The following is a 288,358-nucleotide window of genomic DNA, read 5'->3' as shown; positions in this document are numbered from 1 at the left end:
TCTTTCGTTTATCCTTTCAAATGATTTTATGCATAGTAAAAACTGAGGTGTAATAATTCTCCGAGTTTGATGTTAAGCATTTCCAAAACTTAAGCGAATCAACGCTTTATTTCAAGTCAACACCCATATCTAGCTAACTCATACACTAGAAGTGGTGTAATTGAAACAAAACACCGATATTGGTGACTTCTAACACTAACGTCACATGCGCAAGTACCATTTGAGGAATAGTTTCAACTGCATTAACACCAACTTTGGCGTACGTTTGGAAATCAGCGGTGGCAACGAAACATTAATCATGATCAAGCTCGGTTGCAAACGTCGTCAGCAAATAATCGTCGTGTGTACGGGTTTCAAGTTTTTGAGAGTGATGTTAATTTCTTGAATAAATTTGATTGAAATCTGAAACTGTTCCATTATTATGTTTTTTTTTTCCAAAAGTGTTAATTTCATTGTTCTAATTTACAGATAATTTTAGTTTCTTTAAGTATTTTAAAAGTTATTGTTTTGAACAATTTATAGGCATAAATGTCCATTCCTCGTATTAAAAAAAAAGTTTAATCTTCATATACAAAATACTTATGAATGTGTTTATTGTTAAAAATAAATTGGGAAATTAAAACTTATATATTATGTTCACTAAAAAAAAGAGTATCTTAACACCAAAAATGGTGACAACTACTTTATACTAAGTGTCGTGAAGTGAACACCAAGTCATCAAACACCAAGACAAATTTTTGGTGTTATCAGACACTAAGAATTCTTCTTGATGTTTGATAACACCCAAAGTTATCTGTGGTGTTTCAGTACACTACACTTGGTGTAAAGTAGTTGCAACCATTTTTGGTGTTGAGATACACAATTTTTTTTTACAGTGTAGCTACACTGAAAATAAAAGTACTCTATAAAATTATTATCTGCTTAGCCGTTTCCACTGCAGCAGTGGAAAGAGCAGCGTTTCTTAATTTCTTTGATTAGTGGAACCGTTTTAAATGGTCACTTCTTTCGTGGAACTCCTGGTGTTTCAATAGTTTGCAGTGGCGTAGCCAGTATTCTGTTTCGGAGAATGCCCAGGTTCTTACCTCAATGAGATTATCACATTAACTATTTGTTATTAAATTGCTAATTAAATACACATAATTATTATTCATTTTAATCATTGATGATTGCTAATAATTATTTCTTGCTGTAAAATACCGGTACGCTCCTATTTGTGATTCTGAGAAATACTTAGAATGTTTAAAAGGAATAAATAACCTCAGAATTTATGCATGAGTTACATGATTAAAATATCTTCGAAATTAGGAAAAGAAATACTGATGCGCTTTACCTACAAAAGTGTTAATACTTCACTTAAATTTACGTAAAAAAGTTTTTCAACCTTAAAATTAAAAATATAAAAATTTTTTAAACATTTTTTTATTTATTTACAAATTAGAACATTTGATGTCACTGTGTGTACCCTCAGACAGAACTAGAGTCGCTGTATATATATAGGGGCCTTAAACCATTTTGACCCTCGTGACCAGTACCCCTCCTTAAATTGGTCATCTCTCGTTAAATACTTAAATTGTCCTTTCAACCGCTGCCATAAATACTTTTCACTTCAGAGTCCCCGCACCTGCCACTGTTTGTGGTTTAATGAATTGGACGGAACTCTGAAGACAGCTCTGATTTTTGAAATCAGACCAGTAACCGAGCAATCCCTGGTCCAGAACCCCTAAAGGTATCGTTTCACTTGGAGGACTTTGTGACCACGAACATATTTAACGTCCCCCAGTCACTATTAATGAAGACGATGCATCTTCGACCAGCAAGGATCGAACCCAGGAGCCCTCCGGTCACAAGTCCGATGCCTCACCGATCAGGCCACCACGGACTTGCCATAGATACTAAGAGAATGGCTAGTATCAGGGGCAAAATGTTTGAAATTGATGTCAAAAATCGTAATTTATGGCAATAGTATTTGGTAATGTTCTAGGAGAGGGATTTGGGGTGCTTTCCCGACATTTGTTCAACATTGAAGCCCCTTTCAACTATTTTTGGCAATATTAGGGATTCAATAGCTTCTTCTGAAACTTTTTCAAAATTGAAAATTTTAAAACACAATTTTATGTTACCTTTGGCTGAAAAATAGGCATTTTGGGATTGATCACGAAAAAATTTCGAAGTTAAAAATCTTAAAGGCACCATTTGAAGCTATTTTTTACAGTCAAAAATTTGTATTATTTTAGGCGAGAAATAAAATTGTTCCCATAGTGGCTATTCCAGATGGGTAATAATGCTTAGATTAAATGCAAAAGTAAGAGTAAATGTATTTTTGAAAAGGCGCTATTTTTGTCGATTTTTTTAAGTGACAAATTTGATAGGGGTGACAAAAAAATAAACATCTCATGGAACCGCTTAGAGAGCTCCGTGAAATCCTGGGGTTCCGCGGAACACAATTTAAGAAACGCTGCTCTACAGCAACTAAACTGGTATAACTATTGTAAAGTACTCGCTTATTGTAATTGTACTCGCTTGTGGAAGGCTACACCATGGTAATGTAACCATAGCGTAACGTCTTACTCATTTCTACGTAAGGTTACACCAGAATTTTCTGTACTCTTAAAATGAAATTTCTTGAAAGGTTTCACATTTGCAAAAAAATTAGCAATCATCCTACTTTCTTCAACGGGTACTCATGTTTAAATATAAGTACCCTTGACTTCGAATTAACTGTTCAAAAATTTAAATTATCTAGATATATTTAATGATCGAGTAAAAATGTCTTTTGATACGTTTTAAATTGGAAGTACAAAAATAAATAAATAGTTTACATCACTTAAAATTTCGTTATAACAGTACTAAAAAGTCATCCTAGAAACCCGATCTTTACAGTTCCTACCTTTACTTACTCGTTTATTCAATAGGTGTCAGGTTAATGCTTTTTCACAACCAATATACATCAATTATTTATTTATTTTTATATACAAAAAATACATTTTTATTGCACTGAGGGAGGATGTAACCTGAGTGGCGTCCGAACCCTCAACTCGAATCACACAGACAGGACGCAAAGCAAAAGATTTTGCCGCTCGGCCACAAAGGCCAGTTCTTGCTAATAGGAGTTCACCTGCTCTGCGCCCGATTCTAATCTTTATGCATGCGCTTTGAAGTCTACTGAAACGATAATGCAAGGTTCTCCCTACAATTTCAATTTCTAAAATAATGATAGCACACAGTTCAGACTGTGTGTAACGTTACATCCATTAATACTGGTAGCCTCACACATTTTTTACAGTGTAGAGTAATGATACTTCGATTGTAGGGTAAATGAATGGTAATAAGCACTAAATCAGTAATGAGCAGGTTTGCCTCCAATTGTCAATAACAAGTTTGTAATCGACCTTTCAGAGATACCATTTGTAAATTCCCAAAATACCATCTTTCAAAAACTCATTCAACGCATGATTTCCTACATTAGTTTTATCTATGTTAGAACAAAATGTTAAAAAAAAAAGCAATTTTCTTTGCATTTAAGTGTTTGAAGGATTCCTTTCTTAAGGGCAGTTCGCAGTTTTATTAGCACGTTCTTTTTCCTAAACTATCTAGAAAGAATAAATCTATATATTTTCTATATATAGATCTATATATAGTTGCGAATTTGCAACTCCAGAGTTCGAATACGCTACCTTGCGGTGATTAACAATACTAAAGAAAAAGGTAAAACATTCCATTCCACGCGTTTTCTTTGGTAAATTACAGGCTTCAGACAGTTTATGATATAATGTAATTTCAGAAGAATAGAAAAGAAAGCTTCCCACAAACACGAGGAAAACTTACTGTCATTCTCTAAGCGTCCAAGCAATTTATAAGTTACGGCGTGCGTTTGTTTAACCTTTTTCATCCGCCATTAGACAGTGGCTGCAGCGCCCCCTATAGTTTATTGGAGTTGCGAATTGATGTTAAGAGACTTAAGCAAAAATTTGACAGACGATAAACAACAACTGCAATTGTAGAATGATTTTTTCCTTATTAATTTTTGCTGTTCAGACATTTTTTTCAAAAACGATTTGTCAGGTATTCGCAACTCCAACGAACTATAGGGGGCACTGCAGTCACTGTCTAATGGCGGAATTAAAAACTAAAACAAACGCATGTGGTAACGAAGAAAATGCTAAAAGTGTTGAGATTTTTGTTCGTATGTATGATTTTTTCGCTTTATTCATTTGAAAAGATTTTTCAAAGTCTTTTGGTTATTCTGACCCATATAGAAAGAGATTAGAAACCGAAAAATATTACGAAAGTAAGCAATTAATGCAGAACACACAGTAAGTTGTTCTGAAGCAGCCATTTTCACGATGTTGAATTCGGAATTCATAAATTTTTGGTTCGCTTCGAACGGCATTTTCATTTTGTACCGTTTTTTCTATACATTAGTACATATTAAGTTCAGTTTCGTGACATTTCCGGCATTTGTTGACATTTTTGTCACATAGTGCACATACGTGGCAGACTGTCAAGAGTAACGTTTAACACTAGATAATTTATTTCTATGACTATATGATTGGATATCTAAAGAAATCATGCATTTAATTCATTCGTCATGGAAATGATTTACCTGATATGCGAAATCTTGTCAAGATACATTATTCTTTCACACAATTTTAAAACCATAACCTTATAAACAGATTTTTGGCGAACTTTTATTTTTTATTGTTCAAATTCTTAACGTTCTTTCTGGATTTTTCAATCTGTTCTGCGATAAATATTTTCAAGAAAATTTATTTGCATACTTTCTATTTCAGTAGGATACTGTAGTAACAAAGGTTATTTAAATCATTTATGTGGAATTAGGTTAAGGAAAAGTGTCCAGGCAATGTTGTCAAGTTCGTTTTTTTTTCTTCATCGAATTGAAAAACTGATATTTATTCAAATTCACTCAAAACAAAATAAATAAAATGTGTACTCACAGTTTATATATGGTGGTAGTTTTCTTTTCAGTTGATTGACCATTATTTCTTTTTACTTATCGAATTCTGTAATCTTACTATCATTTTATTCCACTCATGATAAAAATTAAAAATGGTTTAACTAAAAACGCGAAATCCCGCCAAGGCTACTTTGCTCGCACAATTCCAAAACTATAACCCTAAACAAATTTGGCGAAACCTTTCAGCTGAGAATAAAAGGAATAAAGTAAATTCTTTCTCGGTTAAACATTTTTCATTTTGTTCTACGATAATAAATTCAAGAAAATATTTTGCATACTGTCCATTCCAACTAAATGCTGCTGTAAAATATGATTAGTTAAATTAATTTAAGATTTAAAAAAACTCCTATTCTTACAAATTCATACAAAACAATAAAAAATTTTACCTGGTATAACGTTATCCAATTTTGTTAATCCAGAGTTTTCTTGTTTACGCTTCCACCATTTAACCGTTTACCCGCCAATGTTCCAAAAATGGAACATCATATTTAAGTGAAAATTTTCCCAAGAAATAACGTTAAAATAAACAAGTTTTTTTTAACACAGTTTAGTCTTATTTCAAAGTATTTTTTGATTTTCTGCTTAATTGTTTATATGTTTTCAATTATTTATTGCGATTTTTCAAAGATGAGTGTTTTTTTTGCTTTTTGCAACTTTTTCTTATAAAATTTACCAAAAATTGGTTTTTTCAGAAAATGTGATGATATTTATTATAGTTGTGAAAAATACTTCAATGTATGATTTTAAAATGCTTGTAGAAATGTACAATGATATTTCCGAAAGGTGTACCCCTTCAAAATAGCATGTTCCAATTTTGGAACATTGGCGCTTTTAGGGAGTCAAATTTCCAAGAAGTAAATCGTTCGACTTCAAAGGGGAAATTTCATTTTTCGTAATATATGTTTCTTTTTTTTTCTCATTTTGAATGTACTCTGATGTAGATGTTGGCAAAACCAAGTAAGTTTATATTTTGAAAGGATATGACGTTTTGTTAGCAAAGAAAATAATAACAGTCTTCTGTTTGACGGACTATATGGCTCCGAATCCACACCTGCTCGGACAGCTGCATTGTCACGTAATAATAAAAAATAATATTAGTGAGAGTTTTATTCTTCATATTTTAAATGCAGTTCAATAATTCGCTAGCTTTCTTTTCGGGCGAAACGAAATTCTGTTTGACATATACCAACTGTTCATAAATGTTAAAAAATGTCTACAAGATTTCTTACTGTAGAACAAGCTGTGGCTTATTTAGAGACATTGTCAGATTCGGATTTGTCAGATGTAGATATATGCCAATTACCACCTGATGAACTAGGCAATATCACTGAGGAAGAATAGATGTTGACAGAGATGAAATCCTACAATTTTTTGGTTTGTTGCTATTGAGTGGGTACCATTCTGTTCCTTCTGAAGATATGTATTGGAGCAGTGCAGAAGATACATCTGTGCCAATTGTACTAACAGTTATGCCTCAAAATCGTTTTCGAAAAATAAAAAACAACTTTCATTTGATGGACAACCATGAATTAAAACAAAATGACAAACTAAGAAAAGTTTTCCTTATTTACGAAGAATTGTGTAAAAAGCCTCAACAATTTGGTGTATTTCATGAAAAATTAAGCATAGATGAATCTATGGTTTCCTACTACGGTCGGCATTCATGTAAAATGTTTATTAGATGAAAACCAATAAGATTTGGCTTCAAAATTTGGATGCTGTGCTCTTCAAGTGGATACCCACATTCCATGGAGATTTATTCAGGCAAAAAAGAAGGATCCCCTGATGTGCAATTAGGATCCAGAGTTGTAAATGATCTATTATCAGTTTTGACTGACACGTCTAAGCATGAAGTATACTTTGATAACTTTTTTACATCATATGACTTAATTTCTCAGCTATCAAAAAAAAAAAGTGTACGAGCAACAGGAACAATTCGTGAAAACCGAACTGGCCATTGTCCACGGAAATCCAAAAAAGCCCTTTCTAAAGAAGATCGCGGAAATTTTAACTATCGATCTGATGGATCAGTGTACATGTGCAGCTGGAGAGATAATGCAGTGGTTACAGTAGCATCTAATTGTTATACACATGAGCCACTTGCATCTGTAAAATGTTACTCAAATGCGCAGAAATGCAAGATAGATGTGCCACAACCTCATCTTATCAAGAGAAACAATGAAGGAATGGGGGGTGTGGACGTCTTTGATAAACTTTTAGGGAGCTACAGACCTCATTTGAGGAGTAAAAAATGGTGGGGGTATCTTTTTAGTAATGCGCTGAATATTTCAGTTGTAGCTAGTTGGTTACTTCATTGTGATTTACACGAAGTCAAGATGAAGAATTTAGAGTTCCGAAGAGAAATAACAACTCACCTCCTAAGAAGAAAAGTACGAGTGGAAAGTCCTCCAGGGCCTCGTTGTCATTTACATAAACAGTCAAGAATGTCTGACGGACATTATATTGTATCTGCATCCCAAGGACGTTGCGTGGTTCGCAAAAAAATACGACTAAGAAATGTTTCCATTGCGACAAACGACTTCACCAGCAATGCTTCCTTTCATATGATAGGCATTAGATATTTCAGTATTGGATTTTCTGAATTCTGATATGTACACAAGTGCAATTTAAAATATTATTTTTTCCGCAATAAAGTATGCTAAGATAAAAAACCGCATTCAAAACCTCTTAGTTTAAAAAAATTCTCTGAAAAAAAAAAAAAAAAAACTTCATGCAAAACGCCAATGTTCCAAAAATGGAACACACTGAAAATCATAGTAAAAAATTTTTTTCTGGAAATTTTATTTTATTTCTGTATTTACGAGACACAAATAGACATAATTTCAAAAAATTACTCAAATTTGATCATCCGTCAATAGTTCGGCGGTTAAACGGTTAATACTTTTTTGAAAGAAATAAGGAAAACTAACATTATTTTGAGAAGCTCGAGAATACTACTAAGGGACGAATTAATTTCTGTTGTTGAAGACGTTCTTAGACATGTTGAATGCGTTACTCAGAACAAACTGACCGCGTTTACGTCAACAGATACACGTGGAGCGCAACGTGGCAATGTTTTAGTTGCATTCGCAGTTTTATAAATCACCGCAAGGTAGCGTATTCGAGCGCTGGAGTTCCGAATCTATTATTATTATTATTTTGGTTGAGATTTGCTCGAATTGGTAAGTATTTGCTTATTGTTAATGATATTTGATTATATTGTAAGAAAATAAGTGCTTTGATGTGGCTGAATAATTTTATAGCATTTATAAAAATTATTAAATTTAGCAAGCATAACCCCTATTACTAGTTTTTAGCAAAACCATAAGTAAGTAAATGTAACCATAACAAGCCTAACCAGTGTATTCTAATTTGTGTCAAAAATTTGAATGATGGATACTGGGCATGATAAAAACTCTAGATCAGTTATTATAATGAAAAAAGTTAATACAGTCGGGCCCGCTTATTGGAATATCGGATAAAAGAACATCCCGCTTAATATAATAAAATTTCAGTGCACTGCACCGTTGATGCGAGTTATTTTTATCCCGGATAATGAAATACCCCGCTAGTTAGAATAATGTTTCGTGGCATATTGACTATTCCATTATGCGAGCTCGACTGTATGTAATTACAAAGCATAGGACACAAATCAAACAAATTTTAAGAAATGAAAAAAGGTTAGAAACGGAGCTGTGTTTCAAAACAGTTGCTGCGCTGAACCAAAAACCACAAACTTAATAATAATTTTTGCTATTTTTTCTGCTTTAGTACATAAATCTTTTTTTGGCATGGCCTTCCCAAGTTTTAGAAAAACATTTTTGAGATTATTTGCCTTTCGGCTGAAACACCTTGTTTATGTTTTTTGCATAATTTAAGCCAGGACGGCAGAGTGATCATTTAAGTCTGTGTGTATGTGAATTAATGCACAAGAAATGTGAAGTATTAAGCAAGAAATGTGTAGGAAACCTAATATTTCCTATTACGTGATTAGGCATTTTTTTACGTTAGTTGTTTCTTTTTTTAAACTTGATTTTTCAGCTAATTCGTAAACATTTACAAACTATTTCAGAGGCAGTGGGAGCGATAAAATTATTGCTAGCTTGCCCAATAGCATATTCAAATCAAATCAGCCACTAACATACTGGGCGCAATTTCTCACATTCTACTTCGGCACATAACTGCAGCTGTCGCATTCCCCCCCCCCCGTTCCTCCCCTATTCATGTTACGGTACTACAAAGCCAGGAATGGTATTAACTTTAAGCTGAAGTAATACGAGAAAACACTAAAAAAATAATTTTGCATTACATTTACTACTGAATTTAAACTTTACCGAAACCAACTTTAGTTCGAACCTTTTTTACATCTCCTAATACGAAAAGATAAAACACATATTTTTTTCACAACTAAAAAAAATTAATACTTATGTATCACAAAATTATCAGTAAAATTTTGTGTTTTATGACAGCGTTGGCTTAAATGCAAAACAAAACCCAATTACTTTGTTTCATTATATCGCACAATGCCCCAACATAGATGCATCTAATTTCGAAAGAGGAATTGTGATTTCACTAATTTTCGTGCTTTCGTTATCATTAATGTAATATGGCTGTGTTTGTCTTAATTATGTTTAGAAATAGTAGACTGTTCATTCAATTGCTTGCTTAGAATTTGTATTGTTTATTAAACGCATTTACTGCGTTCTTGTTAAGCGCAATTAGTTTCATGTTCTAGAACACAGAATTCGAGTCATGAAATATGGAGGTTTTCATTAATTAGCTATTTTTTTTTTTTTTTCATTATTTGAGCAGTAACTGAAAGCTTAAGAGTGCGGTTGAAAATAACTAAATATTGTATTTCTCCATCACTAATGAGCTACATATAAATATTGTTCAGTTAAACTATTTATAGCTCATAATGAAGTTTGTGTAACTAACAGAAAATGTTTTCGAGAGGAAATTTGAGACATTTCTTTTAAGTTACGAGTAAATACACATCGTTATTTTATGCGTTTAATGCATCATTTTGGGTGATGTATTATATTCGGGAAACTATATTTTTAAAAAGAAGCTATTAAACGAAAAGCGTAAGCATTCGTGGAGAATATGTTAAAGACAAAACGTAAATTAAAACCTATCGGAACTAGTTTCTGTTTCATTTTTAAGTTGAGAAATTCTGAATCGTAAGCCAATTCGAAGCACAATGTGTACTTACCGTTTAGAGAAAGATAAATAATATTAATGGTCCATGTTGCCAGCAGTAATGTACATTATGTGTATTTATCTCTATTTTTTCCATGGTACCCATTATTTTGAAGTTATAATTGACATTTGAGGCAATGAAAGGTTGTAAGTGGACATTTTAAAGTTTTGATAAAAAAGTTTTTAACCTTAGAGAAGTCGTGCTTCGGTCGATTCCCCCCCCCCTCCGTTGTCAGGTATTTCGCTCTGTCCCACCACCCCTTATTCTAATAATGGGGCCCATCTGTGCAGCTGAAGGTCAGACTCTCCCCAGCCCACACTTAGTTCTGAGAATTTTCTTCGGTATTTCAAGGTTGCATAGCTTTTGGCAATGTGGATTGGTCATTTAGACCAATAGCGCGCCATCCTAGTCAGGTGTCATTTTCTCCCCGGCACTTCCTTTCTTCTGCTTTTGTGTCACGGATCGCTACGGCAGGAAAAAGACCGAAGCACGAGCACTGGCGTAACAAAAGGAAACGCGACTTCTCTAGGGTTAAAGTTCCGGTCCTAGGTAGACTTTCATTGATTTTGTTTTAAAATCATGCTGTACAGTAGCACCTACCAGGGCTACTAGTAACATCTCTTGCTCCAAGATAGAGCAGAGGTTGACCTATCGTTTGTACTAGTTATCTCCAAATTTTTAATTTTGAAACTTAAATCCTTTGCTTCTCACTGCCTCATTTAATAATACTTTTCGGAACAGTTTCTACTTAACTTAAATCATCCCTCTCTGATCAATATAAAACACATCAGAAGTTTCCCAACGAGTACATAACTCAATTGTTATTTATTTATCCATCAAAATTCATTAGTTACCACTTAATTTTATGAAAAACTACTATTAAGCTTTGTTTCTAGCTATTACCAATCAGGATCTTGAATTGTACTTCAATAAACATCTCTGTGAACAATTGTAGATTAAGACGTATGCAGTACATTCGTGTCTTTGGTATTGATAAAGTAAAAACCATTGTTAATAGTTCTAAAAAAATCTGGTTTAATGTTGTTTAAAAAATTGGCTGCTGCAAGTGAACCACAACTAACGTCTCACTTGTATTTATTCAGACAAAAACATAGATGAAAAGTAAAAGTCCAGCAGTCATTTGAACTTTGACGTCTTGAAATCAAATTATGTTTTTTGCAATCACGAATTGCGATAGGACCCAACTCGTTGAGTTTCTTGTTTTTACAAATAGGATGGAATGAGAATTGCCAAGAAAATTGCACTTTATTTATTATAATCGGTGATGGTGTAGAATACGTAATACGAAGCATATCCTTAAAAAATGGTGATTAGGATGCAGTAGTAAAGATAAAGATTTTATGCTCGATATCTACCTGTACAGTTGATCTCCGATCATGCACTTTTAAACTAATAACTTACTTATAGTTATCCTCATATATATAATAGCCAAAGATCGAGTAAAGTTCCTGACGTCATCAACAATGAAACTCGCGATACGGCATGATAATTCGATAATATGCTTTGGTAATGTTTAACATGCAGGGAAAGGCTTTAGTGTCACAAGGCTGAACTGGATCAGGAAACGTACGGGGCTGGTAAAAAAATGCATAACCTTCGCATTTTCACAACAATGGGTTATTGAGAAGTTTTGTCCGACCGATTAACGATGAATGTATGTGAAATTCTGCAAAACTTACGAAATAAACATTTAACAGCAGGAATACGATAATTATTTATTTTATTTATGGAAATACATAACCAAAATTATAGCAAGTACGATGTGAAGTGCATCCACGTTGCCAAGTAGACGACGAGAAAGTAAGTAGAGGTTTTATTGTAACACTCTTTCTGTTCAAAAATAAACAAAAGTAACATGACAATGTTTGAACATCACAAAATATAACCTAATATTTTGTTGGTCCGCCTCTAACTTTAATGACAGCTTGACATTTACGGGGCATTGAACGGATTAGTGACTGAATGTATTCTTTAGTTAATTTTCTAAGTTCATGGTGCCAGACACGAATTATTAATTCCCGGAGTTTTGCAAGTGATGTTGGTTTATGTTTCTACACTTCTACACCCATTCTATTCCAACAATTTTCGATCGGATTTAGATCGGGGCTGTTTCCGGGCCAAGGCAAACTGCTAACCCCATGCTCATTTTTCCATTTCTGAACCTGCGTGTGAGTTTAGAGAAAAAAAAACAATATTTAAACCCAGGTCAATATAAGTCTAATGGATGGATGAAGGTTTTTAAATTGTTATTTACCAGTTTTGCCCTAAATGACGTTTGTAATTGAAGTTAAGTGATTCTGGATAGTGAGAAGCAATTTCTCCTCCAATATGCCAATATACACCTGAGCGTTTACTGTTTCTTGCAAAAAGTGAAGTCCACCAACTCCTTGATCAGAAATACATGAGCTTGATCAGAAATACATGGATGCTTGACTGTGTGTTGAATGCATTCGGGATGCTATTCCTCTCCTTTGCGGCGTCTGTGTGCTGTCCGTCGGATCCATGTAGATTGAATTTAAGACTCGTCCGAAAACACAACACTGGTTCTCATTGGTCGACAGTCCACCCTTGGTGAGCTTTTGCCCAGTCTAGACGCTGTTTTCTCATTTTTTCGATCAACAATGACTTCTTTCCTGGTCTACCACAAAACTCGCACAACACAGTCGTTTTCGTACAGTAGACTTGGATGCGTGAACACTCGACTCGTTTTCCCATGCTGTTCCAAGGTCTGTGGAAGATGATTGTCTGTTCGAAGACTGAGTCGTATCAAATGCCTGTCCTGCGCTGCATTGTATATTCGTGGACGACCACTGCCACTCTTTCTTAATGTGCTTCCGGTGCTCCTTAGCTTATTTAGTAGTCGACGACAATCCTTCTTGGTCCAATGCAACAGCAATAATACTCTTCCTTTGTGGTGTTAGTTGAACGTATTTCGACATACTGCAACTCATAAGTCCAGATTGTAAATGAATGGGTTGAACGTTCAAATGTTTTTTTTTTTATAGTTAGAAGGATGATGCAATCTTACGCAATAGCTTGCGCCATGTACCAATGCCAGTGCGTGTTATATGATGCAAGGACCGCTAAATATTTCATAATTATTTATAAATGCTAAAATAATTTGGATTTTGAGGGTGATGCAATTTTTTTTACCACCACTGTAACTGTTTTACTGGTAAGACTGTGTCATTTCAGGGGAATGAAGAAACGAAAGAGGGTCAACAATGAACGCCGTCTACTGGAGTTTAATGTTCAGCAACCGGAGTTAGGGTTAAACTTTTAACAATCAAAATATCACTAAGCAGGCAATTGCTTTGTTCAAATGTAGTAGCAAATTTACCCGTGATTTTTTGACAGGCGATTTTCTAGGATGAAATATTTAGTAAAACTTTGAGTCATATAATCTGCATCGAAACACAATCCAAATGGTACTTACGAAAAATAACATAGTCAATATATTTTAAAGTGCAATTAAAAATAACATTATTTGCATTGTTTGCTATTGGCTAAACAGAACAATTACCATAAAAAATTATACATTTTAATGATTAGATATTAGATGAAAACACCTTGCTTTTTAAGGATAAAAAACCTATAAAGTGTGAAGAAACTGCTAATGGTTCACTTTAAAAAGTTAAAAGAGAGAAAACATTTCTGTCATAGAAAACAGATAGATGTCGATCACCACACTTGGAAGAGAACCTGCAGAATGATATTTTTCGACCCTTTCTAGAGCATTAATGCCTAAATCGAACATAAAAAAGTAAGCACAAGCAATTTCAAGGAGCAAGAAGGAGACTCTCGCGGTGTTAACAAAACTTTTTCCGAACTACTTTATTTGAATAACCAATATCGATTGAGCACCAGAACTGCTACTTAGGATAATAGTAGTTTTTTTTTCTTTGCTTTTTGTAAAATCTTTTTGCTAAAATATGGTGTCACGGTTTCTTTCGTGTGGATTTAAAATATTCTGCAAGTTTTATTCGTGAGAGCTTTTTTTTAGATACATTATTTGTTTAAAATCTCTTTTTTTTTAATTTTAGTCTTTTTTTAGAGCAATGAAGCTACTCATTGCTTTTACGTTACCACTGCTGCTATTAAGTACTTTTATTTGACTTGTAATTGGTAGATATCAGCATGATCGATGATTTTATCAACCATAACGAATAAAATTTTTAAAAGTTAAATTGTGTTAAATTTATCTAACTAGCATTGTCTGTTTGTTTTGTATGCAAACAAGATTCGTTTTTGCTTAATTTTTACTTTTTTGAGTAATCAAGAAGTAGGTTATAAATCTTACTTCACTCGAACGTGACGTATCGATTTCTGATTTGGCAGTATTTGGGCAGTTCTCAAAAGGTGGGAACAAAAATGTTAACTTTGAGCAATTTCAAAAATTTTCAAATTTGACATCAATTTTGCTTTTATTCTATAGTATGCATACCTAGAATACAATATATGAACATGAAAAGACAGCAGGTATTTGTAAAAATTGTTAATTAGCAAATTAAATCAGCAGTCTGTAGGTAACAGATTTTGGACATTGTTGTCCTGTAGGTAACGGATTTTGGACATCATCATAATGTAAGTTTCACCATTTTTGACAATTGTTGATTGATTTTTAACATTTCCAATGAACATTTTATTTACTACTTTTTGAATTTTGCAATTTAATAATAAAAAGGATATTAATGAAGTACTTGAATGGCTATACATACTGCTCTTTACATATAATAAAGTTTGAAGAAATTGATGAAAGGTAAAAAAAATGCTTCAAATTAAAAATAATACAAATAAAAAAAAGAAAATTAATTTGAATTCTGAAATTTTGAATTCAAATTATGTTTTTCGCAATCACGAACTGAGACAGGACCCTACTCATTGGAGTTATTGTTTCTAGAAACGGCTCCTGTCCCCCCCAAGCCTTCCTCTCCTCCTGGGCGGTTACGTGTGCGTAGACCTGTGTGTATGCACGTAGGCGTGTGTGAGTGTATGTGTGTGAAGTCGTGTGTATGTGTGTTAACGTGCGTGTGTGTAGGATATGGACGCCTCTTACCAGGAGATCGGATATCTCAAAACCGGAGCAGCCGCGCCGCGCCGCCAGCAGAGGACGGTGGGCGGTGGTGCTGCAAAGGCTTCTGGTCCAAGTTGAAAAAGGCACGGACACAAAAACGGTCAAATAAGAAATATAAGCAATCGTGATTGCTGAATAAAAAGTGACATCATCAGTTTTAATAATAAATATTTTTTCTAATGTCATAAGAATTAAAACGATGTCTAAAAAATTATTGAAAAAAGAAATTCGTATTTCTATTTGGAGATCGTTAAATTATGTTTCCAAAAGAAAGAGAAAAAAAAATTAATTTGAATTTTGACATCTTGAATTCAAATTATGTTTTTCGCAATCACGAGTGTGTGTATGTAGGCATATGTGTTTGTGTCTGTGTGCAGGCATAAATGTGTGGGTAGTTGTGTGTATGTTTTTGTGTGTGTGTATGTGTAGGTGTCTGTATGTATGCGTGTGTATAGTTGTATATGTACGCGCGTGTGTGTAGGATATGGATGCCACCTGGAGACGGCTTTCGCTATAGGAGCAGCATCGTGAGGAGCCGGTCGACGGTGACAGGGTGCGGAGGGTGGCGGTGGGAAAATAAAAAGATAGGACATCAAAACAGTCAAATGAGAACAATAAGCAATCGTGATTGCTCAAAAAAATTCTAAAATAATAAAAGCGGGGGAAAAAAATGCTAGCGCAGATGATAACGTCGCCAAAACTGGTGCAGCTGACGATAAACTACATTTGTCAAACTGGAATTCCCCTCTGATAACCTTTAGCTTATCGTATACTGTGTTGTCGCTAACGGAGGTTTGCTTGGCGATTTTAGCGCAAAATGGCTTTTGTTGCGATCATAACCAGCCATGTTTCCACTGTAATTTATGTATTGTTCAATGTGTAACGTATTAATTATGCAAAATACCAATGGATTAAAGAAGATAACATTATAATAACCTTTTTTATTGAGGTTAGAAGACAGTGGATCATCTAAAAATTATGAATAAACAGACAGAAGTATCGGAGTCAAGATCGAAACACCATTTGGGCATCTGGCATGTATGTTTAAGAAAAATTACTTTTCTTCTAAGATACTGCATAAAAGCTTATGAAAACACTTTTAAACAATTAAAAATTGATTCTGAGGATCTATAAATATTTTTAAAACGAAAACATCATGTACTTAGTTCTCAAAAAATAGCATTGTAAAGATCGTAACTTTTGGACATGCATCAAATTTCAAACTTACTTTTTTCTAAAATCGTTTACAAAGTAACTGTCTTTACTTTTGTTATTTGTGTAAAATATTAACAAAAAGTTATTCAGTGTAAGATTCATGCCTTTAATTTTTTTTCGAAACGTATGGAAAGAATTAAAAAAAAATTTTTTAATGAAACATTTGCTCAGTTAACGTTTTGGTATGTCCAAAATTGCGCCTTTTAGCAAAGAAAATATTTTTTAAGGGCATTTGAAGAGCATTTTTTCAAAAATTTATGGCAATTCTTGTCTTTATACAGTTTTATAATTTAACTCAGAAATTTTTGAGTTAATTAAAATGAAAGTTATTTGGTGTTGAAGCTTCAAAGTTGAGGTCTGTGTTTGTTCCCACCTTTTGAGAACTGCCCATTTATTGTCTTTTGTGTGTTACCCGTCGTACGACCGAATTTCGTTGAATATTTTATACAGAGATAATCACACACTCTTATTTTTTATGCCTATGTTTTTTGAAAATTTCTTTTCCAGTATACAAAATTCGTAAAATTTTGTCAAGAACTTCAAGATTTTAGAAAAATTAACCACATTCCAAACTTTGACGCAAGACAATATGCTATCTGGGACGCCATATAACGTAGGTGAACTTTCGTTAATAATATCATGTCACCAAAAACCACTCCAAAAACCTATATAGGTTAATTTTAAAAAATATACAAATTTTCGATCTATAACCTGATCGAAGTTTTAAGAAAATGTCTCAATGTGTTCAGCATTTATTTAAATAAATGAAATTCTTTAAATGTTTGTCAGTTTGAATGCTTGGCGTAGAAAAATGAATGAGGCTAGGTTACTGTAACGCTATCTCTTGTTGTCATTGGTGAAAAATAATAAATATAGCGGATTATTTTACACTTTAATTAAACTTTGAATTTGATGTAATTTGTTACTTATACAGGGTGTTCCGTTTTAACCTGCAAGACCTTTCTTTTTGCAACCGTTAGCCCTAGATGTATACTAACCATTGCGAAAATGTTCAAAATCAGATGCAGAGTTAAGATATTGAAAGTTTGAAGTTAAAATGGAAGTGAGTTAAAAATTATACTTTTATACGGGTCCCAGGTCCCCTAACTTATATTTAGGAAAATTCCCTTCATTGAAAAATAATTCCAACACAAAAGATTTGAAATTCTTACGACCAATATTCACCGAGATATGAAACGCAGCGTTTTGTGGCTTAACCAGTTTTCACTCGCAGGCAAAAACACCTTTTGGGGGAAAATATAGCAGTTAACAAGTGTTTAAAATTATATGTGTGCATAGAGTGTGGTTTTTCAAATTGTTCGAGGTTTTATAGTGTGTTTTTGCGTATCACGACATAATATATTTATTTATTTTTGAATAAAAATGCAAAATATAAACAATTTGTTTTTATTACTTTGACGACCAGACATTCTTCTAATAGGGCGATAAGTTCCAATCTCATCATCTGCATGGTTCCTTGAAGTTTTGAACTCGAATATCTCCTTGAGTTTTGATCGCACAAATGTCAAGTTCTTTGTGTCAGTAATAGTTTTTAATGGATATTTTTTCCCTAAATATAAGTTAGGTGACCTGGGCCCGCATAAAATGTTAGTTTTTGTAATTTAATTTTCATTTTTATTTTCACTTCGAACTTTCAATATCCTAACTCTGCATCTGATTTTGAATATTTTTGCAAATTGAAGTATTTATCTAGGAGTAACGGTTGCGAAAATAAAGGTCTTGCAGGTTAAAATAGAACACCCTGTGTATTTATTTGACTAAATACCTTATAATGCAGGACTAAAAAATTTTGAAACTTTGAAGTTACACAATTTTAATGCTGGCAACAATCCTGAGTGGTAGTGATTAGCGTGCATTTAAAAGCTTCAAATGTCCCTTTTTGCACATGCTTTGGAGACTTGCTGTATTAATTGTTGTCATTGATGCCTTTTTTTTTTTGCTTGTGTATTAAAACTATGAAGGTAAGCAGTACTTACATTGATCTTATAATGCGATAACATAATTTAAAAACATGCAACTCGTGTCAAAAAACGTGGTTTCCTTTGTCGTATGTTGGAAAAATATACTTCGGGATCCTTGATCCTTTCGCATCAAAGATATTTGATCAAGCATCCTTTGATAACACTAGTCTGCGACGAATTTGCTGCCTTCGAAGTTTGAATATTTTTGGTCATTTTTTGAATGCTAAAATTTAACTTAAAGTCACCATTTTTTTTAGTTTTAATTTTCTTATAGTATCTACAGTTGTTTTGTCCAAAATATAACTATTTAACCGCAATACTTCACAATGTGTAGGTTTATGATGCCGGGGTTTGAAAATTAAATGTATTTGTATTGCGCTTAATATGTTTATATTACAAACCGAGGGGCTCCAGATATTTCTGATCTGATACTTTGTAGGAGTGATTAAAACAAGAGTAAACAAGAGTGCCCATTAGAGTACACTGTTAAAAATGCAGGAAAGTTTTATGGTAAATATTACTGTAAAATCGAGTGTTTACAGTATAGAAAAAAATTACAGAATATTATACCGAGAAAAATATACAATTGCAGTGCCAATTGATGCACCCACGTGACTTACAGTGCGACAAATAAGACCTTACTTCTTCTCACTCGATGTATCCCAACTGGTGTGGTGGTCATCATAACCGATTGCCAATAAGAAGGTCCCGAGTTTGAACCTGCTACTCACGTGTTGTTTTTTTAGCTGTCGTTTATTCTATCGTAAAATTTTGGCATTCAAATAGGATTTTACAGTAAACGTTACTGACAACATGGATGCCAGTAACTTTTACATTAAAGTTTCAGGATTTTTTTTCAACAGTGTAATTGTTGCGATTAATAAAAGAAATGCTTGAATCCTGGTTCAAAAATGAAGCAGCTGGATATGAATGGTTGCGGGGATAGATGATCGGGAATTCACCAATTAACACTCCCCTGAACCAACTCGTTTTAGTTGTGCTACCAGTTTTAATAAAATTAATGTCTCCGCTTTTTTAAACCTGACAATTTTTTTAAAAAAAACCTGAAATTGGCCATGAATCAACGCGGAATTTTTACGAAACCGGCTCGACTAATATTCATAAAGTGCGACGGGTAAATGTTAACCGTTCGTCCTTCTCTTTCTAAACAGATAAATTTCCGTGAGAATGAGGGGGATTTCAGTATCTTATTTAAAGTAAAAGTTCTTTAGAATTGTACACTCAATACTCCGGACGACTGCAATTTTTTCTCCATTCATGCCCTTTATTTGCAAACTATTTATTTACTTAAAACAATGGTTACTTTTTTATGTTAAATTCAACTTCTCAAATTTACGATTATCAATGTATAATCATACACATTTCCATTTTCATTGACTAGGCTACTCACTAGTTGACTTGGTGAAGTTTTGTGAAAATCACTACACTTACTTCTCTTAGAGTCTCCCGTACTTTACAACCTACATGGTTTACCCCGTTGGATGGGACCTTGAAGAGAGCGCTGTGTTTTGATCCAGACCAGGAGCAGTCTAGTCACCCCTGACCCAGCACTGACGGAGCTACTGGTTTGGAATGTGAACTTGGAAGAATTTGTAACCATGAAAATATTTAACGTGCCCCAGTTAGTGAACACGGAGGATTTTCGATGCGAGTGGGGGTGAAGTAAGGTATTTTCTTTAGCCGTATAAACAAATTCATCTAACTGTGTTTCCTAATCATTACGCCAAACTAACAACCAACTTCTAACGAGGTTTATCTTTATTAGTTTTAATACTCTGTACGGACTAGCACTACATGTTCGCGAAAAACCCGTGGATTCAAATAGTTTCAGTCATCCAGACCATTGAGAAGAGATAAAATGGGGGAGTGTAGACTTTTATTCCTTAAGCAAAGACCCCAAGTCACGTGAGATATTTTAAAGAAAAGCATTTGGAGAAATCAACATCACCAACTTCCCCTAGTTTTAGGCAAAGCGTGTCAACAATTCCCAACTACGAGTCACGTGACTTCAGGTCTTTGCCTCAGCTTTTGCTCAGCCAATGGTTGGACTTGCTCTATCAATTTACTATTTCCTGCTGAAAGATTAAGATCTGTTATCCTTATCTCACAAGCTTCCTTTTTAAACACGTTAAAGTATACAAACACACACTAACTCACATTAATATTTTCTTCATTTAGTTTCAAATATGTATTTTACTTCATTTTATACAGCACATAGTTTGCAATGAATTGGATGGAAAAAGAATAGCAAAAGTAAACACAAGTAAATATTTACTAGGTTATAAAGCTTTGTGAACATTGGCAGAGTTTTGTGCAGTTATAACTGAGAGGGAAAAAAAACTAAATTTTCAACCAAAAATTTAATGCCTAAACATTGCCTCTTTTCACCGAAAATATTGAACAAATAAGGCTTTTTTCTCTTCCTCAGAAGCATCTAAAATTTAATCCTTCGTGGTAAAACTCATAACAAAAGCTCAAAGATTATTCGAAGAATAAAAAAGCGTTTCTTCCCGCAAAGTTTTCATTTGAAAATAGTGTTGAACTTCCAAGATAAACAGAACAAGCAAAAAAGGCTTCAAACAATTGCGTCTAGAAACAGGATCATAGCACGGATGGAGATGAACTACTCGTGTCTCCTATTTCATCTTTTGTCGAAGTGAAAGCAGACGTGTTAGAAGATTCAGGACAAGGAAATTTCTGCTTGTCTTGCTTAAATTATATGGAGAGGTTTCGTGCATGAAAGATCGAATTCTGTTCTGGTGGAAAGACCGTGCTGATAAATTTTAAAGATTTATACCCTGTTGAACACATGGTTAAAAATTTAAAAGATGTTTAAGAAATATCGAAAAAGAGTTGAGTATTTAGAAAACACCTATGTAAATAAAAACATTTATTCACAGGCATATATATTTTTTGAACGTCTCTACAAGAGTATTTCATGCATTAAGTATTTAATGCATTGGGCATTTTATGCATTGAAAATATTATGCATTGAATGTATTATGCATTGAAAGTTAAAAAGTCAAACAAATTTCTATAGAGACTTTAAATAACTGATAGTTTAAAGTTTATTTTTAGGCCGCTTAGCGGAAAGAACCCAAACAGATTTTCATTATAAAGCAATGTTTCTTGATTAAGAAGGATAAATATTAAAAAACTGCTTCTAAAATATTTGTGTCTAAAATCGCTACTTTCTAGTAATGAAATGCTTCAACAATTTATAATTTGTTGCTATACGTTTGTTTCATTGTGTTTTACTGCCGTTAAACTAACCACATTATGCTAGATTTTCAAGTTCCTTTTCTGGCAGAAACTCAAGCCAACTCCATCTGTCATAACGACAGATAAATATCATTTTCTTGAACGCAATACACTTCAGTCAGAAAAAATATCAATGTTCCACAGAAGGAGTTTTCGAGTTGCAAAAGATCAAATCATTGACACGGAATGCCAATCTGCACCTGAACTGTACTAATGTAGAGAATTTTGGTTAATTAAAAACCTGATAGGGAAAACAGTATAATTTATTTTTTCCCTTTTAATGAGTTCAGATTACATTTGGAGACTTTTGCGGGTCGCATGCGACTTTTGGATCAGACTAAATATTGTTAGTGAAAAACTATTTAAGCTTTTAAAGCGATTATGTGTCCTTACAGTATAATTATTTACCTACATTAACCTGATAGAGATAGCCTTTAACTGTTTTGTAGTACCCTATAACCTCTGGAGATATAGGAAACACACTGGGGTTAAATTAATCGCTATTTCTTTCCCCAACAAACAGTCATTGAGTATAATTTTTCCTTTCCAGTTACTGTCATCGAGTGTAGTTTCAAACGCAGTGTACAAATCATTATACCTTAATTCGAAGAAAAGAAACGTTAATCGAAAGTTAAAAAATAAAATAAAATTTAAATTTAAACGTTTAAACATTAAAATTTCGTGTTCTTTTATTTCAACTGACCCTTTGTAAATAAATGTAAGAAATTTAACATCAATAATTATTTATCAAAAAAGATATTCCGCACAATTACTTGAAATGATGTAAAAAAAAAAAAGTTTCATGGAAGTTCATTGTTTTCAGATTAAAATGAAACTGGTATACGTAATCTTACCCAGTTTTTAAACAAAAAATCAAAGGAAGAATATTGTTTTAAGCATATTTACTGAACTAATATTCAATTAGTTACATTTTTTTAAGACTGAAAACGTAATATTCGACAGTATTAAAAAATTCAATATGTGATTTTACATTTCAGAATCTTTCCTCAGTATTAGAAATTGTAAACGTGCAACGGAGAAATCCACTTTTTTGGACTTTAATATCAAAATCATTGCTTGCATTTCATATTTACTCTTTTTATTTATTTCAAAATCAAAGTCGTCCTTTTTCCAAAACAGCCCTATCCTAGCTGTAATTTCGCCAAACATTTTGCCCAAAGCAATAAATGGGGAAAAAAGGAAACTATGAGCTTCTATCCTCATTTCATATATTTGTGTTTGTTGCTTCGTAGATGCAGAACGTCAATGGCGTTATTAATCTTCATCTTTGATATGTTTTGCAACGTTTTCATTCGACACAAGTAGAAATCGATATATCTTTTTTTCCCCATCTTCCATGTATGATTACAGTTGCGAAAGATTTGTAATGCCGTAAGTATTGTAACGGAATAGTTTTATAACATTTTTACTGGAATAAAATACAATCATCGTGACGAAAAATGATGGTCGCATGTTGATAATACAATGTTCAATATGAATTTGTTTGAGATTAAGAGAATAATTTGTGCGTAGGAAATATTTTACCAATTATATCCTACACAATCGTACAACGTACATTTAATTAATCCTTAGTGAAAACATAGCTTCTGTTGATTAGTTCCGCAACTATTGTTTTTTTTTCAATATTCAAAAAACATACCCCCCCCCCCCCCTTAGATTTTTACTTTTCAAATACAATATCAAAAATAGAAGATTAGACATTCGTAAAGTCGAATACTATTGTTTTAATAAAATATAATTCGAATCTGATGAGACGATCGTAAAATCGTGACTTTGTAAATTTACTGTTCGTAAAACCGAATGCTAACCGTATATACAAAACGTTTTACGTCTTCATAATGTAAGCATATTTAAAGAAGGAAAATTTTTGCATTTATATTTATGTTTATTAAAGCAACTCAAAATTTTTTATAGTCTAATATTTTTCAATTAAGAAAACTCGACCATCATTTTAGTTGTAAACTTCTTATTTATGTGCCATAAAACATAAATCTGCTACTACGTAGGCAATGTAAAGTGGCCCAGTTATATTTTGTCCTACTTTTTATCAGTTTTTTTTTTTTCTAAATTACAAAAGTTTATTGGCCATTGAGAAACATATACTCTGAAAAGATACGAGTGACGTTTTAAAATGCTTCAGAAGGATGAAAAAAAAAAGAAGCATCCTTATAAATAATGATTTCTAAAAAAAGAATTCAGAAAGTACGTTACTTTTAAAAGGAGAGAATTACGCAAAAAAAATCATATACCTTTTTAAATTCATATATATTTTGTACGCATGAACAATTATTATGTATTTAAAACAGAAAGTTTTGAAACCAGACAAATCAATTTTCTCTTGCATCATTATTTTTTGGCGCCATATCACAAAGATACAACTTACATTCCAAAATACATTTTCACCTACCACAAGTATTTAAAAAATATATTTCAAACACAATAAATATTAATATTGTTTTCAAACACGATATACGCTCATACAAAGATTATTCGTGGTTATGTTTCAATATTTCAAAACATTTCTTTTTTATAGTAAAAGGGTAGTTTTGAATATTTTGATGTATATCCGAAAGTAAGTAGTATGCGTTTCGAAGAGCGTTGAAACCGCTTTGTTGATTTTTATTTAATTAGATTTAGTTGCAGAGGCAGCTAATTGTAGTGAAAAAACTTGGATGCATTAAGAAATATGTTGGCTGTTAAATCATTAATTTTACTTTTTTTGCTATACAAAGTGTCCGGAAAGTCTTTGACACATTTTAAAAATTCATAGAAGAGCAACACGTTGTTGTATAACTATGTAGTTTGCGCGATAATACTTTATAAGTGCACGAACTTTTTATGATATTCTAAAAATAAATTAAAGAAAAATAAAATTAAAAACAATGTTTAAATATAACTGTCACAGTAAGAAAACAAACGTATTTTGAGGTGCTTAATCATTTTTTAAAAACTTTCTTTAAATTTTTCATTACCAGAGTAGGGGACACTAACTTGCAAAAATTATTGAGGAACCGGACGTCTTACATAGGGAGGTGGTGTCAAGGGGGTATGGAATCTCGGAATTTTTTCATATTTTTGTCCTTTGAAAATGCTGTTTTATTTATATTCTGATGTTTGTAATTTGCATGAACCAGCAATATGTGACAAGTCGTTTTCATGGTATAAAAATCTAAAAGTTTCTATACACATTTTCTAGTACAATTACGCTTGTCGCTTGTCTTAAGGGATATTTTTACAGTTCCATTTTGTGGTGTGAAGTGCAGTGGATATATATTGCTTGTTCCTATAAATCTAAAACCAACTTTTGAAATTCAGCAAACATCCCCCTCATATTTGACGCAAAGCATCATCATAGCAGTCCTCATAAAACCGGAAAAGGCAAATCTAGGCATACGAAAACATCTTTTAGTAAATTAAATAGGGTTTTTGCATCTTAATATCTCGAATTTCATTAATGCCTACAGATTCCTCAAAAACTTCACAATTGTCACTGAAATTCCTCAAGTAAAAGTAAACCCCTCTCCAAGTAAAACACTTGCCACTTCTTCTAAAAAAAAAAACACACACAAACAGAAATCATTGGGAGGGGGGGGGGACGAGCCCTCTTAAAACCCATGGAGTCGGCGCTAGTGACCGGAGTTCAATGTGTGCACCGTATAGCGCTTGAATACTTCCGTTTTAAGATTTGTTTTTGTTCATTTCCGCCGATTGTGTAGCTTTAGTAGCGTTGAATATCAGATGGAAAGAAGAATAGAAGTAGCACAAGCCATTCCAAGTCTAAACTAGAATGAACTTGAGAACTAATTACATGTGGTTCGAGCAACTCACTGTGCACACGTTGAACTCTGGTAATGAAAGGTATTACTTTATGATTCATAAAGCGACTAAACAACACTTCACATTACGTTTGTTTTTCTTCTTGTTTACGTTTACGCTGTCTACGATCGCAACCTTTAAACACATTTTTACTTCCTTTTTCAAAAAAAGGAAATATTGTATTAGAGAAAAAAATTTCACTTAAAAACCGACCTTAATTTCCATTTTTCTCACCCCCGAATGAATGTTGAGTTTTTTTTTTTTCGACTCGAACACACGTGGATAAGTGTCTAAGAACGTATAGACACGCGAAATATTCATTTTGACGATTCCCGAGTTAGATACTACGAGTTTTCTCGTGACGTCTGTGTGTACGTATGTATGTGCGGATGTGCGTATGTATGTCGCATAATTCAAGAACGGTATATCCTAGAAAGTTGAAATTTGGTACGTAGACACCTAGTAGGGTCTAGTTGTGCAACTCCACCTTTGGTTGCATTCGGGTGTTTCTAAGGGGGTCTTTTGCAGATTTATGGGGGAAAATCATTGTTATTTTCGATGTAAACTCAAGTGGTGTTACAATTTGGCGGACACTTGGCGATATATCGCCAGTCTTTTGGTCGCCAAATTTGTTGCCAACTTGGCGAAAAATTTGGCGATTTTTTTTTTAAACTCTTATTTCTATTTGGTCACTGTTGGTGATATTTAGAGAGTAAACTATTGAATCACATTAAAATTAGCAATAATGGAAAAACGACCTTAAATTGGAGTAAAAGGAGGTCTTGTGAGGCACACATCAGCTCGTTTTTTTTTACAATGTTATAACAAAATCTAGAGATTGTGACGCATTATAGCAAAAACCGCATATTCATACGACATTTTGTTGATTTTCTAAGAATTTTTAAAATGTGTCAACAGTTTTTCGGAGATCCTGTACAGTTGAATTTTTATACAGTCCGACTAAACATTTCTGCAAATTCCTAAATCCAATATAAAACAAGTTTATAAGGGCAATATTAAATATAATTAATAGTAAAATAGTCTGCCCATTTAGCCACACACCAAAAATTGAATAATTTACAAAAATGTATTTTCTTGAAGAATTCAGAATGAAAAAATGATTTACGTTTTCATTCAGAATTGGATTTGTAACCATTAATTAGATTTGAAGCCGCCAAATGATTTTTCTATTGAACTTTCCATTTTTGTGATGAGAAAAATGTCACTTCTGCGTGACTTCAGACCATTTATTTTACGAAGGTGGGATTTTTCCCTGAAAAATGTTTCACCAAAACTCTTAGAACCGTGGTATTCGCGGGAAAAAAAAGTATTTTAATGAAATATATTTTACTTAACGATATTTGTGTTCTAACTTTAGAAGGGGTTTTAGGCACTGCCGACCTTTGCGTTTAGTTAAAAGTATGCTTTTGTGTATGGATATTTTTGTTATGCTGTGTGACGCATGATAAAACATATAACATTAAGGGAAAATGTTTTCTGTTGGCAGAAAATGTGTAAGGAAACTGAAGAAATATGCTTTTGTTGCAACAAAAACAGCTTTTGTTTTACTTCGAGCAGTGCCGCTTGATTTTGGTACGGTACAATTTTTTTAAAACTCCAAGTTATTTATTTTCTAACTTTTCGTTTGCAACGTCGTGAGGTTTATTCCGCCTTTTCTAGTTATGGAGCTTAATGTCTATTTTTGGCTGATATATTGATTTAGCTGTTTATTGTATATGCTAATAGAGCAATTAAAATTAATTCGATTCATTATTTTAATCGGATCTTTTGCGTTTTTGTTAGGGTTTTTTGGGGGGATTATTTTACTCTTACTCGCTGAATTTAATTTTTAGCGCATTCCTTCTAATTCTAGTTTACAGGCTTGTTTTCTTCGAAATTAATTCGAAAATAATGCCTGGTGTTGCTAAATATGTAGTTTCTATGTGTAGATTTGGTGAAACTTTGCAACAATGAATGGAATACAAAATAATTGTCAGTATTAAAAATATGCCGTGACTTTCAGGAAATGGAAAAGTACCGTTTTCTTCTAAGAAACAAACTTACTTAATCAGAGAGAACCAATTGCAAAACGTCCGTAGTTTAATTTCAGAGCGACGTGTACTGCTCTTATGCTTGCAATATTGTCTTCTACCTGAAGGCAGCAAAATGTTTCAGCGATGGAATATTTTTGTTACAGATTTCAGCATGGCACTGACCATGGCCCCACCAGAGGGCGCTGACGCTTAACGGGCCTTGACAAGGTATGACTTTTCTGTGTTAAACCGATGCAACTATGCTTTGCTCATGCATCCACCAATCAATATCAACGTTCTAAAGTTTGTTTATTTTTGATTGGACGTCGCCCATTTCGACCGAAAGAGGCGCTAAACGGAACCCCTGCATCCACCAAACAGTGACAACGTAATGGAAAGAGGAGTTCCCTGTAGCGCCCTCTTTGTTGAAATGAGTTTCAGCAGTTGTCACGAGCTATAAGTGTAAGCGAAATTTAGTGGGGCCATGCACTGATTTAACTTGATAATGAAAAATACCTTTTTATAAAGGTTTTTTTTTTTTTTTTTTTTACAATGTGCTGTACCGTGTTCATTTTAAACTTGCAGTGAGTGCATATTACTAAAACTACAGCTGCCTAGTATTCAAAAATAAATAAATAAAGATAGAAACAATAAATAATGGCTGTAGCTATTTAAAATAGTTAGAGCAAAGTGTTATTTAGATAAAAATGCTCAACAATGAAGGTGACTTAACAGGTAAGAAGAGAAATTAATTTCAGAAAATAATTTCTTTGTTCAATTATAATTATTTTGCTTAGCTTATTTAATCAAATTAATTGTGCCCAAAAATTATCATAAGCTAGAATATAAATTCTTTTTTAGAATAAAAAAACAGGAGAATGACTGTTATACCATCAAGCAGAAAATTGAAACTTTAATATAGTTTCTGACAGTTAATTACATTGCGACTGGATGTATTTTCTGTTGGTTTTAGCTTTACTGTACAACTACTAAAGTATTTTAAATAAATTTCATTAAAAAAGTATCCAATTTGTGCTGGTCGTTGAAGATTTTATTCATGTTACTTATATTTACTGTACAAACACACAGTATATGAAAACACGAACATCCACTGGCGGAATGGAGCGCAGGTAAGTTGTAGTGTTTCCTTTTAAAGTTTTCTTAACAATACGAGCAATTTATGTGTTAATATGTTTTCCCATTTAAAAACTAAGTTCCGACAGCAACGAAAAAAAAATTCTACACATTTCGTGTGATTGAGGATGAGAAAAAATAAATATTAATTATTAATTTATTTTTGAACTTTATATTTTTGGTATGATTTATTTCAGATTCATTTTATATTTTGATTAGTAATCTTATTTAAACTTTTAGTTTATTTTTAACAATAATAGATTACTTATCTCCCCGGAAGCTTACAACTTTTAAACTGTAATCCTGAAAAGTTCGTTTTTTTTTTTTTTTTTTTTTTTGAACATAAGTGAATAAATAAATTTGAAGTTGATGCAACGAAATTACTTTTCGCTGTATCAAAATTTTATGAAGCGAAGAATGAAATTGAAAATTACTTGAATATTTTACTGTAATCAGTTTATGAAATTGCAAGTTCGGCCATATTAACACATGTAATTTAAAAGTAATTATTAGAAATTCGTACTTTTAAATCTTACTGAAATGTGAGTCTATGGCCCCAAGAGAAGAGAAGCTAGTCATTTTTAACTGAAGAAAAAAATCTTTCTTCGATGTTGTTCCGTTTTCAAGAAAAGCATATTTGTATTTGTTTCATTGGAATACATTTTCTGATTAGTATTTACCGCCTTTTTACTGAGGAATTATTTAATAAGCGTCTATGCATCCATCATTAGTAAATTGCGAAGGTAGTATTAAACGTAACAAAAAACGGACATGTGCATTTAACTATAAAATTACTAGGTGAAAGTTTCTGCTATTTACTGCGCATATAATTAAAAAAAAGGTCAATGCGAGGTACATTTTCTTGTGTTTTTCACGTCTATATTAGATTTTTTTTTAACTCTTAATTTCTTCAAGTTAAAATTATTTGCTATTTCTTGCAATGGAATATCTTTTACTAACATCACATAAAAGAAAGAAAAAAAAGTCAATACCTACGTTAAAAAATATGATATGCTTTCGAGAATACATGATGATTACAAAATCGCTCCTAGAATGGAAGTTATACCAATTTGAAAATGAAAGAATCAGAAGTGTTATTATTGTTAGATGAATTTTGGAAGGTAGATTTAAATCATTACTGGATTTTTAACCACAATCATTCTAAGATTTTTTTACAAAAGATTGTCTTTAGGCTTTTGAACACACTGTCAAAAATGAAACGCTCAATTTTGACGATTTGGCAATCCTCGAGCACTATTTCGTTATTTTCGACGACACTTTCGTCATCAAATCACGTGATATTTGACAAAACCAGAAATCTCAACTTTTTGACGAAATTATTTCGTCCCGATTTCGTCATATTGCAGTGCATTCTGGGAGTTTTCGTTTCAGTCTTGCACTTGCTCGTTAAATTATCCTAAAGGATTCTTAAAAAAAGGTTAAGTATTTATTAAAATTTGTATGTGCAATGTGCTTATTCTTTTATTTATTGTTACATTTTTGTTTAATGTTGTGTTTATAGTTGTGTTTAAAACACATTAAAATTGAAAACGAACCGTTCGATTAGGTTTAGAACTCTGTGTGTTTTTTGAACTAACTTTGAGTCACCTCCACGTCAGGCTTAACTAGCGTTGTTTTTTTATATGCAAAAGGAAATGTTGGTTTATTGACATTAGTTTCCAAAAACGTACTTCCTTTATTTCATTAAAAAAATGTTAAACATGACCACAGAATTTGTACAAATTTAAACTTACAAAAAAAAAAAAAAAAAATTCCACCGTAGCTAAACTAACGCAGATGATAAATACAGCGCTTTTATAAAAGGCATAGAACTTTGAAGCTTTTAATTTCAACGTTGAATATATTGCATGATTATGTGTTTTCATTCTTCTCCATGAATTTTACAAAAATAATTCTGTGTAACAAAGTGTATTTTTTAGTTTAATAGTTCAAATTTTTTTCACTGTGCATTTTTATTTTCTTAAACAAATATGTACCCGTCCCCCAATAAGTATTGATATTTTTTCTTCTTCCACTCTCATGTAATGTTTTATTCAATGTTATAATTTATGCAGTTGCTCCCAAAAATGTTCATACACTTATCATTTTCAATGAAATATTGCTCTACCCATTAGTAAAAATTAATATTTTGGAATGGGTAAACAATATTACAAAACTGCATGAAATGTTTTAATAGCAAAATAAAATATGATTTTGAAGAAATTAATAATCAAAAAGTATCAAGAACTTTATAGTAACACAAAAGTGTTCGTAGAAAATATTTTAAAATTATTGTTTAGCAATCTTTGAATAAAACCGATGAAACTCGAGGAAAAAAAGCTCTTGATGCAATAAAAAATAAATGCAAACCGCTTATATCAGCTTTTGGATCGGAAATGATACCCTCTTTTTTTTACGCTCGTAGACAGGACTTATAAATGCTTACCCCATGTTGTTTATATAATCTCTTTCCCTACGGCAGATGTTTCTAGCAATAAGTGCTTATGTTCATTATTTGTGGAGCCTTTTTTTTTTACTTGCATAAAACATGAAGTAAAGTAAATATCAATTTAATACAAATCATTTTAAGTTAGAGAAGATATTAATTTCCGTAAAGAACTCTATCTTTGTAATTGATATTTCAGCAGAATATTTTCAATATTTTTTTAAATTTTTCCACAAATTTTTCCAAATTAATGAAAATAGAGTTTTAATGTTTAACCTCGATTAAAAAAAAATACATATATAGTAGCATGTTTTGAAAATAATAATGATAAGCATTTTTTGTTGTTTGTTTCCACATTTAATACACTAAATTTATAAGTTTTCTATGTTAATTTGTGTTACATGATTTATGATAATTATGAGTTTTTCTATTATACATAGTTTCTACGGCTAAAAGTAAAGCAGCATTAATTTTATTGCCATATTTACCGTTTCAAGGTAATGTCAACAAAAAATGAGAAATCCGAGTCAACATGAAAGCAGACCAAGAAGCGTTTTATAGATGAACTACCAATCAATCCAAATGTAAATTACAGTTGTGATTTATGCTGGATGCAAAGTAAAATATCTGAAATTTTAACCGAACAGCTATACTTTAATTGAAAAATTGAAAGGATAATCAAAAAAAAAAAAAAAAAAAAATCCATCGATATCTGTCAATTAATTCTCAAGACATAAACAAGGAAAAGCACTATGTTATTGGGTATCCCCGTCTTTGGCAACTCTTCTTTCTTGGCAAGTTTTTTATTTACTGCGCGAAAATTGCATATTTTAGAAATCAAATATGCTTGGGGAAAAGATAATACTTCCTTATTAATACTCCCTCCGTCTCAAACTAGTGGAGCGACGTTTGAATATTTTTGTACCAGTAATTAATTCTGACGATTTTATGATTTTGTTTGAATATTTTTTAAAGATTTCAAGGTATCAGATTTCAAGGTAATATTTTTTAAAGATATCAAGGATATCAATTAATCGAGTGTTGGAGCCCTGGGTTTTTGACTCTAATTTGGTAGTGGTTTAAGGAGGTAAGGCATGGTAAGTAAATGTTACTTATTGATAACATAACACAATAAAATTTCTGAAAAAAGTAAAAATAAATCATAATCAAGAGTTTCAGTACTACTTAATTTGTTAGTATCTTAATAGAACTAATTTGTGGTGGATGGAGTACTTCAGAAAACATTCGTCAAGAAAACTGCAAATTCGAAAACGAAAGTCGGGAGAAAAAAGTGTATTTTGGCTGTCGGCTGAAATAAAAAATAAATTAAAAAAAAAAATCACAGATCAACAATTGTCGCACCCTTGATTATTTTTATAGCTCGAAAAAAAATGAAAATTCACTACTTGATATGCAAAGGAGTTAACTAGTTTAATGGCTAAGTAATGCTGATTGTCGATAAATTGTAGAAACTCTAATGCCAGAACGCTATTCAGAAATTAATTTCAGATACCAACTGAGAGAAATCATTGTCTGTCTACCTAAATAAAAATTTTGCCCATCCGCTGTAAAAATAACTCACTCTTGCAATCTGCTTGGAAAAAAATATCTGTCACCGTCGAAATAATCATATTTTGAAAAATATGAAAATGAAATCAGATGCTCCTTAAAGTCACAAGAGAATCGTAGCTTTTTACCTAAAGGGGAACAATTTTGAGAGAAATTGTGGAAAAATGCTTTATTTCAGAAATAAGCTGCTGCATTTAAAACTTGCCTCGAAATAGAAAGAAGATCAATGTGCATGAGGGCATACACCCATGGACATACACATTTACTTATTATACATAAATTTTCTTTTTTAAACTCTTTTAGGATGGATCCAACATCACGGAGATAATCAGAACCAAGACAGACGAAGATTTTTTCCATAATTATAACAATATTCAGAGTGTTCGTATATTATACATTGATTTCATGTTACACATGTTTGGAAATAATAATAAAAACTTAGGGTTAAAAAGCAAAGGTATATTTTATAATTATTTAACAAACATTACACTAAATTAATTTTACCAAAAAATTTATTTTACATCTGCATTTTTTTAAGATTTATAGTTTCAAATACCTTTTGCAATTTTGGCAGAGAATTGTTTTCAAAGTATGAAGTATGAAATGCATGCAATAATAAAGTTCCTGTATTAAACATAAATTTGGCCAAATAAACATTCTACATACAAGCAAAATTAATAAAACAAATAATTGATTGGAAAAAGAAAAAGGTAAGCTTTTTCTTAAGATTATCAAATTTTATTTTCTGTATCTAATTTTAGAACAAAGATATACTAACTTAAAGTTGTCCATTTTATTGTACTTTTCTTTGAAATTTGTGGTATAAGTTGGATAAAAATCTTTTTTTTTTATCTGGAATTTTTTCATGCAATGCAATGAAGAAGAAAATCCCCAGCAAATTTCTCCCGAGCATATATCGATGTAACTGTGCATAAAAGTGGCACATGATTTATTTTTCCAGAACCCAATGCTTGCTGAGGAAGTAGCACTTTTATATTCACAGTAGGGCAGGGCGATGTAGGAATTTCTACATCGTGATGCATCGCCATCCTTACATCGCGATGTAGCGATGCATCGCGATATAGTCCAAACAGTTTGAAATATTCTTCCCGCTTTAGGGGCACCCCCCCTCCCTCATTAGGGGAGTTTTCCTTACAAAAATCCAGGCTTTTGTCAGATATTTTTCTAATTTGGCACATAGGTCTTTTAATCACATGGGGTAGTACCCCATATGAATACCACCCCACGGGAAACTATCCTATGTGCATTTCCAGCATCAAAGGACATCTGGGCCGAATCTGGAAAAGATCCGACGAAAACTGGATTTTTGTAAAGAAAACTCCTGTGGGGTTTGGCACACATAGCGGGACGAAAACTACAATATGGGAATTCCCTAGCATCAATAGACAAATGTACCAAATTTGGAACAGATCAGACGAAAACTGGGTTCTTATAAGACCCCCCCCCCCCGACACACACATGGTTTCCCACTCCATAGCGGGACGAAAACAGGAATTCCCGAGCGTCAAAGGACATCTGTGACAATTTTGGAAAAGTCCTGATAAAACTGGTTTTTTTACGAGAAAACCCCCCATTTGGTGGTTGTCTCCCATAGCGGCGCGAAAATTATTTTATGAGAATTCCTGAGCATCAATAAACAAACCTCTATGCCGAATTTTGGAAATATCCGACAAAAAATTTATTTTTTTCAAGGTAAACACCCATCGGGGTTGCCCCCCCCCCCCCCCCATAGAGTGACGAAAGCTAACCTCCGTGAATTCCTGAGCATCAAAGAACCTCTATGGCAAATTTAGAAAAGATCGGACAAAAACTTTTTTTTTTTTAGGAGAACCCCCAATGCGGGGTTGCTCCCACCCCCCATCATGGAGGGTTGAAAACTACCATGTGTGAATTTCCGAGCATCAGAGGACCTCTCTTCCAAATCTGGAAAAGATATGATAAAAACTGTTTTTTCATAAGAACCCCCCCCCCCCCGTATAGGGGTTGCCTCCCATAGTGGAACGAAAACCACCTTATGAGAATTCCTGAGCATCAAATAACGAAACTCTGTGCCAAATTTGGAAAGATCCGACAAAAACTAGATTTTTTCAAGGACCCCCCCCCCCCTCCTTATAAAGTGATGAAAACTACTTTGCGTGATTCTTGAGCATCTCAAGACCTCTGTGGCAAATTTAAAAAAGATCGGACAAAAAACTTTTTTTTTTAATACGGAGAGCCCCCAATGCGGGATTGTGTGTCCCCCCCCCCCTACATAGAGAGACATAAACTACCTTGTGTGAATTCCCGAGCCTCCAATAACGAAACTCTGTGCCAAATTTGGAAAATATCCGACAAAAATTAGATTTTTTGAAAGAAATTACTTGTCTCTTTTTTGATGGGGGGGGGGGGGCTGCAGGTCCGTTATTTCAATTTTTTCCCAAATATGGCAAAGAGTCTGTACTCAATAAAATTTTTACAGAAAACCAACTAAAACGACGGCCAGTCATGTGTAAAAACATGAATGTTCAAAAATCAAGACGGGAGGGGGGGGGGCGTCAATTGACCCCCTGACCCCATAAATGACGGGCCTGTGAAAGTGACTACACGCATTTAAATGGGAAACTACAGTGGTAAGATTCTGAAGTAACGATTTGATCACACGCACACAAATCTTATAAAATACAGTCGAACCTCGTTATAACGAACTTAAAGGGACCATTAAAATCGATGAAAAACGTGGTTCGCTTTATCCGAAAAACAATAAGACAAGGATTGCAAAAAAGTTCATTTCAGCAGTTATTTGTTTTAAGCGTGTTCGAATTAACGAGGTTCGACTGTATTCTGAAAAAAAAAAAAAAAACTAATGGGCTCCAAGATAAAAAAAAAAGGAAATAAATTTTCTTAAAAATTTACGAAATTAACGTCCTCATATATGACGAAATTAATTTGACAAAACTAATGCTCTCAAAACCACGAAAATGATTGTTAATTTGACGAAACTAGAATGAAGAAATATTTTGTTACATTTGACGAAATTCGCATCCTCAAACCACTAACAAAAGCAGTTTCTTCAATTTGACGAAATGTTCGCTCGGAGCATATCCCTGGAAGTGGTTTCGTCGAAAACGAAGAAAATTTCGTCAAATTTGAAAGTCCATTTTTGAGAGTGCATCAGATGACTGTTGAGCAAAAAATTTATAAACTGAGGCTCTAAGAAACCTATAAGTTTTGATTTCAAAAATTGGCTAGCCTTTATGCATATTACATATTGTTGAAAATGTATCTAATTTAATGCTACTGTATTATCGCAATCGCAAACGGGACGAAGATTACCTTAATGATCAAAATTTGACGTTTGACTCCAAATCATGAAATTTTCGAGTCGAACACTTGCTTACTGCTAATAAAGACAGTAAAGTAACCAGGTTATAATCAAATATTGACACGATAATTCGTAATAGAGTATATTGAAATTTACCCTGTAGTTGTTTACAATTATATTTTTAATTTGAAAAAGACTGATTTGTACAGAAGTTTTTTTTTGTATTGGCAGAATAAACTGAACTCGTGTTTGGTGGTGAGATAGGTGGGTGCGATGCCTCCTGTTGATCTTTTAAATGAAACATCAAATTGAAAACATCAGAGGAAAATCACCAATAATGTTTAAATCATTCATGACCTTATAAAAAACATTTATAAAAAGCAATCATTTACATTTTTTCCAAAATGTTGTTAAAATAAAAATACATAGATGCTTAATTTCATTCACCATACATTCCATTACTCGACAGGTAAAAGATCTCTCAGGTATTCGTTTGGCTTGACAAAATTAAAGCCCTAGTGCAGTTTCGCACCGAAGAGAGCTCAAGTGTCTCCATCTGGTGGAAACTCGGCATCGAAATTTCCTGTGCAGTCACATCCGCGCCTTAATGGTAGCATTTGAAAGACTAGATGCCATATCGGTGGTTCGCACTAGATCCGAAAAGGCTAAAGCCTCTAACGAAGCCCCATTAGAAAGAAAAAAAAATACCATAACGGATCCTAAGATAGCTTATTTTACCAATTCGTTTTGCAAATTTCGTATAATCAAAAGAATGTTATAAAGTAGATAAATAAAGAACTAGTTCAAGCTTTTTAAATGAAACCTTGCTAATATTTTCGTCGAGAGGGTGGTTGAATTTTGCCAGAAATCTTGTACAAATCGGACAGGGTGGCGGAATTACGTTATATTGCATTCATAGTTACACATTCGACTCGATAGATATAGATTTCTTTATTCTTTTCAAATAAAATGACTTGTACATATTTTGTTTAAATATATTACAAAGCTTTAATATTTTATTAAACTATTACCTGCGTTTTCCAAGTAATCCATAGAATAGTTTTCGTTTTCCGATTTTCTTTTATTGTGAACTTTTTATTAATAGGAATTATATCACTCATTTTCAAAGCATCAGAACAGAGGAAGCTTATGTGATGGAATTTTTCTATCCATGTATGAAAACTTAGTATGGGAAAACTTTTAGTTTAATGTTAATTTTATAAACTGACAATAATTTTTTTACCACTTAATGTAAAATTTTTGTTAAATAATTTTTTAATAAATGCTCTATCAATTTCAATTATTTAATTAATTTTAGTTAATTATCATATTTTAATAATTAGTTTTAATTGAATTTATTTTTTAACGTAAATATGAGCTACTAATTTTGCTTTAGCATGCCTCCTCTTTTGAAGTTCGTGACCCCCCCCTTAACAAAGTTCTAGCTACGTGCCTGGACTGGATGTATTTTCTGTTGGTTTTAGCTTTACTGTACAACTACTAAAGTATTTTAAATAAATTTCATTAAAAAAATATCCAATTTGTGCTGGTCGTTGAAGATTTTATTCATGTTACTTATATTTACTGTACAAACACACAGTATATGAAAACACGAACATCCACTGGCGGAATGGAGCGCATCTATCAGTTCGCCGGGATGCAAATTTGCCGAATTCAAAGCATAGATACTTTGTAATGAACAACACACGCACAAAATTTGGTTTTATTTTCCCTCTCATTCAGCTAGAATCATTTTGATTGGTAACTTGCACTGTCAATCGCAGAAGTTCAATGCACTTGTTCCTGCAAAAATTTAAAAATTGGTGAAACAGGCAAAGTTCCTCCAAATCAATGATTTTCCCCCTTGGAAATTGTTCTGTCTTTAGGAGCTGAAGAGTCATGTTTTTGGTAGTCACACTCATACTAGGAGTTGTGTCCTTAAATACAATCATAAAAAAGTAAAAACAAATTTTGCAATTAAGTGTACTCTAGCAAAAATAACAAAAGTGAGCATTATCAGATACCGTTTAGTCTTTTAATGAGCAAAAAACAAAAAAAAAAAAAAAAATATTTAAAAGCATACTTTTACTTTCTACTGTACTTAACTTTTCGATAATTTTTTGTATTGCGTGGCCTTTCTCGTGTCTCATTCTTTGTTAATTTGCACTAAATATATATCTTCATTTAAAACAGTGTTAATAATTAATGTTATATATTTTTAAAACATGTATTAAATAATTACTAAATTAGTTTTGTTTCCAAATAGCTATTTTAGTCACTAATACAATTAGAAATTCTAAAACATTATTATCCATGTGCATTACAAACAAATTTGGCATTGTAGTACAAAAAACGAAATTTGATTTCTATTGACTAAACTACATTTCCAACACATTGTAACTTTCAAAGCGATACAACAAATGAGTACTACACAAAGGGCAAACTTCTCGAATATACACTGCGAAAGCTTTAAAGCATACAAAATAATAAGTCTTCAGAAACTACACTTTACAAAGTCTAATTTGGACCGCAACCAAAATTCTTAATTAGCCACTTTAAGTGAATCACACACCTTTCCCAACACTAATCTTTAAAGGACCGTAATGCAATTAAGGTCTCAGGAGTGTCTCAACTTTGCTCATCATCCTAAATTTTCCTCGTCCTCTCGAATGGAACAGGCGATTAGATGAATATTGCTAACGGTGGATTAGCACTAAACATTCCATTCGGAAGGAGAAAATAAATGCGTTACTTGTCTTCTCAATAGGAATAAATCATTTAGTAACGGTAATTGGAGGAATGGGCGACATTCCCTTGTAAGCGATGTTCAATTGTCTTACTCGTAGATAATAGAAGTTCGTGACAAATTTGTGCTTCAATCAAACTGTTAAAATCTACTAAATCTTTAGAGATACCATTCGTGATTAAACTGCAAAGATTCCTGTTTTTGTACTGGTCACCTGAATCTTGGAAAAGTGATCACAGCCGTTACTTGTATTGCCGTTGGCAGGCAAAGAGCAGTATCTGCATATGCCTTTTGGATTCAATGCTAATGGTAGTGAAATGTTATGATTCGATATTTTTTTATTCACACTTTTTTGCTCGGTGGAAACCAAATAATTAAAGCTAACGTACAATGGATGACAAAAATGCGAAAAATGAAAAACTTGCGGTTACTGACTTTTTTCCAACAACGGCAGTATAAACTTACGGACTATAGCCACCACGTTTTTGCATGCAATAACTCTTTTAAAGAGAATATCCCAGAGCCCACTGTCACTGTTTTCATTTCTAAGAGTTAGTATTTTTATTACTTAATTTTTTAAAGTATGTTCTAAAATAGTAAGAAAACTACTAAATAAAAGAGCAACCGATCCTAATTTATCCGGATAAAAGCTTTTACATTTTTTAAAAATTTTGTACTCATTCGAATAATAATTTCAAATTAAAATAACAGGAGCGCAGCTCTAAGTATGCCTAACAATTATTGTGTTTTAATTTATCAATGATAAAGCATTTGCTTAATTGTGTTTTATTCAAACACAACTTGTGTTTAAAACAGAATACAGTGGAACATTTCTTTGTTAAGATAGTATACGAAACGTTTCCTTTTTATATTTTAAAATGTAAACATTATTTTCAGAACATGCTTTTTTTATAAAAAAAAAAAATACTTTTTTACTCGTAATAAAAGGTAAATCTGTCTTTTTAATGATTTATTTTGCTTGTTATTCATATTACATGTATTACACGGGATTTCAATTCTCCGGGATCGCTTTTGGTCTCAGTTAGTCCGGACAAATGATGTTGTATTCATTATATATGTAGCATTGACTAGATACACAACGAGAAACTGGTTACATGGGCAACCAAGCATTTCTAGTAAACGCGCAAGCGTCTGAAAAGCTTTACGCATGCGCGCAAACAACTTTTGCAGTAGCCTAATTGGATGCAAAGAATGTTCTATCCTCGTTTTCATCGCTTTTGCACGTTTCCTTTGAGTTTCGAGCGTTCAGTAGTGACTCACCACGGAATTGTGCATCTAATTCTACTACAGATTTTTTTTTTTTTTTTTTTTTTGCGCAGCATTTTACCACACAGACGATACATGGCATTGAAATTAAAAGAAAGAAATAATAATAGAGACAAAAAATAGTCGCAAGTTTTCTTCTACTTTTCACTATCCAAGAATGAATCTGTAGCAATGTTTCTTAAATCTGACAGTGTTAGACAATATTTTTTATGCTTAATCTCAGAGCACTACTAATAAAAAAAGTTTAAATAATAATAATCCCAGGACTACGGAAGGAGTCATCATGACCACAGACACACTTTTTTTTTACCAACTGCTCCTCTAAATTTGTGCTGTGTAATAATCATCGCGCTGCGTAATAACAAAGTTTTCAAGAAAGTTATGTTTTGGTTAAACTTGAACTAAAGAGCTGTACCTAGAAGCATGGGCAGGCGTCAATTTGATTAAATAGAGAGAGAGAGAGAGAAAGTGCAGACACATTTACTGTAACTGAAACAAAGCAGAAACTCGAAACTACCTCTTGGAATATATCATTTCAAGAATTCAAAGCATTCATAAAGTTTTTTTTACATGAAAGGGAGCATTGACTATTAGTTTCTGAAATGTTATTAAAACAGCGCTGATTATTTTAGGGGAATTTTAAACTTAAAAAAAATATATATCACAATATGTAGGGAACTATGCAGATTTTTTCTCAGAGGGTCAAAATGACCCCTTCCGTATTTTTAGGTATACGCGAAACGCCGTAACTCCAGTGTTAATTCTTCATAATGCAATTCAAATGCAAATTTACAGAACATCTTTGCCCATATACCCATCTGGAGTGTACTACATGTACCATTTCTCAAACAAAATTTTACCGTTTCGAACAAAAATTGTATTTAAAGATCTAAACTATAACAATAAACAGTGATTGCTTTTTGTGCATTAGTTTCTGACTAACAGTTGATTTCTTTTATTTAACTAAAGTTTATGAGTTATATAAAAGGTTCCTTTTAAATAATAAAATATTAATGCACTGGCTTGTGCTGCAACAATGTGTGTAAATTTCAATTGTTGAATCACGCTTATGTTCTCATATTTAATTTTTTTTACGCTAACCTCACAGAGCGGTCATTTAAATAAATGTTTTACATGACATATCCTTTACTGTAGAAAAGTTCTTAATGATGATTTTGTTCCTGAAATATATTAAGTTATCTTTTGCTTGTGGAGGGTTTGATGTAATATGATAGGCCTTTCAACAGAAAGTACATGAGACTTCATTTTATCAGACGTCAGATGTGTAGCGTGGTGGTAAGGCGTTGATCTGCTACGCCTGCAAAAAATTTGCTGCAAAAAATAATCGGTGTCCATGTTGTATGATAATGCAGGATGTAAAATAAACCTTTAGGTATTCATTTGACTTTGAATGTCCTCTGCCAATTTGAATCATGTAGTGTAGTTCCGTATCAAAAGGAGCTTAGGTGGATCCTTCTTTTGGAAACTGGGCTTCAAATCTATGCGTGCCATTGAAACCCTCGCCTTAATAGTGGCACATGGATGCCATATCGGGGAATCGCGCTAGGTCTGCGAATAATGTGTAGGTAAAAACGTAGCCCCGTTAGAAAGGGAAAAAATATGTAAATGAAATTTAGGTAAGCAATTTCACATGCGGCGCAGATATAATTGAATCAAGTATGATCTCCTTGTTGCCAAATGACACACCATGAAACAATTTAAAATTCAATTTACATAATTTTAAGTATACAACTAACTAGATAAACATATTTTCATATTTATAGCACCATTTGTTTAGCATTATTAGTATACTTTCTGGTCATTTCTACTTTTTTTGTGCCCATAATTCGGATATTTTAAACAGTTAACCCAATATTATATTTCAGGTGCAGTCCAAAAATATTAGCAAATTAAATTAAGAGAAATTTCAAATGGTTTTTGTATTTATTGTTTATATAAAAACAAATGAATGTTCAATTCATTTGTTCGGGTGTGCAATTTTTACATATATATTTGCACTGCATTCCTGAAACGGTTTGGCTTTCAATATTTCAAATGTCTTAATATTTCAACCGCTGTGTATCATTATATGAAACATCTATTTTAAAAAGAAAAAAATTCAATTAATAATAATAATAATAAAAGAAGATGATTTGTACATGATGCGGGAGTGACAGTAAAGTCGAGACCCACGTGATAACAGGCCAGACAACTCCTTTCCCCCCCGCTTGAGTTACGCCACCAGTCGTCGATCTATGAACTTGGCGCGAAACTTTGAAAGCAGTGCGTTTTACCAATTAACAGTAGTGCTGATTGCTCTGAAATAGATGGCTGAATAGATGAAATAGGAAATATGTAACTTCGGATGCATATTTTTGAATACAATACTGTTGGAGTTATTTCATCCTTTCCACGTACCGGAATGTAGAGGCAATTAAAAAATATATATATAATACAAGCCTTGTCTGTTGAGTGAAAGTGAGTCAGCGATTTCCGCTTCCGAACAACCTGCATGCGAAGAAAAAAGTTGGGCTCCTCATGGAATAAATTTTAAAGTTTGGAGTTAAGTACTTTTCTCAGATAAACAAATTTACATTTCATGCTTTTGAGTTCGTGCAGTTAAGATAACTTAACTTTTCCTCCATTACACAAACAATTGTCAGTTTACTTTCTGATATCTTTGTCTGTAATTTGTAATTTCAGCGTACTGCCTTAATATTTGAAATGGTTAACTTGCAACTTTTTATTTCTATATTTTTTCAACCTTGTACATGCATTTATTCGAAATGGATTTTCCAAGCTGACAATATACATTTGTCAAAATTTTCCACAAACATACTTGTTGCTATCAGAAGCAACGTAAGTTGGTGTTGATATTCAGTTAATATGTATGTTAACAAGTTTATTGAAACAGGCTCTTAACTGAACTAATCTTATATTTTCGGTTTCGATTAAATTGTTTCATACACTAGTATGTGTTATTTTGATCAAAAAACATTCCTTGATGGGCTTCCGTAGTTCTGAGGTAAAAGATTAGCTTTGAACGCCGGAGGTCGCGGGTTCGATACTCAAACGTTTCCCCCCCCCAACTACGTCCCTTCAATGTTATTCAAACAAGCTGGTTCTGTGCGTAAATTAAAAAATATATATATGTTTTTTTTCCACTGTTGTCTTTAAGTTTTATGATATTTATGCACAAATTGTGGTTGAGTTAAAGGTATTCACAATTTTTGGGCTTAAGAAAGATTACTTTTGAGCAGTGGATACGCAACGTGTTTTTGCCAAATGCTCTATGCTTGTTTGTTTATGCTTAAAAAGGGCAAAATGTCTTGAACGACATATTTTTTGAACTCCTTGGGTTTTCTGTTAATAAGCTTTCAGGAACTCTGCAACTGTAACATAAATTGAATTAAGGGGCTGTCCATAAAGTATGTTGCAAAATTTTGAACAAATCCCCCCCCCTCCTTGTTACATGTAACGCTGTTCAACATGAGCATATTGTTATACACAACGCGTGATGTCACACTTCTTGTTATCCCCTCCCTTTCCCCTGTCACAAAACTGTCGCACTGAATTCCTAAAAGAGCATACTCAGCAAAAATGTTGATCTAAATTTAACATATATGAGGTTTTAAGTATTGAAGAAAATTGCTAAAATGGTCATTCTATGAAAAGTTTTTTGAAAAAGGTTACTTTGTCATCAATTAATGCTTTTTAAAACAATTTTTCAAAAGCCTAAAATGATGAGCTATTGAAGCCCCCCCCCACACACACACAAGAATCATTAGCAGCAGAAAAAGCTGAAAATGGAAAAGTAGCCAAAATCCAAAAAAAAAAAAAAAAAAAGCTGCTTAGATATTGAATACATTTTTTTTGATGTACAACATACAGTATTCATGATGTTGTATAATTCTTTCTTTAATTAATGTTTTTCAAGTTGAATTCCTGAGTAATTTTTCGAGAGTGCCCACCAAAGGGGCGGGGGGTAGGAATCATAGTCTCATTGTAATGATAGCTTTTCAACGGCTATAGTTAAATAACTGTGCCCTTGAAATTTTAAGGGAGATGGGGGAGATGTTTTTGGGGTATTTTTCTTGAAGTTTTCATAATTGAAGGGGGTAGGGCAGCGTTTACGTTTACTTTGGGGGATGGCACCCAAGCATTCATGTCTTTTTAAAAGCATAAATTTGCTCAGCTAAGTTAACATTAATAATCTGGTATTAAGTACTTTAATTTGATGTTATGTCTTTGAAACATATAGCAGTCATATTTCCCATTTACTTAAGTAAAAATGTTTATTTATTTTTGAAAATTTCATTTAATTCTTATTCAAATACAATAGTAAAATTATTTTTTGTTTTGATGTAATTGCAAAATGAAAGTTCGTTTTATTATTTGAATACTTCTTAAGAGTTAATGTTTCAATACAATATACAAGTAGTTAAAATGCGATTAGTTGAAAAAAAAATCGAACGAAAAATAAAACTGTGTTTATTTATCACTTCGTTTTAACATGATTGTAAAATAAAATCGTGTTTAGTTATTTGAATACTTTGTAAGACTTATAAATGTTTTTATGTAAAATACTATGAATTAAGCTCAGTGTTTTTTTAATGTATGATTATCGGTTCCTTTTTATGTTTTCAAATGAAAAAGTAGAACTTTTAATGCTACTAAAATAATAGAAGACAATAATAAATAAACCAAATAGTTTAACTTAAACCAAAATACTAATCGAAATGCTCACTTCCCAATATCATTGTGGATCGACGAACGATGACGTCATTTGCTAGTTGGATGGCTTTCCTATCTCGAAGGCCTCGGAAAAGTCACACCCGTAACGCGTACAAATTATAATTACGCGTTGCGGGTGTGTCTTTATCGTCACACCTGCAACACACGGTCATACTTACGGCAGGCAAAAATAATTATTTTTCAAGTATGAAAAAAAAAGGAAGTTGATACTACATTCTATTACATAATGGTTTCTTGCATTCAAAAATACAGAGATTAAAAGCTAAATTTAAAAAAGGAGGAAACATAGAAAAGGTTTTTTTAAAATCATCTTTCATTGTAAATAGCTGGGAATAAGCTATAAATTTCAGAAATAGGTTTAAAACCTATCTAGAATTTATTTTTATATTTTTGCGAAATTATCTCCTATACCCGCGGAGATATATGCATTTCTTTCAAAAATGCATTTTTTTTTTTTTTTTTTAAGGTTTTCGGCTCTTATTACACAGAGTTTTCCGTCAAACGTTACTAAACTTTCAGAATATTTGACAGCATATTAGTGAAACATAATAATAAAATTTTTAGTTACAAAATTAAAAATTTAATGAAATATGAAGCTTTAAAGCAATTAATTTTTACAGCGCATTCGCGAAAGATAACAATTTATAACAACCATCATAATAGGAAGCCAAGACATGTCCTACATCTGATTCAAAAAATCCATCTTGATACCTTTAAAATCTAAAAAGTTATCAGCGATCTAATGAGCCGAATTTTTTTAATAGTTATTGGCTACACGACGAATCGTGAGGGATCGTTCTCAAATAACTCGTTCTTATTATGAAACACACTGCAACGATTGAAGGAAAGTGTTGCCAGTTTGCGAACGACCCTTTACCATTCATCGCCTATGGGTCATTCCATGCGAAATCAGCAAAATTCGCAAAAAAGTGGTGACCGCATGGTAACAGAATTTTATGAAATTTGGTATACAGGTTCCTTTTATGCCTATATAAAAATATCTAAAATATTTTTGCTTAAAATTTTTTATTTAAATATTTACATGCGATTGAAAATTGGTCACATTAAACAGCATTCTCATAAATGCTAAATGTTGCACTTTTGAAGACTTGTATCTTATTAACTATTTAATGAAAACATAAAAGTTATATGTTTTTGCCATCTATGGAATAGGGTAATCAATCTGATATCAGTAAAATTTTCAAAGTTATTCTAGTTAACTTTTAATCGAGTCTCAAAAACTGAAAATATTTCAATTTTCTCATAATTAAGCATTTTATTTTTTAATCTCAATCTTTAAGGAATGCATTCGCTTTGATGAAATTAATACCCAATAATGTGCTAAGTATCATAAAAGAAATACCTTACTTTTGAAGTTGTACTTTAACTCATTTGTCTTCAAAATTAGTTTTAAACTTAGTGGCATTTTGTAAAATGATGATTTTCCCCTTCACATACACACAAAAATTCAAAATGAGGGAAAATTCAGACAACTTTAAAATTTTACAAGAATATAGAGCTGTGTTTCTACTATTTGCTTGAAGAAATTTGAAATTGGTTTTTGATTTCCAAACGTAAAATAAAATTCAGAAAAATAGCTTTTTTTTTTGTTTTATGGATCATTCCATCCAGGTTCGACGGATGGGTGCGCTCGACCATTCTTAATTATTTTTTGGAATTCCTATTCCTAAAAGCTGCACATGAAAGATGTTTAAAACCACTTTTATTTTTTCTCTCAACTGAACCTCTGATTTTTTAGAGGTCATCAAAAGTGATTTTCGTAGTCAAAAATGAGACCTTTGCATTTTGGCCGAAATCTATTTGAATTACATTTATGACTGTTAATTTAACGCTTTGATGTTAAAGTGCATAAGTTGATAGTCTTATATGCTGATTTACGTAGCTGTAAGTTAATAATTAAAATAATGGCAACAGGTCAAAGTTCAAGACCAAATGTAAAAATTTTACTTATTTCAAAGGGGGATAACTCACGTAGGGGACGGAAACACAAAATGAAATAAGACAATAACTAATGACTGGAACCATGCTAAAAAGAATATGTAACTGTTTCTGTGTGTTTGTGCACCCTTTATAGATTACAGCCCCTCAAAAATCCGAAAAATGACGAAAATGACATTTTTAGACCCCTATAAACCAAAAGGGGATGGAATTAAAAATAAAATTTCCTGGCCAATTAAATATTCCGTTCAAGTACTATACATGTTATACATATTGTTTTTTGTATTTGGTTTGTAAAAAAGATACAGGTCTTTGAAATTAAGCAATTTTGCTAGTCAATTCACACACTAAAACTGAAATAAAAAATTCCATACGAGGACTGCAGTTTCGTGCTTTTTAGCACTCATCAGCCCGGAATAGGAATCACATGAGCTGGTTTTCGCCTACAGCTCCTGTGATTCCTATTCTGGGCTGATGGGTGCTAAAAAGCACGAAACTGCAGTCTTCGGATGGAATAACTGAGCTGGTGGTGTATTTTAAGTATATCTGTCTTAGCCCTGGCTTAGGGCGGTAACTTACTACAAAATAAATGAGTAGTTTATACTGCATGGAACCTGAATGGATTGACCCTTATGTGAAATTAAGAGAAGTCAAAGAATTAGATAAACGACTAAATGGTACAAAAGCAAGTAAAACTAACATGTATTTCAATTTAAAAAAATTATATTCCAGACTGTACTTTATAAACATGCTTTTGAGAAAATGAAACATGAAAGAAATGGTTAGTTTTGCTAAACTTACAAAATCAAAAGAAGTAGCTAATGAAATTTTAACCTTAGTTCAAGTTACTCTAGTAACAAAAATACGCAGATACCAATGATAAAAATTTAGTAGCACCTAAAAGACACTTCAATATATTATGTAAAAAAAATTGAGTAAATTTAGAGCATTCCCTCATTTTCAAAAAAAAAAAAAAACATCTGAAATAGAGGAAAAAATGAAATTTCCGATTTTTTTAAGTACAATTTCGTCATCAATAAATTCATAAACAGTTATTAAACTAGAGCAGATAGTTACTTATAGATAGTTTTTCAATCTGAATCATTTTTACTGTTATTTTTTCATTAAAAGAACTAGAAGAGTGATTTAAAATCTGAAGTAAATTGGCAAAATTTCAATCTTTGTTAATATCTCAGATTCAAAAAAAGAACCGAGTAAATTTTACTTTTCTCTTTCTCAATAGAGATTTGTTCATAGAATGCGGAAATATTTATTTTTTTAAGTGTACGTTTATAACTTATGGAGTTATTGAGTCACAAACTGGCAGCAATGAACTCTGAAAATTTAGGCTTAGCGTAAGCATCAACTTCTAATTTCAATAACAAAGCAATAAACAGTTTTTAAACTTTCATACTTTGCATTTCCTTATAGATATGCATGGTTTACCTAAATAAAAATTTTCATTGAAATCTGTGACATGTCACAGCTGATTTGCTCATTTCGCATGGAATGACGCCTATCCAAGAATTATAGAAATTCGGCTCATTAGATCGCTGATAACTTTTTAAATTTTAAAGATATTGAGGTGGGATTTTTTTATGAGTTGTAGATATATCTGAGTTTTGGATTATTAACTTTATAAATTGCTATCTTTCGCAAGTGCACAATGAAAAACTGATTGCTTTAAACGTTCATATTTCATTCAATTTTTAATATTTTAACTTCAAATTTTATTATTATATTTCTCTATTATCCTGTCAAATATTTTGAAAGTTTAGTTACGTTAGACGAAAGACTCTGCGTGATACAAGCCTTAAACCTTCAAAAAAAATTGCATTTTTGAAAGAAATAATTATATCTCCGAGGGTATAAGAAATACTTTCGCGAACATATAAAAATAACTTTTTGATAGATTTTTAACTTAGTTCTGAAATTTATAGCTTATTCCCAGCTATTTACAATGAAAAACGATCAAAAATCTTTTTTGTTTTTTAAATTTGTTAGTCCCCTAAATGAATAGCAGCCTCAATTACTATTGGAAAATGACAGCTAAAGTATACTTTTTATGTGGAAAAAATTACACAGCAATTGCTCTTTCATTTCTCTAGAAATCCGTAAAAATGTGAATTTTTGAAAGTGTCCAAATACATTTGGTTATATAAAGTACATATACCTAAATAACTATGTCAGCAAACATTACAAAACGTTTGAAAGCAAAAGTTAAACTTTTCTAAGTTATAAGACAACCTTTCCAAATACTTTTGATCATATGGAGTATATATACCTAAATACCTATGTATGCAAACATTACAAAACGTTTTAATGCAAAAGTCCAACTTTTCTAGGTTATAAGGCACTTAACCTCACCTGCTTAGGGCTGAAATATATTTATTTTTCTTTCCCACCATGCTGGCACAATATATAATTCAGAAAACTTGCTGAAAACTGTTTTAAAGCGCTGAACCTCTATCCCTGTGTGATAAAAATTATGTGAACACCAGATGCATCTGACTCTAATTTCATAAATCCTTGATCCTTGCAAACTCTGTGAAATAAATCGATTCGTTACCTCAGCAGTACTTAAAAAAGTGAAGCTGTGCTAAAAGGCAAAATTGTTTATTTGATAAGATAAGTGTTTCTCTGAGGAAAATAAATCATAAGCAAAACTTTTCTCATAAACTTTTCATCTGGAGAGTTAGAACATATTACTTTCGTGTTTACGACGAGTATAAATATTGTTTACGGTTTTATATCCGCAGGAAGATCATTCCTTTTGTTTAGAAGAACATTTAGTTTAATGGCTTCAAAAATGCATATTTCTTTGAAATAAATGCTGTGTTAACCTATGGAGTGCCGATATTAAAAGGCTGTAAACAACAACTGGTAGTTTTTGCTTGTTTTTTAATGGGGTGTGGGATATAAAAAGAAGTGGAGTATAACATATTTCGAGTATTTTTTGGCTCTTAAGCAAAAACAATTTCGATAGTTTATAAATGCGCTTTAGTTAGATTGAAAAGAATAAATGAGTGCATAGCTTACTTAATTGAATCTAAGGCCTGATACAGTTTCAGATAGTAAAATAAGTTTTTTTTTAAATGTACGTTTTGAACAAGAATAGTACAAAAATAGCTAACGATAATATTTAGTTCAAATACAGTTAAGTCACAACTACGTTAACTGAAAAAATGCTTTATTTTTGCTTTTTTACTGAGTTAATTACTATTTTATGGCTAATTTACTTTCTGTCCGGTTAGTTGTTTTCCCAGGCTTACTTTTCAAAACATTCATTGTGAAGCAAAGTGACATTAATAAAACGTCATGTATGGGAAACACATTAAATTCACAAAAATTTGTTGAGATGCTAAGAATGATAGCTTCTTCTTTAGTGCTTTTTACATGAATCCTTTGTGATGCGTGTGTGTGTTAAATTTTTGGCACCTGTGCCTGTGCGGTGGGAAACGTTTTATCTTTGAATGCGTCAAACACATAATGGGGAAATATCTATAATCATAGGGTTTCTGTAAAGCAGCGGGGTTACCGAAATGAAATTACTCAAGCAAAAATTCGGCAACCGTGCTTATTTCCGAATTTTAGAAATATCCCAGCAAAAGCATAATCAAAGAGCGAAAATTGAAAATCATTTTGAAATCCTCGCTTAAATTAATACGAACATTATATTTGTTAAAAAGAAATAAATGTGTCAGCAGCTAAAAATAAGATTTTTCGATCCTTTAACAACTATATTAAGTCGCATTACCATGCTAAAATAAACTTTTTTCTTTTCTTTCTATTTTAATGCAAGAAAACAACTGTGGTTTAGAACCCTGCAGCTATTGAGTTAAACTGATATATTAATGAAAATTTGGATCAGAGTTCAGCTAACAAAATGATTGCTAAAAAACTACATCATCTGGCCTATAGGAGAATCGACCCCATGTCCTTCGTGTTATTAGCTGTTCGCTGTTACAAACTGAGCTAATAGGTCTCTATCTCAGAATTCTATTCACTACAGGAGCGTGTAATAATGCAACAAAACAAATTTTAATCGACGCCTCATTAAAAGAAAAAAAGATAAATCTGTAAAAAAAAATCTTGTGAACCACGTGTGTAAAAAATGTTAAAAGTAAGGCCTTGTTTCCTGATTTTAACATCCACAGAACTTTATCTGAGAATCCTGCAATGAGTTCAGATTTGTCATGAAAATTTGAATTAAAATTCTATTGAAGATAATTAATCATTAAATATATTCGGCACCTGCATATTCGACCTCACAACCTTCATATTATTAACCTGACACTTTACCAACTGAAACAACAGACCTCCATTTTTAATGTTATGCATTGGAGCAATGCGTAATGAAAGGCAAAATACATTTTTTTAAAACAAAAGGACCAAAACGTGAATTGTATTCTTTTTTCCCGCCGAAATCGGGGGAAAATATCTTCAGAATTAAGTGCTACTTATGGCATTTGATTGAGTACTGAAGAAACCGCGCATGGCGTTGTCACACACACACACACACACACACACAAAAGAAAAAAAACACCATTGAGAACTAATAACCATTACACTAATTTTTTTACACAAAGAAACTGCTTTAACTTCAACGAAATGTGAGTTAACGTATGTGTTATTAATGGTATATTTCTGTGAAAGAAGCACATAAAACAATCGTTATCAATGTTTTAATGTTGAGAATTATTAAATTTCGTCTTGATTTTGAAAATATGCTACAGAGTTATTTTTATAAATTCCGTTTCGAAACAACGCTTAGAACATATATTATATATGATACTTGTTTTGACTACAAAAAAAAAAAAGATTCTTATACTCGTTTTATCTGTTTGAATTTGGCCGAGCTGATAATTTGGTACGGTGATTAGAGATGCACTAATTAAAAACCCCAAATGGCAATAACTTTATTTTTCTTGTATTTCATGAACCTTGGTGAAATATCTTTTTTTTTTTTTTCAGTAACAAAGCCTTTTCTAATCTTTTGCGCACATGTATTTGATTTGTAAGTATAACAATATCTAACACATCAAACATTTTTTTAATTAAAAAAAGCTAATCATTCTTCTCTTCAATATTTGCTAGAAAATATTTTAATGAATATCTCACTCCTACTTTATTATTAATACGTCAGTGTGTAAATATTTCCATAGCAATCTATTCTATATAAAACATGTTCACATCTAGACAATGAAATTCGAGCCGGCGTATTTGCACAAAATGTTCCCTGGAACTAAAGTGCGAACTTCACAAACGAAGCTCCTTTCCAATCTTGAAGAACAAATATTTATCTTCCTTTTCCTATGTCTATCCAAATAAGTGATAATCAGATAACGCTTGGATTAGATGCCAGAGGTGAGACATGAAATTGCACGCATGAACCGGAAATATCAGGAAGCTTTTATCCCAGAAAATGCATTTTCTGGCTCACTACTTAGAAAAGATAATGACCTGGGAAATGGTATTCCGCATTATTGGAGTGAATATATCCAATCCGCTAATGCGGCTAACACGTATTTGAAGTAAGGCATGGTCTTTTTTGATGGGACTTTATGCGATAATGATTTCTGAAACGGAATAAAGCGTAGGAAATTATCGAAATTGAAATAATGTTGTTTGTTACAAATTATTACTTTTGCAGTTTAATGTTGATTCACCACAGCCAACTTGAAAAAAGGATTTGAATTTAAAATTCTGTACAGAGACATACCAGCGTAAGTCACATAAAAGCTACTTTACGCAATAAAACATTTGTCTGGCGCATGCTAAGGATAGAACGTGTGCTCATTTAACCCTGGTAAATAATTACAAAGGATTTGTTTGTTTTTTTAGAATTACGTTCATATGGCTTGATGCGGAATAGGATTCTACACACAGTAAACTAATAAAAGGAAAATCGCAGCTTTAGTACTTGCGTCAGTTTGGTTCTAAAGAAACAAAATTGTTGTTACGTTCTGTGAAGTTAAAAGGAATACTAATGCATGATGGTTATCCCATTATGTAGAATGTTAGTTCGTTTTCCCGAATTAAGTAAGAGGTCTTTCATTTGAATATAAAAGCAGTTTTATGCATTACTTTGCTGTTGTTCATAAATTTAAAGTAAATGCCTTTTAAAGTTTAACAATATTTTTATTGCGGCAAAGATTGGCAACATATCTATGTTCGAATCAAATGGACACATGGTTCTATGTATACTATGTATAAAGGAAGAGAAAAAGGTGATGAAGATTTTATATGTGGTCGCATTTTTTTTTATCAAGCAGTATTTTAGTAATTCTATACAAGTACTTTGGAGCAACTTGTACTTTTAACCAGTTTATAGTCTTAGTTATTTCCTAGACAAAACGTGTTAATATCATAATTAAATAACAGCTCTCTCTTTTAATTTATCAAAAGTTTTCCAACTTCATAAATTAGTTTCAAAAGAAGAAATATTGGAAGCATTATGTAAATGAAGAAAAATAAAACTGTAAAGATGTTGTAATCTGGTGTACACTCTTCGTTGAACTATCTTTCTAAACATCATCAAAAATGAACAAATTTTGTTGCATAAAGGATTAACGCGGACATGAGATTCATTGTACTTTGAATCTTTATTGCGCAAGTCTAAGTATGCTATAATCTAACTTGCAATAGTTCGCAGTAAGACTGATTATGCTAGCGCTAATTATTTTTTTCATTATTTTTAATACAACTGTAGCATTTTTGTGTCTCTGTAATTGTATAAATATTGATTTGTGGAACTGCTTCACCCCAAAACTCACGTCCAACACGTGACTTGGGAACTCGTCATGTGAGGATACTTTAAACATTCCCCATTGCCCCCTCCCCCAAAAAAATGTTTAGAAATGTTTTTTAGTTCAAAACATTTCGATTACTCTATGTTCGGAAGACCAGGTACGATTCTACAATAACAGTATTTGATTAAAAGAATAAAATATTTGATGTACCAAAATATAAAAAATTGTATTTGCTGTTGTGAGTATTTTGTTCACGGTGCGAGTTCTGCGTTGTTAAAAAATGAAATTTTTTCAGAAAGGCAGTTCTGACAATCTTTAGTTTAGACTCATGTGGTGCTAGTTCATTTAGATCGTAGAAGATTTTTTGCTCAGGTTTCAACGTAACACAAAAGTAGTTTGTTCTAATTTCAACGTACGCTTACTCGGCCAGTTTTCTGTCGAGTTAAATGGAAGGTGTGTAGTCAGGTATTTTTTGATACTGAGTGTTTAATTTTGGTTCTTCTGATACTATTCAATTTCCTAGAATATTTTTTTGCAGGTTTTGAGTCTGGATCCCGACATAACATAAAGGCAGTTTCTTCTCACCTCAACATACGCTTGGTCATCTGGGTTGTTGTTGAGAAAAATGTGCGGCATCTAGGGTAGGTGGGGATAAAGCCCCGCGTGGGGTAAAAATCGCACCGACCTTTTAACTTGATTGCCTCGGAGTGAGATATTTACTTCAAAGTGGTCGGTTTGTCCTATGGAAACCTACTTTTTCATAATATAACGTGCAGACCAGACACTGTAGCCACTAGCAAGGGGAATAAGTCTGTTTTTAACTACTTACATCAAAATGTTCTAATATATTATTTGAACATTGTAAAATGTAGGTTTTGAAAAAAAAAATCCACGAATTACACAATGATACTATTACATTAAAGCTTCATCTTCGGTTGTAAACAGATATTTTAATGGCTGCTTAAAAACAGCATCGCATGTTTTTCAGAAAGTGAAAAAATGTGGCAAATCCCCCCCACCCCCAGTTGTTTTGGGGTACATCCCCGCAGCTCCAAAAGTGCGGGAATTTGCCTCGCTCGGCTTAAAATTGTCATTTTCTCAAATTATTATTATTATTTTGTTTCAGTATCTTCAAAGTAAAAACAATTTAAAACCATGATAAATTCCGAGCTTAATGTAACACGCAGTTTAATTGTATGAGGCATATCTTTGCTTTGTAGAGTCGACATTAAAGTTAGGTTCAAAATAATCGATTGAAGACGTATTCCGACAAATGGAGCAAAAGCTCGGGAATTTAAAGATGAATCATATTTCCCTATTATTTCTAGTGAAACTGTAGAGAAAAACACGAAGCTAATCCGTGTTCAATGTGGCCAAGGTAATTTCAATTTGCCAAAAAGGAGAAGTCTATGTTGAGAGATTTTTGTTTTTAAAAAAGAATAGAAGCCTGCAAGTTTACTCAGATACAAGGAAATCCATTCATTGGAATTTTAAGGTGCAATTAATAAATTGTCTTAACCTCAACAGGACAGCGCGGTTACACCCACGACGCAATAGCATTTTTAGAAGACTCAACCGAGTGTAATATTTACCTAGAGCACAAGTTACAAGATAGGATAGCCTCAGTCAATTAACTTATTTTTCATAATGCGGTGTCATTTTTTTCCCACGCAACTGATCCTCCTTATGTGGAGAAAATTATATTAGTTTTGCAACAGTAAAGAGAAAAAAAAAGTGGGTGCATAAATTTATCAGATGCTGAATAACAATACACCAATGATTCAAAGCGGTTTGTCAAAGGATTTTAATCAAGCAATCACCCTTTTTATTCACATTCATCTTAAGTGGGGTAAAGGCCCGCATTGCAGGGATTTAACTCATTTTCTATGGCAAAATCCCGCGATTGTGTTTTTCTGCTAAATTGTAATTTTCTCAGTTATTACTAATCTGATAGAGCTAGAATTTGGAGCGCTTATAGGTAACAACCCATTCCACGACTTTAGTTGACATTAGTTTGAAAAAAACGGGAAAATCTGCATTTTATTTACCTTGATGTTATAAAACCTGACATCGCGGGACTTTTACTCACAGCTACCCTAATTAGATCCTTATTTGGTACTGAGTGTTTTATCTGGGTTCACTTAAGGATCTATTTTTTTTCGTCGAAGGCTTTTTGCTGAATCTGAGTTGCAAATCTAACGTACCAAAAAAGCATTTTCTTCTAAAAACAAAGTTAGCGGGCTCATATAATTTGCTATTTGCAAATGGGTAGTGTTTGATTAGTTCTTAATCTGATAATGTTTCATTTTGCTTCTTCGGGTAGGGGAAACCAGGGATATTTGACCCACAGGGGACTTGACCAATAAGGATTTTTCCCACGAAAAGGATATTTAGGAAAAATTTTAGTCATATTATTGGTTGATCAGTCACACAGCAGTCTTTGGCAGGGACAAGCCATTTCAGAATTATTATTGGTTTTCTAGCGATTCAGTGTTAAATGATACTGTCCCAAAGTGATCACATTAAGCGGCGCCTACTGTATTGTGAAAATGACCTGATTTTTTAAAAAAAATGAATAGCTAATTATATAGCATTTTTGTCTAAAAATCGTTTTATTTGACAAATAACTAAAGTACTTATAATTTTTGAGCTCAATGAGTTGTTACTTGGTAAAGTAACTGAAATATTGCTTAGGTCTGATCTGATAAAGTTTTGAATTCGACTTCTGCATTCCTGCTGATATGGAACAAAATGAATTTAAAAAAAAAATCGTGACACTTCACCTAAGGAATGATTATGTTTTATATTTACTTCAAGTTTCACTTTTTAAAACAAAAAAAAAACACCATCAAACCTGCGTTTTTTATTTCAACGTCTACGAGTCTTCCTGCTGATGGGCAACTCTCGAAAAAATGTCCCGTGAGTAACTCAATGTTTTTTTATTTTATTCACGAAACTATAAATTAAATATCGGATTTCCTGCTATGCTTTATAGTATATTAAAGCATGTATTACTCCCTAATTACATTATTTTTTTAAGGCTTTGGTTAGCTGGAAAAAATAAAAAAAACTTCGCGTTACGCACGCTAAATTTTTTTGAGAATCGCCCGGATATGGAGTAAGATTAATTTTAAACGTGTAACACTTCACCTAAAGAGTGAACAATTTGTATATTTACTTCAAGTATCATTTATTAAAAAAAAAAAAAACACCATCAAACCTGCACTTTTGCTTTCAATATGTATGAGTTTTCAAACCTTCATGAGGGGGGGGGAGTCATGTCTCTCCAAGTGTTTGGTCCAAGTCTTCCTTGTTCTAGGGACACTTGACTCATATGCATGCAGACTTGTTCTTGTCGCGTGCCAGCTAGGCTAGCAATTTGGGGTGCGCTGCTTCACTTTTCCAACTGTACCATAATTTGGTGTGAAGTCCGACTTCTACAGTACACACATGCCATAAGGACCCGTTTATAGGGTAGGCAATATTTCACAGAATAACAACACATTCACACAAAGAAAGAAGATGGAGAGAAGAGAGAAAAAACGTCCATGCCCGAGCTGGGATTCGAACCCGGACCTTCCTGTCGCAGTCAGACTTCTCTGACAATTACACAAGACAAACGGCATATGCAGAACTTGAGGAATTTATTTTTTGTACCATTTCTACTAGAATTATGCTATTATTTTTAGTCATGATAATGTGCACAATAGCAACCTATTTGTTTATATTTTTTTTCGTTATAACTATTCTACAAAAAAAAAAAAAGAAAAAGAAAAAAACACACCAACAATTGGGTCAAGTCTCTACATTCCCCAACTGTTTTATTTAGTAGAAAATATTGTGCTGTATTTAAGCTCACTAACAAACGGCACGACCTTGAGGGTTACAGATCTGGATGAAATTCTGGATTTGGGTCAGTTCGCACCAGATATAAACCCAGGTAAAGCGGTTTGACTGCATAGACCCTAGTTCGGCTGCAACGGTTTTCCAAAGTTGCTGTTTGAGTCCAGAAAAACAATGGTTTTTCCTTTGATATTAAACTTTCTTTACCCTTTTCTTGATTTGAAATGCTGTTTGTGGCAATTAAATGCATTCACAATATCCCCCCCCCCCTTCGTTGTACTGACAAGAGACATCGAATATCTTCGGAGGGTAGATATTGTCCCTAAATTTCAAATTCCAATAAAGACGTCATTGCAAATCAATGTAGTTTAGACGGCGAAATCTTAAGGGTCATGAATTTGGATAAACTTCTGGATTTAGGTCAGTTTGTGCTAAATATGAGCTCAGGTAAATAGTTTGAGTACATGGGCTTTAGTCTGGCTGCTAGGAGGGTCTAACTTTGCTGGTTTGGCCCCGGACAATATTTGCTTTTCTAACATCTGTCGTGTATCTTGTTAGAAAAACGTAAGGGCGGTGGATTTTATTGTATGCTGCGAATGTATTCAGTTTAGTAAAACTGCCATGCAATATAAAAAAAATAGCAAAAGAAAGGTAATTTCAAAGGAAAAACCATTGCATTCTGTAGCTAAAGTAGAAACTTTGGACCCCCATTACTGCCGAACTAGGACCTATTCAGTCAAACCGCTTTACCTGGAATCATATCTAGTGGGAGTTAACCTAAATCCAGAGTTTCGTCCAGATCCGTGACCCTCAAGGTCGTGCCGTTTGGTAGTCAGATTTCGACGTAACATAAAAGCAGTTGATATAATAGCAGTAACCTCTGTTTCTGTTTATTGTTTTAAAATATCTAGTGTCTAGTTCAATCAGTCATTTAATACCGAGTGTCGCACTGCAATAATATCTGAAATTAATGAGATTCGTTAACGACACATAATATTTATTTCAGAAAAAATCTTTGATACTCACTCTCGAGTTCGTTCATATTTTTCGTCACAACATGGTAACCAAAACGATGACAACGCGGGCAGACTTGAATATATAAACTCTAAAAATAGTTTCATGTAAAATAGTATCGTATGTTTAATAGTGGTGCTTGAAAATTTAGATGGCCTTGAAGTTGTGTAATTCAGAGAATTATTTTAGCAATTCTGTTTTTAAGTGTATGGTTAAATTAATTTTAATGTATGTATAAGGAATTTGCTTTAAAGAGGTATGAACTTAAATCAAATATAAGACTTTCGATTTCATGCTAGGACGAAGCCAGATTTTAGAAAACATCAGTTCAAAATAAGATTTAAAAGAAATTAATGAAATCGCTAAGCTGTACTTCACTACGTTTAGCAAATATTGAGCAAATGTGAGCAGCAAAGATGCAATTAGAAATACAACCATAAACGTTGTTTTGATTACATTGTCAATAAATATTCTTCAATGTATTATGTGAGGCATGTTTTTTAATCTATTTCTTAACGTCCAACATTTATGTTCAGATGTTTCAAATTCCTGTTTTGAAATTGAATCCGTAACTATCTGTTTTTATGACATTACTTTATTTCGTTGAATAAACGAAAGAAAATTTTACTGAATTCGGTGAAGTGAAAATTTTAATAAGTATTTAAAAATACTGTTTTGTGTCAGTTCGATTCGTTTACTGACAATGATGTGAAATAGTCGCAAAAGTGATAGTAAATTCCTCATTCATCCAACGAAAAAGCAAAAAGAAAATTTTGTGTTTAACAAATTAATTCTTTGAATACAACACTTTGTGTATCAATGACAAGTTAGACTAAATCTTGGAATAAATTTTAAATAAAGGAATTTCGAAAATACTTTTCATTTTTCGATTCAAAGTGTAAAGTAAACCATAAGAGTTAATATACTCATCGAAAATATTTATTTTAGCACACATTTTCACGCATTAAAATAATGTGTACATTTGTGCAGCTCAGTATTCTTTATCTTTAGTCAAATTAAAGTTTAGGCAGTTACACTATCTTCGATGAGTAGTTTATATTTTTGTTGAATATATTATGATTGTACCTGCAATATAATCTGCCCAGAACATGTTTTGATAATAAAAATTTTATTCCTGTATGACTATGACTTTGGAGAAAATATTATATTTTCGTAAAAGGTTCCACAACGAAAGCCACACAACGAAAATAGTAAAAAACAGATGTAGAGGTATATACGTAACAGTTTCTTAATAAGCCCATTGATATTAAAATTTGTACTGAATGATTAGTTTCAAGCTGCGACGCATATGTTTTTTGGTTTTCTCTAGCGGTAGTTTTTTACGAAACTACAGAGATTATTTTCCATTAGGCATGTTTTGCAGAATTCCATCGTCAAATCTTGTTGATATCATATTTGTCTATGATGTTATCGTTTGAAGAATTCATAATAAGGCTTAAATAATAGTTCATTCGCTCAAATCTTTAGTTTTTGTTAAGCATGGAATTATATAATTCAATATTCCAATAACAGTCCAATATTTATATTTGATATTATAACTCCTTTAATTTGAAAAAAAAGAAAAGTTTTGGTTTTAAATGAAAAAAAATATTTGAATCGATTTATTAAAAAATAATAAAAATAATTCTGCACTGCGCCAGATTATCAAATTTAATGATGATTAATGTATTGCAACTTTCTTTTACTCGTTTCAGTCTCGAGTACAGCAGAGAATTGAATGAACAAGCTGAATATGGTTCTTTTAAAAATCGTGTAACTTTGAAGTTTCCGTATCACACAAACACTTGCAGAATTTAATTATTAAACATAATTTTAAATGTGCAACAGACAAAAGAACATTTTCGAGTTTTTTCTATCATTGCGTCAATAAACCTATCCACATTAAACTATCAAAAATTCAAGTTTTTACAGAATTCATGAAGCAAAAACAATTGTACAAAAGAAAACCGTGTAATGGTTAAAGGTTTTAAATATCCAAAGAACTCTCGACAGCTAAAGTTGCTTAACCGTTTACCTGCCAATGTTCCAAAAATGGAACATCATATTTAAGTGAAAATTTTCCCAAGAAATAACGTTAAAATAAACAAGTTTTTTTAAACACAGTTTAGTCTTATTTCAAAGTATTTTTTGATTTCCTGCTTGATTGTTTATATGTTTTCAATTATTTATTGCGATTTTTCAAAGATGAGTGTTTTTTTAGCTTTTTGCAACTTTTTCTTATAAAATTTACCAAAAATTGGTTTTTTCAGAAAATATGATGATATTTATTATAGTTGTGAAAAATACTTCAATATATGATTTTAAAATGCTTGTAGAAATGTACAATGATATTTCCGAAAGGTGTACCCCTTCAAAATAGCATGTTCCAATTTTGGAACATTGGCGCTTTTAGGGAGTCAAATTTCCAAGAAGTAAATCGTTCGACTTCCAAGGGGAAATTTCATTTTTCGTAATATATGTTTCTTTTTTTTTTTCTCATTTTGAATGTACTCTGATGTAGATGTTGGCAAAACCAAGTAAGTTTATATTTTGAAAGGATATGAGGTTTCGTTAGCAAAGAAAATAATAACAGTCTTCTGTTTGACGGACTATATGGCTCCGAATCCACACCTGCTCGGACAGCTGCATTGTCACGTAATAATAAAAAATAATATTAGTGAGAGTTTTATTATTCATATTTTAAATGCAGTTCAATAATTCGCTAGCTTTGTTTTCGGGCGAAAGGAAATTCTGTTTGACGTATACCAACTGTTCATAAATGTTAAAAAATGTCTACAAGATTTCTTACTGTAGAACAAGCTGTGGCTTATTTAGAGACATTGTCAGATTCGGATTTGTCAGATGTAGATATATGCCAATTACCCCCTGATGAACTAGGCAATATCACTGAGGAAGAATAGATGTTGACAGAGATGAAATCCTACAATTTTTTGGTTTGTTGCTATTGAGTGGGTACCATTCTGTTCCTTCTGAAGATATGTATTGGAGCAGTGCAGAAGATACATCTGTGCCAATTGTACTAACAGTTATGCCTCAAAATCGTTTTCGAAAAATTAAAAACAACTTTCATTTGATGGACAACCATGAATTAAAACAAAATGACGAACTAAGAAAAGTTTTCCTTATTTACGAAGAATTGAGTAAAAACCCTCAACAATTTGGTGTATTTCATGAAAAATTAAGCATAGATGAATCTATGGTTCCCTACTACGGTCGGCATTCATGTAAAATGTTTATTAGATGAAAACCAATAAGATTCGGCTTCAAAATTTGGATGCTGTGCTCTTCAAGTGGATACCCATAATCCATGGAGATTTATTCAGGCAAAAAAGAAGGATCCCCTGATGTGCAATTAGGATCCAGAGTTGTAAATGATCTATTATCAGTTTTGACTGACACGTCTAAGCATAAAGTATACTTTGATAACTTTTTTACATCATATGACTTAATTTCTCAACTATCAAAAAAAAAGTGTACGAGCAACAGGAACAATTCGTGAAAACCGAACTGGCCATTGTCCACGGCAATCCAAAAATGCCCTTTCTAAAGAAGATCGCGGAAATTTTGACTATCGTTCTGATGGATCAGTGTACATGTGCAGCTGGAAAGATAATGCAGTGGTTACAGTAGCATCTAATTGTTATACACATGAGCCACTTGCATCTGTAAAATGTTACTCAAATGCGCAGAAATGCAAGATAGATGTGCCACAACCTCAACTTATCAAGAGATACAATGAAGAAATGGGGGGTGTGGACGTCTTGGATAAACTTTTAGGGAGCTACAGACCTCATTTGAGGAGTAAAAAATGGTGGTGGAATCTTTTTAGTAATGCGCTGAATATTTCAGTTGTAGCTAGTTGGTTACTTCATTGTGATTTACACGAAGTCAAGATGAAGCATTTAGAGTTCCGAAGAGAAATAACAACTCACCTCCTAAGAAGAAAAGTACGAGTGGAAAGTCCTCCAGGGCCTCGTTGTCATTTACATAAACGGTCAAGAATGTCTGACGGACATTATATTGTATCTGCATCCCAAGGACATTGCTCGGTGTGCAAAAAAATACGACTAAGAAATGTTTCCATTGCGACAAACGACTTCACCAGCAACGCTTCGTTTCATATGATGGGCATTAGATATTTCTGTATTGGATTTTCTGAATTCTGATATGTACACAAATGCAATTTAAAATATTATTTTTTCCGCAATAAAGTATGCTAAGATAAAAACCGCATTCAAAACCTCTTAGTTTAAAAAAATTCTCTGAAAAAAAAACTTCATGCAAAACGCCAATGTTCCAAAAATGGAACACACTGAAAATCATAGTAAAAAAATTTTTTCTGGAAATTTTATTTTATTTCTGTATTTACTAGACATAAATAGACATAATTTCAAAAAATTACTCAAATTTGATCATCCGTCAATAGTTCGGCGGTTAAACGGTTAAGTTTAAACACAGAAAAGGATTCAGTAATCTTTATGCCTCAAACAGTTTTAGAACTCGTCATGCGTAATGAAACTCTCTTTAAAGCTTAAGAAGAAAAGATAAATTCCTCACTGACTGAGAGAAATTAAAGCAGAATAAGAATTGTGAAAATGCCAAACAGACGCTTTAAGTTTATCTGTACGACTCTGAGGAAAGCATTTATTATAACAGTAATTGATTTCTTAGTATTTCTTATTTTCTCTTTTAAAAGTTTTTATTTATGATATTATAAACTCTACGCAAATGCTCTCGTTCAAAATTTTTAGTTTAATTTTTTAAAAAGATATCTTTTTTGCATAATTGAATTTCCGAAAATTGCTTCAATTCCCTTTTACCTATCCAAACAGGGAGTTTTTGGCAGAAATTTCAACAAGTTACTTTTTTAAAAACTGCTGAATCAAGTTTTGGCTTCAATTTAGTGGTTTAAAAATGATTTTAATAAATAATGTTGAGTAATACCATTTAATAAAAATCCTATAAGAATGTCTATAAAAGAATAATTTCCCGAGAAATAAGTAATGGATCTTTCGGGTATTTACCTTGAGCTTCAGCTAAAGGATTGTCTTGTTGTTGTTCATAGTCAACATGGCCACTGAGTTGGATGAAAAATAAAACTGCCTTGAGCTTCTGGCACATGGTTTGGTTTATTGACAACATACATTTCGACTTCGTGTACTTGGTCACACAGGACCCGTTTATGAGCTCACGTCCAATATGACAAATGGCACAATACAGGGACATAGTGTAGAACAGAATAACAACAGCACAGAGAAGGAAGTTACAATCAGGGCAACGGGCGGGAATCGAAACCACCACCTCGGGATGACGCGCCAACTAACTGCGCTACCGAGGCCCGCCCGGCACATGATATGCTTTTTTTTGCGTGGTAGTCAACTTAGTCATTGAGTTTGAAGAAAATTGAAGTTGATTTTTGCAGCGTGATAGTCATCATGGCCACTGAGTTTGACGAAAAATAAAGTTGCATTGAGCTTCAGTTACATGATTTGCTTTTTGCTGCGTTTTAGTCAAATTAGACAGTGAGTTTTACGAAAATTGAACTGACATTGAGCGCCAGCCGCAGAATCCCCTTTTTGCTGCTTGATGGTTAACATAGCCACAAAGTTTGAGACAATTAAAGATGCCTCGAGCTGTTTTGCTGCCTCGCAGTTAACGTGGCCACTAAGTTGGACGAAAAATAAAGTTATCCTGAGCTTCAGTTGCTTTTTGCTGCGTGATAGTCAACAGATCTACTATAGTACAGTAAAATTAGACCAAAAAATGGCCAAACCCAAACATCCAAAAAAAAAAAAAAGGTGAAACCTGTTGCAAATTACTTCTTACCCTTCTAGCAAGAAGGGGTAAAAAGTCCCAGCACTTTGCGCGTCGGGTTTTGGGGGGAAGGGGGGACGAAATAATCCTCTATTTAAATAAAAATAATTTCTATTCCTTAAAAAAAATTCTCAAACCTCGCAGAAACCTCTCTATAATAGTAAAATAATAAACTCTCACAGAATAAAATTCTAATTAACAGGGGTGCACAGGTGGGGGGAATGGGGGGAGGGGTTCATGGAGCAGCTTTGCGTCATCGAAATTTTTAAGGAAGTTTTTTTTAGGGGCATTTCTTTCTTCTTTGAAGGCTTTTATTCAAGATGTATACTCCGTCACACTTAAGGGATGCGCCATCGCTTTGGGGGGGGGGGGGGACCCTGAATTTACATTCTAAAATCAACTATTGCAGTGAAGTTCACGAAAACATTTCCCTGATTTAAACTTTTCCGAAGTACAAAATGCTACACAATGATATGGTAATGTCAGAATGATAATTCTAAAAGATCTAAGCGAGCTCAGTAACCAAATTATTTGGGATTAGAGTTATTAAACTGTTTAAAGCGCTGGAAAACAAAACTCCTGTGCAGCATAAAAAAAGTCCAAACTGACCAAGTTTCCCTACTTCTTCTGGATTAACTTACTTCAACATTTCTACAATCTTTTGCCATCACCGTAAGGAGGAATGGGGGACAAACCGAAATTGCCAATTGTGAGACGGTCAATGCTGCAATTCTGCACCCTCCAAGTCGGTGGGGTTCTCATTGGCAAACACCGAGCTACCTCTCTTTTACGCAGCTGGTTATGTAAATTATGCTAAATATGCAGACATATACTTGCAACACTATCTCAGACTTTTGAGTACATTATGCGATTAAAAAAAATTGATCACATCAAACATCAGCTAAAACATCAGCTATCCAACGTACTAACACAGTGACAAATTCAGGTAATCTAGAACCTGTAGTGATTCAACGATAGAACAAGTCTTGATGAGAGCAATGAGCAATACAACAATAGAATGCTAAATTTTTACACCTCTTTGCCTCCCACTTTGGAAATCACAATACGTTTCTAAAGTCCCCATGAGTTTCTTCCCTCTCAAATTGGTAGTGGTATTGCTCGCTGATGATAAGATGAGTTGCGATGAGACCTTTAACGTTCGGGTAGTAACATCAAAGGATATTGAAGGCAAACAATTTTGTGGCATTTCTTTGCAAAGGATGTAAACAGTTATGTCTTTAGCTTCTATTACGAGAGTAGTTACTATCTGTAAAGATGTGTTAGCCTAAACCATCTTTTATACCGAATGGTATGAACAGTAAAGATGGAATAACAAATTGTTAAAAACTTCTGGTACGAGTTATGCGCTGATCCTTCATCAGTATTCGATTAATCTGGTTTCATAAGGAAAGAAATCTTGTATCGTTAAAGTGCTATTATTTGAAGCAAAAGGTTCATCCACCATCACAAAACGAACAGCTGGTGTCATATATGAGGCAGTGAGAAGCAAAGGGATGTAAGTGGACATTTTCAAATTTTGAATAAAACGTGTTTAAAGATAAGATCCTAGGTAGGTTTTCACTGATTTTCATTTCTAAATAATGCTGTATAGAAGCAACTACCAGGTCTACTAGTACCATCTCTTGGCTCAAGATAGAGGAGAGGTTCACCAACCATTTGTGCTGGTTATCTCCAAATTTTAAATTTTGCCACTTACATCCCTTTGCTTCTCACTGCCTCATATATAATAGATGGAAGATACCTGCTTGATCATATTTTTGGTAATGATCTGTAAGCTTCAAGGAAATATGCCAGCAATGCAGTGTATAATTACCTTTTAAGTATGGGAAAGCTAGTGTCATTTTTGATGGGTGCAAAGAAAGCACCACAGAAATATAATCTGCGTCCTATTACAACAGCCAAACCTTCTGTTCTAGAAGACTTTCTGCGTCTCAAATCTTGTGCTTGCTCTGAGGGGTTCATTGGATATAGTGAGTGTTTGAAAAGTCTGAAAGTGGACTGAAGTGCTCAATTATATGCTCAAACTGTGTTAAACATAGCTGCAACAATAACGATTTTGCTGAGGATCTAGATTCCAAAAAACATTTTGATAACGAAGACTTTTTGTTACAAGCTTAGGAGAAATCAATTGAAAGCAAAAAACAGTTCAGCGTAATTTTTCTGGCCATTTAATCAAATGTGCACCATCAGAGGTGGTGGAGGAGAAGGATAATATTTTAGTACATAATTTCGTTTTGAGAGGTGAGCTACTGTTCTTATGGGGTGGACAGTCCTGATTTAATGCATTTTAGATTTGCATGAAATGATACTTCTGCTTGAACTAAAGGGGGGGGGATGATAATTTATTTTATTTGGCGGTGGGGGGGGGGGCTGTAGCTTTGAGAGGAGGTGCACCATCGATCTTGGAGGATGGACACACTCGATTTCTAACTTTAACTTAGCATAAAATAATATTTTCATATGAAATGTATGGAGGGGGCTTCGGGGGTACTGCTTCGTTTTACGGGAATAGGGGGCTCTGTCCATTGGTGGGTTATGACATCCCTCTTGGGGGTCAAACACCTTTAATTTCATGCTTTTAAATTTAGTATGACATACTATTCTCACTTTAAATTTACTCTAAAAATTCTGGAAAAATACCCAAAACAACATTTTTTAGATGCCCCCCATTCTAAAACCCGACGCACAATGGGGTGGGACTTTTTACCTGTTCTTATTGGGAAGGTAATAAACAATTTGCACCAGGTTTAGCTTTTTTTTTTTTGGATGTTTGGGTCCGACCCCTATTTTTACTGTACTACTAGTTTAACGATAGTTAAAATTATCATGAGATTCAGCTGTAGGATTTGCTTATAGCTGAGTGATATCTTTTGAGTTAGATGAAACTGAAAGTCAATGTGGTAAGTAATCTAATATTTATTAAAAATGCACTTTATTGTCCAGATTTCATTAATTACGCAATTTAGAATCTATGTACCACTTTATTATATATTTCAACTTACGTACCAGCTGCAGCATGTCTGACTACGTTATGATTTGTGGTACGTTTTCTGTAGTTTACAATTACCTTACGAGTGTTTATTTTATACCTTTTTACAACTGAAATTTAGTGTTTAAAAGCGAGGAACGATGATTACGATAAAGCTTAAGTTTTTAGTTAGACTTTCAAATTTAATGCCGGTTGACAGGTGTAAAGCTGGCATGTTTTGACGATTGCTTTGATAATATATGTCATTCTTTTTTTTAGCATCTGATGCATATAATCCAATTTTCTTCTTTTAACAATGTTAATTGTAACTATGGGACTTATTTTCTATATCTAAGATACCGTTTTGGCACAAGCTGTACTTATTGTCGTCATTCCCCAAAAATACTAGTTTTCTGCTTTTAAATTTACATTATAATATTTTCCTGCTGAACTTATTTTGGAGTTGATAAATTTGTCTTTGTATACTGCAAGCGAGTTTTTTCAAATGTTCAGGTCAATCTCTTGAATACGTTCATGTTGCAATAAAAATCAATCGGATTTAGTTTAATTGGATTATAATGTATTTTTATTGAAATACCATCAAAATGTGTTAATATGTATTTATTCGGCAGAAGTACTTGAACATGAAGGACGTGGTATTTTTGAGTACATATTAAAATACATTTAGTTAAAAATATGTTTTGGATAATGGATGGGGTTGTATATGAGAATACTTTAATAATAGTTGGTACCATGAATAATAATTTTTTAAAAAAAAGTTCTTTTTTTCAACAAGAGCAAAAAGATTTTGGACATGTAAGCACATTTTATTTCTAAGTCTGAAACAACATTATTTCGAACAAATGCAATATGCAATAAATAGAACCTTTTACAACTGTGCGTTTAAGTTGTAGGATTTTTTTTCTCTTCTGTAGACTAGAAAAACTTTAATATTCAAAAAAATGTAGACAACTTTATAGCAATAGTTTTTAATCGGACTGCACGTGGGGGTGAACATTGAACACTGCGAAAGCCTCAATATCCGTTCTGGCTTTACATAAATTATTGACTATACCGTATGTCGCTTTAAAATCAGATCATCCTTATCTAATTCCAGTTGCAGGTACGACATAGTTTAACTACTCTACTCCTCTGTACCGTGATAGTACCACTTTTGAAATTTCAACACTTGCATTTTTTTGTACATTTTACACATAAAAGAGGCTTTAAGTTATGATCCAGAACATATTTTGCGTTACAACTTAACATGCTGGTAAATCAAGTACAATAACTTTGTCCTTCGGAAACGCAATCACCTTCAATGGATCGATGATGTAGCTGCATGTTAAGATTGATGTTACACTGAGTTTTCTTTTTGCAAAAATTTACATTATATTAAAGGATATTTTTTAAAAGTAGTATCACAAAACATTTTCTAAGTGTAACTTTGTCATTGAAATTGGTTAAAAACATAGCTGCTTGTTCATCCCGGAAACTCTTTTGTGCGGTAACCAATGATATAAAAAAAAAAGTAAGGAAACGATAGAAAATGCTATTACACAAATGAGCTTCAGATCGTATTGTGTTTTCTACTTTAATTTCCTGTCAATATTTTTATTTTTAGACCTAATTTTTTTCGCAAAAATTGCTATTTCTTTTCGTTTCGCACAAAACAAGCAAAAACTACTCAACAAAAATTTTAAAATTGAGTGGAATCACCTATTATGTATGAATGTTAACAGTTAAAAATGCAACAAAACTAATAAATTTAGATTTTTTTAATGTTAATGAACCCTTATGATTATGAACGTGGGTGTTTAACGACCGTGATTTTGTTTTAAGAATCAGTTTTATAATCCTGATTTTCTGTAAATGTGTTTTTCTTTTTTAACTAATGAACTCTGAAATGGTAATTTAATATATGTTTTCTTTTTGAACCATTTTATGGATGACATACCTCCTTGATCTAAATATAAAACTAATAGATTTTTAATGTACTGTAAAAATTAGATCTAATACCTATCAATTTTTTTCACAGTTGATTTCTAGGCTTGAAAAAAAAAACATTAGCCAGTCGCGCCTTAACATTATTTTAAAGTGATTGGTTACATTTTTATCATATTGCTGTTTAGGAATTGGTTTGTATTTGTGACTTCCGGTTTTGTGATGCGGTTTTGGTTTTCTGAAATGCAAATATTTTGTAAAGGATATTTTTTATTACGTGATATAGAAGTATCCCCAGGAAATTTTAAAGTACTTAAAAAAGAGTAAAATTTTTAATTTTAACTTTTTGACGACCGTTCGAGTTGCGTTTGCGTTTTAAGCTGGCCTTGTGTGTGTATTTAGCAATTTGTCGAAGGATCGTTTGTGGACAATCAGATTAAGAAATAGGGATAGGTATTCAAGCGGTCTGCAAAGTGTTAAGATAATGCCTGATTAGTTTATTTACAAAGTCAGTTTTGGTAAAAATGGTCTGAAAGACACATCGGAATTTCATGATTTGCTTTTATTATCTGACCTATATTTGTATTACTTAACTGATCACAAAAGGTCAGGTTTCCTAATGTTTGTTTCCCTCCAAATCAGTTTATGAATTTATTCAATAATACATGAAATACGCCGCCAGCTCAGTCAATTCCAGCCGAGGACTGCAGTTTCGTGCTTATTTGCTTTAAAATCTTCACTTAGAAACTGAAAACCGTTTATTTTAGCAAATGAAAAAATATGTTAGTTACTACTTCATTAAAAAAATTACATCTTTATCATTATACGTGCTCTTGTCATTCTCAAATTCAGCGAAAATACTCGCATATCTGCTACTGACCACAGGGCTTTAAAATAATACAGGCTACGCGCTCCATTGCTTGCAAAGCAAAAGCATAAAAAGGAAACATGTGGTCGAGGAATTAATGATATTCTCTTCATGATGTTCTGCTCACGGTTTCACTATCATTGCAAAATTAAATTTCAATAATTATCAAGATTTGTGCGAAAAAAATCATCGTTGATAACAACGCTTCTGAAAAGTTGACTTTAAAGTTCGCAGAATGCTCACGTTACTGTGATCAGAGACTCTTTTATTCTGCCACATAAAAAGTAATCCTAACGCTATGAGTTCTGTTATTAAATGTTGTGATGATGAAAAGTTTATAAAAATAAAAGGTTTAACAATTTTTAGGATTTAAGGCGATGCGGGGATTTCAATTTTTTTTTTTTTTAATTTCAATGAACCTCTTTGAAATTTTCAACAATATCACTGAAATTTTCAACAATTAACAACATAGTTATATGATGCTAATACCAACTCAAATATAAAATTTCATTGAATTATTTTAAAACTTATTTTTTTTAATTTAAATTTTGATTTTATAACGCTTTTGTCATATTACTCCTTCCAAATGAAATTTCATCATAATTATAAAATACTAGCTAAATATGATACGTAATACAAAGAAAAATAGAATGTTGGAATTTCTTTTTCAAATTTTTTTCGTCAAGATAAAAAAAAAGCCAAAAACTAGGCGTTTTCAGTAAAATATATTCATATTTCAATAAAATATAGCAAATATACACTACAAAACTAACTAAAATGAAAAATCTTTCACAACAAAATGTTAAAAAACCACTTAAATACTTGGCATAAAATTTTCAGAAAATTTGGATAATAATTCGTTTCCAAGGAACAATTTGAGTTTTGTAATTATGTCGAAAATTAGGTTTTGAGAAAATCAGCATTTTTAGTTTTACTATTGCAAATTACATTATTGAATAAAAAATTTAATTTTTAATACGAGTTTACCACAAAAAAGGTCTTATGATTAATTTGAATTGGTATTAGTATTAAAATCAAAACATTATATGCATTTTTAGTTTAAAAAGGGGGGCGTGGCTCCCACAAAAAGCGTCATAACTTCGTCAGTTTTCCACGGATTCATTTTCTTTTTTCAACGGTTCTGCTAAAGGTCTGGTTTTTAGAAATATAATGAATGAATAACCGTTTGTTTGACCAATTTTTACTCATCTGAAAGCCTTTTAACTTAGAGAGTGGCGAGTGAAAATACACGGGAAAATACAAGAGGATCAAGAATATCCAAATTTAATTGGCAGTTCTCAATGCAATAAATCAAACTGTTAAGATATAGCTTTTTTCATGAAACATCTAACAGGAAGCTCTAATTTTACAATTTATTGGTATATTTTTATTTTATTATAGAAGTGTAAATAGAAAATACATTTGAATTATATAAGAGAACATTTTGCATGTCATGTCTTACGAATTTACGTATTTTTAAAAGATTAATGCGAACCTCTGATAGTACTATCTTTCGGCACATTTTGGAGCAATTTTTCAGCACTCAAGCAAAATTACATGGTATTACTGCTGTTTTAATAAAGGAACAAGTAATTTTGACCAGCAGTTTAAGAAATTATAACATTTTCAAGATATGTCTTTTCAATAGAGAACTCCTACTACTCATTTTTAAAATTTGTGTATATAGGTTGTGTGTGTGTAAGCAAGCAATAGCGCGCGCACACACACGCACACATGCACACACTTAATGCCTTTTTTTTTCAACGATTCAACAAAATAGCGTTAATTTTCCTCCGAAACATTTTGGTAATGAATTGTACTAAGTGTGGAATCGCGTGCACAATGATATCAATTTAATGGTGCGCAGGTTTTTCAATAACATAACCGTGCGACAAGGTAATATCATTATAAAGGGAAGGAAACATTAAACTAATTTAGTGAGAAATCTTTGATCTTGTCTGAGACTAAAAAAAATAGGTTTTTTATTATTCATAATAATGAGTTTCATTTACAGAAACAATTATTCAGATGTACGCTAAAGACGATAGAAAAGAAACGTATGTTAACGTATAATCTGCAGATTATTTTGATTTACTGGCTAAAATTGTCAGTATAGTAGTGCATAAACAAGGAATAAGAATACTACATTGGATATTGCAATCGCTCGTGCCGTTTAACAAAAAACGCAACCAGTTTGGGCAAAAATCAGACGGATCTGAGAAAACTATTTGTGAATTGAACATTAAAATAATGTGCTGTCAAGATCATAGCTCTAAAACTTTTTCGAAGTTAATGAGATATACATTTTATATTTACAATAAACATTTTTAAAAAAATATATTATTATTTCAAGCTTTAGCTACTGACAATCGTTATAAAAGTATTTTTGCCCCTAGAACCAAATTTAGAAAAAAAAAAGCTGTTTTTTCTTTTGCTTTTTAGAGGAAACAAAATTTTTAAATCAATTCTAGGGCAAAATTCAAAGTAATATTTTTAAATTATTCTAAAAACTCAAATTCTTGTGCATGGAAATATATTGGTGACTTTGTTTGCATACTCTCGGTGTTTAATAATTTTGTATGCATCCTTTATTAAAACTGAAATGCGAATATTTTTCTCTACCAAAACCATTTCGGTGCTTATAACATGCGTTCTATAGTAGATTATACGCTTCGGAATTTTGTACTTATCTATGCTATTAAACTCCAGACCTTAAACAAATGCTTTTTAAAGAAGATTTCATGCCCTTCTCGTGAAATTTACGAAACAGGTTGAATAAAAGGTAATATGCGAATCCTTAGCATGCATTTATGTAAAATAGATGGCGTAACATATACGTAAAATAAACTGTCTAACCACGGATTGTATGGAATTTTCCAACGTCCACATAGGACGAATGTATCTGAATGAGGAGGAAAAGTTAAAATTTGATGCCGGTATTCCAATCATTTGAATGAGACTCTGCTTTTACAAAAGCTGGCATTGCTAAAAAATAATAGATTTGTCCATTTCCAACTGTAAAAAGAATGTTTGTCTTTCCATACAATCCGTGGTCAAACAGTATATGTATATTTGTCGAATTAAGAAAATGTACAGCACATTGATCATACCCACGCAGCATTTCAACGTTATTTAGTGGTGAAAGGTTGCTGTGATGTCTTGTGTAAAGAGGATAAATGCTTATTAGTGTGATTCCGACTTTGATATAGTTTTATTTGTTTGGTTTACAGTGATTTTGTTTTATAGCATCGCGTTATTGTTGATCATATCTATTAAGTTTTTATAACTGTCCGCAGATTGCAATCAAAATTAATGAGTTCAGGGAGGTCATATACAACTATCTTTCAACGGAGTGGTGCAATACTCCATGGGAGGGCCAAGGTCTACTGCACCATCTTAGATAACGAGACCAAGTGCTTTGGGGTGTTAGAGAAATGTTCCGGTTAGGTGGTTTACCGAGCGAGGAACTCTCAGAGTCAAGTTCAGAAGCACATTTAGTATACATTTTATCGACCCACTAGAGGGATGTCATTAAAAATATCATGCTCAATTTCAGAGGAACCGAGGTCTCTGGGGTGCAAGGCAGATGTTTCGGTTAGGTGGTTAACTGCACGCGGAACCCCTGGGTTTTGTTACAATGCGCGTTTGGTACTCATTTTACTGACCCACAGAAGGAATATCATGCAGAACGTCGTGCTGAGTGGTCTGCTTTACGATTGGTTAGATGTACAGACAAATTCAAGTGATATATCAATCGTACAGGTAACGTCACGAGTTATGAATTAAGAAGAGTGGTTGTCTTTAAGTCAACAAGTTTGCACACTAATATTTGAAAAACATTTACGCAACATGGGCTGTCAGTTCGGCTTCTTTTGAAGCCACATTGCAGGCGGAATGTTGCCTTTGATGGTATGATCATTGACGATTTTGTTCGCAGGAATGGCGTGACGCCTTGTTTTCAGAGAATATTCCTTCTATTTACAACATAATTGTTTCATCCGTGTCCAGCGATATTTTAGAGTACGAGAAATGACACCGTGCATTCGACATCGCCATACTGAAATATCACTTGAAGTGCTTTCTTTATGAAACATTATCGCTTAAATTTGCACTGAAGTACAGAAACTAAAATGTATCACTCAAAACTCCGTTAGTGAGGTGTTTCTTTTTAGTTTAATTGGAAATTCTTGCCAAATAAAAATAAATGCTGAGTTTTAATTCCACTGGGACGAGAAAAAAAATGTGTATATCAGTAATTCAAAAAATGTAATTTGATAAAATGTATCCCTGACTTAATTATTGCACTACTTTCTAATCTAATTAAAAGGATACATATTTAAGGATTTTTTTTCCCCAAAAGTTTTTTTTTACCCTATTTATATGATGTTATGCAAATTTTGACAACACAGAATTTTTCACTTGAACAAATATTTCCTTCGGACATTTTTAATGCAAAAAACGGTACCATTAGATGCAAAATTAATGCATTGCCAATAAGGCTTTGAATCACAAGTTCCTTTTTTTCACACATTTATTCTCGCATTCAAGCAATTACATTGATTTGTATTTGTTACATTTCTTTTAACTTATTTCAGTTTTCACGAATTAAATTACTATTTGAAAAAGCAGCATTTGTTATTTATTTAAAACTTAGGGTACATTATCCAATGTACTAAAAGGAAAACAATTGTGCAAACATTTAGTTATAACAGTTAATAAGGTTTAGGCGCAAGGGATAATCATAATAAGTTACACAATCTGGAAAATTAGGATTAATTTCGTTGCCTATTAGTTATTATATCACCATACTTGAGGAATTGGTATAAATGACAGTTTCGTTAAATGTAGAAACATTTACTTTACGAGTGAATAATCAAGAATATCCACTCGTATTTAGAATATTATAAATCTATTTAACAGTTTGTTTTTTAAATTAATTGCTTTCTGAAAACAAACTTTAACGGTTCTGAATTCTAAGTGATGCATATTTATTATTTGCATGCCCCACTCCCTCTACATTTAAAAAAGTTTGTATATGGTGCAGTAACACGCATTCAATCTTCGAAATTTTCCTTCATTTAAATTTCCTTCATTATTTTTGTTTACAGCTTAAGTTTTTAGTAATTTTTTTATGTATATATTTCATAATGATACGTGTAAATGTTGCGTGCACAGCAGTGCGTAAGAAACTTGATGCGTGGAAATATGTTTAAGATGTTTTTTTTTTTTTTTTTTAACACATTTTAATAGCAGATTACTCTGGTGGTGCAATACATAAAACATAGACATCACAGACACATTTCAGAATAGATTTTATTACATTCTTAAAAAAATATTTTATGTATATACATGCATTTTCACAGCTGCAGAGTTGAATGCTAATTGATTTTTTTTTTAGATCACAAGCAATAAATAGAGTACAAAAACTAAAATTTCTTAAATACATTTAGAGAAATGTTCCTGGTTGACAGATTTTTAAAATTAAATTTTGAACAATTGTCTCACAAATACGTGTCAAAACAAATACGAGATGAATACAAAATAACAGAAAGTAATGCAGGCATTTTTGTTCGCAATATTACTGCCATTGTGGTTGTAACTCTAGGTTATAAAATCTTTTATACAAACTTGTAACATAATAAACTTATTTCGGATAAAATCAATAGCCGCACATTCATGCATTTCAATGTGGATACAAATATTTTATCACACGAATAATACATATTGTATTGATATGATTGAAGTAATTGGAGGGTGTTTTTCAAATTTTTAAATATTTTTATCATTCGCGAGAGCGAAACCTTGATTGATAATTTCATTTCAATTTGCATTTCAACTCTGTAGCACAGTTATCAAGTTTGGAACCTCATTTTATAAAAATACCATAAATTTGAGCATTCAGTATTCTTCACAATTTCAACACAGTTTCTTATTTATAAACAAACAACTCAGTATTTAAATGTTCTCACTTATTTCGTACACTTGGTAAACATAAACTTGCATTTCATGTTTAAAAAAAAATCTTAATGCATGATCACTGATAGTACGAGAATTAATAGATCACCAAAGATGAATTTTAAAGCTTAAAATAAAAACACTTGTCTTGAATTAGAGTAAAAATTTCAGAGAAAGTTAAAAAGCTAAAACTGGTCATCAAAAAGTCATTAAAGTGTCGTAAATCTGTAAGTGTATTCAAGAAAGTTGGTTTTTTAAAACATCCTGCAAAAGTAAGCCTGTTTATATGAAATGTAACCTTTTATATATATATATATATATATATATATATATATATATATATATATATATATATATATATATATATATATATATATATATATATATATATATATATACATATATATATATATATATATATATATATATATATATATATATATATATATATATATATATATATATATATATATATATATATATATATATATATATATATATATATATATATATATATATATATATATATATATGGCAAATTACAACTGTCTTTGTTCCTCTGTACTCCCTGTACTCCGAGTTGTATTTTAAGTTTGTAAGTAACAACTCCCACTCTTTTCAGCGTAATGTTTTAAATTAACTTTAATGAAAAAATACAGAAATTTAAAGAAAGGAGAAACAAATTGAATTAACTGTCAGATTTCTCTATATAAGTGTTGAATTTTGCAATTTACAATTAAATTGTATGTTTTAGTTTTTAGGGTTTAATCCAGGTCATTTCTAGCAAGTTTTAATTTAAAAAAAATAAATAAAGGAGGACATGTTCTTTGCCCAGATGTTTTGGGTAAATCTTAGATTGTACGATCTTAGGCAATCATACAATCCTTCGGGCATCGCTTTAGGATTTACGAAAAGAAACACCGATTGGTTTGGACATCTATTCAGGGTAGCTGTTGGTTCACATTTTTTGTCATAAATTATGAATCATTGAAATGGATGATGATTGAAATGGGATACAGCGGCGTGAAAATATCCTTTCGAAACGTTGTCAGCTTTAAAGAAATTACTAATACCTTTTATAGATGACGAGTGTATTTGACATTGATCCTGGATATAATGCATTTTGGGGAATGTTTATCGCAGATTGGGGGGGGGGTCTAGTTGTACTCATAGGTACCGTGGAAGCATCGAGAGTTAAGCTAGAAAAACGGTCCAGAGATACTCCCCAACGGAACTACTGAGAGAAGAACTGATGTTTAATCATTCTAGACATAAGAGCGCAAATGGTTAATTCGTTCTTTACGGATGTTGGGAAAAACCAAAACCAGCTATACATTGAGAAGAACGGATTTTTTTTTTTGATTGATTTGTACTGCCTAAACTTGTAAGGAAATGAATGCTTACGTACTTAAATAACATGGCTTAAATATCAGTTCTAGCTGTCTGACATTGAAAGATACGTATATATTTTATTACTAAAAATTCATTAACTAAAAACCGATAGCTTTTCAGATAATACTGTTTCATATCTCATCTCTTTCAATCTCCCGTTACGAACCCCTGTTCTTAGGTTATATTTTAGAAGACAGCACACTAATATAAAGGATATAAAAGCGCGCACTACGCTGATATTGGTTAAACTCGATTTAATCTGGGTACAAAACCTGCTTCTGTAATTATTCTTTCGGAAAAAAATGGAATTTTACTCTGTTTTCAATATTAAACCTACTATACCTATATTTTAGTTATTATAAATACATTTCTTTAAATAAATACACGTGCTTCTTAATTTTGAATCAAATGCTCAATTGAAAAAAAAAACAAAAAACTTTGACATAATTTACAAACAGGCTTTTTGTATGTAAAATGTTGTTCAGCAGTGTAACATTTGGTGTCCGCATGATATATTATTTTAAAGACCTTGCTAGGTTAAGAATAGTTTGAGGGCTTTTTTCTTACATCATTGATATGTTTCTTACATGTTCGTGCTCTTGAAATTGATTATAAACGTTAAAAAAAAACAAAAAAACTTTGTCGAGGATAGCAAAGTAAATAAATGAATAAATAAATTTTGAAAACCGCAAGTATTTTAAGTATGTCTTCAGAAAACAGTCAAGCACATGAAAACCTGACGAATTATTAGTCATTGACTATGAATAAAAGATGAAAAGGCGTTGTAGGTTAAACTGCATGTGATGACAGGTAGCGTAGTCTTTACGCAAACCGCTATTTTTGCTTTAGAAGAAATGTACTCTATCTTTCTTTACGACACTTCTCTATTCTCAAGACTTTCTGATTAACAGTTTTTGTTTTAATCCTCGGAAAAAGGCGTGCTTCAGTGAAGACAGCTTAAGAAATGCGATATATTCAAAAGATAATTAAAGAAAAAAAATAGTGGAATTCAAAGTTGGACAAAAGTGATTCGGTTTGAGTTAGAAAGAAATATATATATTTCAATGATCATTTTGCTTACAAAGTTTGATAGGTTCAGAATCTTTACATTTCATTAGGAAGCGACTCATAGTTTCTTTTGTAACTTAAACACTCCACGTTTACGCTTCAATTTTACACAAAAGATATAATTAATTACTTGGCACTAAAATTGTTTTTATTCACATTCTAATATGTGTATGTACGTTATATTCTAGTGAAAAGATATTTATGTAGTTTAGCTGACTTTTACTTGCAATAATACTTTGCAAAAGCAGCTATATTTCAGAAATTAATGCAGGCTGCTAAACTTTTTGCATTATACTCGTAGTTCACATGTTCTCTTTATAGTAATTGGTTATGTTTTCATGTGTAAACATGAATGACGTGATGACGTGTGCGGCGAAATTAATATTTTTTTTTTCATTACAAAAAAAAAAAACGTTAAGTTAATGTATTTATTTCTGGTCCCTCTTGAATTTTTTACTCTTCATTTCGAATAATTTAAAAATCATTGAACCGCAATTTCTTTTTCTGGTGGTCTCTTGTGATTTCTAAAAAAATGTTAAGTAATGGGATCTTTTATACATTATTTTCGCGATTTAATTTTAGATAGACATTTTCAATCACAAATGTCAGCAGATCGAGAATATTTACAATTTTAGCCGAAATCTGCATTTCGAAATAAAAAGTGTATTAGAATAGCATGATAGCATCTTTTAAGCTAGAAATTTGTTTGTATTTCGTTATTCTGAGAATTAAAGTAAGATATGCACATTTTTATTGGCCTCGACTGTGATAGGAGTTATACTATAAATCTATTTAAACCATTGGACTTTCGAGTTTCTACAAACAATAGCTTTTGGAGCTATTTATATTCCCTTCTTATATTTACAAAAATAATTGTTTGTTTATTTATTTTTCAACTTAACAACGAAGAAATTTTGACACATCATAAAACGTACAATTGACAACAAAGTTCCCATTATCTTCTCTGTAAAAAAAATAAGTAAAGTTGTAAACTTTTAAAATGTGATTAAATAACATCGTGAGCTCTATAAGTAAGAATAAATATTTTACTAAACCCTTTTAGTAGCTTTGATAGATCAGTTTTTTCCAACCATTTTGCTTGTCTTACCCATACTTTTAGCAGTCAAAATCTTATTAAAGACGTTTTATGACATTTAATAATCAATATTATCATGGTATATTTAAAAAAAATCGAGCGCAAAACTAAAGAAACGTAAAAGTTTGAAAAAGGTCGAAATAGCAAGTTAGAATATTATTGTTGTTTCATAGTCGTTTATGAAAATTTGATATCAATTATGGGCATTTAAGGACGGTGGGTTGGAGCGAGCAGCTATAGTTCCTTCGTTTCTCCTTCCAATGTTTTTCACCAATCATTTCCTTCTTTCTTAATTTCTCCACTCTTCAGCTTTCTGGAACTTTTTAAAGTGAACCTAAAAAATTTAGATTCCATGTTATGCAAAATGAAAAAGGATCAAAAAGCTTTGTGCTGTAATATGAGTAAAGTAAAAAACAACGTAAATAAAGCACAAAATGGCTACAATAGAGCATCTTTTTCTGTGCAAAAAATTATAAATTAATATCTTTCAATCTTACTGTATTTGGACAAATTATCATTCCCAATTCAATAATCTTTCTCAGAGTTCACTTTTTCCTGATACTTAGAAGCAATTTTTATAACTGCTGTTTTTGGGTTCGTTTTCTATCACTTTTTATATTTTCGGTTGTCGGCTGTTATCTTGAATCCCTTGGTTGACCCGTTTGAAATGATACCGATGACCTCGTGGTGAAGTTCAGTTCTCTCACGATATTCTTGTTCTGTACTGAGTTTTTTGCACTGATGAAGATGCTCCATTGTAGCCTTGAAATGGCTATACGCTGTATTTTCTTCTTATTCTGTGCTACATGTACGTTGGTTTTTCACTTCATCCATATTATGTATTTCATTTTTTGTTTAATTATAGCAGAAATTACATACATTTCATGATATTAGTATGTTCGAAGCAGATAGACGTTTTATTATATCAAATTTATATTATGAATAATGCAAGTAGTTTTACAAGTAATTATGCGTTAACAGTAGTAAGTGCAAGTAGCTGTGCTATTACTCCTATCTAAAGTTTGAGTTACCTAACAAACAATAACACAAGAAATACCCTGAATGCGATTTAAAATTATAAATTGACTACCATAAAATGGAATTAAACGAAACATTGTTTAAAAAAAATAATTTTGAATTTTAAGATCTTGAATTCAAATAATTTTTTCCGAATCATGCGATGGGACCCTACTCGACAGGTTTCTTGTTTTTTCTAATGGCTTATGACGTCAAATTCAAAGTAATGTGCTGGATACTTTTTTCCCCGTAAAAAGCACGTTGTGCAAAGTCGAGAAGGGCGTTTAAAAATAATTCAACTCCGAGGACCATTTTTTTATGCTTGTAGTGCAGGCGTTTATTATAAGCATAGAAAAAAAAAGTCAAAAGACGAGCGTCATTCAAGTCGCTGTTTGTCAAGGTAAAAACATAACAAATTCGTGATTGCTCATTAAAAAAAAAAAAAACTTCAATATGTTAAAAAGAAATGAGTAATGTGATAGGTAGAGCTGCAACCAATGTGTTTGTCAACACTTAGAAAAAAAAATTCCTAGCTGGGACCAAACATATTACTTGAGAGGAAATATTCTGAGTTTGCAAGTGTTGATAGATACTTTGATGTTTTTGCAGAACGTAGAATTTCATTTCTGAACTAAAATACAATGCAAAATGCAATGAATTCATCCCCTCCCCCCTTTTTTTACTCGAACTTAAATATATTCGTTTTACTACTAGAAAATAGAATTTTTATTACCTTAAAAGGTAATGAACATTAAAAAAAAAATCCCGTCGAAATAGTGGACACACACTAGATGCAGCTCCAAGTGCTGTTGCACATTAATATTGTAACTTTTTTCTTCGATTATATTTTTTTTAAAAGTAGGATTTCGGTTTTAAAAGCAAATTTATTTTTATTCAATTTGTATGTTAATTTTAAATAAAAAAATCATACTCGTGATATTTTTTTAACTGACTGCTGTGAGTTAGATCGTGCCAGTTCAAGTGTTAAATAAAATAATGCATAGACCTATGGAAAACATGTCTTTTGTATTTATATAAAATCTTCTTAAAATCGTTAACCCTACACCTCAATAAATGCATGAAAAACTTATTTGATTAGAATATTTTAAAAAATAACCTTTGGCACCAGAGCTGTAATTCAAATTCAATGTCCTTATTTCTCGATATTTTGCTTTCTTTTACTTCTTCTTGTAGCACGATTCAAGTCTCTTCTCATTTTCAACATGCAAGTCTTTCCATCGCTCCTATGCGTAAGTCTCCTGCATAATATGAGTAATACTGCTTTTAGAAATGTAATAAAAAATACAAATCGGCAAACTTTATTTAAAGTTTCTTCTGAAACATTTAATTGGCATTTCCAATAAAATTTTTTTTTCACTTACGTAATTTAAACACAATTCTTCAATTCTTCAAATTTTATCAAACCTTTTTTTTTAAGTAAGGGGAGGACTGACCTAGTGAAATGGTGAGATATTTGCTTTTATTACCGCCTGTGTGTGGTAATGCATAGTTCATTTCGATTACATATTTGATCATTTTTTAGATCACTTAGGTATTCATTCCTTTATTTCCACCGTTTGATTTTACCTTTTACGTACTTATATATTCATTTACATATTTATTTAATCATTCACTTACTTTCTCATTCAATCAGTTTTTATTCACTCATTAATTTGTTCTCCAATCTTAACAAATTAATCAATTTATTTTTTATTTTATTGGTTCTTTTCAGTTCACTTTTTATTCATTATTTAATTTTATCCTTCATTTGATCAAAACTAATTTTGTGAAATATATAAAAAAATCCTTTTTTGGAAAAATATTTTGTTTTCCACTTTTCAAATTACAACAAAGTAAAATTTTTGTACTTTTTGTCAAAATATACAAATCCTAAAAACAAGAAATAATCTTTTAATGTAAAATTTATCGCAAAATTTAATGTTGTTTCTTTCTGTGTTACATGTTAAAAACCAATTTCTCATTTTCTCATTTTGAAAAATTTAAGTCCACTTCACTTTTTCACTTTGCCCGAAATTCCCTTACACTTCACATAAAATAGAAAACTAGATTCTTCGCCCAAGACGAGCGAGAAAATAACATCCACACATAACATCAAAAGCATTCCAAATCTTCTATATAATTTCTTTTAGCCTTTTCTATTCAAAAAAAAAAAAAAAACATTAAATCGCACCGACGACAATTAATTCAACAATTTATAGAAGTAATATGACATTGTAGATGATAGTAAATAAATTAAAAGTAAACATAAGGCAATAAATTTACAAACAACAGCAACAAATTACCTATAATTTTACTTTAAAGGTACCGGTAACAGGTAACTTTTAAAGATCAAATATAAAAGGAAAAAAATAAGAAATAACTTTTTAATATTATTGGAAGCAAAAATAATGTTCCTTCGTGAAAAATTGGACTCCTTTTTTACTTTCTCAGACTTGCAAAAGAAATTCGATCCGAATTTCGTTCCGATTTTCAAAATAAAACGGGAGAAATGTTTGTTGTGCGGGGAAAGAACATGAGAAAATATACTTGAAAAGAAAAATAGAAGACTATAAAATAACCCTGCCATTGTTCGATATCGGAAGAAACGAATAAGAAGGTAAACATTGCAGTGTTAAAAACCAAAATTATGACGAAGTTTGATACTGCAATAGAAAAGTTAAAGCTTAAGAAGATTATTCAGCTACTTTGATAGCATTTATTGAAACATGCGGGATTTTAAAATAATGTAACGTATTTATTTCTAAAAAAATATTAAAATGCTTTTCCAAAACCCATGTTCAAGTTCTACATTATCCTATTTAAAAATTCATGGTTGCAAAAAAATGATTTTTTATAACTATTTTAAAAATAACGGTGAAAAAAATGTTTTTTTGATAGTTCGACTATTTATGGTTATTTTGTAATAGTCATCGATCTATTACGTTTGCTTCTTTGAAATAGAATTTAATTTTAAAATGCTAATTTATTTTTGAATTGCTATTATATTGTTCGTATAAACCAACGGAAAAATGAATTCGATTTAAATTATTTTATTGTCCAAGTACTAGAACATTTTATATTGCAATTTTGTTTCTTTGCTTATTTTTCTTTAATGTAATTTTGGTTCTTATTTTCTCCCCCCGTTCAATATATTTGTTTTCGTGAAGTTGTCATGATGGTATTATTACGTAATTGCACTTGTATCTCGAGGATATACGTGCATGTCTGATATATATGGAAGCGCGAGTATAAACGCATGTATACGAGTAAACAAGATTATATACCTGTATAGACGTATATACGTACAATTAAGTGTACACACCAATACATGTATGTATACACGAGTATATACGCTTATATACATGTATGCCTACAGAGTTACAGAGTAAATCCAAGCTCTTAGTCAAAAAAGTAAGAAGTGTGAGAGGGGAGGCTAAGAAACAAAGAATCATAAGGAACTTATGGTCACTGACGCGCTACATGCACACAAAGCCAGAAATTGGTGGAAGCAAAACAGGTCACAAATTTGTTGCACAAAGAGGATTTTACCCAACATTTTAGTTTTTAAGAAATATTTAGAGCAGTTCTTAAAAGTTGGGGCCTGTAGTAGCTCTAATTCGAGCATTGCAACACAGGCGCAGCGAGTGATGACAGTTTTTCTAAAGTCAGGTGCAGCGACTGATGAAAGTTTTTCAAATGTTAGGCGCAGCAGCTGATAAATGTTTTTCAAAAGTCTCGTTATTTCTACAGAGAGTGTATTACAGCTGCAGGTCGCAAATTTCATCAATTGCTTTTAAACTTTTTTTTAGACCTAAAATGTTGTGTAAAATTGTCTTTGTGTAAAAAATGTGTGACCTGTTTTGCATCCATCAGTTTCTAACTTTGCATGCATGTAGCGCGTCAGCATTGTGTTTGTGACCTTATGCTCCTTATGATTCTTGGTTCTTTTTCCTCCCCTTCAACACCTATTACATTGTTACCCAAGAGTTTAAACTCACCCTACATACTTGTATATCATATGCTTGTATGCAAGTGTTTACTCGAGTACGTACGCGTATGTACGTGTCTACCTGAGTGTATACGTGTTCGTGTATTTACAAGTATAAGCTAGTATATACGTGCATAGTCGAATGTACATCTGTATAGATAAAAAATATTTGCAGATATCCATATACATATTTATTGGTGCATTTATGTGAATACGTCTATATACATGCCTACGCGAGTATATGCGTATGCTTACGCATATACTCGTATATTTAACCCTATTTACTGTAAAAGCAATACATATTAGATGAAATTAATATTTAATTAAAATATGCCTTCTACTTAAAGATTAAGTAACATTAAAAGAACAATATTCGTTAAGCCTAATACTATGACCACTTTACCCCATCTTACTTAAATTGTTCTAAAAAATTATCTAAAATAGATTCAGCTAACTGCTAATGAGTAAGAGTTCTTGAGACATGTAGGAAGCTTCCTGTGCAGTCAATCTGTTCATAATCTTAACAAACAAAATTTCCCAAGGAAGTTAAAGGAGGTGTTTTGATTTTTAAAAATTTCATATTCATACAAAATAATTTTTTTTACCAAATTAAATGTTTCCATTTGTAAAATTTTGTATTCAAAATGTAGTTTCTAACTGCCCGACTCTAAAATAAAATTTTCACATTCATTCGAACATTTATTTCCAAGCTATAGCCATTTATTTGAAGTATGACCACTTTACCCCACTGACCACTTTCCCCCACCAGACCCTATATACACAATAAAGTTTTCTAGGAAAATTTTTTTTAGATACCCTTACAAAAATTCAAAAATTACTTTTCATATCCCATTTTGATTGAATAAAACTGAGATAAAAAAGGTAAAAATGTATGAGAGAAAAAGTTTTATAATTTAAAAGCATTTTCATATGCCTGCAAAACACATAACTAAAAAAACACATATCTGCAGGCTGCTGTATACAGTCAATACAGTTAAAAATAAAGTTGTTTTTTTTTTCGTTAAATTATAAATAGAAGTTTATTTTCTTAATTCTTTATTTAACTGAAGATATATTCTTTAGTTTCTTCTAAAACCAAATCGAGTCACAAAAGTAAGTTATAATAATATTTTTCAATATTTGGAATACCAATTTTTACGTTTATACTTTGCAGTAGATGTTTTTTTTTTCTTTTCGCTAGACAAATCATCGTGGATTTTTGACTTTATTTTTTCTTGCACTAGGATATTGTAATTACTTCTGCTGAATGAGTTATATATGTATTGAAATAATGTATAATGGTTGATTTTCGCTACTTGAAATCTTTACTAATAATAAAGCTGAAAGTCTCTCTGTCCGGAGGATGTCTGGATGTCTGTAGGATGTCTGTGACGCGTATAGCGCCTAAACCGTTCGGCCGATTTTCATGAAGTTTGGCACAAAGTTAGTATGTAGCATGGGGGTGTGCGCCTCGAAGCGATTTTTCGAAAATTCGATGTGGTTCTTTTTCTATTCCAATTTTAAGAAAAAAAATATCATAAGATGGACGAGTAAATTACGAAATTATCATAACGTGGAACCGTAACATGGGCACAAGCCAATTAGCAAGATACGAAATTATCATAACGTGGAACCGTAAGATAGGTACAAGCCAACTGGCGAGAAAATTCACCATACATTATTTGTAAATATACAGGCGAACCAAAATACCTTTTGATTTTTCTATTACGGGCAAAGTCGTGCGGGTATCACTAGTTATTTTATATAATTTAAAAAAAAACCTTTATGGCATTCAGTTTGTTGCACGTTGCCCATAATGATATGATCCGAACTACCGGTAACATTTTTATGTAAACCGAGGGGGGGGGATTAATTCTGCATCATCATAAGATTGGCTCGAGCAGAAGGCAGAGCGCCAAACGGTCTTACACGCATGTGCAATAATAATCTAAATGGGTTCCATCTCTGTTTCCACGATTTTCAGCGATTGGTATGGACAGTATAGATCTGGTGCATCCATAGTAGGATATGTCCTGTCCAATAAGGTCCGTGCAAAATTTTAATGTTTTGCCTTCTTGGCTTACTTATTGAACGCAAGGTTACGTATACATATTCAAAATCTAGGACTGCGATTTTTGTACCATAATTTTATCTTCACTTTAACTCAAAAAATCAGAATTATTCAGTATGCTGAATTTACGCTGGAGTAGAAAAATTAGATGAACGTTCAAATAAAACGCAATAATTTACGCAAATGGCATAAAAAAGTTTTCAAAAAGCTAAACTTTTCCCGGAAAATAATTATTTCCGCATCATTTGCCAAAATATTTTTATTTTTTTTCTTAATTTGTTTTAAGAAACCAACGCACCACTTAGAGAAATTAAGCAGTCATAAAAATCATGATTTTCTGATTCATTAAACACAATTCAAGTAAAAACTGATTGAAGTTTTTTAAATTTGATATTCTTTCTCTTATGTTGTTTCCATTTCTATTTTTGGAAGTGGACTATTACTCTTAAAAATCTTCATTTTACTGTTGTTATTCATGATTTTCAAAGGCTTTTATAAAGTTACTTAATGAATCTCCATACCTTCCGTTTAATAGGCAGCAGTTTCACATAAAAGTTGAAGAAAATAGTTAAACCAGCTCTTCTTTTCTGAGTTAGTTTAAAAAAACTAATGACAAGATTCACTTTAGTCTTCTTTTTAGTCAAGGTAAAGGTTTAGTCAAGGTAAATTAACAGAACTATCTAGAAATTTTACAAGAAGCAAGATATATCAAAAAAATGAAGTTAAACGATTTGTTTTATAGCGAAATAAATTAATTCTCAGATATTTTTTAAAAGCAAACACACACACAGATAAAAAAAAAATGCATGATAAAAAACAGAGATTAAAGAATTTTTAAACAAGCTAAAACAAAAAGTAATTGCTTATGAACTTTTCTGTGTCAAAGTACAGTAATTTTAAATTACTTTGTGTTACTTGCTTACCCATTATCACCTTATTTTGTTAATATATTTAACTTTTAAACAAATCCCAATGCAGCATTTTGCTGGTAAAGTTATATCAGTTTTCTCCTCTCATTAAAAACAAGTTGAAAATATTGTGTAGAGTTCATTACAGAATTTGACAGCTATATATTTCATTGTTTGGAATCTAATCTTGAATGCTATTTGGACGTGGTTGAAATCCCTTCTCCTACGATTTAATAAATTACTTAACATACTAAGTTGTTGAAATCACGTAATGCAATTAAATAACGATAGGGAATATATAGGACTAAAATATCTGTAAATTTAATTTTCCAGGGCAAATTTGTACATTTTATCTTAGCATGATCTGTTTAACGTATTTTTTTCAAATGTTTGGTACCATGTTAAACTGTTGGTATGCACATTGAGAGGCGGATATGCAATGGAAGAAAAAAAATTTAATTTATGTTTCAACTCATGTTAAACTTATGTTATTAAAGAATATATAAATAATCTTCTTCTCGCTCAGTAATAAATTACCTTTACTAGCAAGATTTTGCTTCTGTATGTAAAATTAGGACCAGGACTATTACTTCTTAAGAAACTGGATACCCTGTGCCTTTTATCTTCCTAATGGAACTGCGTTAAAAGCTTTACTTTTTGTAGACCTAGTGCCATCCTCTGATATAGAATTCACTCTTTCATGTGGGACCGCTATCGGCATCCGCTATTATCAGTAGAATTTTGACGCTCAGATTCCCCACCAGATGGCGGCACATAGGCTCACATCTAAGCGAAACTACAGTAGGATTTTAATGTAACATACCGCGCACTGTAATTGTCTACGAATGATTTCCGAAAGCAAAATGAATACTTACAGGATAAAATTCGAAACAATGCAATATGCTTTGTCATGAGCGTTTCCTGTTTTATGTAGTAGATTCATCATGACAAATTTTATGACTTTGAGTCATAATTCGTCCATCAATTTCCGTCTCTGGCCAGTGAATGACGTTTTCCTAAAATACATAAATTAAACTAAAGATTATCGTAGTAACAATGATGCTTAACTACTTCACAGTGAAAATATCACTTTTATTTCATGACTTATTGATTGAAAAGTATCAACTCATTCAAAGATGCTGCTATTTTTAATTTTTTTAAGGGGGAGTAATGAATTTTTGTACAGGGTCAGCAAGAAATCAGTTTTCCACTTCATAAGGCTCAATAATGGCATCTACTGATGTGAATGAGATGAAATTCTGAACGTGAATAAATTCAGCAATATATTGTACATTTATCGAATAACAAACTATGGTTTATAAAACCATCACGAGGTGGATCTGTACACAGTAAAACAATATTTCAATATAAAGATTAAGTTTTTTTTATAAAGATCAAGATAAAAACTTCTGAAACTAAATCCTGACTTTTCCACAATGTTCTATAATGGGGTTGTTTCCTTCAGTCAAAAGTACTATTTTTAGTCACTGAAATCGATAGAATACGCAAAAAAATAACATGGACCCAAAAAATATTTTCATTTTTCCAACAGTTATTTCTTAATTTTTTAAAATGTCCGATTTTTCAAAGAAGGCGTGGTCTTTATGATGTCACAAGTGATGCATTTTGGTGTATCTGTCTGCCGCGATTCGACGTTATGATAATCAAGAAGCAAATTAAATATTGCGCTCTTCGCTTGTTATCAACCATATCGTTGCCAGTACACGTGAGTAAAAATTCCTAATAAATATTGTGGTCTGTGAATAGCAAGACTGTATGATATTTCATCATTTGTGATGTCATCGGCAGAAGCGTAAGCAATAAAAGCGCACCGATTAAAGTATTTTTTTAAAAATATTAAACTAAGTCAAATTATTTAAAAAAATATCAGATCCTATGTTTTTAAGCATGTTCTTTCAGAAAAAAAAAAAAAAAAACTTCTAAAATTTTGGATACAACCCTATTGAAAAACCATCATGTCTGACCGCTGTTTGGAATGTGTTAGTTGAATTTTAAAAATAATGGCACCGAATGTTTTCTAATATATAGGGTTGAGTTGCTGGTACGAGAACCATATTTTGGATTTTTATGAGGATTTGTTTCTAAAGATTATTTTATACTTATAGCACTTTAATTGTTTCTGCGTATGGTGCCCCCTATTGGTGGTTTTTCGAACTAAAGTGTTTATTTAAAATATCAATCGCATTGTTTGAGTTATTGTTAGCTTAAATGTCATTCCATTCGAAACCATAGAACGGATTCAAGAGCCTTCTATAGTGGGAAATTTGTATCTTGCTGTGCATGATACGCCGTTACTAGATTAATAGTAATAATTAATTAAAAAGCCACGGACATAATAAAACTTGTTATGTGGCACTCAGAAGTGGAGGAATCATTCTCAGAAGATGAGGACATTGCAGTGACGAATTTACCCTTGTAATAGACGTCAAAAAAAAAAAAAAAAAAAATCCATATAACGATGCACTTAAAAGTGAAGAACTGGTAGTTGATCGTTACATTTTTTTAAACAAATTTTTTGATGTCGAATCTTTGCTTTTAAATCCTTGCGTCAATAAAAAACGTACCTCGTATTTATTTAAAATATCAACAGTAGTTTGAAAAACTTAAAACATAAAAATAGATATTTATTTCCTTTTAAGAGTATTTTACCTTTAAAACCTGATTTTAAGGTATGGATTTGCTAATTCCAAAAGCAAAAGTCCACTTTATAAAATTAAATTTTTTCAGAGCGAATGGAATTTTCATAAGCAACAGATACTGCACGCATATTCTTTGGTAAACTAGAAAACCTCACCAGGCAGATTTAACTGAAAGGTTCAGCTTGTTACGATTTGCACTGGGAAAGTTTACAACACGGTTCGACACATGTTTTTATATTATTATTATTTGTAACTACAATTTAAGAAAAAAAAACTTTTTTTTAAAAAATCCTTAAAGTATCAGTAAAGCAAAAAACAAAAACAAAAAAAACCCTTGCATATATTTACATTAGATATCAACGGGAAACTATGATGCTACTACACACAACAAGATGCGTTAAAATATTTGAAAGTTAAATAGAGAATATGACTGTATTTTGCTCTATATTGTACGGATTTCCGCAATTGCAGTCATTATTTAGCATTCTTAGCCCAAAATTTCTTTCTATATTGAAAATTTGGTAAGATCAACCATTCTCTATTTATTAAAAAGAGAATCATCACAGTTGGATCAGACAGTAAGAATAAATAGAGACAAAAAAAACAAAGTCTGAATTGATAATTATTTCCTTAAAAGCATTTTAAATATTAATAGTGTGGTATTGGTTTTTGTGCCACCATTCAGTGAGTGCCCTCACTCACTCCTATAAAAGTGTTTCTTTTTTTTTAATGGGAATTATATAGATGATTTTGCCTGGAAGTCGCTTTGTTAGGGACAATATTTTCTCCCTCTTATGTATATTAAGAACTTGATGTTGTTATTTTAATTTTGTTATTTTGTGAACCTATGTATGACTACTTAATGACATTTTTAGCTTTTATAATTGATGACGCACTATGAAAATAATTAAACGTCGCATGCAAATTGCAAATTATTTTAACTCCTTAGTTTTAAACCTTTTTATGAACACAAAAATCAAGGAAATTGTATAAAGGAAATTGATAGTAATCAATTTCGACTTCCCTATGCGTATAATTTGTTGCTAATGCGTAACTTTACTGACACCTTCGTTGCACAAAATATAAACAACTGTATGTGTTATAATAATATGGAACACTTGAGTTAATTTAGTTTTCGACTTCTTTTGACTAAACTTGAGGTACGAAGGTTTTCTTTTATTGAGCAATCACGAATTGTTTATTTCTCTCACTTGCCTGTAGTCGACTCTAGTCTGAATTTTTAGATTAAAATGACGACGAGAATAAGTCTAGCTCGTTTCAGATATTTTTTGGAGTCTGAATTTTTGTCTCTATGGTTACAAATCTTTCACTTCTTTGTCCATTTTTTTTTCGAAGTTTAATTTACGCAGATTTTACATTGAAAAACAAAAGGGGTTTCTTATGCAAAATTACTTTTTTTCAGGAAAAAAAATAAAAAGATAATGCGCCTATACACACACACACACACGCATCTGTCCACACACACACGCATCTGTCCACACACACACACGCATCTGTCCACACACACACACGCATCTGTCTACACACACATTCATCTGTCTACACACACATTCATCTGTCTACACACACATTCATCTGTCTACACACACAAATACACACACTCATCAGTCCACACACACACACGCATCCGTCCCCGCACACACGCATCTGTCCACCCACCCACTCACACACGCGCATCTGTCCACCCATCCACACACACGCATGTGACCACCCACCCACACACACGCATCTGTCCACCCACACACACGCATCTGTACACACACACACACACACACACGCATCTGTCCACACACACGCATCTGTCCACCCACCCACTCACACACGCGCATCTGTCCACCCATCCACACACACGCATGTGACCACCCACCCACACACACGCATCTGTCCACCCACACACACGCATCTTTACACACACACACGCACACGCATCTGTACACACACACACACACACACGCATCTGTCCACACACACACACACGCATCTGTCCACACACACGCATCTGTCCACACACACGCATCCGTCCACACACACGCATCTGTCCACACACAAACGCATCAGTCCACACACACACACGCCTGCTACACGCAGACACACACAGACTCGCCTGCACACACACACACGCCTGCTACACGCAGACACACACACACAGACTCGAATGCAGACACACACACTCCTGCTACGCTCAGACACACACACACACACGCACACACACAAGATTACCCACATGCACGTATTTGCATGCCTATACGCATACGCACTCACACGCCTACGCACATACACAAACGCGTCTACACACAAAAGACCAAATGAGTAGGGTTTTATCGCAACTTGTGATTGGGAAAAACATAATTTGAATTCAAGACGTCAAAAAATTCCAATTTATTTATTTATTTTTCATTGAAAGCGCAGTTTACTATAATTACGAACGCAATTCGCATTAAATACCAACAACGTAACTTAAACCTAATTAGAACATACTTTGACATGTTTTTCTAATACGCTTATGTTAAGTTCAAATGAAGTATCAACATCACAACACAGTCTTGGTTATAAATTAAAAATACCATTGTAGACGTTTCAACACTGCCAATTAGTGATAGCTCAGGTCCCACTAATGCATGCTTGTCTAAGGCATCACTGACAGGCATAGGCAAAACTTGGGTCCTGGTACCACGCCTGTACACGTCTGCATACGCAGCTGGGGGCTCCATATGCAGAGGAACAGACCGTCTGTGATAGGTAACACCTAGATCGGTGAATGAATTTTCTTCTGTAATCTGAAAAAAAATGAAGAAAAACATGAACTTTGTGCATTTATTTTGTCAATTAACTGTTACGTAGTTCGTATAGAGTTACTTGAAAAATCAAAACACCGGTAAGACAAAGATTATTGGCACGTCCTAACTGGATATCAAAACATATTTAAATGTAAGCGTTTAGTATCAGAACCAACTCAGTTTATTTTTAAAAAAAGTTACAGAGGATACAAAAGAAAAAAAAAAGTTTCCCATTGTACATAATGCTCTCTTCATATTCGTTTTAAAAACGTTTGATGTCCAACTTATTTTATTTATTTATTTATTTTTTTTTTGTCGTAAACTAGCATTCTTTAATTATTTTCAGATAAAAATAATGTGGGTTAAATTGATTTTGAAGAATATCAAGACTTTCCCCCTCCACCCCCCCCCATTTTTTTAACTCAAACTTCCTGCGACACCTCGCTCTTTCCAAATGTATAAGCTTGTAACATCATAATGTCAGTTACATGATAATGATTCATTGAAACTTACATTCACAATAAGTTTTTACAATAATTTTTCTGTGCTACCTCTATGTTTTTACCGTAGTAGTCCAGAAGAGGCAATAAGCAAGCAAGTTTTGAAGTATATGCGGTTTAAGATAGCGGTTATTAAGTATCAACCACGTGGTTGACTGGAATTTGTCGTTGTGAAGCGTAATAGTACACACCAAGAAGTAGGGAAAGCGGATACTAAAACTCTGATAGTAAAAAAAAAGCCTCACATCTCTATACCTATGCTGTTGATTTATTTTTACAGTAATACTCGATTTTTTATGAGGGTAACTTTTGCTGCACTTCTACCGCTGCATTAACAAAACATATAAGGAATCTGAAACGTTAGTACGTGACGCATTACCTAATCGTGCATCTAACATAAAAGAAAACGCTACAATTTATTAAATAAAAAAATGCTTACTTCTGTATGTCCTGTATCGGAAAGTGGAATCAAATTGTCATACTGTCCCTGTTTCTTTTTTAGCATTTTATACATTTCATCATTCATTCTCCTCGTACATTCTAGATGTATGCTGTTAGCATCTGCAATGTAAACTGAAAAAAAAAGATAGATTGAAAACTAAATTTACTGACTGATAAAATTGTATTTCGTATTTGAAACAAACCAAACAAGTACTGTTGCAAAAACCAATAATTTTTTTTCTGCAGTGCTAACAAATCAATCAAATACATTCAAAACTACGTAATAACCGAAGTTTCTGTGTTTCATCCAAGTATATGCTAGTAAACCTTAGCGTAAACCTAAAGGTAGCTTAAGATATTATTAATCTAACCTAAGAAATCTTAGGTTAGGTTTATTCGCTATAAAACTCAAGCATACATTTTTGTATAATGCCCGTTCATTTAAATGTAGAGATAATTAATGCATATACTGTATTGCTTCATAATCAGTCGCGACTCTTATGAATATATTTTTTAACTGTATTCTTACTAAATTAACTTCATCTGTTTGATTTGGGAACTAAGTCAATTTCATTTTTTAAATATAATGTGTAAATGAATGACTAATTAGATTTCTGAAACATTTACTCGACGTTTGGAGCAGAAAACTAATTTAATTTTAAAATTAATTTCGTATTCATTGAATAAACTTTGAAAATTTTCATCAAGAATCAAGAAAAAAAAAATGCTTGAGGCAGGATATTTCTCTTGACACTACTGGAAATCTTTGACAAATGTTTTGAAGGAAAATAAGGTAGCTTTTTTTATTCCTTTTAAAAATAACTTTTCAAAAATAACATACTTTATAAGGCATTATGAGTACTATCCGAAGTTACTGCCAGAAGCATAAGCTACATCTCAGTGCCATCTGTACTGCAATGAATTGATATTTATCTTATTAAAGAAGATGTAATGGTAGTAAGTTCTGTGCTTTTTTGACTCCATTAATACAGGTTTTGTCCGCTTGCCACTCCTTCAAGTTGAGCTGTTAGATGTTAAGCAGCTAAAAATGGATTGGCGTATTTTCCAATTGAAAAATTCATATTTTCATTTACGTTTAATGTTCATGTATTTAAAGAACATATTGGATGTTAATATTACTTTGAGATTATATACTATGTTTCTTTTTAGTGTAATAAAACAAGAGCTTTATGCGGAGAATGAATTTTTTTATTGCTTCGTTTCATGGCACATATAAAATACTGTTTTAGTAGACAACGTCTTAATTGTGTGACTGTTCAATTTAAAAAAAAAAAAAATCCTAAATGATCTTTAGTTCAAAAAATACAATATTGCTTTGGAGCAATATGAAAAAAAAAAAAACAACTGTATTTGAGACTTGTAAAATAAAATTTAAACAATTCTATCACATAACAACAAGGTAAACAAGGCTATTGATCGATGATCGAGGAAAAAGAAATCTGCTGTTTTTTTCCTACTTTAAAACTGAAAATTTTATTTTAACTACTTTTTTTTTGTGTGACAATGATCATTCAAGGTATTTAAATAGTTATCAAATAAAAAAAAATATTTTCCCAATACTCTCTCAATGTCTGCTTTAGCAGAAGTTCACCTGAAACCTTCGAGTGAAAATTTTAAAGAAAATTGTTTTTCCACGAAATTTCAGACTTTGGTTAGTTTGAAATTTATATTCCATACTTGAAGCAATTAATAATGTAAATCAAAATGAATAAAATTTACGTAATTTAAAATATACTGCCGTGTGCAGGTAAACGGCAGTATCTACAAAAATGAGTTTTTGAGATATTTGAAGAAACGCGTTTTTGATTTCCCACAAACGTTAATAAAATATTAAAGTTTGATTTTAAGTGATTCTATATGTTTATATCGAAATATTTTTGGGTAATCTGTTTCATTTTGAGTTTTTAATCAAAATTTTGATCAATGCAGATACTGCCGTTTACCTGCTCTTCACACTAGTAATTTTCATCCACTTTTGACTGGTAGTTAGCAGTAACTGCACAATATGCTATTGAATGACCAATAATTACAGATTCGACATAATACGGAGTAGATACGTTATTACGAAGTATATTCATTGTAAAGTGAATAATATATATTTTTTAAACATAAAAAAATACCGTGTATACACTTGACATAAATTTAAAATAAATGAATTAAATGTAACTTGAAAATAAAAAGAAAATTTTATTTTCTTACATACAAAAATGAAAACAAATGCTTTTATGTATCTATGTTGGCTTATTATTAAAAAAGATATAAATTAAATATGTATCAAACAAAATGACCTATATACATTTGATAGAAATTTAATGCATTAACATATACGTACCTACCCAAATATCGGATATACTTGCTTATTTAAACAGTCCTTGCTAAACAAACTCGGGTTTCTAGTTTATATTTTTTGAACGTTGAATATTAAAAAACTTCAGTAGATTTTTTTATGCATCTCGATGCGTTGAGTCTGAGTTCTAGGTCGTATTTTTGTAGGCTTTCTTGGGAAAGGGGCAGCATAATTTGCTGTCTCCGCTGGAAGAGCTTCAGCATTCTGCATGGAATTTCGAGTTGAGGATGAATTGAATGATTGCTCTTGCTCCGATTCCTCTGACAACGAATAGTCGACAAGGCATATGTTTCGATTGCTTAACGGCATTATCGAAAACTCTTTTATAGGGATGCAAATAAATGAAAAATCAAAAAATTTGCAGTTACTCTCGTTTGCCTGCCCACGGGAGAAAGTTTTCGTTCTTCCGTGGGCAGGTAAAGAGCAGTAAGTACATACTGCCGACTTCCCGCAAAATGTTGCAAAAAAAGCAGTTAGTGCTAATTACCACTGGTAAAAAAAATGCTTTTTTTTCTGCGGCAACCAAATAAACATGTTTGTACTATGAAACTATACCAATATAGATATCAAAAATGCAACAAAATGAAAATAGAAAAATCTGCAGTTACTGCCGTTTACCTGCACACAGCAGTATAAGTATTGTTTATGTACAGCATTTGAGAACTTCAATACATAAAGCAGCACGTTTTTAAGTCATTGTGTTACTGCTTTTTAGTTTTTTTTTTATTTATTTTTTATTTAACTGACACGAACCAGGGTTGCAGAGGGGTCTGAAACCAAGGATGCAGAACCAGAGAGGAAATGGTCAAATACGACTCATTTACTCCAAAATCAATCGGGCTCCGACCCTACGTCTCTGTCTCTTACTCCACCTACCCGTCCGACTCTTGGAGATTTAAAGCTTTCAACTCAACAACAACTTTACACTAAAATCAGCATCTATAGTTAGGGTTTTTTGCCGCTTCTGATTGACATATTAATGGAATGCACACTACTTAACTTTCGGGCAGAAAAATCTATTTTGGGATCGATAAAACTGATTAACTCATGTGAAACTACGGTTTGAAATACCGAAAACGTACTTATATCTGAGTAGGAATGCTAAACAGTATATAAGTGATAGAAAAGAAAAAGAATCTCAATTTTTGAGTTATTTTGCTTGTGTTATGTTTGCAAACATTTGAGCAAAATATTTATCTGAAATACTTTTAGTTTTTAAAAAAATACTTTCTTTTTTCCCTGACAATTTCTTTTATAACGCAATGCTACTCTTAAAAAGTGCTTACCTTGGCTATCAGAAGGAATAACATCAGGGCTTTCAATCGTCGAATCTAACGAATCATCTTTGTAGTTTTGAAGTGGCATTTCAGACCTAAAAGTAGCGCACATTTTGTTACTGATGTTGCTTGTTAAAATACATTGTATTGATATTTTTAATACACTTTTACTGAAATGCAATTCTTTTTTCAGAGAAGAGAAAGTATTTTTAATCAGTAATACGTTTCTCGATTTTTTCTACTTTCTAGTTTTTTACTATCCAAAACAGGTTTTTTAGTACAACAAATTTGCAAAAAAAAAAAAAAAAAAATCTGACATCAATGCTAGTATATTTTGCTTTCTTTTCTTGAACTAGCTTACTGTTAATATTATATATAATTTTCATTAACTTGATTTTGCTGATTATCTTTATTTTTAGCCCATTATTTATTAATAACATCGCGATATTGATTGTTTTAACTGTTTAAAGGCCTTTATATTTGATCTAAAATTAGTTTTATATTGTGTATATTCAATTTTAAATCTAATTGTTCCGTTTGAAATATAAAATTTTTATTTACTTACTTTACTTGTTTGGTTTCTTCTGCATCTAAGAAGAAATAAGCATTATCAAAAATATAAATGATTGTCAAGACGACATATATACAAATAGCAATAATAATGTGAAGAATGCAAAGTTTTCAATTATAATACATTTTGCTGATATCATGATATTAATTATGCGGAAATCTGCTTTTCTTGTAGATTAGTACAACTAAACATCAAACAATCATTATTTCTTAATGGTAAATATACTTATTATTATTATTATTATTATTTTTTTTTGTTATTCTTAATTTCTCAAATATTGTTTTAACAGTTTAAAGCACATGTATACTTGGTTCTAAATTGCCCAAACCTTTCCTTTGCTTTGCTAAAATCGTTCGCGAAATAATGCTCCAATTTTCAATCTTAGTCCATAGATTTCCTTTCAGTAAAATATTACATTTATCGTTTCTAGTCTAGCGATTAACGGTCCATAATCGGTATCGGGTTTGAATTATATTCATATCGACACCTGTACGTACCGACAAAGCGATCGATATCAAAACTGCTTTACAATTTCGTTCCAGCAGTTGAACACGCGAAATTTCTCTCACATTGTGATAAATATGGAATGCGATGACTTGGGAATGATAAATAGTCCATCATTCAACGTTCGAAATTATTTCCTCTGATGCGTTTCGAATATTTCTGCATGAAAAATGATATTGCAGAGTCCAATATGAAATTCGATTCGATGCTTTTCGATATTTCTCCAAACTGAGATATATTTTAATATTAAAATAGCTTTGAATAGCCTACTGAAAATAGTTTATAACATATAGATAATATTTAGTGCTAGTAAAATCAAACAAAACAATACACATAAATGGCAATCAACAGCGTTTGGACTCACAAAATTAATCGGATTGCTGCAGACACGTGTTTCGGGGTTACAGAGAATCCCTTTTTCAATGCCTAATAGTGAGCTTTTGGATGTAAATTATCTGGTTAAAGTATTTTGCACTCACTATTTTGCATTGAAAAGGGGAATCCATGTAACCCCGAATCAATCATTTCACTCTTTGGGGCAGTTTCAACTGTCAAATTTGATAAATTAAAAATGTTTTTATGACGCAAAAAAAAAAAAAAAAAAAAAAAAAAAAAAAAAAAAAAAAAAAACAGGCCTTACAATCTAACCCCAATTCAAATAATGTATTACGCTTGATTTTGCAGCCCCAGAGAATGGTGGCGAAACACATGGCAGCCGCTCCCAGTCTCTGGGGGACAAAAGCAGCAAAAAGGTAAAAAGGTTAGATCAATGTCAATAGCATTTTTTGCGAACATACGGAATGGTTATCTTCATATACTTGTGCAAAATTTACAGCGCTTGTAAGAATGTCTAACAAAAATCATGTTCAATTATTTGATAATAGTGGCGAGGTCAAGGTTTTACCTTTAAAGTTTCCTCAAATCAAACCGTGTCGGTTTATATTCATGTAGCACATTTTACAAAACAGGTACCGGCAATTATAGTACTTACATTTTGCAAAAATACAACCTTTATTCAAAAATATCACTTGAGTAATCTTTTTGCTTTTCTTGAACTTGATGCTGGATAAAATGGAGGGAATATACAAGGAACATTAGTAGTATTAAATTATGAGCCAATATTTTTTTTACTAAAATCAATGCCTTATGAAAAGTCAGACTAAAAAAGAGATATTCGGACTTTCCGATTAACAAATAACAACTAAAATGATTGCTCTTGAGAAATTGTTTTTTATGTGAAATGTTCAATAGATTCTGGTAACTATTCACTGAAAATCCACGTGTGATTTCTTCATTTAATATATTAATCAAACAAAATTTGCTTGATTCACTAAGATATCAATGCTCGTCAAATTCGCTACGATGAAATACTTAGGCTCACAATAAAATAGCTAGAGGTTTCAACTTTCAGGCTATGGATTTTATTCCTAGTTACGCATCACAAAAGTCCAACATGCGCCTTAGTATGGAAACTATTATGCCACCAGCGGACCGGCACCGCTGTGTAGAAATGTTTGACTGGTCCCCTGAGCTTTTGGCTCGACAATGTTTAAAAAATATCTTTGCTCAAAATTATTAAGTAAAATTAATCAGAATATAAATAGCAATTATATTCTACACGACATTGTTTGCTTGCATTTCGAGAATAGTTTTCGTAATTTTTTCAAATGTTCATTTTCTGATGAATAACTATTATAATTACGCGGCTTTCCTCTTTTTTTTCTGACAGTTCTTTAATACTCAATATTTTTTGTTATTACTTTGTCAAAAGGAAAAAAAAAGCACCGGTCGGCAAAACTTTTTCTTAAGTATTACGAACCTCGAGTCAAAAGTTCGTTATTTGCTTTAAAAAAAATCCCACCAGTTCGATTTTTTTCTCACTAGTTTGTATAGGTTTGGGAGCCAAAAAGTTTTTTTTTCTTTTTTTTTTGGCGGGGGGGGGATGCGCAAAAAAATAAATCAATAAAAAAACCTTACTGGTCCCAAATTTTTTCTCAAAAACTTTTGCCAGTCCGCAGGTCAAAAAAGGTTGAGAAACGCTTTATTTTAAAAATTGATATGCAATCACATTGATGGCAGCGCATACCTTTAACGTGTTCATGTTTGTTCCACATCAATAATTAACTACGCACACGGTTTGATTATCAACTCGCCCAGTCAATGGTATTTTATTCAATCCTTAAAAAAAATTTCTTACTGAATCGGCAGTTTGTAATCGCTATGATGTCTTTTTTAACAACTAAATTAATACCCATAGCAGCAGTCTATTACGATAACCACATTTTACGGTAGTCGGTTGAGGTTAATGTAGTATAAGAGAAATGTTTTTCTGAATGAAATGGAAGGCGAAAAAATTTAATAATAATAGTTAAAAAAAAAACAAATGATGATAAAATGCTTGCTAAAATGTTTAAAATGAGGTGCAGAGTTAAGATATTAAAACGTTGAGGTGAAAACAAATATTGAAACTGTACGAAAGCTAACTGTTTATACGGTTCTTACCTAGTGACCTAGGTACACAAAACATTGACGTTAGTACGACCAATATCTATCGAGACATGAAGAGCAGTTCTTTGTGTTTGTCAGTTTACATTTGTAGCCATTTACATCTTCTCAGTAATCATAAAGTGGTTTTTATAAAGTGGGTTTTTATTTCCTACACATTTTGCGTACGATTCTATAACATTAAAACTTCTTTTTAATGGCGCAGAAAATGATAAATATATACTGTATGTTTGATTCAGCATTTGTAACGCCATTAAAATGTTTTTCTTTTTGAAGTCATGGTATAATTTTTGAGATGTAGATGCAGTCGAATCTTATTTACTCGAGCACGCTTAAAACGAATTACCAATAAAATGTACAACAATTTGTAATCCCCGTCTTAGTATATTTACACATAGCGCTATTTATTGGTTTTCAGATAAGACAAACTACAGTTAAGGCGAAATAATTTTAAAGATTCCTTTGAGTTTTTCAATAGGTCCGACTAAACTAACATTTCCATGCAATTTTTGAAATGTTCGTTCACATTGTGTTGATTATGAACTAACAACGCATTTGTTTATCCTGATATAAAAAAAATCTTCAGTAGCTCATTGTTATTTTCTGACAAAATGAATTTTTTCCCATTTGGGTGATAATACTATGAAAATGGTTATACTATATTTTCTGTTTGCATTGTAAATTTATGCTGTGTAAATTTACGCTAGCGCAAACATTAAAATGGGTATATGCATAAAAAATCTACCAAAAGTTTTAGTAATTTTTAGTTCTATAATTGTATTGCATGCAGATGTTTTGTTACTAAATAATTCGCATTTTCTTTTGATGTTAACTCATAAGTACCCGTTTGCGTAAACCACACGTAAAAGACAGGTTTTGGCAAAAAGAAATAAGATACAATGAAGAGTTTGTAAGAAACGTCGACTCATACATAAATAATAATAAAGAAAAAGTTCCTTAAAAATACGGAAAAATGAAAATAAATGACGCTACACTTTATTCAGAAGTTTTACCGCACAAGAAAGGCATATTAACACATCTTCTACGTAAGGGCACACTTTATTTTGAGAAGAGTTATAGTACATTCTACGGCATGGTGTCTTGATGCGTTAAATGTAGTGGAACTACAACGATAAGTAAGAAAAATGCTGCTTTAGATATGAGAAGAAGTTACAAATCTTCAGTTTTATAGGTGCCTTAAATGCTGCTTTTATACTTTCGTGTTTTTACGTCTTGTTTAGTCTTGCCGTTTAGCTATGGATCAAGTTTGGTGTTTGCATCGTTTATTACTTCTTACTGATGGTTTACATGTTTGTTGCTAAGAACTAGCATTAAGTTTTAATTGAAGCTAAAATAAAAACAACCAGGCTAAAGATTCTAATGTGAACAATCCCTCGTAAGAGGAATATTTGCAAGACAGTTGATTTAAAACATGTATAATATAGTAAATGTTATAGGCTTTATCAAAAAAAAAAAGAAAAAAAAAGAAACAAATAAATAAATGGTATATTTTTTAACATCTAATGACGCTTAGATCAACTTCAGTTTTAAAACTGGGAGAGGTTTTAGTTTTACTTGAAGCGTTTTATTTCAGCAGAACGGTATTAGTTATACGGCCGTGCAAAGCACAAAAGTCGTATATTATGCGATTTTATCAAAACTGAATTATGGTCACAGGGTGGTAATTTATGCACATATTTCACCTAAAAACAATGTTTAAGGGTTATTTGTCTGGGAAATATTTTTAAAAAAATCTGAAAAAGTTGTATCTTAATCAAATACATGGAGGCGCAAAACTTTAAATGACAAATTCCTCATTTTGAAATCTCCAAATACGACTTTTGTACGTAGCACGGCAGTTTAGTTGAATATAGTTTTGAGACTAAATCAGTAGTTCTTTTTTTTGAAAAAAGTTAATACTTTTAATTTGAACTTTCGATAGAAAAACATGTTTTACTATAGGGTAACGACACCAGTCACAGACATGCTTAAGACATCGCTCTCAGGGAAACTCAATTTTCTGAGCCTTTTAATTTATTTAGAATGTTTAAACTATTTTTCTCTCAAGCAATTATTTCTTACCTAACGTTTGGCTGCTTCTGAATCCTCTGAAATAGTTAATTCTATTTTTATTTGCTCAATTTCGAAAAAAGGTCCTACCCCCCAGTAACAGACATCAAAAAGCCTGATGATACCCATTATCAGATAGGATAAGGAGAGGGTGAGTAATGAAAAAAAAAATCCTCTTCTCTTCAAAATGTGCAGAAGTTCTTTATTTTTAGGACTAAAGTCTCATTTAATTCAAATGAACATGAAACACCAGCTGACCTCGTGGTGTCTGTTCATAACCTTCCACCACTCCTTGTAATTTCCAACTGGATTCATAAAATTCACTCTGATAACACTAGATGGTTACACCGTATTCATAACTCACAGCAAACGTCAGTTTTATCCACCTCATTTCTTATTATTTGAATCCAAACTTATTTGAATCCAAATGACTGTCTGTTACTGGACCCTTGTCTGTTACTGGTGCCGTTACCCTAACGAACAACTTTATGAAAATATTACACTGATTTAAAAGAAATTTTAGTGACTGAAACACTTTTTCAGTTTCTAATTAATTATGTTGTGTTTACCTCAAATCATCATTATCGGATCTAGTTTTAGAATTATAGGTAAAAAAGGAAAGATCATAAATTCATTATAAGCAAAATTGTATAATTAATTTACTTTTCATTTCCAACAAGAAATCATTTCGACACATTTTTATTTCAAAAAACTGCCATTTTTAACAAATATTTTCCCAAAAAAATGACTTACGGTAATGGGCAATTTTAGGGAATCATTTTTTCTTTGAATTTATTTCATATTTCTTTAAAATCGTGAAAAATATTTTATGTATTGACGTACCTTTATCCTTCCGCTGGGATTTCATTCGTACTGCCACTATTATAATAATGCATAATAGTATTAATGTGATCGCTACTCCAACTAAAATTCCAATCATTGGAGCAATGTCTGCATCTCCTTCTTCAGCTGCAATAATATTTGTAAGAAAAAATCATTTACTTAAATCTACTATTCAAAGCACAAGGCATAAAGAAATCACCAACATATAGTTATGACAAAGAATTAAACACACTATTTTGTATTTACTATTGCATACATAGGGGAAATATTTTAAAACATATTTTTCCCCTTAGGAGAACATTAAACATAACTAGGGTACATGCAAAAAATAAAGTCATGCAAAAAGATAAAATATTCAGCCGTTATCGTAAAGGCAAACGTAAGGGTAAATTGTTAACAAAGGATATTGAACAAAAGTACACGCATAATGTATTTCTAACTACACACTTATATTTATGTTTCTGTCCCTAGTGAATTTCGCAGAAAACATACTCAACAGTTCGCTCAAAGACTATTTTTTCGAATGCTCGAAATGTTTTCCATATTGTAGAATATATTATCAATTTTAAAATATTGAAATTACATTCCTAGAGTGTTTTTATTGATTATGTTTTATTTCCATTGGTTTTCGTTTATAAGTTTTTTTCGTTTCGCATTATATTTGTTTTCACACTAGAATTCGACTAACTATTCATCAATAATTCTACTACAAAGAATTTTAATTACATGCTTCAAATTTGTGTTACAAAAAATTTAGAAAAAAAAAAGCTGTTTCAAAAGTATCAAACTTTTAAAAAGTCTCTAGAAATTGAAAGTACTATCGTTTAAAGCATTTTAGTTGTTTAGCATTTTTTTTTTCGTGGGACAAGTAGATTTTTTTACAGTCAAAAACTGTATTGTGGGCATATTTATTGTCATGATTATATATGAGCTGTTAAGGCGTCTCTTTACATACGAAAGTATACCTTTGCATTGAAAAAGAGGTTCTTTAAGGCCCGAAACACATATACGTAATTTTCCTGCAATATGTTTGCCTTTTCACGTTTTTTCCAACGTTTATTTTCAATACTTTTATCAGTTACTTTATTTTTGAATTAAAAGAGAGCTATAGAGAGAAAAAGAAGGAGAGACACGTTAAATATTTAAATTTTGGGAAAGGTTGGAAATTTACTGCATCATGTTTTGTCGTGAAATATGCTTTGCATAAATTTAATTTCAAATAGTTAAATTTGAAAAATACTACATTAATTTTTAAGCACTTCACATAAGTTTCACAATATTAACTAATTCACTAGCATTACTCTAAATATTTCAATTAGTTCCAGTAAAAAAAAAAGAAATTTCTAAAAATATTTATCCTTTTTAAGAACATACCATTTAAACTTATTTTTGTTCAACAATCGAAAAAAAAATAGTGTCTCAAAATGCTCCCGAACGTAATTAAAATGAACTTAAAAGTGAGTTTAAAAAAAAGAAAGAAAAAGAAAAATGCTGATAAGAACTTTTCGAAAAATATACTCCAATCTCCTGGAATCCACACTTGTTCGGAGCACATTTAGGTGAAAACGGCAATTTAGTTCACAACTTGACAACACGGAATTCTTTATTAGAAAAGAATTCCGTCAAACGCAATCACAAGGGTATGATGTCTACAATTCAGACATGTATAGGTTCATTCAACACATGTTAGATTTAAACTTTTGATTATATTTTACGATTTGAAAATTATAAAAAATTAAATCAAACGAGAAACTATCTTTGGCATTTTAAACTGTAGTTCGAAACTTATATTTTTTCAGTTTTGATCTCCCACTAAATTTGATACAAAATTGTTTTAAATATTAAAGAATAGATGTTTCATAGAGAGTAATAATTTATGCAACTCATACAATACTAAATTCATCGTATACTAATTAAATGTTCACTGAATTGCATTCTAATCTTTACTATTTTTTAAAGAAAAACTCATTATAATTTCACAATAACAAATATTTGAAAAGTATGGAATAAGATTTCCTAAATTGATTTTGAATTTTCTAGCCATTAAATTTTCATTCAAATGTACCCATACTGAGTTAACATAAACACGTATTTCTGGTTCTAAATAGGTGCAACAAGAACAACAAGACCACCGGTTCATATATTGTTTCGACCCACTGTGTACAAAGATTACTTATTCCAACCGGTTAATCCAAGCAAATTGGAAGGCACCATAGTCTCTGAGGTGCTAATGCATAATAACGTGTACAAATATTAAAGCTTGTTGCAAAATTTCTGTAATGTTCTTCTTGGCTAGAAGCCTGCTGTTTGTAAGAATTTTATCGCACACAATTCTGAAGTTCAATCCTTTACACAATTACTTCACACTAACAAGTAACACTGTTAAAGTACCCCCCTCATTGCAAGGATATTTTTAAATGGTTAAAAACACATTTTTTGGGTAGGGCGTTTAATTATTTTTTTTAAATTTAAATGCATTTAATAATGATGTAAAAGTACATATCTCTGATCAACTGATGATATCGTCGCCTCAGAGCAACAGTACGGTAAGTTACTGTTTCTGGGATTAGATATTTTAGTGTTGTTCTGATGTGACGATATTATCTTAACTTGATTCTGACTTAAACTGCGTGAACTATTAAATAAATCAAACAACTGAATGGACAGAAAATAAACCTGATTTTTCTATATTTTTCCTTTGCATATTACCGATTTCCATTATAAGAGAAGATACACTCAATTCTATCATAGCCTGTCTGTTAATGTTTACAATGCATTTCTGAATCATTTAAAAAAAAAAAAGCGAAAACTAAAAGTTACTGCACAGTTTTAACGCGCTCTTTGGTACAAGCATGTCATTTTTTAAATTAAATAAATGCAGTTAACAAAATTTTATTTTTCTTCCGTCGAAATGATTGTTCGAGGAATAAGCATGATATTTTGTAGAAATTGATATATTGTTATTTTTTAAATATTTTTTTCCAATTTTATTACACTATTAATACTTGACTTTGCTAAAACATTCAAATTTGTAACACAAACGACTCCCACACTGATCCCAGCACATATATAGCTTCTATAATACTACATGACGTTTACACTTAATTTACCAAGCTAGATGAAAGAGGGAACGTCTAATTTGAGCTTCAAGAAAAGTGGAAGAGGGTTTTCTTTTCACTACAGAGAAAAAACACGTTTTAGTAATTAAACGTAAATTGAGACACCTTATTTTTAAAAGGCTAAAAAGTTAAAAAAAAGAAATAAGTGAATAAAACCTGTGCTTGATAATATAAAAGGATCTGAAAAAATTAAGTTTCCCTTTTACTGCATCACATTACAGATTAATGTTAGTGAATTTATGTACATTTTGAGAAAAAAATGAAACAATAAATTAAAAAGTAATATATGAATATGTTTTTTTTACAAATCATTGATGTAGTTTCGTTACAATAACGGTCATAGAAAAATGCATCTAGCTATATAAATTTAATCCTTTTTAACTTCTTTCTACACTTTAGAGTACTCAAGGTACAACCTGTTTTTTATAGTTTCTAAGTAAAATATTCACCAAATAACTCAGGAAAGTCACTTGATGACTAAAAAGGACCAGTTCTTAAAAATCCAAGCGTTTTACGCAGTTTTTTTTTAAATTTCTTATTTCATAATTGGCTTCGTTTCTGACAACCAGCACGCACATAATTAACTACTGAAAAGTGCTAAAACAAAAGGGAATGCAGATAAAATAATAGCTAAAGGACAATTAGCATATAATAAAAAACATGCAAAAAGCGATTAATTTTAGCTCAGTGATATTTGTATGCAAATTCAAGCACCAAACTAACATTCAATGTTTGTGAAAAGGATCCAGAGGAAAAAACAAAAACAAACCAAAACACTATTTTAGCACATAAAACACACAATAGGGTCACATCAAAAATTAAAAACGAATAACTAATCATTGCATTTCAGATCTTTAAAAATATGCAAATGGAGAGTACAAACACTATGTTGCGAGAAAGAATATAAATAAAACACAACGATACTCTAAACATGAAGCTTTTCATTCAGTCAAAACAGGTAATGAAACTGATTAAAAATATTTTGTCAACAAAAACCACACTCAGAGCTGGCGTTTGACTTGATTGTCTACAGCTTGTGCAATGTTTCCAGAAAAAGATTCACACACACATAATTGCGCAATTATACTTATGCACAATCTATGTATTAATTTAAATAAAAAGCACGGATGGACGAAAAAAAAAAAACTAAATAGTCTTATGTGAAAAAGAAAATATTTATAAAGCCTTTACTTCCAACTTACTTCCTGCAGAAATATAATTTATGTGCCCAGAATAACGTATTTAACAAAGATAAGGTGGATTTTTGTTTTTAAATTTATTGTATTTTCAAAATAGGTTTTTGACTCTTCGACTGAAATACTGCCTTGTGTCATTACAAACAACTTTTATGTTGCTCAGTCATTTGCACTACTTAAGCCACACTGGTGAACAAAAGAATCGCACTTCTATGAAAAAATATATTAAGATTTGATGTGATTCGGTTGAACCGCATAGGGTTAAACAATATTTGAAATCTTTAGCATTTCAAATTGTTTTTGACATCAAATGATTGAAACTGAGATTGGATTTTACTTTTTCTGATAGTCAAAAGCAAACTCTGATATTTCAAAGTTACATTTTTTCCAAACTTTCAACAGATACTATCTTCACTACCGACTAGGATTTTTAGACATACTATTCAGCAACCTGCTCTTACTGCATATAAACGTTTAATAAAACTAATTATTAAGATCGAAGAATGGATATGAGTACGTGAAACTGAATAATGATCTATTTGTAACACTACACTTTCGAATGTTTTGGAAAACGCGTCGTTAAAGAGCTTTACAGTTGTGTTAGTGATGTATACAAGTCTCGGAAAAACTCTAATTAAAACAACTGAACCTGATTTATATCTATGTAAATATTTCTGGGCAAAACTACTTGGTTAAACTGAGTCTGTATAAAATGTATATAATTTTTTTTTTTTCTGCGCTCGAACTTGGTTCGAGAAAAAGCTCAAAAATCACAAGATCAGTTAGAAATGTAATGGTTTTATGACCGACGCTAATGCTTCGAAACGAAAATTAATTACAAAAAATAAAACAAAAAAATCAAAGGTGTTATTATTACAACTAATAAAAGAACACTAAAAAAATAATTTCTCATAAAGAGCAATTAATTATAAACGAAAAAAGAAATTAAAATAATGTTTGATGTGTATCATTAATACACGTCAAAACTATCAGGAGAAAATGGTGAGAAATGCTAAGAAGTAAAGTATTGGCTATAAATAAAGCATTTGCAAGTTCAAAATGTTTGGTTATAGTCACCTGTCAGCAAAATTCAATTTCTAACAAGTACAATAAAATTTTTCCCCATTTCTTTCTGAAGAGAAATATTTACGTATTTTTTTTCCCAGTCGGTAGATCGGATAGTGCAATTAAACTTAATAAGGCAACTAATTACACTTCAGAAGTGCAAATTGAAATACAAATGGCGATGTATCCTTGCCTGTTCTCCTCTCGGCCGGGAAAAGTGTTGAAGCAACAATTGCAACTGAATTGCTCTTGCCCTTTGCATTTGCCGCATATAGCACGAGGATGTAGGAGGTGGCCATTCGTAAATTGGGAACGAGGAATATGGGGCTCTCTAAGGAAGTAATATTGGCACTTAGGTTTTCATCCGTTGATGCGTATATTTCCAAGTGAAAGGTTTGTGCTAGGCCACCGTCGTGGCCTTGTTCGCACTGAACCAATAGAGAATCAATCGTTTGGTTCGTAACCATGCAATTTCTCATGGCCGCGGGAGGACCTGAAAGGGAACGCTTCCTTTTAGGATTTAATTGGAAATTAATTTAACGGAGCAAGCAGTTCAAAGTTTTATTAGACAATGCTACAGTTTAATTAAATATTTAGGTAATGTCTAAAATATTCAAACAATTTATACAGGACTTCAGTAGTAAACTCGAAGCATCTTGGTTAAATAATTTTACATGGATTTTATTGGATATTATGGATTGTTATTTTCCCAAATGTAATTTCAGATATTTTTAGTACCGTGCAAGTTTGTGTTCCGAAATATTACGTTAACAGCGAAAAAATATCTTGTGAAAATAATGGTGGAAAAATTTCTTTACAGTTCAGAATTGAATTTAGACCTTTATGTATGTTTACTAAATTAACTATTGTTTTATGGCTTAAACAACGCTGAATACATTGTTTTCTAAAATATTTTTTGGAAAAGTTGACAAATTATATTTAAAGTATTTTAAATACCACATTGTTACTCAAAAAAAAGTCCATTAACAAAACAAATCAGAGAAACTCAACATCATACTTTTGAATCAAAATTTAAGAAAAAAATTCTGTGTTGTATCTGTCACATACCAGTTCCAGATGGCACACCAATATCTTAAACGAACATAATATTGTTTTATGCGAGAGGAAGCAACTCATACTATTTATTTAAATTAAGGCAAATTTCACTCCAGAATTATTCATTTAACTTAATGCAGTTTCAGCATTTGGTTAAGTAAATTCATTGACATATGTGACGTAAGATTTTTGATGTAATAAATCAGATAGGGCATCGGTTTATATTTTTTCCCCGGTGAAAGCTCCACTTGAAAATCTAAGTTGAAACTTTTTAGACATACTATGCAAAATGCGATTTGAGAAATCCCAGAATATTTCAAATTTTGACTGGTACTAGTGTGGGTACTACTTTTTTGAGCTAAAACTGTTCAATTAAAAAGTGAATCGCGAAATGGTTTATAGTACAGAGTACAAATTTGCTTTTTTTTCTTGAAAATACACTGTCAAAGTTCATAAATAAGTGGATTTTATTATTTTTTAAATATTTGTTTCGACGATGAGCAGCAACGTATTTATGAAAGCAATTTTTTCATCTTTTGTCTTATTCATAACATTGAAGAAAAAAAATCGAAGCCACAAAACAGACAGGATTACGGGACACGGAAACATTTTTAAATATTGCTTTCAGTGGACAAAATAACCTGAACAAGACAGCAGTTGTTCAGCAGCATAAATGAGAAAAAAAAATCTCTTAAATTGGATTTGTTTCTTTAAGAACAGTAGTTTAATTTGTATAGCTCATATGTAATGTTTAAGTGCCAAAATTCATAAATTTATAAAAATACTTTAAAAAAAATAACGAAAAGGGTTACATTTGACCATAGTGGCATTCATTAGTTGAGCAGTTTAACAAATATGAAACACTTGTGCACATTCTGTACTATTCTACAGTAGAGGAAGTGGTCTAAATACGGGCCACCCGCTGAAAATAAGGGAAGAGGGTTGTGTCTATTTATAAAAATGGTACCAAATGAATCAACAGAAAGAAGCAAATGCGTAGTGAGCAAATGACCTTGATAGCTTAAGTACGTGCTTTGTCAGGAACTGTTTTACAAGAAACACTCGCTTTTGAAGAACTCAAAACTTTTTGAAGCTTGTACAAGTTTATTTATATCTTTCTAATTTATACAGTGAGGAAAGTGATTTTTACCTTAACACAAAGTAGATTATATGGACTTTCTTTGATGTATTTGATTTGAAATATTTGTTTGTTTAGTATTGTTTTAGTACACCATAAACTTCAAGTACTGAGTGGTCTAAAAACGGGCTACCGATAGTGGTCCAAAAACGAGCTACCCCGTTCTTGGACCACCATTGGTAGCCCGTCTTTAAAACACGCTGTTTTCGATGCTTGAAATTTTTAACTTAATATATTGACTTAAATTAGTCCCATATGAAATATCTCCAACCCCCATTATTTCAAAGTAAAAGAACAATTGTGGTCACAAGAGTGCCAAGACTTGCATCATCACTGAATCACCATACAAAGATAAACTGGCGAAAAGTGTGGAGCGTGCATTGGACAGTACTCGAAAAATTGTGAACGGGGGATCAGTTGCACGTGAAAAAAGAAAACATCCAAAATCTTCAAGTCAATCAACACGCCAAAAAAGAAGTCTCAATGATAGCAATTGGACTCAAAAGGAGATCACTGATCTTCCTACTGATGGCAACGACAAGGATGACGAGTTGGTGGTTCTTGTTTTTGATAAACCTGATGATAGCAACGTAGTATGCATATTTTACAACAGATTCTTTTCAGATGAGAGTACAAGAGAATTGTGGATTCCTTGCTACAAGTCTAGACATCCGAATGTGTGGGATGGAAAAAAAAAGGTTTACTACATTTATAACTTCTGCAACTATAAAATGAAATAAATGATTTTTATTTAGTCATAAATTTTTGAATAAACATTTTCTGCTTTTTATTTAGTTTTTAAGCAATAAAATAATTTTCCCTCAAATGGCCCGTTTTTGGCCACCTCTTGAAAAACGTGATTTTTCGCTTTATTCTGAATTATGAAGCTTTGAAGCACTTAAAACTGGTGTAGTGGTTGTTGAACCCTAAGATCATTTTCATGAATGTTTTTATTTATTGGTACTAAAATTATTTCTTTAGCGTGAACAGGAATATCAGTAAATAGAAAATAAAAGTGGTGGCCCGTTTTTAAACCACTTCCTCTATATTTTTAAAAAACCGTACAATCTTTGGCGCAGTTCAGTTTTATGCGAAATATCGTTACATACTGAATTTCAAAACAACACTCAAGATAATCAAGAAATACATTTTTATCACAAACAATTGAATCATAAATCAGTTTTTATCCCCTCACATTTCAAATGATGAACATATTTATTACACAGTAAAAACAGAAGACAAATTGCCGGGGGTTATTACAATACGTGATATTCCGTTTGTAAGAAAGGAAAGTAAAACCTAAGCAAAAAATTTGATTTATGAAATTGCAAAATTCATTAAACTGTCAAAAGAAAATACATTTTAAATATTCCAAACGCATTTTGACACTTAAACATGCTAAGTGTTTTAAAGAAAGCATATATTTTATTTATTTATTTTTATTTTTTTGAATGTGCACAAAAACACCACTGAGCTAAACAAAGAGGAAAAAAACTATTAAAGTGTTTTAAACTGTACTTACCCACTGGAACAATTCTAAATACGCAAGGCTCCTTTTGTCTTCCTACATCATTCGACCCGAAACAAAGCAAAACCCCGTATCCGAGCATGGCCCTTGGTGTATAAAATACAGTGCTGCTAGTGGCTTCTGAAATAAAATCTTGTAGATCCGCGTTTTCAAGTGTATTATTCAATGTCCATTTAAATCTCACATCTTTTGGGTCGGCATCAACATCACAAGTGACGTTCACAGTTTCGTACCTAGCCACTCCCAAAACTATTCCAGGTTTTGTTTTACAAACTGGTGAATCTGGGGATTAAACAACTACTTTAGAAAATAGTAAAAATTACCTCCGTTTTTTACCGAAAGTAATATATATTTTTCAACAAGCAGATTTTAATATAAACATGTAAAAATAAAAATCATAATAGGTTGGCATAGCCTAGCTATGCGTTTTTATGTAATGTTAATACCTAGATATATTTGCAATATATATTAAGAAAAATAAGGTTGGAAAGCGTTTTCTAACAATATTTCTAGACATGCGAAGAAAATGCATGAATCCGGTTACTGATAACTACGTTTTTCTTCAGACTGTGGACTGTTTGGAAATTAGATGCGCAATGCATCAAACAACTTCAGATTTTTTTTTTCAGTAGGCTTCTTGCAAAATAGTTATAAATGTACTAGCTTCGTTGCATGGGTTACTTCAAAGTCAAGTGACGCGTGTTCAACACGCAGAATAAATTTAAGTGGAAAAAAATCGTATGAAATTTAGCAAATAATATGAGGATATTTTTAAAATCTTTAAATTTGGAAAGTTTTTCCGTTTTAGCAATTTTTAAAACCAGTGATTGACAATCTGGATTATATTAAAGGTACATATTTTTCTCTACAAGCACATCAAATAGAAATATGTTTCAAATTGCATGTTTGTATATTTTTACGAGCAAATGTTCCAAACGCTTAGTTGGTTTTTTGAAGTGGGAAAGAATTTTAAAGTTTTCTTGCTAAAATTTTTTTAAAACTTATTTCACTCTATAATTGTAACAAATGCAGTATCACGAAGTGAAAAAACAGTTTGTTTATTTCCCAAATGTAACTTAGGTAATTACTTAAAAAGTAAGTATATTAGTAATTTTCCATCGCGAGCCATTATTCATTTGTAAAGTAACTGCCTTTAGGAAAAAGCAAAGTCACCCTTTTGGATTAAGAGCTTATACAGGAACATCAAGATATTTGAGAAATGGAAAAAAAAAATATGCTGCTTTAAACTACAAATATGGAAAAAATTAAGGAAGTATCAGCAAGCGGCATTGTTTAAATGAGATTTTACCGGAATCTCTAATGGTATGGTGGAAGGGGGCTGAGAGTACAAGTGTTCAAAAGGTCCCTCCAAAAATACACACTAATAGTAAGCTGCAATGTTATATTATGGACGTTTATTTAGTCATAATAAGAATCAACAGGCATATTTTTATAGCGTGCAGTAATATAAATTGCTTATGGTTATAATATATTTCTGAATATACGGTAATAATCAGAAATTCTACAATTTTACCTAAATAAACCAAAATAATTATTTTTTAATGCTACTACAAATCGGAACATTTAAAAAAAAATTATATCACACGCCTAGTTTAAAAACTAAATTTCATTTTCCTTGCAGACTATTTTCCCTTGCTTCTTTCATTAAGGTTAAATATATTTTCATAAATGTCGGGAACGTGAAATCGACGTAATTATGGACGCTTATTCATGTTTATATGGCTGCTGTAGAGAAGAACAAGTGAACGTTACTAGCTTTATTTTACTTTATATAGTTGTAGCTTTGAAACTAAGACTATATTAAGAATCTGATTTTCGATGATACCAGATATATAAAAGTACTTACATTGAACGTCCAAAAGCACTTCTTCACTTCGACCCTCGCCTTCAGAGTTAACAGCCACACATTGATACATCCCCCTGTGCTCCTTCTTTACCCTCTGCAGAACCAAAGACTGATTGCTAACTATCACACCCGCTGATGTGTTGCTGAAGAGGATCTTGTTTTGGAATCTCCAACTAACATCGTGAACCCAAGGATTAGCTCGGATATTGCAATCGAAGTAGACGTCACTGCCTTCTTTGATAGCAGTGTACTGAATACTGGCTCCCAATGCTAGCCGCAACTCAGGGAGATCTGCGAATCATTTCAATCTAGATTTAGTATGTAAACTCCAGTTATTTAATGTTAAATAACAATTTTCAAAATTGATCGAATGTTAGAATATGAACAGTCACATTGCTTCAGGGGCAACAAGGATCATTTGAGTTTGCAATAATATTCCGTTACAACGAATACCAATACAACGAAATATGCGTTTCAAAGGAACACATTTTCAGTTCTGGTTTTACTTTTATTGTATTGCTTGAATTCCACTGCAGCACGATTTCAGCTTGAACGAAAAAAAAGCGATTCTTTTAATTTCGTTGTAACGGGATGTCTTTGCTATGCCGACGTTTCAACAGAATTAGTGCTTTTATGTGTGGTAATTTATATCTGTAAATCGGTCAATTGATCTGTCTATATGTCAGTTCATCTGTCAGTATGTCAATCTATCTATTCATTATCGAATGGTATGCATCCTGAACTGGTGCAACAAGTTACCATATAATTTAAATAAATACTTTTGTGCATAACAACTAAAATAAGAAATCACAACGTCAAAAAGCGTAAATTGAAGATTATTACAGACACGCGTTTCGGCGTTACCGGGAACACCTATTTTAATGCCAAAAAAAAAAAAGAGTTTATGAAGTCTTTTCATCTATAAGCTCATTTCTTTTGCATTGCAAAATGCGTTCTAGGTAACACCGAAACACGTATCTGCAGTAATCTGCACTTTGTGTTTTCTGACATTGTAAATTCACGTTAACAAATGATGTGCAAGGCACCTTTTCCCTTCGTCTTGCACAAATGTAGCACAATAATTGTACCTACTTTGCTTAAATAAAAAATAAATTTAGAGTTGCTAGTTAAGAGTTAAGTTTAATAGACGTATACATCTTACTTCTTGAATGTATGCCGTAGCAAAGCTGTCAACTACCTTTTTATCAAACTAATTGCTTCTTTCCTTGTTCAAAATGAAATTTATTTAATTTAACTCTACACTTAGGCCATATAAATCCATATGAGAATTTCAAAGTTATTTTAAATATAATTAGTAGTGTAATGCTTAAATGACACGCGATATTTACAGTAGCTAAAAAAACGTAATCTTGTAGCCCTAGTCTATTCTTCAAAACAATGAATGAAACTTTACTTGATATCCAATCTAAAACGTGCCAGCGACCTTCAGCAAAAATATTTGTGCCGAAGAACATCTCCTTACCTAAACAGGAATGTATGCATTCGAAATGAGATTTTCTTTCCAATCTTCAGGAACAAATATTTACCTACTGCCTTTCTTTTTCTATCCAAATAACTGATAATGAAATAACTTTCGGATTAAAGAGTGTTAGGTTGAAATTGCAAAAGCATCAAAGTTTTGTTTAAAGAAGTAAGTTTAGATCTATTATGAGAGTAATTCGTTACGCACTTCGTTTTAAAAACAAAATGAGGACAACTTATTTTAAAGACTTTCGTGTTTCAAAAAATCTGTTTCTTTCCCTTTCACTTTTTTAATGATGTAATTTCCAAAATTAAGGTTTCTAAAGCATTCTTTAAGATTTGTATGCATATGTTCTTAATTGAAATGGGTATATCAAATTACCTGCCAAATAATTTGGATTAAATGTCACATTCATTAGGTTGTTACATAAAAAATAACAGCACTTTTGTTTGATATTTTTTAATGATACTACTACTTTTACAGATCAGCATATGTAGGTAAAAAAATCAAATTATAATTTTTTTTTTGTTCATGAGTAAGATTTTAAAATGCTAGATGTAGAAGTAAATTTATATTTAGGAAACTGCAATGTGTATGTGTGTTAGGACGATTTGTCATCCTCTTTCTGGAAGCAAATACATTTTTATTTCTAAGCATGCATAAATAATAGTGATTAAAATAACTGTTCCGTGATAGATATTTCGTTGTTTAGACAGACTAAATTTAACAATGAATACTTAATTACGAAAGCGTAATACAATAATCGGAAAATGATCATGTTTCAATTAGTACGTAGGACTTACTGTTGGAAATAGTGGCTAACATAGGATTTAATATGACGGAAAATATGATAATTTCTGTTAAGGTAACCGCAACGATACGACTTAGTGGTAATGTATTAAATGCACCAATGCCATTTGATATAAGTAAGGAACAAAAAAAAAAAAAAAAAATACGCAAACGACGTTCAAAAAAAAAAAAAAAAACGATGCAATCGTACAGGTTCAGGTATTAGTCCCGAAATTAAAAAAAATGAATTATACCTGCAGTTAATTTGCTATCGTGAACTTTCTTGTCTTTGTACAAATGCAATTTGTGGGACAGTAATAAGATATAGTAATGACAAACACGTGATATTTATTTAGATCGCGGACGTGAAAAAAATATATACACGTGGAGTAACTTATGTATTAATGCATCATTAAAGGAGAATAAAGTAGTAACATCAAAGCAAAAGAATAATCAATTAAAAGTACTGTTATGAGCAGTAAAGAAATGCAAAAGATTAATAATAGAGATACTACGCAATAACATTTACAACAGGCGTCTTAGGGGTGCCTGTAAAAAGGAGCTTAAAGAAATATTTACACACTTCGTTTCTTAATTCAAACAGGCTTTGCGATTAGGAAACAGATGTAAAACAGTGACAAAATTATTATCCACTCATGCAAATTTGTATAGTAATTTTTTAGCAACAAAATTAACGAAACTTAAAACTTATATGATAAATGATGACGACGATGACTATGTTTTACACTATTAATATTATTAAAACCATTATAGAAAAAAAATATTTTTTTAAATGCTGACTATAAAATACAGAAATGAAAAGTCGAGATGAGTAGTAATAATAATAAATGAATTATTAATAAAAATATAAAAATGTATAATTATTAAAAATAATCATAACTCTATTTTGTTTCACTGTGGAATGAAGAGTTTAAAAATAACGTGGTATCTAAACATAAATACAAGTACTTACAGTGAACGGTTATTGTTTTTGTTTCATCGATAGTGCTATGCGGTAAAGAAGGATTTTCAGCTGTGCAGGTGAACTTTTTACCATGATCATCAGCAGTGGGAACAAAAGTATAGGTGCTAAGGGTAAGATTTCCGTTATCTGATATAATTTCGTTTCCTGTCTGAATTTTTTGACTGCCTTTCCACCACGTTATAAGTGCTCCAGGTCTTGATCCAGTCGATTCACACTCCAGCATGACAGTTGTTCCAGCCGATAGATGGTGAGGCGGGCTTATGATTCGAACATCTAAAGGTTTTACTAGAATAAATACAAAAAATAAAGCTATATATTATGCTGTTTGAAACACGTTAGAAAAAAGTTTTTGCAGAGTTACTACTTAATGTCACTTACTACATAAATGTTAAGATGTGTACAAGCTCTTTTTACTGCGTTACTATGCTAAAACTAACGGATATACAGAAACTAAAAGAAAACTGAACTAAAAACCAGTTTTTAAGAAAAAAATACGGAAAATATATAAAACTTCCGCAAATAATACAATTTTTTAATTGTTAAAAATGTACAATATCTTTCAGCCTTCGGATTTTGCGATAAAATCGAACTGCAATATCCTGATTTATAAATATCCTCTTTAGATCTATTTGACTTAGTGGTGGTATCAAAAATGTCCCAAGCAGTCTTATGATCTGCAAAGTAAAATCATCCCCTTAACTTACCGCAACAACGTATCTTGGACTGCCTGTGATTGGACAAGAAAGACGTTCTGGCTGGTGTAATTTTTCAAAATGCGTAAAACATGAACATCGTTTAGCATTGCTGTAACAGGGGGTTGCGAGAAAGTAATTAATATTTGATTTGATGCCAAGTCAGAGTTTTTTCTGCATGATAATAATTAGAGTTTACGCAATAGGCATTAGTTTTTTCTTCTTTTTTTTAACATTTTTAGTTTTTTTTGTGTAAAATGCCTTTTCGTTTTGATTTGTTCTTATTGCAGTACTACTTTACAAAAGAGTTCAGTGCTCCGAATAGAAATGTGCTTCACGTACCGATTAATGTAAGTAACGTTTAGAGGTATGTTTCTATATTTATATTGAGTTCATATCTCTATCAAATGGTTTAACGTTAAAAACTTTTCAAAATTAAATATATTGCACAACATTTTTCTTTTTTTTTAAATGAACGAAAGAAAAAAAAAGAAAAACTCTTTAACGCCACATCATTTTATCAAAATTTAAACCCGAGGAGGCGTATAATTTAATTCTAGAATGGAAAAAAAATCTGAAACTCGCACGAAATACCAAAATGAAACGTCGACGTACGACACATTTCCTCTTCACTTCAAATAATTCCGGAATTTTAACATTTTTCAACTTTCTTTTTTTTTATAGTTTCATATTTAGAAACGCTGCCATTTGAAATAAATTCTAGATGATGCGATTTTGATCGATCCTTCGAGTTCCAATCAGGGTTAGGATGAGTAAAAGTACTTCGAAAAATATTACATGAAATATCCGCCAGAAAAGTGTCGTAAAAGTAAGTGCAACTTGAAAACTTTTGTAATTATTCTAATAGCTTCGCGTTTTTACCCATTATTGGTGAAATTTATTATCCATAGTGTCTTTACTTTCTTTTGTAAAACGTGTTTGGTCGACTTTAAAGCAATTTTATTAGTACGTGTTACCCTATATTGTTGAATAGAGGAATTGTAAAAATTGTGCTAATTTTTCCTTTTGAAAATCTGTCTGCAACCAAAAAAGTGATTGCACAACAAAACTAATTCTGATAGATTTTTGAACGATGATTTCAGGAAAAATCGTCAAAAGGTTCCTTCACGCACCAATTTTTCAGAAATTGATAATTTTTATTTTCTGTCGTCCTAACAATAAATTTCTAATGTAATGAATGGGTTATGAAATTGCCATACTGCTGTTTAGTTTCGTCAAAAACTTCAGGTAAGCAAGCAATATTTGTTAAATTTCTCGACTCGACAAACATAAGTTAGGAAAATTCAAATTGCTTTTTAGGAGGTAATGTAGGGTTTTGTGAACTTTTTTGATGGCTTCACGTCTTTTTACCTCAACATTGGGGCAAGATTGTTATTACTCAGTTCTTCACAATATATTTTATATTTGATTCTTTTCTGACAAAATTAACTATATATTTTAACTATATATTAACATATTTGTTAAGCGTAATTCCATTGCGTTGCGTGCTTAATTCAACTTTGTTTATAATACAAATATAGTTATCTTGACTAAAAAAAAGAAAACTGCTAAATATCATATATGTAGCGTTTCAACTTACGAGATAAAGCACATCAGGAGTCAATGACTTAATGTTTTTAATTCAATAGTTATAAGCAATTGATTCAATTAAATCCAGCTGCCGAGCATTGATAATTTTTGAAAAAAAAAATCGCGACATTTGCTTTAGAAAATAATTTTTTAATCATATTTACGGATAAAAAACATAATATTTCAAACAAAGAATTGATTTTTTTTCAGTGACCCCCCTATGCATTTATTTTCCAATATGAAATATTTGTAATGGAAATGGGTTGTAGAAAAAAAAACATTGAATGATATTGACAATAATTGCTTTAAACTTTTCAATTTATGTTTTAGTTCACTATAAACAAGACACGATAATATATCATGTGCTAATCGATTGCCAGTCGGTATACTAATGATACTGAAACTGAAATATTTCGAAGAAGCATATTTTTGTAGATTTATAACTATGATGTATTAATTTAAAATTGTGTTTCAAAAACATAATGGTATACATTATATTACTATATGTTATTTTATTTCACTTTGAAAAAAATAGTTTGCATTGAAAGGTTTTATTTTTATTGCAGATGATAATATTACTAATGGAATAGACTAACATCAATTTTTCAACTTATAAAAGGTTTTCAAACATATTAGTAGGTTTTCAGGTTTTCAGCTGAAAGATACGAGTTCTAAAATACCTAATTTTATTATATATTTTTTTCGGGGGGGGGGGGAGGAAGCGGGTAGTTAAACTTGGAAAATATTGGTTTCAACATACGACTCGCATGAAAAGTAAGAAATTTTCAAAGCGATAATGTTTCTTTCTCTTTTTATACACCATTTTATTTTTTAGATTTTAGAAAATGCTTCGGCATATTCATACATGTATAGCTAAGGTTTTTTTTTTTCAAGGCGGGGAAATACTTATTCAAAGTTAAAGGCAGGAGAAAATGAAAGCAGAATGAATATCGTAATAGTGATCAAATCCAATAAAAAACTTTCTAAAGCTTGCAACGTGTCTGTCGAGGGAAAAATGTGTGTGTGTGTTTTCAATTTAGAATGTCCGACATTTAGTATCTACGCCATCTCCAAACGCAATATTTTAAAATATTCATTTGCTTTTTTTTTAAAGTTTCCATTATAAAAACTGATTTAAAATGCAAGTGTGGAAATGTGCTTAACCTAAGTTTTAAGTTATGTTGAAATGGGTCAAAAACTCTTGTAGTATCCTATATCGGTACACCAACACACACACATGATGAGAGAGAATGCCGCTCACGTTTGAAAAATAAAATGGTTTTTAACAGGACACGAACAGCTGTTTTTTTTTCTTTTAATTTTTTAGCGACCCAATTTCATATTCTTTTTTTTTTTTTTTGGTTTTTCAAACTTAGTTCGAATTTTAATTTAAATAGCTAACTGTTCTCAAGTCTCTTGAGGTTTCCTTTTTTTTCAATGTTAACTTAGCGGTACATTTATTTCAAAATAATGCAGAAAAGTGATGTTTTTTGTTTCTGAAACTTGAAAACGTAAAATATCATAAAGCACTTTGTACAGTATCCGTAAATGACATTTTCGTCTGAACGAGCTTTGTATGCTCAAAACATATTTTTGCAATAGATGCAATGAACTGCGCTATAAACACAAAACTAATGGAATAAATTTTATATTTAATTGTATACTTGGAATGCTTAAAAACGCATGTTTTTTTCTTTTCAAATAAAGCGTAAATGGCATTGCAGTGTACGTAATCGTAAATTTAGCAAACATGCAAGTACACTGCAAATAAACCTGCACAATTTGGAACACTTTGTTTCAGAAAAAGTGATCCTAATATGGGAATGTGCGCTATGAAGTGTTCTGAATAAGCTCCGTCAGAAAGAAATTGTTCCGAATTTGTTCTGGATACTGAACCTCGAGTGCCAACACACGAGTCTAGGTAGCAGATGGTTCGTCAACACATTTGAAAACATGATTGGTCACATTTGGGCACACTTGTAAAATCATTGCTTTCTTTGCTGCAATGAGAATGGCTAGATGAAGATTGGTTGTTTGTACTATATACTGTATGTATACACTATTAAATTAATGACGTTATTTTTACTATAAATTTTGTTACATTTTTTCAATACCCTCACTCATAAACTTAATTGAAAGAACTTTTTGCTACGAAATTGTGACGTATTTCATCACGTGTGCCAAATTCTGCGAAGCTACGCAGAAAGTATTAGTAAACATTGATGTCGATTTCAGAATTTTCATCTGTAACTGTTTTGGTCTGGTTTGGAATAATTTAATGCAAGTTATTTATTTCCATTATTATTCTTTACATGATGCTTAAACATTTGAAAATTGACTTAGCAGATCGTTGAGCTTTATATTTTGTGTACATTATGCGTTAGCATTTGTACATTAAGCGCTTGTACATCACTGAGCATTCACATTTTGTTTTAAATAAACTTTTATTCATCATACTGTTTAAGTTGTAGAAGAATTTAAATAACTAAATTTTAAAATTATTGTAATCCAGATGTTTGTCCGTCGATTATGCTTGGAACAAGGATCACTAACCTTAATTGTTATTTGTTACACTTTATAAATGTATGAAATTTGAGTCTCACCATTTAAATTTAACACAAATGCATAGTAAAGCAAAAAAATGATGTTTAAAATTTCTACTCTGAGCTCGAAATACATGCAAAAAGTTATATCAGCTATCTTGATCTGATTTCTGAAACTACTAAAGCTTATATAGCTTGTATAAATGTATGTGTGTCTCAGTACATATATCGGGCCTGGAATTGTTCAAAATTAGGACTGGGAAACAAAAGGTTTAAAACCACTGGTTTAGAAAATAATTCTGAGAAATTACCTGTTTTTTTTTTTTTTGCCTTATTTAAATCAATTTTTTAGTTTGCTGTTCTGCTGTTCGACACGTTAATAAAAAAATTTTTATATTTTGAAAAATGACCATGTCCTATTTAAGAAAAATGTATAACTTGATGAAATAAAATTAAATAACATGATGAAAATTTTGAAGAAAAACGTTTAAGTATTGTATAAATAAGAAGTTCATTCTGTTGCAGATATGAAAGAAATATTTCAATATTATACATATATTTCATGCAAACTATTTAACACTGTAAAAGAGAGAGTCAGGGGGCCACATACTGGAATACTCGGAATTTTCAGGGCTTTTAATAAAAAAAATCTAATTTTAGCTTTAATAACGCAATTTTAGGCCATATTTTTAATGTTCGGAAAAAAGGTGTAGGGATACCTTCCCGAGATATTTGTTGAAGCTGATGTTTTTCAAATAACGTTTAAGGTGTCTTTGAGTGACGTAAAGGTGAGAAAACGAGGGAGGGGGGTCTAGAAAAATGAATTAAACTGGAGTTTTAAAATTGCAATTTTAGATTGGTCTTTAGTAAACTATAAGGGTAAGAGTTTCCATGAGTGATCCCCTCCGAAAACTATTCAGAGGTGAACAATTAAGAACATTTTTAGGGGACTTAAGGGGATATCCAACCTCAATGTTTCAAAATTTTAATTTTCAAAGTATAGTTTCAAGCTGATCTTAAAGACGTTAGAGGAAGGACATTCGGAGAATCTCTCCGTAAATTAAAAAAAAATATCTTAAAAACATTTCAGCTATATTTGATGATAAAAGGGAAAGGAGGAGGGGGGGGGGTATAATTCTAGAAAAATATTATCCAAGCGAATTTAGTGTTAAAGGTGACATGTATTATTTGTGTTTAACTGATGAAGTTTATAAATTTTAAAAAATAGCTTTTATAAATTAAATTTTTATGGAATTTTACAGTAGAATCGACTTGCTTGTAAAAACGAGGAGTCTGCAATACAACTGTCCAGCAATGTGATGAAAATTTTAAAATCTGTACATGTGTCAAATAAAGTAATTAAAAAAATATTGAGTTAAATGACCGTTGAGTAGTAAAACTGCAAACGATTTCTGCAGATGCGTTTCAAGATTTCCTTTTATTGAAAAGAAATGAACATACTTCTGTTCAAGCTTCAGTTATGTAAGACTTTTTCCTGACGTCGTTTGTATTTAAATTTCCAGACATTTGAAACTGAAATTCATGTTTTTCCTATTTTAAAAAGCTTTGAAACAATGAACCTACCACACTAAATTTAATTAAACGTTCGACTGAAACAAAATAAGTCAAAGTTGAACAACACTCAATTAATTAAACTTTTGCCCAAAGACGATAAGGATTCCGCAATACTACTTTCAGCAATGTGATGTAAATTTTAAAATGTGTATTTATGTCAATTAGGTTAACTTTAAAAATATTTTGTTTTACGGCAAGATGTGTTTAGTAAACTGCAAAATAGGAGTTCAGAGATTCTAAGTGCATGAGTTTAAAATGTAAATTAAATGCGTGTTTTAAGTTTTAGCTGTGTTAGGGAACTTATTTCTTCCTTGAGACAATTTAACTTTTTAAACAGCACTCTGTATTTCAAAGTATAATTTAGCGAGCTTGACCAGGAATTTCTGTGAACTAGTGTTTTTATTTAAAGAAAATCGCACTATTGCAAAAAATCAAGTACAACTGAAAGTTTTTTAGTTGAAGTGGTCCATTCAACTCAAACATAATTCGATCCAATCGAATAAGATTGTATCTACCAATAACGCAGCCAAAAATTTGCATTGCCTCATCCAGTTGAAATTTCTCACTACGCTACTGGTAGGTAGCATTCCATCGGATTGAACACAATCGAGTTGAATGTGCCATTAATAGAAAGCAAGTTACGTTTAATAACTTTTGATCAACCTAATGATTGGATTTTCAAACAATTGTATTCCAGAAGTAATTTTTCCAAAAAATCATAATGAAATAACAATTTAAAAAGAGTAACTAGTGAAATATTTGTTGCTCAGTTTTTCACCAAGTGCGCGTCCATGCATAACATCATTTCAGAGGCACATTCAACCTAACATAATTGATGATTCGATTTGAACGAATTTCATCAACCAAAAGTGAAGCCAGAAATTTCCTTTACTCTACCCAGAAGAAAATGTCTCGCTACGTGACTGGTACATAGAATTCGATCAAATCGAACGTAATCGAGAAAAATATGCTTCTTAGTCGTCATTGAAAACTACACCGATTTGGTTCAAAAAAGAAAAAGTGTAAACGCTTCTTTTGGAACCTCTGTGCACAGCAAAAACGGAGATGCACAACCAGACTCCACTCAGTCTACATACAAAATTTTAACTTACTACGGCATACAGTATTTTAGTTGCGCGAGATAAGTTAAAACCAGGGGTGAATTCGTGCTTGGTCTTACTGCAACGCCGTTACTTTTCAAGAAAAATAATTCCGCTTCCACACAAAACTGGTCAAAAATCGTTATTCAATCATTTATCATTAGGGTTTCTGGTACTGGAACATTTACAAATTCACCTCTGATACATACGTACTTACTGACGTCACGAGAAAACTCGTGATAATGAATTCAGTAATTATCTAAAACGGGCATTTTGATTGCACGTACATTCATATGCACTTGCAGACGGGTCGAAAACACTAAACATACATCTGGGAAAGAGTTAAATGGAAATTTTTGGCCTAATGCAAATGATTTTTTTTTTAATTTAATGCATTTACTCCTGTACTTTGCATAAGGAAGAAAAACTAAATACTAACTAATTAGTAATTCGATCTTTGCAGTGTTGTTTCACAGAAATGTTTAGTTATTAGAGAATTTCATTGCATTACTGAGTAGCTAAGTAGTAGGAACGTAAACAAATTAGATTTATAGACAGTAAAAAAAAAGTTTTTGTGCTTGAGGATTTATTTTTTCTTTAAATTAATTTATATAACCATTTGTTTTTTGACACATTTTTGTTTACTTTTTACATTATTGATTGGCTTTGAAAACTTACTTATGGAAATTTATAATTCAAATTTAGTTGTCATTTCTGTAGTAAATATGATTCATACTACAATTTGGTGCTGCATTTTTTGCTCGTTTGTCATTTCGCTGTAAACTATTCAGTTGGTTTTGAGATGCCATTACATTTTAAATTTTCATTCTAATAATGCAGATTAATAATCATATTCACTCAAAGCCTAAACCTATCTTCAAGCCTGCAGTCTCAACAAAAATGAATTTAGTGAGTATTTTTTCTTTTTATAAGCTTCTTTTATACTTGGGTAGCACACATTCCGGGTGGATATTAGTGATCGGTAATTGTTCCGAAAAATATCCTAAAAACTGTACTAAAACGTGTGACACAAAATGTTTAGCGCAAGTGTTCAAAAACTATTATTTTACACTATCCATGAAATGTCCAAAAAGTTAGCTAAAAAGGATATACATGTTCCGAACAGTGTTTCAAGAAGTGTTTTGAAAACTGACCGGAAAAAGTGTTCTTAAAAAGGGGACAAGTGTACGTGTGCAAATATTGTTCAAAAAGTGTTTGATTATTTGCAGTGTACATTAACATATGTCAGATTGTAAGAACTTCCGAAACTTTTAATTTTATTAAACATGACCAAAGACATTAAAATTTTGCTTTGCAAACTTTTTTGCGGTATAGTCAGCTTTAAACGCTCCAATATACTAGATTTTCTTATTTGAATATTTTTGTCTCAGTGAAATGGATTAGCAACTTCTAACAAGACACAATAGTTTTCCTACTTTACGAGGAGCACTAGAGAAAATTGAAAACCATTCCAATACGGTCTTACTATCGTAAACCAATAACGAACCGATTTTAGATAGTTCTCTGAGATTATAGCGCAATTGGGACTAGCAAGGGAAGCGCCATCTGAGATATTTAATTCAGAACGGATCCACGTTTTATAGTAATCCTCCGGTGTGTGATGTTTTTGCTTCTCTCAATTAATAGGAAAAACTCCTGGTTTTTTTTCCTGCAGTTCGGAATGGGGTACATTTTGCAACATACTATTAGTGTCTGCTAATTAGAAATTGGCAATTACTGTGGAACAAGGAAGATAATTTAAAGGGAAAAACATTACCATCGTATTGATGTGGAAGGAATTTAAAAGATGCAGCAGATAAGATGGAAATTGGACACTTTGTAGTTATGTTTTATACTGATGTTTTCTTGGGTCCATGTATTGTGTCTCTGTACAATTTCTCGCTCGCGAGAGCTGCAGTGTTTGGTAAAGAAATAATTACTTAAGTCTAGCTACTTTAGATTGTCAGTGGTTGCCATTTTTATGTGTGGAAAGGTTTGGTAATGAATTGCAATAAAAATTCTTCTTGTGCCTTAAAAGCGAACAAGAAATATGTGGGCTATTTTTAAACCTTTCCACTGATCAAAAAAAATTCACTTAAAGAAACAACTTTAACGTTAAATGCAATATTTTTTCTTGAACCTTTGTCTCAAAAATTTTTTTCAAGACGTTAGTGCACTCCTACCATTTGCATTTTTCGTAGTTATGAGGAGATTTATGCGATTTTCAACTTCGCGCGAGCAAAACCGGAATTTTCCCTCCTGGCAGAAGTGATTTGGATCATAAGCGTCGTACGGATATGATATTTCATATTAGGATCAGCAATATGCGTTAAAACCAGAAGCTTTCTGGGGTTCCTTTCGGTGCCGCCCCACTTCATCCTGCTTGTGGCAACGCTGAAAGTGTTTTCTTATACAGACATCATTTTCAGTTTCAGATGCTAGTGCCCCCCACATGTCGTTTACTAGTATTGTACCAGCCGGCGGAAAACGTAACGGAGTTAAAAGATCTATATAAAAAAGCATTATTTATAAATCATAACTAGTATTTTAGTAAAGTTTCTTTAACAGTGCAAAGTCTTAAAAAACTCCATACTTCTTCTCTACCTTAAAGCAGAAGACAAACCAGTCAGATTGATGGGCAAACATACAGAGCCAAAACATAATTGGACAGACTACAAGTGATTCTGGTAATGATACAATCAAAGGCAGTAACTAGAAATATCTTGAACGCAATTCGATGATAAATGCGTCTATTTTTCCCGCGATGAGTAAGTAAAAGTGTAAGTAAATTAGAAATTTGGGCTGAATCATTGAAAACAAAATAATAAATTTAAAAAAAAACATTAGGTTTATACGTTTATTATGCTATGACTTCTCTGAAATAGAAAAACTTACTTTAATGCAACTCAAACTATATAACTGAACGTAATGAAAACTCATGCACAGATCTCACAGAAACATAAAACAAGAAAAGCTATCTCACATATGTTAGCGTTGAGATTTAGTATTTACGTCTCGCCAAAGTCAAAGTTTATTTCGTGAGGTCATTTTATAAGTTTCAAAGAATCCCACTAAGGAGATAAAATTTCTTTATGTCGAGGAAAACGAAAACCATTGAAAACTGACGTAAAGTCTCGGCGAGAATTGCTTATATTTTTATTTCTTGGAGGTATTCTCTTCAAAAATGAAATTCGTGACAAGACTCCTTTTGAATTTCCCTTACACGTTTCTTTGTTGAGCTCAGTGCTTCTCCAGAGTTTTATGTAATCCCCTGTATTGTTATGGAGAATTTATGTGCCTCCTTTTAGATGCTCATAGCACTTAGATACATTCTAGCATGTATTGTAGGCATTCATTTATGCTTAATATTGTTTTTATTTTCGGACTCGTAAAGCAATGCATTTTGTTTTGGGGGAAGTACTAGTAAATAGATGTTTTATCATCATCATATATATTAGCGAATACACTGATCGAGTAAAGCTGATGTCACCAACAATGAAACTCGCTCCATAGCATGATAATTAGACAACAATTTCTGGCAAAGTTTGACATGCAGGGAAATTAATTTTGACAACATAGTTCGGTAGCTTTATGTTTTACTGATAAGACTGTCATTTAATGAGAGTGAGGAAAACGAAGAAGTGGTCTTCAAATAACGCTATCTACTGCAGTTTAGGGCCAATCCAGTAGAGTTAGGGTTAAAATTTTTAACTATCAAAATTTTAACAGCACCCGTTTTAAAAATTTAACCCCCCAAAATTTAAACAGGCACTAAACAGCCAAATGCTTCGTTCTAGTGTGGAGGCATTTTTCACCCGTCATACCTTGATAGGCGATTTTCTAGTTAATAATAATAATGTTAATCCTAGAGAAGTCGCGCTTTAGTCGATTCCCCGCCCGTTATCAGATATTTCGCTCTATCCCACCACTCTTTATACTAGTAATGGGGACAATCTGTTAAGCTGAAGGTCAGACTTTCCCCAGTCCACACACTTAGTTCTGAGAATTTTCTTCGGTATTTCAAGGTTGCATAGCTTTTGTAAATGTATGTTGGTCATTTAGACCAATAGCGCACCATCCTAGTCAGTCGTCATTGTCTCCCCGGCACTTCCTTTCTTCTGCTTTCATCTCCCGGATCGCTACGGCGGAGAAAAGACCGAAGCGCGAGCACTAGCGTAACAAAAGGAAACGCGACTTCTCTAGGGTTAAGAAATATCTCAAACGCACATTAGTAAATATATAGACCATTTAAAACTTAATGCCGCTTTTCATCGAGAAACACGAGAAAAAAGTTTTTTGTAGACGAACTTTGCTAAACATAATTACTTTTGAATTCTACACTGGGGTGGAAGCATGTTTCACGAACATAAATATTTTTCTCGTATAATTTTCAAAAATTATTCAGGCAAAATGCTCCAGTTGCTTTATATTATTCTTCCTTTCAAAAATTAATTTCTAAAAAATACAAAAGTGTGATTAGTTTCTAACAATTGCTTTGATAGACTAATATAATTATTAATGCAATCAATTTTTCTCTGCGTGAAAAGTTTGATATTGTGATTTTTACTAGAGGTGAGGGTAAAGTCCATAATCTTTACTAGTAATAAAGCTGAAAATTTCTCTGTCTGGATGTCTGTGACGCGCATAGCGCCTAGACCGTTCGACAGATTTTCATGAAATTTGGCACAAAGTTCGTTTGTAGCATGAGGGTGTGCATTTTGAAGCGATTTTTCGAAAAATCTATTTTTTTCTTTTTCTATTCCAATTTGAGGATCACTTTATCCAGCAAATTATCATAACGTGAAAGAATAGATTACGAAATTATCATAACGTGGAACCGTAACATGGGCGAATAAATGAACATGGCCAATTGGCGAGAAATTCATTATCTATTATTTGTAAATGTACAGGCGAACCAAATACCTTTTAATTTTCTACTACGGGCAAAGCCGTGCGGGTATTACTAGTAAGAATATAAAAGCATATAGATCTTAAATTGGAACTTAGGGCAATGACGTTAGATTTCTAGCTCTTTCAGATTACGAGAGGGAGAAATATTACTCGAATTAAATGTGTGATGCATAAAAAAAAGTGTGGATCGTCATTTTTTGTTCCTACTGATTCTCACCGAAAAACCACCAGGGATAAATTTGCTTTACAGTAGGACCTCGTTTATCCCGTTCTTATTTATCCGGATTACATTTTTAGTTCAAAAAATTACATATTCTTAAATACTAACTCTTAATTATGACAGCAAGAACGAAACTGGAAATGTATCGAATATTCGCTCTTTATTTCGATCAAATATGCAACTAACACATAGTGTACAACAATTTATCGTATTCCATTATACAATATGGCGTATTAGGAGTGTTATCGACACTACTGCAGCTGAATTAGTCATAAAAAAACAAATTGTTTTCGAGTAACAATCCGATGTAATTTTGTCACAAATCTGCGTTTATTGTTTTCATAAAATATAAGTGTGCTTTGTTAACGAATTTATTTTACTTATTACCCGGATTATCCGGGTTTTCGTTTATTCGATTTTTTTTTTGATCCAAGTTAATCAGGGTAAAAGAGTTTGTAATATATTACTTTTCATTACTCATTAAGTTGTTGAAGCAGCGACTTATTCAAAACTTATCATAAGGGCCTAGAAACCTAAGTACGCTCTAGGAATTGTCTACTTGGTACATATTAAGGTTCTATTCTCAGTCATGCATTGGATACAACGTAGCTCAGTGTAAATTAAATGTTTCCTCTTTCTATGTCTTGTACTGTCTGCATAATTGTTCCTCAGAAGTAACAAAACATCATGTGTAACAGATGAATTACATTAAGTAATCTTATCCAAGTTATGAGTGCAAGACTCACATATAACTCGAAGTTGGTAAGAAAAAACGTAGCAAGAACAAAGACGGTCACTAAGTTACACTTTTACGTCCTAGTACACATTGGAAACCACTTTGAACATTTTCAATTTCAAAAAGTGCAACAGTTGCGTCAATGTGCACTATTTCAAAATGTGCTCCATTGAAAAGAATGCCAAATCTATTTTGAAAGAGTCTACTGAGAATATTTGGTAATTTAAAACATAGGGATGCATTGGAGATTAGATTGGGGGAACATTTGAGAACAGATGGGGATACAGTTAAGAGTCAACTAGAGATACATCTGAGAAGTAATTAGGGATACATTTCAGAGTAAATTAGAGATACATTTGAGAGTAGATTGGGGATACATTTTAAGGGAAGTTTGGGCTTACATTTGGAGAGTGAGTTGAAAAGTATATTTTTGCATCTTTGAAAAATCCTTGGTGTATTTCAACCCCAACCTAATTGTTCTCTTTAACTACGAGTCGATCTATAATACCATACTATGTAGCAGAAATTTTGTTAGAATGAATTACTGTTAATTGAGGTCACGAGTGTTTGTATAAAGAATGGCTGTTCCTTGATCGAAGATTGGCGGTCGAGAAATCGACATTTGTCTAGCGATATTACTGTAAAAATAACAGCAAAAACGTGCAGAAAACGTGTGCTAAAACGTTTTCTAAAAGGGGGACAGGGGGACATGTGTCGGTGCACAAAAGATGTTCTCAAATGCGTTCTCAAAAACGTTGAGAAAGTGCTGAACCGAATGAGTATTCTCATAAGTGTTTCGACAACAACAAAAAAGAGTTCTTCAAAGTATTCTCAGAAAAAAAAATAGAAATAAATGAATAAATAAATAAAAAAATAAACAATTATTCGTGTCGGAAAAACTACTTAAAACGTGTTAAAAAAGTTTCTGAAGATTTAAAGTGTAATGTTACAACCAGAAAGATACAGTTATGAGTTGTTCAGAGGTTGCCGTGTCTTTTTTTTCCTTTCAATTTTTGTCTCAAAAATTTTACAATAAATAAATACGAAGAATGAAAATCAGAAAGAAGCCTTCAGCAGAGACTTGTAGCTTTGGGACTAAAGCTGTTGAAAGAGGCTTAAATGTGATTGTGTTTAACGCCTGTTTTTAGACAAATTTCTGAACTAAGTGTCTTATCAAAACGTACAATTCCTAGTTTTTTATTGTTTTTAGACAAATTTCTGTAACTAAATCCCTTATTAAAACCTACAATTCTTGGTTTTATACTTTATTTTTTTTAAGACAAATTGCTGTAACTACCTTATCAAAACGTAAAATTCCTAGTTTTGTATGGATGGTCTTTTCCAGGTTTAAAAGACTTGCTGAAAAATTTAGCAAAAAGTAAACAACGCAATGAATACGTAGTAGCTGATGTCTTAAAATGAATTCTATATTTGAAAAAAAAAAGTATGTTTTAGTAACGAATAAACGCTATGAGCCAAACAAAAAGTCGTGCCCAAATGTATAAACTAGGTCATTAAAGAAATAACTTATTTTCTTGTTCTGATTTTTGTGTTTGAATACATACATCTGAATTAAATGGAAAAAAAAAAACGCTAACTGGCTTTACATTACTTGAAAAAGAAGTAAGATAAGTTAAAAGCTATGCAGTAAACCCTAGTTAGAACTAGTGACAAAACATATAAAACTCTACGTCACACAAGGAAAGAGTTTGAGGAATAGGAATTGATAGTAGGCCATAAACTTAGAAGGGAAATGTTGGAATATATTTTTCATTTCCATTCAAACACTGAAAACAAAATTCGTGACGAGAATTCTTCATCATTTTCTTTATTTTTACGACTTGCTCTTTTCTATATTTTTTATGGCTAGAAAGCAATTTTGCATGCATCATGCATTGTTGGAGAGATTTTATCGCATCTTCTTACTTTAATATGCTGCACGATAGAAGGTTCTTCGTTATGGAGAGGAATGTTTCTCTAATATAACAATATGCGCTTTGGTTTGTTTGGGTTTTTTGTGTAAGGAGAACGTGAAACTGGCATTAATTACTTAATTAGTTTTAAATACTAGTTTTTATCGAAAAAAATTTAGTTTAATGAGGGAACTTAATAGTGGGGATTAATAGAAAATTCTTATTTTAAAGAAGGGTAGACCGATTAGTGAATGAACGTTCAAGCATAATGCAGTATTCAAATTTTTAAACCGTGGGTAAGAACAGCTGCATTTGGCACATTTTGCATTGTTTTTCAAAAGCAATCGGAGATCTTTTACAGTCCCTGTGTTAATTTTTTATTTATTGATTCGTTTAGTTACTTTGTTGGAGGGGAGGGGGGGATAACGAGCAAAAGTGCACCAACCCAGTGAGTAAAGACCCTCCAGTCAATAGACAGAAACATCTATTTGAAAATGCACAGAAGGAAACTACTGCTGCCAATCATCTAGGAAAACTTATTTTATAGTTGTGAGCTGATCAAAGTGGAGTGTTCATTCTGCGGTTAATCTACCCTACACGATATTTTCTCTTTTATGTAACCAAAAAGAAAACCTTAATCTGGTCCAGAAGAAGTGTTATGATTACTCCGATATTTTGAGACGCATCTACAACTACTTTCATTATTCAATATGTGTAATTATCCTTATTTTTCATTTTTGTTAAATTACCATCATCAACATTGCTTTTTATAATATTAATTAGCATTGGTCTTACAATTTCAAAGATTTATGAAATTGATATATAATAGCTAAAGGTTTTTTACTTTTTTTCAGTTGAGTTGATTTTTACAAGAGTTCAGTTAGGCAAGTAGTACACCGCAGGTTACAGTGCAAGTGACGATGATGCGGTTCACGTAAAATCTGGTTTTTGAGACATACTATTTGGAAGCATACTATTCGTCGTAACAGTTAGTTAATGTGCTGATCATTCTTTTTTTTCTTATCTTCTATCTAGAAATTAAATAATTATAATAAAATGAAATAATATCAAATATTTTTTTTTAGTAAGCTTATTTTTTTTTCAGTCTGTCTGTTCGCCTTCTTATTTCAAGTAACTTTTTAAAGATTCTCACATGTTTTAAGTTTGAAACTTGCAGTTTCAGTGCTTGGATACGCCCCTTTGCAATGGTATAAAACTATGGCAAAGAGGTCGACGTGGTAAGATGTCTCATTGTAAAGATGTAAGTGTCTAGGTCTTTTTTTCACCTTTTGTAACAGCCATTGGACATAGAATCATCGGCTCTTTAAAATATTTAAATGGCGAATTGTGTAGACTTTCTGTTAACTTTTTTCTAAACTTGTTCTCAAGAAATATTTTTTTTTACTTTGATATGCAGTATAAGATGGCATTGAGTTTTGTTCTTGCAAACTCGCAGTAACAAAACGTATTTATCTGCAATATATATATATATATATATATATATATATATATATATATATATATATATATATATATATATATATATATATATATATATATATTTACTTTCGTCGTTTTAATACTGTCATAGTAAGATATATTTTACTATAATTAGATTAAACTTATTCAGAAAAGAAGTTTAAAAAAAACTAGAATATTAATAATTTATTTATTTTGTGAAAGAGTTCCTCATTTAAGCACAACTAATAACGGAATTTTTAAATAGAAAAATCCCAACCAATTTTCTCTCGACTCTCCAGACAACCATTTGTTCAAATAAATCAAGAGTCACTACCTTACCCCACCAGTCTTGCTAAAGAGAGGGAACATTGAAATGCATTGAATAAGAACACATAATAGCAAAATCGATGAAGCAAAAGATTCTGCTAGTTTCAAAGTGATAGCACGCCTGGGACAAGTAATCTAGGAATTTGATGAGTTTTTAGGAATGAAAAGTATTTTGTAGTTTGAAAAAGGAACACGGAAGTTTCTTTTAACTTTTAGCTTTAAATAAAAGCAGAAGGTTGTTTTTGAGCTGGCAGCTTTTCAGAACACGTCGTTTTCTGGGATGAAAGGAATTTGAATCTTTAATTTAATTTGAAGGTTTTCTCTGTTATAAAGAAGTATACGACAACGTACATATATTTTTAAAAAGAAAAATGAAACCTTTATTTATACTTGATCGGTCAGCTTTTAATGGCGTATAATATGAACGAAAGTATACCAGAACTTACCTTAATTACACTATTCTGCTGTGGGTAGAGGTAGAAAAACGGTAGAATCTGCAGAAATGAGTTTTCGAAATATTTAAGCAAACTAGTTTTGGAATCGATGCTAACAATAAGGAAATATTGAAAGCGGAGATATTTATGTGCTCTTTCTTCAGTGAAAACCAAATAAGCAAACTTGTTCAATAAAGCTAACGTACAATTGATGAAAAAAATGCAAAAAAAAAAAAAAAAAAAAAAAAGGAAAAAAAGAAAATCCCGCCCTTTACCTGCTCTCCGCAGTATATATAGCTGCGATACATATTCAAATCTGAGCTGAAAACTTTTGTGTGTCAGGTCAATGAGCTTAATATTTGATAACAAGCTTAAAACACATATGTTTCAACAAATAAACGTAGATTTTGCAGACCACTTTAACCAGCTATAAATGTGCGTAACTTTACTCTTCTGTAAATATCTTCAGCCGTGTCAACGGAACTTAATTAGACGCACTACGTCCCATGTGTGTATCTGTTTTTTGGTTCAAGCAAAATGGCAAAAATTATACGCAAATCTTTAAACAACTCTTATTAATTTGTTACAATTTGAAATTTTTTGTTGCTCCCTCATTTATATAAAAAAAAGCATGATACAAACAAAAAGAACCCTTACTAGCTCCCATCACCCGGTGATGTTAGCTAGCCCTGTTAATCTGATGATCAGATTGACGAGATGTTTTTATTGTGACTAACTAAAGATTCAACTAATGAGATGATTTTGTAAATTTAATTAAGATAAATCTTAAACATTATTTTGCTTTCTGAGCTTTCATCAAGGTGCTCCTTCAAGAGAAACGGTAAGATGAAAATTTTCTTTAATGTGTAAATCGCTGATAACCTCGCCTTTAATGTGATTTTACAAAAAAAAAAAAAAAAAAGTATTTTTGACGCAGTCAGCAGTCAAAGCAAGTTTCGAGACTTTTAAACATGTTAATATATTTTAAAAATACAGTAGAAAAACAAGATTTTAGGAAAAATAAATTTGTACATTAGAATGTTTGCTTAGTGTATCAAATATTGTTGAACATTTTATTAGATTTTTTAATTGTTACATCAATAGAAAGCGCGTTTTGCAAACAACAAAAAGTGGGATTGCATACGCAATATGCAATTACGTACACATTTTTTCTGTGCCTAAGAAACCCTTTTTAATACATAAATATCCTTATTAATTGGTTACGCAGTATCGTAGTAGTAGTAATCAAAAATCTCGCAGAAATATTAAAACAAGCTGTGTTGCTCATTTTTACTGGTTGCAACTCTTTATACATTTTACCTCCAGACCCTTTCCTAAAATAACCTAACTTTGCAGAGTGTTTCATGAGATAAATTGCTCTTACATAAACTCCAGGCAGCTTAGTCTTATTTTTGAATGACCATCACTTTGCCAGATGGCCTACTCTATCCTTTGGGAATAGTTAAAGGTTTTGTAGGCAATCGAACTGCATACGAGATCGATACCTGAAGAGTTCTATATGTCCCGAAATTGTTCGGAGTTTCTTTTCGATTTTGTTCTATCTACTTTTCTTAAGGAGAAGCATGGCTTTTCTCGTAAAAGGACCAAAGAAGTGCTCAAAACCTTTACTTAAGCTAAAAATAAAAATGTCGGACAAATTACGTTTTTTTGTGGTCTTTTTATGGCAAATTTAATTTGGATCAGGAATACATGCAACGTACTTATCGTTGAAACCTAAAATAAAAAAAAAGAAAATGTAGTTACTTGGAAAAATTTTTTTTTGTTTTTTAAAGTGATTTTATACTTTGAACAGTGTTTGTCTTGATATTTACTTCTGCTGTCCAATAATAATTGCTATTTACAAAGCTAAAGAAATACAATTTGCAAAAAATTGAAAACGGCTAGCATGCGACTAACTTTAAAATTAAGAATGGGGCATAGATCGGGTTGACAATTAACAGAACGACACGAATATTACAGCATTGTTACACGCGTTTTAATTGGATATCTTAAAGATTTCTTTGTCACTGGAATGTTTGAATTTCCTTTTCCGCATTATATTTGGTAAAATCTAATGATCTCAACGTTAAAATATTATTATAAACAGCACAATTAGAACGTGTTGTGCACAGTATGCTATTATTTTAATTGCATGTCAATGTTACTGTGTTTTGATCAAAAGATGAATCTGAAGGTTAATAAACGTATTTAAACTAATGGGTTATTTTCAGTAAAAATACAGGTTTCTGCCATCTGATATTCATTTAAAAATTTATGTTTCTAAAATTATTATGAATGGATTATAACTCTTTACAAAATTTAAAAAAAATATGAACATTACAAATTGAGTTTTAAAAAAATCTGAAAAAAATGTTTACAAATAGTGATTAGCCCTTTACGTGGACTGTCATCCTTCCTAAGTTTTCAGGTTTATAATTATTTAAAAAAATAATTTGAAATCAATCAAACTTCGGAAACAAAACAAAAACTTTGTGATAAATTAAAATTTACTCGTAGTTTCAAAGTAAGTTTTTTGTATCCGGTGCAGTAGAGCACGTCTGTGAACATAAATAAAACAGTAATAATGAAATCATCTTGAAACAACACATACATTCTTACATTTCATGTATTTCGTTTTAAGGGAGCCGTTTCGCTTGCAGCTATAACTAAGTGTGGGTATTTTGTGTTTTACAATTTCTTGACATGTGCATAGATCAACACTAAACGTCTGTGGTGAAATAAAAGTCATGAAATAAGGTCTGATTTTTAAACAAACCACTGTATCTGTAGTTTTAATTGGTTTCCAAATTTCAGAACAAAACTTAAAATGTATCATGTTTTCCTTATAAAAAATTTTGTTTTCATAACGTTAGTGGACACAGTAACCAGACACTTAGACTCTGATAACACATATAATTGTGATAACAAAGAACGAATAACTAAAAAAACCAGTGTGACTAAGAATGAAGTCACTTAATCTTACTTTGAGCAAAAGATCCAAACCTTTTCGTAACCTAACTTTGAACTAAAAGTACAATTACATAATTAAAAAATAATACTATTGCATATTTAATGTTAAATTTTCTTAACTTCTTACATTTGTGCCGTAAAAAGTCAGTTTTCATGCTGTTAAAAATTTTGACTGCTGGATTTAATTAATGCTCATTCCCCTACTAAGCGACTTCAATTTCCAACATAGAATAAACAACGTGGATGGAAGGTTTCCAGACAAAGCTTTTTGACCTTCGCAAATAATGTGATTGAGCTTACACAAGTTACAAATAGAGACATTGTAAGTTATACGTGATGGCTCACACACACAGCATAAAAGTAGAGTATGGAACTTAATATAGGTTTTAATTGCTGCAAGTATAGATCAAACAAGAAGTTACTTGCTCTTGAGTTTATTTCGAAATTTATCAATCAATTTACATTGTAAATGTAACATATAGCCTTTATTGAACATCAATCATATGTCACAACCAGTGCCACGTATGGAGAAAATTTTAATCTCGTGTTTAAATAGTTTAAATAGTTTATATTTACGATATGAATCACGATCTAAACCACTAACAGTAATATTACTTAATCTAGGGTATATAATTTAATTAAAGTTAACTAAATGTGTAGTTTTTTTTTTACCATTAATAAAAATCCTGAGAATGACTCTAGTCAGTTTGTAGCACTTAAATGCATGTGCGATAATTTTGAACATATACTTTCGTGTTCATTTCATCCTTTTTTTTAAAAATGTTTACATAGCAACATCTCCAAGAACACTTATAGACACAAATATAAAAAATGGGGAAAGTATTTTGTTGACTCGAGCTGTGTAAATGCAAAACATATACTTCTTATGAACCTAAAATGGTATAGACGAGATGCAATTAAACAGTTATCTGTAACTGTAATGATTACATATAAGTTGTTAAAAAATACTATCAACTTTTATAATATATATTAAATAGGCACTAAATAAGAATTAAGAAAGCAAATTTAACGCTTTAAGAGGGGTTTTCAATATTCACCATATGACATGCTCAAGAAATTGGCAAGCCATTTATTAGAAGATTACTTAAAATCGTCATTAAAGCAATATTTTCTTTGGAAATATTATTCAAATCAAAACTTACACTTCAAGAACGAAGTTCTCTTAAAGCTTAGACAAATGGAGTTTTAATTATGCGATCTTTAAAAGTAATTAAGTAGTTTTCGAATAAAAAGAATGCCGCGGTAGCTTCTGAGCATGAAATTGTACAATTATTGAAACGAAGTACATTTCTCGAGTGTGCTACTTTCAAAGATTAGGATAATTGCATGTTCAAAATGAAAATTAATGAATCCACTCAACCAGCTTCAAAACACAACTCCTAAAGTGATCTAGAATTTTGAATGATTCATTTTCCGATGCGAAATTTCGAAACAAGGAGATTAATGTTGCGTTAATAAATTAAGCTTAAGCAGAAATTTTGTAATTTAGAACTGTCTATTTTGTTTTATTGAAAAATATTGAGTAATTCAAACTCGGAAACAATATAATTACAGACAGTAATTTTTCGCTTAAACCAACATTTAAAATGAATTTTCTTCTTTAGGTATTTTGAAAAGACATTTTGTATTTTTGCAAAAATAAAAACAATTGTGACATTTTAAATAAATACTGCATTAGTAGTTTCAAACACTTAATTTGTTTATTAAATGAAAAGTTTGAATAATAATGCTCAAAAACTGTTTTGTAAATAAGCGGTAGATAAAATCTCGTTTTAAAATATATAATACAGAGAAACAGTTTTTTCTCCAAAAGATTACATCTACATTTTTGATGTTTATAAGATTGATGAAATGAGCTTTAAAATATTGAACTTATGGTTCTGTGTAATTTTTTCTTCTTTCTAATGTCCATTGTCGTTATTTAAATAAGTTACACCGCCTGCTATGCGTTTACATTATTATTAATTTCATTATTAATGTTTTTACGATTCTTATTATTAATTTAAGAAAAAACAAGCGTTGAGGTTTCGTTCTATTGTCATAGGTATTATTTCTAAAGCTGCGTAAAAAGTAATTAATTAGACAAAATAACAATAAAATAATTTAAAATGTACCCGTGTAAAACATTTAACTTGCTTTTCAAAGAAATACAAAGAATTTAACAACTTTAGATACATGTTTTAGAAATATATAACTTTGTGATTTGTATAAAAAGCATTTTTAGTAGCTTTCTTTTATCAATAAATTCTATGCTCTAAATATTGAAAATAAATTCTCAAAATGTAATGGCTTACGCTATTTACGTTATTGAATATCTTACACGAACTAAGTAGTTTTATAATGATATAATTTCAAGGGCTGTTTTTCTGAAATGTTAAACGATCAAATAGTCGCATCTACAAACAGTTCTCCGTAATGTAAATTGGAAGCCTTTTGAGAGCAAATAAAATTAATGAAACTTCGCGGTAAATCTTCCTCAGATCGACATTGGAGAAAATCTTTTTAAAATAATTGACTTTACGTCGTCCAGGCACAAAAACAAAACTAGCAACTAAAATCGTATCCAAACTAAACACCATTCAAACTTATCAGTGAGTGAAAGATTAGGAATCGGCGGGAAAAAGTCTTTCAGAATGGAAACATCCTCATTCAATCCAAATTTAATCAAAAACGATCTTTAGCAAACACTCTGGGCTTCAAAACTATTTGCAGTTTCTTCCCAAGACTACCATCTGCTCAATCAAATAAATCAGGCTCTTCCCATTCACAAAAAACCCTTTCAGTCCTTTAGAAAGGGACCACAAATTGAAATGCATTGGAATGCGAACATTTTATCGCAAAATCGATGGCACACCAAATTTAGTTTTTGCCAAATTTATAGCGCATGTGGGGAAAATAAACGATGTATTAGATGAGGTTTCCTAACTGAAATGCGTTTCTACTTTGCAAAGTGGCTCCCCAAAGAGGGTTTTTATCGCGCGCAATTAATGAGGGAACTTTCATCCAATTTTCTCGCTTCATTTTCAATAAAAGTTAACAAGTATGGATTGTTTTATTTGCAATTTTTATGACCAGTGTGTACATGACTGCCATATGGTTGGATTTTTGCTTTTAAATGATAATTATTACAAATATTATTTTTTTAGTTAAAAAAAAGAGAAAAAAATAGATATAAATAATTTACGATGACTGCTGTATCTTCACAATTTGAAATCTTTTTGTGACGACACAGCAATATTATAGCTTTTTTTCCACTCTTTTTTACGACACAAAAAAAAAAAAAAAAAAACCTTTGACATATTATTGCGCAACCAACATATTGAAACGACAATTTGTTGTGCCCTATAAATTCTCAAAATATGTCAAAATAATTTGGACACATTGTAATTTTTGTAAACATCTTCTTAAAGTTTCACATATCATTTTTCAAAATGTACTACTAGTGCAAATTCCTTTAAAACTTCGACAATAATCTATACAAGGTCTGTAGGGAAGAACTGAAAGATGTATTTGAGAAATAAAATATCGTATTTTTTAGAAACCAAACACCTTTTTTTTTTCATTTATTTATTAAAATTTTGTCGCATCTTTCAGATTTATGTTAGTTATAAGAGACTAATATTTGATGAATAGGATACAATATAACATTTTTTTTTCTTAATTTTTATCAAGTATCCAACTAAACAAATTCCGTCTGATAAAACAGATTACTAGGTTCCAAAAAATGAAAAAAACAACGTAGTTTTTCTAACTTTTATCGGTAAGTTATTTTAATGAGGAAAAATCAATTTATTTGGCTGGTATTGACAAGCATGTTTTTCATACTTGACAATACCAGATCAATGTCCATAAGCCCGCTTTTTCCATTTATTACACTGTATCCACTGTTTTTTTCTGATATTAAATGTTAAAAAAAAATATTTTAATGAACATAAAGTGCAGTTGATAAAATGTACTTTATTTTCCTCTTCTGATGATAACTTTCTGTTTTATGTACTGATCTGCGTCTTCTTTTCTGCATTTTTTGAAGATTTAATATCTTGGTTAGGCCTAAATATTCTACGCCAAATTTCATTTACCTATTATCTTTGTCTCACATCCTGCAAAACTGAAATCCTATAGTATTGTTATTTTTATTTGCTAGATTGCGCTAGAAGACCACATAAGTGTTTTATCAAAATAAATAGAAAGCCAACAGAAATAACTGAGTTTAAATGAGTAAGTTGAAGTTGAATGCCCTGATAATTCTTTAATTTTTGCTGTATAACAGTATTAAATTGCAGTTCACCAGCATTTTCATCGCAATAGTTTTTAGTTTTTTTTTTCTTCTTTTAGTTATTGTAATTTAATTGTTTCTTTTATATACCACGTAGTTGAGTTGCAAGCTTATACTAAACAGTTTTTTTAATAGCAATTTCAAAACCTTGCAAAAAAATTTTGCATGCAAAATTTTGAAAGTATTTGCATGCAAAAAAAAAAGAGTTGTGCCATTTTTATTGCAGGGGTGCAATACATCATTTGAAACATATGTCATCATAATTTTTTACCTGATTTTTTTAAAGATTTTTTTCAATGTGAATACAATTTTTGAAAATTGTTGATAAAGTTGGCATGGTCTATCATGTCAACGAAAGCAATTTAAACATAAAAGTGTTAGGCATTTTTAAAAAAAAAAAAATCTATTTCGTAATGTTTTGTATAGAGAACGCAATTTTAATAGAAAAGTTTTTGACAAAAGCTAATTTATCGAAACTTTGCAAAACTGGTGCATTATATTAGTTAAAGCTTTATTTTTTTGGGAAGTTTGCTGTGGTTTTATTTTAAAACCTATTAATGTTAATTTAATGCTATGGGTCAAAATTAAGTATATTTACGGTGTGGAAAAGAATTTGTACTAAAAACATCCGGAAATTGTTTACATTTAAACAAGATTGCTTTATCTAAAGACAAGTTCAATTCTTTTTTTTAAATTTTTTATCGCAAACGGCAATTTAAGTAAGGTTTTAATGCCATACATTTTACATTATATATTTTTGAAAATGTTAGAACTGGTATAGGGTTACAGTAATAGCTCTATCATACTACATGCTTGAAAAAAAAGCTAATCTGAAGAAAAACAAGAAATTATTTTTTGCATAAAGTTGTACCTCAAGGGTTGACTAACATAAGTCAAATTACCACTATTTTGCAGGAAAGCAAAAAATGGATTGTCTTATGCATATAAAGCTTGGGATTTGCATTTTTAGTGCTCTAAACTTAAATAAAAACAAAATATTTTTTCTACATTTACGCGGTTGACTCAATATGGAATAGGATTCTACATACAAAGCAGCGATAACCTAAAATCGCTAATTTTGAACTTACATTAGACTAACCCTGAAGTACAGAAATTACGCTCCTATGAGATTTTAGAATAAAAAGCACACTTTTACTAAAATAAAAAAAATCGAAATACTGAACTAGTTGAAAGAAAAGACGTGGGATACTTTAAGATATTAAGAGATCCAAACAGTATCGTTAAAAAAAAAAGTTTTCCTTTATCGGCAGCTAAACTGAACTGAACTCCTTAAACGACAAAAAATAAATATTTCTTGTAAAACTTACAGTTGAGATCCAAAGACACTGAATTGGATGTCGGAACGGTTAGATTATTGTTGCTAGCTTGGCAGGAGAGGAAAGCCATCAAATCGCTTCTTCGAAGACGCGTCAGTGTCATCTCGTTCCTGACATATCCTTGAGTGGTGATAAAGAAAGTGTCATCCAGAAGAATGGAGTCTCGCCACCATGTCACAGCAGGGGAAGGAGATCCTAAAACGCAAAGAAATCCTTTAAAAGCCGATCAACAATGATTGATCCCTTTTAAATTGGCCCTTACTGCAATATTTTTCTGTTTCATAAGTTTTTCTACTTTGTAAGGTATAATTTGATCAATTGCTAAATGCATTTGCACGAAAGGATCGTTTTTAGCCTACTTTCCCAGTAAAAGTCAGAAAAAGAAGAAAAAAGCATGAAAGAAAGCTTAATGCATCTTAAAAATATCGCAAAAAACAAAAACAAAAAAAGTCAAACATAAATAAAATAATTGAATAAATATCGAAAAATTAAAAATTGGAAAGTAGGGTATTGAGATGGGGAAAAATGTCTGTCGGTCTGTCTGTCTGCCCCCCCCCCCCCCCCAATAACTTTTGAATGAATAGTCCGATTCGAACAAAAAAATTTTTTTGTTCGAAAGATCTCGGCGAGGACATACCATTCCCATATTTTACTTTTTGATTTGAACTATTTTTTGTTCAATTTTGAACAGTTCAAAAAAACTTAACATTAGCGCCTACAGGGAAATTGAAGGCAATTCTGAACCATGAGGCGAATTTGCTTCAAACAAACTTTGTAGGAAAAAGCGTTTGATGAAAAACTTGTCTATAAAATATCTTTTTGATTTGAACAATTTTCCGTTCAATTTTGAACAGTTCAAATCCCTTAACATTAGCGCCTACGGGAAAACTAAAAGTCAATGTGGACTCCGTACTTGAAGGCAGATTTACTTAAAACAATTTTTGTTGAAAATAGCTCTTGACGCCAAACTCCAGACTTCGACTCTTTCGAATTTAGGGGCACTTGCCCCCGACTCCTGTGCCCAACAACTAATCGGACTCCGACTCCCCGACTTCGCCTCTGACTTCGTAGCTTTGGCAAAAATTTATACACGGAGGACAAATGACTGACTCCGATTTTTAGATATTCAACTCCGACTCCTTTACCCCAAAATGAGATTAACTCCGAAGCTATGGTTTTGACTGTGAAATAATTATTGTTGATATGACTTGTTTTTATTTTCACGCTAAAGTTTTAATTTAAGTATTCAGTTTTCGGCGAATAAACTCGAAGTCATTTATGTTTCTACATAAAGATATGCGCAGACGATTTTTTTTTTTTTTTTTGACAATGAAATTTATTTTTTTAAGTTGACATTTTATTGTTTTTATTTATTTTGGTAAGTGCATTACTTCATTTAAAAAATTGTTTTTGGCAACGTTATTCTTTTTTTAACCCTAATTAAAGGGTTATGCCTAGAAATGTTTTCGGGTGTTTATTTTCAAACCTTCGAGGAAAAATGAATGCAAATACAGTTACTGAAGCTGAAACAAAGCAGAAGCCCAAAAAGACCTCTTAGAACGCATGGCTGAACACTTACGAATTTTAAACATTCGTAATGTTTTTTAACATTAAAGCGAACATTAGCCACTAGTTTCTAAAATGCAACTGAAACAGCACTGGGTTTGTTAAAGGTATTTTAAAAAATAACTATTCATTACATATCCATTAAATCTCTGCATACTTTCAATAATCTGTATTTATTTCAAACGAATTTTTACAAATATCCAACACTAGCGGCCCGTACCGACCTAATTCGGTTTAAAAAATATAACCTATCTTAAATAAATATTATGCAGGTACTTTTGAGTTTAAAATTTAAATATAAGCAACATTTTGAATCTTGGTTTTATGAGATTTTTAACATTCTTACCTCATTTCCTGATCAAGAGAGACTAATATATAATTCCCACTGAACAGTACAATCTTCTCGTTTTTAACGCTGTACCACATATCGTATAGTTGTACGTTTGAACTTCAGATTTGATAAAGGTGATGGCATAAGAAATTTTCATTGGAAATTTTAATCACTTAAATTGGAAAATTAATTATGCAGGGAACATGGGGATGCAGCGAAAATGAACCAACTGATATGCTGCTGCTGATGTAAAAACAATAATCTCAACTATATTATTCCGTAAAGATTTTAATTGGGGTCCAATTTCATTGCATTGATTACGCAAATTAAAGTTGCGGAATAAAATTTATTTGGCTATCACCTTTAATTTAATAGTATAAAGAGAAATCCTGAGGAATTAAAGGAGTTAAGGAATTCATGTGCATGATGCATAGCGCGTTGTTAGAAAAACCTATTGTCCTCTCGCTCATCCACGTGTAATTTTTTTGACAAAGAGTCTTGTTTTCAGAATAAGCATTCAGGATCAAATCATTTAGAGAAAATTTCTCAATTTTGATTAGATATCCTGCATCATGTGTTTTCTTTTAAATTTCTTGCAGTAAAAGACTCCAGTAATGCTTCCAAACATTTCTTCAACGGGCTCTTAAGATACAGAGATTGTAAAGGGCTCTTAAGAGGATAAGACTTTAATAAGGCTTGAAGAATATCTGCACGCTTTTCTCTACTGGAAGAGTTTGATGAAAGGCACCGTCAAACACAAATGTGACACCTCTCGTAATTTAGTCTGAACCTTTTTGGCTTTTTAGGGTTCTATCTACACCTTCTATAGCCAAACGGTGGCTCATCGAACATTTGCCCTACATTTTAAGGCATTCTCTTGAAGGAGTTCTCGCAGCTATCCGTTTTTTCTTGTGTTGGAGGCATTCTGAAGGAGATATTCAAAGTAGTTTAAATGTAGAACTGTCAGTTTTTTCACCACTAAGTAAAGTTCCGGCAGTTCCATAAGAAAAGTATCGCAAAAGCCTGCTGATCGATATTTGATTACTGTTGCAGTTTATGAGTTTTCCAGTTCCATCGGGAATGCCGACAAAAAGTTATTTACGTAAAGAAAGTTACATGTATCAAACACGAGGTTAGTTTCCGAGGTCTGCCGTCCTCAATAAATCCCCCGAGTTCTATACTTGCCGCTTGATAGGTTGGCAGGACCTTTAACTGACAAAAGGCATTGGAAATATGTTGAACCGAGAAAATGTTCTAAACTAACTATTACGTGACGAATTTTCGATTCGCTAATAGGATAAATATTGTAATTCGACTAAAAGTTGAGTCTTTCTCAATCCCAATATGCCTTTCAACCTTTTGTACTCGTTTTCTTCTGAAAACTTGCTTTTTTCTCATGCTTCTTCTTTCTTTCTTTTTTTTTTTTTTGGCAATTTCTTCCTGATATATCTGTGAGCTATATTCTTTACTTATATAATTTTAAATGCCTAATTGCAATCATAAAGAATATTTCTCCAAATAAGTTTATTTATTTTTCCTCTTTGTCAATTTCTCTCCTATCGAATGCTGCTGGTTCGTGACTGTTTAACTCTTGACTTTGAGTGTAGGATAATTATTTGCAATTACCCTTTAAGTTTTGAATTTGCTAAACTACATGAACAAAAGTGGATTCATTAGCCATTGTTTTACATTTCAATTTTAGTATTAATATAAAACCTTTAAAAATGCATGTGAAATTATAACCTTTAGAGGCACGGATTAATATTGTCTATCTGCATAACTTGAATTTAAAAACTAACTTGCTCGATGCGAATCTTAGTTATAATTCGTTTGGATACATTTTAAAGTATTAACATTCTGTGACTCGAATTGGTTTGCAATGCTTAATGCTAAGAGTATGCTATATACCTTATCATCCTCTGCAGCATCAAATACTTGAAAATCTATTGGCGATTCTCAAGCTGGCATCGTGATATTTACTGCTTTCACCGTGTTCCCAACCCTCAGCATTCAGTTCGAAGAGAACCGGTAACTATTCTTCCATTACGTATGCGGGGCGATCGGGATTTGTTTTTACGTAAATAAGAACAAAACAGTACCAAACAAAAACTGGTTGCGAAGACAGACTGTTGATTTAAAAAATAGTATGAATACATATATCCATAAATTATAGAGTTTGTCACTTAGTAAGAATGAACCTTTAATGTAGTGAAAGAATTTTTCAAATAGTTGCAGTGGTTCCGGATATTACCTCGAACATATAAACACAGAAAAATCCGATTTCTCTCTTTAAAATATGAGTATAGATTATAAGGGAACTGTGCTGATTTCTTTTCAGAGGGTAAAATTGACCCCCACCGTAATTCTAGTGTTAAACTTTGGTTTTAGTTTCCACACATTTTTATACAAGGAATCATCATATTATCATGTATCCGCTTTCTAAAATAAATTTGCACTTAAAAAATATGATTTGAACATGTTTCGGGAATGAATTTACAGAAACACCCACAATACATACAAATCACTATTTTAAATTTAAAAAAGTCATAACTTTTGTACTTTGCAATATGATAAATTATGGTTCCTTATGTTCAAATTTTAAAATTACTGACAATAAAATACAAACATGCGTTTAAAAACTCACATGCGTTCGAATATATTAAGCACTAGACTGTATACTTAAAATAAACTTTAATATTAAAAAAATAACGAGTTAATAAAAACATTATTAAAAAATGTATTTCGTTCATACACGTAGATATTATTATGTAATATAGGATAAACTGCCACTGTCACTTTAAACTATTTTTAGAGTGAGTTAAATGAATTCATTTGTGCATAAAAAGTAAAATAAATAACAACGTCGTGTTTATCTTTCTTGGTTCTAGGAGAATTGAAACGGTTTTCACCTACACACTACTCTAGAGCACATCCAGAAATTTACTTCTGAGGAGTGACGCTCAAAATAGCTCTCTTGTAGTTTCATTCTTTCATAGACGTTACTTTTTTCGATGTTAGCGCCATCTACATGCCTCTTTTTGTGCCGATGGGGGACGAACTTAATGGGGATAAGGATCAAAATAAAAACAAATTATTTAATTTAAAAAAAATAAAAATAATCTTCTTTTTTAGAGCAGGACATTACGAACACCCGGTAGAATGCGACGAAAGGTCAGTACTTACAAAAATAATATTGAATTGTCAAAATACTTGTTCTTTTTTCTTTTTTTCTTTTTTTAAAACCATTCTCTAAAGTTTTCTGGGTAGAAAAAATGTATTTTGCAATAAGTAAAATTTGTGTAAAGTTTATAATTTACTCATTGCTAATGATACAAAAAAAAGTAATATACTGCTAAAAACTGTTCAGCGAAATAATTTTCCCTTTGCTTATGCTAAGAATGTAAATATTATAGCATTTTTTTTAGGAATTATTTTTTAATTTAGTCTAGAAATGTTTACCAGATGTTGTAATACATTATTTTTCGACCGTATTATAGCTCACTCGCACAACGATGCTAATTTTTAATCATTTAATATAACGTGTTTTTTTATTATTTTTATAATAAAGTGTTTTATAATGTAATTCTCGAATTTCGTTTTCTACCTTCAGTAACTGAAATTGTTCTTTCCTTTCATGAATTGTTGACAGTTGTATGCTTAGAAGAGTGACATACAACGAAATTTTTAAGCTGACAATTATTTTTGATTCCTACAAGTATGTTTTAAGACTTTACTGAAACAGGAAAAAAATTGATAAACACACACACACACTATTTTTATATTATACTAGCATTCCCGTACCCGGCATTGCTCGGGTAATGGAATTAGCAGGGGTTAACAGTGCTTGGTGCACCTAGTTGCGAAAATCCCCTATAATAATTACTTATTACCTATAACTTTTTCTAATTTGGGGAGGATCCCGGGGACACTGGACTCCTTATATATATATGCCCTTGTCCTTAACCGATCTTTAACTGTTATTAACGATCCTTTTAAAGTATTGATTATCTTTGCAAACAGAGGTCATCCACATTTTATTGTTATACCTATGTTTAAGCTAGAACTTCTTTGTGTACAACATTTTTAGTTTTTTTTTTTTTCTGGTGCTAAAATTATTAAACTGCCTGATGAACTGGCTTTGGAGCAAGCTACATAACATTGGTCGTGTGAAAAAAAGTCTTCTCTTAAATCGATCCCTGCTACTTTTAATGTCTGTCCTTTTGACTTATTAATGGTTATTGCAAAGCAAACTTGAACAGGAAACTGCACTCTTCTAAATTCAAAAGGATAGTCCGCCTGTGATGATGTTCTTAAAATCTTTGTTTCTAGTTTTGAAAAAATAAAAGCAAAAGACAGAAACATTATGATTTGACTTGAAAAAAGCCTCGAAGAATCACGTGAGAAACAAAAACAATATCAAATTTATAGTTTGCTATCGACCAAAAGTTGAGATGAAGTACTAAATAATGATTTGAATGGAGGAAAGCCTTCGAAAATAAGGGATTTGAATTTCAATGACAGGTTTTTAATTTCGCAGAAATTAAGGGGTTTTAATTAATTTCTCCCGAACTAATTGAGATTTCGAAAAATCCTTTCTTAGTGGTTACTTTTGTAATTATGCGGACATGCCTGCCAAATTTCAAGTCTGAAGCTTCAGCGGTTTCGGCTGTGCGTTGATATATATATGTATATATATATATATATATATATACATATATATATATATATATATATATATATATATATATATATATATATATATATATATATATATATATATATATGTTATCTCAGGACATTGATTTTTATATATTAAGATTAAAGGTAAAATGTTTCCTTTGGCGGGAAACATACATAGTAAATAATCTAACTGAACGAAACAAACTTCATTATCAAATTACAAACAAAATGTGTTAGGAAATTACTTAAATTATCAAGCTAGTGACTTCATTGTTGATTTTTATTCTCTTACACTATTCTCAACCCATCAGAGACAGTAATAACCTAAACTGGCAGTTATGTTTCTAAAGTTGTTACTTTTCAGGAAATAAATCAAAATCAACTGAAAATTAATGAGTAAAAGCCTGCATTCATTAAAGTAGTTTGTATGCCCGGACACCTTGATATATACGATCCTACTCTCAAAGCTTAAGTCTTTTTCTCATGGGCCAAACCCGACCACAAAATTACTAGAATGCAAAACTAAAAAGCACAAAACTTCGCAATTAAGTTTTCTGTTCGCTGACGCAAACCCTGAAATCTCTGAAAGAGTTAATTTCGCGAGGGAGGATACAGATTCCTGATCGTAACTCGGGTGAAAAATCGGAAAAGGGTTTTCTCAAGAGATGTTTTCAATTACGCGGATATCTCAATTATGGTGGAGCTACCATAAAACGGAGAACGAGGAAAAGTTTAAAAGTCTTTCTGGGAAGCATAAGCTGTTTGTTTTTGTTTTGTTCCTAAAACACGTGAGCTGTATTTTGTGAAACGAATCGTTAAGAAATGATTTTTAGCATGTGCTCTTTAAATCTGGAAATGTTTAAGTCACTTTCGTGAAATTGCTTTTCTTGTAAAAGGAAATTAATTAATTTATGCATTTCAATGGAAAATAAATGCGTAATGGGTTTCAAGCAAAATGTAAATTGAGTGTTTGAACTGCAAAAAGAAGAAAGTTTTTCTGCATGATTCTTTCATTTGAAACGTAGAGTTTTTTACTTTCAATTTAAAAGATAGTTGACTTTTTATATGCATCTGTGATTAAAAAATACCGGAAAAATTCGATGGAAGGTGTATTACGAACAAACATACGATATAACGGTTCCTTAGAGTGAGCGATAAAACGCTTTGAATAATTTCACTCCTATATTGCAAACATTTTTTTAAAAAGTGTTTTACAGATATTCATTTTCTAAATATCGTTAATTTTAACATGCTTAAATGGATATCTAGCTCAATATCGCCAAACGAAACAAACTATAATCAGATTCAAATAAACTTCTTTGCTAAATTTGCCACCATTTTTCCTATGTATCGCCGAGTTAGCCACTTAAACTCTGCTATCAATAATTTGGCGATATATTTCCAAATTATAGTGTCACTGAAATCTGCATTGAAATTACCACGGCTTTGCCCCAAAAGGTATAAAAGTCTCCTATAGGAACATCCGAATACAACCAAATGGAGAAGGGCACAAATAGATCTACTTAGAGTCTACATACGAAATTTTAACATTGTACCGCTTATCGCCATTGGGTTATGCGAGATACATACATCCGTATTTACATACTTATAGATTTCATGTGAAAACTCCTGGTAATTAACGCAGGAATCTCAGCATTCATTCGGGAGTGAGTAAAATTGAAATTTTGGCCGACATTTGAGGCAAAAGTTTTTCGCCATTAGAATATTTCTTTTCCGATGTAAAAGAAAGTAAAAATGAAAATGCTAAGCAGTTTTGACTAAAGCCCTGGATCCCCGGATTCAGGGCTTTAGTTTTGACGCGCCTTTTTTCTTTTATTTATATTACAGCTTATTAGCTTGTTGCTTATTTTTTTCTTACAACTTATTATTTCAGTTTTACTACAACAATGTTTATACACCGTTGTCCGCTGTAAGAAAATACTTCTTTCACCACGAACCCCAGTCTCCTCTAGAAACAGACAAAACTTTTTAATGCCTTGCTTTTTTTTAAATTTATTTTCTAGAATAAAAAAATAAACTATAGGTTCAAATAAAGTGCGAAAAACTTGCTATCTTGAAACATTTGTCTGCAATTATTATTGATACCTTTGCCCCTTTGCGTTGTGTTTGAGCTTCAGTCATGAGAGAGACAATAGCAATTAAGTCAAGGACTCTCTATTATGCACGCATTTAAGAAATAATAATTTTTATTAAAAAAATAATACTTTTGATTAAACAATTTTAATGGCAGTAAACTATAAAACACCAGGAATGAATGAAAGATTGAGTAGTAACATATCAAGTATTGGGGTAACTTCCGTTTCTTCTTTGTTACATCGGTTAAAACCTCAATGTCACAATATGGTTAAATGAATAATCCAGTTATGACAATACAAGCGTTCTTAAACTTTGGCTTTCGCGAAATTCATTATTTCGTGAAATTCATCACTTAAGCTGTCCAAATGATAAATAATTGTCAAATATTGATTTTGTAAAAGTAACTCATTTTCGTAGCAGATTTCGCTGCTTTAGGTCAGCAGTATTGTACCTATTTTCACTATTGACCATTAATCGGCATGTCCGGTCCAAAATTTTCGCTTAGAACATCACCAAAAAAAAAAAAAAGAGGAAAAGCGAAGAAATCAGAATGGCAAAAAATTGGTAACCGCTGTATCATGCTTGTTTTACACATTGTACCAATATCGCTACTTGCTTTTAGTGGACTAATTATGTTCAGCTAATAAACGCATACCCATTTACATCCGTGGAGTGAACGTGGCAAAAAATCAACTTTCAACTCCTATTCCTGGGGATTTGTGTGACTACTTAATGGAATGACTGCAGCAAGAAGGCAAAGTGGCAAAATTGAAATGACCTACTTACCCAAATACAAGACAAATCAGCTGAACTTTTCCATACTTTCATAAAAGATTTAGCTTTGAGATTAATAGGTGGGGGGGCGATAAAGCTTCTTTAATCCGAACTAATTGCAATCAATGGGATTTCAGTCTATCAAACTGTTCGGATTACAGGATATATTATATATATTTTACATGTCTAGTACGTAAGAACAGCAAGAAAGTGACTAAAATGGATCATAAGTTTTACAAAAACAAAAAAGAGAAATGATGTGCAGTGCAAAATTCCTATCATTTAATTGTTAATAAACATAACATTTTAACAATGATCGAGTAAACAATTAGTTAAAGAAATATTTTTATGTACAGTACATTTATTTAGTCTCCAATTCGCTCGGATTTCGTAGGGTTTGAACAAAAAGGTTCTATCATACTACACTATATTAACTTTACAAAATGACTTTAAAACAATAAGTGTAATTATTAATAGTTTTTCATGTCAAACATATTGTAGCGAAAAGTGGAAATTAAGCAGTTGGTTCTTTCAATTTCACTACAGATCTAAACAATTAAACTGCATACATATATCTTTTTAAGTACTTACCCCCTTCTGCTTCACAAATTAATGTCACATTAGAGCCTTCATCTACTGGACCGACAGTCTCTTCTATTCTTTGTCCCCATTCATCCATTATTATCACTTCTCGGGGTGGCACTGTTAGAAAATATATTTATGTCAAATAGTTTGCAATAAATTACATTCAAGCATTAAAATCATTTATTGTATTTCATATAAGTAATCATAATGTCAAGTATTGCCAAAAAAAACTACCCAAAACCACTGATATTCAAAAGCTAGGAACTGACTTTTTCTGCCTAAGAGCTTAGACCAAAGTAGATAATGACAGAATATCTATTCACTGTCCAAAGTGGAAACCTGTTAACAGAAAAATAAATTGATGGTACCTTTAAGCTAAAATTTAATGGTATAAAAACAACGCTAAAAAAAATAATGGAAAAAAGGCAAGTGTTTTTAGATATAAGTAATCCCTTTACACTGTAAAACGATGTAAGCTTATGAACGTAAAGAAATTTGGTAAAAGCAACGAGGTTGATTATATAATAGTTTGAACAAAAACTTAGTTAATTAACCAAACAATTAGAAAAAGAAACATATAAAAAAATCAATATTTCACTCCTTTTAATGAGCTTTTTTACGTGTCCGTGATAAAGTAAAAATAATCCCAATTAGAAGGAAAATAGAGACAATTGAAAAAAATTGGTGGGAAAACGCAAAAAAAAAAGCAAACGTTTAAAAAAAAAGGAACCTTTAAAAAAATAACAAATTTTATTTTGAATGTGATCAATAAAATAAGGAGACATCAGATTGGAAAGCAGCTAAAAAAAATCATTACAAGAAATAGAAGGAACCCTGTTTTATCTGGCAGTTACACCACAAAAACCCTACGAGTTCAATATAAAACTAGGAACAATAAATGATTTGTCAAAAATAAAATAAGAAAGCATAAAATAGGGTAAATGTCAATTTAATTAATTTAAATAAGTCACTGTCGGGATTTAATCAACGATTTGCCTTTTAACTCGTGAAGTGGAATGTCTCAACCGTAGAAGAATTAGACTTCTTCATTCAAACGTTTCGATTTATTTAACACACGACTTGATTATGTATATGTAGGTCATTTTCGGTAGGGTAAAGTCGCCTTATTTCATCCCCTAAAAGCTTATTGGCATCTAAATAGCATGTGTTACGATCAATAACTACGAAATAAAATAATAATAAGACCACCAACTTAACCTACGGATAGTAACTTAAGCTTAAAATGAAACAAAATTTGTTTTTCGTTTAAAAAAAAAAAAAAAAAAAAAAAAAAAAAAAAACGTAAATGGGTTAAAAGCCAATTAACAATTTTACATGAATACGAATTAAGATAATATTGATTTTTTTTAAGCCTCCAAATAAGTGACCGCAATTTATTTTATTTATTTTTTTTTTTTTTTCGTTTTTCACCCCAAAGCACATTTTGTGTTTGCCGCGAGTGCATTAAGGTAAACGTTCCTGCATCTCTCCATGAGAAATTTTTTTGGCACGTAAGATTATATGCATCAACGTTTTTACTCAAATTTCTGTAAGAGACGAAAGGAGGAACATCATATTTTCCAATTTGGCGGTTTCATGTTTTATGTAAAGTAAACCTACCACAGCGAAACAATCAGATCATTTAATTTACAGATTACCTTAAACACTCTGACGCACACAAATAAATAAACATATTTTAATACCTCAAAAATAGCATTTACAAATAGTATTACGATAACTCAAGTGTGAAAAGAGTACAAATATGTTTTTCATGTAGATTTTAAACCATGGAAACTTAGGGGAACAAAATTGGAGACGGGGACTAAATATGGCTAATTTACCATATACTTCTTTTAGTTGTATTTATATAAATAATTAATTAAAAAATCATTTAAACATTATCAGCTTCCATTTGTTAAACTTTTTAAAGTGTCCATGAAATATAATTTTATGGTTACATACACAAAGTATAACAACTAATACAGAAAAAATACGTCACCAGTTAAAAATTTACTCTTTAAAAACATCCAAAAGAACTCTAATTCGGCTGATCTTGTGTTTCGGATGTCTTACCACATTTAGCTCAACGTTTCTAATTTAACTAAACAACTTAAATAATGTCCGAGTTTTTGTAGTTTGTCTTTATAAGTAAAAGTTTTAGTAATCAGGATTCCTTTATGTACGTATTTTACCGAGACATTGATACAAGATTTATGTATTTTGTGGTTGGTTGAGTTCTAGTTACGGTAAATAAACTTATTTAAGTTTTTAATAAGTTTCTTTGAATTGACATGGACATACGGGTCATGTAAAGTATGAAACATCAGAACTTTTCAAAAACTCAGCTATCCCTGTTTTATCTGCATATAAATCTGCAAAAAGTAACATTTGGAGGTACATGTAAATAAGAAATTGCTATTGGAAACAAAATAGTTTGTAGTTTTTTCTATGGAGTAAGAAACCAAACTACCTCGGTTATTATTATTTTTTTTTTTTGTACGTAATAAATTGTTTCTGACAAACGTAATCGCGTGAAGCAAGCACTACATCATTCGAGCGGTTAAGTTGACACGACCCCATATTATTTACTAATTATAAACCTGGAAGTCCGGATCTCTCTGTCAGGATCTCTGTGACGCGCATAGCGCCTCCGGCGCCATAGCGTTCGGCCGATTTTCATGAAATTTAGCACAAAGTTAGTTTATAGCATGTGGGTGTGCACCTCGAAGCGATTTTTCGAAAATTCGAAGTGGTTCTTTTTCTATTCCAATTTTAAGAACAAAATTATCATAAGATGAAAGAGTAAGTTATGAAATTATCGTAACGTGGAACTGTAACTTGGGCACAAGCCAATTGGCGAGAAAATTCACCTTACATTATTTTTAAATATACAGGCGAACCAAAAGAACTTTTAATTTTCTATTACGAGCAAAGCCGTGCCGGTACCACTAGTTATGAATAAATGAAATGTATAGTTTGAAACAAATTATTTTCTTTATAATGTCGCCGCATAATATTTTATAACTTGCACAAGAATTAACTCGATTTTTCAAAACTTATTTGTTGAGTATGTTATGAAAACATTCTACAGCTTAAAGTGTGAGTTAAAACAGAGCAAGAATGGCAGGCAAACAAAGATATAACGACAGGAAAAAAAGAGCAGATCGTATGGAAATATTTCGGCAGCGTATAAACAACGATTAGAAAATGAAGAAAAAAGAGACTGAGGGGTAAAAATGACAAAGTAGGAGATTAGAATCAGTTGCAGGGAAGCTACTAAAAGTTGTATAGTGTTGCAAACCCATGTAATTTTGCCTTTCTCAACATGCCAAGTTGGCGGAAAGGCGAAAGGACATGCTCTTCTCAGTATTTCTAGAAAAAAAAAACAGGATCTTATACATGTTATCTAATGCTAAAAAACAACTATATTCTTGGAATTACTGTGATATATAGATAAGTGAAACAATCCTTACAATGGTTTTTTTTTTTTTTTTTTGAAAAGAAGATTTACGTTTCGTGGTAGTTATCTGCAATAAGAAGATATTCTTCTTCTGCGTAATAGAAATATAATGAGCGTCGTAAAGAGCCACGATAAAAATTAAACTTTTAGCTTTTTTTAACCATTTGAAATGTCACTGCCCCTACATGTTTCTCTCACGCCAAGCTCTTGTTCTTTTTGTGCAAAACTTACGCGTTTTCACAATATAATTAATTATTTCAATAAAGAAATTGGTTATAAACAACGAGAAAACTAAACATTACTTGAAATCTGCTTCTTAATTGCTGCAAAAAGTAATAATAATTGTTATAAATGTTAACTTTGGTTATAAAAGTTAAAAAAACTAAATTCAAGGTTGAACATTACTAATGTGGATTACGCTTTTAAACTGGAGATTTGACTTGAATCAAAGAAATACTGAAAAACCGACTTTATTTTAAAAGCTTAAAATGCCCAAAACATGATTGCTTAAGATCAGCCTTGAATTTGATTTGTTAAATTTATTAACAAAATTAAAATTTTGATTACAATCATTTCCTTTGTTTTTGGCAACAATTAGAACACAACCACGTCCCTTACGTCACACAAAAAGGTTTGGGATCAGAAATTCTAAAACCTATCCCAAAAAGCTTATTTTCAAAACAGAGGAGAAAAAACTAATTATGTACAAAGCATAATAAACAAGCATTTATTTACATTTTTAGAAAATTTGTTGATAAAAGTGTTAGTTTTAAGAGAAAATGCTAGTGCTTACCTATTAATTGATACTTCGACACGTATTTTTCCAAAAAATTAAGCAATTAAATTTCTGTTATGCTCCGTATTTGAAGTTTCGTACGTTACGTATATGTTGAATAAATATTCGTTTTAGTTACATTATAAGCAAAAAGGAGTATTCTCCTTCACGAAAGATATTGCTTACGAATGAAAATAACACAATACATTGTGAATAAAATATGACAACGTATATAAAGTACAAATTGAGAATGGAAAAAGTTTAAAAAACCAGCAAACAGCTGTTTCGGCACTCTAAAATACAAGTGCCATCATCAGTGCATTAAAAACGAAGACAAGTTCACCCGACTAAAACACAGTCGAGGCGAACAATGGAAGGAGAGACAAGTTGTAAAAGATAAGAGCAGTACCGGAAACGATGACGTAAAGGTTACGTCAGAACTCCAGAGGACAGTTGTACTCAGGAGAAAAACGTCACGGACAAAAAATAAATCAAATAACAGACTTCCAAACATTAGGAAAAGGGGGAGTGCTAGACAAATCATTGACGATTAAATTATCATTTTTCCATATATAATATGACTCCCAAAAATCTAAATCATGAATGGACGAACACTCGTGAATAACTTTGGCGGAAGAAAAAATAAAATTATGACCGCAGGACCAACAATGTTGAGCAATAGGAGGAGCGTATGAGATACTGTTTTTTGACGTAATTTTCGTGTTCTTTTATCCGGAATTTGAGGGATCGTCGCATCTGCCCAATGTAGGCCAATTTGCATTGGCAGGAAACACTATAAATGCCCCATTTGTCAAGATTGTGAACAGGGTGTTTAAGCTGTGAAAATTTTAATTTATTAACAGGAGAAAAAGTGACGGAAAAATGAAACTTTTTTAGGATTTTGGCAATTTGTAAACTGATTTTAGGAAAAAAGGGAAAGACAACGGAACTCGAATAGTTCACAGGAGCAAGTGTTTGATTTTTGTTAGTTGAGCTACACAGCTTCTTATAAATGGTATCAATAATATCAGATGTGAATCCCCGATCCACCGCAATACTTCGTAGGTATTTTAAGTTCTGATGAAAGTAAATTGGAATTTGAACAAATGCCTAAAGCACGGTAAATAAAGGATCTCCCCCTTTTCCTAATGTTTGGAAGTCTGTTATTTGATTTATTTTTTGTCCGTGACGTTTTTCTCCTGAGTGCAACTGTCCTCTGGAGTTCTGACGTAACCTTTATGTCATCGTTTCCGGTACTGCTCTTCTCTTTTACAACTCGTCTCTCATTCCATTGTTCGCCTCGACTGTGTTTTAGTCGAGTGAACCTGTCTTCGTTTTTAATGCACTGACGATGGCACTTGTATTTTAGAGTGCCGAAACAGCTGTTTGCTGGTTTTTTAACCTTTTTTCATTCTCAATTTGTACTTTATATACGTTGTCATATTTTATTCACTATGCAGTACAAAGTTTTCGACTACTTTTTATGTAAACACAATACATTGCTTTTACAATAATATCTACTTAAACTTTAGAGAAATTGGGAGCTGAATCTCATGTAAGTATTCTGGGTTGCGCTCGTAACAGTATAGTAATTTAGTTAAAGAAATAAATGTATGTGATTTATGCTGTATTCTCTTATATGAAGTATTACATAGAAGTTTTATTCTTTTACAAAATTCGGTAATATCGTAAAAAATGCTTATTAGACGTTTAAAACTCCTGTGATGCAGCGATGCAGCGTTTTTGAATGTTACGTTCGTCACGATGGAATGACCATATATTATTGATTCGGGGGGAGGGGGGGTGCGAGTTTTCCAATCTTTTCACTAGAGTGGGCTACACTGATATATATATATTTTTAAAGGAGCTTGACTGGATGGAATTCAGCGAAACGTTAATGTTATTCATAAATTTAAATGTCATGACAAAAATACAATTATTTTGAAAAACATAAATTAATGTTTATAAGAAATTCACTTTAAAATTAAATAAAAGAGCAAGTTAAACTATAAGACAATCACCATAATAATTAGAATGAATAATGTGCGAAATTTAATGCCTCTAATGGTGGAAAATTAAATTTCAGCTAAAACGGATGAAAATGTAAGACAATGATTAAATTCGGGGTCAAAAATTACAAGTGTACCAAAAACATATAAGAAGGCAGAGGGAGAAAAAGAACACCGCTAAGCCTAGTTTTTCACTCTTTAGACGCTAGACATTCTACCTTTTTTTCTAATATATGAATCAACTGTTAAAAATAAACCTTTTGGTTAGTAATAAAATTAAAACTTGCAAAGATTCCTACTCAACAACCGCGCAACGTCTGTCTGTTTTTTAATACAAAACTACTAAAATGGAAACGTTTTAACTCCATTCTAGACATTGAAAAAGAAGCAACGGGTATAGGTAAAACATTTTTAAAACAAGCCACCCAAATATTCCATTCATGTATTTCTCCCTGAGATAAATGCATTCCTGGCCAAGGGCTCTGTAAAAAAAAATCCGAAACTTCACAGATCGTTCCGGGTCAAGGTTTCGAGATTTCCCTACGGTATCCTCTAGTTTCCTGTAAAAATCAAGTATCTTTCCGAGGTTGCCTCAATTGCTTCAACTTACAAGAATGCTGAATTCTCACTGTAGTGAAGAATATTTTTGCTACCAGTGTCAAAATAGACTTAGCGTTTTTACTACATAATTCGCTTTGAACTCAATTGCCACGCGTTTATGTTGACGTTTTTTAAATGAGTGCAAAAAGCATTCTTTGGGTAGCTTTGTATGAAATGATGGAAATAAGGTGCTGTGTATGTTCTTGCTCTGGTGTTAGCCACATTTGCTAAAATGTATTAAAAGCATTAATGATTAATCAAATTGGTACAGAACTATTACTGTAAACATAAGTAAAATTTCTCATAAAATACCTAAATTATTTTTAAAATGTGACTATTTTTGATAGGAAAGTTTTCTGAATACTGCAGAAGGGGGGGGGGGGACTGAAATCGGTTCACTGACAGAGTTTTAGGAGGAAACTTTCCTGTGTTTTACCGGTTATGTTATTGGTAGCAACTAGACAAATTATCTGCCCATTACTTCCAGTAACGTTTCTGATTTTTGTTTGAGTACTTTAAAGGAAATTAAATGAAAATCCATGTAAACCTTGGAATGGTTTAGATGAAAATTAGTAACTATTGCTTACTACAGAGTCCTCCTTAGTCATATTTGAACTTCTACGTTTTGAATTAAATAATTTTAGTTTTAGTTGTAATTGTTAAAACAATGTTTTCTTCTGTGTGACTTTTGGTTCATACGCATGGTCTTTTATGTGTTTTATTTATTGATGCAATTGTAACAAAGTCCATTTGTTTTACAAAATTTCCCTGAAACACATTTTACAATAAACTATATTAAACTTGTACTTTCAAACAAAGTTTAGTTTTACTGTTCTTCCAAACGATATTAATGGTACCCTTCAATATTTTATTGCATTCGCAAACCAAATTATCGCAATTCATGAAACTTTAACTAATATATTTCAACCCCAGGACTAAGAATTGGTGCTTTCGAATATTTACGAATTCAATTTCAGGACAACAACTGATGACCGTTGGCAAACTGCAGTTCCATCTGTTGCCATGTCAACAGAGGTAAGTCATTTAACAAGAACAATTACTGTAAGTTCGGTACTTCCGTTTGATGACTAAGCAAACAGAATCAGCGTTTCATTGTGGTCGGCATTCACATTGATTACAGCGAAATTGAATCCTTCCCAGCAAATTGCAGTTTAGTTTGGGCTTGAAAGTTTGAGTTTCAGGAGATAGCCACAGAAAAGATGGCACATATTATGTGTATATGTTTATTAAAAGTTTAAAAATATTTTTTGCACAATAAATGTTCGTGAACTCTTATTATAAAGTCAGATCTTACTTATCCGTGTAGTTCCTCAATAACAAAAAAAAAAAAAAAAAAACTAATAATAATAATAAGCGGACAATTTATAACCCAAAATCATAAGCATAATGTTATTTAATCTAAAAATAAATGAAACAATTACTAAAATGATTTTTTTCCTTGAAGGTCTTCTCTTCTGGATGAAGTAAAGCTCTCTCATATCTGACACATTTTTTATCAGTTTGATAAAAAGGGGGGGGGGGGATAATATTTCAAGTTTACCGAAGGAAATGAGGCGCTAGTTATTTGATTTAAAAAAGGGTAATTTGGTATTTTTAAGCAAAATGAAAATTTGTCATTGCAATAAAGATACATTGAACTTGTCGTTTCGTTGCATCCCAAAAAAGTATATTTACGCAGTTTTGCATCTGTTGTATTTTTAAAGTAAATTTTTGAAATGCACCTAAATAAATGTATTTTTGAAAGTTCTGAAGCAGGTCCATGAATTTACAATCTACCGTAAATGTTTAATTTCTTTTGAAATGAACCATAAGTGTTCGGGAAAGGAAAATATATTGTTTATTGGCTACATAGATTGCTGATCATTTTTATTTTTCTTTATAAATAATGTCAAGCATGGATGAAATTCATTGTAGGGAAGAGAATTTATCATAATTTTAAAGAAGCTATAGGAACAACCATTATTTTTAAATGTTTAGTTGTGTAATAAATACTGAAATGAGTTGTTAAAAAGTGAAGTTTTGACTATAAATGTTTTTTTTTTCTTCTTCATTGTCAAATTAGTTTGGTTTTAGATCTGAAAGCTGAAATTAATTCCACACGCATTTGGAAAATAAATGGTCAATTGTCAAATAGTTACTTTATTTTTCAGCACTTCTTATATACTCCTCACGCTCTTACTTTCTTTTACATAGAAAAAGAGTTACCGTAATCGTAAAGATATTTTTACACTAATTTCAGACTAAGTGTCCTGCTCGCTCTCGAATAAACTTTGAGCAATTTTCGCAGTCGGTCCGCGCGTTCATGTAGGAACATACTAACAGTAAGAACGTATGGACGACCGAAATATCCATTTTGATGAATGCCGAGTTCATTGTCACGAGTGTTCTCGTGACGTTTGTAAGTGCGCATGCCTGTATGTATGTATCTTACATAACTCAAAAACGGCGTACCAGATGAAATTGAAATTTTTTATGTAGAATATGTTGACCGTCACCCCTTTTGGTTACAATCAAAAGTTCCAAAAGGTATTTTTTAACACGTTTTTGAGGGAAAATGAGATTTAATTTCAATGCACACCGAAGTTATGTAATTTGGCAAAAATACACCGTCAAAGTTTTTCTCACAATTTTTTGCCACCAAAGTGGCGATAAATCGCTAAGATAGTGAAAAAAAATGACTTTGTTTTGAATCTGCTTTCAAATTGGTTTTAGTCGCGATACTTAGCTAGTAATCCATTCAATCATGTGAAGTTCTTGGAATTTAAAAATTCAATTACTTTAAAGCACTGTGTTGTTCGATCACAAAAACAAAGGATGGTTTTTAAGCTAGAATGTTTTCTTGCTCACTAATGAACTATTATTTTCAAATTTTGTTCTTTAAACAAGTTCCATACAGTTTTTATGCAGTTTTAGATCACATAGGGGCAAATAAACATTGGCCATTGAATACACTAAGAAGTACAATTAGCGGTACTTTTCCGTTATACGTACGTCACTTGACTTGACGACATTATTTTATTTTCTTAAATTAAGAAAAAAAAATGAAAAATAACTTTTGCGTCATCGCTATGATTGGTCATCTTTTTCTGATTTAATATTTTAATGAGACTACGCATAGATTCAGCTATATTTAAAATTTTGCTTTATTTCTTTTCATTTAGCTGACGAGTACTTTCATCGTGTTTTTTATGTTACTTAATGGCTTGTTTGTAACTCGCTGGCTTAATTTGGCTTTAATACGTTTCTTTTACTCGTAAAAAGGAACGTAAGGTCTCAGTGACAAATCTATTTTCTTTTTCAAGAAAACAATATTACAAAGACACTGAAGGTGATGGGAGATCTTACTGTCCGTTTTGAAGAATGTAATGCAATTTCAACCAGATGGTACTAATGAGAGACTAACATGCCAAATGATATTAATGAGAGAAGGGAATGTTCTAAGACTCAGAATATGAAGCTATTGAAAAAAAATCAATCGGACTAAGCCCTTAGTACGCGCGGTGCTGTGAACATTTGGTCGCTCTGTGAGACCGCACGTCTTGTTACGGGATACCCCCTAGCAAGATCCCTTGTTACGAGTACATTTTATGCACTGTTAAAAAAATTTATAACAATGTAGGGCATTTTTTTCTCATTTTAATTAAACTTTTAGTCTTGTTTCAAGACTTGATTTGTTTGAAAGTCCCTCACCGCGCGAAGTAAAGTGCGATATCGCCAAACAAACAGTTTCAGAGCAACTTTGACCAAACATGACGAAAATGAACAAATTAAAAGAGAGATTTGAAACGAGTCTAGCGACGTATCACGGAAAAGTACACAATTTCGAATGCTTACCACGCTTTCATGTGTGCAGAAAAATGTGTAAAAGCTATTCTTTTAAGAAGCATTATTTCTAATGCACTTGCAAGAATACACTCATCCATTGTTTTGAAAACATCTAATAGGGTTTGGTGGGGAAAAGAGGTCAATGGGGTAAAGTGGTCATTCGTCAAATGAATGGCTATAGCTTGGAAATAAATAATCGAATGAATGTGAAAATTTTATTATAGAGTAGGGCAGTTAGAAACTACATTTTGAATACGAAATTTTACAACTGGCAAAATTTAATTTGGTAAACAAAAATACTTTGTGTGAATATGAAGAGTGTTTAAATCTAAACACCTCTTTTAACTTCCTTGGGAAATTTTGTTTGTTAGAATTATGAACAGATTGACTGCATAGGAAGCTTCCTATGTGTCTCAAGAACTCTTACTCATTAGCAGTTAGCTGAATCTATTTTAGATAATTCTTTAGAACAATTTAAGTAAGATGGGATAAAGTGGTCATAATATTAGGCTTAACGAATATTGTTCTTCTAATGTCACTTAATCGTTAAGTATAAAGCAGATATAAATTAAATATTAATTTCACTTAATATGTGTTGTTTTTACAGTAAACGGAGTTAAATATACGAGTATACGCGTATGTATACGCGTATACTTGTCGGTATGTACATAGACGTATTCACATAAATGCACCAATAAATACGTATATGAGTATGTGCAAGTATTTTTAATCTTTACAGATATACATTCGACTATATACGTATATACTTGCTTATACGCATAGATATATATATAAACACTTAAATACTCAGGTAAACACGTATATACGAGTACGTACTCGAGTAGACACTAGCATACAAGCATATGACATACAAGTATATAGGGTGAGTTTAAACTTTTTTGCAAATTATTAAAAGGTGTTAGAGGGGAAGATAAGAAGCAATAATCACATAAGGAACATTTGGTCACAAACACAATGCTGACGTGCTACATGCACACAAAGACAAAAACTAATAAATACAAAACATGTCACAACTTTATTACTTAAAGACAATTTTACACAACATTTTAGGTCTCAAGAAAGTTTTAAAGTGATTGATGAAATGTGCGGTCTGCAGCTGTAATACATTTGCGTCCCAATCACAAAGCACTTTCTGTTGCAATAACGAGACTTCTGAGAAACTTTCATCAATCCCTGTGCCTTTGTTGCGATGCTTGTATTAGAGCTATACTACAGGCCATAACCTTTAACCACAGCTCTAAATATTTCTTGAAAACTAAACTGTTGAGTAAAATTATCTTTGTGTAATAAATTTGTTATTTGTTTTGCATCCATCAGTTTCTGGCTTTGTGTGCATGTAGCGCTTGAGCGAACGTGAGTACCTTATAATTTTTTGCTTCTTTTTTTCCCCTCTTACATCTCAGATTTTTATCCAAGAGCTTGGATTCACTCTGTTGGCGCACATGTATATAAGCTTATATACTCGTGTATACATACATGTACTGGTGTATACACGTAAATATATGTATATACTTCTAGACCGGTATATAATCGTCTTTGCACATATACATATGTATATACTCGTGATACACAATATATATATATATATATGCGAGTAGGCATGTAAAGGGTGTCCCAAGATTAACGCAAGATTTGAATTTGCCACCATTTTTTCCATAAATTGTTGGCAGCCATGAAAAAAGAACAATTTGACAGTTGAGAGTTTAGGGTTAGTAAAAATGGGGTGTTATTGTACCATACAGCTAGAGAGAGTGAAACATTTCAATTACTGCATGAGGCATTTCCTGCTTCCTAGAAATACTCTGAATAGCGTACTCTCTCATTTCGGTCATCATTGGCACCCTAGATCGCGTGATTTAACATTTTTAAATTTCTTCTTATGGGGTTATTTGAATTCAAAGGTCTATGTCGACAAGCCCACAACCTCCCGTGCATTACCGTGTTGCGATACCGAGCGCCAATAACAGTAACTGCTTGACCAGCCTCAACTTTCATTATTTTTGAAACAATTGTTCAATAATGAAAGTGCGTTATTGTATCGTATAACGCTCCATTTTTGATTACCCTAAACTCTCAGCTGTCAGATAGTTCTTTTTTCAGGGTTGCCAACCATTTATTGCAAAAATGGCGGCAAATTTAAATCTTGCGTTATTTTTGGGACACCCTTTACAACACGCACTGGGTGCATCCACGAATTAACTTGTGTATACCAGTATATGAGTGTATGTACACTTTTCTATGCGTGTAAAAGTCTACTGTACACGTATATACTCAGGTATGCACGTATATATTCGAGATACAAGTGCATACATGCATATGATGTTCGTTTACACGTGTATGCAACCGTACATACACGTGACACGTATATACTCGTGTAGATACGTATACACTCCTGTAGGCAATCACGTATACATGCTTATATGCTCATGTATACACGTATATACTTGAGTAGGCACGTGCATGCATATATCTGATGCATACATGCATCTACTCATATAAACGTGTTTACTAATGTTTACACGACACGTATATACTCGTGTATACACACGTATGCTTGTGCTTATACTTGTAACTATAAAAATAATCGAAATATACAATTATTAGGGTTATTTATAATGGTTTTGCACCTATTTTTAACTATGACCACTTTACCCCATGCTATGACCACTTTCCCCCACCCCATGGGGTAAGGTGGTCATAAATACAAAGGGAAAAGCAAGTGTTATAAAACTAATTAAATCAATATTTATTTTTCTAAAACTCAATGTACAGTGTTCTTTAATAATGCAATGTAAAATAAAAACAAAAAAACTTTCAGTGTTTAAAGAATTAATTGTATTTATTATTTACCTAAGTTGAAAACCTACGATTTTATGACCACTTTACTCCACCAGACCCTATTTAATAAATGTAAAAGGGAATAGTTTGATCACCATCAGATTATTATTACTTAATATTGCACGCTGTATGCTTTAAACAAAAAATGTAAACTTGTTTGCCATGATCGGTGAATTTTTAACTGAAACATATTCTTCCGCTTCAATAAAAAATGAATGCACTATGAGATTCATCGTCTAATTACTTCTCACGGGGAAACTTGTGCTCGCAAGTAAACAAAAGGAACTTTAAAACTTTAGAGCGAAAATGCTTCTTATATGAGCTTTTAAAAATGACTGTAAACCTAACAAGCGAATAAATTAAAGCTCGATAAAGTGTCGTCGTCAAATATATAATGGGAAGGTTTTCATACTGTACATTAAAATTTAATTGTTGTTTAAACTCAAGTGCGCACTAAGTAAAAAATGGAGCAAACTTCTTCCAAATGATTTAAATCTTTTAAACTCTAATATAAATTAATATTAAATTTTCAAAGCGTTAGAGAAGGTGATAGTCATGTGTTTTTTGGTTTAAGTGCTTCTTGATGCTACATCATTTTAGCTGTATCTTTATGTATTAATAAGCAAGCCGTTTTCTTTCGGTACCATTTTCTCCTATGTTTGTGAACCGATTTTCTTCATTATTTGTTTAGTAGCTATTTCAGAGTTTTAGTGTCATTAATAATTTTTTTTTGAAATCAGACGCTAATTAACGGAGATATTAATGTAAAATGCATGTTTGTCTTACATGGCTTTTTCTACGCGAATCGGTGGGTCAATTTTTTTCGCATTCAATGTGGTTGAGAAGGTCTTTAAAAAATACTCCAAACGAAGAAATTGTCAGAGCGCCCGAGATCCAATAACCTAAATCCACGAGAAAAAAATTATAAGCAATTTTTTGGTTAGTGAAACTAAAAAATTTTAATTTTGACTCTTTTTCATTGTTGAAATTCATTGTTGGAAGCGTGAAATATAAAGTTCTAACTGATTTTTTTAGCCACTCTTTCAACCCGAAAAATGCATTTCAGCGCTTTGAGCTTGGTACGTTGGAAAACTCGTGAAAAATACTTTTAAGAAGTTCCCCGTGTTATAGTTTGAAAACGCGAACCTGCTAAATTGACTAGAAAAAGCGCTAAATGCAATTATAAGTTAGCAAAAATTCATTTTATTTGCTTTTTCACGCGATACAGCATGAAAAAAATTTCTGGATAATATTGAGTTGCCATTTGTCGCTTGAGTATTAAGAAATTACATTAGTTTATATAGAGGTTTTACGTACTAACTGAGTTTTGCGGTATTATTTCGTTCAGTAAGATTTCGCCAATTTCCCAGAAAAATCGATCTTTATCCATTGGCGTCGTTTTTTTTTTGAAGCAATACCAACGCGACAGTTGTTTTTACTTTGCATACGTAAACAAATAGTAGAGAAATATCTATTTACAAAGGGTGACACAAAGCAAGCTGCTGTCCAAGAATGAAGCAGGCTCTGAAGTGTGATTCGTGAAATTGTAAGAGTTTGTGACAAGGGGTTGGAAAAAAATCAGAGAGGCATAGTGGGGAGAATGTGACATCGCGCGTTTTTTTTTTTTTAAATAAGAATGGTATTTGTCACGCTGTTTTTTCCCAAACAAAGAGAGGAGGGGTATGGTGAAGTGTGAAACTTTGTGACAAAGGGGAAGGGGGTCAAATATGTCAAGAAAAAGTGCTACATCAGCTATGCGCAACCATTAACCCTAAAAAAAAAACCCACAAAGACAGACTTTTAAAAATTGTATTATTATTGCGACGTCCAGTATTTTAGGGTGGGCAATTTTTAACGCAGCAAGTAGGATTCGTTCAATTGACCGTTTGAAACGACAAAAATAAAGGTAACTTAATCAATGATAGTCGACTTTTTATAAGAAGTTTTTTTATATAGAAGTTTTACGTATAAACTGAGTTTTGCGGTATCATTTCATTCGGGAAAATATTGATAATTGGGAAATTAGCGGTCTTGATCCATTGGCGACATTTTTTTGGCACCAAAGTCTGTGCACGAAATGTTTTCTCTTTGCATACGCAAACAAAGAGTACAGAAATATATATTGCATAGGGTTAATCACAAAGGACCACGCCAATTTTTCAATAATCGAAATATCCCCTTTCATTCATTTAATTTGACTTAACATACTTTGCTCAAAAAAAAGCAATAAAACCAAAGCAAAATGTTTTTAATAGGCAATGCTAAACAACATACAGAAAGCGAAATTGGAATAAATTATTACTGTTAGGTATCGGTAGTACATGTAAAAATTAAATGTTCCCAGATTTACAGTAAACGAATGTATAAGAATAAAAATGTTAGAGACAGGAAAATGCATATAAGTTTTATCAAGTATTCAGTAATGAATATGGTCGAATTTCAACCGCTGGGCGACGCACGTTGTTCTTAGCATAGCTGAATTGCTTTCAACGAAGACGCAAACTTAAAATAATAAAGGTCTAATATTAAATACACGAAACAAAAATAAGTTGTTGTTTTTTTTGCTATTTTGTGATAAGACTCAAAATATGCACATTAATGTGTTCCAGTGATTTAAATTACTTTAAAATTTAGTTTTAGTTCAAATATTGTTTGATTAAAATGAGACTAGGCCTGTAAACTTTCCATTGGAAGATCAAGTAGATTTCATCATACCTATGAGAACAGGCTTTGGAAAAGTTCAAGGTACCCTCAGGTCGGTCTTGTTTCAAAACGTTTTGTACATACGTGTTTTAAATGTAAATTCGTACAAAAAAAATGTAGATTAAATTAATATATATATATATATATATATATATATATATATATATATATATATATATATATATATATCACGATTCTATATTTATATTAAAGGATAAAAATATTTTGATTCTCTAAGCAGACAATAGTGTTAATATTTTTAGCAGAAATCCTTAAGATTGCTATATAGGAAGGAGAGATGGGTTCCTAACATGAGTAATGTCTGGGATCGAGTTAACTTCGAATTTGCCAAGATTTTCATACAAATTACATTGTTCAAAGAAAAAAAAGGGTAACACATGGTTAAAAAAAATGCGCAAATAATTATCATCTCCAATAGCCTCCATATAGTCTCTTATTTATAAAGCGTGGTAGAAAACATTATATTAAAACTTCATATGCAAATCAACGTGTTGTCGTCGAGAGGCAGAAGAAGAATATAAGTGTATAAATCGTGGCTTCGCAGACCTCAATTTTTTTATTGTCTGATGTAGGTGGTGGAACTCAATCATTCGTGTTTTGCTTAGGAAAAAAAAATAATGAAGAATGCCACGGCAATGTGATTTACTGCAATCAACTGCTTGGCGTATTATCGGAAGACTGGATTATGGGCAAACATGCAGACGATCTGGGAAAGGCAAGAATTGTAACTTCAAGACTGCAGTTGATTCCAAGTGACTGGGAATCAGAGACGTGAACTCTAGATCGTGTACTTGTAATCATAGCAAATGAGGATCGCTTAATCCAGATAACAGCTCGCCAAGAGAGCTGCCAATGCTACTCAGCTGCAAAACCAGCTTTTTTGGCAAAAGGGCGAATTACCACACTCCAAAAAAATCCGAAGTAAGCTGTATAACAGTGGTATGTATGCACGTAGGCCAATGGTATGTATTCTGTTGAAGACAAGACACCATACGAAGCAAAATAGGTAGCGTGCTGAGCAACTTAGACTCGAAGTGGTTGGAGTTAACTGCTGCTCACTGATGAATCCCGGTTCCGTTTATGGGGTAACTCCAGATGTGTCTTGGTAGCGGTTCACGGTCCCTAAAATTGTCTACTTTGTTTTAGCTTCAATAATGGCTTAATCTTCCTCTTAACGAATTCTTTCTTGAGAAGGTTGAGGACCGGTGTGAAAGCTATTGCCAGTTGTTTGTATTCCTATTGGTTCTTAATAGGTTTATAGTGTTCGGTTAATCCGCAATTTTTCCATTTTAAACTGCTTGCTTATTTGCTTCTTTACTTTTGTCGGATCTCTTTTCACTCATAAGCTCACTTATTTTGCATTGAAAAGTGGGTTCCTTGTAAATCAGAAACACGTGTATACAGTAACTCAGTCGTTTAATTGCAATTTTCTGCAATTAAACTACTGCGATGCTATTCCTTATTTTACTTTAATCCCATCTTGGAACAAGTATATCCGTATGGGTTGGTACCAGCATAGGTGGATATGTGGACCTGTATGATGGGACAAGCTAAGGTCTTTTTTTTTTTCACTTTAAATTAGCACTTCTGCACCATTGGAACAGTATTTTGCAATATCGTGCCTTTAACGTCGTCGCATCAATGCAACACTGATGTGCTTAGGATGGAAGGATCGTGCGGAAATCGCTCGTGGATCCCACAGTAACTCGTTTCACCATACAAGCAGATGTAGGGGTAGTAGTTGTTCCCAGCCGAACCATTTCTAAACGTCTTGCGGAAATAAATCTGCAGTCCAAGTGCCCTTTTCATGTACTTAATTTAACACCAGAACATGGCAACTCTATCTGCAATGGTGCGAAGCCAGAGCGATGTGCGATGTCACTGATAGGCAAAAGGTGGTGCTCAGTGATGAATCCCGATTAGTTTTGGGGTGAGAGGGTATCCGCGCACGGATGAGGAGGCGCCCTGAAGAAAGGTACCAACCACACCACCCATTCTATCGCACGACACACTGCCCGCACACCGGGACAGTGGTCTGGGAGGCTATAGCTTATGATAGCTGGCCCACTGTAGTTGTGGTGCGTGGAATCTTAACGGCCCAGCGTTATGTTAATGACATTCTGCAACTACATCTGGGACCGTTCTTAAATGCCTCCTAGGAGCAACTTTTCAGCAAGATAATGCTCGTCCGCATGCAGCTAGAGTTGCTCAAGACTTCTTACGTCCGTTCTCTTCCATGGACAGCCTGTTTTCCCGTTTTGTGTCCTATAGAGCATTTATGGGATCAGCTGAAACGCCAGATGTCGCCGTGCTACTCTGTGCAAGATTTAGAAGTGGCTGTTAAAAATTTGCGAGTCCATCGGCCTCAGAACAACATCAGAGGTTTAATTAGCTCAATTTCGGACCGTATTGCGGCATGTATTGCAGCAAAAGGGGGTCCAACGCGCTATTGAAGTAGCACTGTATTTATATCATTTCTTAGCCTGTATTTGTTTAATAGTCTAGATTTTGGGATCAAATGTATCTCTCATCTGCATTATTATGTACATTAAATTTCACTTCAATCCAATGCTTTCTTCTTAGGGCACTGTTTTAAATGTTTCTGTGTGTATTTATACTATTCCAAGGGATTGAAGTTTCCGTACAATTGCCTTTTGCATCTTTTTTGCTGGATTCCATCCTGCTACACGTACAAGTATACTTGTATACATTTTATGCACTTGCGAGACTACTTTATTTTGCTTCTTCCCATATTTTTTTTTTTTTTTAATTAAAATGTTAGTGGGATGAGAAACCGACCGACATACATGCAAATATTTTTCCTAATTTAAGCTATTTATCTAAAGTCTTGCATGCTTTTGTTTCTTCAAATGTTTGTTTAATCATGTAATTTATTATTTACATTTTAGATTTAAAATCTCTACAATACTTTTACTCTTCGTGCATGCTTCTATCTTTTTGTTTTTAAACTTAGTTAAAAGTATGCTCAAAATAGCATAATGAAAGTGTTCAGTATGTCCTTAGCTAAAAATATAAATTAAAACCATAGGGATATGCAGATAAGGTTTCAAATACAGTAATATAAATATTTAAAAAAAAATAAAACTTCACAAATGGAATTAGAAAAATCTTCAAATATTATTTGTATCAGACAATTTACAAACTACATGGGAGGAATATAAACAGTTTATAAGTTGAATACAGATAACCCACTATAAAATAGTTTAAAGACAAAATAACAGTTAATACGATAACGAAAATTAAACGAACGCATGCATATCCTTTTAAAAGTTTGGTAACATTTTATCTCATATAATTGCTAACAAGATCTTTTACTTTCATCTTCATCTAGATAAGTGTTTAACACTTGCGAGATATTCTTGGATCCTAAAGACATTATCTCTTAACGCCTCTAATACTATTTGGGTCAGAAGTGTGCTTAAAGTCCCCCACTATTCTTAGCCATTTATCTTCAGCGTTTCCCGACTGCGACAAGAAGAGCGTTGGATTTGTTGTCAAGATCTTACCCAGTCCACCTCCAAACGGGCAATTGATGACCACTGGTGAACAGAAGCACCATCTGTTGTCATGTCAGCATAGATGAGTCATTTAACAGGAACAATAACTAATCGCTTTAGTTTCCATTTGATAAATAATGTTGCAGAACGTGATTTATTTTGCAAGTTTTATTTTAAAATGCCGTTTATGTTGGGAAAAGTAGTTTTGTTTTGAAATGTCAAAAGGAAAGTGTAGTAAAATATGCGGCTTTTATTTAAAGTTTTTTTTCTGATGCAAAATGCGTAGTTCAAGTTTCGCATATGTTAAAAAAGTTAACCGTTGCCTGTTTTAGGTAGATGATCATTGTCAATTAGAAAATTAAAAGAGAAAAGTCACTTTTGTAGTCGTTTTAGGCAAAAATGAGTTATTTAACAAGGTTCATTTTCGCTTTTGTTTCGCTTTGACGAATAACGTGGCTGAACAAGATTTATTCTGCAATTTTGTTTCGAAAATGTTATTGGTATTGAAAAACGTACTTTTTGTTTTATGGTTCTAATTTCAATCCAGAAAATAACACAATTTTTATTTCAAGTTAATTTCATAGTGTCAAATAAATCGCAAATTTCTCCTGCTAACCATTTGAAGTGTGAATCGTTTTTTTTTGGGGGGGGGAAGGCAAAAATATTTACTTTTTCAGGCAGAATGTCTGTGTATATTATTCATTTAACAAAAACAAGTCAAAAAATATATATAACAATAAACAACAATAAAATGAATTTATTTAGTAATTTTTGACTTGAAATTATTATCGTTTGTAGTCGAACCCATCGTAGTTGGAGCCAGTATCGTTTGTAGTTTATCAAAAAACTATTATCTTTCCGTGCATACGAAAATTATCCTAAAGTTATATTTTTGATCGTTACTCAAGTTCAATTTCAGCACAAAAATTAGATTGCAAACTCTCATTCTTGCTAATTAGAGAACTAATCGTTGTTCGTTCTGGTCAGTGTAGAGAAAAAAAATGACCATTTGCTCCCGTGAAAATGGGTCTTTTAACAAGAAGGATATATAACAGCTTGTTTTTCTTTTTATAAACATAAAATAAAATTTATTTTACTTTGCAATTTTGCACTCACATATTTTTTCTTACTCGGGTATCATGCTACACTTATATATATATATATATATATATATATATATATATATATATATATACATACATACATACTTTCTAGTATATTTTTTGGTAACCATGGACCATACAGAATAAGTTATTTGGGATTTTTTTAAATGCTCCAAGCAAGAAATCTAGAAGTATTTTGTTTATCCGGTGTTTACTGGACACCTAGTAGATTTCCTTTTTTTTTTTTTTTTTTTTTTTTGTAGTTTTTGATCACGCTTTGTGTGCTTCACACATGCGTCAACTCCAAAAAATAACTACAACTTTGGTAAACAAGTTTAGAAATCAGATGCATCAAAGCAGATGCATTAAATTAGTAGGCATTATTGGGAAGTACAATAATGAAACAAAAAATGAGTAAAAAAATTGTATACTTATTGAGTTAAAATTTCAACGGCTCAACATGTCCCATGGAAAGTATTTTGACATGTTTAGCATAGTTTTTATACAGATAATAGGGAAAGACTTATTAAATGAAAAATGATCAAATAAGCTTTGTGCTGCAATTAGATTAAAGTGAAAAATCAAAGTAAATAAAGCACAAATTAGCTGTTCCAAGTCTACAATAGAGCCTTTTCTTCAGTGCAAAAAGCTCACCACACAACCAGAATGTCGTGAGAGAACTGACGTCAACCACGTGGACAGAAGTATTTATACCAAATGGGCCAACCAATTGGAGTAACGACCCAAGACGACAAACAACCAATTAACAAACAGCTCGGGGTTGACCTGTTGTTTGTCATCTTCTCTCTTAAATTCCTATTGGTTGGCCCATTTGGTATAAAATCCGGTGTCCACATGGTTGACGTCAGTTGTCTCGTGGCTTTCTGGTTGTATAGTGAGCTTTTTGCACTGATGAAAATACTCTATTGTAGCCTTGAAATGTTTATTTCCTGAAAGACACATTAGTTTTGATTTCCTGCAGAAAATCTTTGAAGACATTTTAAACTTATTCTTGACTAGCCGCCTTCGGCGACCAGCTGGTCCACCTTTTTAAACCATTCGCCTTTTTGCGCCAGAGTTGCCGCCTTCGGCGGCTGCTTAGACAATTTAGCGACGGTATTAATCAATGTTTTTCTTTATGTATGAATATTATCATTCGCCTTTTTACGCCAATGTTGCCGCCTTCGGCGGCTGCTTAAATAAATTTCGTGGCGCTATCAATCAATCTATATCTATCTATATCATTAATAGTTTGAATAAAATATTTTCTAGACCTATCTCCAGTTCCGTCGTTTGGAATACTTTTAAAGGAGGGGAGGGGAGACACAAACGGCGTACTCTTCATGCAAATTTTGTCGAAAAATAACAAAAAGCACTCCCACTTTTATATGAAAGCATTGTTTTTTCAAAGTCATGGTGTGTGGGGGGGGGGGAGGAGGCTTTGACATCACGTTGAAGTTTTTTTAAATGACGGGCATGTCTCTTTCTTGCTGTCCATCTACTATATCGACATCTATATTTGTATATCTATCTATCTGTCCATCTATACGATCTATGCATATCTACCTCTGACAGTAATTAACAATCTTTTTTTATTGATATAATTATTAATTCTAAAAAAATAAAAAAACATTTTTTGTCCACTCAATCTCTATCTCTGTATTTACCTAACCTAACCGCCAATCCGTAACAAAAACACAGATCATGCAAAAAATCGCGGGCTTTATTTATTTAATCAAAATAGCCCGCAAAAAAAAGGCTATATGTTCCCCGTAGTGTGGCAAAAAGTAACGCTTGCAAAAAATAAAAAAAATAAAAAGGTGAAGAGAATGCAAACGATTTCAGTTGGATCACGTGATAAGGTAAGTTCGGAACTCAGCCGGCAAGCGAACAGCTCGCGTTGCGTTCTGCATTAAAAAAAATGTAAAAAAAAAATATTGCGTATTTTTAAAAACTTTTTTCTTCTGAAGGGGGCAGAATGTTTTTATTATTACCAACTACAATTTTAGAATTGACGGTTCAATATTTTTCGCAGGATGGGTTTCGAAAAAAACTAATCCCAGAAAAAATGCAAATTAAAGGTTTTTTCAAAAATCTATAAAAAATACAAAAATTGCTCTATCTTCAAATTTTTTTCATTTATCATATTTAAAATTAATTTTCCTACACTATAGTACAAAAAATATTCGTCTGGCGTGGTTGTTTCGGGGTCTGTGAGGTTAAAAGTGCTAAAAATCACATAAAACATTAAATAACTTTTTTTCTAATTCAAATATAAAAAATCGAAGCCCGAGGTGCACATCTTCAGGAAAAACTGCACCTGTATACCAAATTTCATCTTTCTAGGCCTTACCGTTTTCCCGGGATGCGCGCCACACACACAAACATCTTATTTTATTATATGTATAGATAGATTATTTAAAAATACATTTATTTATTTATTTATTGTTTTTTCTTTACTTCAAACCTAGCATGACAGGCAACTTTTTTTCCTAATGTACTTTTATCAATTGTGTCAGTTCATTGCCTCCATAAAAAACTAATGAATTAATCAATGAAGTATATTTGACAAGTAAAAATTTCATTAGAATGTAAGTTCAAGATATGAACTCTTAACTTGATGCATTCAAATAGAAAAACTTGTCATTGAAAGAAATGCTTATTACTTGAGAAAGTGAAGCATATTGTACTTAAATACGTTTTAAGCTTTTGTTTTACGTGTTAAAACATAAATGGTTCAATCGGTAGGGATTGATATTAAATTTTCGTTGAAGGAGTCAACTTGAAATTTAAGAACGCAAGTTATGACAAATAAAAATTATTTGTAAAATAAACTTATTTTACTGCTATTTCTGTGATTTTACTTTAAATTAATGTAATGTAGCTTACATAATGAAGCAAAGAAAAAGCTCACAAATCAACCACGACATAGTTTAAATCTGAATGCAGTAGTCCGACGGTATTGCTTAAATCTGTTTGAATCACACCATTTCAGATGAGACGAAAATATCCTGAAACATCAGGATTAAACTGTAGCAAATGTTTCATATTCTGGGCTAGAAATCATGATTATTAAATTCTTAGCACTTTCAAATATCTGAGACTTTTGACTGGACTATTTCCACATAATTAGATCTGTGGCATATGTCAAGAAAATGTACAAGGCAATTCAGATATGAATTCTTCCTCACTTCTAGAAACTATTTTCTGCGGCTGTTGTTTCGAAAGGCATGGACCGAGGCATTTATTGAAGTAGTTTAATTTGTTTGAGTACAGTGAAAGCTGTTGTTTGAATCTTTTGCCCATTCTACATGTGCCAGTAAAGGAAATAGATTTGGTCCTTATGTGAACTCGGATTTTATTCTGCTCTGTTACCTACCGTAGCTTTTGATTTGTTTGTGTGTATGATATTATTTGAAAAATAAACGAATATACAAGGTGTTTATAAAATCCTGCCTAAAGACTAGTAAAACTCCGAAAAAAATAATCTGCTTCAGATTTAAACATATTTTTTTTTATCATTATCTCAAAAAAGGTTTCTTTCATAACGTTATAGACTGTTAAAAATTGAGGAAATTTTTCAGGTAACTATTACGGTAAAACGGAGTTTCTTGCAGCACAGAAAAATTTTACGGGAACAATAAGCGGTTGAAGCGATAATTTGTACGCCACGTGGCTTATGATGTGAGGCATATATTTCTTTATCCCTGATCTCTTCCCGTGCCCCCTTGGTATGGTGGATAACGAAGAGTCTCGAATCACGACGGCGAGGTCCGGACACAACTGCATGCAATTTGTTCTTTTTACTTAGTAAAACTAGCCACAGCGTTATTGTTTTTCTACCGTAAAATTTTACAGTATAATGGGACTTCACACGGTAGAAGTCATTACCAGTATTGATGCCAGTAGCTTTACAGTAAAATTTCAGAATTTTTTTAAGCAGTTTACACTTTGGCGCACTTATTAGTTCTGAGCAGATTCAGATGATTCACATTTTAGCACCAGGTACAGTGCACTTAAAAGTTACCTTATTTGAGGGTGGAGGATTCGTTCCTAATGGACCATAAATTGGCTAAAATTCTTATTGCTATATTTGTTTAAACCAAAGGGTTTGGGAGTTTATCCCTAAATTCCCTTTTGTGACATTTCGTGGAAGTTTCTTCTACAGAAGCCATTTTTAGTTTTTTATGTTAGCATCACTTACATGGCTCTAGCTAATATTTAACCAATGGGGGAAAAACTTGATGTGACAAGGATTAAAATTAAAAAATATGCATGTTTGAAAATTTTAAATTGTTTTTTTTTTTCAAATTATCTTTTTTCGAGTTCATAAACACCCTGTATGTTTACGATGGTAAATTGTTTCAATGTTATCATCAATTTATATAGTATTCAATGTATGTTTTATTTTTACCTAATCTTATCCTCATATATATAATGGCGAATGATCGAGATAGCTGACGCCATCAACAATGAAACTCGCTCCACGCCATGATAATTCGATAATATTTGTTGGTAATATCTGACATGCAGGGAAATGCTTTATTTTAACGGTACTGAACTAGATTCGGTAACTTGACTGTTTTACAGATTATACTGACTTTTTAAGATGAAAACGAAATGTAAAAATGGTCAACAATGAACGCTATCTAATGGATTTTAGGGTTAATCCTCTGAAGTCAGGTTTAAAATTTCAAGTATCAAAACATTACCAAGCAGGCAATTGCTTCGTTTAAATGTAGAAGCAATTTTCACCCGTTATACCTTGACGGGCGATTTTCTAGTCTTATAACAAGCTTTGTAAAATTCAGTTTAAGAAAACGTTACACATGGCTATTATTTCATAATTGTGCCATACCAATAACAAAGTCACCTTTAAAATATGCATGAAAACACTTGAAACAAAGTTCTTTTTTCTTCTTCTGAATATTAATGTGCCGTAAGTAACGACTATTTACTCCTTTAGTTGGCAAATATGATGTGTTTTTTTTCTGACGAATTTAATCCCTCCAAATAAATGTAAGTTTAGTACGTTGTTGGAGAAGTATTACTTCTCATTTTGCAATATCAATAATTGCTTAAACAGTTATTAACTTATTTGCCAAATAGTGGTTTTTCAATTCGAAGCTACGTAGAATGTCAATTCAAATTAATAATTCAAAATGCAACAAAATATAATCTTCAGAAATTATCTAGACGAATACATTTTTTTTTAATCAAAATGAATTTGAGTGGGTTTTTTCAACTCCAGTCGTTTGGTACATACCTAATAATTGGTTAGAATAGCTTATCTTTTAAACAACACACTTTATTATCCTTTAAGCCTGGTATTGTTAGATACTTCCCAAACTATAAACATCTTATTCTCTTTGTTTTATCTAACATTGTTTCAATTAAAACTACTACTCTCGAAAGTTCTTAGTGTTTTTTTTTTTTCAGTACTTTAGCATTTAATAAAAACTGCATAGAACAGGGGTTCTCAAACTGGGTGCCGTGTCACCCTGGGGTGAAATGGGAAGAGGTGAGGGGTGCCGCGAATTGTCCGTGGTATGAAATTATATACATGGTGAGAGCGCCAAATTATGTTCGGTTGACCAGTAAAGAAATCCTCCATTTTTTGACACAGTGTACAAAAATTCACTAAATTCTCTTTCATCGTCATCAAAAAGCCTAACTGACGATAAGGCGTTATCAATAAACCATTTTTAACTACCAGGCAACGTCGCAACAATGTAGCAAAAAGTTACTGCAAAAGAATAATGTCAAAACCAACGGCTCTAATTATACGTAAATTTTTTCGCTAAATGATTCCCTGAAGTTTAAATAGACGAAAAAAAAGTTTCACACTGTGCGTGAAACCTAAATTATATTGTTGATGAATTCAAAAAGAAAAATGTCGTTATGTGCCGTCATTTTTTCCCGAAATTTGATAACCTAGAAGAGTATGTTGTAGTATGATAGGATCATAGTTTGCCTTATTAACACTCCGGTGTCCTTATAATGTAACACCAAAACCATAGTATTTAGAAAGAGGATATGGTTCTGTTTTGCATCTGCTGCAGACATGTGCACAAATTATGTGCGAGTGTGGACCCCCCTGAGAATAACGACTTAGTAGTTATTTACATAATAGAGATGGACTAGATTGCATGAGAAAATTCAAAATCTTCAAGGGGTGCTGCGAGTTGAAAACGTTTGAGAACTCCTGGCAGAGGAAATAAATAGAAAAATAATGTAGACACCGAATCACTTTCTTTGAATCACATTTAAAAGTAGTTAATAACTGAAATATTTTTTAATAATTGAAATGAAGTACTTAATGTTGAAAATTATACTTAATAAATGCATAGCATTTCAATAAACTTTCAAAGTTTTTTAAGAACTATTACCGAGTATCTATAATGCAGTGTAATAATGAAAAAAAAATCTGAATAAAACACAATCGAAAGAACATGGTAAAATATGTTTTTGGACAAATTAATTCTTTGCCCTTGTCTCCTTGTTAACGAAATAAAAGGTGTTTAGTATGTCGAATTTTTAAGTAAAGTCGCCAAATTTCGCAAGTTTCGGTGAGTAATGGCTCATTATTGAGCAATCACGATTGCTTATTGTTCTCACTTCACCGTCCTTGGCGTTGTGGTTCCTTTTTCTGCTTGGACTAGGGGTCTCAGTAGCACCGCCGCCCACCGGCCTCTGCAGGCACGTCGAAATCCGCTTATCCTGGTCGGAGGCGTCCACGACCTGTACACACACATGCTCACACACTTTCACTCACATATACACACAAGCCTACGTGCGTACACACAGGTCTCCGCACACACACAAGTCTACACATGCAAGCCTACGCTTGCCTACGCGCGCACACATACACACAACTATACACACGTAACCGCCCTGGAGGAGGATTGGAACCGTTTTTAGAAACAATAACTTCAATGAGTAGGGCCCTGTCGCAACTCGTGATTGCGAAATACATAATTTGAATTCAAACTGTCAGAATTCAAATTAATTTAGTTTCTTTTTTTTTTAAATTATTTCTTTCATTTTTACACAATTGGCGTGGTTCCCTCGTTTTTAAATTCACTATACCTAATGTATTTGGCCAAAAAAAAGTAATAGCCATTTCCATGTTTAAAATAATAATTCCAATACCTGACACTTTTCCTAAATATCAGGAAAAAAGTTTTTGTCTTTTTTTTTTGTTTCTAATGAGACGGCACGTATTGGCTATTAATCATTGTCAGATTTAGTGTGACCCTTCCCCACGATATGGCATCCAGTCCATCATGTGCCACTATAAGGAAGCACAGCTTCCACCAGATGAAAACACCTGCGCTCTCTCACACGATTAACTAAAATATACATTTTATTTTGCCGAGAGTAGTAGCTCGAAAATTTACCAACACGTCAGTTATTAGGCCGAGCTAAACATCTGACAAATGTTTTCTGGTATAAGATCAGCATTGATTAATAATTACAGTAACTTTATGTTTAAACAACTCGTCCAAATTATTTTTAGCGAATACATTTTTTTTTTAAGTATACAGATTTCTACACTACTTTGATCGAAAAAATTTCATATGGTCATTCCATGTCAAGTGATCCAATGCTTTTTCTCCTCACCTTTCTGCATTTATTTGAAATTTGGCTCATTGATTGTACCCTTTGAGGTAATAAAAAGTACACATTTTTAGTCTTTTATCTCTTTTATTATTTTATTTATGAGACTTTGAGTGTTAGAAAAACCCTCTTTTTTTCATGGATGCTTGAACATAAAATGCACGATAACTCAGCACCTAATATAGATAAAAAGATTTGATAAAAAGCATATCAAAGTACATTAGTTGCTGTTTAAAATGATATGCAACATAACTAATTTATAAAAAATTTCATTAAAACAATATAATTTAAATTTACAAATTAAATTTGTCAGAAAACGCATAATGAATTTCTTTTAAAAAAATCTCACAACATTTTGTGTATTTTATCTGTTTTTGTGCAAAATTTCATGTTGGGATATCAAAGGATCATATTTTTATGAATTTTTGAATAAAATTTGACCTAAGAAATAAAGATCTTCAGGATTCCGATTATAAATAGTTAAATATAGGGGTTCTCTTACTGGTGATGGTCTAGTAAGTAGTAAATATGACTATACTTGACATGAGATGACATGAACTTGTAGATTAGTAATTCCCCCCCCCCCGGTCACACAACCGCCATATATTTATTTATATATTTTTTTTTTCAAATCTGTTTTCAAAATAATAATAAAAAAAACTGGTTCCTTTTTTAAGTTATTATTTTGGAGTAATTATCATAACAAACTGTGACACTGCAAAACATCAGTAGTGACTAACAAGGAGATGGCACGACCGTGGGGTCGGAGATTTGCGTGAACTTTTTTTGTGGTGAAAGAGGACCACAAGTACCTTACGTGGTTAAAGTAATACGACGCAATACTCAGAAAATTATGAAAAAAATCGATTTAATGTCGCCATGGAGTCTCCTAGACCAACCTCTTGACGAGCCGCCACTAGCCTAGTTGGTTAAGGCGCGAGCTTGTGCGTCAGTGATAGCATGATCAAATCCCACTCTGGACCCTTTTCTGTTCTTTTTTTTTTTTTTTGCAAGCACAACAATTAATGGTAATGCTTCCCCCCCCCCCCCCTATATTACTTTCTGAAATTTATTTTTGCCGAAGATCGCAAACTTTTTCATTCAGTGAAAAACATTCTTGCTCGTTATTCTGTACGGTTTGTTTTGTCTAGTAAAGGTTTTAAACCTGTGGTCCCCTTAAAGGGACATCTGCTCATAAGGCTGCTCGACCCTGTGAGAATTGCACAGTAGTTAATTTTTCTGTTTCGTGGTGAATTTGAACCTACATGTCTATTTCATTAAACGCAAAGTTATCGTACAATCAAAATTAAAAATGTTGGCTGAAGAAGGTGTTATCTCTTCTGGAATAGGAGAGGAAATTCCCAAAGAATCCCTGTACAATGCACTCGCTTGGTGCAACCTTGTAATGTTTACTTATACAGACAAGTCAAAAATTTCATAAGTGCTTGCAAAATTGCAGCGAGTCGTTGGAGCAAAATAGAGAAATTAATTCCCAGAGGGATTGTATAGAAATTAATTCAATTATTCACCATCAATTATCGTCACCACTATTCCAAGACATGATTCAATACGCCTGGTTTGCGTCTAAATTATCCACTATACGAAATATTTTCATAAATGTTAATGAGGTATGTTTTTCTACTGATATACTACAAATTCACTGCAGTTGTAAAAAAAAACGCTTTCATTTGTTGCGCAAGATGTCGAAATAATTATTGATTTGTTTGTTTCTATGATAACTACACTGCAGTTTTTGTACTTAATCATTAAAAAAATGAATTTTTCCTTATAGACTTGGTTATTCTTATAAAAAACTCTATTTTCCTCCTCACATACTTTAGAATGAAAAATATGAATTGTTTTAAATTGTTTTGCCGGAAGAAAAAAAATAATTAAAAAAATGATGTAAATAAACTCTTAAAAATTATGAAGGGAAGAGAAATTATGTTTCAATAATTGCTGTGATAACCAAAAAAAAAAAAGATTCGATTGTCCTATGAGTAGATGTCCCTTATAACAGCAAGGAGACCACAGGTAAAAACATTTACTAGGCAAAACAGACCGTACAGAATAACGAGCAAGAATGTTTTTCAGTGAATAAAAAAGCTTGCGATCTTCGGCAAAAGGAAATTTCAGAAAGTAATATAGGGGTGAACAGTGTTACCACTAATTGTTGTGATAGCAACAAAAAAAGAAGAGAAATAGGTTCAGAGTGAGATTCGACCGTGTTACCTCTGGAGCAAAATATCGCACCTTAACCAACTAGGCTAGCGGCGGCTCGTCAAGAGACTGACATTTTAAACTCATATGGCGCCTAGGAGACTGCATGGCGACTTTAAATCATAATTTTCTGAGTATTGCGTCGTATTACTTTAATCACGTAAGGTATCAGGTTTTTTTTTTACCACAAAAAAAAAGGACGCAAATCTCCGACCCCACGGTCGTGCCGTCTCCTTGTAAGACTTATAAATGGGGGGGGGGGAGAATCAAAAAACTAAAAGTCGGGAAAACTTTAACAGACAAATGGAACCATACTCATGAGCAGCTTTTTTTTTTTTTTTTTTTTTTTTTTAAAGTGGGACGGTAGGGTGAGGGAAGTAGGGAGGGAAGCAATCTGGAATGAAGCTTAACAACATGGAAGGTTATGCTTAATGGAGCAATATTTGTTCGATCGAAAACTGCTTTTAATGCATGTATAGACAGATCTCGTTGCATTACTCTCCTTTACAACAGAAATTTTAAAGAAAACAAGCAATACAGAAAAGACGAAAACAGCTGCACACCAGATGCTTTAGAAAGACAGTTATATGGACTGGCATATGATTTGATAATTTGATTTCTTTTCAGTTTTGTGTGAAAATACTGGAAAACATTGAAACAACACTCCTATTTTGCTATTATCTTGGAACAAAGTATCCTCCTTCCAAAATTGAAGGTTAGTGCTGGGGTAGAGGATGAAATGAATCGTAACTATCCTTATCAGATGTTAAATTAATCAAGTACACCTTCTGAAGTTAGGATCGAAAAAGAATCACTTGGTCTTAAAACATATGGGGTAAAAATAATCATCAATTCAATCCCTAGATGAGACGTCATACTAGTATAGAGTTAATCGTATGTTTGGGTGAGTAGGAGGGGGGGTAAATGTACTTTGTCTTACTTTGAAGAACATTTACCAATTTTTAATAAGTTTACTATTCATTTTGTTTTTTATTTTATTTCATTTACATTTCAAATATAGGAAAAAAGAAAAGTGGTGGTGCGGGGGGGGGGGGGGGGGGGCTGCTCACCAATTTACAAGTTCATGACAGCTCATTTCAAGTATAGTCATGTTTACTTACAACTCACTAGATCATCACCAGTAAGAGAATCTCACATTTAACTAATTAGAATCGGAGAAAAATATTATTTCTTAAGTCAAATTTTATTCAAAAATTCATTAAAATATGATCCCATTGAGATCCCAACTTGACATTTTGCATCAACAAAGATAAAATACACAAAATATTTTGAGAATTAAAAAAAAATCACTATACGCTCTCTGCGAAATTTAAATTTGACATTTAAATTTTATTTTTTAACTGAATTTTTTTATAAAATTACTCATTTTGCGTATTATTTTTAACAGAAACTAATGTATTTTAAAATGCTTGATACCAAAGATTTCTATCTATATTTGGTGGTCGTGCATATATTGTGCATTTTATGTTCAAGCATCCATGAAAAAACGAGGGTTTTTCTAAAAATCAAAGTCTCATAAATAAAAAAAATAAAAGAGTTAAAAATCTAAAAAATTGTACTTATGATTCGAGTTAAAAATCTAAAAAATTGTACTTATGATTAGAGTTAAAAATCTAAAAAATTGTACTTATGATTAACTATAAAGGTACAATCTATGAACCATTCAAAGAAATACAAAAAGGTGAGGAAAAAAAATTATTCAAATTTTGGAATGACCCCATACAGTTTTATATTCAAATTCATCTGTATACTAAATAAGTTCTTGATTGCTCACCTTTAGCCAAAACTATGCTGCCGTCTGCAGGTAAAGGGCAGTAACTGCAAATTTTTTACATTTTAATTTTTTGCATTTTTGTCATCTGTTCTACGTTATTTTTACGGTACAAGTTCGCTTATTTGGCTTCCGCTGAAAAAAAGACGCAAAAAAAAAAAGTTTTCCAGCATTTTCCTTTGTTAGTATTGAATCCACCGCACGCTTCTTCAAATGTCTCGCAAACTCGTTTCTACAGATACTGCCGTTTACCTGCACACGGCAGTATCGACCCTTGAGGTCCAGGAACAAACTATAGTTGAGGCAATTCTAATCTGACAGTGCCGTCATGCTGTAATTAGGATCATCTGCATAACTTTCACAATGCTGCCAGGTTAGGTTTGCGCAAACAATAGAAAATAAGTTGTTTTTCCACATGGGGGAGGGGGGGGGGGCAAAGTAGAGAGACAGATCTGCACCTCAGAGTCAGGCTAACGAAAGCAACATAATCGTTACTTTAAATAGAAGAATGAAGTCTGGCGCATACAATGGAAGGGACACGCTCTTTTAGCAGTGGAGGAATAATTTTTAAAAAGGGAACAAATCCATTTTCCAAAACATGTTCAAGAGGTGAAAAGTAAACGAATTAGGATAAGAGAAAAGTTGTTTTGTCAACTTTTCTGGTTACAGAATTGAGCACAAAAGCAAAGGAAATCATGGTCCAAAGTAAGAAATGTTTGTGTAACAAAACAAGGAGATATCGCCATTTTAATTTTGAATATGTTCCCTTTGAACGAAAACCTGAATGTGGAAAAATCTAATTTCACTAAAACCCTAATGCTCCACGTTCTCATATTTTCTTACCGATATACTTATAGCTATAGGATTAAAATTTGAGGATTCTGAGCATGTATTCTTTTGAATCTAAAAGTCTTCGTACTACACATTCATTTAGGATATGTCCCCTTTTGTTCAAATTAAAAAAAAAAATGTAAAGGATGGATTTATTACCTTTTAATCAAAACGTAAACTTTACCCTTAAATAAAGAAGGATTTGTCCCGTTTGGACTTTTTGAAAATGAGTGATTTGATTAAAGAAGAAAATGTTATAAAATGAGTTTTTTTCTGAAAAGGGGATATGTCCCCTTTTGATAAAGTAGTCCTTAATCTTAAATTAAAAAGGATGTTTTTTTTAAGAATTATATTCACATGGCTCGATGCATTGTAGGGTTCTACATACAGTGCTCTTAGATGTGAAAAATCAGGATTTTCGGACTGGATCTGAGGTACAGAGTTGCTAAATGAAATCAAAAGTTCTTTTCACCTCTGTCATACCTACTGCTGGGAAGGTTTTCGCTAGCACTTTTCTACTCTACTAGGAGTGAGTGTACATGACGTCTTTCACTCTGAAAGGTTTCTCAAAGAAACGTAATCAATGCTACCAACAATAAGGACATTACTGATAGATAAGACTTATATTTCGAAGTGCATAGGATGATGAATTGGACTGGTTTTGCATTGTGTCTGACATTCTGAGTTAAATTTACGCATTAGCTTTTCGAACAAAAATAAAAATTGTGAAGCAGAATCACCATTTAGCTTCATTTAATTTAAAAGAAAGAGTAGTAAAAATGGCATGGTTAAAGACATGGATAGCATGATTCATCGTTTTATAGTGTTTTAGTGCTGCACATCAATAAAAGTACTGCTGTGGGTAGGTAAACAGCAGTATCTGCTGAACTGCATTCTCGAGATATTTGAAGAAACGCGTCTTGGATTCAATGGTAACAATTGAGAAATGTTGGAATTTGAGGATTTCTTCCATATTTATATTTTTAACGGATAGCAAATAGATACGCTTGTACAATAAAGCTTACGTACAATAGATGACAAAAACGCAAAAAATTAAAAATGAAACATTTGAAGTTACTGCCATTTACCTGCTCACGACAGAGTATGGTCCATCATCTAAATGTTTCAGAATGAGTGACAAACACATGAACATAATCGGTCAAGTGCTAACTTTAGAGCTTAAAGTTACTTCTTTTAACAAGTTTATTACACATTATTATCTTTCTTCTGACGTAGATAGGTGCCAGCTGGTATCCAATTTTCAGTACTGAAGACGGAAATCTGTCTTTAAAAAAATCAGCAAACGAATTCTGTCCTTCAATTAAATGGAGTTTTGTATACCCCTTTTAATGGGGTTGCTTCCTTCAGTTAAAAGTAGTAATTTTTGTCACTGAAATTGATGAATTAAGCGGAAAAAAAAAGAAACGAAAAAAACATGGAATTAGAGAATACTTTTATTTTTCCAACAGTTATTTTTTAATTAATTTTTTAAAATGTCCGATTCTTCAAACAAGGCATAGTCTTTATAACGTCACAAATGATGCTCTATGGCGCATTTTTCTGCCGCATTTCTACGTTATGATAATCAAGAAACGAATTACAATTGCGCTCTACGCTTGCTATCAACCATATCGTTGCCAATACACGTGAGTAAAAGATGCGAATTAAATAGTTTGAACTGTGAATAGCAACTCTAAATGGCATTTCATCATTTGTGATGTCATCGGCAGAAGCGTTAAACGATGAAAGAGCATCGATTTAAGTATCTTTTTTTTTAATATTAAACTTAAAGAAAGTATTTAAAAAATGGTCAGATTCATATTTTTAAGCATACTCTTCCAGAAAAAAATACTTTTAAAATTTTGGAAACGACCCCATTGTCTCGAAAAGTTTTTAAATTATAAAGTGACACTAAATGTGTGACAAAGTAATGAACAGGAACAAGTATGAGGTTAAATACATAATTACAAGAAAAAGAAAACTTACCAATTACTTTGAGATCGTATGTGTAGCTAAGTGTTCTATATCTCTTATATTCCACTCTGCACTTATAAAATCCTTCGTCTTCTGCTTTTACAGGATCTATGGACAATCCAGGTGTTTTGACATGTAAATCAAAATGTACCCGCCTCCCCAGTTTTGAGCTTGGGAAGTGTTTTGATTTCTCTATTGGACCTTTTCTGGCATCTAACGTATAAATAGGCACCTTGATATCTCCTTTGTACCACAAGATTAAAGTCACTACATCTTCCGGCGTTGGAGCAGATATATTACAAGGCATAGTAACTCTCCCACCTGCCACGGCATGGTACTGTCGAGTTCCTGTAAAAAAAGGTAAGTTATTAAATCTATGGTGAAAAAGTAGTTGCACATATATATTAACCACTAAGAACAAATATGGTATTAGTTAATAAAAAAAAGGTTTCGAGCCATTCGAAGGTCTAGTAACTAATACTTATGCACGTAACACTACTGCTGTTCCATTTTACGATAAAGTTAAAAATATCTTGAAATGATGTAAATACAACTTCAAAAAAAAAAAAAAAAGTTACAATCACTTCAGCTCTTAATGACTCATACGTCGTCTCTTGAATGATAATAGTCACAGCCTGACGCAGTTTAGAGCAAAAGAAGGTTTTGTAATAAACATTTTCAAAAAGAAAAAAAATCGAGAGCAGCGTAAACTTTAGGTTTTCCTAATACCTTTTTTTCTCAAAACAAAATATCAATATTTCTCAGTTGTTTCTTTTTTGCTGGTAAGTTAAGCAAAAACGTATTTACTTGACATTGAATGTATGAAGTGAAAAGGGGGGCGCTTGAAACTAGCGCGAGCACTGAGATAGGTTTATTGTATTATCCCCTTGACAATAGATTAGTAGTAAAAAAAGTTATGCATTCCACTGGATTTGTGGTAGAACTTCGCTCTTCCACGCCGCAAACCCGGGTTCGATTTCCAGTTTGGGCACGGTCGACTCAGCCTTTCATTCCTTCAATGGGTAGATAAAACGCGTGCTTGGAAACTAAGTGGGGGTTTTGCACTCAGCTCACCACCTAGCTCTTGGGCATGAAAACTGTGTTGGGCGCAGTAGGCCTTAGACGCCCTGGGCTGTTGCGTCATTGAGTAGTGAAAATGTACTTGCGTTTAAAAGATCTGCATGGCTTTTTGTAAACTTCAGGCATACCCTGAAGATTTTCATTAAAAATGTTCTCACAATTTCAAAACAATAAATTAAAAAAATGAAACTTTATACAATTAAAAGATGTAACTATTATTATGTCAGGGACATTTCTAATCAAAACAGTGTTTGTGCAATATATTTCGTTTTTGTATATTTCTTTCAAGCCCTACAACGTAAATGAAATCAATTACAGGAAATAACCATTAATTCTGTTTCGAATTCATTTTAAGCGTGCGTTTCATTAATCAGTTTATTTTTCAAAGACGTGCACTTGTCTAATATGAAGACAAAATAGACTAATTCAGCTTGAAATTAATTTGAAAAAACATTTTTCTAATTGCCGAAAGCGGGTAAATGATAATCATAAACTATAATCATATGCACTTGCTGAGAGTCAATTAGATTATTTTTTGCCATATTTTTCTAATCCACCCGTTATGAATGGCATTTTAGTAGATTGTATTTGTGACACTATTGTTTTGCAGATTTTCAGGCTTTTTAACCAATTAAAGGTCCGTTTTTTCCTTTTTTTTTCTAATGAAAGGAAATTAGTTTGTTAAAATTTAGCTACATAGATTACGATGAAACAACCAACCTGGATAGCCTTAAAAAAGCAAAAATCATTCTAGTCTCACCTACAAATTCATCATCATTCACAGAGTATAACGGCAAGTAAGTTTATAATGGTAAGTTAAGGAATAAGTAAGATAAGATATTAAGAAAAAATATTTTATAAAAGAAAAATGAGAGAAAGAAAAAAAATTAAATACTTCAGTTAAAATGTTAAAGTGAAAATAGAATTATTCGTATTCGCACAACTATGTGACAAAATCATCACTCTTTCATCATAGTAGCAGTTAATGTAGCCTCTTTAGATACAATTTTCCTGAAGGTTATCAATATTTTATCGATGCTCTAAAACCCGCTAAAGTTGAAAAGTAAAAAAAAAAAAAGCAATTAAGATTCAAAAAACCTATCTGTAGACTCCAATATCCATTAAAGATAATCAACACAGTAATACTATTACAACATTTGATACTGCATCACATTATATTATATTTAATGACGCATATAGAGAACATTAATACAACTTTCAAAAAAAGGATAGCTTCTAGTTTAGAATTATCATGGTTGAATATTTCCTATTACATTTTTTCGCACTTCCATCCGATAACCTAAATATTTCCTCCAGAAAATTGATCTGGCTTTACTGATACTAGCCATAAATCTTCTTTGATGACAGCAAAGTCGTTTAGCATCGAACGTTGTTTGGAAGGTGTAAAAATTTTTATTCTTGCCTCCGAGGGCTTGTTACTGGCTTGAGTAAAATAAGTCCATTTTTTAGGGGGAAAACTGTGCAATTTGACTAAAGTGTTATATTGCGAACGATAAATTTATACATTTGAAGTGTCATTTTTTTATCGTCTTAAGTGAATGATTTGAATTCCAATTATTTTTAGTTTATTTTGACTGATTATTTGCTTAGTTGAATTTAAATAAGTTTCAGAAATTAAATGGGGTTATTAACTTCTTTAATACATGGGAAAAGACCAGCAATTAAAATTATCCGGTGATTTTAAACTTATCAGAGTGGCTTCAGATACTTCTATTGTATTACTTTTAAATATTGCAGAACACGAAAAATTGTACTGATGAAAATACGTATTGCATGTTCAAAATTTAAGAAAAAGTTACCGATTTTATACTTCTTTATTATTAGTTATTAAGTTATTTTTTTTTACATCGTATAAAGGGCAAATTAACTTTATTCGCCATGTTACCGTAAAAGATCGTAATCAGAGAATCTTAAAATTCACTGGTGAATATCCGGAAATGTTGGTTCTTTCACTCATATTTTTACTACAAGAATGTTGATATTCACCGACTAATGTAGACATTTTCCGAACTTCGAACTTTTAGAGTAACACATATACATATTTTTATTAACAACCGGAGTAAACCGAAAAATTTCTAAATCTTAAAAGATCCTTTTTTTTTTTGAGACCCAACTAAAACTATTCTCTAAAAATGTTTCAAAAGGATATAATGCCTTTGAAATATATTTACTTTACATAAGTCGTAGGAAAAAGAAATTAACAAAAATGCTGAAAAGAACGCTCACCAATAAGGCTTAAATTTGTCAAATCGCGTGCAATGTTGCAAGCGGTGTGTTGTAAAATGTTTAGTGCTTGTATCTCAACGTTAAGTTCAAGTATTACAATGACTCTGATGGTATATTGTACTATTTAGATGGGTTTGTCACCGAAGACTGTTTTACCCATTTTCAATATGTCTAGGTATTAATTTCTCAGCATTTTGAGACATATGACTTCACTGGAAGCAAACTAAGTTTCAAAAGGTTTAAAATGGTTTTCGACGTTGTGGTAACCATTTTTAAACGTTTATGATACGTTTAAACATCACGTATGATAACTCGGTTACGTCACTTATTTGTTTACTGTATAAAATATGTGTATCGAAAAGTTTTTGTTCCTTAAAGAGATAGAACATATACCAAAAGTTATCACCGTTGAATAAATTTGAATCACCCTTTTTTACTTCCTTTTACAAAAAAAAAGAAGTATTTTCAGTAAGTTACATTCATTAAGTTACCGCCCTATAGGCAGGGGTAAGGCAGAAATACATGAAATACTAAGCCAGCTCAGTCAATTCCTGCCGAGGACTGCAGTTTCGTGCTTATTAGCACTCATCAGCCCGGCATAGCAGTGACTGAGCTGGAGGTGGAAAACCTCTTAAGGAAGCCTAGAGTGTCAAACAAACTGGTAGCTAATACAGAATTAGCACTGACCAGACGAGTGACCGAAACAATGGTTCGGTTCAACTCGAATTTTGAAGACAAGGCACGTATATTCAGTAAGTTACCGAATGGCGGTGTATTTCAAGGAAGTATTGTATTCGCGAAAAAATTTTCATTAAAAAATCGGCATTAGTTTCCATTTTGCTCACTCCCGAATGAATGTTGAGTTTTTTTTTTCGATTCGACTACACGTGAATATACGCCTAGAAACGTACATACACACGAAAATATCCATTTTGACGATCCCCGAGTTAATTACAACGTGTTTTCCGTATGTACGCTTGTATGTGTGTATGTGCGCATATATCTCGCATAACTCAAAACCAGTCCTAGAAAGGTGTTCCTCAATGTCTTAGAAAGGTGAAATTTGGTACGTAGACTCCTAGTGGGGTCTGGTTGTGCACCTTCCCTTTTGGTTGCATTTCGGATGTCCCTAAGGGGTCTGTTGCACCTTTTTTAAGGGAAATCATTGTTAATTTCAATGCTAACTCAAGTGGTGTTATAATTTGTCAAACACTTGGCAATATATCGCCATGCTTTTGGCCACCACTTGGCGAAAATTTTGGAGATTTTTTTTTTTAAATTTTTAAGTGGGGTTTTTATTCGACCAATGTTAATGTTGGTGATATTTAAAGAGTTAATCGCTGAATCATTTTAAAAATGCCAATAATGGGAAAATAAATCTGTGTAAAACGTTTTTTTTTTTTTTTTTTTTGCCTCGGTTCGCAAGAAACTAGAGGTGAAAATATTTCGTGTTTTCTTGATTACTCCAAGGCGCTATTATCATTACATTGGTTTAAAAGGAAGTCATGTGATGCACCAGCTTGTTTTAAATGAAAATATAATGGTAAAAAAGCATGATGCTGGAACATTTAGAAAAGAAATAGCAAACGTTAAAATGTAATTAAGTTAAAATTTATTTGTTTTTCTGCAAGTGGTTTAAAAAAAAGAAACAAATTGCAGTGTCCTGCAAATATAATTATTTTAGGAGAAAAAAAAGAAACCTCTTCTGACTAGTATGCAGATGATACAGTGAGTAACAACATTTTTAATGGCTTTTGAGAGCTAGAAATTAAATGCTTTGGTAAATTCTATTTTCCTGTCACGTATGAAGAGAACCATGGGGACTTGGAACTCAGTTCTTTTAGCATCATTGGTATTCTCCGTGAAATTTCAACTGGCATCACGTTTCCAGCAACAGAAATGTCACGGTTTTCATACGTTGAAGAGGTTTCAAGCTGTGTTGAATGTTGAATATCAGTACGTCATAATTTTTGAAAAGAAAAAGTTTTTTTTGTGTGTGGGGGAGGGGGGGGGCAGGGTGTTTGCTAAAAGTCACATTAGAAAAATTAATTAAAGTAAGAAACTTTTTTCTGGACAATTACAGTTTATTTCAAATTGTATCATAACAAATACACACACAGGTCACAGTTTTAGTCCTTCATTTACTTATTATTTGTAAAAAATATTTTCCACTTAAACATGCGAGTATTATTTCGACTTTGTTTTACAGCATAGGGGAAGGAAATAAGATGTAAACGTACGGGGGAGGGGGTTAACACGAGAGCGTTAGTTATTGAGAAGTGATGAAATTTTTCTTCCAGCTTTTCAACCCACGAAGTGGTGTCAAACATCCCAAATTAGAAACATGATTTTATTTTCATGCCAGGGAACAAAACTGTACACAATTAATCAGATTTGCGTTCTCAATGTTGAAAAACTACTTTGTTTTTGTAAGGAAATTTCATTTGTAGTGTTACTATTATTTTTATTAAGATGTAAAAGAAAAATAAAGTTACAACTACAACTTTAGCAATGGTAAACGGCATGCATTCCTTGTTGTTTTTTTAATTCACCAAATTCTTGCTTTTTTTTTTTTTTGTGTGTAATGAAAACTCACAAAGCACCGACTCTATAGAGAATAATCGTATTTGACGTGACCTTTTTGAAAATTTGTTTAAAGAGGAACTGATCCATTCTTTAAATATATATATATATATGAAGTAATGAAATTACGAGTTACTTCAAAGGAAAACAATTTTAAAATGTAGAACAAATAATTTTTCCCGAATGTATAAAAATACTGGGGTCGACCCCATTTTCGCAGACCACGCAATTTACCCCTCTCTCTCTCCCTTGCTTTTCAATTTAAATCATACCTTTTGGAACATTTAAGGGGGAAGGACATTGACATTTCAAATGTCGGCGAAACATTTGGATGAACTAAAATACTGAATCATCAGCTGCTCATAATTCTGACAAAGATGCAATTGATGCTACTTATTTATTATAATGTAAAAATCGAAGCTTAGGGATAGTAAACCAGTGTTTGAGCTCGTGACTCTAAAGCTGCGATACCTGACTAATCAGTCCACCATGAGGATACTTTTAACACTATGGTATTTACAGTCTTGTTTTGTATGCTGCACGAACTGCAAATAAGCTTGACAAAAAAAAAACTTTATATATACCCCATGTTATAAAATTTCAAAATTTGTTTTTGGCGAATTTACTCACTAAAACGTTAAGTTTCATAACTCTCATTTACAAAAAAAAAAAGATAAAAACTGATATGTTCTCTTTTTTATTCCATAGAAAAACAAGTTGCGTACATCTTTTTAAAAATGTAACATTCGTGTAAACATCCAAAAAAAAAAAAAAAGGAAACTAGTTAATTGAAGTCGATTTTATAAGCTTCGGAAAAAAGTCATAATAATCGTCATTACATCCTGACATGCCTCATTTGACATCAGTTTCCGGAAAAAAAATATTCCGGAAAAAACTAATATCATTTTTTAGACCTGAGCCCCATCTGTCTCACCCAATATCCATGGGCGCATTTCTCTCATTTTGTTTCATCTAAACAGGATTTTTTCCTCTCATAGTTACATCTCCTTGTCCCAGAAAACGCATTGATGTGTAAGAAACTTCTTTTGTTTTCTCTGCCGGCAGGTAGTTTCCTTTGTTTACACCCAATCTTTTGTTTTCCTTATTGGATGGGGATGACTGGTATTATTTATGAAATTTATCTTGTTTTGTATAAACATTGCAATTCAATAGTTCGGTTTTTATTTTTAAAAAAAGGCATAGAAACTTGCTGCTTTAAGAATTGGAAACTGCATTGTTCTTTTTTTTTTCTCCAACAATGGAGATGTTATTAAGATATAATAGGAGTTTTTTGTCAGTTAATTGCTTTTTTATGTTATAAATAATGTCTTGAAAAAATCTATTTTTGTTGTAATGAATGTGATCAGTTTAGTCTCAAATAATCCGTTTTCTTGAAGCCTTTTTTAAATAAAATTTTTGCAAATCGCACGATAATTTAGGCTCTCGTCATGCATATTGTAAGTAAAAATAAATCCAGTTTTCTTTAAAGTTGTATTTCTATATATCACAATATATATATATATATATATATATATATATATATATATATATATATATATATATATACTGTCTTAATCAATAGTATTCAGTAAAGGTGATGTCACACAATGCCCCAAATATTTTACTTTCACAATAGTAATAAAGAAGTAATTTGTTAAAGAAATGATATGGCATGTTTGCCGAAAAGTTTAACCCTAGAAATACAAACCGGGGTACAAAGTTCATTCCAAAAGTAATGCAATTATTTTATTAAGTAATTTATTGAACAGATTTGCACAAAAATTTCAAATTCTTTAAAGTAATGTCCTTGGGCCTATGCAGATTTTTTCGTGTCTCTGCCATGAGAGGTAAGCGTCCTGAAAGGCGTTTTTGGGGACCTCTCCCAAGGCCCTCGTACCGGTAGGTTCGATTTTTTCTATGGATAAAGTACGGGTTCCTTCAGGTCTGCCTTAATCCGAGGGAACAAAAAGAAATCTGCCGGGGCGACGTCAGGACTATAGGGATGTCAGGACAGTGTTTTCACCAGCTGCTTAGCCAGGAACTCGCGAAGTAGCATCGCGTTGTGGCAAGGGGCTTTGGCACGAACTTTCCTCATCGCTAAATCTTCAGTAACAATGCGAAACACAGCAGTAGATGACACTTTCAGTTCTTTGGCAACGATAATGATGGTCAATCAAAGTCAAAGTTTAACAAATGGGGAACACGAGCCACATTGTTGTCGGTTTTGCTCGTTGACGCCGCCCAGAGCATTGTTCATCTTGAACCTTTTCCCGACCCTTTTTAAAGTTCTTTAACCACCTCAAAACTTTTGGGTAGGTCAGAGAACAGTCCCCGTAGGCCTCACGAATCATTTTGTTCGTCTCCTCAAGAGATTTTGTTGGTTTAACAACAAAACTCAATCGCGTTCCATTTCTTCCGTGACACGGTCGGTGCGCAGAGGTTAACATTAAATGACGTCCAGCCACTTCCACAGTTTGGAGAACATTGAGATCGGTTTTCCGGAAAACCTTAAGGTCCCCCCCCCCTTCCTATCCCAATTGGTTTGGTTCCACTCCGACCAATAAAAGCGACCCCGGAAATTCAATCGCATTACTTTCGGAATGCACTTTGTAGATATCTATCTCAAGCCACCTGGGTTTTCAACACTTTTAATCCGACTTTTAAAACTGTTCAAACCGTATTTTCCTCAAGTAATTTAAATTTGCTCTTTACCATTCTCTTATGCTTAATAAATAAATAAATAAATAAAAACATGTACTTTTGAGCCAGATTACAGATTTTGATGCATTCGGTACACATGGCATTAGACTATTTTTTGCAAAAAAAAAAAAAAAAAAATAAATAAATAAATAAACAAAAAAATAAAAATGAATTTTCTCAAAAAAGATTTTGTTGGTCGTTCTTACTACCACAGAGATAACAGCACTTGAATGGCACCTTTTTTTTTATTTTTAGAATTGGCTCCGTTGAAAAATTACTTCTCAAATTGTACTTTTGTTTGATGCTTGACATCGCTCTCTGATCCGCATGGTTCTTGACAATTTGAACGACCAAGTCTTTAATGAATGGTCTCCTCTTTTTTAAATACTTCGTTGAGAATCTTTGATTAAGAGCAGTAAAACACAGCAATTGATTGTAGCTATGCTTAAAAAACGCAGAAATACCAACATTGACTTTTTTTTTTATAAACCATGCTGTAGAATAAACAGCTAACCAATAAATGCCTACAGTTCATCTTTGTTGATATCATTGCCATTTCCTGATCAAAGTAAAAGTATGTCTAATATGTTCAATAGGTTACAGTAGACTTCATTATAAAATTCTGAATGCTTTCATCGAATAAAATTGACAATGGTTCTGAAGGCAATAGTATGTTTCGTATTTCCCAGAAGTTTCTAAATAATGTATTTTTCTGGTGTTCTTACGTTGGAACGATATTTTTCTATCATACCTTTTGTTTGACCATTTTTTACAATGGAAACAGTTTCATTTTTATGACCAATCATTTCGTCATCTTCGGATAAATCCTTAATTTCACTATCAGGAATATGGCGTCTATAATTTAACACTAATAATTTATTATCAAGCTCCTCATCAGATATATGTATCAATTCATCATCAGTGGAAAGTTCATCCTACAGCTTTTGTAAATGTCTCGTATCCTCATCATACGTCATATAGCGCGACATTTTTGACGAAAATCATAAACACAAGGACGCGCAAGGGGTGTTTCACACCCCATATAAGGAATTTGAGGAAACCATTGCAGGAATGCACACAGCAAACATATCCCCATTAGCAACTGACCTTCAAACCAGCTACACCGAGATTGAACCATTTTCAAATAAGGGAACTTAAAAAATTCGAATAATAAAGCTGTGTCGGGTGTCAAACACTCCCTTGCGCGTCCTCTCGGATTAATACTAAATACATGAACAATGGCATGCTAGCATGGATTCTGGGAGAACTTGATGCAGGGCAGAATTGCTATTTTCTGAAATAAACTTTGGTATTTTAATACAAGTTTAATTTTTACTTCCTTGCAAAAAATTACATCGTGACAATATTAACATATATCTCCTAAAACAAAAGTTAATTTTCCTATTTATTAAGGAAAAGTGGTAAGTGGAGCGCACTTTCTTTTACTAAGATACCCTAATTAGTTAGATTCCAAAGAATCTCGTTAATGATGCAAAAATAAAAATTTTCAACTACACCGAGGACGCTATATTTCGTGAATTTTAAGACAAATTATGTAAAGAGATGCTAATAAGTTTCTTATTTCTAAATGATTCTGTATAATTTCGCCATCAAGAGTGCAACAATCCAAAAGTAATTAGGTTCTTAAGATGAAAATAGTAGCTGATGAGGATAGTGATTCTAAACCAGCGGTAATTACTCAAAGCAGAAACTGAACTATCGCAAAACTTTAAAGAAAATAAAACTGATAAAATATAAAAAAAAATCATCTGAAAGCTAATGTTCGCAGAATACATTATCGGGTCGTGTAACCCCAGTGGCCGATATTGGGTGTGTGCCGGCTCGATGTTTGCAAGATCAATACTCTGACTTGTTCAGCTATATGGGTTAAAAGAGTTCATCGGAACGTGTGCCGATGCAATAAGCGTGAAAAAGATATCGATCAAGGGCTCTCATCAGATACCATTGTAAAAGCATCTCAATATTAAATTTCCTCCGGACACCGATCCGGCGGGCTAAAGTGGATCAGATATGACGTTGGTGGCAGACATGGAGTAGTTGATCGGTTTTGTTTTAGTGGGGCTCTTCGGAACATTAGAAATAATGTTGGTAATCATAGCTTTCTCCAAACTTTTTCTTTTATCTCTTATAGATTTCAGTGATGTAAAGTAAAACGCAATTTTGTCGATAGCTGACCTGTTTCTTTATATGCGTTTGTAAGTATTTTATATTCGGTTCATGTGGGGGGATTATCGACCTTTTTTGCCAAAGGGAGAGCGCATCTGTATTTTTTAGCGTTCTCAAATAGAAAACATTATTCGCCCTTAGAAAATGCATGTGAAAGTAAAAACTTTGTTCACGCTGATTGAGAAGATTAATTTTTGAATAAAAATTATTCGTATTTTAAGGTAAACGTATATGAGCACGTAAAAAAATGTGTTTCAAGAGCATAAATTTAAGATTTTTCTTTAAATCTAATGTATAGCAATGATTTGCATTAATACCATAATTTAACAATAAACTTGCCCAAAACTAAAAACCTACTTATTTATGACGACTATCGGTGTCTTGATAGAAGTTGAATCTCTAAATTCATCTCAAAAATTAATGAATAAATAAACAAACAAAAACCCCACGTAAACTAAAATGAACCTTTTTGACATTTAGATTTTTTTTTCAAAAAACACTAAGAATTATTTAGTGCAAAATGAAAGTTACCAGTTATATAAAATACACTATCAAATTCATTTTTTTGATCTGTTAGCCTAAAAGCTATTAATGATGCTTTTTTAATTATGACTTATAAGCTCGAGGCTTTTCTTCAAAATATTTAAGTATACTAACGTAGTAGAAATGGATTATAAAACGAAATCAAAACCTAAATCACCCCTATATAACATTTTGAATCTGATTAGGTAAGAAATAAATGGAAAAATTAATTTAAAAACATTTATTAATGTAATTATTATGCAATGTTCTTCAAAGGGAACTTATTTTAAGATTTCTATTAGAAACATATTACACTTTAAATCGTATTCAATAAATACATAATTAAACAAAAAAACTATAAAATAATAGAATTTGAGAATGAAGAATATAACGTCGTAGTAAATCATTAGCATCTAAATAAAAATCCTCTTCAATTCCATCTTTTGGTTAAAAAAATTAAAATGTTGGATATTACTGAATCATTCATTTATTCATTGCTATCTTAACAAAAAGGTAACATTTTTTTTCATCTTCTTGGAAAAAAAAAACTTTTTTTTTGTATATATCTTGATTTTGTGGTAGATAAAAAAAAAGTTTTAGTGTTTGAGATTTTTTAGAATAAGAGGTTTCATCCGTAGTACGCTATTAAGAGTTTTGTTTTTTCTTCATCTAATTTAGTACTATTAGAAAAAGTCGACTTTATAATACTTTTGAACGAAAAAAGGAATATATCGTCACCTCAGAGCAAGAGTAAGATGTTTGATTCCAGAAATAACACTAAGATATTTTACATTTGCCCTGAGGCGACGATATATATAAATACAACATATTTAAGTTGCATTTTACTTGTATTATATCTACATGAACATGACATGTTGGCCATTGTTAATGCTATGCTTGCCATTTCGTCTGCAGCACACACTTAAAATGTTTTTTTTTTTAACTATATTTTTTTAACTAATTTAATCATCGGCTAAAATGTCGTTGCGAAAATAAGTTAAAACCAACAGGTTTCTAAAATATTAAGGAGTAACGCTATAGTATTCCAGCTTTTTTGTTTTAGTTTTTTACATTAATAAATATATTTATATATACTATGATTAATGTTTCAAAGTAGCTGTATCAAATATATTATCGTTCCAGAGTAATTAAAGTTCCTAAATTGAAAACGACTTTTTGTATGTTTAACAATTATATCATTAGTAACAAAAGCTAAACTACTAGCAGAGTTTAATATAATCTAGATGAAGTTCTAAAAAAAACATTACAGTATTTTGAAACGGCAAGAATCTTGAATCTAGTACATACTTTTAACCCTTTCACAATCTTTATCTTTTATTACAGTTCAGGTTTAGTTTATAAAAAATTGCATGCACAATTTTATAAGTTTCATCTTTAAACATGAATCAATATGGAAAACTTAATACATCGTTAACTTAGCCGATAAAACAAATGTGATTGATCATTGCTATTAAAACTTTCATCTCCTTATGATGACTTAAAATTTAAAACAAGATAGTGTGCACGTATTTATTGCTTTAACTCCTCAAACCTATCATCGATTTGAAACTGAATGTCTATGCGCACGGTCTACAGCACCATTATTGGCTAAACAGAAAATATTGATTTATAACATAAAGCAAAAATTACTCCCATTAGCTTTGAAAACTCAATCGGTTTTTAATTATTTATGAATGTTATGTCTGAAACCATCAGATGTAATCTGTAATCTTAGAAAGAAGGGGAACTTTAACTGCTTCAAAAGATAGGGCTTAGACGGGTAAGTTTTTCGATTTGTATTAAAAGCCCCATAAGGAGGGAAATTTACATAACATCACGTCTTAGATGGATTTAAAAAAAAAGAAAGTTCTTTAAGTTCATCGGCTAAGATATTAATTGAATTTTCCGAATCTCTGCAGAGTTTTGAGCGACTTGGTTGATTAATAAACTTATTTCTTTCGAATTTTACGTAATATTAAAAAGAAAGGGATTTGGGAGAGTGAACCGACAACTTGAGATTCGTTTTCAGAGGGTGATATTTTTCTATAAAATAAATCCTGAACTTCAAAATATTTTTCCTTCTCAGTTTGTTGAACTTCAGAGAACTACATTTTTCAAGTTAAATTCAAAAATTTTGAAAGTCAGTTACAACTTAGTATAATTAACATATTTTGTTACATAAGGAATATGTTATTCAATACTTTCCAGCTCATTAACTTAATTTGAAAAGAAACGTTTAAATTTTTGTGCTCTAAGTTATGTTTTTATTTAGGAAATTGGATGTATTTTTGAAAGACTGTTGATTTTACAAGATCTTTTAAAAAATGAACAAACAAATAGTCTTGGTATATTCAACTGTAGAACATTGCTAATAAAAGGGCATAGTTTGCTTAAAATTTAATTTTTTGAAGATTCTGTACGAAATGTACTTAATTTAAATAAAACTTCGTTCCCCTTTTCGAAGTTTTAAAATTTAAATAGCTGAAGATTTTGTATGAAGTTTAATTTATCAGAGCAAATATAATGAGATCAGTTAATAGTTTTGAACTTTAAGCACTTAAGTGGCTCATTAAGTTTTGTTTGGGTTGGAAAATTTCAGGTAAGTAGATAGCAAATTTATAACATGACATTGCAAAGTTATTTATAGGAACTTATTCACATTTTAAAAATGTTTCGCAAAGATGAATATTAACATTCACTTTCCCCTGTTGTTTGTATAACATAGAAGAACTTTGTAACGGATCAAAAACTTATTTCGATGCTAGGACTATTTATTTAAGTAATGTGAAGGCTAATTATTTTAAGTAATTATTTTTCCAATAATTTATCGCCCAAATAATCAATGCATGTATTTGTTTTTGAAAGGTTTAACGCAGATTTTTCACTCTGATTTTTGTGTTTTTAATGTGCATAACTAGTACACGAGAAGATACTATTGGTGATAACTTTGGAAAACATGTTTGGTTACAAGCTGTGACTCCGTCGCAGTTTTGTTGATACACAGCACAGCCCCGTTACACGGGGAGCTTCAGAGGACATATTTGGCATTTGCGTTATAACATAACAACTGGATAGGAAAACCTTTTTTATTAAAGATAGAACGCAGCAATAAGGAACTACGTAATAAAACTGAAATTAAGTGTCTGCGTATCTAATATTTCATCAAGTTATGACGGATGTTGCTACAAGTAGGGATTTGTCTTTTGAATCAGTTTGATGAGAGTAATAGTACAGTTAAAAGGAGTGATTAACATTTCTGCTCTTTCGATCCCCTAAAACCATATCAATCGCGTAAGTTTAAAACAAGTTCATTTTTCGCAAACGAAACCACCTCTGTGTTCTAAGAAGGGTGCTTAAAATCTCCCCAGTGATTGGATAATCACTGCAATGGAAAATGTAAAAGACAATATGTGTAAATTCTTCACTTTTCATTCGTTCGTATTTTTGTCATCTATTGTACTTTAGTTTTACTGTACGAACTTGCTTGTTTGGATCCGCTGAAAATAAATCACAAAAAAAGTACATTTCCAGCATTTCGCTATTGAAAGTATGGGATTCAAAATATGTTTCTTCAAATAGTTTTAAAACTCATTTATACGTATACTTCACATTATCTTTACCTTTTCGAGGCAGATCAAGCCATGATAGTGAGGGATAGGAGAATATATAAGAAAAGGGGACATATTTGGAAGAGAGAAATGCACTTCTCAAGCACAGTGCCTTAAATTTTCATGCTCATTAGACTGAAGAAAAGGTACTTCTAGCTGTACTTTTAAACAATCTAGAATGTAAAAATGGATAACGTTTTAAAATGAGTTGCGCACGCATGAAATAGATTTATCAAATTTTTTTTCTCCCCTCGCAAATATTTTTGTGTTCTTTGATATTTTGAACAGAAAAGGCGCAAATACATTTCCCTATATATACATTTAACCAATTTGTGACAGTTAGAGCTCCACCCATTTCAAGTGAAGCTAGTTAAAGGTACCACAGCTGATTTTGTATCTAAGTTACTAATAGGTACTCCAGTTAATATCTCCTATCATATATTCCTATCAATAGGAACTCCAACCTCAAGTTCATAGACTGCAGAAAAGGCTTGAAAGAAGGATATTAGGGAGAAAAGCAAAATAGAGAGTAAACGGTTTTTCTGGAAGGTTAGTTTAATCGAAAGAGATGGAACTTTGCTAACTAGCTTTGGTTACAGTAGGAAGCAGAGAAATTGTCTCTGCATGGCGATGATAAGTTGTGATACAAATGACTGTTACATCCACGTATTGGCCTTAACCGCATTAGCATTAACCGCGTTATTGACCCTCGGCTATCTATTTCCGTGGCATAACGAGGCACGGTACAACGGGTTCCTACTGTAGGTACTTTTTACAAAAAAACATTGTGAACTTTTATAGTTCTTATTCTGCTTCAGGATCTTCGTAGTGCTAAAGGGTAAAAAGTTCCAGAGACTTGTAAATGAACACTAGGGAGGCCGAAAAAATCGAAATAGTGCAGAGCACTTAGCCTTATTGTGGAAAATTTGAGACTCACTAACACTAATTATTGTGCAAAAATTTCGTTACTTTTCGTGACAAGATACTTAATTTTTGAGATTTTTGGAAAAAAAAATCAACTAAAGAGATTATTTACAAATATTTAAACGTTCACAGAACTTTAAGCTTTATTACAGGAATTTTGTATAATCTTGACACAAATTACTGCTTAAAATTTTAGTCTGTGAGTTAATTATTTCTGCTCTGGAAAGAGGCCTGATCCCATATCATCATTTTAATGTTTTGTACGAGTTACTAACTGTTCTGAAACTATTCCATAAAGAAAGCATTGCTATCAAATAATCAGTAACTACTGAATAGTTAAAATCTTTTATAAAGTATTTGAATAGGAATTTTGAAAAAAAAAAAACTTGCAATAAAGTAAAATATTTTTATAGATTTTTATTCTTTAAACGCGTACGTTTTTTTTGTTCTAATTTTAATGTTTTAAAATGGCTTTGATGATACTTACGAGGGTACAGTATTAACTTGCTTTTCCAGAAAAAGATTGAAACATGATTCTTATATCTATCAAGGGAGTTGAAAATGATGATGGGACTCTATTTTTTTTTTTTTTTTTTGCATCTTTCCCATTATCGATACACTCGCGATTGAAATATATCATATAATAATGCCTTTCAACGCCGTAAATCAGGATAGTTAGCTGTTCTACGCTTATAAATTTGTCATTGGACGTTCTCTTTAACGATTCCTACATTAGATTTTCAATTCCTACGTTAGATTTGGTGTCCATGTATGAAATAATCCTAATTTGTTTCGAATATTTAAAAGTTGCATGTAAATTTTTCAAATAGTATTCGATACACCAAATCTTGATCCACTGAAATGTATCATTATACGCTACAACTGCACATACCACAAATACGGGTAAATTGAGAATTTTTTTTAGCTCAGCATCGGATTTAGAGCCGTTGATATATCGTCACCTCAGAGCAACTGTAAGGTATCTAAACCAAGAAACAACAGCAAAATATCCTACTGTTGTTCTCAGGTAACGATTTATAAGAATTATATTCCTTTTTACTTCCTGTTACAAATAAGGAAGTATTGTATTCGCGAAAAAGTTTTCGGTCAAAAATCGACCATCATTTCCGTTTTACTGACCCCCGAATAAATGATGAGGGTTTTTTTTCGAATCGACCACACGTGGATAAGTGCCTAGGAACGTATAGACATGAGAAATATCCATTTTTAAGATTCCCGAGTTAATTGCAACGAGTTTTCTCGTGACTTCTGTATGTACGTATGTGTGAATGTGCATATGTGCGTATGTATGTCGCAAAGCTCAAAAACGGTATGTCCTAGAAAGTTGAAATTTGGTACGTATACTCCTAGTGGGGTTTAGTTGCGCACCCCTTCCTTTTGTTGCATTCGGATGTTTCTAAAGGTGCTTTTTGCCCTCTTTTTGAGGGGAAATCATTGTAAATTTCGATGTAAACTTAAGTGGTGTTATAATTTGGTGGACACTTGTTTTTTCTTTTTAACTTTAAAATAAGTTCATACCGTATCTTAGTTACGGTAATTTCTCACCAATGGTACAGTGCTTCTAATGTTTCTAGTTACTTTTCATAAATCGGCAAATGAATGGAAATATTTTTAAAAAGTTTTTTTTAAATATTTTTTCACTAATTTATTTTTATACATTTTAAACCTATAACATCCAAAAATATTTATTTCAACTTTTCTCACAGAGGTACGTATACTTAAATGCTGAACTGATACTTCGTAGTTACTTCTTAAAATAAATTATTTTTTAGCATTAATGCAATGAAATATCATTTACCATAAGCAATTCCGCAATCGAACCTTAGAGATAATAAAACTTTTTCAATAAACGTTGATGAAGATGGATGAACGTAATAGCAGTAAGTCGGACTCTGCACGTGAGTTATCTCCAACCTTTCCAATATTTCTATAATTCATTTTGACATTGATTTAAGTGATTATGGTTTTACGATTCTACCTTTTGCCAGAAGAAGTGGAATAAATCGCAAAGTAAAATATATGAATTACTTCAAGTCTGGTTGGGTAAATCTTTATCTTGATGTGATTTTTATAGATCGATAAAGGATCTATAAATATAAATCACCAATGGGAGAATTAATGCTGTTGTGAAAGTATACAAATGGAAAGTTTAAGCAAAAGAAATGGCTGTACTTTTTCCAAATGTGTAAAAAAAAATGTTGTAAAACTGTAACTTTCTTGATAAAAATAAGTATACTTAATAAAAATATGTATATAATTAACTCTTCTTCTTGTGTTACACTAGTAAAAACGAGGGGAATCAAAACTTTAATTCTATTTAAGATACTGTTATTCCTAATTTAACATCAACTCTTGGGTATTTCTTATTACACTCAAACCTGTTTTTATATGTGAATAGGGATTGCATAAAAAATCGCATGAAAAAAATTTGTTCGAAAATTCACGAGTAGCTTTAAAAAGTTGTTTTTGCCACACAGTTTTTTTTTTTTTTTTTTGTTTTTTTTTTTTTTTATTTTATGCGTTGGATAGGGAATGCATAAAAATGGTCTCACAAAGAAAATAACCCAAAAACTTAGAAAATTGTAATCTTTAAACAAAATTAAAATAAACCAAGTGATATTTTTTGTTGAGTAGTCGGGCAAAATTTTTGGGAGGTCACAGTGACTTCCCATCTGAGTGCATATGTCGTCATTTGGAAGATGCTACTTCGCACTCGTTTTAAAAATAATTTCGTCAATGGAATCCCAATCTGGTTGAAAATTTAATGTACCACCCCCCAAAAACATTCGCACAAAAAATCGCATAAAAACAAGTGTGGGTATATTAACTTTTGTTTGAATTTGTTAAAGAAAAAAACGTGAGCATCAAAACGCAATTAACATAAGTGTTTTGAAACACAGTTCCCATAGCTTTGTAATTTTGTTCAGTTTGTAGATATTGTTTTGTCAAAGGTTGAAGAATTACAGTATATTTATAACTGATGTTTGTTTTCAACATGTTTTGATATTAAAAATAAATTAGCATTATTTGAACGGAAAGATGAAATATTTCTCTCTATATTCACTGGGGTATATCCGTTTCCCGTTTTCGTTGTTGTTGTTGCTTGTCCTCACTGTTTGACGGAGTCAGACAAGATCCACGATCCTGTTGACTGTAAGGAAGTCGAAGATCAAAAGGAGATTTTAAAAAGAGATCCTCCTCAGAGAGTCTCATGCAATCCAAAACGTGTACTGGAGAAGCCTGATTACTTAGGCACTTAGTACAAGTGGCGGAAAGTTTTCCTGCCCTTGTTTAAAGTAAGTCACTTGATGTGGCCACTAGCAAGTCTTGATAGAACAATCTGGGAACGTCGTTTCCTGATTTTCAAAACTGTATGTTTTTTTTCCTTAAAACGTAAAGTTTCGAACTTGCGTCTAAGAGGAACGGAAGTGCTCATCTCGAAGTGCCAGAGTAGCCAGAGTTTTATTTAAAGCTCAAGTCGATTTGAAAATTATATACATCATTTTTAATCTTTAAAACAGTGTCATGAAAGCCGAGTATTGTGTGCAATCCGAGCTCCGGGCTAATAAAGATTGAAAATATTCCAGCAGTGAAAAAATTCCATGAACCTTGAAGCAAAAAAACTACAATTTCTGGTAAAATCGATCATAATACTCTCTACTTGTGAAATGAAACATAATAAAGTAATCAAACATATTTGGAAAACAAACTACATGCAAAGAAAAGTCTGCATCTTTTGAAATTAAACGGGAAAAATTTACCACTGTGCAAAAAAAGAAAGAAAAACACCCTAATAAGCAGTTTATCTAATTTTGTCAGTTCACAGTATGCGTTTTATTTAAAACATCTACGCAGCATATTAATTTCTTTTGTTTAGAATGAAAATCATTACCTGTAAAACGGCAAGCTTAAAAAGTATTCCGTTTAAAAAGGGAAAAAAGTGGAGCACTGCTTTTTTAATTCAAACTCCATTCTTTGAATGTCTGGAAACAATCATTCATTTATTCCAAAAAAGCCCTCCTTTCCAGAAAAACTGCCCCGGGATTCGTATTATGCCGAGAACATCAAAGAAAATAATCCTTGAAAATCAGTGGTCTAGAAATTCGGAAGCAATCAAGGTGGTACATGTAAGTGGGAGGAAGCCTTAATCAAACACATCCAGATAACAATTGGCAGGAGAAAGAATGCCTCTGGATTGGTTGGGAATTTATATCGATTCCCTATTCTAAGCCAAGCAGCGACGCACTACCAGCAAATTCTGGTAAATGGAATTCGAATGCACTTTTCCCATCCACGGAAAAATTCCCTTATCTGGATGGAACTGTTAATTAACCTGAACTTAGGGACGGCAGGAATTCGCTTTAGCGGTGAAGGGTATGCTCTGAAAGAATGCTAATTAATTGTTGATAAATTACCTAGGCATTAATGGGTAGATCGAGATTCAGAAAATTGAGATTTGCCTAAATGTGAATATATTTGTCCATAGTGAATCTATGTTACATTGAAATTGGGAACAGTTTACCGTTGGGAGAAAGATATTCAATTACATAGCAGTGTTTATAAGAACTTTTAAAATAAAAGAACGAAATAAAATAATTTTTAAAAGTTCGCTTTTAAGAAGTTAGAGAAAATCTATGTCGCGTAAATCTCCCTCTAGATAGAAATGGCAGTGTGTATCTGTTTGTATATGTCTTGTACAAATTTATATAAGGGATATCAACATTATATATGCATTTTGTTTTTGCTTAAGAAGTGTGTTCGGGTTTTCAATTTAAACCAAAAAAATGAAAATTTAACTAAATAAACACTTTTGCTAAAATAATTTAAACGCCTAAATATGTAAAATTAAGTTGCATGAATTTTGATTCAGCTAGTTATTTCTTTGCCAAATCAGATGGATAAAAAATGCTATTTTTAAAACAAAAAATCAAAATTTTCAACTTTTCCTAAGGAAAAGCTGATGAAAAGACGACACGATTTTTCAATGGCTACATCCTTTCTATAACTGATAGCTGAAAATGCAAGGAAAACGAAAATTCTCGCAAAAAATGTCAGTTTTGATAGCTATGGTAGATCATATTTCACACAAATACAAAACAAAATACTTTATCCGGACTAACTGGAAACAAAAACAACCCAGATAATTAAAAATCCGGATATTTTGGGCAGTATGGGTAATAAGAATAGCAAATCCTTTTAAAAGCTTACTCACCTTTCATCATGGTAAAATACCTTATTTTGTAATAAAACTACATAGAATTGTTTACAAGACATTTAAAATATCAAAACTTCAAACCAGGACTGCGGTAAATGACCGGCTCTGACTCCTAATTTTAAAGACTTCGACACCTTTGCCCTAAAATCAGACATAAACAAATCAAAATGACTCTAACTCCGCAAGCAGTGGCATGGTTTCGGATGTTTGGAAAAAATGACCGACTCCGACTCTTGAAGTTTTAAACCTTCGACTCTCGTTACCGACTCCTTTTTCTCTAGATCAATTCGACTCCGTCTCCAACTTAAAAGCCCTGGTACAACCACCTGTGTTCTTTTAATAAAGCACTATCAACGAACTCTTTATCTTGTTAGTTCAACTGCAGCGGTGTTTGTTAGATTACCAGAATTTATCGTACAATCAATGCAAGAGCTGTACAATTAACCAAAATAAAGACAGATTGTTCGGAGTACTTATACCTTCGTTCTGGCTATCATGGTAAATATTATTAAAGTGTACAGGTTTTTTTTTAATGTTGCAATTTTGATCCGGATATAACGTATAAACCAGAAATGGATAAACGAGGTTCTAGAAACGAATTTTGCAAGTCTAAAGGGACGAAGTATATAAACTATATGACCATAAGTATTAGGACACTTTCAAAAACCCACATTTTTACGGATTTCTCGAAAAAAAAAGACTAATTGCTATGTAATTTTTTTCACATAAAAAGTATACTCTAGCTCTCATTCCCAATAACAATTCTGTCTGTTATTCATTTAGGGGACCAGCAACAAATTGAGGAATCAAAAAAAAAAGTTATTGATCATTTTTCATTGTAAATAGCTGGGAATAAGCTATAAATTTCAAAAATAAGTTAAAAATCTTTCAAAAATTTATTTTTATATTTTCGTGAAAGTATTTCGTATACCCACGGAGATATAGGCAATTTCAAAAATGCAACTTTTTTTTGAAGGTTTTTGGCTTATATCACGTAGAGTTTTCCGTCAAACGTTACTAAACTTTTAGAATATTTGACAGCATATTAAAGAAACATAATTAAATTTGAAGTTAAAATATTGAAAATTTAATGAAATATGAACGTTTATAGCAATTAATTTTTACTGCGCATGCGCAAAAGATATCAATTAATAACGTTTATAATCCAAAGCTCAAATATATCCATCAACTGATTAAAAAAATATTCCACCTCAATATCTTTAAAATTTAAAAAGTTTTCAGCGATCTAATGAGCCGAATTTTTATAATTCTCGGATAGGTGACAAATGGTAAGGGGTCGTTTGCAAAACTGGCAACGTCTCCTGCTACGTTGAAGAGTGATTCATGATAAGAGCGAATTATTTGCAAACGTTCCTTCACGCTTCGTCGTCTAGCCAAGAATTATTAAAATTCGGCTCATTAGATCGCTAACATTTTAGATTTTAAAAATATCAAGATGGTATTTTTATGAGATGTAAGACACATCTGGGCTTCCGATTATGTAGGTTATAAATTCATGAAGGCTATCATTCGCGCATGCGCAGTGAAAAGGTAATTGCTTTAAACGTTAATATTTCATTTAACTTTCAGCATTTTAGTTTCAAATTTTATTATTATGTTTCTCTAATATACTGTCAAATATTCTGAAGTTTTAGTAACGTTTGACGGAAAACTCTGCGTGATATGAGCCAAAAACCTTTTAAAAAATTACATTTTTGAAACAAATGCTTATATCTCCATGGGTATAAGAGATTCTTTCACGAAAATATAAAAATTAATTCTGGATAGGTTTTTAACTTATTTTTGAAATTTATAGCTTATTCCCATCTATTTACAATGAAAAATGATCAAAAATATCTTTTGTTTCCTCAATTTATTGTTCGCCTCCTAAATGAACAGTATACTTAATTTTTGTTGGAAAATGGCGGCTGGAGTATAGCTTTTATGTGAAAAAAATTACAGAGCAATTAGTCTTTTATTTTTCGAGAAATCCGCAAAAATGTGAATTTTTGAAAGTCTCCCAACACTTTTGGTCATAAAGTGTATATATTTTTTAACATAAATACGTAAAAATAAGTCAACAATAAACAATAAAAACAACATGATTAGCCATAAACTACAAATTATGTGAGATTATCTTAACCCAAAAAAGTAAATGGAATTCTTTTATAACTCCGGAAAAAATCTTAAATGTACAGCTAACTAATGAAATAGCAGTCAAAAATTCCATTTGCTTAACTGAGCATAAAACAAGATAAAAGGAACAAGCTTTAATTAAAGGCAGCTAAAACTGTCATCCACAGTGTCTAAAGTTTCTCGGAAAGGATAGTATAGAAACTGTCTTAGGGTATCAAATTCAAGCTGATCTTTGGTTGAAATTTTACTGGCAGTATCCAAATATTTCTTCTTACGATAAAGCGTTAAAATGTAGGAATGTGTTGTATTAAGTACAATGGACCATTAATTGCCTTTATTTTTCATAAAAGTAAAATTTTCTGTTTTTTTCCCTAACCATATACAGTTGAATTTTGCTTTTCTTCGTATGACGTTTCTACCAAAATAAGTGCAGTAATATTTGTTATAGAAACTTAGAAACTTTGACTTTTGATTACGTTTTGTGAAGGTGATAAATATGTATCTTATAAAATGGTGAAATTAAATTTATATGTCAGTTTTGTTTTTGAGACAAAAAAAAAAAAAAAAAGGATTAACTTATACTGTTGTAGTTTTAAATGTATCATACCGAATCAATGCTTCTATATAAATGCACATATAAATAAATATTAAAATAAAAATTGCACATGTACGATTGTTTTTTTCTTACTATAGTAATGAGTTAAAGTGATAAAAGTAAAATTGCTATTTAAATATGTTTTCTACGTTCTGTCCTAATAATTTGATGATAATTGTAAAAAAGTAACATTTTGGTTTGACTATTAAGATAAACTTTTGCACTGCACCATATTTCGCTTGAATCATCTTGCAGTCTGATTTTAGTTGTAGAATAGAAAACAATTTTAAGCGTAATCTGAGCTGAAATCGGTTTTTATGCATAAAAAAAGGCAAAATAAGTAAATAAAAAAACCCTTAAAAATATTCACATTTAAACTCGACATTTCGTTATTAGCACGTAAAGGTTAAAAATATGCATACAGTTTTGCTATCATGATCTCTGTGTAGGAGTTTTGTTTAAATTTAAGAAACAAAACCTTAATATTAATACTCTATTTAACGCCTAGAAAACGGATGATTGTTTATATAGGTAAAATACAAGGAATGTAGTCTTCAAAAATAGTAAAATTAGCACAAGTTTTGTAATTAATTTACAATTCTATGTCTCGTAAATATGTGTCTGATAAAAGATCATTACCATTCTCAACTTTAATTTAAAAAAAGCAACAACATTTAAAATAAAACGCAGCTTGATGCAGTAGAAAGAAAAGACTTGGAAAGTTTTTCTTGTAATTATTTGAAGTAGATGGAGCTAGTTGCTGATCAGCTAATCTAAAACAAAAAAAAAAAAGAAAGAAAGGAAGATTACTGTACAGGAGAAAGTTCAGTGTTTGTTGTGAATAGCTGGAAGAAAACTCCAATAAACATACTTATAATTTTTCAACCATAAAGATTCATCCAATGGTGGATCCTTATGGTACATCCACCAGAAATTTCCCTGTATTTCAGCCAGTGATTTTTATTTGAGATAACTACGAAACACATTATGCTTTCTTCTGTGTAGCCGCCGTTCTCTTTCTCTCGTCCGACATTGTGTCCTTTTCAGACAACTAATGCGAAAAGAGCATCGAGGTTTTCTCATTCTGTTGCAGTTAAATATCACCTTTCATTTCACCTGTTTGTGCTTTTATTGAATGGTAAAGATATTTCTGAGACATTGTCAAATCAAAACAAATGTTTCGTTTTCAAAAATGTGGAAACGTACATGTGTCTTACTCGGACAAGAGTAATAAAGCAAGAATAGTCGTTTACGCATACCAATAACCAATGAAACAAGAGCGAAATGCATTTTGAAACCTCAACTTCTTATTTCGATTACAGCTTTCTGCTAGTGTGACAAACCTACAAATCACTCCTGAAACACCCCCAAAAGAACAACAATCTGCACAATAAACGTGCTGCAAAAGATTTATGCGAAAAAATATCCAGCCAGACCTCAGTGACACGAAAAGGCCATAAAATGTGCAATTTAAGATTTCCCTCAGCACTCTTGAAACCACACCATAAAGTAAAATGGACTCTTAATTTTCTTCTTTTTTCCCTCGGAATCGCATCAATTTTTGGCCCCGATGTAGTTTCTCAAAAGTAGGGGAGAAAGAATTTTATGCTATAAATGGAACTGATTTGGGAGGCACTGTTGGACATTGTAAAAAATATTTTATAGCTCCAAAATGAAGGTTAAAATAAAAGCTGTTGGCATTCTTGCAAAATAGGATCGTTCAGTTTAATGTGGCTCGATAAGACATAAAAGGAAGTCATATTTTTCGAGAGGATTTTTGATCATTACCCATCTTTAAATCTTTTATTATCGTCTTAAATCAACACCGCACCAAAAGTATTTTTGCAATGATTTTAATAAATTAAGCTTTTATTTTTTTTATTTTTTATTTTAAGAATACTTCAGGATGAGAAAATCCTTTTGTGCATTTTGAATGAAGTAAAATGACGGATGCTCAATTACGTTTTGTTTTACTAAATTTTTTGTTTCGTAAAGTGCAATTTAATACATTAAGAAAATAAACACACAATTGTAATTGTAGAGTTTTGTAATAATATTCCTGTGCTGTATCTTTCCTTGCTTTAAATTACATTTTTTCTTTTCGTGAGCTATGCGAGAAAAATAATTTGCTTTGTCGAAATGTAGTTGAAGTAAACTGATATTTAAACGTAAAACTGAAAATATCGTAAATTACTGCGTATAGAGACTCGTGTTTAAATATCTACTAAACATCAATAATATATATATATATATATATATATATATATATATATATATATATATATATATATATATATATATATATATATATATATATATATATATAATAAAATTTACATGAAACAAAATGTATAATGTCATCGAATTTTTAACTCAAGAATGGGGGGGGGGGGAATCTTATAACTGACTTTCATGTTACATTGATATTTTAAAAGAATCATTCAGTTATTTGTTAACAACCAAATGCATTGCATTAGTTATAATTTAAGTTATCGGTGAATTAAATGAACGTTTAAAACGAACGTTGTAAGGTAATGTCAACACAGGTAAAAATCTATTTTTAATGAACCTTTAAGTACAATAAGGAATTACTAGCAAAGGTTACATTTTGAAAAACGTTGGGAAGATGGAGACCAGGTAAGGTGTTGATTGATGACGTCTGCGACAAAGCGCTCCAAAAGTCGTGTCATATGATGATTGAGACCAACTTCTAAAGATAATTTCTTGGCACTACACCTAAGACCATTGGAAAGAATACCATTCAAGATGTTAATCAGATCTTAAAGAATGGAGGGCCGATATGTGCATTGCAAACCCGCAGTCGTATTCCGATCTCAACGATACACTTTAACTAATCGTACAGCCGCTTTATAAGGCAATGCATTCTCACCACATGATTCCAGTATTCAGTAATCCTAGATACCATTCTGTTGTTTTTTTTCCATGGAGAACCTCTAAGTCTCGATCACTGATATTCTTTGGAAAAATGCTTTGACCGATGATAACAGATTTCATCACTCCAACGCCACACAATAACTACCTAGATCGACTTTTTTTTGCATTCTACATACCGACAACGTAACCATCTAAATAATCTTATATCCGACTTGCTCATGCCCCTCCTTCTTCGAGTTTCTATGTCAAGATCCAACTGTTTAATTTAAAAACCTCGTACAATAGTGTACAAGTGTACTAATTAATATATATATATATATATATATATATATATATATATATATATATATATATATATATATATATATATATATATATATATATATATATATATATATATATCATTGCCACATCATATTCTCTGTATATGACAAAAAAAATTCGGTGAGTTTCTATGAATGACGGGATCAATGATTTTTTAAAATGTTGTTCGTTCAATGTCTCATTGTTTAAATGACCTTTAGTATATGCTTCGGGCCGTCTTTCACGGTGTAATGTCATTCAAAATCGCCGTGTTTATCTATTTTTTCCCAACTTGTGGGCTCTTGCGCGATTTTAAAAGTTGCTATAATTTTTTTTATTTATTTTTCTCATTATTAGAATGCCAATGCGCAAGTTTTCTACGCTATTATAAATTGATTAGGAAAAGAAAAATGTGTGGCAACAGACTAATGTAAAGTAAAATGAAAATTAAAATTCATTCAAACTTATTTAATTTTTGGATAATAATCACTTTTAAAAATAAAGTTTAAAGTTATGCTTCATAAAAAGTTTTTAATTAGATATGCATGTGACGGATGAAAAATTAATGGATAATCGCTTACTACTTTATCATTTAACTTATTCAATGTTCTTTTTCTTAGCAGCTCATTTCAAGACTATCAAGAAGATAATAATTTGATAAAGTCAAAAAAAAAAAAATCAATTCAATTTTGACAGTATCATAGAATTAGACTTTTTTGGATATGAAGATAATTCAATTAAACGTTTTGACGGTTAGAACTTTGATGCTTGCATAACACATATTCTTTTATTTCAATGGAATTCAATTTTAATAACGTACTACTTTCAAGTTTTAAAAAGATTATGCAGACAATTCTAAAAATTCCTAAAAGCGATTAAAAGGTTTGCTTATTTTGAATACTTGTGAAAGGATTTCAAGCACTTTATTTGCCTTTTTTTAAGAACTAACTTTGATGCTAAAGCTTTTACGTAAAAGCGCAGTATAATCATATTTAACCCATAACGTTAGGTGAAAAAGTAGGACATAACAGGGGATGTGAGGTCTCAGACCGCTCTATTTTCAAAATTTTAAAAATCGTGTAATTAAGATACATTCCTGCAACTTCTCTTAAGTTCGCTTTGTACTTTTATTAGCACAGGAAAAACATATTTTTGGATTCTGAATTAAAATATACCTTTTCCGAGGAAATTTTACTAGAGCCTTAAGATTTTTCAGGAAAATTCATATGCTTCAGTAAATAATTTACTACTCGTAATAAAATTAATCTTTTATTTATTAATGATTTTGTTTTAAGTCTTTAATACATACAGAACACTTTAATACCAGAAAATTGATTATATCACGTTAAAGGAAAATTTTGACAGTCCTTTAACTATAAGTATCTCCTATTTCCAGGAATAATTCTGCCCTTATTGTCCCTAAAACACTATTGTGTATTTTTTGTGAACATATCAAACAACTCTCAAATTCAAATAGAATAGTTTGCATTTCTTCTGCATAACGCGGGTAAGATGAAGGAACACCTATTTCAACGGTTCGCCATGTCTACTACAGATAAAAATTGTAACACTGAAGGTGAGGTGCGGTCTCACAGATCGCCTCTAAAGAATGCAATGAAATTTAAACCTGATTTTTCGCCAAAGATGCTGATAAGCGAAAGGGGTGTCCAAGGTCACAAAACAAAAAGCTATTGGGAGAAACCATTCAATTGGACATAAAATGAAATAGGGGTGATCGGATGAACTTTTGAGCGGTCTGTGAGATCGCACCTCCCCTGTTACGGGTTAAAAAATGACTACAACTTCACATCATTTTTCCTGCTACCTGAAAAAAAACGACTATTTCAAATTCTTTCGTGCTTAGTACACCCTTGTGCAAATTAATTGAAACAAACTCGAGAAAATTAAGAAAACATTTTACTACATAATATGATGCCCGGGACTCTTTATTAACATCTAGATACGATTTGGCGTGAAATCCACCAATGTTTTAGTAGAATTTATAATATTTGTGTCCTTGTACCGGATATGAATTAGAGCAGTAATTAGCTTCTCCATAGTTGAACAATCCGTATGCAATAGGCGATTACTGCATATAACCCAAAGGTTCTGAAGTGAATTGATATCAGGCCATTCCAATGTCTCAGTTTGGTTCCTAGACATGAATTCCTTGACCATTTTGGACGTATCGAAACGGTCTAAACCCTGCTGGAAAATGCCCGTTCCATCTGGGTATCGTTTTTTTCAGCTCTGATAAAACAGGTATATATATATATATATATATATATATATATATATATATATATATATATATATATATATATATATATATATATATATATATATATATATTGCTCAGAACGCTTTTTACCCTTTACAGGCTGAAAAAACCAACTCCATTATTACCAAAACATCGTCTTTTGAGGGAGTTTTACAAATTGGTTAATGTTCTAGCCTAGACGTTTTTTCTTCATTCATTGGGTCAGAAGATGTTTCTTCATAGGTCGATGGTCGATAGGCAGGCCGACTGGCTGCAATAAGTTGCCTCCGAACACTATATGAGCTAATATTTATATACTTCTCATTTAAATCTCTATCAAGTGCTGTACTAGCCATTGGAGAATCTTTTTTAGTTTGCATAATTAGAAAAGTGTCATCTATTGGTGTTGTTTTTAACTTTTGGCCACATTTTCCTCTCCGCTTTGGAAATACGGTTCTTGTTTCTCTATTTTGTTTTATAATACGGCTCATAGTTGCAATACACACGCCAACTATCTTTGAAATCTCTCTATAAGTCTTTGGCGTATGTTTGGAAAGAGTAACAATCTTTGAATGATTTTGCGGTGTCCATCCATCGCAAACGACAGTGAAATTTCAACTGACATGAGCATAGCAGCAGCTTTCATCTACGGAAGATCCTGCACATGAGCTCTCAGAAACCCTTTGATTGGTGGAAATTTATGTTAGGTAAATGATTTATTTATCCCATCCATATTTTTACAACTTTAAGTTTGATTGGCGAAAAATACGAGAAATGATTTTAAAATTGATGAAAAAAGTACTTTGTTTCAATTAATTTGCACAAGGATGTACATTCTAGTCTTTGTCCTAGATACTGCTTAGTAACGAGGGAACGGTACGGACTTGGGCTGAATCCGATGTTTGTGAGTCTACATTTTCACAACTTTTCAGTTTTTGAAATATACGCGAGTGTAGTTGTTATGTCTTCAATGACTTTCTTTTAAATGCTTCTAAAAACTTCCTTTTCATGCTTCCATTTAAATACTTGAGCTAATTTCGATCAACATGGACATCGAACAAACTATTGTTGCTGAAAACGAACACCTTATTTAAGAGAATGACCAATGACTATCTTTCCGTTTACTCGCAGTGGCGTTGAACATACACCATTGAAATATTCCATTCTATGCCATATTTCAATTGCTTACATCTTAAAAACAAGAAAGTTGTAAAAAACTAGACCCAGGTCATCGGATTCAGCGCACTTGATATATATACCTAAAGGACGAGTTTAAATTTGTTTTCAGAAAAACAAATTTAAGCTCGATCCGTAAAAAAATCCGTACAGTATCCAAGATCTTTATTTTTTATGACACTTTTTAGAAAACATCTTTCGATTTATTCATTTGTAGGAGAGAAAATGTCAAATTTAGCGAGAATCACCAGAATTTTCTGTAAGAGTTTGTTCTGTAAAATTTTTCTTGTGAGTTTAAACTCTTTATTTACTATCCAAAAACGCTTTTTGATAGTTTTCTCGAAGACACATAGCTTTAAATTATAATGGCATAAAAATGTGTTAAAACTGATAGTGTTATTGTAATTGATAAAGTATGTGCATGCTTAAAAACAACAGAATGTCAAAAGGATATTTAAAAGTATTTTATATCGTCATGGCTAAGAATATGTGTGTGTTAAGAATAGCGCATTCACTGAACACTTTGTTTTTCAATGCTTTCCAAATATTTTTATCGATTTGCGATATAACTAAAACAGTTATAAGTTTTTTATTAGTATAAACACTATTACGTCATCGTTGTCGTTTTGCAGAATATATATTTTACGTAAGAAGAATTTCAGCTAGATATTTAAGGATTATGATTTAAAAAGTTAAAAAAATTAATAGTGTTTCGTATCAACAACAGTTAACTTAAATTATCAAGTTATTTCTGTTTGGTCAAAATATTACCAAATTACGCTATATGCAGTACCAATTAAGTTTTAGATAAAGGGAGGGGGGAAGCTGTGTAGGATACTACAATTTAAAGTCTATTTTATCAGATAAATCTAATTATTACACCGCGTGGTCATTTAAACAAATCTTCATATATATTATGTAAATCTATTATTTGTTTTAAATATGTTTTTATTACTATCATGTTTGTAAATTTCTTTACAACAAAAGAAAAAAAAAAGAATAAGCACAAAAATTAGACTTGTTCACTGCCCGTGAATGTATGGTTGTCACATTTTTACGCTACCAAAACATCGCATTCGTAGCAAATTTACTTCTGTAAATTTAAATATAATCCTTAGATTATTATTCACATTTTAAAATCCACAAATCGAATTATGAGTACTTTATTCGTTTAACAGTTTACAATCTTCACTAAATATATTACATTTCATGATAATTAATAAGCTTCTGAGATCGTGAGTAAAACGTTAATGAAATCTTAAGAGTTGAAGCAACGTTTTTCTTATTCTTCTTGAATTCAACTGTTTTAAATACATATTTTTTTTAGGGAGAGTTAAAGAAATAAATATATAACTTTATATTCAATAAGGTTTCAAATGCACTACATATAAAATACAAGAACCTATTTTTTGTTAAAATTTCGAGTTGGATTTTTTTTTACCTTAGTGTATAATAAATCTTCACCCGTGATCTGGAATATCAATATCAATAACTATATTTACAGAAAAGAAAAGCGCATTGATGAAAAAGTTCAAGAACTTCATTTGATTAGATCCAAAACCCTTTTAAAGCAACTGTGGAAAAAAATAAAAGAAAAATAAATAAAATGATAAAACATATGACAAGATTTCTACCACTGGACTTAAATCTCTGCAAACACCCTCTTTTCTGGAAGGGAAAATCTTAACACGGAATTTTTACTTGCTACTTTTCGTCGCAGCTGTCGAAGTCGTAAATTTCTTCCTCCTTGATCTGTTACATTTTTTTCTTTCGTTTTTTAAAAGATCCGGTCACCTTAGAGAGATGTCTTTGCGAAAATGGTTTTGAAATTTATCTCCAGTTTTAGTTTCATATATTTTATCTTCCATTTTTTCCTTTCGTTTTATCTAGGATTCAAGATTCTTTGACCTTGTTGAAATGTATCCTTTTTCAGCAGGTCTCTCAAGAAATGAAGTTTTACCATGTAGCTAAATGAAACAGAAAATCCGTAACATATGGCACAAATGCGCAACTTAAAATGTGCGGGCGAGGGAATAAATATGACGGTTTCTTCTTTAAAAAGCACAAGATTTCTAGGCATTTTTTCTCTTTAAAAATGAAAATCAAAAAGGCAATATTTGAGAAGGAAAAACAAATTTCGGTACCCAAATATGATACTCTGAAAATATTTTGCATAATTCATTTGAACATCGAAAAACAATCATTTTTTCAAAAAATAGTTTATTTCCATATGTAGTTTATGAAAGGAGTATTTTCAAAATGCTGCGTTGTTTATTAGTAAAATCTTTAATAAATAAATTAACTGTATATGCACCGCTGTTTTTCTTAAAATAGTCGTACAATTTAAATCATTCTAGTAAAATAATAGCAAATACAAAGTAAAGTTTTAGAAACCAAAAATGTATCGAAATATGTATGTAGTCTTGAGTATTCTGGACCATTGTTCCTGATTTGAAATAAATAAAAAAATAAACAGATAAACATATCTTGTTGTTTAAATTGTGTACCAAAATATGTACACAATATAATTGAATGCGAAAACGTTAATAAAAGCGATACAAAATAGTTGAAAACACAGAAGACACCAGTTTTGAAGCTAACAAAGCGAACGAGTTCATTCGCAGATAAAACGAGACGTATAAGAAACATTAAACATAGATCAATTTATCGAATAAAATACAACAAAGGAGATTAAATATAAATCCAAGGAGATATGCAAACCAAAACAATTAGGTTATCCAAACGACGCAAACGACAAAAGGACATTTGCTGTCGAAAAAGTAATTTCAAAGACAAAAAAAAAAAAAAAAAAAAAAGGCTGATTTCTAAACATGGGAAAGTCTGGCGGAGCAAAATTACAAAATGTGAATGAATATAAAACAATGCTGAACAATGGATGATCAGTAAAAGAAAATCAACAACGTTTTATCGCCCAAATTTAGCAGATTGCTGAACCTGCTTGTTTTCATGGAACCCTTTTTTTCAATGCTAAATATTGAACTTAACTTACTTTTCTGCACAAAACTGATTATTTCTTACTGGCTGAGTGTTGAAAGTTCTAACTTGTACGCGAGGTTTCTGATCTCTGTAACAGAATTTAAGTGCACATTAGTTTTGCTAGCTCATTTTGACAAAAAAATCCCTTAAATATGTTTGAAAAGAGTAAATAATAAGTTAAATAATATGTTTCGTGGATGATATTAAAATAGTTTCATGTCAGTGTTTTAAAAAACTGAATTATAACACTTAAGTCCAGTGGCTTACTGTTTCTAAAGTTGCAAGCATGATATATTTTTGATCAAAAAATGATAACCACTATTAAAAAAAATAAATATACATTATTTTTAGTTTTCAAATGTATCATTAAGATATTAGTTAAGTAATATACATAAACCTTATATTTTAAAAATTAAGATTAATGTTAGCATAGTTGAAATGCATTTCTCATACGTTTCTAATGTGAAAAGCAAAGTTTTAAATTATATTTTAAAATCTTTCTGACATTGCACTTAATAAACGATGTGGAAAGAGTATATTGTGAAATGTTACACTAGTGTAAAAGTATTTATTTTATGTTTTGTTTTTACTGCGGGTTTTATCTCACTGAATTCAGATCAACTCATGCAAACATCGGATTAAATGCAAAGGATTACGTTTAAGTACTTTTCTCTCTTTACAAACCTTTTTACGTAAGTAAACATAGTCTGATGCTTCATGGTGTGGTGAGTTGAAGATAAGAGTGCCAATCTCGGTACGCAAATGCATCAGTGAATAAGATTTTTTTCAAAAATATGTTATTTGACTGAAGTATTTCAGACAGTAAAAAAAAGGAAAATAAAAGCATCCTTCTGTTATCCTTCTAAGGCATTCTTATTTTTTTGTGGTGAATTCTTAGATACGAAAATATATTTTCTCCTTTGTGATGAATTTTTTTTAAGAGCTTTCAAAAGCGAATAAATGGGGCATTTTATCCTTGAACAGTTTGATTTATATAATTATATTTTCAAAAAAGATATTTCTAGGAAAAATTTCATCTCTTGTTATTAGAGTGTTTTAACCATATATATTAGTAATTCCAACCGAATAAAACAAGCTTCAGAGCATGAAAATTCAAGAATATAACGTGAACATCGCATATAAAATGTGTGCGATTAAGAAAGAAGGGCGAGTAGCAAACCTTTTCTTCTATAAATAGTTTAATTTTAAAAAGCATCCTTTATTGCTATAATATAAAATAAAATGATAAAACTCAAGTGATCGTTTGCATCTTTTGCACTCTCTGATGTTTTTGTTTTCATTTTATTCCTAACTAGTGGTACCCGCACGGCTTTGCCCGTAGTTGAAAATTAAAAGGTCATTCGGTTCGCCTGTATATTTACAAATAATGGATGAGGAATTTTTTGCCATTTGGCTATGTCCATTTGCTCTCCCATTCCACGTCATGATAGTTTCGTAATTTACTCGTCCATCTTATGATAATTTTGCTCCGGAAAATGCTCTTAAAGTTGAAATAGAAAAAGAATAAAATTGAATTTTTGAAAAATCGCTTCAAGGTGCACACCCTCATGCTACAAACTAACTTTGCCAAATTTCATGTAAATCGACCGAACGTTCTAGGCGCTATGCGCGTCACAGATATCCTACAGAGATACTTTCCGCTTTATTAATAGTAAAGAAGATTACCATTGCCGTTAAATGTTTTTGAATTTGGTTTGCGTAGCAAAGCTACAAAATGGCATATAAATCGAACATTTTTTCTATGAAAATGTTTACAATACTTTTAAAGATGAATGCTGGAACTTCCGTAAGATTGCTCAACCATGTAACTCATTTCAATGTTCTATGACTTTTCTACAGGAAATTCAGCTTAAAATGTGTTAACTCTGCTGATTGAGAGGCTTTTCGTGCAGATCATGCAAACTTAGAATTGGACGACTCGTCATCTGGTGATAACTTGGTTGAAAATTTAAAAATGAACTCACGTTGCCCAAGAGAGAAAGGACAACTGTCCTTAAAAATCTTAATTACGCACATGGACATCAGTTCCTTAAATTTTCCATTCGAATAGAAGCAACAGTGACTAAATAATTCCCGCTTTTAGGCAGACTGATCCATATCGGTTCTTGCATTGGTGCCTGTTTGAGGAAATCAGGTCAAGTGACACAAGTGTAATATTATATACTGATTAACTAGAGAAACATATAGTTAGAGTCGATACTATGATAAAGACAATAGTCCCAAAACTACAGATAAATACCTAAAAATAAACCTAGATACCCTAATTTTAAAAAGTTTCTAAACATATCGACTACTGTCACGACATTATTCTTAAAAAAAATCTTAATAGAGTGAAGACTACGTAATCGAAAAGTTTCCGTAGGGTGTGGGAAACAGTCACTATCAATTTCTAATGGAAAAAAAACACAGCAGTCACGTTAAAAGCATCGCTTCGTTTATATAGTTATTTATTCTATGGCACTTGATATGTGTGGCAGATAAGGGTAAAGTTAAAAAAGAAAAAAAACTCCCAAATGCAATTTTCAATAAGTAAAAGTTAAGGGGGCCCGGGACAAATTTTGAAATTTTTTTTATTATATACTTCAGAGTTTTGAAATTTTTTGCACTGATTCACAATCTATTTAATAAGAAAAATCATAACATAAATATTTCAAAAAAATTTCATTTAAATTTATTTATTTTTTTAATGGGGTTGCTTTACATTGCTATAACTCAAAATATTCTAGGTCAATTTTCAATTTTTTTTTCAAAAAATTATGCATAAATATCTGAGTTTTAATTTTTATTCCGCGGTTTTAAAAATATTGATTCAATGAAAAAATAAAAATATTCGAAGAAAAATTTCGAAAAGTTCAAAGATACTTTTTTTCAAAAAAAATCATATTTTCGTCAGTAAACGCTTTTTTAAAATTCGCCGAATAAAAATTAAAGTAAAGTGTTTGAAAAAGATATGCTCTACATTTCATTACTTTATCATTACCGGTTCCTGACTTATAAGAATTTGAATGCAAGAAATTGGGAAGAATTGCATCATGGAGAAAAACGCGTTCCAAGGTTTAAAGTTAAATGCAATATTAGTTAAATGTTCGTGCCACAAAAATAATTATATCTTTCGTTCTAATTAAGATGGAAACAAGATTCAAAGGTCCGGCTCCAAAAAGCGGAGTAATTTTTAAAATGATTAAAAAAATTTTAAAATTTGACGATTTTTGTGTCAGGGACCCCCTATAAGTAGCGCGACACATACAGTCTACTACACAGAGGTCCAGTTAAGACGTTTAAGGACTGCATGCGGGGGAAAAGAACAAATTGATGTGTGAGGTTCGCTCATATTAATGTGACTCTGATTAATTTAGAGCCTTACACACATCTCAAAACTGTACAAGTGCACCAATTCAATAGAAAAATCATTCTTCCGATATGTTTTAAAAATTCTATGTCAATAAATATTCCTAAATATTTTATTTCTGGATGTGGGAGTCGACACTGATGCAAGAGAAATGTTTCTCTAATTATAAATAAAATATTTCTTACAGCTTAATGTGATTTAAATTTATACAATCAATAAAAATGGTAGATGAACTAAAAGTAACGAAATAAAACCTTTTAAGATCGTTGCACGTTTTATTATTACTAAAATAAAAATAAAAAACTGCATGAAGATATATTTTTTAAATTAATTGAAAAATGTACGGACTATATTTTTTTACTTGTTTTTTATCACAAACATTTCTCGAATTGGTTAACTCTTTCAGTGCTTTATCGTGAAAAATGTCAGGGATTGGGAAGTTAAACATGAAAGGAGTATTTTAACTAATATTGTAAAATTTCATTTATTTATTTATCGGAACTGATAAAAAAAAGCAATGCATTAGAGCCGGTTAGATCAACTTCTGGAACGGATATACGATATACCCAGAAAAGAGTTACTTGTTTTAAAAAGCTTCAGATTTCACATTTAATATTAAAATATAAATACATATTCTTGATCTCTAACATTGGCATTTATTACCACAGTTTAACCCCAGAATATTTCTCCCATCCCCCTCTCTCATTCTCATGGTTAAGAAATTGACAAGTTATTATTGACCTTTAACATTGACATTGTTATTTATTCGCGCGGTTTAACTCCAGTATAACCTCCCTTCCCCCTTTCTTGATAAAGAAATGGACGGTGTGACTTAAAGAAAACAAAGGCAGTAAACTATTTACGAAAATGAGCAAATGTTTTAAAAAGTTAAATAAGAGCCTCTGGCGGGTTTGCACCTTTTCTTTCGAATAAAAATCACGCTGAAGATAACGAAGATGACCAGCACTTCCAAACGGTGCCGATAAATGGAGCTGAGTGTACATCTAACTCTCAGTCGATTGGAGAGGTCGTAAACGACAGAAGTTTTGCTGTTGCACGACAATATCCGACCGTATAGGGCCACATCTACGTGCGATTTCTTACATCATTCTTGTTGGGAGGTAATTGATCATTCGTATTGAACCACCCTCTTTACAGAATCGACCTCGCACATAGTCAATTCCATATCTTTAGACCTTGAAATAAACTCTTGGAACGTCAGTATTTCAGAATCGAAGCTGCAATCGAGCAAGCCGTGTTGATGTGATGTCTCATTCTGGGCGATTATTTCTTTCCAGTCGGTTTAGTTTTTTTTTTTTTTTTGGTGTTCAGCGAGAACAAATGCCTCGATTAGAATGGCGACCATGTAGAGAAGTAACTCTGCTTTTGCCTACAAATAGTGTATATATTTTTGTAGTTCCTGAATAGTTTTTATACTGCATGAGCTTGTTACATTACTTTTTGAAACCCGCTTAAAGGAGATACGGTGGCTCCCAAAAGTGTTCGTACACCTTGAAATTTTGTAGTAAAACCAAAATAACGCAAAACTGAATCCGAATATGAAGGTAGAATTTTTTTTCCACACTATTCCTATGCCATTCTGAATTAAAAAAAAACACAGCAGTTTTTTCCAAAATATTGCCAGATTTAATTTTGAAATTTGTCAAAAAACTAAGAGACGGAGAAAAAATACGCTACAAAAGTCATCGTACACTGAAATATTTTCGAATAAATTCATAATTAAAATTAAGGAATGTGGTTTTTTTATTATTTTTACATTATAATGACACCGTAAAGTCATTTGGCTTTAATTTTTTGTTTATTTATTCCCTAATATTCTGCTTATTTTAAAAAGGCAAGTATGCGTAGAAAACAACAAATACGATTCGAAACTTGATTTTTTCCTCTCACAGTAGCCGTAAAGAGGTTTGAAATGTCTTTAAATTCGTTAATTTATATCATTCTTTAATGAAGTGCTTGTTAAAATGCTTTTAAGACTAGAATCGGATCGAAAACAAGGTAAGAAAAGGTAAACTGGCTAAGTTAACAAAGCGTGATCGGAGGTTTACAGTTAAAAAAATTATGAAAAATACACATTTGAGTGCTGAAAAAGTTTCTTCAGAATTGAATGGAACTTTTATGTTTAATTTTCACCTAAAATTGTTCGCCAAGTTCTCTGATTAGCTGGATTAAAGGGGACCTCTTCCCGCAGACATTTTCTTGTTCGTGCGAAAAACAGTAAGCTTATGCTTTCCGTCGTAAAATGAATAATAAATAAGCTCAAAATGTTTTTGAACAACGTCTTACTTATAGATGAAAATAAATTCAATATTTTGGGTTAAGTTGTTGTATATCGGTCAATAAAAGAAAAAATGAGGAATTTAATCTTAAGAACTTAGTTGGATCAGTTAATCAGGACGGTGAAGGTGTTTTTGTGTGAGGGTGCATAAGTGCATCAGGACTTGGAAATTTAGAATTTTTTGAAGAAACAATGAATTATGTTGTTCATTTAAATATTTAAAAAAACAATTTTAAACTATTGGCCCAAAAATTGGTAATCGGAAACAACTTTGTTTTTTATCAAGATAACGATGAGAAGTACACGTTTGCGTTTGGTGCCTCAAAAAGTGTCCTTAAACTTAGAATTATCTCCTCAATCGCCAGATTTAAACTTAATGGAATATATTTGGAGGTACCTGGCGGCTAGATTACGAAAATACACCATTGAAACGAAAAGCGAATTAGAAATAGTAAGACTCGAAGAGCAGCTGAACGCTTCCTCAGAAATTGCATAAAAAAAGAAAGAGAAAACAATAAAGTCTATTCCAAGACGTTTAAAAGCTGTTGTTGATACGGCATGATATTCTACTAAATAACAATTTTGTAAAAAGTTAGATTATGGGTCATTCCATAGAAATGTCAACCTCAACCTCAGAAATTTTTTCCCCCAAATCCTAAATTGTGACCTATCATTTCATTCGGCATACTTTCTAGTACATAAATCCAGTAACAGTTTGCGAAAACTTCATTCGGTATTTTTCATCTGGCTTTAAACGTGCGAGGTTGTAGAAAAGGCTTAGCATGTGCAAAAAACATGCGGCTACGTTTTCTTGTGTAATGTAAAATTTTTTGCAAATTTTTAAAAGAACTATGTTTATTCTAAATGATTAGATGTTGACCCAATAAAATTGACTGTTATTTTTGCATACATTTTAAGATAAGTACTTTAATTAGTTTGGTTATTTCACTGAAAATATTTACGTTACGTTAGTCACGAAAATGTACTATTTTCTGCTTAAAAACTAAACCAGATGATTGAACCAAACAGCACTTTTTATTTTCTTACATCTGTATCATATCTTCTTAAAAAGTGCAAAACATTTATTTCAGTATCAGTAGATATAAAATAATTAGTGTGACTAACGTAACATTTGAGCTGTGACTAACGTAACATTTTAAAAATGACTGCTAATATTTAAACTTATTTAATTTAATGTACATTTTCATGTACAATTTTGAATATACATGCATTCTATATTGATTAAAAATATAAAGGGTGAAAAAAAAACAGTAAAATTACATTGTATAGACCTTTTGTTTACTTTAAAAAATACTTTTTTAAAGGTCTTCATAAAGATACTTCCAATTTAAAGAATTATTAAAAAAGAAAAAAGGTGAGTAAAGCAAATTGAGGACTCTGCTGAATGTGCATTCAACACAAGAATCCAAGCTTAAGAATTAAGTTAATAGAAATACAGTCTTAACAAAGAAGAACGTCTCTATTTTTAATAAAATACATGTCCACCTATTATTAAAATGAAGTAATGGCTGCTCGTTGGAAAACATTTGAAGATGTTACATGATACAGTGACAATAAGCGCTGCTGCCATATATCTCAGAAAATGCAAGAATGATCATTTAGAAATTCAAACATTTGCGGTGATATCTGGAATTAAAATGCATTCTGCAAAAACGTTCCAATATTTGTTTTCAATATTACATTTTAATTCAAAAGCATGCACAACACTATTCGTTCGATGAATCAGTTAACCTTAAAAAATAATATGCCATTGAAAAGTACTGCGGAGTTTCTTATGACGATAACTAGTATATCGGCAGAATACTAGAATTCGGTGAAACTGTCAATTTGCATAAAGTTAATTTTTAAAAGAGAGATATTTAGGATTTAATTAGCCCAAGAATGATGTTATTCAATTTGTAAAAGCAATTTTTTTATTTGTTAATTTTTTTTCGCACATTCAAATTGAGTTAATTGAACTGAATCCTTCCATGCAATTTCTTACACTATTATAGAAAAAAAAGTAAAGAAAGAACCATAATGCAACACAAAGAAGGTTCCTAAAAAGTGTAAAAGTAATATAAGAGCAAGAAATCAATTATAAAAAGTTTTTTATATGCATTCATTGTTTGTTATTCGATGGTTACGCTTGTCACGTTACGTTAGTCACACACAGTTTTTCGTAAAAGTACCATTAAGGGCCAAAAAAGATTCATCTGTAACAAAGTTGTAAGTTTCAGAAAAATTTGCCTCGTAACATAAGCATTGTTTCTCAGGGTTGCAAAAATGTTACGTTAGTCACGATGCCTTTTTTGGTGAAAAAACACCTGCCAGTGCTTATTTTGCTTCAAATTCTTGGTGGAAATGAAAAATAGTCACCTTGTACATTTTAAATTTGCATACTAAACCAAAATACATTCATTTTTACTCCCGGTGTAAGTAGAAAGAGTTTGAAAATCAGCTGCGAATGTTACGTTAGTCACTATGGAATGACCCTTATTTACTAATATTTTGACATTTTTTCCAAGTGTACGAAAACTTTTGTGAGATAAAATTTCCGGCACTTTGGTTTTTGCTTAAAAAAAATAAGTTTTAATGTTTTATTAAAAATGTTCGTGTAGTTTTGTTAAAAATAAATCATAGATCTTATAATTATATACCTTGTCCGAAATAATAATTCTAACCAATGCATGGGGCCTATTTCATTGAAAGTCGTAGGTGTCCGAAAACTTTTGGGAGCCACTGTATAAGGCGAAAGAAGAGACTCAAATCTAAAACCGATAAAGCAGAAACCTAGAGATTTCTTTTGTAAAACAATAGTACAATACACTGATTGAAAAGCGATAGCTCTGTGCAGGTAAATTGGATATAAATGAAACAACGTTTAAAAGCACAGAAAAGATAAAAAGTTTATAAAAACGGAGACATGTTTCGTAGGCAATAGCCTCCTTCCTCTGTGCGGAATGTACAAATGGATGAATCAAGGTCAAGGGAAAGTTTAAATTGCGTAACTGGAAAAACATTGACCAATCAGCTATCAGCGAGTGCTGAGGCAAATTATGACGAATTCTAACATGTAAGATTGAATAACATTGGAGAAAAATGCGGAACAGCAAAAGATTCATTGCAAAGATTATTTTATCAATTTTATCCAAAGTGTAATACTTTCTTTATAGCAGACTTCTAATCATTTGTGAGGAGAGGGAAACTTATTTAAGGTTCTCTATTTCGACAGTGCCATCTGCTAGAAGGTAACTAAAGCTTAGAGAGTGTAACCTTGATATTACGAGCTAGATGATCGTATGTTTCACTTCTCCTTAGTTTTAAACAGTAAAAAATCTCACGGAAGGCTACTAAAATAAATAAATGAATAAATAAATAGAAAAACAAATAAATTAAAAGTTAATAACTAGTACGCGTTAGTTTCCGAAAAGTAAAACATAATTAAAACACAAAATGTGTTATGTTTAATGAATTTGAAAATTATTGATCTTGTAATTGCTAATGGTTCAATAAATCATGCTGATATACATGTTATCAGTTTTAATTTCTAAAAATTTATGACAAATGTGGGACGAAATTTGCTGCATAGAAAAATATCTTCCCAAATATTTTTATCCCTGTTCAATCATGTCGAATAATCTTTCTTGAGAAAAGGGAAACATAAAATATTTCTCCTTTAAGAGGAAGAAAACTCCTAAGTTACTAAAATTTAGTATAAGAAACTGGAAATAATGAGGCAAAAAGTTGAGTCGAAAGTAGGTCCACATTTAGTTGATGAGTTTTGTTGGTCGATAACTTTCTTTAAACTTCTGGGTTATTTACATTAATCATTTCCTGGAAAAATCCGCCGTCTTAACTTTTTTGGTCTAGAACTTTTGACATTTAAGTAGGTATTGGCAAAATATTGGCAAATAATATGACTGTCGAATTCTCTGGCTAATTAACTATAAGCACATTCACACGTATATATCTTTTCAATGCTTTATTTAATTTGTACTATTAATTTACTCTCACTATATACATTTATATCTTCAAATTTTCAATCGTTAATAAAATACTTTTTATTCTTTCACTCAAATTCAAATGTTTTTTCTTTTTTTAACTTATTGTGTATGATGTTTGTTGTCAATATTTTTTTTTCAAATATCAATTCATTAATAAAATTAATTTCAGCTCTTGAGATGCGTCCTAAAATCTTTGATTTCGTTATCTTAATGTACGAGCTTTTCTTCTGCTTCATTTCGAAGCGTTCCAGACGCTTTTATTTTTCGTTCTCTAATCGTCGCTTGTGTTGTGCTGTAGTTTCTTTTAGTGTTTATAAGTAAGAATGGGGTTGTTTCCTTCAGTCAAAAAAAAAGTACTTTTTGTCACTGAAATTAATAGAATAAGCAAAAAAGATCAGAAAATACTTTCGTTTTACCAACATTTTATTTTTTAATCAATTTTTTAAAATATCCGGTTCTTCAAATGAGGCGTGGTCTTTATGACGTCACAAATGATGCACTATGGCGCATCTTTCTACCGCATTTTTACGTTATGATAAACAAGAAGCGAATTACAATTGCGCTCTACGCTTGCTATCAACCATATCGTTGCCAATACACGTGAGTAAAGATGCGAATTAAATAGTTTGAACCGTGAATGGCAACACTGAATGGCATTTCCTCATTTGTGATGTCATCGGCTGAAGCGTTAAACGATGAAAGAGCATCGATTTATGTAATATTTAAAAAATATTAAACTTAAGGAAATTATTTAAAAATGGTCAGATTCTATGTTTTTAAACATGCTCTTTCAGAAAAAAATACTTTTAAAATTTTGGAAACTACCCCATTGACTTTAAATTTTTCTAATATAGTACTAGTTTATTTTTTACTCCCCTGCAACTGCGTTAACATTATAAAAAAAAATATTGAAACCTATTAAAGTTGACCACCTAAGTTTACCTTTTTTTAGGTTTATAGTTAAAATGTACATGTTGTTGTTGAAGATTTTCAAGCAGTAACATTTCTACTCACGAGAGCTACTTCATATTCGAAAAATCAGAATGTTATCTCTAAAAGATGTGTCTGTGAATATCTTCGTCTTGTGTAAGAAAAACGAGCTCTTACGTGCATCACATGACTTCCTATAACACATAAATAATAATTGAGTGTGAAATTTTGTCCTACAGGTTGATATTTTTGTGGAATGGCCCATCTATCAAACGTTTTTTTGCTTTGTTCGTGACAAAAAAAGGGGCGAAAATATTTAAAGTCTTTCCTTGCTCACTCCAAGGCACTATTATCATTGCATTGGCACACAAGGAAGTCCTGTAATGCCCACATAAGCTCGTTTTCTTCATATAAGACGAAGATAATCAAAGACAGGTCCTATTTGCTTATCGGTGAGTCAGTAAATATATTACTGGTCCCATGTCAAATAACTAGCCGTCTATACGTACATTTCTCAGCTCAGTCTTGGGTTATCAAAGTAATGCAATATTACCTCATTTCTTTGGTGAGAAAAAACAAAAGTGAGATTCCTAGATCATGACTGGGTATATAAGGCAACCAATAGGTAAAGAAAAATATTCTTACTTATAATTATATAATTTAATACAATGTTCAATAACTAATGGAATGCGTTTTTCACTGTAATCGTGTATCGAATTTCTACTTTCATTGTTCCGAATTTTTAAAGGTGTCGTTAAACTGGATTTGCGTTAAAATGTTTTCGGCGGTAATCAGGGTGCATATATTTTAAACTTGACTGTACATACATTTTCCCAACAGTCTTGTAAATTTGGAGAAATTGTTTTGTTTCGGTGCAAGTTAGCAAAAGCTCAAATCGTGTGTATCTTTACAGTTTTATTCACTTAGCAATAATGATTCATCTTGTTTCCTCAGTAACAGCCATTTTAATGACGAAATAAATAATTATTATATGTTAATATTTCAAAGAAGATTAAGTAGTATAACTTCTGTGATAAGTCAACTACTGAATTCTGCAGTTAACAAACGAAAAGAGTCTTATTACTTTTTTCTAGTACGTATTTTTAGTAATTGAAATTTCTCTCTGTGATACTGTCATGGGAAGTTGCTCGTTTTGGATTTAAACTCTAACTATAGGGAAAATTTAGAGTTATACGTATTTTTCTTACTTTTTGTTGCTTCTAAGATAGATGAAAAAAAAGAACCAAAAGAAGAAAAAAAAGAAACTGCAGCTATTTTTTTTACCTGCTCATGGTAATATAGTAAATGTTTTAGAATCAATGTTTTATTTTATATGTGTTGGTAATTTATTTTTTTAGTAATCAGATATTTTATAATGAGCAGTTGCTGATTGTGTTTTTAGTTCAGTTTGTTACACCTTCATGAGTAAAAAAACATAAACTGTATTTTTCAAACCTTAAAAAGATCACATTTAATATAAGGACATCCCGGTTATGACATGCAGAGATCGCAGTTGAATCCTTATAATGAACTGAAAAATCGCTCGTGAATGTATGACGGATTAAAATTGATTCGACATTTGAACAAAGCAATTGCCTGTTTGGCGGCATTTTGATGGTCGAATCTATAACCCTAAGCCCAGTGGATTAACCCTAAACTCCAATAGATAGCTTCATTGTTGACGTCTTTTTCGTTACTTCTTTATCCTAAAATTAGTCTCACCAGTAAAACAGTTAAGTTACCGGCTCCAGTTCAGCCCTGACAAAGAAAAGCAATTCCCTGCATGCCAAATTTTGAAAATTTTATCATGGTTTTTGGAAACAACTTACTGAATGTTTGGTGTATCAACAATAAAATAATGCCATTACGCATGGTACGGTACAATTTTTATTGTTGGTGAAGTCAAAGCGTTACTCGATCAGTGGTTTTGCCTATTATATAAATGAAGATTATTCTTTTCGATGACAGCTTACGACTTAAAAAAATACTTATGTACGATCTATTAATACTTAGTATATACAAATAAGTTGAAAATCAGGTAATAAAATGCGATTTATGTGGTGATAATTAGGAAAAATTCTAAAAATAAGTTCAAAAGTTTCTAAAACTATTTGTACCATTCAGTAAATTACCGCCCATTAGCCAGGGCTAAAGCAGAAATAGATGAAATACACCGCCAGCTCAGTCATTTCCAGCCGATGACTGCAGTTTCGTGCTCATTTGCACTCATCAGCTCGGCACAGGAAAGTGACTGAGCTGGAGATGGAAAAACCTCTTAAGGAAGCTAAGAGTGCGAAACAAACTGGTTGCCAATATAGAATTAGCAGACCAGACGAGTGACCGAAGCAATATCGCTGTTGAACCGAACCAGTCAGATAACTTAGATAAATGGATTATCGGTAACTTACGAATAATAATTAAAAGTTGGGTTGGGAATATAACTCTTTATGCTCTTCTAACTTCATAATAACTCTTGAGATCGGACTAGTTTGTGAGAAAACCATTTGCTTATTCTTTGTACATTTTCAAACAGAAGAAATGAACAATCCAGATAATATATGCATTTAAACTTTGATTTTTCTCTTTATGAATCCTCTCTAGACCTTAATGGACATATTCAAGTGCATAACCATCAATCAAAGCATTAAGTATGCATTATTTCGTCTTAAATATGCAGAAATGAGAGTCAGATGCAGTAGAAGCACAATCCGCAAATGTAAATGAGAGAAAAGACATTCTTAGTGTAATGTGTACAGAAACACATACTCTCAGGAAAACAAAATTTATATCTTCTGCTTTAATGATAGGTTATCAACGTAGGGACTTCATTGGTTTAAATCCCACCTCCATCCGACCCGAAGAAAAAACGCATGGTAATTTGCGGTGCCCTTTTCCCCAAGGCATACATTTCATCTTATACCTTTAAATAAACAATTCTTGTGGGTATGTATATATTTCGTATCTCGAAAACGGCTCTAACGATTTGGATGAAATTTTAGAATTAATTGTAGTTTAGCATGCTAAGTTCATCTACATCAGTGTTTTTTCTGTAAAAACGCGATTTTTTACAAAAACAAGTTTTTTAATACAAAGTCGAATTGAGTTAAGCCTTGAAAAAAATTGTGAATTGACACATAAGGCAGACGATTTGCAACCATAACAATGAAAATTTGTCTCTTCTCGCTTTGAAATTTTAAACTTGCTTAGGATTGCCAGGCTTGGCTGACATTAGCCACTTTAGCTCATTTCAATCACACTTGGCTAAAAACAAATTCAAAAGCACTATGTAAGTCGATGAAAGGCTTTTTTTTTAAAGCAAAACTATTTCTGGACCGTCTTATTTTATTTACTTATATTCTTTTTTTACACTTCAAATAGTTTTATATGTTTTTTTTTTTTTTTAAATCACTCATCTAAGTTTTATTTTGAAAAAATATATGTCTAGAAACTTTATATTTTGTTGTTATATTTTGAGTGACTTGTGGATCATCAGTTTTTATGAATAGCATGCTGCATGTAGCATTTTCTGGTGTAAAGTGACCAACTCCACTAAAAGTACTTATTCCAAATGAAAATCTCGAATCGCGACATAGTATGGAAGGAAGTTTTGGGTTAAAAACCGATTTACACACAGTAAAATTGGCTCCAAGTTCAAAGTCTTTTAATTAATGAATAAAATATGACAACGTATATAAAGTACAAATTCAGAATTATTTTAGAGTGCCGAAACAGCTGTTTGCTGGTTTTTTAACCTTTTTTAATTCTGAATTTGTACTTTATATACGTTGTCATATTTTATTCACTATGCAGTACAAAGTTTTCGACTACTTTTTATGTATCCTTTTAATTAATGACAGGAAAATTGTACAGTGGAAACAAAATTTAGAGGAGGCCGGGGTAATAAGAGACAGGGATAATAAAGATGCAGTGAAAAAAATCATAAAAAAAAATATTCTTAGACAACTTTATAAAATATGTAATGTAAAGAACCATATGTATACTTTATTACAATACACTTATTTAAAAGTTTATAACATGTTTTGATTTTTTTTTCATGCAATGAAAAAAACCTTCACGTTGCTCTTACCTTAAAAGTTCGCGATATTCTGTAGGTGAAGTGTTTCGGAGTTATTAATGTGTAAACTTCTGACCAGTACTATTTTTTGAAATCTTAAAAGTCTCCTTTACTTACAGGTTGTGGGCCAGTCTCTTACTAACCCATTTTTATTTTTTTGTAGGGGTAATAAGAGACAGGTGTCTCTTATTACCCCATACTAACAAATTTGTTTGTTTTAGGTAAAATACGATGAGTTTGATGGTTAGTCTAAGTTTCACAAGTTCATAGATTTTTTTTTTTTTTTTTTAACATAGCCTAAATCTAAACTCAGCTATACTCATCAGAGTAGACCATATTTAGATGTTATAAATGTATGATTTTAGGCTTAGAATGTCTGTAAGTTACTGATAAATTACTACTACTTTATTAGATAATAAATAGCCAAAGTTCATTTATACTTAGGGACTAGAAAAACCTCTAATAACACAAACTTTAAACACACGTGTTTTACATATTTTCGACTATACTTATCCGTTAAAATATTTTTTTAACGGATGAAAATATCAAATATTGAAAATATTGGCGGATTCAGAATTGTTTGCAGATGTCTCTCATTACTCCACAGGATTTTACCTTGCTATATTTGAAGAGTGGCAGCCTTAGTTTCTTATTACCCCACATGGGGTTATTAGAGACAAGAATTTATTGAAATTTTTGAACATCTTTTAAACCAAAATATTTAAGTTAAATAATCGCCTAAAAAATCAAGAGGAGTCCATTTAATGCAGTTAATATGAGATAGTTGTTTCACGTTTTTTGGAACATTAGTATAATTTTATTTTATTTTATTTTTGTCTCTTATCACCCCTTTTGTCTCTTATTACCCCAGCCTCCCCTAACAGATAGTTTAAAGCCAAATGTTGATTTAGCTGCATTCAGGATCTTCTTTGTTTGATACTTTAGTGTTATAAGAAGGTAGCGGCGCATTTTCAATCATTTTTTCATATTTATTGTCGCCATGTTTGGTCTTAGAAACTACTTTTTTGGCAATACCGTGCGTTAAATATTTATACGCAACCAGCTCAGAGCTTCCCTAGGTGGATGACTGTGGGGGAGAGGAGGCTAATATTCAGTAGTAGGCTTCTTATAGCTGAAATGATTAAAATGCTTATGAAGTGTTTACATGTATATCTCTCGTTTCTCGAAAGCATCGAGAAACTTCATATTTCGTTGACGTGATGTTTTTCAAGTATATTTGAAAAAGTATCGAACCTTAGAAAAACACGAGTTGACAAAAAATAATTTTTTTAAAGCCGAGCAAGGCTCGGTCGTCCAGGTACTTAAAATAATGAAAGGTAAACTGTCTATTTTGAATCATTTGCAACTCCAATAAACTATAGGGGCGCTGCGGCCACTGTCTAATGGCGGATGAAAATGGTAAAACAAACAAATGCCGTAACTTATAACTTTTTTTGACGCTTTGTAAATGACAGTAATTTTTTATCGTGTTTGTGGGAAGCTTTCTTTTCTATTCTTCTGAAATTACATTGCACCACAAACTGTGTGAAGCCTGTAATTTTCCCCGAAGAAAACACGTGAAATGGACTGTTTTACCTCTTTCGGTAGCATTGTTAATCACCACAAGGTAGCGTATTTGAGGCCTGGAGTTGCGAATTTAAATTTTCGTGATACAATCGTTTTAGTTGTCATGCAGATGAATTCCATGACGTACTGCAGTTTAAATATCAGCTTACAAGCCCATATTTAAAACAAAGTGTTGATTTTTTTTTCAGTTAAACTACATTTTATTAATATTAGGATTTTGATTTCATTTATTTGTTAATACTGTTAATATGTATACTTTTAAACATTTGTGGCTATTTTTATTGTTTTTCCCCTCTTGTTGCAAGTCATATTTTATCTGTTTTCACGTGCAACACATTTTACTATGGTTGAGGCAAACCTAACCCTACAGTGTTTGTATGGTGTGATTAGGATCAGCGTAACTTTAACAATGGTGCAAGGTTAGGGTTTATCTCAACTAATAGTCAAGATATTTGTGGCGTTACTAGAAATAAATACAGAAATATGCTCTTCTCGAAAAAGCCATTTTTCTACTATTCATGTAATATGTTATTCGATTTAACTTAGTAGCTGCGGTTTTCAACAGTTATTTGCTTAAACAGCTTGGTTTTCTTTGCTATATTAAAGCAGATAAATTACTGAATTAATACAATACACTAATAGTTAATGTTTCTCAAATATGATTTACAGGATTATATCCTAGGTAGAAAAATACTATGCGCATTTTTTTGTCTTTAAGAATGGATAAAATATTTCCTGTACACAGAAATTGAACTGTTCTTTTTCTTTAACTGAATTTAATGATAAAGACGTTTCAAATTCATGGCGAAAAAGACTTAGGATTTCAATTTACAAAGTAAAAGGATTTTAAATGAAATAATGTCAAGAAATGTTAAAATAATGTTTTATGCATTTAAAAGCCTTAAAACGTTAGTTTTTTTTTTTTTTTGCATTTTTCCTGTATTATTTGAAATGAGCTAGTGAGAAGTTAGAGCATCCAGCGTAGGCGTCTAACGAGAGTTGGCAAGTGAAGCGTGCATCCTACGTAGTCCCTAGTGTAGAACTCAATAAGCGTAAGGAACTACTGTGGAGTCACAATAATTGTTTTTCATAGCGTATACATATTTTTTTAGGCCGCTAAACGATGAATGATAAGAATATTTCATTAGTGAAAAATATGCTATAAAGCATTTTCAAAAAGTAAATGCTTTATAGCATATTTTTCACTAATCGTATGGATTACATGTTATTCAATTATGAATATGTGGGAATTTATGGCGTATTTCTGCAAATTCTGCTACTGTATGTATACGTGTAGCTTTTAGAATATATTTACATGCACCACAAAAAATGAAAGAAGAAAAATAACACACGAATAAAATGACGATCTCTTCGTTTGGTATAATCAGAAACTATGTAAAGAAGAAAATGTCATACTCTTATAAAAACGGGAGAAAATATTAGTCATCATATTCAAACCCCTGCAGAAAGAAGTATAGTTTAACTTTAAAATGCAATTAAAAAATGACTGAGCCGTACCTCTTGACAACAGCATAAATGTGTAAATATTTAAATGATTCAAATCAACGATTCTCTAACTATCAAATGTATCTTAAAACTAGAAATATGTAACTTGAGGGTTATATTCCCCAAAGTCCTTATTTTAAGCTATTGCAATTGATGTGTTTGCGAACGAAATAAGACGTTAAGACTTTTCACAGAAAAGTCCTTTTCTGCCGTATTATATACAAGAAATTTCAATTTTTTCCTCCAAAGTAGAATCCATTTCAAGTAGCTATTTCTGCTTAGGATCATATGGCTGCCTTTGGCATAAATGCATCTTACATTTAAATTCAGAACGCATTTTCCCCTTTACTTACGTCATAAGATTTTTGGTAAAGTTTTCAGGAATATAGTGCGCTAAAGGTAAACGCAACGACTGCTGTGTAAAGTTATGGCCAAAATCACTTGTTTTCTTTTCTTGGCGTATAAACTTTATCGAGGTTGTTTGAATTTTATAAAATATCAGAGTAAAATATTATAACTAGCACTCGAAAAAGAAAACATTTTTTACATCGTAGTTGTGATATATCTTCTTCAGTAAATTTACTTCTTGAAAGAAGTTTACTTTATTTTGATTAAGCATTTCAAACAAGAAAAAATTTACTGAAAAGGTTTTGAACAAAGCTATCCTAATATTATGATATCCATAATAGCTATAAAAAACATTAAAACCTGTCAAAGAAAAGTATTTTAACACATTAAAATTGAGCATCTTATTGGTATTATGGCACTAACTAATGGTCAAGTTTTGAAACTCTTGTTTCTTCATCGAATAGCGATAACTAGAGCATGGATTATATACAAATGCATTTGTCCATACACAACTGCTTGTATTTTCTTCTTATGAATTTAGTATATATAAATACGAAAAAAAAAACTGCAAACTTTTAAATAAAATTCATATTTTTGTTTTTTAAATTCATTAAAAAACATTTTGCGCTTCTCTAAAACACCGAATGTCACACAAAAACCATTAAAAAATATATTAATAAATAAAAAAATAAATAAATAAAATAAAATAAAATGCACCCTCTGGTAGTCAATAAGGAATAAAAAGAAACAGCCATAAGGGGGGAGGTCACGAATAACTACGTCTGTAACACATTAGTGTGACTTATTAAGACATCAGTGTGTCTATTTAACGCGTCTCAGTGACTAAGAATTTTTGAATTAAAAAGTTAGTGTGCCATTCTTTATAACAGTTATTCAAATCGTCCAATATATATATTCGAAGTTCGAAAAGTCGACTGATGCAGGAGATCGGTTTCCAATCGACTGCAGAGGTAAACTAATTGTGAAAAGAACATCAACAAGGGACAAATACACTATTAAAAAAAATCCTGAAAATTTACGTCAACTGTTACTGGCATCCATGTTGCCAGTAACTATTACCGAAAAAATAAAATGTTACAGTAAAATTTTACGGTTTCTTCGGTAGGCACAGCAACCAATTGGAGCTGGGATCGCTTATTTCTCCGGCATAAATTAATGTAAAGATCAGCGATGCTTTAAGTCCACCAATTTACAGTAACAATTATCAGAAAATCATCCTGAATATTTTACAGTGTTCAGTGATGAACACATAAATTGTATTTCAATAACATTTTAAAAAAATAAAAGGATATTTTCATCTGAAGAAATAAATGATAAAAAAAGCAATGTCTAATAAATAAAACATAAAAGAACATAGTATCATTTGCTGCAAGAAAAATGGAAAATACGCATCGTGAGTACTACTTTTTGTTCGAATAATAGTTCCCCTACAAATATTTATCGCGATACTAACCAAATGCAAAATTAGAAAGACTAATCATTTTGCATTCAATTCAGACAAACTTCTTTATGAAACGGAAACGAAAATATGATTGCATGTTTTTTAATGTGTAGCGTATACTTTTTAAGGTATTTTATTGCATATTTGTAAGCATGTGCTTGGTTTTTTATTGCATGCATTTCCCTAGTGATAATCTTTCAACCCTGTCTTAAAATCTTTTTTATTTATCAAAAACTTACCCTGGTTATTTAAATGTTGTATAGATCTCTAAACAAATATATTTTAGTCATATTATATTTTATACATATGTGTCATTTGTTGTTAAAAGGACGTATTTTAACGCTATTCATTAACAAACTCATGCCGTTTTAGCAAAACGCGACTAATATAGCTTAGAATAATATTTAACTATGGAAATATATTCGCGTGGGTAACTCAAAATAATATCGTAAAATATTTTCTTCGACAGAAAACCATACATTAGTGAAATAATGATAAAAAAAAGTACGGTACAATGGGGTAAAATGAGTCATTTTTGACCTATTTTCACGTATAACGTTCTATATTAACAATATATATTGTAATATTTTCATGTTTCCTCTCAATTATATTTAGACATTGGATTAATTCGAAACATGTTCATTTAAGTTCATTATACATTTGTAAGCTTTAAATTAAAGAAAAATAGCCAAAACAAAATGTTGAATCATCAAACGATGACTCAAAAGGGTTGGGTCATCATGCAAAAATGATGTTGATTTATGATTTTTTTTTTTTTTTTTTGGTGAACATGTTTATTAAGTAAATAACTGCAATAAGCATACACAAGACTTTTTCCCTTAAGAAGTTTTACTTTTATGTTGATTGTTAAAATGGTGATGCCGAGCCTGATTGAAAATCGAATCTTCCAAAAATGTAAAGGTATTACGCAATATCACGCATAATTTTACTCAAAATTATGACCATATATTTAAACAATGATTTATGTGTTAAAAAACCACTTACCACGTTCTTTCACTTCCCAATTATTTATTTTTTTCATTATTACACGATTCAAGGTGTTGTTTCCCTTGTCAGATGCACAATATAAAACAAGAAAATACCAAATGCAATAACCTCCTGTTATATCGCGCCGCGTTATTTCGAGCATTCGGATATATCGAATTTTTCCTTTGTCTCGCAAAAAATGTACTAACAAATTGTTGATTTACAATTTACGTCACAGAAAAAGAGTAATATTTCTCAGAAAAAAAATATAGATTTGATATGAATGATCAAAAATTGCACTCTTCCATGCACTTAATTCGTTGCAGTTTAAGTTACAACTTTCGTTTTAATAATTTTACTATAAAACATTAAAATCGGCAAAATTGTTTTATTTTGCTTCTAGTAAGAAAATCGTTCTAATGTGTGCTAATAAACTAATATTTTTTTAACTAATACTAACTAACTTAAACTAATAATCCCGCTGTAACGGGAGGTTTCTGTGGTAGGTAACATAACAAGGATAATACATATATGTATGCCACACAATGTTTCCGTGATTTATTCGTAAGGTGTTCCTTTATTGAAGAATATTAAGAATGCAGCTTGTGACAGATGGTTTCTTCATGAAAGTACGAGTATTTCTTCCATTGTTTTCATTATGTTGACATTAGTATCAGTAGTTTGTTGCTGCTGTATTTTATATTAGCGATGGAATAATTGCAATCTTCCGTATACATTATTTTGCTTCAATACCAAATCGATATGAATGGTTGTAAATAAAACTATTTATGCGCATAATGATCCATAAAAATCGACATTTTTTCGTCAAAAGAAATTCTTGTGAGAAATATTATTTGGATGTTATTGTTCCTACTGGGTACACAAAACTAATTTAGCTGCAGTACTTTTAGACTAATATTCGTATATAAGTCTGTTATTTAAGTCTTGAAGTGAGATAAAGTTATTTCTTTAATAATACGCAGTACATAAGATTGAGATTGAACTGTTTGTTATTTATTATTTGACCATTTTAAAACTTTGTCCTAATTATTATTTTTTTTTGTTTAATGAAAGAAAAATAATGCCTTTCCTTATCATATTCTTTCTGTCACAAATGTGAGCCTCAAACTGGATCGATAAAAAATCGTAGAATGCAGTCGTGAATATATTTTTTCAAATGATATAGTTAATTTCTATCTTGCTTACTCTTAAAATTCTAAATCCGACAGGTTGTTTTTTCTTGTCCCCTGATAGAAACACCAGCTCAAAAAAGATGTGTATGGACAGAAAGCAGAAGCGCAAGAAATTATATAAAAGAATTAATAATAACAGTTTATTTAGCATATATGGCCGCAACTAAAGCAATGATTAACTTTTTAGTATGACACATACTTAACTGAAATAAATAAACGACTTTCATCTGTGAAATTTAATAGCGAATCGATAAGCTGTTGTTCTACATATGTTTATTCTATTTAATTAATGCAAACCATTTGAAGTTGGTAGCAAAGATATTTAGCACGTACAACGTACTAAAACGTTTATTTCAATAAATACGTTAGATGTAATATTTATGTTCATTAGACTTTGTTTGAAACATTATATTCTTTTCACTGGAAATTAATTAGTTATGTTATTCGTGTATTCCAAAACTCAGAAGGAAAAATCTCTGATTTGCTAAAGGACTAACATTAAAACGGTTTTATTTTTGCCATATAAAAAAAATGTTTTCCTAAAGCACGTAGCTCCTTTATTCCAAAAGCATTCAATGATTTTAACAAAAAAAAGAAAAAAAGAGAGAGAAAACAAAGTTACAGTTGATATATTATGTTTTTTTTTACACATTTTACTAGGGCGTTTTAATTTCAAAAGTTAAAAGTAATGAAACACTAAAATGGAAAAGTTTCATGTTATTAGAAAAAAAAAAGATTTTTCTAAAAAACCCTTATTAGAGCCAAATGATTTTAGTGAAAATACCCATTTTTATGCAGATCATTTGCACCAGAATAGAAAATTCTCTACTCAATACATTATTTGACACAAGTTGATAAAACTTTGGTCGTAAAGAGAACGCTTCAGAAAATTTCAGGTAAATGAGATAAAGTAAGTTATCAAGCAAGTTAAACTGTACACCAACTTCAAAATTCAAAAATATAAACGCAATTGATGCAATTTTTTAAAGGAAATTTATTAGTCAAGTGCATTTACTAGTCATTTGCATGCTCTCAAACACTAAATTTTAAACGTCGAAAACACTTAAAGACTAAAATAGAAGAAACTTTATTTTTTTTAATTAAATTTAAAATATTCTCAGTAATTACAAATTATTTTTTTTTTGTCTATGATTTTTACTGTTCTAAACAGGTTTTGAAGCGATGAAATAATGAAAAAAATATTTTAAATATGCTTTGTATCTTGGAAAAAAAACTAATATCTTTAAAAGTGGAAAAAAAAGGTGAATTTTTTTAAAAAGAAAGAAACGTTGAAATAAAAACGTGTAGAAAGTTTTAAATTTTGAAGCAGAAATCAAAAAAATAAAATGAAACAAATGATTTTAAGAAACAATAAATCATACACAACAGAACAAAAACAAGAAAGAAGGAAGAATATTGAGAAAAATAAATAGGTTAAAGAAGGAAAGCCAATCTTCTAAAGGAAAAGTTTGGAATGAAGTTGATTGGTTTTATCTACGTATTTTAAAAGAGCAAGAACCTTAATAGGCCATAGAGTTCCAAAAGATTATTTAAGAAAGGTTGAAGGACGGGAATTGTCATAAAAAGTGAGACATAACACTTCTAGAGTTCTGTCGAAATAACGCACAAAGTTTTAAATTTTAGTCGAAACAATGCACTGTAAAAAAAAGGAAAACTAAAAAAATGCACATAATACTGAAACGAAAACAACGAGACAAACACTGAATTATAAACAAAAAGTCTATCTCCGAAAGGAAGGGTGCAATTTGGAAAGTAGTATACAGTCTTAGCAAAAAAAAAAAAAAAAAAAATGCTTCTCAACTTCACGTAGCTTATTTACACTAGAATAGAAAATTCACCAACGAATTCTCCCCGCAATGCGTTATTTGACACAAAGTGATAAAAACTTGCTGGCCGTGAAGAGAACGCCGTGGAAGGTTCCAGGTAAATGCGAATGAACAGAACAAACTCTTTTTGAGGGAAAAGAAAAAAGCAAATGGCAGTTTTTCTTTTAGCTCTGGAGTGTTTAAACTTCGTGGAATGATGGACCGATGAAAAGAGCATCCGTTCTCGAATTCATGATAGCCTTTGGCAAACTATGCAAATCGGTGCAGGTTTGGAAAGCGAGCGGAGGGAATGGTCGGATCTGAAAGCTTTTGAATTTTATTTGTTGGAAAGAAATGTGCGATTTATATGAGATATAAATAATACGTTGTTCAAGGTGTTGATAATATTATATGCGGGGTTTTTTTTTTCTCTCGAAATGAAGTTTGCAGTTTCCTCTCCATATGATTTAGGTCTCATGAATATCATGGATTTTGCTAACAATAAACTATTTCAAAAACAACAACTTTCGAAAGGAAATAAAATATTCATAAAACCGAACTAAGAAAAATTGTACGTTTTTAAATGGCAATTCTTTTTTCCTGTACAAAAACCGAAGGTTATTTTTGCTTACCTGATATAACTTACGGTAAAAAAAAAAGTAAATGGCAAAAAATTGCTTTTTTAATGTTCTTCAACTAATGACTTGGACGGACGAAAGTTTCAAAATCTTGTATTATTTGAAAAGAGTCAAAAGCCTTCTATACACAATTCTATCTTTTGCTCTAGTTCCACTTTGATATTAATTTGTTAGCGTGCAATTAAGTTAATAATAATTATTTTTCTGGTTTTTTTTTACTTACCAAATTTTAGTATAATAAAAGCATTTTGCTTTGTTAAGCGTTATAAAATAGTTTAATTAACACATATAAACTATACTATTTAATTTTATGAAACAAAGTAAGTAGACAACAAGGGTTAAGCTAAATTTCTATATTAATTTTACATTGTACGTGCTTTAGTTGAGTTGCTTTGTTTTCCTACTCGCGAAATTTCACGGGGATATGTTTACTTTTCTGTAATTATAAAAGCAAAAGTTAATTTAAGAAATATTTATTGCAACAAATTTTAAATGAAATGCCCATTTAAACCACTTCTTAGATGATGATGACTATTTTTTATCTTAACATCTGTTTGCACATATGTATCTACGAAAACATGGACAGCTGGAATACTCATTTAGTCTAATAAAATTAAGCTGGTATCGAATGAAAGATACAACTTCATTATCTAACCTTTCGCGACAAATGTATACTCTGATAAAACTTCTTCCACATATACCTCTCAATATATTTTGCATCATTTCTTTATTTTATGAAATAATTTGGAATCAAGTTATGACTAGGAATAACTTTAAAATATTTTTTTCTTATAATTTTAATAAAAATCGTTTTAACATTGTTCCTCGTTCATTCGTTGTTGGAAACCGATAAAATAATGTGCAGCAAGTAAGATTTTTTTCTTTTTTTTAAAAAATACTTGGTGAAAGTGAAAATTCGAGTCTCTTTTCTACAATTACATCGAAAGTGAAAATTCGAATGACAATTTTATATTTTTTATACTTTTATTCAAAGACTGCGATAGAGTGGTGTCGTATGTTTTTAAATGAATCAATAATGCTACTGAACTTCTTAAGCTTTAAAAAACTATAACGTACGAGACATTATTGTAAATTCTGATATGACATTAACGATAGACTTATATTTTTTTCTAAAATAAAATTATTCCACTTTACGTTGAAAAAAAAAAGAGGAAAAATTCTAAATCTGTACTTTTCACTCAAAATGGTTCATTCTTATTTTAGTATTTTCTCTGAAACTGAATTTTTATTTATCTGTCTAAAAATGTAGATCTGTAAATACAAAATAAAATTTGTGTTTTTCTCTTCAAAATTTTATTTCTTAGTACGCCAAGTTTAGCCGCTAGATTTTGCGAGAGGCTATTTTAGTGTGCCTTTGCGTGTGTGTGTGAGAGTTAGTGTATTTTTAACCACACATACTTGCAAATAAGCAAGGTGGGTTTGGGTTTATGTTTGTGTTATAAAATGATTTTTTAAAAAAATCGGAAAATAAATTAAATAAAAGTTTTAAAAATAGCATACAATTTTAGTTACATATATTTAGGAAAAGAAGGTGAAAAAAATACTTTGCTTCAAGTAGTTTATGTTTTTACAATAAGTAATTTTTGTAGAATTCAGTACGTTTCAATGTTAAAGATATGCTACAAACACTTGTAAATTATTTCGATAGTCTATTTTTTTTTTCCTTTTTGAAATGTTTCACCGATTGAATTGTAATTTAAAATTGCAATTTGAAAAGTGAACTCGCATACCTTTTTTAAAAAGTAAGCAGAAAATGTACTTTTGTTATGGCTCCAAAAAGAACACTGGCGAATTTAAATTGACCTCACATCAAACCCATAAGTTCCACATCCTACATTCTCGCTTCGTTCAAGCTCAACTACTATATCTAAGAGAAAAATCTGCACAGTTTTTCTAGCAATATTATATGCCAAACTGCTAATATGCAACACTATGTGCTGCTTCTTGGATATCATATTCGCTTTGGGATTACCTGTAATTAGATAAAATGATTGATCACCTCAATCATCTGTTAGCGATATTGCTCCGTACATATTTTTTCAATATCTGATATATATCTGCTCATATATGGGGACATTAAAGCAATACAAATATTTCAAAATGCAATTTTAAATGAGCAAATTATTAACTTTAATATCATACAGTTTCTGGAATATCATATTCGAGTCAGTATGGCATGTGATTAGGTAAACTGATTGATCACTGATCATCTGATGTCCGAATCCGAGCAATTACAACTACCCTCAACGCTTTGCGCCGTCAAATGTGAGTGATTGATTAGGTTATTATTGCGAGGGCAGTACATGTTACTCAACAATGTAAACAAAATTAAAGCTTTTTCTTCACAAATGCTGAGTACAAATGTGTGCAATGTATAAATATTTTTATGGGAGGGGAGGGGGTTGCCCTTTGAATTAAACATAACGTTCATATTAAAGCGGTAGGAAATCTAATAAGAAAGAGGACATAACCGTTGAAAGGAGTATTTTTAACATTATTGCTGATTTGCAAATGTTTCTATTTACAAAGGCAATGTTTGAAAAGTCTGCGAAAAAAGATTCAGTTCGATATTATTATTCTTTGGCAAAAATATATGTTTTTTCACCTTCAACTAAAGTTTCAGTATTATTAGTTTTCGTTTCTAAAAAATGAGTCTATGTGCTTAACGACAGTAATATCAACTTTTTAATCCAAGAAAATAAAGCGTACTGATTAATGCATTTTAGCTTTTCAAACCTGCAACTTTAACTACCATAATACATTTAGGTCTTTCTTACGAGTATTGCAAAATATTAGTTGATTTTATAAAAAAGACGATGTCTTTATTATTATTTGCTTTATTCAATTTTTTTTAAATATATTTTAAGTAAAATGTTAAGTGTTGGTATTCGTAGCAGTATTATCTTTCTATATTATTGGGTAAGCCGTTTTCTTTCGGTACCGATTTCTCCTCAGTTTGTGAAACGATTTCCTTCATTCTTTTTTTTGTTCGGTAGCTATTGCCGAGTTTTAGTGTCATCGATAAAAGTTTTTGAAATTGAACCCTAATTAACGGATACATTAATTACAAACGCATTTTCGTCCGAAATGGCTCTTTCTACGCGAACGGATGGTCCATTTTTTCGAATTTGATATGATTGGAAAGGTTTTTAAAAATACTCCATACGAAGAAATTGTTACAGCACCCAATGTCCAATAACCTAAATCCACTAGGAAAAATGTTATAACTGTTTTTTAGTTAGTGAAAGTCAATTTTAATTCTTTCTCTTTTTCCTTGTTGAAATTCATTGTTGGAAGTGTGAAACATTAAGTTTTAATTCATTTTTTTTAACCGCTTTTTCTACACAAAAAATTAATTTTAGTGCTTCGAGCTTGGTATGATTGGAAAGCTCGTGAAAAATACTTATTAAAACATTTGCCCCCCGTTACGGTTAAAAAACGGAAACCCGCTGAGATATCTAGAAAAGGAGCTAAAAGCAATTATAAGTTAATAAAAATTCATTTTTATTTACTTTTTCACGCGACATAGTTAGCGTGAAGTAATTTCTCGATAATATTATGTGTTGCCATTTCTCGCTTGAGCGTAAAGAAATGAAACTCTTGCATTTGTTTTTATTATTGAGGCTTTTTGGGTAACTATGAGCATTTTAAATATTTTCATTTTGATTATGTTTTTGCAATTTCAATATTTAAATAAATCGTTTTACGGAGTGATGGAGAACTTTCAGTTTCACTATAAAATTACCTTTTTCTCACAATAAGACCTGCATTTGCTATCGCCAGGAACTAATCTCAAGGTGAAACTTTTGATGAAATTGGCATATTATTACGACGCCCAGTGCTTTCGCATGGACAATTATATATTGCCGAAAGTAGAGTTCGTTCATTTGACTGTTGGAAATTTTATATTTAACGGCACAGGTCATGCCTACTTTTACAAAGAATGTTGTTTATACAGAAATTTTCGTATAAAAGGAGTTTTGCGGTATCGTTTGATTGAGGAAGATTTATATAATTGTGAAATTGGCGAACTATATCCATTGGTGTCCAATGCCAGCGCGAGAAATATTACTCTTTTTCATTCGTAAAAAAATGGAAGAGAAATGTCTATTTGCAAGCAGCTAACTATGAATGAAGTCCCTCTTTAATGTGGGGTTCATAATCGTTCGTGACAAGGGGGTGGAAAGAAATGACAAGAGGAACATACAATGGGGGTAATGTGACATCAAACCTTTTTTTTTTTTGATAAAAACGTTTATTAAAAACAGTATGACATATGGCAAAAGTAACAGGGGGTATGGCGAAGTGTGAAACTTTGTGACAAAGGGGAGAGGGATCAAAGTGCATTAGTCAGTTACTCCCTAAACCGTAAACAAATCATAAAGGCGGGTTTTTTTAATTGCACTGCTATTGCGATGTCCAGAATTTTTGAATGGAAAACTTTTAATGTAGCAAGTAGGGTTCGTTCATTTGACTGTTTGAAATTTTATATTTCTAATGGAAAAGGTCAAGGCAACTTACTCAGTAATATAAAACCTTTTAGAAGAAATATTGTCCATGCAGACGTTTTACGTACGTATAGTTTTGCAGCATTATTTTAGTCGGGAAGATTTCGATAATAGGGAAATTTGCGCTCTTAATCTATTGGCGTCTAATTTTTGGCAACAATTGCAGGGCGAGAAATGTTTTTTCTTTGCATACGTAGAAAAATATTAGGGAAATACATGCATTTGCATACGGTTACCACAAAACAGGGGATGTCCACGAATGACGTCCCGCTTTAAGGTGGAGTTCACGAAATAGTAACAGTTTGTGACACGAGAGATGAAAGAAATGACAAGAGGGACAAACAATGGGGAGAATGTGACTTTTTTACGAGGAACGCTTATGAAAAATGGCGTGACATGTGATAAAGTGAAGAGGGGGTATGGTGTACTTTGTGATAAAGGGGGGAGAGGGTCATAAATGTTCAAAAGTTTGATATCACCGCCCTTAACCATGAAAAAATCTAAAAGACGAACTTTTTTAAAAATTGTACTATTATTGCGATGTCCAGTGTTTTCGAATGGACAGTTATATGTTGCCACGAGTCGAGTTCGTTCATTTGATTCTTGGAAATTTATATTTCTAACGACGAAGAAGCAATTTACTCAGTAATAGTATACGTTTTATAAGTAATATTGTTCACACAGTAGTTTTACGTGTAAACTGAGTTTTGATGCTTCATTTCACAGAGGAAGATTTCAAAAATTTATTTTTATTATTTTTTCAATGTTTGGCTTTGGAAATAAAACGCGGTCTTTATGACGTTACAAGTGATATACTTCGGTGCGCTACTCTACTGCGCTGTGCGCTAATGGGATCAGTGATTGGCATTTCATCGCTTTTTATGCCATGTGCAGAAGCATAAAAAATAAATTTCAATCTGCGCACCTATTAAAATAATTGTTAAAAACTATTAAATTTGTTCAAAGCTTATTAAAAAAATGGTTAAAACCTATGTTTTTAAGCATGCTCTTTCCAAAAAAAAAATACTTTTAAAATTTCGGAAAAGACCCCCATTACCGAAAGATCCTCTTTCTTCCATTTATTATTGCGTTTGTTATTGCGTGTACATATAAAAATTGTATGCTTCTATATGCAGTAAACATGAGTAAGAGTAGAAATAAATATGTTGGAAATAGTAAAATTCATACAAGTTTTATCTAATATTCATTTATGAATATGGTCGAATTTCGACCACTGGGCGAACACTACTATATTTAAATAACTAAGTTAATAATAGTAGCTAAATTAATAAGTTAGTTGTGGATTACGTGTTCGCACAAGTCTTTTCCTAGCTAAGCCGCTGTAGTGCTTGGAAAATAGAAATTTCGTACAGATAGCAAAGAGGAAACTAGATTGTATACATGGGGAAAGAAAATAGACAATACAGATAAAATGAAAAAATTATTTCGTACAAATTGATAGATTTGTTGGAAAAGAAAAAATAAGTCTTACATATATAAATAAAGAAATAGGATGAACAGATAATATAAAAGCTATAAACTACAGTTCGAGCAGGTTAGAAAAATAATAGAAGATACGATGCAGAAAAGTACAACGTAATGATACGTTTGTCGGTTAATCTTTAAAATAAAGGTTTTCTTTGGAGAAAAAAAATGTTTTTTTTTGCACTTTTTATCACAGTTTCGTTTAAAAACCTTGATTTTGAAAAAAATACTCCGTTTCTTTTTGATTTTCGGCAATGCAATATCACATTAAATATTTCTATACATGATATAGATCGCTAATTCAAATAATGAAATAATTAAATTTAATTTTGCTTTTAAAGTCTTTTAAGCTTTTTGATAGATTTTAACTTGAAAACTAAGCCTTTCTAGAGTAAATCACGAAAAAGAACTTAATATTATTTTACTTTTAAAACATGACGTTCATTTTAAAAGAGCTATTTTTTTTATAACTTTGAGTTTCTGCACAGAATTTCCCGCTTGTTATTAGTAGCAAATTGTACCCGGCTATTCAAGTTATTGTTTAAGAAACAATAATCAATTTGAAATTTTGTCACACTTTTAATAAAATTGTATTTATTGATCAGTGTCATGTTTTTTGAAAGAAAAGTTGCGAAATATTTTTTTCATTACATTCAATGTGTTTACAGATAAATATTACATCACCTCAAAACAAAGTGGAGATTTAATGATGAATCACTCTTTAGGTTTTACGGATTTTTAATATTTTAAATTTTTACAAAGTGTAATATATGCTACTGAAAAATTATTTTTAAAAAATCAGTATTTTAATTAAATGAAAATGACGTCATAAGAACCTAACATATCCTAATACATTAAGAATTTATCAATCATAAATTTTAATCTGATGATTTTCCTTTTGCTTCGTACTTTGACATTTAGCAATGCTCAACAATCATCACTAGTTTTAATGCCAGATTATTTGCCTAAATAATATATATGTTACCGTTAAAGTCTGAAATCTCTTATTTTATAGAATGCCTAGATATTTCACGGAATAACTGATCATGTCCGTTAAAGTGTAAAACTCTCTTGTATTTCATGATTTAACTAGTTATTTCATAGAATAACGATCTGCAGCCCGTTAAAGTATAAAATAATCTATATCATATAACTTGCACGACAAATACATTTACCTACCACCTCTGTATTACCTCCAAAATGTTCATGTAAAGCCCAGTGTGGCAATAAAAATGTTTTTGTTTTAGAAATAATGTTATTTGTAATTCCAAGTGTCATTTTAGTAATCCTTGTTGTAACAAATGATTTTATGGTACGTTTCCATAAATACCAATTATTTGATGCTATATAGTCAAATTGCTTCTTTTTCATTTCAACTCTCTATCCACTAGTTTTTTTAAACAATATCTAGTTATTTCATATTAGATAAATTATTTATTTTACACTTCCACTGTCTCTCATTATTTAATTTATAGAATACCTATATATTTCATAGAATAACTAGGTATTCTATAAAATAACTTCATTATATACTTTAACGGTAACATATACATCAGCTGTGAATCATAATGCATACTTAGGGTGATTTTATTTTTATGTCTAGGTAATACAATCTACTATACTGTGCAAAAAAAAAAAAAAAAACGCAGTAAAATACTTAGCAAAACTATGTCAAAAAAAAAAACCTTGCGCCTGTCAATTAAACGTGATTAAAATTTGATTTTAACAGTTTCGTTTACATTAATACTTTTCACATTGAAACTTTGGACTTTACCTAATGCAGCAAAATTTATGTTTAAAATTCTCATACAACGTTTGAGAGTACTCTAGAGTATTATACTCGAAATACCGCAGAGTGAAACAATACATTTTAATTTTACAACTCAATTCTGTAATAATGTATTCAAGGTTTCTTCTGAAGTAATACGTGAGCATTGATGTACAGTTGTTGAAGCATTTATTGCTGTTGAAAAGTCTACATTTTTCTACAAAGTACCTAACCATTCAATCTGCACATCAATACTCGCATTTTTTATGAATATTCCGAGTCCCATATATTCCAATCATACAACCTTTTTTCTATATGGTTTTCCTTTAATATTTTGCGGTCTAGTTTTTTTTTTTTTTTTTTGGTGGGGGGGGGGGGGGCGTAGGACGTCAAATACATCTGAACAGAAATAAAAACACGATTCAATAATGATATAAACTTACACAATGAAAAATTAATTATTAGGATCGTTAGGTCATTGAATCAAAGCTTTGTGTTTTTTTAATAACTGTTTGTATTCAACTTACAAGGGATTTTATTGTGTCAGTTTTTCTTTTAACGTTTATGATATATTTGAAGTATCAAAACAATTATCATATATGATTTAAATCTAACTGTATTTATATTATTTAGTACTGAATAGTGTTAATGAAAAAAAAATATTTTAGCACATTTAAACATTCAAATCCGGTTTTTCTCTAACGTAAATAAAGTAGCACAGACACTAATATTGTGCAAATTAGAGTCAAAATAAAATATTTCAATTATAAATACATATTCTAAAATGATTTTAAACTCTAAAACTGAAAGTTACGTTCACATACTTAAACTATTTGACTAAATTTATAAGCCGCATTTTTAAGGAGCATATATTTTCGTTTTGATTTATTCACAAAAGCAACATCTAAATGTAAACACTAAAATATTTTATTCTCACTTAAACCTGGAACTGATATTTACGTCTACATATTTAAATTATTACACTAAATTTAAAAGCAGTATTTTTAATGAACATATATTTTCGTTTTGATACACCCTAAAAAGAACCATGTAAATATACACAATAAAATATATTTTACTCTCACTCAAACTAATATTAATATTTAATATTCAGCAGTCAGCAAACGATTCCACTCATTAATAACCGAAACAAGGACAATCGAAACTTACCTGACACAGTAGACAATGTAGCTAAAACATGAATCCATAGGGCTATCGTCAATCCTTTTTTTGAATTTACAATACCATTAGCCATGTTCAGAGACAGTTCCTAAAATTCTCTTTAGTCCTGATTTCCGGGAAATTCTGCAACGCAATCGCAGAGCAGAGCTGCACGACAAAAATACAAAGAGAGCAGCACTGTAATGTTATCTTCTGGGCGATGCATAGAATAAATGACACTACACACAGAACGGAATTTCGTCGCGTGGCCGCACCGAGCTTTTGAATTTCGCTACTGTGCGGAATCGGGTGAATTTCCACTGGATCGACACGGATGAGTCCACTCGTAGCCGAGGGGAGACGCCAGCATTGCTTTAGGAGTGAACTAGATTAGCTGTTATTTAACGTGTACCTAGTAGAGGAGAACAGTTTCTAATCTATTCGTGACAGCTTGTTTAAGGAAATTTATCTCTCTTATTTCAATGATTTATTTAGTTCTAACCATTTTATTTTAGTTACATCAGAGTAAATTAATTTTCTCGGTGGTACTTTTATCTGAATAGACAAAGACGTTCCTTTTTGTTAGACATAAAGCTGTTTAGAAAGACGTTAAGATATATCGTCTTATTGCATGCAATTATTCTACGCATAATATTCTTTAGGTGCTTGAATAGAGAATTAAACAGTAATCTATGCTAGGAAAGCTTAATTTATTCTCTAAGTGTGAAATATAACTACTAACAGAATTGTACTATTTCGAACTGTCTAGAAGTGAAAATGGAGCTTGTTAATGAAAACTTGCGTTAGGGACAAATGGGGTTTAGTGTCACAAAATGTATTTTTCTGTTTGGATCCATATATAATATAATTTATGCATACTTTGAGTCTTTAATGTTATGCATTAGTATGTCCGTTTCTATATTTTTCTATCTTTTAAAGAACGGACATAAAATATATTTAGTTGCCTATATATATATATATATATATAATTCATTCTTCAAAAAGTAACTTTACTGTCATACGCGTTGTACAATAAAAACTTTAAGGAACAATTCATTTAAGAATGATTTTTGTTTTCATCAATAATATATCTATTTAAACCTGCCAACAATTTTTTAATACGAATTTTTATTTCAGTATATTTTTGCTCACAACATGTGAATTCTCTTCTCCATGGCATGTCACGTGTAGCTGTTTATATTGCTTAATAACTTGTTTAGTTAAAAGTATATACTTATTTATTTATTATTCCTTTCACAAGTCTCAAATACTAATTGTTTAAGTATATTTAATTTTTTAATATTTTGTTTCAGTTTGTTTTAAAAGGACAAATAGCCATGTCACGCAATAAATTCTCACCTCCATTACCTAAACACAAAATGGCATTCCTCATTAACATGTGGCAGTAATGACAACAAATTTTATTTTCTCATGATACAAGAGAGCCCCTTGTTTATATTCAGCCATAGATCAAGTTGTGAGATTTTTGTCGAAAAACAAGAAGACAGATTTTGCTTTAAAAACATAGTGTGGTTATTCATCTCACCTCCGTGAACTTGAATTTCAGGGATGTAAATTAATGTAAAAAAAGAAGTGAACATGTTTTCATATACTTAATATGTGCAGATTGTAGCACGTAAAAAAAATCCATTAAAATGTATCTATTACTCTTATATTAATGGAAAGATCCTCACCTCCATGACAGACCTTATCAATGCCATTATTTCTGTTGTGAAAATAACTGATGAAGGGGAAATACATCAATAATAGGCATTCTACCAAATTATAAATTGCTAGTATATCCTGAAATTTACTAAATACTATTTTTAAACATACATTGAAAACTACTAATTAAGCCGTACTTTAATAAAGATAGCTTAATATTACATTCCCACTAATCATTTAAATAGCTGATTGTTTGCACAATTGATAAAATTACCACTTTGATATTAAACTGACCTAGATTTTTAAATATTAAAAGTGTTTTTCTTTTTCTTTTCTTTCCGTGAACAAAGCATTTTTTATTTATTTATTTTATTTTTGAGTAAAATAATTGGAACTTAGCTGGACCATTGTTTTTGGTTAATTATAGTAGGTAACACTTTCACGTAAGAATGAAAAAAAAGAAAACAAAAGGTTTCGAAAGTGAAAAATATTTGCGTTCAAAAGTTGCGTTTTCTGGAGAATGAACGATATATATATATATATATATATATATATATATATATATATATATATATATATATATATGAGAGAGAGAGAAGTTGAGATAATTAAAACATCTGCAGGTGAATTACACGTTCAAAAGAGTCATTCAACGGACCATTTTGGATTACGTACATTGTCCTAATAATCCTTAATACTAATACATGTGCATTAACAAGGGTCTAAAGTTAAACGTTTGATGACCTCGTAAAAGTGTTGACTAGTGGAAGTTTTAAAAAAATGTCGGGGGGGGGGGGTATTTATTTTTATTTTTTTATGAAGTTTACCGATACTTGTGGAAAACACTTTTGATCACCACTTCTTGATACTAGAAACATATTCTTCGAACCTGTTGTTGCAAATGTTATTAAACATATTCCTTGCTTTCCTTTAATTTTTTAGTGTTAGTATCCAAAAGGAATAAAAATGTAGGTCATAACACTTTAAAAAAAAATTCCACATGTAACAACTTTATATTTCGTGTCAAACATATTATAATGAAAGTATTTAATGAACAACTTTTTTTTTTTTGCTTTTTACACGCTTTAAAATAAAATGTATTACGTGACTGGACAAAACGTCTGCCTTTTTGTAACTCCGCCCAAAAAACTAATATTAAATATTATTAAATTATAATGTAAAGCTCAAAAATAATTGCATCTTCTTTGCAGTCTTCATTAATCAAATTGTTACCATATAGACACATTGTGAAAAAACATGTGGAGTTGATTGGAAAAACTATCAACTCTAACTTCAAATCCTGGATTTTAAAAATATCTGAATCCGAATTAGGATTTTGACATTGACATCAGTTATATATAACTTTCGAAAAAAGACACAGATCAGTTTTTCAGTGAAACTTTCGTGTCGTATTTTGTGGCAATCCTACGAATCATATTGCTTTAGAAACTATATGTGATAGTTTAAAATCATTCAGCAATTTATCTTTTTTAGTCACTAATACTTAAAATCCTCAATTAAAAAAAAGATCTTGTTTGAATTTCTTTAATTTTTATGCTTTAGAAGTCGATATCCATCAAATCATTGGCTTTAGTTTATGGGAAGGGATGATATTAATTTCAGAATATTTTCTTAACAATTTTATCGTCATAATGTGCTTATAACATGATATTTTTCTCAAAGTTTTAATTACTCTATTACATTAAAACAAGCAATTATCAACAACTAATTGCAGTTATAATGTATAGTATCAGGAAGAAAAAAATCTGCATTATTATTTTGTTTCATTGAGTTTTTTCGTCAAAGCTGTTTACCTCTGTATGAAGTTTCTTACAATCAGAAACTTGATCTATTTCTTTGTATACAAAATTAGTAGACATAAAGTTGTTTATTCCTTTTAAATGATAATTGAATAAACCATAAAGCTTTATTTATTTACTAGTGGTATCTACACGGCTTTACCCGTAGTAGAAAATTAATTGGTCAATTGGTTCGCTAGTATATTTACAAATAATGGATGATTAATTCCTCGCCAATTTTTGCTAGTTTAATTTGCCTGTTACGATTCCACGTTATGATAATTTGGTAATTTACTCACCCACGTTGTGATAATTTGCTCTGGAAAATGTTCTCAAAATTAGAATATACAAAGAACAAAATCGATATTTTAAGAAATCGCTTCGAGGTGAGCCCCCCCCCCCAGTTACAGACTCCTTTTGTAAAAAATTTCATGAAAATCGGCCGAACGGTTTAGTTGCTGTGCGCGTCACAGAGATCCAAACATCCAGACAGAGACACTTTGAGATTTATTATTAGTAAAGATAAGTACTTAAAAATTAATATTGTTTTTATTGATAAGCATCGTTATCATTTTCAGTAAATGATTTGGTTGCTAATTTTTAAGGCTTTGTTTTGTTTTTTTATTTCATAATTGAAAAATAAGTACAAAGTATACATATGATTACGTTAATTTTAAATTTAAGACTAAAAAACCATCTATAATTGGAGAATATTACGCAATCCAACAGCCAACTGACGAATGTTATTATATTTTAAAAATAAATGAAAAATCAAATCATCTGGTCGCAAGAGAACTTTTGTGTATGGTGAAAAGATTTTACAACTAATCTAACCATATCGTCGCCTCAGAGCAACAGTAAAATATCTAATCCCAGAAATAACTCTAAGATATCTTACTGTTGCTCTGAGGCGTTGATATGTTGAAAAAATAATAATAAATTAGAGGCATCAATAAGAATCCATTTAAAAGAAATTCTAGTGGATTTCAACGGTTTTTCAGTGACTTTTACTTCTCTGAAATCTCGCCGACTACTAAATTGAAATCTCATACACCAAAGCTCTTAATTTATGAGTGTTATTATACATTAAATTTTTTGTGTGCATGAACGTAGTTTTATATAATTCATTCTCCATTTAATTATGCATACTAAATGAAAGAAATTATATTTCGTAAGTTTGCATTTAGTTGCTATTAGCTGGTTCTCTCTTGTTGATGCGTAGCAAAATTAAGGAAGCAATTTAACAAAACAAGACAAAATATTTTAATACTAACTATGTTGTCCATTTAAAGACACATTTATTACAAATTGGTTACTTCTTTAATTGCTCGTTTAAATTTTTTTGAGCTTTACTAATAATAAAGCTGAAAATCTCTCAGTCCGGAGCTCTCTCTGTCAGGATCTCTGTGACGCGCATAGCGCCTAGACCGTTCGGCCAATTTTCGTGAAATTTGGTACAGTTTAAAGCATGGAGAGTTTATAGCATGGGGGTGTGCACTTCGAAGCGATTTTTTGAAAATTCGTTTTTGTTCTTTTTCTATTGCAATTTTAAGAACATTTCCTCGAGCAAAATTATCATAAGAAGACGAATAAATTACCAAGTTATCATAACGTGGAAAAGTAACATGGGGGCGCCAACTGGCGAAAAATGCACCATACAATATTTGTAAATATACAGGCGAACCAAAAGACCTTTTAAGTTTCTACTACGGGCAAAGCCGGGCGGGTACACATTAGTAATATAATACACCGTAATAAGTCATTGTCAAGCATTGTGCAATAATATCTTTATAAAACTTGATTGTATTATTTTTTTAATCCCGTCAAAATGTTTTTTTTTTTAATGTGAGGCTTATACGAAAGAGTTTTATACGTTTTAAATACGAATGTTTTACTATTTCATTTTTTCTATGTTAGAGACACTTTTACTCATTATTCTTTTGCAAATGCAACCCAGATATCTATAAAAAGGAGCTACTAATCAACTCTTGTTAGGCAACAATAGTTCTGCCTTATTCGAACAACTATTTTCCCACTTGCTGTTCAAATAGTGAACAAAAGTGTTGTCAATTCTTCTGCTTCATTTATTGTGAAGAACATTCCGAAGATTTCCTTTATTTCCTTCCTTATCTTATCACTGCTTTCCTATAAAATCTCTGAACTAGCATCAGTGCGTCCTTTCTACAATTGGCTTTAAGCTGAATTAAATAAAATTTTAACTTATCTCATTATGTCATTAAAACTAGATTTTGATACAGAATTTCTGAAAAATTTATTTGTAGTATGTTTCTTTAACGTTTGTTTTTAAACATTTTCTTTGCAAAGATCGTTTACCAATATGGTTTATATCAAGCAAATTCACCTTTAAATTTGGAATCTATATGTGTTCATAATTTCTGCTTAGTCGTCAATATATTTTGTTAAACTGCACATTATTGTTACGCGTTCAGCCACTTCAATAAATTCTTTAAATGACGACACAGTTCTAGATAGCACACATGAGATTTTTTACAACTATGTACAAAAATTATCGTTAGCAACTGCTAAATTAAACGTAGCCATTTGGCAAATATCAATTAACACCGTAAACTCAACAGTATTTACATCAAAATACGCGAAAACAGAGCGCAAAGGTTAGTCAACACTTTCCAGCCCGGTGGCTCAGTCGAGACTTATACAGATAAAAGCAAACTGATTCTCCTCAAAATGCCACACGGCTTTGGCTTTTATACTCGCAAAGAAATATCCAGAAAATCATATTACCGTTCTACCAATTTATCATATTTTCTTTTTATTCCATTCACAAATCTTATCATTCGGAAACGGAGTATCATATATTTCATTTGAATGTGAGGGGGGTTGTATATGCATTACAAGAAACTATTTACAGGTTAAGTTACTACGATAAATTTTGGATGACACTTAAAGGAACAAACGCCAAAAACAGCCTGATTACAACAAATTAATCATAAAAATAATTACTCTTTACAGAATTTGTAACATTATGAACGCTTAATTGTGAATATGTTCTTCAACATCAGTCTTTTCGAACCAATTTTGATTCAAGCAAAGTTTGTTTTGTTAATTGGGGTTTTTTTTCCTTCCATTTCTTGTTGGGTAGTGGCATTAGTTACATCATCAACAATATTTTAGTGCTTGAATGTTAGACTAAATTTTGAACATGATCTAAGTTAGATTTATCATGTTGGTGTAAGTTTTCTCGCAAAAAATGAGAAAAATCAAAAGTATAGCTTGTATAAATTGTACAAACTGTGCTTAAAAAAAACAGTCCAAATCAAGTGACACGTTTAAACTATTTTCCTCGGAAGCATATATTTTCGAATTCTAAACCCGGCATTGTTGTTTTTAGAAAATTAGACATTGTAATATGTTAACATGTCTTGTCGACGTGACTTTTTGTTACATATATTGTCAACAATGTTGTATTATAAAGATTGATATTTGATTTTCATCTTTTAACCTAATTAGTCACATTAAAATTAAACATTTGGTTTTATGAGCGATATTATTTTATTGTGCATATAAATCATTTATCAACGAAGAAAAACTATTTGACCTAATAGTCAGTGTAACTAGAGTTTCATATGAAATTTGAGAAAACATGACCCATCCAAAGATAACAGTGTGGTTTATAATAAAATGTTGGAAGATACGTTTATCACCAACAAAACTACAGATTAAAAAAAAGCTAGTTTATTAGTAAAATAGGCTTATAAACTGTTACAAAATTTGTGTGTAGTTAAGAAACTTAAAGATTTAAATTCTGAAGATATTTTAGAAGCAGGAAAGGGATCATGTAAAACTTGAAAGTTTAAAACTTCCTGAGCTGCATAAATTTTAACACGCATGCTAAAAAGAAGGTGAGAATATAGTATGAATGTTTACAAGCATCCTCAAATGAGCACATAAAAACGGAATAGTTGGCACATTTTATACGATCAAATATAATATTACTTTTCTGAATTGATTTAATTTTTGATTTTTCAAGATACAGAGGGTGGCTAATATATGATACTCAAGCAAACTTTTTTGCATTTTTATTGTTTTTTATTATTGTTACAGACTTTTATTGAGCATATTTTGAAGATTATTCAAAAGTTTATTCTGGTAAAACTTTACTTTTTGTTTTATTTTTGAATTCATTTTTTTTAATGGGACAGACGTCAGTGTCCGCTTAAATATCAAGTTTTAAGCTTCTTCTTGTAAGGGGATTTTTGGAAGAAAAATAGTAACAATTTTATATACAATACTAAATAACTCAAGTAGCCATATCATGCATTGAAAGCCTGCCACGCCGCATCCAAGCCGTGATAGTAGCAAAAGGCGGTGTTACTAATTATTTTTTACTTATATGAAATGTCGTTCAGAAGGTACTTTATGTTTAATATGTTTAATTCATATTTTAAATAAACTGTAAAGTGTGTTTAAACTCTAAAACTATGTTGCAAAAAAAAAAAAAAAAAAAGCAATTCAGATGTTATTTGTTTGATTACAATAATTTGATCACCCGGTGTACATCTCTGAGTCAACCCAAAAGACATTTTTAAGCGGTTCTGTTTATTTCGTAATTCATTTAATTTTAACTAATATTTACTTTAAAAATGAAAAAAGATCATTTTCGACTATAAATACAGCTGTTAAGGTAAAAGTGAGTTCTAAAGCAAAAATTTCACTTAAGTAAAATTATGAACACTTAAATAAATATGGTGAAAACTTCAAAGTAATATGAAAAGTAATTTTCTGGAAAAAGTAACATAAGTTTTTTTTTAAGTGACATTTTTAGAAAATCACGTTTGGAAATTAAAATTGTACATTTTACTTTATTCCTTCCCCCATTAATGTTTATATTGAATTACTTTTAATGTACATAGAAACATGAATTCAATGTATCTTGAAAGCTTTTAAATGTAATGTTATGAATACACCCAAACGTGTTTTTATGCGGTAAATAGGGACCGCGTAAAAAAGTTCGAAACTTCTCGAGTAGCTATTAAAAGTTTATTCGCAACGCATTTAAAAACAAACTTTTTATGTGGTGGATAGGGACCTCATAAAAACGTTTTACATACAATATAAACTAAAACTTACCAAATAATCAGAAATTGCTTTTTTGGGCGAAATCAAAATAAACCAAGTCATGAAATTTTTGCCGAGTAGACGGACAAAATTTCCCGAATAAAGAAATTTTTGGGAGGTCACAGGGGCTCCCCACCGGAGTACCTACGTCGTCACTTAAAGATACTACCTCGCACTCGTTTTAAAAATAATTTCGTCAATTGAGTCCTAATTTGATTGAAAGTTTCATATGCTGCACAAAAAAAATCGCAAATAAATAAATAAGTAAATAAATAAAATCGCCAAAAAAAAAAAAAAAGACCGCGCAAAAACAGGTTTGAGTGTACATAAAAACTGAAAAAGTGTTTTCTTTAAATGTTTTACCGTATCACCATCAAAAAAAAGGTAATGAAAAATTGAAAAAAAAAAAAAATGCAACTGAGAAGTCTTTAGTGATAAAACTACTTCAATGCAATTTTTGCAGTCAATGTTGAATTTCCCGCTTTTAGGAAGCTCCGTCAACCGTAACTTTTATGACATCCCTCTAAGATAATGTTATAAAAATGCATACTACCACTTACACACATACGAAAATGTAAATTGTGTAGAAACATGAGAAATTAGACTTACATCATTGCTGCTTTAATAATCCCGTATGATTGTCAGTAAAAATAAGATGATGTCACGAAAGTCACGAAGTTTCTGGATGACGAATGTCTCCTGCAGCTATCTGTGATCCAGCGACATGCAAGAATAATTGTTCAAGGGTTCAGGGTCATTCTATACATTTGGCATGTGACAAATAACAGAATAAAAAGGAAAATAGTCACCTCGTTTATGTGTCAAATGCTGCAAATCTGCTGTTCAGTTATTCAGCTGAACTGGTTGTTCAACTTCGTTGGAAAAGGAAATGTTTATTGTTCATTTTGCTGCTCAAAAGTTGTAAAAGCTCTGTAGATATGAAGATTGAAAATTGTCAAGTGTAAACAAAAACCAAAAATAGTTTTCAACTTATTTTACATTATGTTTACAAGTTGTAACATTTAAAATGTATTCGGATGAAATTACTAGTTGCAGATGTAGTAGTTCGTTTACCTGTCTGAAGTTTAAGTCGACTTTTTTTTCTGTTCAATATGTAAGAAGGCACGTGCATTACGGTATGTGCTATTTCGGTATGTTCCTTTTGGTATTGTTACATTCGATATCTACGGTATGTTCTTTCAGCAGATTTCAAACATATACTGTATTTTTTTTTTAAAGTAAATTTTAAATTTTCATGAAATATTGTTAGGGAGTTTAGAATCTACATTAAGTTGTAAGGACCATAACGCTCCTTTGCTTGGACAAAAAAAAAAGTGATGATCAATTGTAAGTGCATAGCCATAAAAGTTCTGACCTGATTGAATGCCCTTAAGTATTTAAGCAGGAAGTGTAAATCTCTGCAGGAATAAGATAAAATATGCTTTATTTTGACTAGACTTGAACTGGATCCCATAACTTAACTGTTTTACTAGTAAGGCTAATTTTAGAAGAAAGAAGAAACGAAAAAGTGGTCAAAAATTAACGCTATCAACGGGAGTTTAGAATTAATCCACTGGAGTTATGCTTAAAATATCAATTATTAAAATAGATCACCAAACAGACAATTGCTTCGTTCAAATGAAGAAGCATTTTTCACCGGTCATACCTTAAAGGGCGATTCTGACGTAGAGAGAGCCAAATCTGAATTTAAACGAGCTAAGTAGGAAAACATGTACTAAGTCACCTTTTAACTATCTTAACATTTTCATATCTTATTGTGAACTAGAAGTTTGTTTCCGTTGAGCCTGTTATATTCTTTTATTCAATTGATATATTTTTTGAATTTTGGTTGTAGTTTAATTTTTTTTTTCAAGAAATATATTTTATTTTTCATTTTTTGGCGAGTTGGTATGTATTTTTATATCATTTTAAGTCGGTTATTCTGCATATCTGACTGTCAGTTTGTCTGCCCTCCATTGCAAAAAAAATTAAAAAATTCGCTGAATATAAGAAAACAAAAACGTTTTGTATACGCACTCAAGAGGAGACAGTTAATTTAAGAGGACACTTAAGAAAAACATTCTTTAATAGGACGCTTAAATCTTTTTGTCTATTTTCACAATGTTTTAGTTGATTAGTTAGAGAAGAAACGTTTATGGTTAGCGTCTACAGCGGGAATAGTTAATTAATAGACAAATATTGAACTAAAAGGCTGGTTTTCTTTAGCATCTTTGTTAACATTGTTGCAATAAAATCTTGACGTTAAATCTACGGCTTTTTTAATTTTTTTTCATTTGATAGATTAAGGTCATTTGTCACAAAATGGAAAAGTTTTGAAAGTCTTGCTTGCGCAGGAAACTAAGAAGTTTTTTTACAAAATGAATAATACTAAATGGCATTCATAGACCCACTAAACGTATAAAGTACAGTACATACACGAAATTCATTACACTATAAAATCTTATGTTCATTTATATGTTCTGATTTTTATTTCCAAGACCAAGAAACACAATTTTTCATAAACATCGAAACATATTTTTAGTAGACGACTCAGACGGACGAATCGATTGACTAATTCAATAAAAGTAAGAAACTTCGTTTGCCGTATTCGAGAATATGCAAATGATTTATATTTGTTGATTTTATTTTTATGTATAAGGTTTCTTTTTCCTTTCAATCAAACAATTATTATTGCAACATTTACTTATATTATTCGGTTTTGCAACGAAAAATATCAAAATATTTTCTTTTTGTAATTACTATTGTTGATGATAAAACATTCTGTTTGCAGATGTTTTTTCTTTTCGGGTAAAAATAAAGCCTTCTCTTTATCGTGAACATTTCGGATCTGATATTGATTTTTTTTATGCAAGCGGTTTTGAATGATAACAAATACATACATATATATTTGTTTATTTATTTATTATTCTTTATTTATGGAGTAGTAGAATTGCAATTTCATTTTACTCCGCTTAAAACTATGAAAAACTTTTTTTTTAGCGAAAATTTTTAATTACACCTACTGATTTTTTTTTCTTCTATACAGATGGAAGCCTTAGTGAAAATAATATTTTTGTCATCAACCAGTTTGTTGGCACTCTCAGCTTTAATGATAATTTGCAATTTCTTCTACACACACACACAGTTGTGGTTTTTCCTATTCCAGACTTATGAGCCCACAGCAAGGACGAAACTGTAGTCTCTGGATGTGATAACGGGCTGTCGGTATATAGCATGTTATTATCCCTTAGCCCTGTATTATTTATTTATTTTTTTAAACCCCACCACTGTACCAACCGTGGTGAGAGTTTAACCAAATGTGGTGATTGAGGGGGAAAATTGTCACGACCTACCAAGCACTCGCTGGAACAAATTCACTTCGCAGAGATTTTCGCCAGTAAATTGGTAAAACGAACTTTTTATGCCTATAATAAAAATGACTATTTTTGGAATTTTCAAGAAAGTCAAAGAGGTCTAAATTTAAATTTGAGTTATGTAATTGCTCTTTTCTACACGTTGGCGGAAAATTGTACACTATTTTTCCCCTTTTATTTAACTCGGGTTGTTGGTTGTGCATCACTTGGCACAACTTTTATTTTTGATTTAGACAGTTCATCACCGGGAAAAGCAGCTAGTGTAAATATAAAATGAACCATTGTAGAAACCATTAGTATATAGAAGGGGTTTAAATTTTATGGCATTGTGATTTACGTTCTACTAATAATGTTGACCAACGTAACCCAAAACGTTTCTAATCACGTTAACTGGTATTTGAGGACATTTTCTCTCAATTGCTGCTCTCGACTTCTTGACTGTTAATGGTTCTGGGCTGTAAACAGTAGCCCACATCAAAGCAATCATCGAAATCAAATCAAGAGAACGTTAAAAGGTTTAATTAAATTAATTAATCGTCTTTGACAAATGTTGCAAGGTGTCATTCACAACATTTTATTCTAGGGTGAGGATTCTCTTTGTTAAGAGAAAGTAGGAATGAAACTCTTACATTGAGAACGCTTCAAAATGCGATAGAAGCTTGTCTGTCTCACTAGCTACTCGCAGAACAGTTTTTTTAGGATACTGATTGAGTGATCATTCCAATATTTTTTTTTCTTTTATGAGCATGGTGATAATTTTAGTGCTTCGAAATGGTTCTCATTGACATTTTTACCAGTTTCTTCTTCCTTTAACTTATTCAGAAAATGAATAAATGCGATTTTCGTTTGTACACCTTGTAGAAACCCCATTAAAAATGTTTTTGTTCTTGTCTTATGGTCCCAGTTTTCTAGTTACACTTAAGCTATTATTTTAATCAATCACACTTAAAAAGAAAAAAAAAAGAAAAGGTTAAAAAGTGATGCAACAATTTAAAGTGGATGAACATATTTTAGGGTATTATACAGGGTGTTCCGTTTTAACCTGCAAGACCTTTATTTTAAAAACCATTAATCCTAGATGTATACTTCCAATTGCAAAAATGTTCAAAATCAGATGCCGAGTTAAGATATTGAATGTTTGAAGTTAAAATAAGAATAAGTCAAAAAATACAAAATTTAACTTTTTATATGGACCCCAGGTCCCTTAACGTATATTTAGCGAAAAAATCTCCATTGGAAAATAATTCCAATACAAAAGGTTTGAAATAAGTTTGACCAATACTCGCCGAGATATGAAACGCAGCCTTTTGTGATTTACACCACTTTTCACTCGCCGCCAATAACACCTTTTGGGGGAAAATATAGCGGTTAACAAGGATTTAAAACTAGATGTGTGCATAGAGTGTGTTTCTTTCACATTGATTAGGTTTTTGTAGTCTGTTTTTGTATATCACGGTATAAAATTTGTATTTATTTTAAATAGCAATGAAAAACATTAATACCTTATTTTTCTTACTTCGACGACCTGTCATTCTTCCGAAAGGGCGCTAAGTTCCAATCTCATCTTCTGTATGGTCCCTTAAAACTTTTAACAGGTATATCTCCTTGAGTTTTGGTCACACAAATGTCAAGTTTTTGTGTCAGTAATATTTTTTAGTGGAGTTTATTTCTCTAAATATTAGTCAGGTGACCTGGGGCCCGTATAAAAAGTTAAATTTTGTATTTTTTGCTTCATTTTAATTTTTGCTTCGAACTTTCAATATCTTAAATCTACATCGGATTTTAAAATTTTTGCAATTGGAAGTATACATGTAGGACTAATGGGTGCGAAAATAAAGGTCTTGCAGGTTAAAATGGAACACCCTGTATATGTATGCGATAGATGTTTTTCTTTCATATTTCTTTTTCAAAGTTCGATAGTTAGAGAAATATTTTGTTTTGCTTTGCAAAAAAAATGTAGAAAAACTTAGCCTGCAATTCTAGTAATGCACTAGTAGTAGAAGTATACATCTACGACTAATGGTTGCAAAAATAATTATATTGCAGCTTAAAACGGAATACACTGTATACAGTCAACGCTCGATAACTAGTCCCAAGGGACCGGGTAAATCCTACACGTTATTGGTAGTTCGAGTTATGGGACATTCCCTTGGTCTTATTAAGAGTTTGGGATTTGGGACTAAATAAAAACTTCAAGATAAAGGAATATTCGAGCTATTGAGACTCGACTGTACACATTAATATATAAGGGTTGGCAATGTGGCTAAGAGTTACGGCAGAGGATGGAAGGTTGCACAATTTAATGAAATGCTGGTGCAGGAAAAAGTAAGCTCGCTTGGTTTCAAAAGAGATTTTTTTGTTTATCTAGTAAAATAAAAAAGTATTTAAATCTTTATCAACTAACACTTATGACAGATTCAAACCCAAAGTGATTATCCCATCTTTATTTTAGTTTTAAAAGAAATTATGTGCGTTATTTATCGTTTAAGTTTCATGTGAAATAAATCATAGTGAACGTGATATTATTACATATTGCTAATTGACTGTTTTCGAAGCAAAACTTTTAAATATACGCTAGTTTTATTTTGTTTAACTTTTGTAAGTAAAAATAGAAGTTTTTAATCTGTTAATAAAATTTGAACTACTTTTCAGTTTGCAGTTAAACTAACAAGTCGACTGCAAAATATTTTTAAATAAATATAAAATATAATAAGCTTTAAATATTTTTCACTAACTTGTAAAACTTAAAATCACGATCCGAAAAAAACTTTTTTTTTTTTAAATCTTACAAATTTTATTTGATACTTCCTCGAGCCAAATATTTACACTAAAAAGAGCGAGGAACTAAGAACCTACAAATGTTTAAACTCTTTAAAAGTCAGTACTTTAAAAATATTCTCTCTTTGTAGGTTGCTTCTAAGTTTTCACTTAAAAATAAAGTGCAAAGTGACAGAGTGGCGTTTTTTAATAGTTTTATTCTTCTTATTGAATATACGTCCAACAATGGGGATTCTCGGAGAATTAAATTAAATTTCGCGATAGCGTTAAAATTAAACGTGAGATTTATTTGAAGAGTTACCGTAAAAACTGAACGGTACAGTAATAAATAAAATCTGCGAAATCAAATTACTTTTAGATTTTGTAATTTGAAAGGATTTCACATTTTAAGGAATTGGGAAGCGATATAATGTTTTTTTTTTTTTTCAACATTTCTTTAAATATATTTATCTCCCATTAATGTATGTTGCGCCTTACAATTTAGTAAACAGTAACAATTAAAAAAAAAAGAAAAAGAAACTCATTGAAAACCTTTCAATGAAGAAAAAACTTAGCTACAACTTTCGTAATAATTATCACTTATTTTAATTATAAAAGTCAATGGTGTAAGAAAAAAAGGGTATATATATATTACGTTCGCAAATAATTTGTTCTTCTCATGAACCACACTGAACGATTGCAACCAAATGCTGCATACATGTGAACGACCCCTCATGATTCGTCGCCTATTCAAGAATTATTGAAATTCAACTCATTAGATTTTTAAGATATTGTACTGAAGTTTTATTATGAGCTGAGGACTTTAGTTAGGTTTTAGATTATGAAAGTAATGAATTGGTATCTTTCGCGCATGAGCATTAAAAAAATAATTTCTTTTAAATTGTCCATATTTTGTCAAATTTTCAATTCTTTAGTTTTAAATTTTAGTAGTATACTTCTCTTGTATGTTAGAACGTTTTCTGGAAGTTTGGTAAGCTTTGGTGGGACACTTTGTGTGCTATGAGCCAAAAACCTTTTGAAAAATTCGTAGTTTTGAAAGAAATAGTTATATTTTATGGATATAAGTGATAAATTCTTAAAAATATGTGAAATAATAATTGTATCCAGTAAACTAATTAATGTCTGAAATTTACAGCGTCCTAACTATTTTTAATGATAAAGCGCTCCGTTTTCTTCCATTTGTTGCTGATCCTCTAATTGCATGGGCGAAATATTTTTTTATTAGAAAATAACAGCGGTAGCATGCTTTTTATGTGTCAAAAGCTGCAGAAGAAATAGTTTCTCTTATTTCTCGAGAAACAGCGGAAAAGCATCAGCATTTACTTACATCTCCAATAATCAGGTTGTTGTTAGTTAGCCAAACTAACAGCGAATAATTCAGCATTCCAAGCGAAACTTACCCCATCTTTTATTCTTTACACTCTATATCACATAAAAGAATATTATCTCCAAAATTACAATATTCTTAGAAAGTATGTCTTCTCTCAAAGCGGTAATGAAATTGATGCATACTTTAAAGTTAGTCAGTGACATTCCAAACCTCTGTAGAGTACACTTAAATATAAAACTAGTCTGGCTTAGAGCTTGCAGGGGACACTACGACAATGAAGACAATAAACGAGCCGACTTTTTAGCTAAAACCGCAACAACGAATCCTTCTCATCCATTTGTATATAAAATTCCTCTGACAAATTTTTCCTCAAATATCCCTCTTGGTCTGAACTTCTTCATAATTGGCAGGAAATCTGGGACTCTGCAGAAACCGGTCGGAGAGTTTATTAATTTTCTGCCGAAAGTAAAACTAAAATCACGCAGCAAACATCCAATAAAATTACAATTTCTCAATGTCATCCCAGTCTTATTTAACTTCTATTTCACTTGTATACTATGTTCATTTTAATTTTTAATGCTTTTATATTAGTTTCTGTATATATTAAAATTGTTCCAGCGAGTTGGTCGCTAGTGAACTGCTCTGTTCCCCCCAATCACCACATCTGGTTGAACACTCACTAAGGCTGGTACGGTGGTGATTGGTGGGGTTTAAATTAATAAATAAATAAATAAAGTGTCCTAATACTTTTGGTGATACAGTGTTTAGATATATACATATGTGTGTGTATCCGTGAAGACTAAAATTGAAGAATATCAACATTTTCTTGATTTTGGACTTTCACAGTAGCACATACACACACACACACACATTCTCAAATGTTGTTACCAGCACTAAGGGCTTGAAATAAAAAATTACCAACCCTCAACTCCAACCTCGATTTGTAGAATTTTTGGACTCCTGTATCCAGAAATCAGTCCGACTCCACGACTCCAACTCTTACTCTATGTTTTTTTTACTGTGACAGAATGATGGTTGAGAACATTCGTTTTTATTTTTGCTCTCAAGTTTTAACTATTTAATTTTATTTTTGGCAGCGAGAATGAAAAAAAAAATCAGAGTGCTTTATTTTTTATCAGACATAAAGAACTGTGAAAACGTTTTTGATGATTTTTTATTGCAGCGGACATTTCATTATTTATTTGAAAGATAGAGTTCTACTATAGTAATTTTAGCAGACCTATAATGCTAAGAGATAAGTTTTCGGAGGCTTTTTCCCTTTTTTTTTTTTTTTTTGAAATATCAGCTTTAAAAACAAAATTTAAGACTATTTCTATTGATGTGGGCGATACGAGAGGGAGTCCTCGCCCACAAAGGTTTCGTTTCAGCTTTGAAACCTAATTTTAGACGATCTTTGATAAACCTAGTGTGAGGCAGGACCGTATTGAGACTAAACGAAGCCTTAAACTATTTCAGGTATGGATACCCCTTTAGTAGTCCGGAAAATTTTATCGGAGGCAAAATAGGCCCTTTTATTCACCATGTGTTTATTTTTCCCTAATACAGAAAACCATGTTTTTTTTTTTTTTTTTTTTTTTTTTTTTCATGCTTGTACTTTTCCTTTTTTGCCCTCGAGGGCGATGGATATCAAGAGTGATAAAGTGGGGTATATAGAGTATAAGAGTAGAGTAGAGTATAAAGTGTAGTATAAAGTGTCCTTTGAGTGGGGTATAGTGTGTCCTCAATTTTAGGGGGACCGAATGCTTCTCCCACAGGATTTTTTTTTAAGACAGATAATTCTGCTTTTTGAGGTATCAGAAGGGGTAATTAGGACAGCATAAACATTAGAAAAAATTATCCTAACAAAAGTTTTTTAAATGTTACAGATTCTTTGGAAATTCAAGATAAATCTAAATAAAAATTGCTTGTGGTTCCATAAATTGCTGCATTCAATAACCAACAAAACTTAGAAGCTTAGGTTCGGTGAAGTTTAATTTCAGTTAGTTTTATGGGAGGAGGAGGCTAGTCGTTTGCCAACCAAACTGACAAGGGGCACCCGTTTTGGCTATTGGCGGCAATGCGAATGCTGTGGTGTAGGAGGGTGCTATTGCCCTTGAAAACATTTTATGAGAGATTTTTGTGTTGTTCATTCCTTAATCCACTTCTCTAGTATATCTTTGCGTCCTATACAAGGATGGGAGAGGTAAAACATGCTTAATTAAAACTTTTTAGAGCTTTCCTTGCAATTAATTTAAGGAAAGAAAAAAGTATTTAATGGTATTTTCCGATTTTTCTAATATTGTGCAATTATTAAAAAAAAAGAAAAAAAAAAGAAAAAAAAAAGCTCACCAATATAGAAGGGGTAAGACTAAGCTCAATCCTCTCTTTGTTTCTCTTCTTTCCATGGTCACGTCTATGAATCTCTAATAAAAATGTCACCAAATTCTGTTTTCTATGTGCCAAAACTTAAACAGGAAAAGAGGTATAAGATGATTTTATTTTGGGAGACGCTGAAACCCCCTAAGCCCCTCCCCTGGATCCGTTAGTTAGTGCTTACGTCTGTAACCCCAAACTAGCCCTATTCTATCAGTGATACGTAAATATTTTATATTTTCAACTAGCATTTAAGTATTAGATAAAAATTAAACACATTTATAGAATTATTATACGTTTCGGATAATTTGTTGAAATTATAGTTTTTTACATGTTACTTTAACAGATCGGAATTGGGCAAAGTCGACTTTTACCGATGATTCACAATACGTATTTAGTCTCTTGCCAATGCTGTTGTCGGTGTTTGTTAATGTTTTTAGGATAATGTCGACAATTGCCAGACTTTGACTCAGTTCTAACGATTTTTAAAGAAAATAAAAAACAAAAGGAAAGGGAAAAAAAAGGAAAAAGAGTAACACCTTAATAATATGTTCATTGTAAAGAAAATGAGCCTCTACATGTTTTCTCATTGCACTACCCTATGAAAAACAAACCTATCAGCAACTATCGATTGCTCCGCTCTTCTGGAGGATTACCATTATCACATCTCAAAAATAGCAGACTTTCTGTCGACATGTAATAATCTGAAAACCCTATTAGAATAATGGCTGGTGATGTGAAAAATCTATCCCTTGGTTCTTCCTTACCTAATCTCTAGAAAATATTTCTCCTTCTTTCCGTATATTACGCAATTTAGTTCTTATTCTTCCTTTCATCCTAATTTACTTTCGTTTTCTCTTATCAGGTTCTTTCGTTCTCTTTCTTCCACACCAATGCCAGCTGAGTAGATAGAAGGGCATCGATATCTGTGATTTAAATGAATGTTTGTATCCTTTTTTCGTTCCTACCTGCGAAATTTTGCTGATTTTCATGTGTGGTATTTAATGAGATTGTCTGGGTAAATTACGGGTATTTGGAAATCAATCTCTTCATTTTTGTTTGTTGCTTATGGAAGCGGAAACAACAATAAATAGTTTAATCTAGAATTGATTAATATTCAACATTAAAAATTGTACTTTTGGAATTTCTTTGTGTGACCTAACTGCTTCGGTAAGCTGGAGTGTGAATTGCTTAAGTTTTCAATTTCCGCATTTGATGTAAAAAGGTAATACATTTTTGAAAAAATTCTTCTATTTGCGATATGCTGTTGGAAACATTTTATTTTGGGGAATGTATTAAAATAATAAGTACTTCAGTTATTAGCCTTATCAAAAAATATTTTTAGCTTTAGCAATGAAATTAAATTTTGTAAAAAATGAAAAGGAAAAAACAAATGATGCTAAATATAGGCATGTTTTTTTCTGTTTAGGAGTGATAGTTTTTTCGGAAGAAACCTAAGAACTTTTAATTAAAATAGGAAAAAAGATTACTGAAGATTGAGTATTGGACCGAGAGTTTCATTTTGTGACAGTAAACCTATGATACTATTGATCATTCAAATACTAATTGCTATTATTCCCTTTAAACCCGAAATATTTTTAAGTAAGTTAGTTTCAAAGGATATTTTCTTTGTTTCAGTCTAACTGAATAAATAAACACATCAAGTGAATTTCCTCTCTCTCTCTCGTTTGATATTTCAGTCTGTTTTCTAGCAGTAATAGCTAGACCCTTCGGACGTAACCGTAGGGTCTTGGGTTCAATTCCAGCCGGTCAAAGATCCTCCGTGTTAGTTTACGGTGACTGAGGCACATTAAATATGCCCGAAGTCACGATGTCTTTCAAGTGAATAAAAACCTCTGGGGATTCTGGACCAGGCCTCGTCTTTTGGTCTGGATTCAAAAAATCAGTGATGTCTTCAGGGCCCGATCCAACCAGTGAAACCTCAATCAATGGTAGGTACGGGAGACCCTGAAATGAAAAGTGAAAAGTAATAGTTAAACTCTAAGAATAATTGCTTGGAAACTCCCCAGTTAACTGACTAAAAGTTTTAAAGCAAAACAGTGAACGTATGTTAATATTCAACTCAATCTAATCTGTGTTCAATTCTTTGTTTCCTAACCTTTTTCCTTAATATTTAATAACGCTTTCGTTAGATTTATCTGTCTATATTTTTTTTAACTTTAGTTTTGAGAAGGGTATCACTTTGAACTCTTAATTTGGCACGTCATCTACCACCTTTTAGTTGCCTAGGTCCTACTTTTACGATTTTTATGTTATAAAATAAAATGTAGCTACTTACAGTAGAATAAAATAAAAACTTATAAATGAGGAAAGTAAAGAAGGCTAAAAATGACAAAAGACGTTTACTGCTCGAAGATTTCTCCTTAACCAAGAAATTCAAGCTAGCATCTTATGAGATCCGGACATTAAGAAGAATATGTCTTCTCATGACAACAATCTGTGTAAAAGTGGCTCAATGCCCCAAAGAGCTGCATTGCGCCATATAATGACTTACATCTTCTACAAAAACCAGAATTATATGAAGAAACTGATACTGAAGTGGCTCTTATAGCACTTGAAAAGCAACTTTTGGTATATAAGTGAGGATTTACTTTGATTAGATTTTTTCCTCATGTTTTGTGCGTCCAAAAGAGAAGGCTGACATGGTTAAAGATAAACAGCAACGAAAATCTGAAAAAGAGTTTTAGAAGACTAAAAGTCCAAGATACTCAATTTTTTAACCATGGAATGAACCATTGTTAGATTTCGTTACAGAACAGACTTTAAATCAGTTTACTGTGATGGAACTATATACTATTTTTTACAAGGTGATGTTCATACCTGAGCTCACCGGTTGGAAAAGATCACCAAACGGGCAAAAGCTTCGTTTAAATACCTTGACGGCCTATTTTCTTGTCATTAAATAAAACGGATCAGAAAAATGCTTTTGTATTGCTTAAATTTTATAAAACTTAGATAAATAAAAATATTACTGGATAAATAGGATCCCTTAAAACTCTTCAATTAGCTAAAAATTTTGTAACACAGTTATTCAATTTGAATGTCACAATAATACATGGTATGTGAGTTAAAATTCCATTTTTTTCCCCGTACAACTTTGGGACAGTCTGTTACACAATCAAATGAAACTAAATGCAGAGGTTATCTGGAGCAAACCTTTCTGAATTGATGCGGGTCGATCAGCCCTTAATATCAGTTCTGGCAAAAATAAATTAATGAAAAACTAAATAATGGATTCAAAAATATGTATCTAGCCCTCTTGTATATGAATTGTGTGCACAAACAATTCGGTGTAATTCTGGATATGCTAATGACAAGAAGCGAAGAAGAGAGGAATTTGAAGAAAAAAAATAAAAGAAGAATCCTTTATATTATATTTACGAAATTGCTCCTTAAATCTGCTTTGAAAATAGGCAAAAGCAAAAACAAAACAAATATTTGATTCTATTTAATTACATGCTGTATTATGGTGTTCTTCAATTATATATATGTTTAAATATGAAAACAAATGGGTGAGTCAAACCTCACTATTTTACTCTGTCCTCGTTCTAACTTAAAAAATCATCAAATTAAATTTTAATCAAAAGAGATATACAGAGAGAGATAATAAAATTAATCTGAGCTGTATAACGCATTATTGGCTGAAATTACATCACTCATTTTTGTTCCTTTTTGAAGAATGTGTTCAAAGCAGACTAGACACTTTAAATTGTAAAATATACACTCTAATAAATAAAAAAATATGTAAGTAAAAATAACATTCGATAAAATCACTGAGTACATAACAAAAGAAATACATTCTTTTTTTCTATCTTTAACTATATCTTTTTAGCTATAATTTACAATGCAAAATTGTGTTTCTTACGTAGAGTTTCTACAGTTACAAACAATAATAAAAAATAAATTTAGTTCCATTGTTAAACTTGACTTGATTTTTTAAATATTTAATTTGAAACTAGTGCAATAATTTTGGACCATTTTTTTTTTTTTTTTTTTTTTTTTTTTTTTTTTTTTTTTTTTTTTTTTTTTTTTTTTTTTGAGAAGAGATTTTTTACTGATTTTTTTAATATGCAGTGTTTTTTTTTTTTTTTTTTTTTTGCTGTGGAGTTAAAATGAGACAAACGGTTGATTTATTCCATTCTTTCTCAACGTAACATAAAAAATACTAAGATAAAATAATGTTATAGAACTCGTTTCGCAGCTTAGTTTTCATGGAAAACGCGTTTGTTTCCGTTCTAAAGCCTAAACACATATTTAATAGAAAAAATATTAACTGACCATATTTATGAGGAAACTAAACATTGTTCTTTTTTTTTCGTTTCAAGGAAATATTTTTTATGCAATGTAACTCTTTAAGAAACATAGTTTATTTTTATCCTAGAATCTACAAAAAGGGTAAAGTTTAGCATTATTTTTAAATGGTAGTGATGCATGTTTTAAGACTTGTACATTTATTACTAAGATATTTGATATTTTTAGTGAGAAAGTTAAGGATCAAAAACTTACTTTTTGTTCAGTCTAATCAAACATAGAAATTGTAGAAGTTTCGTAAATTAGAAGAAATTATTTCTTTAATCAGAATATTGGATATATATGCAAGTGAAAGATTCATGTAAAATCGTGAAATTACTTCGTATTTGTAACTAGCAGAACTTGCACGGCGAAGCCCGTGGTAAGAAGTTAAAAAAAGTTCATTGAACAAAAAAAAAATCCACGCCCCCCGCCCCCCTTCTGATGTGAAATTATCATTTTTATTCAACTTAAATGCGTACACACTTTTTCAAAAGACCACCATTTTGTTCATTTATTTTATTTTTCCTCATATATTAATTCATAAATTAAACAATTTATTAGTTTATTGTTTCAATATCTTTTCATTTATTATATTATCCTTTCATTTGCTCATAATGTTGTTCAAAACTATTCTTTCCAGTCGTATAGAAAATATTTTATTTGAAAACTATTTCCTTTTTCACCTTGCCTCAAAAAAAATAAATAAATAAATAAATGAATGAATTTGTGAAAAATTGACACTTTTTTTTTTTTTTTGAAAACACAATTTTACTGCCAAAAATAAAAAAAGAATGTTCTTCAATGCAAGATGTGTCATAAAATACAATCTTCTTTCTTTATAAACTCTAATTTTCAGAACAAATTTCCAATTTGTTCATTTTGAAAAAGCTTAGTAATCTTAACTATTTCACTTGGCCCTGTATTTACCTACATCTTGAGGTAAAGCTACTCCTTCACATACATTAGTCTTCACATACATTAAAACACTAACACAGCTCTTGAAAAACATGTTGTGTTAGTACATGAAATACACCACCAGCTTAGTCCGAGGACTGCAATTTCGTGCTTATTTGCGCTCCTCAGCCCGGAATAGGAAGGGCCTGAGATGGAAGTGGAATCCTCTTAAGGAAGCAAAGAGTGCCAAAAAAAAAAAAAAAAACAGGTAGCTAATATAGAATTAGCACTGACCAGACGAGTGACCGAAGCAATCTTTGAGTTGAACCGAAACATTGCTTCGGTCCCTCGTCTGGTCAACGTTAATTCTATATTAGTTTCTAGTTTGTTTGTCACTATTGGCTTCCTTAAGAGGCTTTCCACCTCCAGCTCAGGCACTTCCTATTCCGGGCTGATGAGTGCAAATAAGCACAGAACTGCAGTCCTCGGATGGAATGACTGCTGACAATCCGACAGACACAGACGGAAGACATCAGACGAAAGGCTTTTGTCGGATGTCTTTTTATCCATAAGCTCACTATGTTTTGCATTGAAAAAGGCGTTCCCTTACTGTTAATTTACTGCGTTACTTTACTGTTCAGCACAAAGGTATTTATTAATCTTAATACTAGTGTTGTTATGAATAACTAAAGTTTTCAAGTTATTTTCGTATATATATATATATATATTTTTTAAACTGTTCTTTTTTTTTTTTTTTTTTTTTGTAGTTATGATGCGCTATAGTACATGTTGTGGAAGTTTCAGAGACATTAACTGCAAATTTTTTTCAGGGATCTATAGTGATCTTCATACTATAATTGTTATCTTATGAGATGAACGTATTTATGCACTAAAATATCGCAGTCTACCCTAAAAACAGAAACTGTTTATTCCTTTGTCCTTTTTTTTAACTAGTAAGTGATTTTTTTGTTAGAGATATGAGAAACTGTTTAGTTTTTCGTATCAAAATATATCTTTTTCGATGCGGTGTATAAACTAATAATTTGCTTTCGCCGTATAATAGAATGATATCATTATTAAATAAATCTATTTTTCTTGTACATTCCCAATCAATAAAGATCTGTGAGAAGAAAAAAAATCAAAATACTCATCTTTCTAAAATCTTTCTTCTAATCTTATAATTGCATTAACTTTTATCCTTCGAAAAGCTAAGAAAAGCGAACTTAAACATCATGAAGAAGTTCGTTTTACTTAATTGCACCAAAAAAAAAGTTTAAAAAATAAAAGTGATTGTTAAATCCGCTATTTGCCAGACTTTCCTTGGCTCGTCTTCTTTTTGGCTATAAATAAAACAAACAAGTTCTTACAATTCTAAAATTTTTGAAACTTCATTTATGCAGTTAAACAGTAAAAATGCGAAATCATTATCAGTGTATATTTTACAAATGTGTAGACGACTTATAGTGTTTGTTGGGATGAAATTAATAAATTTTGACGCATTTTGTAAACTTTACAATATTAGTAAAAAGCACGGATAAAATGTAACACTTTTTTCTATTAAAACGTTTCAAGAACTAGAGAAAACGTTTAATTACTATAGAAAAAGATTGTAATTTATGTAATAGAATATTTTTCTTTTGGATAAACAGCAGATGAATTGAACTACTATTTATTGTGAAAATAAGAGTTAAGTTTTAAAATATAGTTTTTTAAATGGGAGCAAAATAAATTAAAGAACAAAATCTGTCTAAAAAGGAGAATCTATGAAAGGAAATAGATATTTCAATTCAAATTTTTAGACGCGAAGTATCTCAATCCCTTCTGGACAAGACATGAACATCGGTATGCCGGTACGTATTACTTCCGGTATCATACCAATCACATGGACAGTTTACTTCATTGAATTTTAAACTTATACATTTAATTAACTTCATTTTTTAAATTCCCCGAAAGAAATAAATGTTTTGTCATTAATATTCTATATTTTAGGCGTTAAATCTACTATTTTTCACGAATAAGCTTATAGCTTAATTGCATTTAAACATCAAATATACTACAATTTAAAAGCGAATTTAAAACGAAACTCGCTACACGATATGTCTGTGCAAAATGCATAAAATATTTAATTTTTAGTCAGTCGGTTTAGCCAGTCAGTCATGAGATTCAAATTTTATATGCATCTGAGTAACCTGAGCATGATTGTTTTTTTAATGCTTAATAAATGATTAGAAAGCGCTTAAAATTCATCGACTTTCAAAAGTAATTTTTTATATACGTCTTTGAATAGTGTTTAAGAAAGATTACTTTGCTAAAATGAACAGCTAAATTATAAAGTGGTTTATCTTGTGTAAAATGAATTAATTACCTGAATTATATTTTGAAGTTTTTCAAAATGAATTTTATTGAAAAAGAAATGGATATAAAACGTTTTATATCAGAGATAACTTCGGGAAAAAGTTTGAAGTCGATTTAATGTATTTGAATTTGTAAAGAAATCCGTACTAATATTATAAATGCGAAAGTGACTTTGTCTGTTTAATTTTTTACACCTTTACTACTCAACCAATCATCATAAAATTTTGTATACACGTCATCATGATTGTCGGGGTGAACATAGGGTACCTTTTGTTTAGAATGAAAGCATTCAATGATTGTGTTTCAATTTCGAAGAAAAACATAAATATGTAATTATTTCATCAAAAAAACGTCATTTTTGCAGCATTTTAAAGCCCTTAAATCGTTGCACAATGTAAACTTTTAACCCGAAGTTCAAAAAGGAAGATCAGATCACCACAAAATTCTTCATTTTAAGATAATTCCACAAGTTATAAAACGAGGCTTACCTTTATTTTTGAAGTATCGTCAGCAGATTTTGGGCACATACTTGAAATTAAATTCGCAACTCCAACAAACTATAGGGGGCACTGCAGCCGCCGTCTAATGGTGGATGAAAAAGGTAAAACAAACGCACGCCCTAGCTTAGAAAATGATAATAAGCCTACTAATTTTTGTTTGTATGCATGACTTTTTTGTTTTATTTTTTTTTAATTAATGTTTAAAGTCTTGTGGATATTCTGGCCCACATAGAAAGAAATGAGAATTCAAGAAGCATTACTAAACATTAGAAATTGATGCAAAACATGTAGTTTGTTATTCCAAAGCAGCCATTTCTACTATGTTGAACTCGATATTTATCAATTCTTGATGGAAATCCAGACATGATAAAAAATAAAAATAGTTTATAATTGATATGCGAAATTTCGCCAAGGGTTCTTTGCTCGCACAATACTAAAATCCACTGCAAAGAATGTAAGAAGAAAAAAAATAATCGCTTTTTTAATTGTTGTTAATTATTTTCATACATCTTTAAAAGTAATGTTTAGAAAGAAAATTATTTCTGTATTTGTTTAAAAATAAAATCGCACATCCTTTTTTAAAAATCTTTTTAGAAAGAAATTGATTTTAACCATCCACATTCTAAAAGAGTTAAGTATACAATATAGAGTTTGTTGAATAAATGCATGAACCTTGTCGAATTCTAAAATTATTTATGAGTACAAGTTTTCTAGAAAGGTAAATTATGATGTGTCTCTCTGGAATTCTGTTATTTAGTTGCATACTTTATGGTTTTAGACATAAATCCACTTTTGGATAATTTATTGATATTTTGTGCTCTTGGAACAATATTTGAAATTGCTTTTTTCGATAAACCAGTAATGTAAATAAAGCAGAATATGAAATATTTGCAATGAAATTAAATAAAACATTTAAGTAAAAGAAAAAATATCATAGGATTGTCGTCACGTTTATTATTATTTTTTATTTTTTTTTTCATCTGAAAATGACTATTATAGTTAAATTGCGTATTTCTTGATTGTCTTGGTCCATAAAGTAAAAGGTAGTTCCATATTGTATGGCTTTGACGATAAACGAAACTAAAGTACTAAAAAATGAATCAATTAGAATAATGTTTATAAAAAAATATTGTACATCAAAAAAATATGTCAAAATTTTGTTTTTTCACGTAGTAAAAATGAACTTTTGAAATTGGTATGGGGCTCCTTCGCATTTTGGTTTATGGCCTAAAATAAGACTTCCATAAAAATGTTAGACAAACAAATGGCATTTTATGGGTATCCACCAAACTTCAAAGTTTTGAAACAGTTTTGTGTCGTGAAATGCATTACAAAAATCACACAAATTTCAGACATCATACTATAATTGTGTTCGGAAACGCTTGCTTCAATTTGAAATTAACTTAATTTACAGTTTGTAGTTATCAGCGTTCATTAGCGCGCCTAAGCCTATTCGCAGCATTTTTGACCGATCTGCGCTTAGATCTTTCATCTAAAGGCTCCTTAGACCGCTGCTCTCTTTTTCGTAAAATATATTCTAGTAATTTTAAAACATTCATTCTAAAACCAAAATCTTGAAAAAATATGTGTGAAAATTAAACGCTAAAAGCAAAGGAGCACATTTTGGGCCGCGTATAAGCATTTTAAATCTATAGATTATTATTTCAAACATATATATCTTAAATTGTTCTTATAACATATGTATTTGATGGGATTCTTTTAAAATATGCTTTTTACTTTTATTTGCTTTGAAATACACAGTTTTACTTTTATAAATAAAGTATTATTTTTTACTGCATAGTCAGTTTATTTTGTGATGATCGCTTAATGAATTTAGGTTTTCTTTATTTTAATATTACATTGTATAAGTGCGCTTTCCATATGCTATTCTGCATGAATAAAAAGCCTAAAAATATTTTTAGGTGCACTAAGTACTTAATTATAACGCATATAGATTTAGGAAAAAGAGTGAGCATTTTAGAAAAAAAAATAATAACTATGTTTTCAAACCTGGCAGCAATTTAAAAACTTCATTTTTTTAGAAACAACTTTGTTTTTTTTTAACTTAATTTTAATATAATCGCCAACTGCATTGTACTTATATGGCTGACTCAATTATATTATAAGTTAATTTCAAAATGTACAAAAAAATGGTTTATTTAAATTGAGTTACGGTATATAAATCACAACGCTCTCACATTCCCGAAGCACATATGCGCCATTTTATTTCAAATTTGTGACCTATTGAGCTACCATTCAAAATCAACAAAACAGTCATTAAAGATATTGCGTGCCTCTAACGTAGCACAACAGTGTGACAAAAATTAAAAGAAAACCTTAAACCGACCCATACATTTAAAAATAATTTAACTCTATTATTCTTGAAAGTTCATGTATGAAATTATAAGTCGATGAAACGTATTTCATTTTTCATTTCTTTGAGCTTTTGTTAAAATTAATCCCAATATAACTTAGTCATTCTCAATGAAAAATAAGAATTATGGTTTCGAATTAGCGAACAATTATTATACAATTTTCATGATAAAGGCATAAGGTGTATACATTTATGGCTTGTATTAACAATTTATGTGGTAAAATAAGAAATAGGAGTCCACTGAGACTCATAAAGGAATATCAAACGGAAGTGAAATCCCAGGATTCGAGCGACATAATTTCTAATTACTTAGCATAGCATAGTGCTGCAGCAGGAAAATAAACTCGCGTAAATTTAATGATTTGAAAATGCATGAAAAGTACTTTGATAAATTCGCCAATGACCAAAAGCCAATTAAAATTAGTAATTAGCTGTCCACAAAGAATTCAATGACATTTGTCTAGATTCAATTCATTTATTAAAAATTAATTTATTTTCGTAAAAATATGCATAATCTCTTTCTTAAGCATTTATTCAGAAGCGTGTTAGTTTTCTGTTTAAAAACAGATACATTTTCATTGTTAACAAGTTTAAAATGGCTTTTTTTTTTTTTTTTTTTTTTGATATTGCAAGTAAGGCTTGAACAGTAGGAAAGCGTTAAAAATGAGCTTATTTTAACTTCTGGATTCAAATTTGGAGTACACAGTATCTTCAGGAAAATAATCGTTAGGTATCAAACTAAATTCTATGATCGTGCGGGTGCTGCCCCTAGCATAAGTGACATAAAGGTAACTTATTTTTTTCTACCAAAAAAACTTTTCCTTTTTCTTATTTAAGTACTTTTTTTCCAATGGCTGGCAGCAATAAAATGTCACAATGAACAAAATAGCAAAAACAATCACAATACACTAAACAAAGAACTATACAGGAACAATAAAGTGAAATATTTAGCTGCCGAGACGCTCTCTTGCTTCCCAATAACGGTCACACAGGCTACGCCCGGAAAGCTGGGTGCAAGTGTGCAGGTGGCGAATGTCCATTTCTTCGTTTAAATTGCAAAGAGGACAATTGGGACTCTTGACAATCCTCAAGCGGTGAAGATGTTTTAGTAAACAGCCATGGCCAGTTGAAAGTCGAAACAAAGCTACTGACTCTGCTCTTGGTGCTGAAGGGACAAAATCACGGTTTACAAACCAAACTTTGTGGTTGCTTTTAGGTCTTGCCAAAAAAAAACTCTTGATTTTTTCCTCATACATAATTTTATTGCATTGAATGAGACTGACTCATTTAATGATTGAACAATAGCAGACCCCCTCTTGGTTAGAGCATCAGCGAGCTCGTTTCCTTTAATCCCACTGTGTGCAGGGATCCACTGCAACACCACTTTTATATTCCGCATCATCAGATCGTTAATGAAACTGCAATATTCAGAAATTTCCTGTGATTTGCAGCTCTTTCTCTTATTTAAGTATCAATTTCTAGTTATTATTAAACATATGCATCAAAACTATATACTGTCTGTAGCACAAAATATTTATTTATTTTCTTTTGTTTAATGTACCCTCAACGTATTACATGCAAATGTACTTCAAAATTTTACTCAGTTACTCACTAAGAGTTAGATAATTTACTAATTTCTGTTTTGCTTTACCTTGTAAGACATATGAGGCAGTTAGAAGCAAAGGGATGTAAGTGGATATTTTCTAGTTTTGAGTAAAACGACTTTAAAAATGAGGTCTTAAGTAGGTTTGCATTGAATTGCTATTCTGAATCATGCTGTTAAGCAGCACCTTCTAGGGCTACTAGTACTATCTCGTGCCTAAAGACAGAGGAGGAGTTCACCTGTTTTTCGTACAGGTGACCTTCAAATTTTAACTTTGGCACTTACGTCTCTTTGCTTCTCACTGCCTCATATATGCTTATATTCTGCACTCATTGACGGAGTTTTAAAATACTACCCTATTACTATGTTCAACATTTAAAATATTTTAACTTATTTTAAAAAGTTACAATATTTTATTTTATAGTTATTTATCAACATTCCCCTTTAAAAATATATATTAAGTGTAAAATCTCTATCATAAAATTATTCTTTAACAGCTTCCTAATTTACCCTAAGGGGTCTAAGGACCTTTAAACTTCAAAATTTTCGATTTTCTGGAAAAAATGTATGTTATGCACAGTTTAATTCTGAACAATTTGATACCTTATTTATTTCTATACGCCAAAAACGTTTCGAGTTATTGTAAAAATGCTTAAACTTTCCCCATAGAGATTTATGTTAACAGTAGCTGTTTAAGGCTCTTTTTCTCAGGTGCCGGTTTCTTCGGTTTCTCGTTTTGCGCGCATGATATCTCAGAAAGTTTCTTATATATATATCCGTAAAACTTTTAATGTATGTTTATCTAGTTTATATTTATGACCTGAACCTAAATTTATTTATTTTTTTAAATTATTTATTTATTTTTTTGAAATTTGGTAAGTTAATATCGAAAATTTCCAAAATTTTGGGTAAAAAAATATTTATTTTTAAATATTAACTTTAACTTTTTAGTTGAAATTTAGGTTCAGATCGTTAAGATGTATCAGACAAACATGCATGAAAAGTTTTACGGAAATATATTGGAAACTTTCTGAAATAACATGCGCGCAAAACGAGAAAATCGAAGAAATCGACACCTGAGAAAAAGAGGCTTAAACAGCTGCTGTTAACATAAATCTCTACGGGGAAAGTTTACGCATTTTTACAATAACTCGAAAAGTTTTTGACGTATGGTAATAAATAAGGTATCAAATTGTTCAGAATAAAATTATGCATAACATACATTTTTTCCAGAAAATCGAAAATTCTGAAGATTAAAGGTCCTAAGACCCCTTAAGGTGCGATTATTAGTTGTCCATCTTTCATAGTAACATTCTCTAATTTAAATAATAACTACAAGTAAAAAAAAAGAAACAAAAATAAAATCAAGTTAATAATTAGCGGATATTATTAAATGAACCTTTTTTTAAAATAAGTTTACCAAAAATAGATGCTCCAATGAAAAATAATCCTTAAGTTATTATATAAGT

At 31.5% G+C, this 288,358-nt stretch overlaps 1 protein-coding gene across 1 annotated transcript; it reads right to left on the bottom strand.

Annotated features, from left to right (window-relative positions):
- Positions 1–88,506: 88,506 nt before the first annotated feature.
- LOC129223153 (nephrin-like) lies at positions 88,507–256,527 on the bottom strand. The gene is made up of 16 exons (XM_054857721.1): positions 256,443–256,527; positions 249,315–249,483; positions 199,175–199,278; positions 189,826–190,161; positions 154,489–154,599; positions 144,441–144,644; positions 118,332–118,628; positions 115,087–115,377; positions 113,214–113,501; positions 109,691–109,990; positions 104,118–104,243; positions 98,190–98,214; positions 97,634–97,719; positions 93,978–94,111; positions 92,826–93,038; positions 88,507–88,596 (listed from the first exon to the last, which is right to left on the bottom strand). Exons 1-16 carry the CDS (start codon positions 256,525–256,527, stop codon positions 88,507–88,509), a joined length of 2,859 nt encoding a protein of 952 aa, XP_054713696.1.
- Between the last annotated feature and the right edge of the window lie 31,831 nt (positions 256,528–288,358).

Source organism: Uloborus diversus, chromosome 5 (genome assembly GCF_026930045.1).
Source record: "Uloborus diversus isolate 005 chromosome 5, Udiv.v.3.1, whole genome shotgun sequence".
NCBI lineage: Eukaryota > Metazoa > Arthropoda > Arachnida > Araneae > Uloboridae > Uloborus > Uloborus diversus.
The sequence above is the reverse complement of the archived record's forward strand: the minus strand, read 5'-3'. Positions and strand labels throughout refer to the sequence as shown.

Excerpts from the sequence above, each read along its gene's own strand:
- LOC129223153 (XM_054857721.1), bottom strand. The coding sequence starts at position 256,527 with ATGGCTAATGGTATTGTAAATTCAAAAAAAGGATTGACGATAGCCCTA. Across the intron at positions 104,244-109,690 it reads CCCGGCCGAGAGGAGAACAG|CTGAAGAAGGAGATGCAGAC; the intron begins GCAAGGATACAT and ends ATATTATTGCAG. Across the intron at positions 97,720-98,189 it reads GAAGAAACCAAACAAGTAAA|GTCTGAAATGCCACTTCAAA; the intron begins GTAAGTAAATAA and ends CGCTACTTTTAG.